At 42.8% G+C, this 288,358-nt stretch overlaps 1 protein-coding gene and 1 long non-coding RNA gene across 3 annotated transcripts; one reads left to right on the forward strand and one right to left on the reverse strand.

Moving 5' to 3' along the window:
* Nucleotides 1-2,936: 2,936 nt before the first annotated feature.
* On the forward strand, nt 2,937-191,442 carry gfra2b (GDNF family receptor alpha 2b). The gene is made up of 10 exons (XM_033647315.2): nt 2,937-3,667; nt 19,029-19,328; nt 80,028-80,105; nt 109,507-109,706; nt 112,288-112,475; nt 151,830-151,939; nt 153,606-153,746; nt 166,039-166,223; nt 175,872-175,919; nt 191,299-191,442. The coding sequence occupies exons 1-10, from the start codon at nt 3,598-3,600 to the stop codon at nt 191,440-191,442; spliced, it is 1,464 nt and encodes a 487-aa protein (XP_033503206.1). The 5' UTR covers nt 2,937-3,597.
* Nucleotides 188,572-204,918, reverse strand: LOC144458720 (uncharacterized). 2 transcript variants are annotated; one of them, XR_013488103.1, is made up of 5 exons: nt 202,550-204,918; nt 202,259-202,442; nt 199,651-199,768; nt 193,300-193,435; nt 188,572-189,391 (listed from the first exon to the last, which is right to left on the reverse strand). It is a non-coding gene; the product is annotated as an uncharacterized LOC144458720 (long non-coding RNA). The 2 variants fall into 2 exon arrangements; XR_013488102.1 differs by having other exon boundaries at nt 188,573-189,391; nt 190,022-193,435.
* Nucleotides 204,919-288,358: the final 83,440 nt, after the last annotated feature.

Consider the following 288,358-nt stretch of genomic DNA (forward strand, 5'->3'; position numbering starts at 1 on the left):
TAATGAAGGAATTAACTCAATGCAGTGATGTGGAATATGCTTATTTAAAAAACAAAAGTTGCTTATTTCATATGAATTTTGCTTAATTTAGTTGCAATGGAATTAACTCAATTTTGTGATAAAGGATTTGGGTAATTTTGCTTTATTCATATGAATTTTGCCTATTTTATGAATTTTTTGCACAACTCTATCAAGATGGAATTTATTCAGTTTTGTGATCAAAGCTTTTGCTCATTTCACACAAATTATGCACATTTCATTTGAATTTTGCTTAACTTTGTAGACTTTTGCCTTTCTTCCACAAGATTTTGCTTGATTCATAATTTTTGCTTGATTTTTTTGTGATGAATAAATTTACTTCGAATTTTGTTTATTTCCTACAAATTTGTTTAAACTGCTTGTCAAAGACTGTGCTCCATTTAGTGATGAAGGATTTTGGTAAATGTGCTTTACTGCGTGGGACGAGCTGTGTTCTGGCACAGGGCAAGTTAAATATGTTATAAATCATTTTCATTTCATTTCACCTCAGAAACAGAATTAGTGTGTTGATAAGTTAAGTGATAAGTTAATTTAAGGGTTCTTTGGTACGACATGATTTGTCCCAGTGCTCAAGAACAGGCGAGCTACATTCTGATGTCTTCCTTTTCTTTGTTTTTTTTTATTGGCGGCTGGAAAACTACTGGACTTAAACAACAATCTTCATTTACTAAATAAAATAAAATACTACTAACCTTTTCCCAGCAACTCTGCTATAAACTCTCCTGTTTCCAGGTCTTTGAGAGCCTGAGAGAAACCTTCTCCAGAAACTCCCACAACACACAGAAATCTCTGCTGCATCTATAATTACGTCGGTTTCCTCAGACGTCCTTTCTGCTCCGGCTGCACACGTAATCACCACAAAGGCCAATAACTTCCCCATATCCTTACACGAGCCTCCTGACTGACCTGTCCTCCTTAACTTCCTGTCTTACCTGCGTCCTCGTGTCTTTTCTTAGATCGAGCTCTGAGTATTTCTGTCTCCCGTACTCTCTTTGGACACTTGGCCTCACCTGCTGCATGGTGACCTTTGCAGAGAAAACACTCTGGTTCTTTCTCTCGGCCTCATTCACATCTATTCCTCCCACATTAACCACACGGGCCAAAATATACTCATACTACAGTATGTACACGCGATGCATTGGCCACAGGAACGCTCCATCCTGCTGTGAGCACTCCAAATCAAAGTGAAGCATAATACTTAACTTTTCATTAAGTACTTTGTCAGACCTCTTCAGTCAAAGCTGTCACCTATACACTCCTTAAGTATCCTCTCTGTGTGACACTCCATCAGCTGCACCTTTTACCTCGCTATGTTTCCATCCCGCCCCCGAGAGCTGACACCGCCAAGACTTTTTTCCATCTGACTCTTTGACGTGCACTCGAGCACAGTCAAGACGGATAATTTCACAGCGCCCAGTTTAGAAGGACAGAGGCTCTCACCTGTAGAGCTGTAAACAACATGACGTCCAGTAACGTCAGCTAGCTCGCTGGTTTGCTGTGAGCTAGCTGTAGATGCACAAGATAATCCTGATAAATCACCATCAAACCACTGATTACTCCTCAAGCTCTTTACATTCACACTCAGTGGGCCAGAAGATATATAATATACAATATGAAGCAATCACAGCAAACAGCAGTGAAAAGAGTGAAAAGTGCTGGTCTGAGTATTTACTGGGATTTTCAGCACAACCATCTCTAGGGTTTACAGAGGATGGTCCCAAAAAGAGCAAATATCCAGTGAGCCAAAATGCCTTGTTGATGCCAGAGGTCAGAGGAGAATGGCCAGACTGGTTCAACATGATAGAAAGGCAACAGGAAGTCAAATAAGCACTGGTTCCAACCAAGGTGTGCAGAAGAGCATCTCTGAAGCAACAACACCTTGTCCAACCTTGAAGCAGATGGGCTACAGCAGCAGAAGACCACACCAGGTGCCACTCCTGTCAGCTAACAACAGGAAACTGAGGCTACAATTCACCAAAACTGGACAATAGAAGATTGGAAAAACCACATTCAGATGGAAGCATGGATCCATCCTGCCTTGTATCAACGCTTCAGGCTGCTGCTGGTGGTGTAATGGTGTGGGGGAGATTTTCTTAGTACCAACTGAGCATGGTTTAAACACCACAGCCTACCTGAGTATTGTTGCTGAGCGTGTCCATCCCTTTATGACCACAGTGTACCCATCTTCTGATGGCTACTTCCAGCAGGATAACGCACCATGTCACAAAGCTCACATCATCTCAAACATGACAATGAGTTCACTGTACTCCAATGGCCTCCACAGTCACCAGATCTCAGTCCAATAGAGCACCTTTGGGATGTGCTGGAACGGCAGATTCTCATCATGGATCAACTGTGTGATGTCATCATGTCAATATGGACCAACATCTCTGAGGAATGTTTCCAGCACCTTGTTGAGTCTGTGACACCAAGAATTAAAAAGGGGGTCCAACCTGGTACCAGCAAGGTGTACCTAATAAAGTGGCTGCTGTGTGTGTTAAATAACCCTCAAAAATGCAAAAAAAATAAATGAAATAAAATACATTTATGTGTGTGTGTGTGTGTGTGTGTGTGTGTGTGTGTACATGTATATGATGATAGTTTGATATTTGCACCTGTGGCTGTAATAACAGTTTTAATATCGTGGGAGCGCGCGCGCATTTAGGTATTTGGGGTCGTTGCTTTGATGCCTTCGCTGCATCACCCCGGGTCATCCTGCGGAGTCAGTGCGCGTGCGTGGTGCTGGTGAGAGACAGAGTTTGTGTGAAAACGGGACCTCCTCCGGGGCTGACACGCGCCTTCAGTGTGTATCTGTGTGTGTGTGTGTGTGTGTGTGTGTGTGTGTGTGTTGGGGGAGGAGGGAGGGGGCTGTTTCTAGGTTTTCCTCAGTGGTCGCACGCACTGAGTTTGCTGAAGGAGACACGAGCGGACGCACGAGGCAGCTGGAGTGGATTAAGAGCGAGGGAGACGCGCGTGCCATTACGCATCAGGCTGCTCCGGTGTGGAGAGCATCGGTTCAACCAGCGCGCGGGCTGATTGTTATTTCTGTTCTCACTCGTGTTAATGTAGAGGAGGAGCAGGGGGAGCAGAGGAGGAGCGGGAGCGGCGCTACGGGCACCGTCACACACACCGAGCACCGGGGAAAGTTGGAGTAACGCGGGCGGACGGTGCGGGAAGGAGCGCGTGGATGTTTAACGTCTAACACCGAGGAAAGTGTTGGTTGTTTCTCCGCGCGTGGACCGACTCCTCCGGATGAACCGTGGATACTCACACACGCGCTGCTGCACCGGAATATGCGGTCCTTAACGGACTCTGCCAACACTTGTCCCTGTGTGCGGGTTTGAGTCCACCGAGCGGAGTCCGGGCTCCCTCCCGGTCCACACCGTCTCCAGGGCCATCTGCTCACTCCACCATGTCGGCGGCAGTTTCACCGGTTTCCAGCGCAGAGCGGGAGCGACAGTGAGACACACCGGGAGGCAGAGAGAGATACACGGCGTGAACCGGACCGGACCGGACCGGACCGGGCGGCGCGGGAGACCGAGCCTTTGATCCGCCTTCATGACTTGTGGATTTACAGCTGCACGCGACATGATCCTGATTACTGTCATCACTTTGGTGTTTGTGTTGGGTGAGTACCGGAGTGTCTGTGCACCCGCACACCCGCACACCGGCGCGCGCGCGCATACACACTCACAGGTGAGGGCAAAGGGTCCATCCGTGTGGAGCTCTCTCTCTTTCTCACACACACACACACACACACACACACATGGTGAAGGTGCACGACTCAGATTCAGACACAGTCAGATGCTGGATTTGCACCTCGGAGTTCCTCTCACTACAAAAAAAACCCCCTAAACCCTCGAGTAATCCCGTTACATTCCGGCTGCACCTGCTGAGTATCTACATATACTGTGTTTACATATATAAATACATATGTGTATCTGCCTGTGGGTGCAGAGGCTGCACAGCAGAGGTGGAAGAAGTGAAATGACTTCAGTATCAGTCAAACCTCCTGAAAGTGTCTGAAGACAAACACACATCATCATCTAGTGACACTAATATTGATATTTATATTATTATTATTTACATAACTCAACCAGGCCATGAGGGTTATGTTGTCTCTGAGTCTCATCCTGACTCTAACCTCATGCCTGAACCTCACCCACCAACCAAGCAGCAAAGATGAGCCAATCAGAGGCAGAGGAGGGCGGAGCGAGCCTTCGCCATCCCAGGAAAATTGAAAATTCATGCACAGGATGTGAATTTACGAATCCTGGGACAGTGAAGGACTGTCCCGCCTTACTCTGCCTCTGATTGGCTCACCCTGCACCCTCACCCTGACCAGTCCCACTGCTTTTGCCTCAACAATGAACCAAACCAACGGCGGCCGCAGGTACGAGCTGACGAGTTTCTCCTCCAGCTCCTGTCAGGACTCATAAAAGCACATTTTGAAGTCGATCCTGTTCGACCGCTCCCCGGGAAGCTCGTGCTCCTCGGAGCACTGCGTTTGAACCCCAACCTAACCAACCAAGCCAGCGCGTGGAATATCTGTGGAAAATGTTCGTACAGGACAGTTAGAGTGAAGACATGAACTCATCACTGCTCTCTAGTGGACAAAATGAGGAAACATTTCAAATCCAACCCAGTCTCACTCCGAAGTCATCGAAATCAGGTGATGGGCAGTGACTGGTGGCGTCAGACACCAACGTAAAAAGCCGTCTGATGTGCTGTCAGCGTCAGAGGGAACCACGGCAGCACAAGAATGAAAGTTAAGGTGGTGAAAGTCCGATTAGGGTGGGTGGAGGGGTCAGAATGTTTATTATCCTGTAGCAGCAGTACTGACATGTTTACTGTCTAATTTATTCAACAGTACATCAGTTTCACTGCAGCAGATCTTCCTCTAACAGCTCTTTTGGTGGCATCTCTCTGATTCTTGGGCATCTGCACAACACCTGCCCTTTTTCAGTGTTTAGGGGGCGTTACCTGTAATCATTGAGCACACCTGGGTAACAGCAACCTCGTCTCATTTTGAAGTCGTTGAATACTGCTGCTTGGTCAGTGACTTCTGGCATCAACGAAAAAGCTGTCCTTTCATGTCGGTATGATGCACAGCTGGTGGCTGTTATAGTTTAATGGCGCCTGGCAGCGTCAGGGGGAAACATGGCAGGACAAAAACGTAAGTTACTATAGGGTGGAAGTCCAAGTAGGGTGGGTAGGAGGGGCGGTGGACGGGTCCAACAACCACCAACTTTCACCCAGGAGGCCAGTGTTCACTTCCTCTGTGTGTGTGTGTGTGTGTGTGTGTGTGTGTGTTGGCTAAACGTAACCACATGTGTGTGTCAGCTAAACGTAACCACGTGTGTGTGTGTGTGTGTGTGTGTGTGTTGGCTAAACGTAACCACGTGTGTGTAACGGCTAAACGTAACCACGTGTGTGTAACGGCTAAACGTAACCACGTGTGTGTGTGTGTGTGTGTGTGTGTGTGTTGGCTAAACGTAACCACATGTGTGTGTTGGCTAAACATAACCACGTGTGTGTGTGTGTGTGTGTGTGTGTGTTGGCTAAACGTAACCACGTGTGTGTAACGGCTAAACGTAACCACGTGTGTGTAACGGCTAAACGTAACCACGTGTGTGTGTGTGTGTGTGTGTGTGTGTTGGCTAAACGTAACCACGTGTGTGTGTTGGCTAAACATAACCACGTGTGTGTGTGTGTGTGTGTGTGTATTGGCTAAACGTAACCACGTGTGTGTGTGTTGGCTAAACGTAACCACGTGTGTGTGTCGGCTAAACGTAACCGCGTGTGTGTGTGTGTGTGTGTGTGTGTGTGTGTGTGTGTGTGTTGGCTAAACGTAACCACGTGTGTGTGTTGGCTAAACGTAACCACGTGTGTGTGTCGGCTAAACGTAACCACGTGTTTGTGTCGGCTAAACGTAACCACGTGTGTGTGTGTCGGCTAAACGTAACCATGTGTGTGTGTTGGCTAAATGTAACCACGTGTGTGTGTCTGCTAAACGTAACCACGTGTGTGTGTTGGCTAAACGTAACCACCTGTGTGTCGGCTAAATGTAACCACGTGTGTGTGTGTTGGCTAAACGTAACCACGTGTGTGTGTTGGCTAAATGTAACCATGTGTGTGTGTTGGCTAAACGTAACCACGTGTGTGTGTGTCGGCTAAACATAACCACGTGTGTGTGTGTGTGTCGGCTAAACGTAACCACGTGTGTGTGTTGGCTAAACGCAACCATGTGTGTGTTGGCTAAATGTAACCACCTGTGTGTCGGCTAAATGTAACCACATGTGTTTGTTGGCTAAACGTAACCACGTGTGTGTGTTGGCTAAATGTAACCATGTGTGTGTGTCGGCTAAACGTAACCACGTGTGTGTGTTGGCTAAATGTAACCACGTGTGTGTGTTGGCTAAACGTAACCACATGTGTGTGTTGGCTAAATATAACCATGTGTGTGTGTTGGCTAAATGTAACCACGTGTGTGTGTTGGCTAAATGTAACCATGTGTGTGTGTCGTCTAAACATAACCATGTGTGTGTGTTGGCTAAATGTAACCACGTGTGTGTGTTGGCTAAATGTAACCGTGTGTGTGTCGTCTAAACATAACCACGTGTGTGTGTTGGCTAAACATAACCACGTGTGTGTGTTGGCTAAATGTAACCACGTGTGTGTGTTGGCTAAACGTAACCACATGTGTGTGTTGGCTAAATGTAACCATGTGTGTGTTGGCTAAACATAACCATGTGTGTGTGTTGGCTAAATGTAACCACGTGTGTGTGTTGGCTAAATGTAACCATGTGTGTGTGTTGGCTAAATGTAACCACGTGTGTTTGTTGGCTAAATGTAACCGTGTGTGTGTTGGCTAAACATAACCACGTGTGTGTGTTGGCTAAACGTAACCACGTGTGTGTGTTGGCTAAACGTAACCACGTGTGTGTGTTGGCAAAACGTAACCACGTGTGTGTGTTGGCTAAACATAACCATGTGTGTGTGTTGGCTAAATGTAACCATGTGTGTGTGTTGGCTAAACGTAACCACGTGTGTGTGTCAGCTAAACATAACCACGTGTGTGTGTCGGCTAAACGTAACCACGTGTGTGTGTTGGCTAAACGTAACCACGTGTGTGTGTTGGCTAAACGTAACCACGTGTGTGTGTTGGCTAAACGTAACCACGTGTGTGTGTCTTGGCTAAACGTAACCACGTGTGTGTGTTGGCTAAACGTAACCACGTGTGTGTGTGTTGGCTAAACGTAACCGTGTGTGTGTGTGTTGGCTAAACGTAACCATGTGTGTGTGTGTGTTGGCTAAACGTACCCAAAGAAAGAAATCGGTCAGTGTTAAAGGGGAAAAATATGATTGATAAAAACAACCAGTACACTCACAGTATAACAGTGAAAGAGAGAAGAGATGTGTGTTGCATCTGCAACCTGGAGAAATATCACTAGACAGAAGGAAATAAATGCAACAAATACAAAGAGCTGGAACAATGACAGAGTGCAGGAGATGGAAACATTAGAAGAGAGTTACAACATAATAAACGTCATGGTCATGATCAAAAGCATTTAAGATTTTGGCATTTAAGCTTAAAAAGCAAAAGAAACAAGCCATACTTTCCAAACTTGAAAATTAAAAATTGTAGACTACTTTTTTAAATATGAGACAGGTAACAATAAAACTGGAAGTAAACAATATTTGAAAAGATTATTGATGAACTGAGATGTTAAATATATTAGTGGTCAGTGCTGAGTAGAAACTGTGCTTTCATGGTACAATAACCATCTTAGGAAATATCACGGTATTAAACAATTATTATTATTATCATCAGTCAGACTGAGCCTTAAAGGAGTGGAAACAGAAAGATCGTTTTTGGTTCAACAAATGTTTTATTACTATAATTGAAACTAAAATAAAGCTGAGATTCAACACGTAGTTGTATTTTTATTTTCTTCAAAATCCTAGATAAGCAAATGTACATGGTGTGATAACCGTCAAATTTAATATACCTGAAAACCGGTGGTTATGTTGCTGCTTTGCAACTGCTGACATTAAAATGTAGAGAATGTAGATTCAAGATTTAAGATTCACGAGGTTTTATCGTCAGCTCCACAGTCATGTAAACATTTCACTCTGATTTTTTTCAGTTCCAATGGTGCAAATATGGAACGATCAGAACAGCAGCGTGCTGGTAGATGAATATATGAGGTGTGGCATGACAGCGTTTGTATTCTTTGAACACAGCAGGTGTATTTGTGAGGTGGCCGGTTGAATCACTCTCTGTACAGGCCCCATCATCACATCGACACTGCCTGCACTGTCTGTATTCATTGATATATTCATATCCTGATAACAACTCATCTGGCCGATAACTGATATCAATATATCCACTTTTTCCCACCTAATTTTATTGATCGTCACGTCTCTTCTGTAGTGAATTAGCATCAGATGATACATACATGCTCTCATGGTGACCAGCAGATGGAGACATGAGATATAACACTTAATGGTGTGTGTAATATTTATTAAAGGGATAGTGCACCCAAAAATGTAAATTCAGCCATTATCTACTCACCCATATGGCGAGGGAGGCTCAGGTGAAGTTTTAGAGTCCTCACATCACTTGCAGAGATCCAAGGGGAGAGGAGGTAGCAACACAACTCCACCTAATGGAGGCTGACGGCGCCCCAGATTCAAACGTCCAAAAACACATCATTGAAACCACAAAATATCTCCATACTGCTCGTCCGTAGTGATCCAAGTGTCCTGAAGCCCCGACATAAAAAGTTGTTTGGAAAAACCTCATTTGAACTCTGTTTTTAGCCTCATTGTAGCCTGTAGCTCTGACTGCCTCTCTGGGCACCGCGCTCACGTGTGCATGTGAGACCAGCGAAAGCACGTGAACACACATGAAGGCGGTGCCCATGTCTCACAGTCTCGCTCAAGTGCGGGTGCACAAAGAGGCAGTTAGCACTACGGACGAGCAGTATGGAGATATTTTGTGGTTTCAGTTATGTGTTTTTGGACGTTTGAATCTGGGGCGCCGTCAGCCTCCATTAGGTGGAGTTGTGTTGCTACCTCCTCTCCCCTTGGATCTCTGCAAGTGATGTGAGGACTCTAAAACTTCACCTGAGCCTCCCTCGGCATATGGGTGAGTAGATCATGGCTGAATTTTCATTTTTGGGTGCACTATCCCTTTAAGCATGTTGTCTGATTCTGATGACGTGCTGAAATTATTGTGCATCCCTAACAAATTATTATTAGGCCTATTCTTATATTTTTTAGAAATATGATCCAGATTTATGAAACAAGCCTCGGACGTCCAGACCCAACAATTGCTCCACCCACAGTCGCCTGTTTTCATACTGATACGACACTTTTTATTATTCAAAGCAGCTGATGTACTCTAGTGTGGAGTAAAGCAGTGTGTCGTTTTACCTGTGAGTGACAGTATGATGTCACAGCAGTATGACACGCTGCTGGATGGCGTCTGGTTGAAACGCTGTAATGTTAGCAGCAAGACAGTCTTCATAGGGCAGGTGGTGTGGGTCCAACACACCCTGGACTTTCACCCAGAGCCTGCTGTTCACTTCCTGTTTGAATGCAGAGCCACGCTGTGATGAAATGATCAAACTTTATATTTCCGCAAAATATAAAAATTTTTTACCTAGTTATGTAGCAGACATGTTACTTACATGTTACGTGTTTCAACAGCGCTGTGGTTAACATGTTGTTATGTTTAGGCACAGAAACCACTGGTGAGGAAAAGATCATGTTTCGGATTTAAATATTTGCTTTTGGTGGCACGATCGTCGTTGGAAATGCGTCCGATGTTTCGCTAGCTGACGACAGTCTCGCCTAAACACGTCTACACACGCACAGTCATGTGCGCACATTTATACTGTGCAGCAACCTTCAGTGAAAATATGTTCCTGCGTGCACATGGGCGAGAGAAGCATTTACGTCACCACGACCACACGACCCATACGGACACAAGATTGAGAAGATAGAGAAGTGATGATGTCATTCTCCACGCAGGCAGTTCTGTGTCAGCTGGTGAAACTATGTTGACTTCTGCCTGCAGGCTGATGTTAGTGGCGTGGAGGCAGTTTGTGTCTGAGGTTGCTAAGCAACCATAACCCGCACCGTATCACAGCCTGTTTACCTGAAACCCTGAGTGCAGAGCTGATCTTCTTCCAGGTGTTTTGTTAGTGTGTATTGGGCCAAATGTGTCGTCTGGGGGACAGATGTGACGCTCTGACAGTCTGCAGTAACATGATCAACTTCTTCTCCATATTTATCACACATGTATGGTGCGTTCCAGGCAGGCTTTTGAACTCAGTCACGACTTCAAGTCACGAGTTACGACTTTGTAGCGTTCCAGGAAAGTTACAGCAAACTGCCAGTTACTTCCTGTTTAACGTTGAACATGGCGAACCGTTTGTTTGTGCTTCCCCATTATTGCTATCGCCAAAGGTGCCTGCTCCTTGCTCATTTGAGTGAAACGGAGGAGGATAGGGTCACAGATGCTATTATAGGCTATTTTTTACGTTATCTGTGTGTTTGGAAACGTATTTTGTATTGATTATTCGTGCACTGGAAACCAGCTGTTAGAGCGGCTGCCAATAGTGCGTTAACATTAGGGTTATTTTATGTCTATTTCTCACCATGTATCACCTGCATCAACACCGCATCCATAGGGCTGCCATTGTTGTTTAGAGGAGTAAGGTCATTAGTTTAGAGGGCTGTGTGACGTCAGAAACCGTAACTGGGAGTACATCGATCTGGTACGAGTACGAGTTGTGGAACGCAGCATGAGCTTTACTGAAGAAGGAAAGATATCTGTGGGCTGTGATTGGTTGGTCCTCGTCACGTGACATGACATGTGTGCTGCCCTGAAAAATAGGTGCTCCAGAATGTGTGTGTGCCGCGTTTGAGTGCGCCTGTCTACACTGGAAATATTTAATTTGAGGGCATGGCATGTGTCCATGTGTCCATGTGTCCATGTGTACATGTGTTCGGGCCCTTACGCTCCATATAAACAGCTTTCACAGCCCTGAAATGCAGCCACGTGCACTCGATGTGTTCACGACAACAGAACGTTGTTTGCACAGTTTTACTCTTGAAAGGTTTGATGAAGACGAGAGAAAGTGAGACTGATGAATCCTGTTGATGCTCTTCACCATGAAGGTGCAGTATCTGTACCCTCCATACGTTAGTATCAGTCGCCCACCTGTGCTTCCTGTACTTTATTTTCTTGTCCTTTATCAGCTGACACTGGCAGATCTCAGATCAGCTGATCTCGGCTGTCAGGCTGAAGTGCTGCTGGTCGAGGTGAAGCTCAGCCTGCGGCTCTGCGTTTGGTTTTATTTTAAAGCCTGAGTCTGTGAGGTGGAGTCACAGTGCGCAGTGTGCTGTTACACAATACGTCAGTAAACACAGTACTTGAGTAGATGTACTCAGTTATATTCCTGCACAGTGTTAGTTGTTTGTGGGTGGATGCTCACAGTCAGCATCCTCGGTCCTGACACCAGCCGTCCTCTGAGGGAGCGCTTGCTTTGTTCCTCAGTGTGTCCAGCAGGATGAGCCTCATACAGGAAGTCAGCAGTTTGTTCTTCTTCTGTCAGCGCTCACTGATTCTGGGATTCACCAGTGTTTTCTTTTCTGTTGCTCCTCTCACAGGTGGTCGAGAGCTCGCCGATAAACATATCCATACACTTCTCACAGTCACTAATTGTTTGTCCAATTTTAGGAGAAGAATAATTTATGAACATTAAAGAATGCATGAACATCGTAACATTAAATTTAGATCATTATGTTTTAATCATAATGATTCTGTTATTAAACGTCAGGGCAAAAGAAAAATCAATATTCTTGGTCTGTTTTCAAATTAAGATTTTAGCACACAAACAATATAAAGATATAAAAGTGCAGCTGAAACAATTAGAAAATTAATTACATGTCAGCTTTTCAGGTCATATGAAAAAAAGAGCAAAACTGTTTCAGATATATTAGTTTAATAAATGTTGACTTCCAATGTGATGATGTTTAAACATACAGGTGTCAGCCCACATACATGAACACATATGCAGCATGTGTGTGTCCACTGTGAACCAAAGCAGCGGCCTCGCCTTCCTCCAAACATAAATGAACTCAGTGCATCGTATGGATCAACACTAACAACACAACCATCCATTTTGTGACAGTTATGTAGATTTGTGGTCCTGCTCTGGTGGTTACAGCGTTGCCATGGAAATGACGGAGTAATATTTCCAGTGATGAGCCAGGTGTGCTGTTCTGCTGATCTGAGCACATTCTAAATTTCTTGTCGACCAATCAGATCGCTTGGTGGGAACTATTTGTTGTGTAATACGACTTATCTGCGGAGCACTGACACACTGACCGACACGTGTCACCGCTCAGAAATATTCTCAGCAGTGAACCGATGAATGATTCACTGCTGACATTTGTGATTCAGTCTGAGTGTGGAGCACAAACCCTCCTGCAGACACACAGAGGACGTGAGCTCAGCTGTGGTCCTGTCTCACCTCGTCACACAGCTGTCAACACACAGCTGCAGACAGGTAAACATTCATATCAGACCAGCCAAAGCATTCTTATCTTGTCCCTGTGACTCTCAGTTAATTGGACTCCACCTGCGAGCTATTGTCGCTGCAGTAATGGAAGCTGTTGAACCGCCTGGCGAAAGCCGCCCTCGCTTGCAGAGACCACAGCTGATTCAGGAGCGTCTGACACGACATTTGTTTCTGTCCCTCGTCACCCTCATCAGTCTTCTGTCTGAACTCATAAATACCAAAACTTAAAGGGGTAGTTTGGATTTTTTAAAGCAGGTCTGTGTGAGGTATGATCCATAATCCATAATCAGTGTCATTTGGCATGCCTTCAGTTTGAGGAAGCAGGCAGGCGTCCAACAGGGAAGCTAAGCAATGTGCTGCTGTGGAGGGGTCGGCAACAAAACTTTTTTTAGCCACCCATAAAAAAATCAATATCGTATTAAGTGTACGCTATACTGGGAGTATTTTCACCTCTTTACCTTTCTGTCAGCCTGACAGCCTGTTCCAACAGGGAAACCATTAACGGCTTCAGTTTCACATCTGTGCTCTCGTCCATGCCAGACTCCACTGACAAAAACAGTAATTTTAGCTCACTGAACACAGGAGCTGCTGGTCGACTGCTGCCTCCATCAGCTAGTTAGTTTGTGTTATATTGTGACTTTGGTGAATCCAAACTAACCTAAAGTCACACAGTAACACAAACTGACTCACTGATGGAGGCAGCAGTCGACCAGCAGCTCCTGTGATCAGCAACGTTAAATTACTGGTTTTCTCAATGGAGTCTGGTGTTGAAGAGAGCGACGTAATGCCTTTATTTTACAGATGTAAATGACTGTGTGTAATATAGCGTACACTTGATGAACTGATACTGATTGTTTTAGGTGGGACTTTAATGCCTCCGCACTCTGGCACAAACATCTACTTTGAGTCAAGGATGAACCATTAAGGTGGTCAAAGGTCATAGGTCAGAGTCGCTGTGACTTTGTCCCCGCCCCCTCCCTCTCATGAATATGGTCTCTCAAGAACCCCTTAAGGGAATTTCCTCACATTAGGCACACAGCATCCACTTTGAGTCAAGATTGAACTGAATAGAATTTGGTGGTCAAAGGTTAAAGGTCACTGTGACCTTGTGACTGTCTCATTTTCAATAACAAGAACAATTTGAGGGAAATTCTTCCAATTTGGCACAAACATCCACTTTGGGTGAAGGATAACTTCATTAGAATTTAGTAGTTAAAGGTTAAAGGTCACTGTGACCTGTCTGTTTAATGTTTCGTGAAGGCAATATTTCAAGAACACCTTCATAGAGTAATTCAGATTTGGCACAAACGTCCATTTGGACTTAACGATGAACAGATCAGAATTTTGTGGTCAAAGGTCACTGTGACCTTACATCCATCCCATTCTTGTGAAGGCAATATCTCAAGAAGGCCGTGAGGGAATTTACTCAAGTTTGACACAAACATCCACTTTATCTCAAGAATGAATTGATAAGGATTTGGTGGCTGCAGGTCAAAGGTCACTGTGACCTCACAAAACATGTTTTTGTCCATAACTGAAGAATTCATTCACTAATTCTGACCAAACTTGACACAAATGTCTAACAGGATAAAATAATGAAGGTCAAAAGGTCAAAGGTCAGCTTGACTGTGACATCATCATGTTTTAACGTCATATCTCAGGAACAGAAGAGGAGACATTTGGTCAGATACTGAATTGGTGACTCTAATCTTGAAACTGTGCTGATTGTATAGATCTTCTGTGTGTGAAGCATCCATGTTTTCACTGACATGGATGGAGACTGTCAGAGACACTGGACTTCACGTCCTTTCCTTTGGTGAAGGATGCTCCAGTGTGCCCTCGGCTGAAGGAGCTAATAAAGGAAGCACTGACGCACCTTTCCTTCATATGAAGAGAGCTCAAACAGCTGTCATCATGACAGACATTCAGATACTTCGGGGTCATTTCACTCAGTGAGGAACCTTCCTGGGCACAAAGCCACCCCTGCACCTATGTTTGGTTGAACCCATGATGTCAGAGATGATGTCAGCAAAAGTATAAAAGCAGGAAGTGTTTGGTTGCCGCCCCCTTAGGAGAGCATGCAGAGTGTGGTGAGTAGGAAACAAAGAGAGCCACAGGTCACATCAGAAACAAACTGAACTTAAAGTTCTGAGAGAAAAATACAAACTGAACAGAAGTGTCTGCAGAGTAAAGACGGAGCCTCGGCTGAACAAATCAGAAGTTTGTTTATTTGTGTGTGAGGTGGAGATGTTCAGCTGAAGCTCTGTCAGACTGGATCCAGTCTGCAGCTGTGGTCAGTTGTTAATGACAGCGTCAGTGACCTCCTGTGTGTCTGTAGCTGCTTGTCAGGTGCGTGGACTCACTTTGCTGCTTTAATACGTGCACACATTAGCTTAATTGTTCACCTCGTCCCTGATGGACGGTCTGACGAAGCGTGTGATTAGCATCTTTTGGATTAATCCTGGACAGCAGGCGTTTCTAATGCTCTGAAAGTATTATATTTCTTATTAAATGTCACTGAAAACAGTTTATTTATTTTAAACATTAAATCTGCACAGTAACGTTACGTCTAAACTTGTTAAGTTTTTAATTTAAGGTGGAATAACTTTTTAAAGGTGAGACCTAAAATACACTTAAGTCTTTATACCTCAAGGTGTCATGTTTTTAGGTTGTTCGTCTGTCAGTCCAGTTCTCTTAAATGTGATATCTCAAGAATGCCTCGAGGGAATTTCTTTAAATTGGGCACAAACGTTCACGGATTACAATTTGATGGTCAGAGGTCACTGTGACCTTCTGTCTGTCTTATTCTCATGAACAAGGTATCTCATGAACGATAGAAGGGAATTTCTTCTAATTTGGCACAAACATCCACTAGGACTCACAATGAGCTGATTAGATTTTGGTCAGGGGTCAAAGGTCAAGGTCACGGTGACCTTGTCTGTCTCGGTGGACTGGTGGGCGGAGTCATACAACCACAGGGTGGACTGGTGGGCAGGGTCATACAACCATGGGGTGGGGACGACCAGTAGCTCACCTGGTAGAGCAGTGTCCCATGTACCAAGATGTACCAAGATTGTGTAAAACTATTGTGATTAAAATCATCTTGAAATAGTGTTTGGACGACACAGGCTCTCCCCTCCCTGGAGCCTCCCGACCCGCCATGTTGATGAAGATGTTCTTTGGATGGTCAAAAGATAAAAAAGGACTTTCAAATGATGACAGCTGTGTATCAGATTTCTGAATTTGTGACCAGTAGGTGTTTATTTAGATCATTTACATCTAAAGGTCAAGTGTCTGAAACACAGTGAGTCTTTGTTACATGACGACATGTTTAAAATGGATCCCTGAGGGTTTTGTTTTCTGGACACAGATCAGCTCGTGCCTTTAAACACTGTCTCACAGACTCTACAACACAGATAGTGAGTGCAGATTCAGCTCGGTCCGAGTGGACAGATTTATGGCAGAGACGGCAGGTTGAAACAACCCGGAAGTTTCCTGACTGATGGCTCTGCGCAGGTTGTGTTCAGACGGTGCTGCAGCCTCACTGTTGTCAGCAGAGCTCTGATACGTGTCCATTAAACTGGGTTTGGCTGAAGGCAGTGCGGTGGTGACGGTCTCTGCTGTAGAGTTTATCTGAAGCCAAATAAAAGAAGGAGCTGCTGGCGGGAAACTCCCAGAGTTCAGCAGCCTGCGTGGGGTGACGGAGCCCAACGTAAACTGGGAGTACTGGGTTTTATCATAGGCAAGGCAATTTTATTTATATAGCACCATTCATACACAAGGCAATTCAATGTGCTTTACAAGAGAAATACATTAAAAACAATAGATCATTGAAAACAAAAGCTAAAAGCAAGACAATAAATAGTTAAAAACAGTGCAGAAAATGCATTTAAAAAGCAAACATAAAGCAACAGCAGACAAATATAAAAACAATAGCTACAGATTATCCTAACAATAAGTTACATATCTAGTTCACTGGTAAGCTGCAGTAAATACTAATGTTTTAAGCCCTGATTTAAATGAGTTGACAGTTTCAGCCGACCTCAGATATTCTGGAAGTTTGTTCCACAGGCGGGGAGCATAGAAACTAAAGGCTGCTTCACCTTGTTTGGTTTTGATCCTGGGAACACTGAGTAAACCTGTTCCAGATGATCTGAGGGGTCTGGATGCTTCATAACGTACAAGTATATCAGAGATGTATTTAGGCCCGAGACCATTTAGTGCTTTATAGACAAGTAACAAGATTTTAAAGTCTATTCTTTGACACACAGGAAGCCAGTGCAGTGATTTAAGCACTGGTGTGATGTGCTCCACTCTCTTGGTGTTGGTGAGGACTCTGGCAGCAGCGTTCTGGACGAGCTGCAGTTGTCTGATTGATTTTTTACTCAGGCCTGTGAAGACACCGTTACAATAGTCCAGCCTGCTGAAAATGAAAGCATGAACAAGTTTTTCTGTATCTTGTTTAGACAGAAATTCTTTTATTCTTGCTATGTTTTTAAGGTGGTAGTAGGCTGATTTAGTCATTGTCTTAATGTGACTATTGAAATTTAGGTCTGAGTCCAGAACTACACCAAGATTTCTGGCTTGATTTGTAGGTTTTAGTGTCATGGCGTCAAGGTGAGCACTGACTATTGATCTTTGTTCTTTGGGACCCAAAACAACTATCTCAGTTTTGTCTGTGTTTAGTTGTAGAAAATTCTGGCACATCCATGTATTGATTTCGTCAATGCACTTATTTAGCAGATGTAGGGGACTGTAGTCATCTGGTGACACTGTTATGTAAAGTTGTGTGTCATCTGCATAAGTATGGTAGGAGATGTTATGATATTCCATAATCTGAGCAAGAGGGAGCATATAGATGTTGAACAGAAGAGGCCCAAGAATGGACCCTTGAGGAACTCCACATGTAATCTTTGTTCGCACAGATTCATAATTGCCAGGTGACACAAAGAAATCCCTGTCTTGTAAATAAGATTTAAACCAATTTAGCACAGTGCCAGAAAGTCCCACAAACTTTTCTAGTCTGTCGAGCAGTATGTTATGGTCAACTGTGTCGAATGCAGCACTGAGGTCCAGTAATATCAGAACCGAAATCTTTGATGCATCACTGCTCAGATGAATGTCCTTTAAAACTTTTACAAGTGCAGTCTCAGTGCTGTGATGTGCTCGAAATCCAGACTGAAAGGCATCAAAGGAACTGTTTTGCTCCAAGAAGGTGTTAACATAAATATTACATCAGCTTCAGTTAGCAAAACAAAGGATTGTATGTCAAGAGTTTGTAACAAAGCTGGATGCTGCGCAGGTTATTATTTCTCCAACTGTGAAGCACAACATAAAGGGTTACATGATTAAAATTAATACAGTTATTATTATCATTAGTAAAATTAGTAAAAATGTCTAAAAAAAGATAATAAATTGTCCAAGAAAATGTTGATAAATGTTTTTAAAAAAATCTGATTAAAATGTCCAGAAAATATCAATGAAATGTCTGAAAAAGACTTTTTAAAAATGTCCGAAAAATATTATAAAAATGTCTGAAAAATATTTTTAAAATGTCCAAACAAATGTTATTGAAATGTCTGAAAATATTAAGAAAATGTCCCAAAAAGAAGTTTAAATAACTTTCTGAAAAATATTGTGAGGAGTTTTTTTTTTTTTTTTTTTACACAAACTTCCGTTAACAAAATGGTTTCAAGCATCACTATAGAAATAAAACATTTGTTAACCCAGCAATAACTCTTCTGTTTTCACTGCTTTGAGGCTCATTCTGACTGATGATAATATTAACTGTAACACTGTGAAACCGCAGTAATCATATTGTGAAAATCTCGTTGCAACCCTGGACACACCTGTGGAGTGATGATGCTGTTTAATCAGCCACACCTGTCGGATGGATGGATCATTCTGAGAAGGAGAAGAGCTCACTGACATGGATTTGAAGAACCAAAATTCGAGAGACGTATTTATCTTTAAGGTTCATAAACACTCACAGATCTTTAACTTAAACCTGAGAGAAACTGGAGTCTTAACGTCACATGTAGCTGAGAGCTGAGTCAGAATTAAAACAGGAGATTGAATTTAAAAACCAGTGTCTGTTGAATCCACAGAGATTTTTACACCAATTAAATCTCCCTGTTTATAACTGAACTCCAGCAGAATAATAACAGCCGTTTTCTTTTCTGCAACGATGATTAAAATAAACGGATAAACATCTCCTGTGTTGTGATGCTCTGATGATCTGATGCTTTATGTATCAGCTGATTTGATGTTTTGCATATTGAGCCGAAGGAATCCTAAAATCCCGTCGGAGCAGAACTTGGCCGCAGACACACATCAAACCTTATTAACGATATAATCTCTGATTCCTGCTCTGCTCTGTCTCCCCTCCAGATGTGTGTGTGTGTGACTCGGAGCTGGGCTCCCCCGGGTGGAGGGAACCTCTGGACTGCGTCCGAGCCTCTGAACTGTGCAACCAGAACAGCCAGTGCAGCTCACGTTACCGGATCATGCGCCAGTGCCTGTCCGGCGGGGACAAAGAGCGCAGCACCATGCTGGCCTCCAAGGAGTGCCAGGGGGCGCTGGAGGTGCTGCAGGACTCGCCGCTGTATGACTGCCGCTGCAAGAGAGGCATGAAGAAGGAGCTGCAGTGCCTGCAGAACTACTGGAGCATCCACATGGGTCTGACTGAGGGTAAGCCTCCGACACGGAGCCGTGTGGAGAGTTAATTAAGCCTCCTGCTGCCTGTTGATTTCCCCTCAGTGTTGAGAGCTGCCAGATGAGACGCAACAACTTCTGGTGTTATTGTGAGAACTTCACACATGCAGGAGGTCAAAGACGCTCGGCATCGATTGTTGTGTGGGTTTGTGTTTGAATGTTGCCTCAAGTGCCAACAGGGACGAACAAGTGGAGAAAACAACCAGCGTGTTGTTGGCTTTACTTTCATTTAAAGAGGATCTGCACCCGTTTCACTCCTCAGTGTTTCCAGGTGCTCAACACAGTTAGGTTGGTTTCCGGTTTTTCGGTCTGGTGTACGAGTTTAAACCGGTTTTTGTTTTATGCAAATTAAAAAGAAGCCTACATCATCAACCTGTGCTGACAGCGTCACAACTCTGAATCCAACTCATACTAAATTAGTAATAAGTAATATGACTATGAGACTAGTATAGCATTATGTTTATAAACAAACTAAGGGAGCCACGAGTGTCTGACAGGCTGTGACCGAGTCCGTCAACATGAAGGAGATCATATTCCAGTAGAGAAGGGCAGAGCTGCTCACGCTGTTTTTGTTTACTAAACTTCATGTGTTTTTTGGGGTGACGAGAGGAGACATGGGTACGACATCAAGTTTGATGTATGCAGACTGTACAATGACATCGCCCACTGACTCACAAGCTACGACATACAATGTATGTCGGGGAGCCCTTCAGTGTGGAGTTTGCATGTTCTCCCTGTGTCAGTGTGGGTTTCCTCCAGGTGCTCTGACATGTTCTCCCCATGTACGACCGCAGGATGGGGGAGTTGTTTTGTTTTTAAGTCGACGTGGGAGGAAGTAACAATGCCTAAAATGTGTTATGTGTGTGTTCCACTGTGGGAAATTTAAAAAGTAGCTGTTAGCAGTTAGTGGCTAACTCAAAAAAGGCAAACAGCGTCCGAAAATGTCCATAGATGATAAAAACAACGAGGTCCAGGAGCTCCTTACCCTCCGAGCAGAGGACAAGATCAACCGCCATATAACAGGGACGCTATATGATTGTTATTGACATGTGATGTCATTGTTGTTGTTTACAAAGAGCTGCTGACACGTGTCACGCCATCACGCCTCTTTTACTTCTGTGATGTCATCATGCTGTGTAAAATCACACACTGGAGCATCATGATGCCGCCGCCGTTTGGTTCTGTGTAAAGACGAGACTTTGTAGCGGCTCTGTGGCGCCACCTCTGAGTGAAAAGGGCTATTACGTTTAGCTCAGGAGCGTCTGCTGAGTCAAGTGTGACATCTGGGGCCTGTATCATGAAGCAAGATCAACCTTTCCTGGGTTACCCAGACCTATCCTGGGTTGACTAACCCTAACAATGGCAATCAGGATAATCAGTATCATGACGCTGGATATCAACTCGGTAACTCAACCCAGAGTTGCTTTATCAATAGCCGTGAACGCGCACGCAGCGGACCAATCACAATCATGAGAGAAGCACAGCGTCACTGAGCATCCTCACAGAGCGCCGTATGTGAGGGGAAAAAAGTATTTCTCGTGAGGATCAGAGATTAATTCTACTAAAATATGAGAAGGAGAAAAGCAACATTAGAGAAAAGGCCAACACCGTGGCAGCTGCAGGAGGAGGAAACATGCGTGGCAACACATAACGGGATGAATAATGTTTAGTTTCAGTTCAGATTAGTTTATTTGCACATAATGTTGAAAACAGACAGTATAACATTTACAAGATTAAAAAAGAAAAGTGCCGGAGAGGTTAGAAGCACATGATAAAGAAGAAAAAAAAAACGGGTGAGGAAAGAAGAAATAGAGGAGGAGAGAGGGAAAAATCAAGACAAAGGTAGGTTAAATGACTCATCACTGGTTCAAGTAGCTACAGTACCTGTACCTGTACATCTGACACTGATCACACCCTTGAATCCCATGAAATCAATGCTGCGCAGATGAATTGCGTGTATTACAATTATCGTCTAACATCATTGCGTCTGATAAATTGGTCTTCTTTGTCATAACGTTATATATGCTACAATAAAGCTTAAAGCTGACGCCACAATTAAATCATACCAACACCAAATTGATAGTCTGAATAAAATCATCCTGATATTGAGCTGTGTTAGAAATTAACAGCTGTGCAAAAATATACCTAGTGTCCCTCTTTAAAAAACAAAAAGGAAAATCCCTCAAACACCATGAAGTGTAGACATGATAGGCTACTTTCCACATTTCCAGCAGCAAAGCTGTCAATTAGGCCCATTATCTTTAACAGGGATCATTTCCTCCAACAAAACAAAATGTTGGCACTAATTAATGGTGCTATTAAGTGTCTGCAAATGATCAGTTTCTTTCTTATGAAGGGGTGGGATGAAAGTTCCACTTCTTTCCACTCCTTTTTGAACAATCTTTTCATTGTCTGTTGTTGTTGCTTTCTTTTCTTTTTTAATGTTCAAAATAAACTTTCAAATCAAAATCAATCAAATGAATTAAACTTCCCGTCATGACTGGGCTGCATTTCTGTCAGCCATCAACAGCTGATTGGCCAGTGGGTGGTGCTTTTTATAGGATCAGATTCAACCCTGAACTTACCCTGCTCCGGAGCAGGATAGCCGTTCAGAGTAAGTTACCATGGTGATCTACCCCGATAAGAACTGAACCGGCTTCGTGAGACCGAAAACCCAGGGTTAACCCTGAAGTTACCTCGCTAAGACATTAATCCTGCTTCGTGATACAGGCCCCTGGTAAAATTCAGTGCACTGTGGCTTTGAAGACTACAAATCTGTGAGCACCATGTTGTGGCAGAGAAGAAGAATGTTTCAGTGTTTGTGGTTCTGCTGCATCGATCCTGATCCTTTGTTTTTAAACCGGTCCAACAGTGTTCTAAGAGTGCAGTGATAAATCTCTTCTAACAATGACTCGTGTTGTTGTTGTTGTTGTTGTCGTTGTCATTGTAATGTGCTGTGGGAATTTTAATAGAACAAACAGGCACATCAGATGAAACATTCTTTGACTGCAGAGCTGCTGTGTTTGGAGTCACCTGGCCAACGTCTTTGGTTGGTTCAGGTCCCACTGCTGGCCCTGCACTGTGTTCTGTGTGTGTCAGCACCACACACACACACACACACACACACACACACACTTACGGCCGGTTGGCTGGCCTAGTTTGGGTCTCAGCAGTGGCAGAGCTCATTAAGAGCCTCTCTCTTTGTTCTCCATTCCACTAAGGATGCCTCTGTGGTGCCAGCAATGCTTGCAAAGCCCCTGCATTTCACACACACACACACACACACACACACACACACACACACACACACATGCGTGGTGGCGACACACAGAACATACATTTAAGCTGGACCAAGTGTGCGACTACACAAAGACATTGTGTCAGACGTCTGTAACACTCAGCGTGATCAGCAGCACGACTTCACGTTGTGTTCAAGGACAGACAGCGTGGTGCGTTTGAGTGTCTGTGGTGCGTTTGAGTGTCCGTACAGAGCGGTCACACACAGCTGACTGTTGAAGGTGTCTTGGAGGATATAAAACATTTAAAGTATCCCCTCTGACTGTTTTTGGCTCAGTACCCCTGAACACAACACGACCTCCTGATGTGAGCTCACGCTGTTATAACGTTAGTTTTCTGCTGTCATATTAATTACACACAGGACAGGAAGCTTCTGGTACTTAATGACTTTTTAATACCAATGTAATTAATGTTACTCCGTAATATTTGACGCAGTGTTGTATTTTTTTATTTTTTATTTCTCCTTCCTTTGTGTCACCCTGAACAATTAAAATATCACAGTATTGAAATCACACAGTGTCAAGACAATAAAATGCAATATGAAATAAATGACTTCGCCCATTAAACAATAATGGAAACAACAAAATGGCCACAAACAAACAACACTAGATGAATAAATAAAAACAAGAATGTTCAAAGACACAATGAAACCTATGTCAGATTTACCAGTTTTTGTTTTAGTCACTTTTTGTTTAGTCTAAGTTGATCAGGGAGAATATTCCAGATGTTAGCTTAACTGGTACCAGGTGACCAAAAACCAGTAAGTGTGGAATGTTTTTCCAGACGACAGTATGCATGAATCAACAGTATTGTTTATCACATGCATCGCTGCATTTCCAGTGAATATAGTGGAATGAAAAGCATTTGTTTCTTTAGAGACATCACTGTGCTTCCTGCTGAGTGGGTGGGCATCACAAGTGACAATTTCACTTAGACATTGCTGCATTTCCTGCAGCAGTAGTAGGCATCCAAAGCAGTTGTTTTTTATGGAGCTATTGCTGCATTTCCAGCGGGGGCAGTGGCGCCAAAATTGGTTGATTTTTACTACGACACTGTTGCGTTTCCAGCTGGGATGGAGCTATAAAAAGTAGTTGTTTTTTAACTAAGATGTTGCTGCTTTTCCAGCGGGGATAGTGGGCATCAAAAGCAGTTGTTTTCTATGGAGACATTGTTGTTTTTCCAGTGGAGAGAGTGGCACAAAAGTAGTTGTTTTTTACCAAGATATCCCTGCATTTCCAGTCGAGATTGTCAGCATCAAAAGCAGTTGGGTCTTTTTTGAACCGAGACATCACTGCATTTACAGTGAGGAAATTGGGAATCAAAAGTGGTTGTTTTATACCCAGACATCACTGCATTTCCAGCTGGGATAGTGGTACTAATAGTGGTTGTTTGTCACCAAGACATTGCTGCATTCCCTGCTGGAATAGTAGGCATCAAAAGTAGTTGTTTTTTACAGAGACATCATTGCTTTTCCAGCAGGGATAGTGGCCTGAAAAATGATAGTTTTTACTGAGACATTGCGAGGATAGAAGCATCAACAGAGGTATTTTTTTTTACCAGGACATCGCTGCATTTCTAGCAGGACATGTGGCAATGCGATTGTTTTTTACTGAGACAATGCTTCATAACCGGGTGAGTTAAAGGCACTAAAAGCGGTTGTTTTCTTGAGAGACATCGTTGCTTTTCCAGCAGGGATAGTGGTGCAAAAAGCAGTTGTATTTTACCTTGACATCACTGCATGTCCAGGGGACATTGCTTGCATCAAAAGAAGTTGTTTTTTCTTACAAAGACATTGCTGTATTTCCAGCAGGGATAGTGGTGCCAAAAACAGTTGTTTTTTTTAACCAGACTGCACTTCACTGCACTTCCTGCTGGGAAAGTAGGCATCAAAAGTGACATGGCTGCATTTTCAATGGGGCTAGTGGGCATCAAAAGTGGTTGTGTTTTAGTAAGATATCACTGTATTTCCAGTGGGGACAGTTGCACGAAAAGCAGCTGTGATTCACTGAGCCATTGCTGCATTTCCAGCTAGGATACTGGGCATCAAAAGGGATTGTTTTTTTTTACAAATGCATTCCTGCATTTCCTTCGGGGATAGAGCGACAACAAGGGTTGTTGTTTTTTTGCCGAAGTCATTGCTGCTTTGTGCCCCTGAAAGCAGGTATTTTAAGCTAAAACATGATCTTTTGCTAACCATAACCAAGTGGTTTTTGTGCCTAAACCAAACCACATGAAATGTGACATTTCAGCATGTCTGCTGCATAAAAACATGTTTTGCAGAAATGTGTTTATTCTTCTGACTGAGTTGCAATTGTAAAGAAAGAAAGATGCAGCAGTAATCTGTCTGCTCTGTTCTCTGCACTCTGGAGTTCTTTTTAAAGATGTTTGTCAGCGGCACTTGACCAGATGACTGTGCAGTACTTAAGGTATGACAACAGGTGGCCTAACAGCATCAATCTTTACAGAAGGTGGAACATATGCAGAATATATCCCTGAAATAGCAATGCCCTTTCTCATCTTGGAGACAGTGTAATTAATCAGGTCAGACTGAGACAGTGAAGAAGAACCTTCAGACTCTCAGACACAGTACATACGCATCATAAAGCCGTCTGACTGGATACACTGTGAGCAGGAGGATAATTTAGAGACCAGTGAAATCTACATGATGCTTCAGATGGATAGATGTGGACAATACCAGCAGCAGGCTGAATTAATGAACAGCAAGAAAAAATAAAATATATTTCAAACACTTTTTCTGAGCACTTCAGTTGGCAGGATTTCAAGGGCACAGGTAAATGGGTTTAAGTTGGATACGGCCTTCAGTCATGAGTCTGAACACATCAAACAAATGATTCAAACACAGCAGCAATCTGTGTGCAGATATGCGCTCTCTAACACCGGCAGCTTGATTACAAAGAAGCTTAGAAATATCTGTATTTCTTGGAGGAGGGTTCATCTGCTGCATGGTTAATTGCATTGCAGATTAGTTTATATACGTCTGATATAAACTGTGCTCTTGCAGTTTTAATTTCTAGCTGTATTTTTTCTTTCATGTGACAATGAGTTTTTCCTGCACTGCTTTTCTTCTGTCTCTCATTCATGCATGAATATTTAACAAGGCAGAAGAGGATTTGTTGGCTTTTCAGCTTAAAACTTATAATAGAATTGGGAGAGGAAGAACAGGTGAGACCGAAATAATTCACAAGTTTCTCTGCGTCCAAGGTTAGGGATCTGTTCGAGCAGAGGAGACAAGACAAACAGCATGGATTTAGAAGAGGGATTAAAAATTCAAGAAGGACAAAGTTTGGCCAGCATTAGAAAGAAGATTAACTATAACTACTGTTAAGTATAGACACTTTTACACAGTAATAACGGAACAGTTTACTTAAAACTAACGTCACAAAGTGCTTCACACAAAACAAAGATAAAGAAAGAAAATGAGTGAGACTGAAACCAGTGAAAATCTGATGTGTGCAGACGTCACGTTAAGCAGATAAGACAAAGTAGTTTTAAGAGGTAATTTGAAATAAGATAATTTGGTGAGCCTGACCTCCTCATGAGTTGGTTCTTGTCTGAGGAGGGATAGGAGGGATAGTCGCAAGAAAAGCTGTTGTTTTTTATTGAGATATCACTGTATTTCTAGCGGGAATACTTTCATGAAAAGCAGTTGCATTTTACCGGGACATTGCTGCATTGTCAGCAGGCATAGTTGCAAAAAAAGTTATTGTGTGTTAATGAGGCATCGCTGTATTTCCAGCGTGAATAGTTGCACGAAAAGCAGTTGTGTTTTACTGAGACATCACTGTATTTCCAGCGTGAATAGTTGCACGAAAAGCAGTTGTGTTTTAATGAGACATCACTACATTTCCAGCCTTAATAGTTTAAAGAAAAGCTGTTGTGTTTTATTGAGATATCACTGTATTTCTAGCGGGGATAGTTGCACAAAAAGCTGTTGTGTTTTACTGAGACATCACTGTATTTCCAGCGTAAATAGTTGAAATAAAAGCTGTTGTGTTTTATTGAGATATCACTGTATTTCTAGCGGGGATACTTTCATGAAAAGCAGTTGCGTTTTACCAGGACATTGCTGCATTTCCAGCGTGAATAGTTGCACAAAAAGCAGTTGTGTTTTACTGAGACATCGCTGCATTTCCAGTGGAGATAGTTGCACAAAAAGCAGTTGTGTTTTACTGAGACATCACTGTATTTCCAGCGTGAATAGTTGCACGAAAAGCAGTTGTGTTTTAATGAGACATCACTACATTTCCAGCCTTAATAGTTTAAAGAAAAGCTGTTGTGTTTTATTGAGATATCACTGTATTTCTAGCGGGGATAGTTGCACAAAAAGCTGTTGTGTTTTACTGAGACATCACTGTATTTCCAGCGTAAATACTTGAAATAAAAGCTGTTGTGTTTTATTGAGATATCACTGTATTTCTAGCGGGGATACTTTCATGAAAAGCAGTTGCGTTTTACCGGGACATCGCTGTATTTCCAGCGTGAATAGTTGCACAAAAAGCTGTTGTGTTTTACTGAGACATCGCTGCATTTCCAGCGGGGATAGTTGCACAAAAAGCTGTTGTGTTTTACTGAGACATCACTGTATTTCCAGCGTGAATAGTTGCACAAAAAGCTGTTGTGTTTTACTGAGACATCGCTGTATTTCCAGCGTGAATAGTTGCACAAAAAGCTGTTGTGTTTTACTGAGGCATCGCTGCATTTCCAGCGGGGATAGTTGCAAGAAAAGATGTTGTGTTTTACTGAGACATCACTGTATTTCCAGCGTGAATAGTTGCACAAAAAGCTGTTGTGTTTTACTGAGACATCGCTGCATTTCCAGTGGAGATAGTTGCACAAAAAGCAGTTGTGTTTTACTGAGACATCACTGTATTTCCAGCGGGAATAGTTGCACGAAAAGCAGTTGTGTTTTAATGAGACATCACTACATTTCCAGCCTTAATAGTTTAAAGAAAAGCTGTTGTGTTTTATTGAGATATCACTGTATTTCTAGCGGGGATAGTTGCACAAAAAGCTGTTGTGTTTTACTGAGACATCACTGTATTTCCAGCGTAAATACTTGAAATAAAAGCTGTTGTGTTTTATTGAGATATCACTGTATTTCTAGCGGGGATACTTTCATGAAAAGCAGTTGCGTTTTACCGGGACATCGCTGTATTTCCAGCGTGAATAGTTGCACAAAAAGCTGTTGTGTTTTACTGAGACATCGCTGCATTTCCAGCGGGGATAGTTGCACAAAAAGCTGTTGTGTTTTACTGAGACATCACTGTATTTCCAGCGTGAATAGTTGCACAAAAAGCTGTTGTGTTTTACTGAGACATCGCTGTATTTCCAGCGTGAATAGTTGCACAAAAAGCTGTTGTGTTTTACTGAGGCATCGCTGCATTTCCAGCGGGGATAGTTGCAAGAAAAGATGTTGTGTTTTACTGAGACATCACTGTATTTCCAGCGTGAATAGTTGCACAAAAAGCTGTTGTGTTTTACTGAGACATCGCTGCATTTCCAGTGGAGATAGTTGCACAAAAAGCAGTTGTGTTTTACTGAGACATCACTGTATTTCCAGCGTGAATAGTTGCACGAAAAGCAGTTGTGTTTTAATGAGACATCACTACATTTCCAGCCTTAATAGTTTAAAGAAAAGCTGTTGTGTTTTATTGAGATATCACTGTATTTCTAGCGGGGATAGTTGCACAAAAAGCTGTTGTGTTTTACTGAGACATCACTGTATTTCCAGCGTAAATACTTGAAATAAAAGCTGTTGTGTTTTATTGAGATATCACTGTATTTCTAGCGGGGATACTTTCATGAAAAGCAGTTGCGTTTTACCGGGACATCGCTGTATTTCCAGCGTGAATAGTTGCACAAAAAGCTGTTGTGTTTTACTGAGACATCGCTGCATTTCCAGCGGGGATAGTTGCACAAAAAGCTGTTGTGTTTTACTGAGACATCACTGTATTTCCAGCGTGAATAGTTGCACAAAAAGCTGTTGTGTTTTACTGAGACATCGCTGTATTTCCAGCGTGAATAGTTGCACAAAAAGCTGTTGTGTTTTACTGAGGCATCGCTGCATTTCCAGCGGGGATAGTTGCAAGAAAAGATGTTGTGTTTTACTGAGACATCACTGTATTTCCAGCGTGAATAGTTGCACAAAAAGCTGTTGTGTTTTACTGAGGCATCGCTGCATTTCCAGCGTGAATAGTTGCAAGAAAAGATGTTGTGTTTTACTGAGACATCACTGTATTTCCAGCGGGAATAGTTGCACAAAAAGCTGTTGTGTTTTACTGAGACATCACTGTATTTCCAGCGGGAATAGTTGCACAAAAAGCTGTTGTGTTTTACTGAGACATCACTGTATTTCCAGCGGGAATAGTTGCACAAAAAGCTGTTGTGTTTTACTGAGACATCACTGTATTTCCAGCGGGAATAGTTGCACAAAAAGCTGTTGTGTTTTACTGAGGCATCGCTGCATTTCCAGCGTGAATAGTTGCAAGAAAAGCTGTTGTGTTTTATTGAGACATCACTGTTTTTCTAGTGGGAATACTTTCATGAAAAGCAGTTGCGTTTTACCGAGACATTGCTGCATTTCCAGCAGGGATTGTTGCAAGAAAAGTGGTTGTGTGTTTTAATGAGACATTGCTGCATTTCCAGCGTGAATAGTTGCAAGAAAAGCAGCTGTGTTTTACCAAAATATTGCTGCACTGCCAGCGGAGATAGTGGCAAGCAGTAATTAAGTTTAAGTTTAAGTTTAAGTTTATTTACTTTATTAATCCCCCTGAGGAGAAATTCAATGTTATTTATATTGTAAATGTAAAAAAGATGTAAATGTAAAGTAAATGTAGAAAGTGTAATTGTTATTCATATCAACAGGTTAGATCCCAAGAACTTTGAAATGTAATCTGGAGCCACAGAAGTGATCAATAAATCCTACAAGAAATAGGAAGTCGTGAAGTTGATGCTTAAAGTGGAAAAGAGCAAAGCAGACATTTCACGATCCAAGTCTTTGGCAAAACTTATCTTCACATTTTCAGCGTGTAGGTTGTTAGCTTGTTGTTTTCCCTTAGCAAAGTGGATTTTGACAACGGTAACAAGGAGATAGCGGCAGGAGGGGAACATTTTTTTGTACTTTGATGTTTGTTAAACCCTGACCTCTAATGACCTTCTAATTCACAAAAAAAAAAAATTATATTCTGTTATTTCATTTTGAACGGACAGAGCCCAGGGTTTTTGAGAAGGCACTTGTGTCATGTGTAAGCCTCAGAGACCACACAGATGAAGTAATGAAACACAGAAATAATTAAAAACTTTGTGCTGGAGAAGGAAACAATTCACGGCTCATTATGACTCATTAGCCTGAAATGTGTCTTCAAATGAAAGTCGCAGAAATACAGTGCAATAAATAAGGACACTAAAAACACTGAACAGTGACAATTCATTAAAAGACTTTGTCACACTCATTATTCTGAAGTAATTAACTGAGATGACATTAAGATTTAAGAGATTTGAAAATATTGGTATAAACTTCAGAGTTTAAACAGAGGAATCCTGCAGCTGTGTGTCTCTGCAGATTTACACTGACACTGACGATGTTTTGGTCCGAGGAGGACAGTTCGGTATAAAAGGAGCTCACCTCGGTTGGTTTCAGTCACGTTGTGTGTGATGTCACATCCCACGTCAACAAATCGGCAGACTTCTGGTTAATTAAAGGAGTCATGATTGACAGCAGCATCCAGGTCTCACACTGAGGAGCCTTCACTGAATCTGTGATTAGCCAGCAGATCCTCAGAGAGCAGCGGAGAAGGTGTTGAAGGGGAGGGTGGAGATGACTAATGAGCTGAGGGACAGGAAATTGGTTGTGGGTGGAGAGAGCAGAGCCCGGAGACACAGAACTGGAGTCGTATTTGCAACCTTTCTTCTTTCTTTATCTTCATTCTTTGAAGGCCGTCACTCTCAGCCTGACACACAGCAGAGGAAACACTCGTGCTTACAGTCGACTGCGCTGGAACAGCTGGTTTATTGAGAGGAATGAGTGTGCACACACACACACACACACACACACACACACACACACGGGTCATGGAAACAGTTGTTTAAAAAGGTGATGAAAGGAAACAAATAAGCAGCGAATTAAAACTTGGTCTGTGTGGTCAGAGGAAACCAGTCTAGTTATTAAAGTAGAGGAACCATAAAGGCATATAAAACAACCACAGAGAGACATAAAATGACGACAGGAGATGCAGAACAGCTACAGAGAGGCACAAAGCGACTGCAGAGAAATGCAAATAGATTGAAAAGAGAAGCAACACAACCAGAGCGAGACAGAAAACAACTTGAAGGAGACACAAAACAAGCACAATGGATGCAAGATGAGCACAGAAGGGATCCAAAATCACCAGAAAGAGACACAAAATTACTTTAAAGAGACGTAAAACAACTACAAAGACACGCAAGAGGGCTTACAAGACACTGAGGCAGTTGAAGGAGACACTGAGATGCCTACAACTACAAAGAGGCTCAAAGCGACCATAGAAAAACTGAAAAAAAAAAAAACCCACAAAGAAAAGCAAAATTACTACAAAGACACCCAAAACATAACAGAGATGTGCAGTGGCTGCAAAAAGATGCAAAACAACCAGATAATCACAGATAAGAGGCTCAAAGTGACCACAAAGAGACAGAATAGCCACAATGAGATGCAAAACAACCAGCAAGAGACATAAAATCACTTTAAAGAGATTTAAAACAGCTACAAAGAGATGCAAAACTACAAAGACATGGAAAGCGCCCCAAAAGAGCTACGAACAACTAAACGGAGATGCAAAACTACCAGATAGAGACAACAAGCGACAACAAAGAAACAAAGTAATGACAGAGATGTAAAATGGCCACCAAGAGATGCATAACAAGCAGGAGGAAACAAAAACCACTCAAAGACGTGCAGAGTGCAAACAAAAAGATGCAAAATGCCAAAAGACACAAAACAAATAAAAACAGGATAAAATGAAGACAAAGAGGCGCGAAATGAGTTAGAAAGCAACTACAAGGAGACACAAACCAACAACTAAGACATGTAAACGCCTTAAAGGGATAGTGCACCCAAAAATGAAACTTCAGCCATTATCTACTCACCCATATGCCGAGGGAGGCTCAGGTGAAGTTTTAGAGTCCTCACAACACTTGCAGAGATCCAAGGGGAGAGGAGGTAGCAACACAACTCCACCTAATGGAGGCTGACGGCGCCCCAGATTCAAACGTCCAAAAACACATCATTGAAACCACAAAATATCTCCATACTGCTCGTCCGTAGTGATCCAAGTGTCCTGAAGCCCCGACATAAAAAGTTGTTTGGAAAAACCTCATTTGAACTCTGTTTTTAGCCTCATTGTAGCCTGTAGCTCTGACTGCCTCTCTGGGCACCGCACTCACGTGTGTGTGCTTGCGCGAGACCAGCGAAAGCACGTGAACACACATGAACACGGTGCCCATGTCTCACAGTCTCGTGCAAGCGCACACACGTGAGCGCGGTGAATTTTCATTTTTGGGTGCACTATCCCTTTAATAGAGACACAAAGAGACAAAAACACAAAATGCCAACAGACACAAAACAACTAGTTAGAGGACAAAATGAAGGCAAAGAGTCACAAAACTACAAAAAGACACAGAGTGACAACAAAGAGATGCATAATGCCTCAATGAAGTGCACAATGACTACAAAAAGATGCAAATGCTATGAGACACAAAATAACTGAAAAGAGATTGAAATGACAACAAAGAGACGCAACATGACTGAAAGGAAAACAACTACAACACAAAGAGATGAACGACTACAGAGAGATGCACAACAATTTAAAAGAAACAACATGAGAACAAAGACAGGCAACATGCTACAAAGAGACACAAAACAAAGACATAGAGATGCAAAATGTCCACAGAGACGCATCATGTCCCAGTGAAGTGCACAGTAACTATCAAGAGATGCAACACAACCAGGAGGAGACACAAAATGACTACAAAGAGGCGCAGAACAACTGTGAAGAGACACAACTCAGCCACAGACGTTTGGAGTCAGAGTTCGAAGCTGTTCAATGATGTTTTTCACATGAGATTATTCAGAGTTGTTTATTCATCACACTGAATGAACCCGACAGTGTTAGTGACACACGTGGTGGGTGAAGGTGTCGAGGAGGGTCGGCCATTGTTGAGAGCGACCTCATCGCTGTTCATGAGACAGATTTTCATTTTGCTCCTAATTCAGGATTCATCACCTCCTGTGTGCCAAAGAGATTTTCCACCCCGCTGCAGTTCATCCTCAGCAGCAGACTTTCATTTGGGTAAACAGGGTGGATCTATGACATCTCAATTAGGAGGCGTGAGGCGCTCGGCTCTCTTCTCTGCTGCCCTACTTTATACTTCAGTCTGTTTTTAAATCTGAGTCTTGTCTCATCCAGCTTTGTGCCCTGAATGCTCCACAGCTCATCATCCGTCCTGCTCTCTGTCCTGTTTGCAGTCTCCATCACGGTGACTCCAGACACGATTCAGCAGCCTGCAGGTGAGTGTCGGAGCAATAACCTCGACCACGGAGAGAAAACACACAACAGGAAAGCAATATTCCACACAGCTCATTGACGGCGTGTTATTTATCATTTCGGCACTAACGGCAAATACAGATTGCCCAGAGCTGCGAGCCGAGTCTCAGGAGCAGCAACGAAAACAGGAAGCAGCAGAGCAACTGCAAATATATTCCATCTACTGTACGTGTCATATATAACACAGAAAGAGAACAAAGCTCACAGGCAGCAGACAGAGGAGCTATCACAGCAGACGTATAAAACATTAACTACCCTTCATTATCAGCAAATACAGATTATTATAACGTCATATAACAGCTGTTTATACTTGTCAACAGATCAATAACTGAAATGCAAAACAACTACAAGACATGCAGAGCGACTACAAAGAGACACAACAACCAGAGACAGACACAGAGCGACTACAAAGAGTCACAAAATGACTACAAAGAGACACAGAACAACAACAGAGAGGCAGAATGGTCAGTAAGAGATGCAGACGGACGACAACATGATGTAAAACGACCAGATAAAGACACAGAATGATTCAGGATAACTACAAGAAGATACAAAGTGACTACAAAGACACGTAAAATGACAGGAAAAAGAGATGCAGCATGACCACAGGTAGAGTTGGGTGGTATCCAAATTTTGTAACCGTTAAACCTTCCCCACATTTTCCCGGGGTATACGGTGTTACCGTGACTAATTATAAATCACTTTGAAGGCCAGGGCACGTAGTGGATTGACAACTTTGGCCGCGGTGCTGAACGCCCGCTCTGATGGAGAGCTCGTGGCACAAACGCACAGGTACTTTTGGGCAGCCCTCAACATCAGAGGAAACCGCCTGGCTCCATCACATTTCCACCAGAGAAGGAGGTCTCTGTCTCCCTGAATAACAGGCTGGCGACAACAGGCCGTTATCTCTGCTCCTGCTCGCTCCTGTATGGTGCCGACCGGACCTGCCACCGCATCGGCTCTTCTTTGAAGGAGGCGGCCCACGGTCATCTGTTTTTCATTTGTTGGGGTTGCGCTTCTCCCTCCTCCACTCTGATGCCCACTGGACCTGCTGCTGCTGCTGCTGCTGCTTGCAGAAATTGTGTTTTTGTTTGGGACCAGCTCGCTTGATGTGTGGCTTGACATCTTTTCTTCTCTTTCTCACGTCTGAGTTGTCACGTGACAACGTCACATCCAAAAACTTTATCAAATGTCCCGACAGTTAAGGACAGTTAGAAGAGAAACATTATAGCCTACTATTGGTTTTAAATTGTAATTAGTAATACATTGAAAACTCAACCACACATACACAGGTGCTGGACAAACACTCATTATAGGCCTCTATAGGCCTATATGCACGGCAGATTGTTCTAATGACGGTAATGAAACTGATACCGTTGCTATTTTTAGATACCGTGGGATACCTTATTACTGTATTATCTCCACAGACACACAAAATGCCCCAAAGAGATGCAAAATGACAACAAGGAGACAAAAAACAACAAAGAAATGTGCAAAATGACTTTAAAGAAAAGTTAATGACTGAAAAGAGATGTTGATTGATGACAAAGAGACGCAAAACAACTACAAAGAGATGCAAAACAACCACAAACAGACCCAAAACAACTACAAAGAGACGCCAAACAACCACAAACAGACACAAAACAACTACAAAGAGACACAAAACCACAAAGAGATGCAAAACAACCACAAAGAGATGCAAAACAACCACAAAGAGACACAAAACAACCACAAAGAGACGCCAAATAACCACAAACAGACACAAAACAACTACAAAGAGACACAAAACCACAAAGAGATGCAAAACAACCACAAAGAGACACAAAACAACTACAAAGAGACACCAAACTACCACAAACAGACACAAAACAACTACAAAGAGACACAAAACAACCACAAAGAGATGCAAAACAACCACAAACAGACACAAAACAACTACAAAGAGACGCCAAACAACTACAAAGAGATGCAAAACAACTACAAAGAGAAACAAAACAACTACAAAGAGGCGTGAAACAACTACAAAGAGACGCAAAACAACCACAAAGAGACACAAAACAACCACTAAGAGATGCAAAACAACCACAAACAGACACAAAACAACTACAAAGAGACGCCAAATAACCACAAACAGACACAAAACAACTACAAAGAGACACAAAACCACAAAGAGATGCAAAACAACCACAAAGAGACACAAAACAACCACAAAGAGACACCAAACTACCACAAACAGACACAAAACAACTACAAAGAGACACAAAACAACCACAAAGAGATGCAAAACAACCACAAACAGACACAAAACAACTACAAAGAGACGCCAAACAACCACAAACAGACACAAAACAACTACAAAGAGACACAAAACCACAAAGAGATGCAAAACAACCACAAAGAGATGCAAAACAACCACAAAGAGACACAAAACAACCACAAAGAGACGCCAAATAACCACAAACAGACACAAAACAACTACAAAGAGACACAAAACCACAAAGAGATGCAAAACAACCACAAAGAGACACAAAACAACCACAAAGAGACACCAAACTACCACAAACAGACACAAAACAACTACAAAGAGACACAAAACAACCACAAAGAGATGCAAAACAACCACAAACAGACACAAAACAACTACAAAGAGACGCCAAACAACCACAAACAGACACAAAACAACTACAAAGAGACACAAAACCACAAAGAGATGCAAAACAACCACAAAGAGATGCAAAACAACCACAAAGAGACACAAAACAACCACAAAGAGACGCCAAATAACCACAAACAGACACAAAACAACTACAAAGAGACACAAAACCACAAAGAGATGCAAAACAACCACAAAGAGACACAAAACAACCACAAAGAGACACCAAACTACCACAAACAGACACAAAACAACTACAAAGAGACACAAAACAACCACAAAGAGATGCAAAACAACCACAAACAGACACAAAACAACTACAAAGAGACGCCAAACAACTACAAAGAGATGCAAAACAACTACAAAGAGAAACAAAACAACTACAAAGAGGCGTGAAACAACTACAAAGAGACGCAAAACAACCACAAAGAGACACAAAACAACCACTAAGAGATGCAAAACAACCACAAACAGACACAAAACAACTACAAAGAGACACAAAACAACCACAAAGAGACGCAAAACAACCACAAAGAGACACAAAACAACCACAAAGAGAAGCGAAACAACCACAGAGACACAAAACAACCACAAAGAGACACAAAACAACTACAAAGAGACGCGAAACAACCACAAAGAGATGCAAAACAACCACAAAGAGACACAAAACAACCACAAAGAGAAGCAAAACAACCACAGAGACACAAAACAACCACAAAGAGACACAAAACAACTACAAAGAGAAGCGAAACAACCACAGAGACACAAAACAACCACAGAGACACAAAACAACCACAAAGAGACACAAAACAACCACAAAGAGAAGCGAAACAACCACAGAGACACAAAACAACCACAGAGACACAAAACAACCACAAATAGACACAAAACAACTACAAAGAGACACAAAACAACTACAAAGAGACAAAAGTTAATGACTAAAATGAGACGTAGATCCACTACAAAGAGACGCTAAGCATCCTTTCCTGCCGAAATAATGCCACAAATAGCGGTTGTTTTTTTACCGAAACATTGGTGCGTTTTTTCTGAGACATCGGTGCGTTTCCTGCCGAAATAATGCCACAAAAGCCGGTTGTTTTTTTTTCCGAGATATTGGTGCGTTTTTTCCGAGACATTGGTGGATTGTGGGAAGTCCTCTCCCAGACCTGGACTCGGTGTACGCTGGCCGCCTCCAGAGGAAGGCCAGCAGCATCGCCACAGATCCCACCCACCTGGGTCACGGACTGTTCTCTCCCCTGCCCTCAGGACGGAGGTACAGGGCCCTCAAAGCAAGGACAAATAGACTGAGGAACAGCTTTCCCCAGGGCTGTGGGGTGGCCTTTTCCCCAAACTGAGGAACTGATCTTTGCACTTTGAACTGCACCGTTGCACTTTACCTCACCTTGCTGCTGTTTTTATACTGCTGCTATATCTCTCACGCACTTTATTGTTTTTATACCTTACTGACGTCTTTTTATATTTATATTTATATACTGTCTGTCCTTTTTATTGTGTTGTTATCTTAGGGTACTACACGTAATTTCGTTGTGCAATGTACAATGACAATAAAGTCTTCTATTCTATTCTATTCTATTCTATTCTGCCGTTCTCTTTAACCAAGGTATCGGTGCGTTTCCTGCTGTGATAGTGCCATGAAAAACGTTTTCTTTCTACCAAGACATCAGTGTGTTTCCCGTCAGCATAGTGCCACAAAAAGTGCACGTTTCTTACAAAGACATCGGAGCATTTCCTGCCGGGTTAGTGCTACAAAAAGCAGTTGTTTTCTCCCAAGACATTTCTGCCGGAATAGAACCATGAAAATCTGGCAATGCCAACATTTGTTGTGGCAACTGCAACTCAGCCAACCTGCTTCATGAATGTGTAAATATTCTCTCTTCCTGTGCACTGATTCCACGAGTACATGCAGTAATTAATACTAATTAATGATGTCATAAGATACTGTGTTGCTGATACTGAAGCTTCATATGAGTCAGAGTTGTAACTTTCATGTCGACTGCATTTGAAACCTTTAATTGATCTCTAATGTACTAACTCTGAATGCTCAGTGGGCGGGTGGAGAGAATAATGTGCTGCTAATGTTTTTAGACAACAGATTAATCAGCTGAGCTGTTTGCAGTCTGTCGGCTGTGTGGTGGGAACCAGACGCTGTGTGTCTGAACGGAGGGACGGAGGAGGAGGAGGAGGAGGAGGAGGAGGAGGAGTGCAGCAGATAACAGAGTGATATCCAGGGAATGAGATGAACGTATGATGGCACAGCTGACGGAGGAAGAGGCAATTTGAGGGCGAGGAACAGAAAAAGGAGGGAATGGAGTAGAGCGGGGTGATTCCAGAGAGATGAGATCAGACGCAGGATCAAACCTCCATTTATCTGTTTTCTGACACACTTCCTGTTTATTACAGGACGCAGGGCGGCGTCTGTGGCGGAGGTTAAACCGCTGACCTCCTGTTTAATGCGCCCATTTGGAGACTGTTTGCCGTCGAGTCGCAGGTGTAAACTTCTGATTGTAAAGTTTTTACGGCGGCAGCGCTCAGCACATCAGAGGAGATTTATGGAGATCTGATTTTTGATTGTCCCACAATGATCCATCACTTCGCCACTGATGTGTGACGTCTGCCGGGTGTATGGCGTGATGTTTGTTGTTTGCCGCTCCATTAAACCACGCTCGACAATGGCGATCATTACCCTGTTAAGTGGTGGAGTGTGTGTGTGTGTGTGTGTGTGTGTGTGTGTGTGTGTGTGTGTGTGTGTGTGCGCGTGTGTGTGTGACTCAGAGACATGATAGAAATAAAGAACAGAATCAACCCAGACAGATCCACGGAACACAGAGGAGGTCACACTTTATAAATCATTAATGTTTCGTCAGAATATTTATTGATGTCCGTGCTCTGCAGGAAACAGAGCTGATGTAACTTCACAGGTGACGAGTGTTTGACCTCTCAGGCTGAAGGACGCGGCACTCACATTATACTTATCTGTGTTCACACGCTGCTGAATTTAACTTTAAAATGATATCAACTAAAGTTTTCTACCTCTGTGCCAGTGAAAACTGGAGGCATTATGTTTTCTGGGTGTTGGTCCGTCTGTCTCATTATTGTGAACAAAATATCCCAAGAACACCTTGAAGGATTTCTTAAAGTATGGCACAAACGTCCACTTGGACTTAACTATAAATGTATTAGATTTTGAATGTCAAAGGTCAAAGTCACTGTCACTTTGTGTCTGTCTCATTTTTGTGAGTGTGATACCTCAAGGGGATTTCCTCAAATTTGGCACAAACAGTCACTTGGACTCATCAATGAACTGATTCAGTTTTGGTGGTCAGTGGTCATGGTCAGTGTAACCTTGTGTCCATGTCATTCTTGTGAAATCTAAAGAACACCTTGAGGAAATGTCTTCAAATTTAGCGCAAACATCCACTTGAATCAAAAATGAACTGATTTGATTTTGGTGTTTAAGGTCAAGGTCACTGTGACGTTGTGTCTGCCTCATTCTTGTGAATGTGATACCTCAAGAGCACCTTGAGGGGATTTCCTCAAATTTGGCACAAACGTCCACATGGACTGAGTGATGTAATGATTAAAATTTGGTGGTCAATGGTCAAGGTCAGTGTGACCTTACATTTGTGTCATTCTCATGATCACAATATCTCAAGAACACTTCAAAAGATTTTCTTCAAATTTTGCACAAACGTCCACTTGGATTCAACCTTAAACTTGCAAGATTTCAATTGTCTAAAGGTCAAAGGTCATTGTGACCCTGTGTTTGTGTCATTCATATGAACGTGATATCTCAAGAGCACCTGAAACGATACCCCTTAAATTTTGCACAAATGCAGTTAACTACAAACTAATTAGATTTTGGAGGTCAAAGTCACTGTGACCTTGCGTCTGTGTCATTCTTGTCAAATCTCAAGAACACCTTGAGGAACTTTCTTCAAGTATGGCACAAATGTTCACTCAGACTCAACAATGAACTGATTGGATTTTGATGGTCAAAGGTCAAGGTCACTGTGACCTTGTCTGTCTCATTCTTGTGAATGCAGTATCTTAAGAATGCCTTAAAGGATGTTCTCCAGATTTGGCACAAACGTGTACTCGAACTCAAGGATGGACTGACTACATTTTGGTGGTCACAAAACATGTTTTGCTCATAAATAAAGAACTCATTCACTAATTCTGACCAAACTTGACACAAATGTCTAACAGGATAAAATAATGAAGGTCAAAAGGTCAAAGGTCAGCTTGACTGTGACATCATCATGTTTTAACGTCATATCTCAGGAACAGAAGGGGAGACATTTGGTCAGATACTGAATTGGTGACTCTAATCTTGAAACTGTGCTGATTGTATAGATCTTCTGTGTGTGTTGCGTCATGGCTCCTGTTCCTCTGGTGTTCCACCACCTGCTCGTTGGGTCTCCTGATGTCGATTTTCAGGTGATAATCGTTGCGCCATGTATCGAGGCATCCGGTCAGTCCTCTGTAGGAAGGTCTTTAAGTGAAGACAGCATGTTTCTCACTGGAATCATGCAGCTCAACACAGTGATAATGAATTCCTTCAGTCTTTACTCCACATATGAATCTGGACACACATGGATGTAAACTGGAACCTGACTGTTCGGCGGAGGCGTTCACCACGAGGTACTAATTTCGTTTCCTTGTTGCTTTAATGAGAACAAACGGCTGATTGCAGTTCTACAGTAGCTGCTGTTATCACAGAGGAGACAGACTACGGATGTTTTAAGACCATCAGACACTGAGTGGATGTTTCCTCTCTGTTAACTGACGTAGTTCCACTGTGGGAGGAGGAAAGATTATGTACAGTATGTGTCTTAAAGAGACAGATGTATTTACACATTTTGAACGTACAGTTTTGATCCATCTGAATATTTCCCAGATGCATTTACACTTTCACAGATCAGATATCTGATGCACCAACACATGAAGTGACTCGCTGTGACTCTCCCAAACTTCTAGAACCAAATATTTTGCACAGACAGATTAATTGTAGGGAACCACTGTGTGATGTGACCTTAAGACTTTAGATATTGGTCCCTAGATTATGTTCACCCAGTTTCATGCAGATCGCTCAAACTTCCTAGGAAGAGATACATTTGAAGTGTTTTTCAAAAAATTCAAAATGGCGGAAAATCTATATAAGCGGAAGTTATGGGTTCTTGAGGCAAATGTGTTCCTCATGAGGAGAGGCATCTCTGTGCAAAGTTTCATGTCTCTACAACATACGGGGCATGAGATATGCCCATTCAAAGTTTGACATTTCAATGGGTTGCTATAGCGCCCCCCTTTGGCCAATTGATGTAATATTGCTTCATTGGCATCCTCCCATGACCCTCTACCACTGTGCCAAATTTCACATGGATTGACCAAGTCAGTGAGGAGAAAAACATGGAACACACACACAGAGTTTTCATCATTATATAGTAAGATAATGATAATAATAATAATAATAATAATAATAATGAAAATAATATTCTCTTTGAGGTGCATCATCTCTCTCTGTCGTCATCATGTCCGTGTGTCATGGAGATCTTGTCTCGTCCCACCAAACTCGTTTGTTTCTTGAAATATGGTGTCGTGTTTCTGGCCACGGCTGTTGCTGGCACGGAGGCATAAAAATACCTACTTCGTTTTATGATGATGGACGTGCTCCAGTCAGCAGAATAAATGCTGGCATTGTACGTTTCTGCAAACCACAGGTACGTTACATGTATACGGCTGTGTTGAAACAACACTGAGGTTAATGTGTGGTTAGGTTGAGGCACAAGAACCACTCGGTTATGTTTGGGAAAAGTTGAATTAGTTTAGAATATCTGGTTTTGGGGGCATAACCCTGTTTGGAAAAGCTATGTTGTACTGACGTAGTGCTTTTATTTTGAAAGAGACTGTATGCAAACTATACATTTCCTGTGAAAACAGAAGTGTATTTTGAAAACAGACAATGCATGTAACAGGCTGAAGTTGACACGGCGTCCCAGAACGTCAACAACCAACACACCCAGGGTACCTTGGACGTCATATGTGGACGTGGAAAGTCCATGACCAAACGTGGACATGTGACGAGGTCACAGTGAGGATGATGATGTATAAACGTCTCATTCTAAGGTGACGAAAACACAGCGATTCCTATTTTCAGCTGATTATGCACTAAAGAAAACAGACTGAATATTTCGGCCAATATGCTCCCTGAATCCTCCAGACTGGACCGTTAAAGAGAGTAAAGTCACTCCCGTCCTGTTTGACACTTCAGGTCTCCGTCACACATTGAAGTGAATCTATAGTTACAGTTTTTAAGGGATTCAAATCAAAGAAAAAAGTGTGACAGTCTCCCCTGTTCTCCCCCACTGGACTGAGTCTGTGTCTTTAGACTTTATTCAGAAAATACCATCAGTGTATTTGAAATACAGTAACGTTCAGGAACACACAGGGCTGTGAATCAGACGTGGTAGTTTGGTGGCGAACTGGTCGGTTTGGTTTCCTGGTGACTAGCCGTGCTGTGTTTTTTAAACACTGCACTGTTGTCACTCAGTTATGTGGGAGGAAAACGAGGAGACATTTAAGATAAATGGCTTCTTTCATGAGTCACCATTCTTTAGAGATGTTGAGGGCGAAAACCTTCTCCTGCATGAACAGTCGCTTCTGTAGAAAATATCTGCAGGAAATGACAGAAATAGAAAGAGACAAGTCAGACGGAGAGAAAAAGTCGATTTCCAAGAACAGAATATGGGCACTCAAGACGGACTGATGACATGAAACAATGCAGTCACCCCTCGGCTAACATGCTCACGTAGAGCTCTTTAAAGTTTCAGCACTTCAGACGGGAGGTGAAATGGAGAACTCCTGGAGAGAGATTCAGGTGAACGACGGCCAGAAGAAGATAATTAATTTCTTCGTAAATCGATTTGATACACTCATGAAAAGCTTTGAAAAAAAAAAAAACACTTTTCATTGATTTTTAATCCCTCTGAGATCCAGATTTATGAACAGCTGGGACAAAAACAGTCCAATTGAAACAGTTTGCCACATCAAAGCATGACAGATGATCAGACTCAGAAAATAAAGCCTTTGTGTGGCTGTAAGGCAACACAAACTGTATAATTATTGTTTTATCTGAATGAGGAGTCTGGCTGGGGCTGCAGGGAGGATGGAGAGCTCAGGCTTTGAGTAATCTGCGCAGGGATTGGTCTAAGCTGTCCCTGGAGGGAGTCGTGTACAAGAGGGCAGGCTGCAGGCTGCAGCATTAGTCACGGGCAGCTCTCTGCACGGCGAGCTGATTTCTTCACCTCTGCTCTGAGCTCCTGGTGGGACCAAAGCAACGCCGAGACAACCCAGCCGGTGAAATGGCTCTGATGCCCGCTGTGACTGCTGCCGCCATGGATACTTAAAAGTGCAGTGCTCACCGCACAGAGAGAGCAGAGGGCTGACGGGTGACTCCGCCTCTGGAGGGTCAGAGGAAGTGAAGGACTGAGAGCGTTCCAGCAGCAGAAGACGAGTTCTCAGATTGTGACAGTTTGGTGGTTTGAGTTGAGGGTGTGACACTATCTTGGATGGAAAGAGCACAGAGTCTCTGTTTGTGCCTCTGTTTGTTTTTGACACATCGCTGCTTTACCTGTCAGGATTGTGGCACCAAAATCAGGTATTTTAGGCCAAACCATGATCTTTTCCTGACCATAGACAAGTGACATTTGTGCCTAAAATAACCCACACATTAACCACAGTGTTGTCAAAACATAAAGTTTCAGCATATACGACATCATAACCTGCACCTGCATTTAGTGGCTAAAAAGCTGCTGGAAAACCAGCGACAGGTCACTGAATTACCTCGGCACCGGTGACAGCCACGGCCAGAGGCATTATGTTTTTGGGTAGTCCGTCTATCCCACTCTTATGAATGCAATATCTCAGGAACGCTTTGAGGGAATTTCTTCAGATTTGGCACAAACATCATTTGGACTTAAGAATTAACTGATAAGATTTTGGTGGTCAAAGGTCACTGTGACCTTGTGTCAGTTTAATTTTCATGCACGTGAAATCTCAAGAATGCCTTTAGGATATTTTCTTAAATTTGGCACAAACATCAACTTGGACTCTGCAATGAACTGAATAGATTTTGGTGGTCAAACATCAAGGTCAGTGTGAACTCTCAAAACATATTTTTGGCCAAAATTGACGTTGATGACCTTGACCTTTTTCTGATTTGGCACAAACATCCAGGTCATCCAAGGTCAGTGTGACCTGATGTCTATCTCTTTTTGTGAAAGCAGTATCTTAAGAAGGCCTTGGTAGAAATTGTACAAATTTGGCACAAACGTCCAACTTGGACTGAAAAATGATCTGATTAGATTTTGGTCGTCAAAGGTCAGTGTGACCTCACAAAACATGCTTTTGGCCATAACTCAAGAATTCATATATTAATTATAACAAAACTTATAGGTCAAAAGGTCAAAGGTCAGCTTGACAATGACATCATCATGTTTTAACGTCATATCTCAGGAACAGAAGGGGAGACATTTGGTCAGATACTGAACTGGTGACATAAAGATTCAACGTATCCACGACATCAGAACCTGTAAATATAACGTATCTGTGTTTGTAGAAATGTACAATACGAACATTTTTCTGGTGACTGGGTCATTTGTCAATTCTTTTTGTCCCCCTAAACACAAATATGTGAATATAGTTTTTGTAATGTGATCATCATTTACATATTGTTTAATTGATTGTGTGTGTTGCTGCATACATGCTGTGTGGATACCACAGAGGAACCCCCCCAGTTAAGAGTCGGTGCTCTGGATGTCCTGCACTCACAACCCTGATATAAGTTTTAATCTATTCCAGCGCAGAGCTGCATTGTAATCCTGAATATCATTACTTTTGGGAGGACGAGGAGTAAGAAGATGAATACACTTTATTCTTATCGTCTGCTTGGAATGAAATTCAGAATGTAAAAAAATGCACCTCCTTTATCTCATACGATGATTTCCAGCTGTGCATCTTCAAAATGATGTTTTATTCAACAGTCAGGGTCAACGCACAGCTCACATCATCACTTCCTCTGTCTTTGTGTTTGGTCCTTCCTGTTAATCCCCACCTGGACAGATAATAAAAACTGTGTCTTAAAAAAACATCTGAGAACAACAAGTCTGCAGAAGTTGTTTTCTGTCAACGTGATGGGAAATGTTTCAATCTGTCGATTAGCTGATCTGCATAGAATATTAATCCGATAATAATCTGACAGTCATCACTTCATTATTTTCATTTATTTTAGACACTGGTGTGAAGTTTTGACATAATTGTAGATGATAATATAATATAATATATATATATAATACTATCATCATTATTATGCGTATGAATTCTTGAGTTATGGCCAAAATATGTTTTGTGAGGTCACAGTGACCTTTGACCACCAAATTCTAATCAGTTCATCACTGAGTCCAGGTTAGTCTCGCCACCAGACAGTCAGAGATCTCCACCTTCTGATAGTCTGGGGACACTCCTTTCTAAAGTGTGTTTAACACACCGGAGAAAACGGCCGGCAACAAAGCAACGCCTCTTGCATTTTTGAAAAGGACACGCCTTCTTGGAAATGTGCGCTCCCCCTTTTCTCGTCCGCAAGGAAACAAACACACAGAGAGCTTGAAAATGGATGCCGAGAGATTAAACTCCGTTTTATCAAATGTGTGCTCATCCGTGAAGAAAATATTTTTTCTAGCGGATGTCTTAGTTACAACATTATTGAGCTAACTGGAGTAGTTTCATGTCGTATCCGACAACGGGAGGCTTTTAACAGATGACGTCCAGATGTTAGCTTTGCTGCTGCTGTTAGCTGTCCCTGTCAGCTGCAGCCACTGATGCTTTCTAGACATCGTGATTTCCCAAAACTGAATAAATACCACACATAGCAACACAAAACTGCTTTGCTAGCTCAATCATGTTGTAACTAAGATATCCGCTGGAAAAAATATTTTTTTCATGGACTGTTTAATGAGTTATTACCTATTATAGACACCGCTAACAGCTAACAGGGCTAACGGCTAACGGTTAGCCCAGCTAAACGTGCACACAGAAATAGTAATGTTTGTTCAATCATTGTGTTTATAGACTTTACAAACATCGGATTAGTCCAAACGGTGATACAGTGATGTGAAAAATGTGATATATAGGCTATATATATATATATCTATATATATATAGCTAAAAGCTCTGCTGGTTTTCTACCCGGACTATAGAGGGAATCGCCTTGTTGTTTACAAGGCGATTGCCTCTATAGTCCGGCCGGACGGATGAGTCATGGCCTTGTAAAAGATTATGTTTGTTTCTTTTAGTTGGCGAGAATGTGTCGCCGCAAACGTGACAAACATCCACTAACTTTGACGGCGTTTTCTGCGAGCACGGCTGAGCCATTTTGTACCGCTACACGTGTTTCTAGTCAGACCATGTTTACGAGCACAAGAGTTCAGCGAGCCACCGAAGGACCGCCCTGCAGATTTACTATTGGTTCTGCAACGTAGGGAGTTTTTTAAACTCTGAAATTGTATCCGCCCATCTAAACACAAAATCAGGGAGAAAGTCATCAGTCTTTAGTTAAGCAAAGTGTCCAAAGACTGACTTGTGAGTCTAAGTCCAGGTGGACATTTGTGCCAAATTTGGGGAAATTCTCTCAAGGTGTTTGTGAGATATCACATTCACAAGAAAGAGACAGACTTTGTCATAGTAACCTTGACCTTTGATCTCTGACCACCAAAATCCAATCAGTTCATCCTTGAGCCAAAGTGGACATTTGTGCCAAACTTGAAGAATTCCACTGAACTTCAAACATGACACAGAGTTTCTCTGATTAACAGGTCGATCACATTAACATAATCCGCACAGTGTTTACTTGAGCTCTGACTTTCCCACGTTACCGTCTTAATGACTCATAATTACATTTTGATGTAAACTAGTTCTGAGGTCCGAAACTCAACAAAAATGAGCATCGTCTGAGTCGTTACAGAACGGGCTGAAGATTTCCCAGAGGACACGTTCAGCAGTTCAGGTCCATTAGACAGCTGTCTGTGTGCAAATGTCTAAATACATAATCAGAATCACCACCTCTCGGTTGTACGCCTCCGCCAACCAGTCAAGTTGCAGCAACAGTTTACATGTTTGTCTCTTCAGACTCATGTGGAGCCACGACAGGAGACAAAGATTCAAATATGGACGTTACTGCAAAGAAGCTACAAAACCCAGCAGCACAGACGATCTATACAATCAGCACAGTGTCAAGATTAGAGTCACCAATTCAGTATCTGACCAAATGTCTCCCCTTCTGTTCCTGAGATATGACGTTAAAACATGATGATGTCACAGTCAAGATGACCTTTGACCTTTGACCTTCATTATTTTATCCTGTTAGACATTTGTGTCAAGTTTGGTCAGAATTAGTGAATGAATTCTTCAGTTATGGACAAAGACATGTTTTGTGAGGTCACAGTGACCTTGAACTTTGAACACCAAAATCTATCTAGTTCATCATTGAGTCCAAGTGGATGTTTGTGCCAAATTTAAGGAAATACCCTTAAGGCATTCTTGAGATTTCACGTGTATTAAAATGAAATGTACATATGGTCACAGTGACATTTGACCTTTGACTACCAAAACCTTATCAGTTTATTCTTATGTCAAAGTGATGTTTGTGCCAAATGTGAAGGAATTTCCTTTTTCCTGAGATATTGCATTTATAAACACAATGCCTCCGGCCGCAGCTATCTCCAGTGCAGAGATTATTCAGTGACCTGTCACTGGTTTTTAGCCACTAAATGCAGTTTCAGGTTTTGATGTCATGATTATGTTGAAGTTGTTTTAAAAGCACTGTGGTTAATGTGTGGTTAAGTTTAGGCACAAAAATCACATCCATGGTCAGGAAAAGATCATGGTTTGGCTCAAAATACCTGATTTTGGTGAGAAAAATTTTGGCTTTTTATCGCGATATCACTGTAGAGCTAGACCAAGCGGTTGTTTTTTCTGGAGACATCCCTGTGTTTCCTGAGGGGAAAGTGCCCCCAAAACATCTGTCTCTATGTGTCAGTCCTGTGATAGTCTGGTGACCTGTCCAGGGTGAACCCTGCCTCTCTCTCTCTCCACCCCCCACGACCCCCAACAGGAGAAGCAGTTACGGAGAATGAATGATAATAATAATACTAATAATGAGGTTTAAATGTAACAAAATGTCATTTGCAGAAACGAACAATGCAGATATTTTCCTCTGTGACAGACAGAAGCGGCGTGTCTCCTCTGTCTTATTCAGTGCTGCTGTGAAAAAACATTTGTTGTTGTAACAAACCTGATTTTTATTTTTAGGCAGATTCCAGAATTTTCTGTGTTTTACAGTTGTTTCCACTTTAATGATCAAATCAGTGATTCTCTTCATGTTTTTCACACTCAGGATTTAAAAGTGACGTGTGCTGCTCGTGCTCACAGCTGCACCTCGGCCGTAACAATAACCACTTTTGTAGTGTTACTTAACATCCACTTTAAAGTCACTTGAAACCAACAGAATGGGAACATGACAGGTGGAGTGGATGGAGCGCCACTCGAGCCGATCTGACGGGGATGTGGGGGCAGAGAAGCTTTCACACGGAGCTCGACACCTGCAGCTGCCCGCAGCTCCTCGCAGGTGAAGGTACTTGAGCTGAGTTCAAGGTGCTCTTGTGGCGTTCACAGACCTGGTGCAGCACCATCAGCTCTGCTCACTGACATCGTGTCCACCCCTGCAGACACCTGCTGCCTGATTGCCTCCAGCTGCCGTTAGTTAACAGACACATGTGGTGCGCCAGCACACGTCACGCAGAGAATCATCCAGAGACGTTTGGTGCTGAGGAGGCAGCTTCCAGTCACCGCCGTCATGTGCTGAGGCAGATAATCGCTCACATGTTGACAGAGGAACATGCACACGGCTCAGACGTACTGGAACATGTTTCCAGCGGGGGGTACTGACAAAAACAAAATGCATGACTTCAGTAAAACAGGGATTTAAAGCTGTATAGAAAGCTGCACAGTATGGGGTCCATGCAACACTGTAAATGACATCATGACATGTCAGCTGAACAATGTGACAGTAACAACAGAGATGTGACATGTGCTGTAATCACCAGGATTAAAGCTCAGTACACATCCAAACATTTCCTGGGAGTTCCTCGTTTCCACGTCCTGCAGGGTCGTGCTGTCCATACATGTGTGTGTCTCTTTGTGTCTTCACAGACGCGTGGACTTATTATTGTCCAGATCGATCATGTTTCATACGGTACTGAGAGAAAACAAAGTCATGGGCACGTTTGAAGCCACTGAGCTGATGAGACAGCGGAGGTTAATGAGATTAAAGCTCAGCGATTAATCAAATTTTATTTTCAATTAGGATTTTGGCTTCGAACGATAATGAAAACAAGATAATCAAGATAAAAAGATTATTGTGCCACATTTGCAAAGAAGCGTTCATTTTGTCTGGTGTGATACATCCAGTGCCTTTTTACCTCAGCAGCTGGAAATACTCTCATTACTTTGATTTTGTCACAAGGAAAGGTGACATGAACACTTCTGCTAGAGGAAGTAGTACTGAAACTCTTTCCTCTGCGAAAAACATGTCGTCAACCGTCCAGTCTGAAACACCTCGGCTGCTATGTCCGACAGCACAGCAATATGAAGCTCCAGGAAATACACTGCACCTGTTGGAGCAGAATATGATTTAATTATCTTTCTTTGTATGATGTGTGTGTTGTATTGGATATCAGGTCTCACGGGGTGATTAGCTGTCATCCCTACATATGCTGTAGTAGGAACCTTTCTTTGTCTGGTCAGGTGTGCCACCCAGAAGTGTGTGGATGTTTTTGAGTATTGTTGGAAACATATTCGAGTTTAATGGACACTGACAAGTTTGTGATGGACAATAAATAGACGGAGTGCTCAGCTGGCAAGTTTGACTCAGACTTTAATTCATCAGACACGCTAACAATCAGCATGTCAGTTAAGTCATCTCGGATGCAGCATCTCAGTGGCTTACAGCATTGGCTTAGCCTCTACACCCCAACAAAGGTGAGCCTCCTCGGCTGCAGAGGTCGGCTGTAGCTCTGCGCTGGCTAAACAACCCAAACTAGGTTTTACTGGTGGACAGCTGCAGACACAGAGAAGTGATGAAGCTGGTGGTTGGATATGTGGTGGATGAAATGTTGCTCCACCAGTTGTTACCTGTCTGTCAGACAGAACTTTGAGAAAATCACAGTTTGACTGAAGATGTAGCTACAGCTCACATCACCCTGACACACACGTGTATTCTGGGGAGACACGCAATTACCAGATTTATGGTGTGTAACAGCAAAGTAATATAACGACTAGTGGAATGAATTACTGTTGGCAGGGAGTAATACGTTAAGTATTATTATTACTTTTGAAAAGAGTAATGAGTAATATATTACATTTTTAGAGTACGTAGCCCAACGCTGGACCTCCTCCCCTCCTCCCCTCCTCCCCTCCTCCACCTCTCTCCGCTCTGAGCTGCTGAAGGTGCAGAATTTATAAAGTGCGGTTCAGGCTCACAGTGACCAGTCAGTGTTTAAGTAATTGCTCGGACTAGATTGCCAAATCCTTTAGCTAATAGATCGGGGCACTTAGTATTGACCGAGGCTACTTAGCATGCATGCTAATATTTCAGGCTGTAAGTATTCTGTCCAGTAAGTGGCCCGAGCCAGCGCCTAATCACAGAGGTGCTTAGAGTTCAGCCTGCTAAATTACACATTTAACATTGACATTGGTATTAAGCATGCAGTCAAATAAATGGCTAATTTACGAGCCTGACTAATGACTGATGTGTTTAGCATGCGGGCTAATGAGCGGGGTATTTAGCATGCGGGCTAATGAGTGAGCTGGAGGCTGATTAGTATTGCTCCGCAGAGAGACGCCACTGTTTGCTGTTTACTCATCTCATTCTCAGCTGCCTGACAGATGCACACACAGAAACAGTGTGGCGAGCGTCAGCAGAGCATGCATATGAATGTGGACAGCATGTGTTTTTAAATGTATGAGTGTGAATATGCAGGAGACAGTTCCAGAGACGCTGAATTCAGAATCAGATCTCCTGCCGTCACGGCCCATTTATTCCCCTCAAATTGGAAGTTTTTCACGCTGGAAAGACTTCCTCCTCTCTGCCTCCTCCGGGGATAAGTGGCTCTCTGTAATCACACGTAGAAAAGGACAAGTTTCCATTTCGTAAACTCTCACTTATTTCTTCTCTGTCACACGAGAGGAAGTGAGTTTACTGTAAACTCGGGGAAGAGTTCAGATCATCTCAAACCAACAAATCCTCCAAACTAAAAATATTTATCACTTTACAAAACGTCCTCACTCTGCCAAACTGTAGAGATGTCGCTTCATTCCACATCCTCACTTTGTTTGGGCCTGAGGGTGAAGTAGGGTCAGGGATATCTGCTCCCTCCACCAAGGAATCTGTTGTTTAAATTCCTTTTTCTCTTCCTCTTATGGGGTCGTGGTTTACAAGATGAGCTCGTCGAGGCAGCTTCCTCCTCGTCCATGGATTCAAAGAAGCGTCCTCAGTCTCTCCTGGCTGATAATCAGGACTCTGTTTTGTCGTCGTTGTCGTCGTTCAGAGCAGCATCAGAGTCTGGAGGTTATTTTTCCCCCAATCCCAATCCCAGTCATTTAATGCTGAGTATCTGCTGGTGGTGCAGTGGTTAGCATCGTCACCTCACAGCAAGACAGTTCCTGGTTTGAACTTTGAGGTGGGGTAGTCCTTCTGCGTGGTGTTTGTATGTTCTCCCAGTGTCAGCATGGGTTTCCTCCGGGTGCTCCGGTTTCCTCCAAAATTCCAAAATGTTGACCTTTGAAAATGTTGACCGTCATTATTTTATCCTGTTAGACATTTGTGTTTGTTTTGTCATAATTAGTGTATGAATTCTTCAGTTATGGACAAAAACATGTTTTGTGAGGTCACATTGATCTTTGACCTCCAAATTCTAATCAGTTCATTGTTGAGTCAAGTCAAGTGGACATTTGTGCCAAATATGAAAAAAATCCTCAAGCTGTTCATGAGATATGGCTTTCACCAGAATGAGTCAGACAAGGTCACAGTGACTTGACCTTTGACCACCAAAATCTAATCAGTTCCTCCTTGAATTCTAGCAGATGTTTGTGTGAAATATGTAGAAATTCCCTCATGGTATCCTTGTGCTGATTGTATAGATCTTCTGTGTGTGAAGCATCCATGTTTTCACTGACATGGATGGAGACTGTCAGAGACACTGGACTGGTGGGCGGAGTCATACAACCACAGGGTGGACTGGTGGGCGGAGTCATAAAACCACAGGGTGGACTGGTGGGCGGAGTCATACAACCACAGGGTGGCAATTCTATTTTTCCTTTGTGCCTAACTGGCACTAACACTCGTCTGCAAGTCTCTCAGAGTTCCATAAAAAATATTGTTTGGTGGACTGTTAAATGTAACAGCCAACATTTAATGAGACTAATATAGCTCTGTAGTTATTTCATTACATCTCCATGCCCCGTGTTTAATACCACACACACACACACACACATAAAGCCGTATTGTTAAGCTGCTGTAGTGATATTGATTATGTGGAAGCAGACAAACTTAAGTGCTCATTTTGTTTACTGCTGACTACACAACCCTCAGGAAACTGCTGTGTGTGTGTGTTCGATTCAAACGGCTCCTTATGAGTCATGCCGAGTTTAGAGAACGGCCTAATGTGGTGCAGGCAGGTGTGTGTTTCAGTAGATGATTATTACATCGGAGCTTTCTTGCAAATAAAGTTAAGTTTACTTTCAGCGTCTCTTTCGCTGAAACACACTGTGTGTTTCCCGGAGCTCCAACAAACGTGTTTAATGCCCGTCCTTCCAGCTCAGTCGCCAGAAGAAAATGTTTCCAGTTTCCAGCAGCTGTTTAGGCACCAAACATTGCTGTTTTTTAGCAACGTGTCACTGTTTCTCAAGTGGCGATAGTGCCAAAAAATGTGGTTGTTTTTGAATGAGACATTGTTGTCTCTCTGGGCAGGATTGTAACCCAAGATATTCTAAGCACATGAACTTTTTCCAACCTTAACCAAGTGTTTTTTATGCCTAAACCCAACCACACATTGAGCACAGCGTTGTTTTAATGTAGTCATATTAATATACCGTATCTGTGGTTTGCAGAAATGTACAATGTCAACATTTATTCTGCAGATTGGATCACGTCCATCATCATAAAACGAAGTAGGTTTTTCTTTATGCCTCCGTGCCAACAGCAACTGTGGCTGGAAACACAACACAATATTTCAAAATCTCCTCAAGGGAATTTCTTCAAATTTGGCACAAATGTCCACTTAGACTCAGTGATGAACTCATTAGAATTTGGTTGTCAAAGGTCATAGGTCACTGTAATGTCACATAACATTTTTTTTGTTCTTTCTGAAATTAGTTTCCTCTGTAGGCTGGCTGGGCTTAGCCTTAGAGATACAGTGAGACAACACTCTCACTGTGACCTCGTCACATGTCCACGTTTGGTCATGGACTTTCCACGTCCACATATGACGTCCAAGGTACCCTGGGCGTGTTGGTTGTTGACGTTCTGGGACACCGTGTCAACTTCAGCCTGTTACATGCATTGTCTGTTTTCAAAATACACTTCTGTTTTCACAGGAAATGTACAGTTTGCATACAGTCTCTTTCAAAATAAAAGCAATACGTCGGTACAACACCACCAACTGATGTTGTTTTCCTTCAACAACAAACGCACGTGGTTATGTTTAGGAAAAAAGAACAGGGTTTGGCTTTACAATCTTACAGGAAGTAGCCACTGGGCTTTGGAGTGAAAGTCAGTGATTGTTTGACCCATCCACCACCTGTCGCGCCCCTCCTACTCGGACTTCTTCCCCATTAACTTACTGTTGTCCTGACGCCGCCAGGCACTATTACACAATAATGGCCACCGGCCACGTATCATGCCGACGTGAAAGGACGACTCTTTTTGTCAGTGTGTGACGCCAGCTGTGACTGACCTAGTGCGTATATTTGACGACTTCAGAGTGAGACCAGGTTGGTTTATATCGTAGGGAGCAGGTCCATGGCCATGTTGCACCGCCTTGTTTCTACAGTAACCCAGAACTTTTTTTTTCCCTCAACAATAAACTCACGTGTTTGGGTTGAGGAACAAAGAACAGGGTTTGGCTTTGCAGTCTTACAGGAAGTGAACACCGGCCTCCAGGGTGAAGTCAGTGGTTGCCGACACATCCATCCCCCTTTATTGGCCCGATGCAGCACAGTGCATTCTGGTAGTTGTAGATTTTCTACCTCTTCAGCAAAAGCAAGTGTCACAGTCCTTTGTCTCTGTTTTTTCTGGTCGTGTGGCGCCAATTTCAAATGTATTTTTCGTCTTCCTACTGCAGAGACAACCCATCTCTCCAGCAGTGGAATACAAACGTTTAGATGCTACAAAGTCATCGCAACATTAAATCAGCAGTTCCATTTCACCATAAGGTTTCCAGTTTCCTGTTTGACTCGAATTCTTTATTTGTCTCCACAAAGACAAAGTGGAGGATGAACTTCATGAAGAGATTTCTGCAGATGAGATGCACCTTTATGTAATTAGCCCTCTTGGGTACACAACATTAGCACATATGGCATGTATTTTATGGAAAATAGGGCTACACATACACACACACACACACACACACACACACACACACACACACACACACTAATTACAGTGATTAGGGCTGAAATTATTCTCAGTTTCTTCTTTGGAAGTGCTCAGCTGAGTATGTGTGTACTCATTAAGGATAAAGAAAACAAATCCCCCCCCCCCAACCCCTTATCTCACACACACACACACACACACACACACACACACTTGACAGGCATAATGACGGGTTTAGCCTCTGCGGTTTCACAAGAATCGAATACGCTGCTCTCTCCAAACTTTTCATCTGGAGCAGCAGACTCACGTAACGTTACATCAAACGGCCTGAACGCTCAATTATCATCAACAATGAGCTCATGTTGAGACGAGAGAGGCCGGCGAGGAGCTGAGGACAGGAGAGGGATAGGCAGGAAGCAGAGGAGGATAAGCCTGGATCCAATCAGGACTTCTGTGACCAATATCATGATTTAAATGTAAAACTTTATGAAGTCATTGCCCCCATTTATTCCCAACGGCCCCCACTGCAGTCTGTCTGTACCTGAGCTCCCAGTGACACCAGTACAGCCCTGCTGCTGGAGTACCTGAGCAGGTAGAGGACAGAGTACCTGAGCAGGTAGAGGACAGTGTACCTGAGCAGGTAGAGGACAGTGTACCTGAGCAGGTAGAGGACAGAGTACCTGAGCAGGTAGAGGACAGTGTACCTGAGCAGGTAGAGGACAGAGTACCTGAGCAGGTAGAGGACAGAGTACCTGAGCAGGTAGAGGACAGTGTACCTGAGCAGGTAGAGGACAGAGTACCTGAGCAGGTAGAGGACAGTGTACCTGAGCAGGTAGAGGACAGTGTACCTGAGCAGGTAGAGGACAGAGTACCTGAGCAGGTAGAGGACAGAGTACCTGAGCAGGTAGAGGACAGAGTACCTGAGCAGGTAGAGGACAGTGTACCTGAGCAGGTAGAGGACAGAGTACCTGAGCAGGTAGAGGACAGTGTACCTGAGCAGGTAGAGGACAGAGTACCTGAGCAGGTAGAGGACAGTGTACCTGAGCAGGTAGAGGACAGAGTACCTGAGCAGGTAGAGGACAGTGTACCTGAGCAGGTAGAGGACAGAGTACCTGAGCAGGTAGAGGACAGAGTACCTGAGCAGGTAGAGTACAGAGTACCTGAGCAGGTAGAGTACAGTGTACCTGAGCAGGTAGAGGACAGTGTACCTGAGCAGGTAGAGGACAGAGTACCTGAGCAGGTAGAGGACAGAGTACCTGAGTAGGTAGAGGACAGAGTACCTGAGCAGGTAGAGTACAGTGTACCTGTGCAGGGAGAGGACAGAGTACCTGAGCAGGTAGAGTACAGAGTACCTGAGCAGGTAGAGGACAGAGTACCTGAGCAGGTAGAGGACAGAGTACCTGAGCAGGTAGAGGACAGAGTACCTGAGCAGGTAGAGGACAGAGTACCTGAGCAGGTAGAGGACAGTGTACCTGAGCAGGTAGAGGACACAGTACCTGAGCAGGTAGAGGACAGAGTACCTGAGCAGGTAGAGGACAGAGTACCTGAGCAGGTAGAGTACACAGTACCTGAGCAGGTAGAGGACAGAGTACCTGAGCAGGTAGAGTACAGAGTACCTGAGCAGGTAGAGGACAGTGTACCTGAGCAGGTAGAGGACAGAGTACCTGAGCAGGTAGAGGACAGAGTACCTGAGCAGGTAGAGGACAGAGTACCTGAGCAGGTAGAGGACAGAGTACCTGAGCAGGTAGAGTACAGAGTACCTGAGCAGGTAGAGGACAGAGTACCTGAGCAGGTAGAGGACACAGTACCTGAGCAGGTAGAGGACAGTGTACCTGAGCAGGTAGAGGACAGAGTACCTGAGCAGGTAGAGGACAGTGTACCTGAGCAGGTAGAGTACACAGTACCTGAGCAGGTAGAGTACACAGTACCTGAGCAGGTAGAGGACACAGTACCTGAGCAGGTAGAGGACAGAGTACCTGAGCAGGTAGAGGACAGAGTACCTGAGCAGGTAGAGGACAGAGTACCTGAGCAGGTAGAGGACACAGTACCTGAGCAGGTAGAGGACAGTGTACCTGAGCAGGTAGAGTACAGAGTACCTGAGCAGGTAGAGGACACAGTACCTGAGCAGGTAGAGGACAGAGTACCTGAGCAGGTAGAGGACAGAGTACCTGAGCAGGTAGAGGACAGTGTACCTGAGCAGGTAGAGGACAGTGTACCTGAGCAGGTAGAGGACACAGTACCTGAGCAGGTAGAGGACAGAGTACCTGAGCAGGTAGAGGACAGAGTACCTGAGCAGGTAGAGGACAGTGTACCTGAGCAGGTAGAGGACAGAGTACCTGAGCAGCATTTTAACGTTTGGTGTTTGTTATTAAAAAACATTAAATATAAGAATATTGATTACAGCTGCTTTCATGAAACAACAATCCAAAGGCAGAGAAAAGAAGAGAGAGAATGAGGAGGTGGTGAATTGATGTTGCAGCACTCGGTCACGACACGATAGAAAACAGAAGATGAGTTAAAGACAGCGGTTGTTTGAGAGGGTGGACGTGTCCTCTCTCCTCTGTCAGTAATAATTAAAGAGGGGGAGTGAAAGCTGAGAGGAGCACCAGGGAGGAGTGCAACTAAGCACTTTGAGATTCCTCAAATTCAGCTTTTTACACACACCTTGACACATATACACACACTTTCTACATGCAAGCAGGCAAAATGCACGTGTGCAGATTTAAATGTAGAGGAGACGCAGTGCAGCACAGCTCCCTCCAACCAGCTGCTCACAGCCTCATCGTGCCGCCGCCTTGTCCTTTCACCACGTCACAGAATAGGTGTTAGGAGCCGTAATGGCCTCGCAATTAAATGGGTGTGTTTCGTAAAGCAGCTTTTTCTTCAGAATCATGTAATGCAATCAACATAATTCAAAACACACTTGAGCATTTCATTACACTCAAAGTGATTGAAAACATCTGCTGTCTGCACCGACAACGCCGTCTCCTCCAAAACACATCCACATCGCCCTGATTTGTTTTGCCTAATATGTTTTGGAGGAAATGTGTTTGCTGCCTCGATTATGTTTATTTGTAATGTTTATTCAGTCCAGGACGTCTGATAGCCCCGCTGCGCTAAAGTCAGGATGGACTGTGGAAAATTAAAGTCTGGATACCAGGCCAGAGTCTGACGGGTCCCAGGTCGGCCTGTCATCAAGTTATGGTATGATATACGGACATCACGATCATTTTTGCTGACCTCCATACTGCCCTACACGTCACCAACAGTTTAGCCGTCATGTTACAATAAACAGCGGGGATTTCCCAACGATTATAAGACTTGGACGCAGTTATTCTCCCCAATAAAACATGTCAAAGCTGACACAGTGTAGCTCGCTGGTAGCCTGCAGCTGTATTTTGGTGTGGAAGACTCACAGTCCTGATAGTCGTTAGCTTGCTAACTCCTGTCAAGGAGTCATAAAGCACATTGTTTGTATTTTTACCCTCCAACAACTTCATCCTTACCTCTGTTAATCCAGCAGCAAACTGCCCGGCTCCAGGGCGTCCTTCCCTGGGAGCTGACTGCAGCACACCGGCTGGATTATGAAGGTAACTGCATTGTTCCAGGAGCTTCACTTAGCTTGCCTTTTAAGCAGGATTTATACTTGTGTATCAGACCCTACGCCGTAGCCTACACTGTTGTGAGCATTTATACTTGTGCGGTGGTGTGTCTGTGTCACTCTGCAGTTACACCTCCAAAACACTAGTCGGCGGTGGAGGTTTCTGTGAAGTGCTGTAAAGTTTAGTTGATTCAAAACACACATTAAACACACATTAAACACACGTTAAACACACATTAAACATGGCTTAATAGAGACAGTGTCAAACACAAATCAGCTTCACTATAACTCGCAGCATTCACAAACACTTGTCTTTATCTGGACACATTTTCCCCACAAATACAACATGCTAACGTTATTAGCACAAGCCTATGGCATTTTACATTGTATTAATTAGCCTAGTGGCTAGCAGAGATTTCCTCTGCTCATATGAAGCCAGGGACAACAGCAACATTTAACAAAGGTAACGTAACAAAGTTAGGCTGCATTACAGCTCACAAGGTTCACTGACAAAACACTGAGGGAAATGGTTTCAGCTGACAGAAACAGACAGGAGGTCTGCGTCACCCCAACATGAAGTTACATCTCTGGGGCGGTGCACGTCAGGCTATGGCGTAGGGTATGGCAAAGGCTCTATACTGACACAGAGCCTATGCCGCAGGTACGGTGTCAATTCGACACAGAAGTATAAATCCTGCATCAGTTGGAAGAGGCATCACTTGGTTTTGTTTTGGTTGGCTGAATTTTATGTCATTCTGTGTTGCTTTAACAGCATAGACAGTGCAATGTGCGCTCCCTCTTCTGGCTGCAAAAAACCCAGATGGCCACAGCCAAAATACCAAACTCCAGGCTTCAAAACAGGAGTCCACAAGCCAATGTGTGATGTTACCGAGGCTATGTCCACTATTTTTATTCTACGTATAAAAAATAATGTTACTAACTTTAGATATCTCTGGAAGGCTGCATGTGAGACTGTGTTTCTGCGGAGAAGCTAACGTTAGCCGTCATGCTGTTCCAGTACTCTGGTGTGATCCGTGTTTCAAAAGTTTTGTAATCCATCCTTGAAGAGTGGCGTCTAACGATAAATGTGACCCTGAATGTCTGCTGTTATTGTTTATCCATTTTACATGTTGAGAACAGTTACTGTTTTTGTTAGTTGTTTATCAGCTGACTATGCTTTGAGTCTGTTGACCAATCAGAGGTTGTGTTTCTGAGTCGTTGACCAATCAGAGGTTGTGTTCCTGAGTGTGTGGCTGCTCTGACCTCAAACGCACTTATGATGGGTCCAGACTTCACACATGACGATAGCGTAATAAATTTTGTCTCGTCTTCATCTCTTTTAGAAAGGAAAACTTTTTTTTTAGTCTTTATTGTGTATTTAAATGTTATTTTAATAATCAACAAGTTAAGTTACGAAAATATGAGTTCTCCCAGTCACTTAGGATGGGCCCGTTGTACAAGTGGGCGGGTCCAGGCCCATCAGGGCCTCCCACAACACAGCACCTGTAGTTCTGGAGACATTTTGTTAAGATTACAGACAGATCCTGGTTTTGTTTATATAATAATAATAATAATAATAATAATAATAATAATGTCAGGAAGTTAGTACAGCCTGGACTTTTTTAATATTTAACACAGACCAGAGTCTCATCTGAAGATAAACTGAGAGCTGTGAGTCTAAACATCAAAATGTTCAACTTGTTTCAGTCACCAGCTGCAGATACTGAAGGAAGAATGAATGAGTTCTTTCTTTCTTTTTCCCATTAAAGTTCTCAGAGGATTTTTTTCTTTATCTGAGCGGAGTGTGCCAACATTTCCTGTTGGCAGTGACAAGTCGATATTAACATTTTTAACATGCTGATTAAAGACTAAAGTTGTGTTAGCTGTGTATGAATCTTACTTTCAGTAGACAGTGATGCATATCTCAAGGTACTGAGTACTTCAGTGGCTACTCCTGCACACTTTAAGTATATTATCATGCTAATACTTGTAATAGAGTATTTCTACACTGTTTGTGAGTACTTGTTCTGTCACTGCCGAGCTGTTCGGGGTGTGTGCCAGAGATTCAGCTTCAGGTTCATGTGCGTGTGTTGTGAACAATGAGGAGAGACTGTGTGAGGACACCAGAGACATGTAATCTGTCTTCAGACACTCACACAGAGAGGACGGGTCACTGTGAGGACGTTCACACACATCATTTATGCAAAGTCATGTCAGCTGAGAATGTGTGCAAACGAATGTAACCAAGTACATTTACTCCATTTCCATGTTACGCCTGCCAAGCTGCAGACCAGTGTTCCGACCAACGAACAAGAATGTCTTTTGTTTTTTAGTGAGTTATCGCTGTTTCTCCATCTTTTTAGGCACCAAACACGATGTTTTTTAGCAACCAGTCACTGTGTTTCCAGAGAGGATAGCGCCACCAGAAGTGGCTGCTTTTCACCAAGACATTGCAGCATAGTTGCATAGTGTCAGAGGGATTAAAGATGAATCCATCAAGATCATTATCATATCTCAAAAACTAAATAATGAACAGAGTTTTAATAACTTACAGAGTGTTAAGAAATATTTTCTTTATGTTTCTATATTTGAAAATCTTTCGGATCGATATGTTCTGTGGTTTTATTTTGTAAAATCTGATGAAAAAACTTGACGATATGATCATAAGTGCTGTATCGTAGGCAACTGGACTTGTTAGCGTTTCTTGAAGATGTTTCGCCTCTCATCCAAGAAGCTTCTTCAGTTCTGAATGACTGGTATGAAGTTGCAGGCTATAAACACTGTGTGGGTGGGAACCCTTGCAGAGTCATAGGGGTCACGTGAGCTCTTAGGCCCCGTTTATATGACAATGATTTCAACTGAAAACAGTAAACTTTAGTTGCGTTTTGGCTGATCGTTTACACGACAGCGGCATTTTGGGTGCCTGAAAACACAACATTTTGAAAACGGGTTCCAGAGTGCAACTTTTTAGAAACAGCAGCGTCTCCGTTGTCATGGGAACGTGCAATATGCAGTTCCTCTGAAAACGAGACTTTTTGCACATGTGCATTATGGTTCCAGTCACTAGGCATGTGCGAGAAAGTCGACCGTCACAACAACAATGGCGAGCTCTGTTTGTGCTGCTCACCCTGTTGATTTGAAGTGAAGTGTAGATCTGTTACTGCAGCAACTCCACCTCGTCGTCCATCCAGACAAAGTTATCTGTGCGTGCTTTCACCATTGTGTCTTCTTTGTTTTGGTTTGTAATCACCGCGTTGTCGAGGAAGGCGCTTCAGCGCAGGTGCATGGCGTCATGCCGTGGTGTTGCTTTGCAAATTTACACTGCCACCCATTGGCCTGGCGTGCATACTACAGCGTTTCCAGTAGATTTTGCGGCTCCGTGTGAACGGAGATCGTTTCAAAAATGTCGTCATATAAACACAGAAGTTTTTTAAAACGCAAAGGACAAACTTTTCCGTTTTTAGAGAACCGTTGTCGTCTAAACAGGGCCTCAGTTTCAGAGTCGTTAAGGTCACAGTGTGAGTCATTAGGATCAGGTGGGACCAGGGCTGCCACGATTAGTTGACTAATCGATGACTAATCGACTATTCAAATAATCGGTGACTATTTTAGTAGTCGACGAATCGGTTTGAGTCATTTTTCATAGAAAAGTACTATAAAAGTACCCAAAATACTCTTATTGCAGCTTCTTACGTTCAGATATTGGCGGCTTTACACACTCTCCCATGACAGTGAACTAAAACCCTTCGGCGTGAGTATGAAACAAGACATTAGATGGCATCATTTTGGGGTTTGGGCGAGACAGACCGACATTTTCAACATTTTAACACATTTTTTGATTAAATGATTAGTCGACTAATCGAAGAAATAATCGACAGATTAGAAGACAGTGAAAGTAATCGTTAGTGGCAGCCCTAGGTGGGACCAGGGGTGAATGGGTGTGAAGTCGTCTGGGGACGGATCCCAAGACTGCACTGTAGGTGGATGAAAAGTGGTGTCTTGAGCCGCCTCCTCTGTTTAACGACGGTCGTTCCAGCTTGACATAGATGGCTTCTTTTACTCCTCTTCCAAACCATCTTTCCTCCCTGGCCAAGATGTGCACATTACTGTCCTCAAAGGAGTGTCCCTTCTCCTGTAGATGTAAGTGGACAGCGGAGTCTTGACCTGAGGAGCTGGCTCTCCTGTGCTGTGGCACAACACACTGCAACTTCGTACCAGTCAGCTAGATGTGGAGAAGCTTCTTGGATGAGAGGCAAAATGTCTTCAAGAAATGCAAGCACGTCTAGTTGCCTACGATACAGCACTTATGATAACCATGACCTGGACGACTGAGAATCTTCACCGGCATGTTGACTATATGATGACTATAAACAACATTTTGTATTTTTTTTGATGGAATTTTCAATACTTTTATCAGTTATTATGGTTTATTGACTTCCTTAGTCTCGTAGCTCAGGTTGTACAGATTTCAGGGAGATTCAATGGGTTAATAAGGTTTTGAATGCAGTACTTCTACTTGAGTATTTTCACAGTGTGGTATCAGTACTTTTACTGCAGTACAGGATCTGAATACTTGTTCCAGCGCTGTGTGTCGCAGCTTTATCAGAGGGGTGTAATGTGACTAGGAGCTCATTCTTCACACTTATTGGCTCCATCTGGGGCCGAGAGTGAAAACACTTACACAAGTCAATAACTGCAATAAGAAATGCCTTCAGCAGAAAATACACAATAAGTGGTATTCATAACGTTCCTCACATTTTCATTAGACCTGAGCAGCGTGTGTGTGTGTGTGTGTGTGTGTGTGTGTGTGTGTGTGTGTGGGAGCGTCAGTCAGCAGAGCAGAGTGTGTGTCCATGCCTGCAGGTGGAATCACTGTTACAGCTTCATACATAAACATCTGCCCTGTTTATCATCACTGCTGCCTCACCTCCACCCACCACCACTGCCTCCACCCTCAGGCTGGATTACCTGCACACACACCCACACACACACACACACACACACACACCCACACACACACACCTCTCCACACACACCTCTCCACACTCTCATGGTTTCAAGGTGGCTCATAATTCAAGAACATGTCTGTGATAATTAACCTTCAGGTGAAACAGTCAGCGTGTTATCATTAACCGTATGGCTGAGCAGAACATTTAAATGAATACATGCTCCACCATGATGTCGCTGCTCCCTGACGGTGGCACATTTCTGTCCTGCAAAGTCACTGCGATACTCTTTAAGCTTTTTACATTTATGTATGAGTTTTACTTATTATGCATCTTTATAGCCTCCCTTCACCCAAACTGCAAAAACTGAGCCTAGCGTCAGTTCAGGCAGGACGTGATGTCAGCTCAGCTCACACCCCAGCTACATCAGCTGATCTGAAGCACTGATGAAGGGAGTCAGCTGATAGATCACATAATTCCTTTCTATGCAACCAACTGGTAAATCTCATTCAGGGCGCCCTATTTAAACTGCTCTGACCTGCCTACTGTTGCTGCTTCCTCTGCAAGCTGCTTTGCAACCTGCCTCCACCCCAGCTCCTCCTGTTCATGCTGTGTATGACTTATTGTTCTGTTCCCAGGGGTCTTTGCTGCTGCTCTCCCTGCTTTAGGCTTTACATGTAGGCACATGGAAGGGCATGCGCCTACATATGTTCTCTTTGCCTCAGGCTTTTCCCATATGTGTGTGGAAGGGTGGAGAGGTATGCTGTCTTCACCTTAGGCTTCTCACATAGGTGCATGGAAGGGTGGAGAGGTGTGCTCTCTGTGCCTTAGGCTTTACATGTAGGCACATGGAAGGGCAGGGAGGCCCCAGAACAGAGCCATGCCACCAAATGTAATACTGTAAATGGAAATAAAGTTTTTATTACTAAAGTGCTCCTGACTGAAACAACGTTTTCTGCCTCCACACCAACCAAAGGCCCCGCCCCCACACTGGAACCACACTGTGCAGTACTGCACCAGCTCCGCCACCCACAAATATGACTAATTAGCTCGGCAACCCGACCCGACCATAGACTGTAAAAATAACTGACATAGCTATCGTTGGTTTGTGGACTCCTGTTTTGAAGCCTCGAGTTTAGGCTGTTGGCTGTCGCCATCTTGTTTTTTTGGAGCCAGAAGTGACCATATTTGGATGAGAGGGTGAATCTGACTAATGTTGTGTTCACACCAGGCATGCATAAAAGAATTTGCGCAAGTGAATCACATGTAAAGTCAATGTAATTATGCAATTAGATGTGAATTCCTGCCAGGTGACGCGATGGACACGATGTGAAATATGCAAAATAAGCGAGTAGCACGATTTTGCATCGTACACTTATTTGTGAGAGTTAAAAAAATCTTAACTTCAGTGACTGATTAGCACTGCGATAGTCAATCAGCATTGAGATCCTCCACGTAAGTAAGATGCCGAGGACGCACCAACGGAAGTTTGTTCATTGATTCAGTGATTTGATGCTCAAATGACAACACAAAATATTCTAGTGTTTATACTAGCGTGAGTAATACGACGGGAAAATTTGCACAGCATTTGATGTGAACACAACATTAGAAGCAGAGGACCTGTGTTACCAATTTCGTGACTTTTTCACTAGATTTAGCAACTGAAGGCGATTTGACGAGGACATTTCAGACCTCACATGTAGCTGCAGAGTGACGGCTTCTCTGTTTCATGCTGCCGTCTGGTGCAGGTAGCTGCAGACACGGAGCCAGGGTGAGTGTGAGTAAGACAGAGTCAGCTCAACTTTTGCCTGGTCCAACACATCCTCACCCCGACCTCTTCACATATCAATGGACATGTCATGGACTTTCCACGTCCACATATGACGTCCAAGGTACCCTGGGTGTGTTGGTTGTTGACGTTCTGGGACGCCGTGTCAACTTCAGCCTGTTACATGCATTGTCTGTTTTCAAAATACACTTCTGTTTTCACAGGAACTTTAATGTTTACATTCTCTCACAAACTTAACGCACTACGTCGGTATAAGACCGCAAATTTATTGTTTTTTTCCTTCAACAACACACACATGGTTGTGTTTATGAAAAAGAACAGGGTTTGGCTTTGCAGTCTTACAGGATGGGAACACCTCTCTCTCAGGTGAAAGTTGGTGGTTGTTGGACCCATCCTCTACCCCTCCCACCCGCCCCAGTTGGACTTTTGCTGCCTTAACTTTTGTCCTTGTCCCGTCGCGTTACCCCCTGATGCAGCTGGGCGCCATTGAACTATAACGGCAACTGGGCTCATATCATGCCGATATTAAAAGACGGCTTTTTTTCGTTGGTTTCTGACGCTGCCCACGCACTGGATTTTTACGACTTGGAGTGAGACTGACATCATTCTGAGTTGGGTTCAGCCCCGCTGCTTTCTGCGTCATCACTGAACCTTAATCATGAATGGCAGAATTGTCCAAACGTGACAGATGTAACTCTCAGGAACCTGAGCTGAGTCTCCTCATGTTTACAACGCAAAAAGCAGCTCCTCCAAATGTCGCTGCTGCTGCTGCCAGTAATTGCAGACACCGAGCAGCACTTTTGCCAATACCTCCGCCTTTTTTTTTTTTTTCGGTTTTCCTTTCATCTCCCCTCAGCACCAATCTATGGACATTACCCCGACTGCCAAAAATAGACACTCCAGCGTTTATTTAGAGAGAACTCCTTCAGACAAGTCTTTTATTTTCCCTCCTCTTCAACACGTGTGTCCTCTGCAGCACATGAAGACATCATAAAACACGGCAGCTGTGACAAAGGAGTGCTCGTCTGTTTCCTCTGGTGCATGTGTGTGTTTGTTGCCGCCTTGTTTGTCTCTCATGAAGTATTATTTCAGTGTGTAAGAAGCTCTGCGGGACGCGATGATCTCCACTCTGTAACTGTAGGCAGGAGCCGTGCCAGCGCAGCAGTGGGAGGCCGCATCGCTGCTAAATGCCAGACAAATGCTCACGGGTGGCAGATGATTGCAGAGAAATTTAGGGCAGCGTTGTAACAGGACTGTAGTAAATCAGCAGCGGAGTTGGCTGGCATGCTAATGTGTGGTGCAAAGATTAAAGACAAAACACCAAATGAACAGAAGTTGTTAGTTTGAAGATCCTGGCACGGCACAGAGTGTTCCCGCAGATGCCAATGGAAATGTCATGCTGCCTCTGAGTGCACTGTGAATAAGCTACTCTCTGCTGAGTGTTTACCTGAAGGATGAAGGGAAATGTTGGCTGTTGGGTGCAATCTGCCGTAATCCTCAGTCCATTTCCTGTTAAAGGTAAAAAGAAAACAAGCTCTTTGATCAACTGCTGTTGAGGCGATGCTAAGCTCATGCGTCAACGCCACGTTTAGTATTTGTGGAGTCACTTTGCAGAGTCGTGTTCAGACTGCTACTCTGTGCTACAGCTGAGCTGAATAAAATTAGGAAAGTAGGTGGTTCATGTTTTATCAGAATCAACAGCAACACTGTGACTGCACTGATGCAACATTTATAAGCATCATTAACAAACACCAGACATTAGCACACACTTCGGATGTCCTTGTGTCTGACTACAGCTACATTATAAACCTGTTATAAACATTTGTTTCTGCCTATGAAAGCTAAATGAGGGGCTAATGCTGACTGGTTGGCTGGCTGACTCTACAGTTTGTGTATCCTGCAGTAATGAGTGTGTAGCTGCTGCCATGTTGAGGCAGAGGGTGCTGTGTGTAGCTCTGGTTGAGGGTGAGAGGCTGTCAGCAGATAAACAGAGATCTGTGTGGGTACATGAGACCCTAAAAAAGAGGCTGGATCATGGGGAGTACCACCAGTTGGTCCAGGAGCTTCTCCTCCATCATGGACGTTTACAGGCAGATTTTAGGACGACTCAGGGGCAGTTTGACAACCTGCTGTTCTGGGTTGTGTTCAAATTAAAGAATTAATCTGAAGAAACTTTGTCTGATTTGGATTTTTTTTTAAATGACATCCCAAAAATGTCAAAATTACAAACTACTTGCAACACGGACATCAGTTTTAACAAGAAGCTTATTTATTTTAATTTAAAAAAAGTGGAGAGCATGACTGGATCTTCACTTGTAATAAACACACTACATTAAGAGCAGGATCAACAGATGCTGTAATAAACCGACTCAAGAGTGTAAGTGAGTGTGAAGTGACCTCTCATGTGATGCATGTTCCTGTATCGTACACATGTTGCATCTCTAGCGTCACATTCTGCATGTGTTTGCAGTATTTCTATATTTACACCTAAGATAAATCTCCATGCTGTCTCCCACACAAAATACACTTGTGTATGACACATGCATCATCTGACAGGCAGCGGGGGGATGTAATGATGTGTGCGCCTTTGTTTCCGTCTTTAAACGTGTGTTTGGCGCTCAGCATGTCACCAGCATCTGTTTTCATTACTGTTGTTGCTGTTGTCACACGTGTAAGAAGAAGAATGCATTAAATCAGGCTGTTCACTGATGTTTGTATTCCTTTATGTTTAATTATCCCAAGTCCTTTTATTACAGCTCAGTCACAAGGAGAAAATGTTGGTGTTTCTGTTTCTGCAAACCACAGATATGTTATATTCACATGAACGTGTCATACGTATGTCATCAGGAGGGGGAGGGGAGGGTGGATGGTGTTACACCCAGGAGAGATGCCTGCCACCTGCAGACCAACAAAGAAGAAAACTGGCTGTTTTTAGCAAATCATTGCTGTTTCCTGTGGCGTTCAGGGACCCAAACATGGCTGTTTTTATGGACCTGTCACTGTTTAGCCTGCAGCTTTTCATTCCCCAAACATGGGTGTTTTTTTAGGGACCTGTCACTTTGTTTCCAGCGGCATTTAAGCCCCCAAACATGGGTGTTTTTATGGACCACTTTTTGTGTTTCTCATGGCTTTTTAGCCCCCAAACATGCCTGTTCTTTAGGGACCATCACTGTGTTTCCAGCAGCTTGTCAGCCATCAGTGATGGGTGTTTTTTAGGGACCTGTCACTGTTTAGCCTGCAGCTTTTCAGCCCCCAAACCTGGCTGTTTTGTGTTTCTAGCAACTTGTCAGCTCTCAAATGTGGGTGTTTTAAAGAGACTCCTCGCTGTTTTTCCAGCGGCGATTTAGCCTCCAAAAATTGTTATTTTGACTGACCTGTCACTGTTCTTCCAGCAACATTTTAGACCCCAAACCATTCATGGTATTTAGGGACCCATTACTGTGTTTCTAGCAGCTTTTTAGCCACTAAACGCGGATGTTTTTAGGGACTCTTAGCTGTGTTGCAAGTGGCTTGTCAGCCTTCAGTCATGGGTGTTTTTTAGAGACCTGTCCCTGAGTTTCCAGCAGATTGTCAGCCCCCCAAACATGGGTGTTTTTATGGACAGCTGTTGAGCTGCCAAATCTGGGTATTTTTTTAGGGATCCATTGCTGTGTTTCCAGCAGCTTCCCAGCCAGCAAACATGCATGGTTTTTAGGTACCCATCACTGTTTCCTGTGGCTTTTAAGCCCCCAAACAAGGGCATTTTTAGGGACCCTTCGCTGTGTTTCTAGCAGCTTGTCAGCTCTCAGATGTGGGTGTTTTAAAAAGACTCCTCACTGTTTCCCAGCGGTGTTTTAGCCCCAAACATGAGGATTTTTAGGGACCAGTCACTGTGTTATCTGCAGCTTTTCAGCCCCAAATGTGGGTGTTTTAAAGGGACTCCTCGCTGTTTTTCCAGTGTTGTTTTAGCCTCCAAAACATTCATGGTATTTAGGGACCCATTACTGTGTTTCTAGCAGCTTTTTAGCCACTAAACGTGGATGTTTTTGGGGACTCTTTGCTGTGTTTTAAGCGGCTTGTCAGCCTTCAGTCATGGGTGTTTTTTAGAGACCTGCCACTATGTTTCCTGTGGCTTTTAAGCCCCCAAACACGGGTGTTTTTAGGGACCTGTGGCTGTGTTTCCAGTGGCTTTTCAGCAGTCTGAGGAAGAGCATCACGCTCGAAACGTCACGCAAAATAAAAATTGCATACGGAAGCTCTTGTTCTTTTTTTCATCCAGTGGTTTTTCAGCCACTAAATGTGGGTGTTTTTAGAGACCTGTCACTGTTTCATGCGGTGGTTAAGCCCCAAACATAGTTGTTTTTTACGGACTCATCGCTGTTTTTCCTGTAAAAACCTAACCACATGTTAATCACGACACTGTCGAAACATAAAATTTCAGATGTATAATGCCAACGTGTTTTCTGATAATTGGATTGTTTATAGATACTGAATATTGTATTATGTATCTGGGCTGAATGTGTGTTTGGATGTGTGTGTGTGTGTGTGTGTTGTAATGAGCTTAAATTCAACATCTTAAGACACATTAATGAAACAGATGAATCTGACTTGAGTTTCATCCAGAGGCAGACAGTTCCCTTCTGCTGTGTGTGTGTGTGTGTGTGTGTGTGTGAGTGTGTGTGTGTGAGGATAACCACAACAGTCTGTTGCCTTTGACATATTGCGTGATGATGTCCAGCCTGTCCGCCTGCAGCTGCTGTGATATGAGCTTATTGGCTCCTCTGGAACGTGACCGGCTGAACTCAGCTCTGTGATTAAATTATAAAACTTTCCTTGACGTTTAAAAGGTGAAGTCTCTCATACACTGATACAAACTTTGATGACATACAAGGGCGAATTCACAAAGAATGGGTGACCTCATCATGAATGAGAATCACTTGAACTCTTACTGAAGGTGTTACCATAATGATGTTACAGCACAAACACGCCGACAGAGTTCTGCAGCTGAGAGCGATTTACCCTTCTTTGGCTCTGATTATCCAGATGTTAAAAAGTAAATGTTGCCTTGGTGCCAGGAACGCAGCAGGCAGGACGATGGCAGAGAGAAAAGAAAAGATGCAGGTCCTGACCGACGAGGTGCGGAGGGGTTCCTCCAAACTTTAGGCAAGAAATTTAATTTACAAATTCAAAAATTTGACTTTTAGCACTTTGGTTCTGAGAGACAGTTGTTCATGTTAACGGATATTTCCAGACTGTCTCAGACTGCAGGAAGAACATGTAAGATTTCTTTAAAATGGGCGTAGCTCCCCTGTAATGCCCCGCTGCTCACACACGGCTCCACTGAGAACTTTTCATGAGCACCGAACTTTAGATTTTGACCTTTACAAATAATGTGAGCTCAAACATGCACTTTTATTTTTGTTTTACGCTCTAATGATTAGGGGGAGTATCATCACATTCTCACAGCGAACTTGTCACATGTCCACATTTGGTCATGGACTTTCCACGTCCACGGACTTGAGCACTGCTTTTGACACCATTGATCACTCCATCCTCATCAGCCAACTGAATACATGTGTTGGTATCTCAGGGAAAGCCCCACAATGGTTCATGTCATATTTGTCAAATAGATGTTTTTCTGTCTCCATAGGTAACTATGTGTCTTCGTCCACTCCGCTGTTGTATGGGGTGCCCCAGGGCTCAATCCTTGGTCCCATTCTTTTCTCATTGTATATGCCTCCCTTGGGCCAGATAATCAGTCGTTTTGGTTGTATATCCTGTCATTGCTATGCGGATGACACTCAGCTATATTTTTCAGTAAAGCCAGATGATCTTAGCAACCTAAACACTCTCCACAACTGTTTAGCTGCGATAAAGGACTGGATGTCTGTCAACTGTCTTCTGCTAAATTCTGACAAAACTGAGATTCTCATTCTCATTATTGGCCCACTTGCCCCCTGGGTGCCAAGGTATATATATACCTTGGCACCCAGACTTTGGAACAACTTCCCCACTTCCATTAGATCAGCTGAGTCTGTTGACTGGTTCAAAAAACACCTAAAACCTCACTTTTTTAGAATGGCTTACTCATAACATTGGATAAATTCAAGTTTATACTCTGGATGATGACTGCATGCTCGCTGTGCTCGTATAGGTGTGTTGTCTGTATGTGTTCTTGAATGTGTCTTTTATGGTCTTGGGCTCCTCTTTTCATTGTGTCCCAATGTCAGCGTAAAGCACTTTGTAACCTGCGTTACATATGACGTCCAAGGTACCCTGGGTGTGTTGGTTGTTGACGTTCTGGGACGCCGTGTCAACTTCAGCCTGTTACATGCATTGTCTGTTTTCAAAATACACTTCTGTTTTCACAGGAAATGTACAGTTTGCATACAGTCTCTTTAAAAATAAAAGCACTATGTCGGTACAACACCACCAACTGATGTTTTTTTCCTTCAACAACACACACACACGTCGTTGGGTTTAGGACAAAAGAACAGTGTTTGGCTTTACAATCTTACAAGTTGGTGGTTGTTGGACCCGTCCACCACGCCTCCCACCTTCCCTACTCAGATTTTCGCCTCCTTAACTTTCGTTGTTGTCCCGCTACATTTCCCCCTGATGCTGTTGAGCTCTGTTTAACAATAACAGCAACAAGCCGCGTATCATGCTGACGTGAAAAGGACAGCCTTTTTAACTGGTGTCTGGCGCTGGAAGTCACTGCCCAAGCACTGGTATTTGACGACTTTGGAGTGAGACTGGGTTGGTCGAGGAGCTAAGGATTCAGAGGGAGCTCGGAGTAGAGCTGCTGCTCTTTCGTATCAAAAGGGGTCAGTTGAGGTGGTTCAACATCTGATCAGGATCCTCCTGGGCGCCTCCCGTTAGAGGTTTTCTGGGCACATGGAATTGGTAGGAGGCCCTGGGGCAGACCCAGAACACACTGGAGGGACTATATATCTCATCTGGTCTGGGAAGTGTTGCTGGGTAGCGGGACGTTTGGAGTACTTTGCTCACCCTGCTGCCCCCACACCCCTGGTAAGCGAATGAAAATATACAGATGGTTGAATTTTAGTGTATGGCCGGTTGGTGTTTAATGTTGACCGGCTGCATATCATGCTGACATGAAAGGACATTGGTGTCTGACGCTGGAAGTCACTGACCGAGCGGTGGTTTTCAATGATTTCGGATACCTGGTGCCAGGCTAGCTTTTTACATCCCTTTCCAGACCTTGTGCTAAATTAACCTAATCTGTTGCTTAGTCTAAATCTGTTGCTAATCTAAGCTGACAGTCAGACGCGCTGGTCATGTTTCTATTCAACTGTCAGCCGAATTCTAAGTGAGCTTTTGAAATGATGCAGAAAAGAAACGTCAGACTCCTTTTCATCAGCTGGGCGGAAGTTAATAAACTCGTACGCGTCACTTTAAATGTGACTGTGATCCTCCAGCAAACTGAGGGGAAGAAGTAGAGCAAGCGGAAACAAATCAAGGCGACTCTGCCATTTAACAATCTACAGGAGAAAAAATGAACAGAAATTTGTTTTTAAATAAGCAAGTTTAAATTGTTCTTTCATCTCAGCTAACATTGGCCAAACAGCTTTCCTGATGTGAAGCTCAACAGTCAGAATTTAAAATAAAAGTGATGTACTGAGATAGTCTTTTGTCCTCGACCTGAAATCAAAAAAGAAGTCTGTGTGGAGGTGAAAGAAGCTTCTGGATCACTCTGTGCTTGTTTGTTGTGAACGTAGCTTCAGTGGGAGGAGAGTGAAGTTGATGATAAGCTCCCCGCTGTCTCCTTCTGTTGCTCCATTGTCCTGAAGTGACATTTAGCCATTTCTGTTTTTCTTCTTACTGCAGCTCAGCAGCAAGCAGTCAACACAATGATATGAATATCTGATGGTGTGTGGAACAACATGAGGATCGCAAGGAATATATGTTTAACTGGCAGAATCGAAGGGTCTGTGATCTTATTTATTTATTTATTTATTTATGCTCTTTCATAATTCAGATATTGGATTTTTTTTCAGCCCAGTCACAAGAAGAAAGTGTTACGTTTCTGCAAACCACAAATACTTTACATTTGCTTGTTTCATACATATCAACGTTTCTAAAGGGACGTCCTGTATTTGTTGACTGTCATCAGGAGGTGGAGGGGATGGTGGATGGTGCCAACAACACCAACAAACAAACAAACAAACAAACATACAAACATACAAAGAAATGGCTGTGATTTCAGTGTCACTGTGTGTCACAAGTGTGTTTCCAGCAGCTTTTATGGCTTGAAAATTGGTTGCTTTTATTACCAACACATTGGTGCATTTCCTGCCAGGATGCTGCCACAAAAAGTGGTTGCTCTTTATTGAGATAATCCCCCAATCCCAAATGGATCCCTTACAGACTCGTTGACTCAAGCCCTACTCAAGTCAGTAGGCTGTTAACCTGACAGAGAACTGGGACACCACTTCCCCTCACGTGAATGTGCAAAACCAAGGGGAAGGGCCAAGCCAAGGGCTAAAGGGAAGAAATGAAATTGGTCCTACGTCTGTAAGGGCTTAGGCCTTGAGTCAACGAGTCTGTAAGAGATCCATTTGGGGATTGGGGGATTGTGGCTTTTCTTGCCGGTAAATGCCATGAAAACTGATTGTTTTTAACCAAGACATCGGCGGGTTTCCTGCCAGGATGCTGCCACAAAAAGTGGTTGTGTTTTACCAAGATATTGGTGCATTTCCTGCCGAGATAGTGCCACAAGACAGTGGTTGCTCTTTATTGAGATAATCCCCCAATCCCAAATGGATCCCTTACAGACTCGTTGACTCAAGCCCTAAGCCCTTACAGACCTAGGACCAATTCCATTTCTTCCCCTTAGCCCTTGGCTTGGCCCTTCCCCTTGGTTTTTTGTGCATTCACCTGAGGGGAAGTGGTGTCCCAATTCTCCGTCAGGTTAACCTGACGGATTGAGTCAACAAATCTGTAAGAGATCCATTTGGGATAGGGGGATTGTGGCTTTTCTTGCTGGTAAAATGCCATGAAAACTGGCTGTTTTTAATCAAGACATCGGTGCGTTTCCTGCCAGGATAGTCCCCCCAGAACAAGCCGAAACCATAATGAAGTAGTTTTGGTGCCTAAATGGAACCAAATGTGACGACAGGACTGTTGAAACATTTAGCTTTAATGTATCTGCCACTTAACAACATGCAAATGTAACGTCTCTGTGGTTTGCAGCAATGTAAATAGCCAACACTTCTCCCAGTGATTGGGTTAAGTATTTTCTGTTTTCTGTTCTGTTTTCACTAAATTCTTCCTTTATTCACTCTTTCATCTTTAAAGACCTGTTTGTGTCTCTTCACTGTATTTCCTCTGCATCGTGTCTGAATATCTGTTTTATGACCTGTACGAAGCTCTTTGAATCAGAGTGTTGTTCAAAGGTGATGTCCTCATTAACGCCTCTGAAACATCACCTGATTCTGACTGCAGCTCACACTCACATAAATTTCATTTGACTGATTTCACTGTTTCACCCTCTGACAGAAAAAAACATTGAGCAATGTCTCCATGGCAACATATTTATTCAGAGAAACATGATGTGAGCACAGTTCAGTCAGAGTTTAGCGACATAATACAACTTGTATTAAGTGATGTGTGATGTCCCCACAATCGGCCAAATTGAGCTCATTTAATTCCTGTGACTGTCTCTCTGGGTGATTTACAGTCGCAGCACTCAGACGCTTCTGTTTGTCGTCCTTGATGCATTACAGAGGAAAGTACACGACGCTTCCCGGCAGTCAAACACAAAACTTTTAGTGGGTGAAGAAGTGAAGACACGAGGAGCGATGACAGCCGCGGTGTGGACGATGTTTAAAAGACAAATTACTTTCTGAATGATCGCACTGGGAATCTTTTGAAAGTCTCCAGATGATGAAATCTGTCAGACGGTGACACCTTTCTTTATTTTTTCACAGCGAGCTACAGCTGTCACAACATGTTGTCACAACATGTTGTCACATCAAATGACTCCTCTGATCCAGTAATGGCACAAAATAGGTAGAAAAACACAGACATGATAAGTCTCTGTTTCTGCTGGTAAAACAATAAATTCATGTTCTGTCTGTGCATCGAAGCTTCAAGGAGAAATATTTACCGTTAATCGAAGCTTCAGAGGGGGGCAAATAAGAGACGAGGACATCAGTCATTCATGAAATAATGGACGGAGCCACCGTGACATCACCCATTGGTCCATGGACTCCTGTTTTAAACCTTGACTTTGGCATTTTGGCCGTCACCGTCTCTGATCATAGAGCCAGAAGTGACCATATTTGGACGAGAGGGTGGAGCTAACGCTAACGTTAGCACTGTGCATTCAGAGCTATGGTTAACTGTGCTAATGCTAGTTTTTGCTAGCAAAAAAAAATGGCTTATATCAATCACAAGAAAGAAATTTTGCAGGTTCCAAAACATTTTAATTGAATGCCACAAGTGAAAAACAAAAAACCCACTTGCTGCGCATTTTTGTTGTTGCCAGGCAACCAGCCCATCACCTCCTCACCCTAACCGTCCTGTGTGATCAGTCTACAGTTTGTGTATCCTGCAGTAATCAGTGTGTAGTTGCTGCCATGTTGAGGCAGAGGGTGCTGTCTGTAGCTCTGGTTGAGGGTGAGAGGCTGTCAGCAGATAAACAGAGATCTGTGTGGGTACATGAGACCCTAAAAAAGAGGCTGGATCATGGGGAGTACCACCAGTTGGTCCAGGAGCTTCTCCTCCATCATGGACGTTTACAGGCAGATTTTAGGACGACTCAGGGGCAGTTTGACAACCTGCTGTCTATCATCAAGTCGTATAGCTCTGGGTATCCAGCAACCACTACCACCAGTTTCTCCTCCATTGGTTACCAGCTGTAAACTTGTTGTCGTGACCACCACAGAAGCCCCGCCTCTCAAATCATCCCATTGGACAATGGGGAAAAGTGGAGATAACGTGGGGCGCTCAAGTTTTTTTAACTCAAGGAGTTCAGAGTGCTGTATTTCTCTGTAATGTAGCACAGTGTTAACAATGTTACTGATACTATTCTTTCTCACACCTTCAACTCAAACCACCAAAATATATCATTTCATCATTACATTCATATCAGAAACATGCAGGAGACTAGTCCACTGATGGACCCTGATGAGGACTGTTGGTCCACTGATGGACCCTGATGAGGACTGTTGGTCCACTGATGGACCCTGATGAGGACTGTTGGTCCACTGATGGACCCTGATGAGGACTGTCGGTCCACTGATGGACCCTGATGAGGACTGTTGGTCCCCTAGGAACAGTCTTAACACAATTAAACAATATGAGCAGATAAAATGATGATGCAGGTTCGGTATGAATATATTCATTTAAAGATTGTCCAGCATCAGTGATGTTGGTTCTCAATAAACCTTTTTTTTGCCATTACACTTAACCCTGTAAGACCCAGATATAGAAAAAAGTGAGCAAATTTTTTTTTTGACCTCAGATATTGTTTTAGGAGGCCTCTGATTTAGAAATCAAAGAGTTTTCAAATTTTTTACATTTTAGTAAGTTTTTAGGGAAATGTTGTAAATTTGCAACGTTGGGCATAGTTGGGAGCAGAACTTCTGTTTGTACTCACTTTGTCTGAACAGATATACAGAACATTTAAGTATTCATTTGCAGGGTTGATTGCTTACTTAGCCCCATAACAGTATATATCATGAGTAATAATCACACAACAATCATAGTTTTATGAATAAACATTTCTAAATAAAAATATTGGAAAAAAATATATTTACAAAACTTTTTCCTCCGTCACTTTCAATGTGGTTTACTACATTCAAACAATACTGTCTGGCTGGCCTATTATGCTCTCTGCTTATCATACTAAAAGGAACACATGCATCCCCCCAGAGCACTTACAGGTTCACATTCAAGACCATTCGCACCTGTCCCTGAACAATGCAACAGGCATTGGATCGTTAAATTCATGGAATAAAGAGATACTGTTGGTCCACTGATCCCAATTAAGGTGATAAAAACCTTTGGATGATGGCAAATACATTCAGTTTCTTATTTTCATTTTCAAGACCATATCACATTACATACAATAACAGAAGGATGGCACACGGGGTGGCCAAAGTACAACCAACGTTACTCAAACAGAGGAAGAACGTTCTTTAGACAAAACACCCAGTTAACAGATGACTTTAGATGGACGGTTCAAATAATACTTTGGCTAATACCTTTCTCTGGAAGTCATTAAGCTTCATTCTGACATTCAAACTGAATATGAAACTCATGTTCCACACCATCATCATCATCGTCATCACCATCACAGAGGTTACAGATCCTCTGGTTTCTGTCCAGCCCGTCACATCTTCACTGACTTCAGGACTTCTGGTGTTATTTACTCTAAAGTTACAAACAGCCTTTTTTGTTTTCATTCCACAGATCCTTCTCCAGTTTAAACTCTTGTTTAAATATATATTATATACCACATGATGTCACACTGCTGAGCTCACTTTGCCACTTTTGTATTAGCCTCTGTTCATCAGTTAGTTTGAACCAGCTGATGTTGTTACACTTTGCTGTAGTGATGGGCAAAGCAGTTCTTTAGATGTTACTGAATCACTAAAGGAACACGTGCATCCCCCCCAGAGCACTTACAGGTTCACATTCAAGACCATTCGCACCTGTCCCTGAACAATGCAACAGGCACCCCCCAACAAATCCAGAACATTCAGAACATGTTTTTCTATCTCCTAATGCTACAAACTGCTGCTTGGGCAACACTGAGAAAAATAGCTCAGGATCATTTAGAAGTTAGAAAACAAACTACAAAGATACAGGGAGTTTCAAATACTGCTATAGATGTTGGAGTTTCAAATAAAACTAAGTAAAGCTAAACTAAGTAAAAATTTAACAGAAAAGCACATTTAGAGCTTCGTTACAATGAATCATCTAATACTTGAAATTTCTACTACATTTTTTTTCAATTTGTGACCATGTGAGAAGTGCAGTGACCTTATGTAATGTGTAAGGGAGCACAGGCTATTTTGACTACCACACTGACCCAACGTTGTAGAATTACAACATAGACATAACAAGCTATAAATCAAATTTGATGAATGTTTTCCAAAATAACTAAATATGTACATGTTCTAGACATTGTAATGAACACAAAAAAAAATATTTAAGGAATTCTACTTACTTTAATCCTGACAAATCCAGTCATGCAAAAAAAGGAGATGAGCTCAACGGGAAGTTTGCAGGTAGAGTGAGTTCATGGCCAGATGACCAGACCTATAAACACTTCTTCTATCCAATAGCATTGTGAGGACCCATTAACTATGTAAATGTGGTCTTGAGAAAAAAAAACATTTGAAGGCCTTTTTTTTAGAATTGTTAAAAGTGACGTTGTAAATTTGCAACAGTGGGTTTTACAGGGTTAAATAAATAACCTGCTGGGGACTCTGTAATCATGGACATACAGTATCTGTATTACTGGGAGGTGTGAATAGATTTTTATTTTATTTCATTTTTTATTTTTAAAATATTTATTTTTCCATATATATTCCTCAATTACTTTTTTCCTGTTTTTCCATGTCTCTACGTCGGTTCCATTCTCGTGAACTCAACATTTCAAGAACGTGTGAGGGAATTTTTTCAAATTTGGCACAAACGTGCACTCAGTGGTCATAGGTCAAAGGTTAAGGTCACTGTGACCTCGTCTGTCTCACATTGTCAATGTGATATATCAAGTATACCTTTAGAGAATTTGTTCAAGTTTGGCACAAACGTCCACTTAGATTTAACAATCAACTGATTAGATTTTGGTGGTCAAAGGTCAAAGGTCACTGTGACCTTTCATACATCCTATTTTGTGAACGTGATATCTCAAGAACAACTTGAGGGAATTTCTTCAAATTTGGCACAAACATCCACTTTGAGTCATGGATGAATTTATTAAAAATTGGTGGTCCTAGATCAAAGGTCACCGTGACCTTGTGTCCGTCTCATTTTGTGAATGCAATATCTCAAGAAGGACTTGAGTATAGGTTTTTAAATTTTGCACAAATGTCCACTGGGACTCATCGATAAACTGATCAGATGTTGGTGGTCAAAGGCTAAAGGTCAAGGTCACTGTGACCTTGTAACTTGAGGCAATTTCCTCAAATTTGGCAGAAACGTCCACTTGGACTGAACTGATTAGAATTTTGTGGTCAAAGGTCAAGGTCACTGTGACCTTGTCTGTTCATTCTTGTGCATGTGATATCTCAAGAACACTTTGAGTATAGGTTTTCAAATTTAGCAGAAACACCCACTTGGATTTAACGATCAACGGATTAGATTTCCGTAGTTAAAAGTCACTGTGACCTTGCATCCATCTCATTCTTGTGAGTGTGATAGTTCAAAAACTACATGGGAGAATTTCTTCAACTTTGGCACGAACGTCCACGACTCAACAATAAAATTTGGGGTTCAAAGGTCAGTCTGACCTCACAAAATATGTTTTTGTCCATAACTGAATAATTCATTCACTAATTCTGACCAAACTTGACACAAATGTCTAACAGGATAAAATAATGAAGGTCAAAAGGTCAAAGGTCAGCTTGACTGTGACATCATCATGTTTTAACGTCATATCTCAGGAACAGAAGGGGAGACATTTGGTCAGATACTGAATTGGTGACTCTAATCTTGAAACTGTGCTGATTGTATAGATCTTCTGTGTGTGAAGCATCCATGTTTTCACTGACATGGATGGAGACTGTCAGAGACACTGGACTGGTAAAACTATGATGTGGTAATTCATCTGTATATGAAATATCAGATTCAGCCTCCCTCCCCCGCTGTAATAAATTTCCTACAGTCCCTGATGTATTTTTGGAGCTGAAATAAAATCGAAGATTGCTGCTGTGAGCGTTTTTACACGACAGCACGGACAATTTGACTTTGAAGGTAGTTTCCAGGTAGAGCCAGATGGTCAGGTGTGTACCTGGCAACGCAGACGAGGCTGCTGCGTGTGTGTGTGTGTCTGTGTGTATGTGTCTGTGTTCTCCAGCTGAACACTTTTCTGTTTTCTCTTGTTTTTTAGGGGAAGAGTTTTACGAGACATCTCCCTACGAGCCGATTCATTTCTCAGAGGAATTCCGACATGCCTCCATCATCTCAGGTACCGCTGCGGTGTGTGTGTGTGTGTGTGTGTGTGTGTTTTGGAGCAGATTGAGCCGCCTGACACACACTTATCAAGGTTGCAGCAGCAGTGAGTGATAGTCTCTGGGATGTTGGGGGGGATTACCAAGAAGAATACAAATCTCGGTGGCTCTCCCGCTGATTAAGATGAACTGAACGGCTCTCCCCATCTGTGAGTGTGTGAATGAATGCGTGTCTTTGTAATTACGACTGTGTGTGTGTGTGTGTGTGTGTGTGTGTGTGTGAGAGAGAGAGAGACTTCAACTGAAGCGTCCCTTTCATGAAAACCTGTTTTCCTTCCAAAATTCCCATGCACTGCAGCACATTTCTCATTATTCTCAGGGCAGAGAGAAAACCAGTGTGTTCATTTTTCATTATGTTTTTATCGTCCATATTGTCACATACACGTCGGTATCAGACAATGTGTCAGACATTAAAGGTTCCAGATCACCAGAACAATATATTGGCATTGCACGTTTCTGCAAACCATGAATACATAACATATGTATCGTATCAACGTTTCTAAAGTGATGTAGCATACAAGTATAACCACTGCTCAAGACCAACAAACAACAAAACTAGTTTGTGTTTAAGTCATTGCTGGATTTTTAGCAGCTGTTTAGGCCCCAAATGTGAGTGTTTCATAGTGTCACGTCACTGTTTTAGTTACAGAGACATCGCTGCTTTTCCTGCTGGGATTGTGGCTCAATGGAGTCGGCTTCCAAGCTGCAGACCTCAGTTCCAGGCCAACAAACAACAAAACTGGTGGTGATTTAGTGAGTCATCACTGTGTTTCCAGCGGGGATTGTGCCACCAAAACTGGGTATTTTAAGCCAAACATGAACATTACTGTACCAAGTGTTTTTTGTGCCTAAGGCTGACCTCACAATAACCATCACAAAATATCAACCAAACCAGTTGTTGTTGGTTACCCTTTTGCAGCATTTCCACCACCAAACCTGGGTGTATGTCTTCGACTTGTCCCTGCTTTTCCAGCAGCTTTTGTGTCACCAAACATGAGTGTTTTATCCCTAAACATGCTGTGTGTTCTCACACTACCACATTATTTAGTATGGCAGGAAAATATTTAGTATGTCCCAGTATATATTTTGTCAAATGCAGTATGCCAAAAATACCAGGATGTTCTGCTGTATACAAGACAGCATGGGTTTCTGGCTATTCCGACCCACAGTGCTCCGCCCATTTGGATGCAACAATGAACTAACTGGATTTTGTTGAGCGTAGGCCAAAGGTCAAGGTCTCTGCGACCTCCTCTGTCTCATTCTTTCGAAAGTGTTATCTTATGAGGCTTATCTTAGGTATCTTAGGAATGCCTTGAGTGAAATTTTTGTTTTACAATTTGGCACAAATGTCCACATGGACTCAACAATGAACTGAGGACATTTTGGTGGGTAAAGGCCAAGGTCAATGTCACTTGCCGCCTCTTTCTCGTAAAAGCAATATCTCAACAAGCCTTGAGGGAATTTCTTCAAATTTGGCACAAACATCCACGTGGACTCAACATTGAACTGATTAGAATTTGGTGGTCAAAGGTCAAGGTGACTGTGACTTTGTCTGTCTATTCTTGTGAATGCAACATTGGACCATTCTGGTCAACGTGATATCTCAAGAACTATGTCAGGGAATTTCTTCAAATTTGGCACAAACGTCCACTTGGACTCAACAATGAAGAATTTGGGGTTCAAAGGTCACTGTAACCTCACAAAATAGAATTTTGGCCATAACTCAAAAATTCATATGCTGATTCTGACCAAACTTGACACAAATGTATAAGACCAAAGACATTTGGTCAGATACTGAATTGGTGACTCTAATCTTTAAACTGTGCTGATTGTATAGATCTTCTGTGTGTGAAGCATCCATGTTTTCACTGACATGGATGGAGACGGTAACCTACAGCCGTCGGGCATTGACTCCGGTTTCTGACTGCTGTTTCTTTCACGTCTACAAACAATTAACTTCTTTGGGAGCTGCCTTTGTCACAAACACTCACACCCAGCTCCATATTCACAAATACTCTGTCACGCCTAGCCTTTCCCTCCAATCAATTTGCAACACTCTTGTCTGAAACATACTTTAATGTTCCAGTGCTCTTTCTTCTGCCACTGCTATTTAACACACTTCTGTATTATCCTCTTATCTCCCCCTCCCCCTCCCCTCTCGTTTCCTCTTTATCTGCTTGGAGCATTCACACACTCCCTCACTGTGAATCTTCACATCATGCTTTCAGATTCCAGTCGACAGGTGATTTGAGAGCGGCGGACACACTGCAAACAGATATAACAAACACAGAACACACACCCTCCGCTGCTGCACATGTATGAGCAGCGGTGTGGGGACTGATGTGGTGTTTTCTGGCGCTGTTATAGGTCGGATATTGGAAATAATTGAGATGTTACACGGCACCTGCACGGCTGCGCTCTCTGAGAGGGAAAGATACGGGGAGAGAAAGTGCTTTTGAAGTTGCATTGGCTGCAGCTCTCCTGCTTTGACCATGTTTGTACTTGTGTTGTGTTAATCTGAGAGAGCAGAACCCAATTTACAGAGCTGCGAGTCTATTTCACAGCTGTTTGACCACACACACACACACACCCAGAGAAAGTGTAAATGACGATGTATCGCTCGGGGCTTCTGACATTTAAACACTCCTCAGAAACGTGTGTGAGGCGGACACAGACGCAGAGTGAGTGAGTGAGTGTGTGTGTGTGTGTGTGTGTGTTGTGCAGCAGCTCTAATGTAGTATGACCAATCAGTGGACTGCTGATGGCGTGATGGAGAGCCAGGACGAGATGGAAACATGTTTAGGCACATGGAGTCAGAGGTTCTTCAACCAAAGAAAGAAAACGACACTGAGTGCAGGAATGCATCGCTGCCTTTTTAAATATATATTCACATATATATTTATAAATACATCTGTTACTTCTATTTTCTACATGTCTGTTCTTTACCTCAATTTGTTGCCTTGTTTTAGCCGTCTCCCCTCTGTCCCTGAGTTATGACTGCTAATTCTAATTCTTAATTTTCCTGCATTGTGTATCTTTATATCAATCAAATATGTCATACATTATTAGGATATTAAAATAAATGATTGAAAGAATATAAATGCTGTATTCTCAACAGACTGAACCAAACCAATCGGCACATCGTTACGTTTCTACAAACCATGGATATGTTACATTTGCACGTTGATATGTTTTGGTTTTGTTTGTTTCAACAACGCTGTGGTCAACATGTGGTTTGGTTTGGGAACACAGTGACAGGTTGCTACAAAACACCCATGTTTGAAGTCTAAAACATAGCTGCAAGCACAGTGACAGGTTGGCACAAAGCACACATTTGTTGCCCTAAAAAGCTGCTGTAAACACAGGTTGCTTCAAAACACCCAAATCTGATGCCTAAAAAGCTGCAGGGAATGAGATGATAGGTTGCTATTAAACACCCATGTTTGGTGCTTAAAAAGCTGCAGGAAACACAGTGACAGGTTGCTACAAAACGTCCCAAAAAGCAGTTAGGAACCGAGTGACAGGTTGCTATAAAACACCCACATTTAGTGCTTAAAATGCTGCAGAAAATTTAGTGACAGGTAGCTACAAAACACCCATGTTTGATGTCTAAAATGTCTAAGGAAATCTCGTGACAGGTTGCTACAAAGCACCCATGTTTTTTGTCTAAAAAGCCACAGGTAACACAGTGACAGGTTGCTACAAAACACCCATGTTTTTTGTCTAAAAAGCCACAGGTAACACAGTGACAGGTTGCTACAAAACATCCAAAAAAGCATATAGAAACCGAGTGACAGGTTGCTATAAAACACCCACATTTGGTGCTTAAAATGCTGCAGGAAGTTTAGTGACAGGTTGCTACAAAGCACCCATGTTTTTTGTCTAAAAAGCCACAGGTAACACAGTGACAGGTTGCTACAAAGCACCCATGTTTTTTTTTTTAAAAAAGCCACAGGTAACACAGTGACAGGTTGCTACAAAACGTCCAAAAAAGCAGTTAGAAACCGAGTGACAGGTTGCTATAAAACACCCAAATCTGATGCCTAAAAAGCTGCAGGGAATGAGGTGATAGGTTGCTACTAAACACCCATGTTTGGTGCTTAAAAAACTGCAGGAAACACAGTGACAGGTTGCTACAAAACGTCCCAAAAAGCAGTTAGGAACCGAGTGACAGGTTGCTATAAAACACCCACATTTAGTGCTTAAAATGCTGCAGAAAATTTAGTGACAGGTAGCTATAAAACACCCATGTTTGATGCCTAAAATGCTTCAGGAAATCTCGTGACAGGTTGCTACAAAGCACCCATGTTTTTTGTCTAAAAAGCCACAGGTAACACAGTGACAGGTCGCTACAAAACGTCCAAAAAAGCATATAGAAACTGAGTGACAGGTTGCTATGAAACACCCGCATTTGGTGCTTAAAATTCTGCAGGAAATTTAGTGACAGGTAGCTACAAAGCACCCATGTTTTTTGTCTAAAAAGCCACAGGTAACACAGTGACAGGTAGCTACAAAGCACCCATGTTTTTTTTTAAAAAGCCACAGGTAGCACAGTGACAGGTTGCTACAAAACGTCAAAAAAAGCAGTTAGAAACCGAGTGACAGATTGCTATAAAACACCCAAATCTGATGCCTAAAAAGCTGCAGGGAATGAGGTGATAGGTTGCTACTAAACACCCATGTTTGGTGCTTAAAAAGCTGCAGGAAACACAGTGACAGGTTGCTACAAAACGTCCAAAAAAGCATATAGAAACCGAGTGACAGGTTGCTATAAAACACCCACATTTGGTGCTTAAAATGCTGCAGGAAATTTAGTGACAGGTAGCTACAAAGCACCCATGTTTTTTTTTTTAAAAGCCACAGGTAACACAGTGACAGGTTGCTACAAAACGTCAAAAAAAGCAGTTAGAAACCGAGTGACAGGTTGCTATAAAACACCCACATTTGGTGCTTAAAATGCTGCAGGAAATTTAGTGACAGGTAGCTACAAAGCACCCATGTTTTTTGTCTAAAAAGCCACAGGTAACACAGTGACAGGTTGCTACAAAACACCCAACTGCTGCCTATAAAACCGTCATTACTGAATGAATATCAGAAACACTCTGTTTTATTTTACAGTTAATGGATTGTTCCTGTTCTTGGGTTGTACCTGAGCTTAATGAGGTCACCATCAGCTCAGATACACTCGGCATCAGATCAGTGCGTCCAAGGTGAACATTAATATTCAGTCAGAACTCAGCAGGAGCTAAACTCATTAGCATGTTGTTTGTGTCCTCGTGGTTCTCAGATGCTCTCTTAATCAGACACAATCACTTCACAGTTGATGACCAGGACTCATCACTCCTCTGCTCCAAATAAATAACTCATCTCCCTCATTTCTCATCTCAGTTTTCATCTTTTTAAATCTGCATCCATTAAAGAGCTCCATGTGTCTTCAGCCTCAGAGACGACACGTGGGTCGTCTTTCATTCGCTCGTCCACAACTGAAAACCTCGTCACGAGTTCACAGAGGCTTCAGCTTTTACAATCCTACTTTAACATGATCAGATGAGTTTCTGTTGGAGAGAAAGGGAGACAAGGAAAGGAGAAAAGAGGAGAGGATAGGGTGGAAGGAAACAGGATGAGGAAATAAAGAGACAAAACAAAGAGATGTGGAAAAAAAACCAACACATACAAAAAAACCCACAGATACATACAAGACATCATAAACACCACAGCACGAGATCCATGTTTACACTGTCACTATGAATCATGGGAAAGAAACGAGGAAACACAATGACACGACATCAGCGGTTTGAGTTTGTTTAAAAAACCAACAGCAGATACGAGAGGAGGAAATGGGGGGAGGAAACAAGGAAAATATGAATAAAGGAGGAGAGGGAAGGATAGAAAAGAGAGGAAGAGTAGAGGAGACAAGGAGGTGAAAGAGGAGGAAAGACAATAGAAAAGGAAAGACGAAGAGGAGACGAAATAGGAGAGGAAACATGGAAAAGAGGGGAGACAAGAGAGGACAAAGACATGAGAAAGGAGACAAGACGAGACAAAAGGAAAGAAGGAGAGGAAATGTGGAGGAGACAACAGAAGACAAGGTGAGAAAGGAGAAAAGGAAAGAAGGAAGGCAAGGAAACATGGAAAAGAGAGGAAGAGTAGAGGAGACAAGGAGGCGAGAGAGAGGAGACAAGACAAGAGAAAAGGAAAGAAGGAAAGCAAGGAAACATGGAAACGAGAGGAAGAGTAGAGGAGACAAGGATGCGAGAAAGGAGGAAAGATTAGCGGAAACAAGAAAAATAGAAAAGGACACAACGAAAGGACATAAGAGGGGAGGACAGGAGAGAAGGACACATTAGAGGAGATATAGTAGAGGAGATGAGAAAAAAGGAGAGAGAAGAAGGAAAGAAGAGAAGGAAGGTGAAGAGGAAATGTGAGACGAGAGGCTGCAGAAGCAGAAAGCAGAGCAGAGGAGATAATCTATCCACAGGGGACAGAACAGTAAGACGCTTCCTACTGACACAGCTGCATCAGTGTGTGTGTGTGTGTGTGTATCGTACTGTAGATTCAGAGAAAACAACATGAAGATCTGTGTGTGTGTGTGTGTGTGTGTGTGTGTGTGTGTGTGCGTCATTTTGTGTATTTCCTTATATTCCTACACTCTGCTGTCACAGTGAAATGAAACGTGTGTGAATGCTGCACTAAATAAAATAACGTACAGTCAGCTGACAGACCAGAGGACACTTCAACTGCTTACAGTCTGAACACCTGAAGTGTTTTCATCACTTCACCTTTAACTGAGACTTTACCTACTGTTACCACTGACACGTGTCCTGACAGTTCGGCCTACGCAGACTTCCTTACTCTTTTTACTTCAGCATCAAAAACTGCTGCTGTGTGGTGCACCTCATACCACTGCTGAATTTTGCCTCTGTGCAAAGCAGCAGGAAACGCAGTGACAGGTCGCTACAAAACACCTATGTTTGGTGCCTAAAATGCTGCAGGAAACACAGTGAGAGGTTGCTACAAAACACCCATGTTTGGTGCCTTAAAAGCAGCAGGAAACACAGTGACAGGTTGCTACAAAACACCTATGTTTGGTGCCTAAAGAGCTGCAGGAAACACAGTGACAGGTTGCTACAAAACACCTATGTTTGGTGCCTAAAGAGCTGCAGGAAACACAGTGACAGGTTGTTACAAAACACCTATGTTTGGTGCCTAAAATGCTGCAGGAAACACAGTGAGAGGTTGCTACAAAACACCCATGTTTGGTGCCTTAAAAGCAGCAGGAAACACAGCGACAGGTCGCTACAAAACACCTATGTTTGGTGCCTAAAGAGCTGCAGGAAACACAGGGACAGGTTGCTACAAAACATCCATGTTTGGTGCCTTAAAAGCAGCAGGAAACACAGTGACAGGTTGCTACAAAACACCCGTGTTTGCTGCCTAAAAAGCAGCAGGAAACAAAGTGACAGGTTGCTACAAAACACCCATGTTTGCTGCCTAAAATGCTGCAGGAAACGCAGTGACAGGTTGCTACAAAATACTCTTGTTTGCTGCCTAAAAAGCAGCAGGAAACGCAATGACAGGTTGCTACAAAACACCCATGTTTGGTGCCTAAAAAGCAGCAGGAAACGCAGTGACAGGTTGCTACAAAACACCTGTTTGGTGCCTAAAATGCTGCAGGAAACACAGTGACAGGTTGCTAAAAAACACCCATGTTTGGTGCCTAAAGAGCAGCAGGAAACGCAGTGACAGGTTGCTACAAAACACCTATGTTTGCTGCTTAAAGAGCTGCAGGAAACGTAGTGACAGGTCGCTACAAAACACCTATGTTTGGTGCCTAAAGAGCTGCAGGAAACACAGTGACAGGTTGCTAAAAAACACCCATGTTTGGTGCCTAAAGAGCAGCAGGAAACGCAGTGACAGGTTGCTACAAAACACCTATGTTTGCTGCTTAAAGAGCTGCAGGAAACGTAGTGACAGGTCGCTACAAAACACCCATGTTTGGTGCCTAAAGAGCTGCAGGAAACGCAGTGACAGGTCGCTGCAAAACACCCATGTTTGGTGCCTAAAAAGCAGCAGAAAATGCAGTGACAGGTCGCTGCAAAACACCTATGTTTGGTGCCTAAAGAGCAGCAGGAAACGCAGTGACAGGTTGCTACAAAACACCTATGTTTGCTGCTTAAAGAGCTGCAGGAAATGCAGTGACAGGTCGCTACAAAACACCTATGTTTGGTGCCTAAAGAGCAGCAGGAAATGCAGTGACAGGTCGCTACAAAACACCCATGTTTGGTGCCTAAAGAGCTGCAGGAAACGCAGTGACAGGTCGCTACAAAACACCCATGTTTGGTGCCTAAAGAGCTGCAGGAAACGCAGTGACAGGTCACTACAAAACACCCATGTTTGGTGCCTAAAGAGCTGCAGGAAACGCAGTGACAGGTCGCTACAAAACACCCATGTTTGGTGCCTAAAGAGCTGCAGGAAACACAGTGACAGGTCGCTACAAAACACCCATGTTTGGTGCCTAAAGAGCTGCAGGAAACGCAGTGACAGGTCGCTACAAAACACCCATGTTTGGTGCCTAAAGAGCTGCAGGAAACGCAGTGACAGGTCGCTACAAAACACCCATGTTTGGTGCCTAAAGAGCTGCAGGAAACACAGTGACAGGTCGCTACAAAACACCCATGTTTGGTGCCTAAAGAGCTGCAGGAAACACAGTGACAGGTCGCTACAAAACACCCATGTTTGGTGCCTAAAGAGCTGCAGGAAACGCAGTGACAGGTCGCTACAAAACACCTATGTTTGGTGCCTAAAGAGCAGCAGGAAACACAGTGACAGGTCGCTACAAAACACCTATGTTTGGTGCCTAAAGAGCTGCAGGAAACACAGTGACAGGTCACTACAAAACACCCATGTTTGGAGCCTAAAAAGCTGCAGGAAACACAGTGACAGGTCGCTACAAAACACCCATGTTTGGAGCCTAAAAAGCAGCAGGAAACACAGTGACAGGTCGCTACAAAACACCCATGTTTGGAGCCTGAAAAAGCAGCAGGAAACACAGTGACAGGTCACAACAAAACACCCATGTTTGGTGCCTAAAAAGCAGCAGGAAACAAAGTGACAGGTCGCTACAAAACACCCATGTTTGGTGCCTAAAAAGCAGCAGGAAACACAGTGACAGGTCGCTACAAAACACCTATGTTTGGAGCCTAAAGAGCTGCAGGAAACACAGTGACAGGTTGCTACAAAACACCTATGTTTGCTGCTTAAAGAGCTGCAGGAAACGTAGTGACAGGTCGCTACAAAACACCTATGTTTGGTGCCTAAAGAGCTGCAGGAAACGCAGTGACAGGTCGCTGCAAAACACCCATGTTTGGTGCCTAAAGAGCTGCAGGAAACGCAGTGACAGGTCGCTGCAAAACACCTATGTTTGGTGCCTAAAAAGCAGCAGAAAATGCAGTGACAGGTCGCTGCAAAACACCTATGTTTGGTGCCTAAAGAGCAGCAGGAAACGCAGTGACAGGTTGCTACAAAACACCTATGTTTGCTGCTTAAAGAGCTGCAGGAAATGCAGTGACAGGTCGCTACAAAACACCTGTTTGGTGCCTAAAATGCTGCAGGAAACACAGTGACAGGTAGCTAAAAAACACCCATGTTTGGTGCCTAAAGAGCAGCAGGAAACGCAGTGACAGGTTGCTACAAAACACCTATGTTTGCTGCTTAAAGAGCTGCAGGAAACGTAGTGACAGGTCGCTACAAAACACCTATGTTTGGTGCCTAAAGAGCTGCAGGAAACGCAGTGACAGGTCGCTGCAAAACACCCATGTTTGGTGCCTAAAAAGCAGCAGAAAACGCAGTGACAGGTCGCTGCAAAACACCTATGTTTGGTGCCTAAAGAGCTGCAGGAAACGCAGTGACAGGTCGCTACAAAACACCTATGTTTGGTGCCTAAAGAGCTGCAGGAAACGCAGTGACAGGTCGCTGCAAAACACCCATGTTTGGTGCCTAAAAAGCAGCAGAAAACGCAGTGACAGGTCGCTACAAAACACCCATGTTTGCTGCCTAAAGAGCTGCAGGAAACGCAGCGACAGGTCGCTACAAAACACCCATGTTTGGTGCCTAAAGAGCTGCAGGAAACGCAGCGACAGGTCGCTACAAAACACCCATGTTTGGTGCCTAAAGAGCTGCAGGAAACGCAGCGACAGGTCGCTAAAAAACACCCATGTTTGGTGCCTAAAGAGCTGCAGGAAACACAGCGACAGGTCGCTACAAAACACCCATGTTTGGTGCCTAAAGAGCTGCAGGAAACACAGTGACAGGTCGCTACAAAACACCCATGTTTGGAGCCTAAAAAGCAGCAGGAAACAGTGACACATCGCCACATAAAATCCATGTTTGGTGCCTAGAATGCCACAGGTCACACAGTGACAGGTTGCTACAAAACACCCATATTATATGGGCAGGAAACAGTCATCACTTTCATCAGTAATTTTTTCACCACATTAAGTCATTATTGTGCACCTGGAATGACACATTGCTTCATTTTATTACAACACTGATTCCAGTTCCTGTTCCAGTTACTGACACTTCAAACCCTTTCAGCTCTTCATCTTTACAGTGAAGAGAACTTCAGCTCTTTCAGCACTTCTGCTCTAGCTGCCATTCTTTCAGTGTGTCATAGTATTTTGACTGCCACTTCAATTCTTTCACTATTTCAAACATATTAACTGCTGATTATTTCTGTACTTTTCTCCAGACTTGTGGTCCCTCACACTTCTTCAGCTTCAGGGTTCATGAAAAGATCTCAAAGTACATTTTGCTGCAGCTTCCTGCTTCAAAGTCACAACCAAATTAAAACATTACTTTTAATCTTGTTAATTTTGTGTGAGAACACACTTGAGGCTCTTCGGGGATTACCAGCGATAAGTTAAAAACTGAAGTCAGTCCTAAATGTTTCTGGCAGCCGCTGAAGACAGGCTGAAGTGAGAGTAATGACTCGTCCTCTGTGACGAGTTTAGCAGCAGCTTGTGGGTCTCGCTGTTATGACGAGACACTTTGTCAGGCTGAGCCGAGGTGGGAAGACAAAGACGGTGATAGACATGAAGACAAACAGGTGACACGCAGAGTCTCTGAAAAAAGATTTAATGTCTCCAACTTTTCAAAGATGAACGACGTCACGTTTTTACGTTGACTCAGCTGCCGTTTGTGCACTTTGAGGTCAGATTTTAGATGACAGGACAAAGTTATAGAAAGTATATGAAAAGCAAGATTTAGTGAGAAAACTATTTGATTTGGATTTTAATGGACTAGATTAGGATTAGCTCTGGATTAGGATTTGGATAAGGATTAGCCTGTTGCTACTTGAATGCAGTTTCAGATTCATATAATTATGTTGTCTCTCTTGCTGCAGGAGAGTGTCCAGTGAAAACTCCGATATGGTTTACACACTCTGTAAAAGGAAAATGAATAAATGAAAATTTCTTGGCAACAAACTGAGATAAAATCTTGAGTTTTAATTAAAGCTTTTACTGCTTTTAATTTGTCAAAGTAACTTAAATCCATACGCTGTGTCCTCACTTTTGTAGTGTAATCATTTATTGTGTTGGGGTTTATTCACAAACAGTTCGTACGCACAAATCTGTGCTTAAACAGTGTGTACGAACGCTTGAGTAGAAATCTGGGATTCATTAATATTTTTTTACCTGAATGCACCTAGAGAGAATGATAGCAGCTTTCAAAACATGATACATATGACATGTATGTATTTGGGTGCATTTCTCTTCATAGAAAAACAAACGAAAAACATTTCTGAGAAGACTTGGAGACCGAGCGTTGATCCCTCCCTCCTCATCCCCCCATCCCTTCATCCCTTATTCCCTTCATCCTATCCCTCAGACCTTTAATCCATCATATGCAATAAACTTTTCTAAACCTTGATCTTTATTGGCCTGGTCTTTGCTGGTGAAATGGTTGTCACAGACCAACGTATCCCCATACAACGGTTCGTATAATATTCTACGTATCTGCACCATACGAATGACGTTACATCCTTAACAGTTACAGTTACATAATTAAAGTTACTGAGGTTAGGTTTGGGAAAAGAAACATGGTGAGGACGTACCTGAGACTGACTCAACGTTCACAATACTCCCGGCAAAAATCAATTTTTTTGACCCCTCGACCCCAGCCTGCCTCCTTACTCAGGACTGCTTCCTTGTTTACTGCCGTCAGCGCATTGGTCACGTGATCGCAGCCTTTCAAAATATGTATGTGGATTTGAGTGCATTTGTTTTTGTAGGAAAACATATGAACAATCAGTGAGACCAGCCTGAGCTCTGCAGGAACCCACAGACCTGCAGCCGTACGTTCTGTAAGGTTTTGTTTTCAAAGGCGAACCTCTCGTACGGTCTGTTCCAGGTGCTGTGACACAAACGTTATTACTGTTTGTTTCAAACTGAGCGAGCAGTCCTCCTGGACTTCCTGCTAACCGGAGAGAGCGTCTGGCACTCCTTCAGCGCCTTCGGTTCTTCTTCACGTCTTCCTCCGTTCTCTCAGTCACAGCCCGGCCTCTTTTCCCCTCCTACTCCCCTTCTCTTCCCCCGCTCGCTGACGCCCACTTCCTCCCTCCAGTTCTGCTGTTGACCTTGTTAGATCGTGTCTCAGTGGTGTATACTGTATATGTGTGTGTGTGTGTGTGTGTGTGTGTGATGGAGAAGGGACAGCCGAGCACACAGTGTTTTAATAAAACATTATGTGTGGTTGGATATGTGTGTGTGTGTGTGTGTGTGTGTGTGTGTGTGTTGTGTGCACACCCCAGGGCAGGGCTTTGTGTGTTGATCCTGTTGAAGCTGTGTGTGAGGAAGATAACAGGACGACCTGGGGCAACTCTCTAATTGGCCCGCTCTCCTGCCCCGGATACTTTGCTCTCTTTCTCTCTATATATATCTGTTCCCTTTCAAACGCTGCCCTCCTATCTTCCTCTTCTTCTTCTTCTCCTCTGTGCTGCGAGGTAGCCAGGCGATGCAGTAAAGATGGAGGTGATGATGCGGGGAGGCGCCTCGGGTTGAGAGGGTTAAACAGTCTGACACTAATGAAAATATCACACTGATGAAAAAAGGAAACGTGTCTGTTTGAAGACGGTTTTGTATCCAGCTTGTGTCAACACACAATTAGTGCGTCTCCTCGGCGCCGAGGTTTAAATCTGCTGCTCTGCTCCGCGCTGCTTATTTTTAATTCATGAGGCTGTTTTCTGTTGTTTGTTCACGGCTCAAGTCGTTCAAGTGAAATTAAAGAGTAACTTTTTTTGGAGTTGGTAAATGTCACATTCTGTACGGTCTCTTTATTACACTGTGTGTTGATCCTGGCGCCGATCTATGGAAGTTATAGAGAGCTGAGGTGAAACAGGAAGTTACAGGTTTTTGTTCCAGAGGGAGAAAATCCCACTGAAGCTGAAACACTCAGCCTTCCAACAGAGCCTGGACCCAACAGTTTGATGGGTGTCTACCTGCTGGAATGAAGCAGCTGTGTGTGATTCTTCAGCTGCAAACACACTGATGCAGCGTCAAGTGGCGCCCCTCACACACACCGGACATGTTGCACTGCAGCTCATCACCAGATGACCACGCAAAGTTATCACTACTTTTACTGAAAGATCTGTACATCCTCCACCTCTGCATGAGCTTCAGATCATGTGGACAGCGTCTAATTAGCGTTGATTTCTCACCTGTAGAGCTGATCTCCAGAGCTGTGACTCAACAGGAAGTATCTTTCTGGCCATTGTGTTTATAATGACGGGACTGTGGGTCGTTTAGCTCGAGATATTTCTCAACCTCAACAACAAGTCTCTCCTCATCCAGTCTTCATCACACACGAGACACAGCAACAGCTACAGAGTTCTCTTCATACATCCATGGTGAGGAGAGGAGTCGAGCTGCTACAGGAGCAGAGAAAAGGAGCTGCTACAGGAGCTGGTCTGTACAAGCAGAGAGCGAGTGAGGCAAAAGTGCATTTAATCCAGGGGGGGTGAGGCTGGAAATAGGACAGTGGCGTGAAGTGCCGCACGGCGGTGTGTCCAGAGTGCTGACGCCGCCGGTGTGGGGTTGTACATTGAAAGTAATAGGGGTGTAAAAACCGCTGTGTTCAAATGCACATTTAGACGTCAGAAATTGTTCTGTTAACAAGAACATTTCTGACGTCTTAAGACGTTTAGGACATTGAAGCTTCCATGTCATGTTGGTTGGTGTCAACATACCCGCCCCTTTTTGATGTAGCAACTGCGTTGGCCAATGTGGGTTCATGTTAGTGGGTATGTTTTGGCTACGCACCTATCACCTGTCTTCTACACACTTTATTTGGGACAGTCCATTTTGTGCGGGGGGATAAATTCAATCCTGAACTCCTGGTGACTGAAGACAGCGAATGTCCTCTGGAAGCTTTTAACGTCACTGTGGCCATAACGTACCACAGCCTGTGTGTTTTCATCCAGTACAGATTGTAACAAAAATTCTCCATAAACACAAACATGGTGTCTTACTAAGAAAAACTGAGCTTTGCTTCCACTTTAATCCCCCATGATACCTTGCGTGAATTATAGGTGCAGCTTATGGTGCTGAACCAGAGCCAGTGTTTTCCTATGGTAATGGTAGGCTAACAGTATGCTAACAGTATGCTAACTGTATGCTAATCCTCTTTTCTAGAGCGATTTGGAGATAAAACACGTGGAGCACTCCACCTGTTACACCTCAGACAACATGACATAATGATACCTCTGTCGTCTCTGACAGGCGTCTCAAAGCATTTGTTTTCCTTTTTAACTAAGCATGCTAGCGATTAGCTCACCTTGCTCACTTAGTGTAACAGAGCCTGAGCTAGCTTATAATAAACATCTACTCCTCAAAGATGATTTATGATAATAAATAGACAGTAACACACGAGGCAAACATTTAACATAACTCTGTTTTAATTCTAGCTCCATGTAAAGTGAATAAACCTGATGTTTACAAGCTAATGCGCCGCTCGTCTACCAAGGGAAAGATGAAGCTGGATTCAGCAGCAGACTTCAGTAATATAAGGAACATAAAGTCGTAGTAAAACAAATGACTTCAGGTATTCATTCATATGGTTTGAAAGAATCAAAGCAAATCACTAACACCAGCCAGCAGCTGCTTGCTCTGCTGCCGTTCAGCGGCTAACAAGCGGAGCTAGCTGCTAACAGCCACCGCTGCAACTAACTCCACAAATCCATTCATCAGCTCCACCATCCACAGTCAGACACACACGGCTGATTATTTACTGCTGAGTTACAGCTCACAACTCGCACCAACCCAAACATCCTGGTGCAGACTATTTACTGGAGTTTACCAGCCTGACGCTCATCAGACATCTGAAGATCATTACAAGCACAGCCGCTCTCGGCTTTCAACGTCCGATAGGCCACCACGAATATTTTCATCATGTCTCATCAATTTGTAGCTCATCATCGTCTTGTTTACGTCATGGACAAAAAGGTCTTTGACAGCAGTTTTTTAAACAGTTTTGTTGTTTGTTGGTGTTGAACAGCATTCTGAAGCTTGGCGTCACACCATCCACCATCCCCTCCACCATCCCCTCCACCATCCCCTCCACCTCCTGACAAAGTCAGCTCAGATACTATGTCACTTTAAAAACAGTGATATGAAAAGTGTTAAACTTACAAATGTAACGTATTCGTGGTTTACAGAAACGTACGATGCCAACATTTCCTTCTGGTGACCCGACCGCACAAACATGTTTTTAACTCGAAAATTCATTCCTGAATGTGACCAAAATTCACCCAAATGTCTGATAGAATAAAATGATGAAGTGATAACGGTCGAAGGTCGACTTTACTGTGACATCATGATATTTTCTGGCAGTTAATTTGTGCCGTATCTCAGGAACAGAAGGAGACGTTTGATCAGATACTGAGTCAGTGACACTGATCTTTAAACACACACCTGTGTGTGTGAAGCAGCCGTACCTGAAGCATTGTCTTCTGTCATGGCTAAAACTCTGTGGCCAACATAAACACATACGAGGACTCTGACTGTCTTTATGTTTCTCTGAATGAACTTACTCACTGTGCTGAATTTAATTCTGTCTCTGGATGTATTTATGCTAATGCAGCACTTCCTGTCAGATTTACATACACTTATCTGGCAGAGTGCAAACAGCCTTCAAGTTCCACACAAGCATGGTGAGGTCTCGTGCTGCAGCGATCTGAGCCTGATAAACTCTCATTAACCTGCACAGAGCCGCTGTGAAGTCTTTATTCTGCAGTCATTAAGACGTGCCTCAAACTGTAACACACAGCTGCACAGAGCATTAAGCCGAGTGTGCTTCCAGCAGTGGAAGCCTGCTTCATTTCACACAATCAATAAGCCTGGATGTGAGGAGGTGTGTGCTGCTCCTCCGAGACCAAACATGCTCATTTAACTGACTGCATCAAGGCAGCAAACACTCAAGTGGCTGGAGAGTTTATTTATGGGCTGGAAGCACATGTTTCCCATCCGCCCCTGAATGCATCGTCAAATGTTGTGCATAACAAGTGGCCAACGAGCCTCAGTGGTGCTGAGCTGCCTTCATTTAGCTTTCTGGACATATGCAGTTAAATCCTTGTGCATGTTCTCTCACTGTGCCGCCTGACTCCCAATCTCTGTTTGAACGTGCGCGCTGACAATCTGCTGTGTGCACTTTATCTTTGGCTTCTGTCAGGAATGAAGATGTAGATATTCCAGCAGAATATGACTGAATGTGAGCGACTCTAAACAGTACATCATATCTTTAAATGAAGCACAGCAGTCGTTCTGCTGCAGAGATCCTTCGCTGAGGGGGAAAAAAATCATGACAGAACCTCTCAAACCAACAGACGGAGTCACAACAGCACGGGTCATCATTTATCTATTTGAGGATTTTGTCCTGACTTCTGCAGCTTCTCTACACTCCAAAAGTGGTTGTTGTGTAGCAACCTGTGTGTGTGTTTCCTGCTGTTTTTTAGGGCACCAAAATGAGTGATAGCGCCACAAAAAGCAATTGTTTTTTACAGAGACATAACTTTGTTTCCAGCAACTTTTAAGGTACCATCTATGGTTGTTTTTTAGCAATACATTGCTTTGTTACCTGCAGATTTTTAGCCCTCAAACCTGTGTTGTTTTAACCAACTGTCACTTTTTACATCAAAGATGGCACCACAAGATGCGGCTCTTTTTTAGAGAGACATAGCTGTTTTTCCAGCAGCTTTTTAGGCACCAAACATGTTTTGTTTTTTTAAAGGATCCAATGCTGTGTTTCCTGCTGCTTTTTAGCCCCCAGATGTGGATGTTTTTCAACATAGTTTATGCCACACAGAGTTTTTTTCTGCAGCTTATTAGGCACAAACATGGCAGTTCATTTAGCTACCTGTCACGGTTTTTACAGCAGGATTGTGCCATAAAAAAGCAATTGTTTTTTACTGAGACACTGCTGTGTTTCCATCAGCTTTTAAGGTACCAAACATGCTTGTTTTTAGCCATCTGTCACTGATTTTACAGCAGAGGTAGCACCACAAGTGTTTATTAGCACTGAACGCTGTGCTTCCAGCGACTTTTCAGCCGAGACATTGCTCTCTTTCCAGCAGCTTTTTAGGCACCAGATATGGTTGTTTTAGAGATGCATCACAGTTTTTTCAGAGAGGATAATGCCACAGAAAGGGGTAGTTTTTACAGAGACTTTGCTGTGTTTCCAGTCGATATTTGGCTCCCAAACACGAGTGTTTACTGAAGCCCCGTTTCCACCGAGCAGTACGGTTCAGTTCAGTTCAGTTCACTTTCTGTCTCCACAGTGTAAAGTTGTGGATGGTCCCAACAGAAGCGTTCCTTAGCGTCCCCATGTTTGGTCCCCCCTCTGTTGGGGTACCTAGCACACAGATCTGGTACTAAAAGGTGGAGCTAGAAACCCTGCAGTCTGATTGGTCAGTAGAGGACGCTCACTCTGGTTTTATGTAACCTCTGTTCATACATCAGTAAACTACAACTATAAAATGAAAGAGAAAAAATAACTTCATTCACTGGGCCGACTGCCGGCAACTTTTAAGGTGGAACGTTAACTTGTAATGTTACTCAATGCATGAGTTGATGACGTGAATCCATCAGCACACCTTAAATTTCACTGTGACAACTTTGACCATCACTTTAGTTTTTATATGACACACACTGGTTGTTTATTAGCAATCCACGGCTATTTTTATCAGCGGCTTTTTAGGCACCAAACATGGGTGTATTTTAGTGGCCCATCCCTGTTTCCCCAGCGGGGATAGTGCCACAGGAAGCAGTTGTTTTCCATCAAGACATCCAGCAACTTTATAGGCACCAAATATGGTATTCTTTTAGCAATCTGTGGCTGTTTTTGCAGCGGGGATAGTGCCTCGAATTATGATATTTTTCTCACCACAACCACAGGGTTTTTGTGCCTAAATCTAACCACACATTTACCACAGCATTGCTATGATGTAAAGTTTCAGCGTAGCCACTACAATAACGTGAAAATGCATCTGTGGTTTGCAGAAACGTACAATGCCAGCATTTTTCTGGCATTTGCTTTATTATTACTGACATTTTGACTTCAAAGTAAAGTGGTTCTGATCATCTGGTTGAACTGTTGGTTCGTCTGATCATCTTGTTTTTGTGGTAGCAATGTTATGGCACAGTTTGTGCAATTAACTGGAATTATTCTTTAATTAATTAACAACCAACAGTGACTCCAACATACTCAATGACCTCAGGAACTCAAAAATATCAACAGTGCTTACGAAGACAAAATGCACCCAAATATTTGACTTGTGTTTCCTGTTTGTGACTGAAGACAGAGCAGCTCATATTTCCTCTCTGCAGATATGATTTATTTCTGCCTCTCCTGTGTCTCCCTCCCCTCTGTCAGTCCGTCCATCTGTTTGTCAGATGTTTTCTGCACTATTACATAAAGTGAAAAGTTTGGAGAGACAGTGGATGACTTCGACATCAGACACACGGCCCACACTTTCCTGCCACGGCACATCCAGACTCTGACTCTGCTCTCCACCAGAAAAACAAGAAAACACTTCAGACAAACCTCATCCATCATGAAACCCCAAAACACTCCAGATTATACAACCTGAGAACATGAAACTAGAGTTACATGTAGCCTGTCTTTGTCATTTAAGGACAGAAACCTGAGGAAATAGGTTACAAAAAAAGTTGAATTGCAGTGATGAAAAGTAACTCACACCCTTTACTCAAGTACTGTACCTAAGTACAATTTTAAGGTACTTGTACTTTAAGTATTTCTATTTACTGCAACTTTATACTTCAGCTCCATCCCAGAGGGAAATATTGTACTTTTTACTGCACTGCATTTAGCTACTTTTCATATTACGGTTTTACAAAAATGATCTTATAAACCAATAATAATTAAAGATTAAACTAGTTTTTGTCTATTTTTCATATTGTTTTAAATATTTCAAATCCCCAAAAGATCAAATCACTAAATATCAAAGACTAGAGAAGCCCAGAATATTCATAGAAATTCTCGAAACAACACCAGCTACTGACAACTACTTACATACTAATTTATCAGTATTGATAATAATGAAGAATATAAGAATATATTATTAGATTTTTTGATACATTAATTACATTTTGATTATAATAATTAATTAATGATTGAGTAGGATTTTAAATGAATGACATTTACTTGTAGTGAAGTACTTACACATCATGGCACTGGCACTTTTACATTAATAGATCTTATTACTTCCTCTCCCACTGTTGAACTGACCGTCATGATTAAAAATGATTTTCAACCCAAATGCCAGGAACAAAAAAAAGAATGTTGACATTGTACATTTCTGCAAACTACGGATATTTTATATTTGTATGTTATTATGTAGCAGAAAGGTTGAAAGATACATTTAAACATCACTGTAGTTAGGTTTAGGCACAAAAACAACTTTGATATAGTAAGGAAAAGGTTGTGTTTTGGCTAAAATTATCCGGCTTTTATGGCACAATCCCTGCCAGAAATGCAGCGACTGGTTGCTACAAAACACTCGTTTGGAGCCTGAAAAGCAGCTGGAAGCACAGTGACAAGTTATTAGAGAACACATGTTCGGTACATAAAAAGCTGCTGGAAACACAGTGAAAGGATGCTATAAAACACTCATGTTTGGAGCCTAAAAAGCTGTAAGAAACAAAGTGACCGGTTGCTACACAACACCCATGTTTGGAGCCAAAAAAGCCACTGGACACATAATGGCAGGTCACTACAAAACACCCATGTGTGTAGCCTAAAAAAAATGCTGGAAACACAGTGACAGGTTGCTACAAAACACTTGTTTGGAGCCTGAAAAGCTGCTGGAAACACAGTAACTGGTTGCTACACAACACCCATGTTTGGAGCCTGGGCTGAATTTGTCTTTGTTGAGCACCTCACAGTTACAGTAACTGCTCTGACTCAGAATGCGATGGCCATTTTTACATTCAGTCACCAGAGGAAGACGAGGTGTTCGGTTTCATTCAGCAGAAACTCCTCAATATAAAACCAGCCTTTCCTGGAAACACACTGCTACACTGTGTATCTATACAGCTGAGGGCTGTGTGTGTGTGTGTGTGTGTGTGTGTGTGTGTGGTAAACTGCCAGTAGATGTTTGACTTTGAAGAACAACATGTTCCATTGAAGCAGACTTTGTCAGTGATAATAAAATACTCACTACAGCACTTCCCATCATGTAAACTCTGTACACAGAGAGACTCAGTGTGTGTGTGTGTGTGTGTGTGTGTGTTGTTTGTGCGCTCAGTCAGTCAAGCGCCAAGGTTATCTGCAGGGGAAGCAACACAGTGTGAAGCTCTGACTGAACACACTGATACTGCAGACACACACACACACACACACACACACACACACACAGAACCGTTAATTGTGGCCATATTCATATTTAATTATATCTGACATCACAGACGGAGGTGATGACAGCTCACAGCGGTGGCCTCTCCGTCACCTCTCCCTCTCCCTCAGTTCAATGCAATGAGCTTTATTGTAATAATATATAGCGTATCACAGTTTGAACGGTAAAGAGGCGGCCAGACGGGGAGGGCGGGGATGAGGGGTGAGCTGAGGTGCGAGAAGTAGATCAGAATAAAAACTCTCCTTTTCTCTCTCATAGCTCGGTGAAATGTGAACACGCAGACATGAAACACATTTTGATATTCAGTGTGATCTATCATTATCTCTGATGTCCATCCAGAATAAACGTCCATAAATCCACTCAGACACCAGAGAGAGAGTTCTTCAGTGTCACAGTAAACCTGGGACAGCTGTGTGTCCATCAGTACAAACAAACAGGAGCTGCTGATTGGTCACTCAGCACTGTGAATGGTGATCATTTAACCAATATGCAAATCAATACAAGCTAAAATTATGGCAGTGATAGTAATACCTACACAGAGGATGCACGATACGATGTTGTCACAATGCTTCAGTCACTATGAACACTAAACACAACCTGTTCAATGTTCAAGCAAGAGTATTATCCAAAGTCAGCAACCAAGACGACATGTTTATCTGACATATAGCAGCACTTACTACTGTGAACAGGACTTCAGTGAGAGGAGAGGAGAGGAGAGGAGAAGAGAGGAGAGGAGAGGAGAGGAGAGGGGCAGACTCCGCCTGACCACCGTACCGGTTGAGTGAAATGGAGTGCAGCCAAATGTTTCTGTGGTAACTACTCTCTGATTGGTGCGCAGTCCATATTTGCGCTTTGATTGGGCAGCTCTAGTCTCACAGTCAGCTGACTACAGCAGGGTCCTTTTTTTTTTTTCCAAGTCCATTTTTTTTTTTTTTTTACATCCAGCCCATTGTGTGGCCCCATACTGGATGTCCACTGGATCCGTCGCATGCAGGATTCGGCTACGAGATAATAATGTCACGCGATAATTTTCGGAAACCCTGGAGGTATAAAGCAGGGCTGGACTGGGACAAAAAAATGGCCCTGGCATTTTTGGCCATGGCGGTCAGCTATGATTGGTGAAATGTCATACGCACACACTACGCTATGACCAAAATTAAAATAAATCTCAGTAGTACCCTACATGTGCTGGAAGAGAGTACCAAGGCTAGAAAATCAATGTGCTCTTTCACTTCTCATCACATCCTGGTGGCAGTAGATGGCCCCGGAGCACACAGTGCCTATGGTGAAAGCACTTGCCAAAGAAACTCTACAAGATTTATCATTTCAATGACTTTACTACCATAGACTGATGGAATCAACCTTGATCTGTTACTGTAAAACAAATATATGTCTATGGATGTATGTGGGGCTTAGGCCTATAGATATGAATATGTAAACGTACACTCATTTCCTCTGTTTGCCACATGTGCATATGAACTCTTTTAAGGTAAAAAAAAAAAAAAAAGTGCCACTGTGTCCATGTATGTTCATGACCACACACGCACAAGCAGATATTACGTCACAAGCTAAAATCTCACTCCGGCCCTCTGACCAAAGTTGGCAGCCCTGGATCAGCGGCACTTTCTAATGAAAACAATCACCAGTTAAAGCCTCGAAACACAACTGGACATCTTCCAGCTGGATTATGATCTAAAATCAACATCAGCAACCAAGATGACACGTTTCCCTGACGTTAGCATGCGGCTACATGTAGCAGCGTATATGATTTAAACACTTTAAACACAGAGACATGCCTGCAGCAGACGACCTTGTAAAGAAATTGTCTGGTTGGAGTATTCAGAGGTTTTTACTTTCACATGTTTACATCATTATTTCAATCAATCAATCAATCAAACTTTATTTGTATAGCACTTTTCATACATTAAAAATGCAGCACAAAGTGCTTCACAAACGTTTGAAACGTTGGTGTGGTTATCCAACATCGTGACATTAGAAAAATAGAAAAAAGCGTGATAGGTCCTCTTCAACAGAGTTCACCGTGCAGGAAACATGTCATTTCTTTGCCCTCCTCCCGAACACTTTTCTCCCTGATAAAAATATGTAATAACACTGGAGGAGGCTGCAGCTTCAACTCAGGGAAATGTCATCATGCTACACTTTGCTGGGTCAAGGTCACGCTTGTCTTTTCTATTAGACTCGTGTAATTGGATGTGTTGGATTGGATTTTAATGGTGTCCACACATGTGTGTTCACACTTGACACTGTGATGTGACTTTCACACGTGTGATCAGATCTGCAGCACAGACAGAGGATTGTTGTACCTCTCTGTGGATGTGGACTCTCCTGTAAAGATGGCAGACGTCCTCTCAGGTCTGCTGAGGAAGACTCTGTGCTCTGTCGTCCTGTTACTGGCGGCTCAAACTTTGCGGTGAAGTAGTTATTGGTAGGAATGTTTTGGAAGTGTGAAATGGAAATTTTAATATTTGCTGTCGCTTCAAGATCCTTTCAAACACTGACACGCTTCAGTTTGTCCATCCAAGTTCGTGCTAAACAGTGTTGTGGTTTCACTGTCAGATACATATTTAATCAACATTTAATCAAACATAATAAGCACCAGATCGGACTCAGTATTGGCAGAAGGGTCATTTTGAAGGAATTAAATCGGGGCAAGAGGAATTGATCTTGAATGAAAACGTCATGCTTTAGATGTGACGAGCAGATTGTAGGGAAACAAATTAAACAGTTTACAGATACATTAAATAAAAATGTTTGCTCTCTGCGTTGAAACCACTGGCAGTGTGTCTCTGACTAAATCTATCTGCTGAAGCAAATAAGTTGTAAATGCACATGAATTTTGTGTTTGCACATGGTGGAGCTGCCACGCACTTTGTTTTGTGAGAAAACTGTCAGACTGGCCGTGCACTCTCCCCACGCTCTGGGCTTAAAGAGATCTGATCACTGATGTCGTTGTCTGAGTAGAGACGTGAAATGGAGTCAGGCAGACGGAAAACACCGTCTGGACAGTGCCGCAAAACAAACAGTCGGGCGGAGTGGCAGGACAGTAAAATGAAACATGAATGACAATATGTTCATATGGTAATGCCTGATTGTTTCAGAGAATGGAACAAAATTTCCATTCATCAATTTTCATCCGCTAATCTGAGCAAAGCACCCCAGACGTCCCTCTCCCCACCATTCCAGCTCCTGGAGGACCCCGAGGTGTTCCCAGGCCAGATGAGATACAAAATCCCTCCAGTGTGTTCTGGGTCTGCCCCGGGGCCTCCTACCAGTGGGACGTGCCCAGAACACCTCCTGATCAGATGTTGAACCACCTCAACATGAAGGAGCAGCGGCTCTACTCCGAGCTCCCTCCAGATGTCTGACTCCTCCCCCTATCTCTAAGGCTGAGCCCAGACACCCTACAGAGGAAACTCATTTCAGACGCTTGTATCTGTGACCTCATTCTTTCAGTCACTACCCAGAGCTCATGACCATAGGTGAGGGTTGGGACGGAGATGGACCAGGAAATCAAAAGCTTTGCCTTCCGGCTCAGCTCCCTCTGAACCACAACGGTCTGGCGCAGCGCCCACATCACTGCAGATGCTGCGCCAAACAGCCAATCCACCTCAGGCTCCATTCTACCCTCACTCGTGAACAAGACCCCGAGATACTTGAACTCCCTCGGTGAGGCAGTAACTCTCTCCCAACCCAGAGGGAACAATCCACCATGACCCCAGGTTTGGAGGTACTGAGTCTCATCCGGACCGCTTCGTCACCGTGTGATGAAACCAACAGAAACACATCATCTGCAAATGAAAGAGATGAAATTCTGAGGTTCCCAAACCAGACCCCTTCCACCCCCGCCCACATTTAAGAGGACTGTCTGAACAGACCGAGGGTCTAGGGACCATGTCTGAAGGGTCACTGCTGGTTCCAAAGGTGCTGGACTGAAAGGGTTTGGTGGAGAGGGGGCTTCTGCTCAGGCCCTCACTTGAACTCTTCAGCAGACTTGTTGTGATGATTTAACAAATGAACTCTGTTACACACTTTCATCTGCCCCACGTTGCTTTATTACAGCACACTTGAGCTCTAGTTAAGAATTTACTGTCTCATAGTGACACCAGCCTGTAAACACTCCCATCACATGACCGCAGCCTCACTGACTCAGGATCAGCTGACTCACAGCACTACTGTCTTGGCTCATATCTGTTATATTTAACAGCTCCTGCTGAATGCTTTTACATAAATATAATGACTATGCTGCACAAGTAATGAGATGCTAATGAATTCCACATGTAATCTAATGCACTGCAGACCACAGTCCATTTGATAAAACACACACTGAGGCTCATGCTCCTGATTAATGATGACAGAATGACAATAGGGAAGGATATTAATGTGAACACATGATTCAGTTATCAACAGTTAATGTGCTCTGAACAGATCAAAAGGCGGTCTGACTTTGTGCAGTGTTTTTATGCCTCCATGCCGGCGACAGCCGCGGCCAGAGGTGTTATGTTTTCAGGTTGTAACATTCTCAAGAACGCAATATCTTAAGAACTTCCACTCAAGCATAAACTAATTAGATTTCAGCGGTGAAAGGTCAAGGTCACTGTGACATCATCTGTCTCGTTCTTATTAACATGATATCTCAAAAACACATTGATAGGATTTTTTTATATATTTTTTATTTATTTATTTTTTCATATTTGGCACAAATGTCTATTTGGACTCTTGGTCGTAGGTCAAAGGTCACTGCGACTTCATCTGTCTCGTTCTTGTTAACATGATATCTCAAAAACACATTGATAGGATTTTTTTATTTATTTATTTCAAATTTGGCACAAACGTACACTTGTTCTCAAGCATAAACTAATTCGATTTCGGCGGACAAAGGTCAAGGTCACTGTGACATCATCTGTCTCATTCTTGTTAACATGATGTCTCAAAAACACATTGATAGGATTTTTTATTTATTTTAATTTTTTTTAATTCAAATTTGGCACAAACGTCCACTTGGACTCAAGCATAAACTAATTCGATTTCAGCGGTGAAAGGTCAAGGTCACTGTGACATCATTTGTCTCATTCTTGTTAACATGATATCTCAAAAACACATTGATAGGATTTTTTATTTATTTTTTTCAAATTTGGCACAAATGTCCACTTGGACTCTTGGTCGTAGGTCAAAGGTCACTGCGACTCATCCGTCTTGTTCTGGTGAATAAAATATCTGAAGAACACCTTGAGGGAATGTTTTCAAATTTGGCACAAACGTCCACTTGAAGACGTGGGAGAAGCAGTTCAAGGTCAACTGCTTCCTGGCCCCCTTCCCCAGTTAGATCGGAATACCAAGATTACAAAAGTGGGAATTCTGGGAAGTGGGAAGTTTTTAGACGGGAGAAGGGTAGAAGCCGTGGATACAGTGTTCTCTGGTGATGTGTCAGGGAAAACAGAGTCCTGCTCTCCAACAGAAATCAGTTAGAGGGGACATAACCAACTGGATTGCCACTGAGCTGGTTCTGAGTGGCACCGATCATCAGAATATAACATTCTATGTTTAAAACTCAGTTAGTATTGACATGCTACACATCGTTAGCTCAGTTAGATTCTTCACAATTCAGTCACTTAGTTCATTTCATGGAAACCATGAGAACCAAATAATTAGTTCAGATTTATCAGCCTAGTAAACAAGAGGCTGCCAACCTTTGAAACGCTCATGAAGTCTGTTCCTTCAGTCTGTACGAATCCACCAATCAAAAGAATATTTTCAGTCCACTGCTAACTGTAGGCTAACTTCAGTGGTCAAACAAACCGCACTTCTTCCAATATAAACTATATTTTCTTGTCTTCTTGCACCGTGTTGTTGGGTCTGCTTGTTTCGCTGCCTTGCTGGCTACAAAATAAAAGTGTCTCGCACTTTACTGTGTACTTTCCTCCAATCATGAGTACAACATGTGCGCCCAGTTTGGAACGCCAACAGGCTCTGTCACATATCTTCCAATGGCAACCTTTCAAAGCTTTTTTTTTTCAAAATCAAAAGAATTTTATTCTGATCCCTTCTGTGCAGAGTTTGCATGTTCTCCCTGTGTCAGCGTGTCAGTGGTCTTTACTCAGCTGCAATCATTCCTAGTGGCCCATGACATGTATGAAAAGTTCCAGTCTGGCTTTAAACCACATCACAGCACTGAAACAGCACTTTTGAGGGTTTTTAACAATCTTTTGTCAACTGTTGATTCATGTAACTCTGCTGTTCTGGTGCTGCTTGACCTGTCAGCAGCCTTTGATACCGTAGATGATAGGATCCTCCTGTCTCGCTTGGAACAGTGGGTAGGTATCACAGGTACTGCCCTTCTGTGGTTTCAGTCCTACCTCACTGATCGGAGCTTCTCAATTCAACTCAGCTACGGCCCCTCTCACCTCCGGTGTCCCCCAAGGCTCCATTTTGGGCCCCATCCTCTTCTTGCTCTACATGCTGCCATTAGGGTTGATTTTTAAGAGACACAACATACCTTTTCACTGTTTTGCAGATGATGTACAGATCTATCTGCCCCTTAAATCCATTAGCAAGGATTCTGTACAGCCACTGCTAGAATGTTTAAAAGATGTCAAATCCTGGATGGACACTAACTTTTTAAATCTCAATGAGGATAAAACAGAGATCATTATGTTTGGATGTGACCCCTGATTTTCTGGGCCCCTTCACTCCTAACATCCGTTCCTCTGTTAAAAATCTCGGTGTGTCCTTTGACAGTGCTTTTAAATTCGATAAACAAATTAGATCAGTAATACAAACCAGCTTTTATCAACTCAGGCTTTTAGCTAAAGTAAAGGGCTATCTCTCCCCCCAAAATCTAGAGAGGGTAATCTATGCTTTTATAACCTCATGTCTGGACTACTGTAACTCGCTTTGTCGGTATTGACCAGTCACTGCTACACCGTCTACAGCTTGTCCAGAATGCAGCAGCCCGCCTCCTCACTGGAAAGCGTAAACGCGATCACATCACACCAATCTTGGCCTCGCTCCACTGGCTTCCAGTGCGTTTTAGAATTGATTTTAAGATTTTATTGATTGTTTTTCAAGCCCTAAATGGGCTGGCACCCCCTTATTTAACTGAACTCCTGCACTGTCATGCTCCCTCCAGAGCCTTGAGATCAGCCAGTCAGCTATTACTGGCTGCTCCTAGGACTAGGCTGAAGACCAGAGGTGACAGAGCCTTTGGGACGGCTGCCCCGAGGCTCTGGAATAGCCTGCCCCTGCACATTAGGTCTGCCCAGACCCTAGAGGTTTTTAAGTCTTTTCTTAAAACCCACCTCTTCTCTCAGGCTTTTAACTCAGGTTGAGCTGGACACCCAAACATTTTATCTTATTTTATAACCCTTGTATTTTATTTTATTTTATTGTATTGTATTTTATGTATCTTATGGTTGTTATTGTGGTGTACTATTGGGTGCCTCATCGTATTTGCTTGTTTATTTCTATTGACCTGTTCAGCACTTTGGTCAACCTTGGTTGTTTTAAATGTGCTTTATAAATAAAGTTTGAGTTGAGTTGAGTTTCCTGCAGGTGCTCCAGTTTCCTCCCACAGTCCAAAGACATGCAGGTTAATTGGTGACTCTAAGTACAACAACAATACTAATATCATATGAAGGCTTATAAGCAACTCTGACCAAAGATATGTTTCAGGGTCACCGTGACTAAAAGTTATAGGTCATGATTAATGATGATGACTGAATAATTAATTTCCCCAAAAACACGCAGAGGTGTCTGCAGTACCTCTGTATATAACCTGGGAGGCAAAACCCAGGCCAAAAAAGTCCCATATACCACTGTTAATATCAGATTTAAACTTTTCTCCATTTTTTAAATCAGTCTTCATTTTTCATCTCAGAAACAGGTCTTAAAGGTCACTTAGTATAATGTTGGGAGAGCGTGCAGCCTCCCCTCCTGACTCCCATACATATTGATTTTCAAATTCAGTTTCCAGATTCAATTAAATTTTACAAAACTTTATTTGTCCCTGCAAGGGCAGCTGTGTGCAGTCGCTTATCACCCACATCAGCAGATACCCTCTCAATAAACAGGGGAGGAGAAGACACACTGTTAATCACACAGCTAATGAAGGCTTGGAGCTATAAACAGTGTGTGGGATTGGTGAGAAATCGATTAAAATAAAATAAAAATATCTGACAACATCCACAGAAAGTGATGAAGCTGTATGCTGCAGAGGGATTGTAGCAGCAGTAACACAGCGTACCGGGTCACCTCACTGAGTCCACACACAGCAAATGTTCAATTATCCCTCAACAGATGGATTTTATTATTCAGCACAAAATGACTTTTACATCAGTTGTAGAAACAGCAGTGTTGAAGCAGCTCAGAGGATTCTGTGTATGACTCGAAATGTGTTTTTATTTTCTCTTTCTGTTCAGATTCGTCTCTATCCAAGATGAGCCCCTGCTCTGAGGCCGGGAAACCCTGTAACCCCTGTCTGGATGCGGCGAAGGCCTGTAACCTTAACGAAACGTGTAAACGCCTACGATCTGCCTATAACTCCATCTGCAGCAAGGCCACACCCCCTCAGCCCTCTCTGGCCAATCAGGAGCCGTGCAGCCGGAAAAGATGTCAGAAGGTGGGGGCAGAATTATTGTCTAATAATTCAATGTTTGGTTTAATGTTAAATTAGGAATGCACCTGTTTACTGACAGAACATCAGTATCACCTAATATTACTCTTGCAGAGTCGGAGAGCCGCCGTTTTAGATGTGAATGAGTACCAGACCGTTTTATGTTGTACGGACCGAGATTGCTAAATACATATTTTGGATCATTGTTGTTAAAACCAGATCAGTAGAGAATATAGCACCTTTCACCACCGCTCATTTTAGGAGGATCGCTCCAAGGAGACGTGTTCTTTGTTTAGATTATCGGACGATGGAGCATAGATACTTGTTTCTGGCTGCAGTGTTAGCTCGCTGAAAAGTTTTCTACTTCACTTTAATATGTTGATTAAAAACACCTCCGTCTGTTGATACTTTGAAATGGGCGGCACAGTGATGCAGTGGTTAGCATTGTTGCCTCACAGCAAGAGGGTTCCTGGTTTGAACCCAGGGTGGGGAGCCCTTGTGTGTGGAATTTGCATGTTCTCCTGTGTCAGCGTGGATTTGATGTGAAGATGCTAGCTAGCACTAGGATAGCTAGCTAGTAGAAATGTTGACTACTCCCACTACTGTGAAGTGATTGACTGATATAGGATTGTGAGCATCTGATTGGTCACATTAAAAAATGATTGACCGATACCAACCCCTCTCGATCTCGCACAGGTGTATGTCTACAGTGGCTCTATGGCTCTGCAGGTGGGTGATACTGTTGACTGCCATCAGCTGTCACTGCAAGTCGTGCTAAAAAAAGGAAGGCTTGAAACTTCCAGCATCTCGTAGTCCCAGGGAGCTAATCTGTGTTTCCTAGGATAGTGAAGCCATGACGCGACCTGACTGGCTGTTACTCGCTGCCTATGAAATAAATAAAACAACACTTCGAAGATGACACAGTGAAGCTTACCGGTACCCTGCAGCTGCACTTTTGGAGATAGTCTTTAGCTTGCTAATCCTTGGCAAATGTCCGTCATTTGTAGTTTTACCTTCCAACAACTTCATCCTCGACTCCGTAAATTCACCAGCAAACCACCCGGCTCCTGGGACGGATGGCCTGGTGGTTTGCTGGTGAATCACGGAGGCTTGAAATCTTGAAACAGTTATGATTGTAAAGATCTTCTGTTGTAAAACATCCATGTTTTTACAGACACGGATACAAACTGTCAAGTTCAGACCAAAGATTCTCGACGAGACAAAACCGTTGACAGAAAAGTGTCAGCGGTGTGAACTGGCCGTCCGAGCTCGACTCAAGCCGGCTGATGGTGTCACCTGACACTCAGCTGGTCAAATGGCCGACGGCTGGTTTTAAAGCACGTCACCTGTTTCAACAGCCAATCAGCTTGTAGTGAAGTCTGCTGGTCAAGTCAAAATGGCCACAGACGGCGTGTTGGCTTGCTGCAGCAGGTGTTCCGTCCCCACAGAGCCCTCTGTTTCTGTCCTCACGAGCCGTTGACTAGAGATGATACGCCGTCTCATGGTGGTCACTTCCTGTCGACGTTACAGATCAGAAGCACAGAGAGTTGTTGACTAGAGATGATACGCCGTCTCATGGTGGTCACTTCCTGTCGACGTTACAGATCAGAAGCACAGAGAGTCGTTGACTAGAGATGATACGCCGTCTCATGGCGGTCACTTCCTGTCGACGTTACAGATCAGAAGCACAGAGAGTTGTTGACTAGAGATGATACGCCGTCTCATGGTGGTCACTTCCTGTCGACGTTACAGATCAGAAGCACAGAGAGTCGTTGACTAGAGATGATACGCCGTCTCATCTAGTTGGTGTGAACTGGCAGCATTTTACAACGTTTTGGTCTGAACTGGGCTTTAGGGAAACTTGGCTGATTTGCGGAGGCATACAACCACAAAGCGGCTGTTCTAGTTGTACAATAAAATGAAGCTGTGTGGATATTTAGTGTCACTAAAGGCTGAGCTGTAAGAATGTGTTGGAGAGAACGTAAACAGACGTACACAGGGCTTCACATGTCATGTGGTACTTACTGAATTTCCCCATCAGGGTAAAATATACCTCTCCATAATGCGGCCATTCAGAATCTGAAGAATACAAAAATACAACCGTCAATCACTCCAGCTCCATTATACGTTAATCAGTGAAGTGTGCAGCAGGTGGTATCACCTTTTAGCTTTTACTTCACTGATGATGTTGAAGTGCACTCCTGCAAGTCACAAATATCGGAGTAGAAAAAAAAGCACCTACTCTACCAACTGATTTCTGACCTTTTCTCCAGTGGTGAGATCATGAGACAGAGCTGTGCACGGTGAAATAACATCCTGCACGTTGCTGGATCTGTTAAAACTAAAAGCTTATTTAAGACTAAAAGGTTATTAATATTTCATTTCCTGCTCCCTTTCCTCATTTCTACTGACTAAACGTTAAGCTGCTAACAGCTAAATGTAATTTCACTGTTATGTAACCGTCCTGTGGAATACAAGGCTGTTGAAGATCTGACCTCTGCTCCGCTCCTGGATAGAGAATATTTAACTATCTAGTAATATAAATGATACAAAGATGATGATTCACTCCTCACTCTGTGTCTCTCAGGCCCTGCGTCAGTTCTTCGAGCGGGTCTCATGGGAGCTGAGCTACCCTCTGCTGTTCTGCTCCTGCCCGGACCAGGCGTGTGCCGAGCGCCGCCGCCGCACCATCGTCCCCTCCTGCTCCCACCAGGAGAGGCACAAGCCCACCTGCCTGGAGCTCCGACGCATCTGCCGCTCCGACGCTCTCTGCAGGTGAGACAGCCTCCAGCAGCCAATCAGGTGTGAGCGTGACCTGCCGGTTTTCCATTCACATGCACGAAGGCTGGATGCAGCGTGTTTCGCTGATTATGATCAGGCGAGAGGAGGAACTAATCAGTGAAATCAGCTGCTGGAGGGTTTAATTGGAAAGAAATCGAGAACACTCTTGGGTCAAAATTGCGAGTTTGATTGATAACTACTGGCTTCAAAGGTTAGAGGAGCCTGAAGTGGGGGAAGTGAGTGAGTTACACCCCCGCCCTCCTCCCTCGGTGACTACGGTTGGGGTGCCCTTGAAAAGGCAGCAGTGCTGGTGAAAAGCACACGCCTGATTGGTTAGCTTTCTCTGGATGAATATATGTTGAATACAGTGATGAAGGCAGGAAGACAGTTTCTGAGTTAAAGAACAGAGAGGGGAAGTTCAAAAGAGGGTTACTGAGGGAGGAAAGGCTCAAAACTTAATTATAGGGATATGTCTCTGATTTTCAACCAGCTCTGCGTCAGAACAACGTGGGTAGTGTGTGTTAATGGGCTCAATCCCAAGTCACCCCCTTGGCCATTCCATTTTTAGTGCTGCTGCGTAGGATAGTGTATCCCGTGTCTTTTGGGGATTGACGGCTAGTGGTCATCCAGCCCTCTGGGTGGCCCTCCAAATGGAGTGGTAAGAGAAAATTCCTAGAATGCTTTGCAAACTGCAGCTGTTTAAAGTAAAAAAGCAACATGCAGAAAAAACCCATAAATGTAATTTATCCTTGCTAATAATAATAATGCAAACATTTTAAAGTTCCTCGGGCTATGTTAGATTAACGTAGACACAAAGGAATATGTATGTTTCAACACTTTATTTTTTTAAGCTAACTCTTTCAACTGTTTATCAGAACTATTAGCTAACAATTTCAACTATTATCCATTAGCTAACTAATGCTATTTCAACTGTTTAGCTGCTAACTAGCCTTATATCAACTGTTAATCAATTACCTTTAGCTAACCAATGCTACCTGCAACACTTTCTTCAAGCTATCTGTTTCAACCTTTTGTTCCATTAGCTAGCTAATGCTGTTTGAACTGTTTAAGCTAACCAATGCAGACAAGTTATTAGATGTTACTAGTTAACTGTTTCAACCGATAGCCATTACTTTTAGCTAACTAATTCTATTTCAACTAGCTACTTATCAGCTAACTAATCCAATATGAACTGTTTATGAATTACTTTTAGCTAGCGATATGTTTCAATCTTTTGCTCCATCACTTATAGCTAACTAATGCTATTTCAACAGTTTAGCAGTTATTTATAGCTAACTAATGTTGTTTTGACCGTTTAATAACTTTACCTTTAGCTAACTAATGCTATTTTGACAGTTTATCAGATCTTTTTAGCTAACTGTTTCAACCGTTAGCCTTTACTTTCAGCTAACTATTGCTATTGCAATATTTACTTACTTACTGTCACTATTACTTTTATCTAACTGTTTCAACCCTTAGGCCTCATTTACATCTCAAGTGATGTGTTCGCGTAGCGCTCGTAAACGGTTGCTGTGTGCTCACGTTTTCATTTTGGCAAGCATGTTAACAAGCTAGAGCATTCACAACGCATCTGTTCTATGCGCTGCTTGAGTCGTGCTGCTTTCGCCAGCAAGCTCGAAAATAGATGAGATGACGATTTTTTGCGCGAGCGAATGGTCACTGTAGTCAACAAAAAATTGACATCCACAGTGGCCAAGAGAGGTCACAACACACGCAAACTACACGCAAACACGAGTTTGCATGTGTTGTGACCTCTCTCAGCCACCACAGACATCTCCCCCTTGACCAAATGAGACCTGACAGCAACATGTTTCATGTTATGGAGATGGACGACTACAGATTGATCGAGGCGGTCAAAAAGCATGTTGACCTTCATGATGTCCGACATCCATTGTATAAAGACAGTCAAAGGAAGGAGAAGGCATGGGCAGCGGTCGCCACCGCAATTGGCTTTGATAACCATAAGTAGCTAATGCAGTTTTGCTGTGTATGTTTTGTGACAGCTAAGCACATGTGGCTAACACTGAGACAAATGGGCTTTTTGTACTAAGGCTAGTAATTAGCAGACAAAGACTACTTACCCATTTGTAGTGCTAAATAGTATTAATTCTCCAAGCGTTGGAATAATCACTGGCACGTGAACCTGTCCACCCTGGGCTTTGGGTCCAAACTCACTTCTTCTTCTTTGGGGTTTATTGGAGATTTGCAAACATGGTGCGCTACCGCCACCAACTGTTCAGGTGTGGTTTGTATTTTGACACGACAGCAGCAGCCGCTGCGTGACATGTCTGTTTGGTTTTGGTGTGAATACACGTGTGCTGCCGCTACGCTTGTGCATCACTTGCGGTGTAAATGAGGCCTCACATACTGAATTGCTGACTCTAATCTTGCAGCTGTGCTGATTGTAAAGATCTTCTGTGTATGAAGCATCCATGTTTTAGAATTTTTAACTGCTTTGCAGCAACATCCATATTCGAAGCATCATCAGCTGTCATGAGTCTGGACAGACATGGATGTAAACTGCAAACTGACGGGGCCACAGAGGCGTACAACTGCAAGGCGGTGACTCAAGTTTGATATGATACTAACGTGAACCTCTCTGTGCTTGGACCGCCGGCTGGACGAAACATCTGAAGACGAACTTCGAAGGAAATTCTACGTTACCATGAAAATTATTGTTGATTAATTCAACAAAATAACGAGCAGATAAATCAGTAATGAAACTACTGGTTAGTTGCCGGCCTGCAGTGGACAGACGTACTGACGCTGTGGAACAGGACTGAGCAGGAAGGAGCAGGCAGAGCGACGAGCAAGCAAAGAAATGAAACCTAACGGGTGTAGTGAAGCTGCTCTGCGTGCAGTGTCGTCTCATTCACTCAGTCTGCAGGTTACATCGGATCATTTCCATTCACTCTGTCAGTCGTAGGTGTGATGCTGTTCCTCTGCTGCACACTTGCAGTATTTTCAGTCTCATGGTCAAGGCTGAGGTCACAGCGCCACTCCGCTCTCATCTTTTTCTAAAGCTCTAACATCTTCAGCAATTAGAGAGCTAAATGTGAATAATGGTCCTTTTTTTTTCCTCCCAGCGTACGCTGATTCCTCTGACAGCATCTCCCACCTTGATAGAAAACAGTGTGTTTCTCTCTGTAGCAGCGCAGGAGATTGCTTCAATTGATATTTTTCAGAACTCTGACATATTCATCAACACATGAAGCTGATGTGCTGTGTGTGTGTGTGTGTGTGTATGTGTGTGTGTGTGTGTGTGTGTGTGGAGGGGGGGGTCAAACTGTGTTCAGTCCTGGTCGAGGTTAAAACCCTTCAGAGACATTTAATTACAGACAGAATAATCTTAAAGGGAATTGTGTTTTCATGCAGTGTGCATCTTATTTTCATGGTTTCTATCAGTGATAATGACCAGTGCAGAGCAGTCACTGTTTCAGTAACCACAACGGTGAATAATTACAATATGAACTTCAGCAATTACTGCAACATCCCACAGCTTCACCGTGAGAGCTGGATTTATGTAAAGCAGTAAAGTTTAAAAATCCTCCACACATTTATAATTTCACTCCTGTGACTTTTTGTGCCGCTCTCCTGACAGAAAACAATCACTTTATGTATTTATAATTTAAAAAACTGTTTTGAAAATACATTTTAAGTATAATTTTTGGGGATTTGTAATAACTTTCATTTCATTCATTTCCTGTAACTGCTTACCCTGTTGGGGGTTGTGGGGGATGGAGCCTATCCCAGCGGGGGGTTCACCCTGGACAGGTCACCAGACTCACAACACCTGGAGGAAACCCACGCTGACACAGGGAGAACATGTCAGAGCACCTGGAGGAAACCCACGCTGACACAGGGAGAAAATGTCAGAGCACCTGGAGGAAACCCACGCTGACACAGGGAGAACATGTCAGAGCACCTGGAGGAAACCCACGCTGACACAGGGAGAACATGTCAGAGCACCTGGAGGAAACCCACGCTGACACAGGGAGAACATGTTAGAGCACCTGGAGGAAACCCACACTGACACAGGGAGAACATGTCAGAGCACCTGGAGGAAACCCACACTGACACAGGGAGAACATGTCAGAGCACCTGGAGGAAACCCACGCTGACACAGGGAGAACATGTCGGAGCACCTGGAGGAAACCCACACTGACACAGGGAGAACATGTCAGAGCACCTGGAGGAAACCCACGCTGACACAGGGAGAACATGTCGGAGCACCTGTAGGAAACCCACGCTGACACAGGGAGAACATGTCAGAGCACCTGGAGGAAACCCACACTGACACAGGGAGAACATGTCAGAGCACCTGTAGGAAACCCACGCTGACACAGGGAGAACATGTCAGAGCACCTGGAGGAAACCCACACTGACACAGGGAGAACATGTCAGAGCACCTGGAGGAAACCCACACTGACACAGGTAGAACATGTCAGAGCACCTGTAGGAAACCCACGCTGACACAGGTAGAACATGTCAGAGCACCTGGAGGAAACCCACGCTGACACAGGGAGAACATGTCGGAGCACCTGGAGGAAACCCACGCTGACACAGGGAGAACATGTCGGAGCACCTGTAGGAAACCCACGCTGACACAGGGAGAACATGTGGGAGCACCTGGAGGAAACCCACGCTGACACAGGGAGAACATGTCAGAGCACCTGTAGGAAACCCACGCTGACACAGGGAGAACATGTCGGAGCACCTGGAGGAAACCCACGCTGACACAGGGAGAACATGTCGGAGCACCTGTAGGAAACCCACGCTGACACAGGGAGAACATGTCGGAGCACCTGTAGGAAACCCACGCTGACACAGGGAGAACATGTCAGAGCACCTGTAGGAAACCCACGCTGACACAGGGAGAACATGTCAGAGCACCTGGAGGAAACCCACGCTGACACAGGGAGAACATGTCAGAGCACCTGGAGGAAACCCACGCTGACACAGGGAGAACATGTCAGAGCACCTGGAGGAAACCCACGCTGACACAGGGAGAACATGTCAGAGCACCTGGAGGAAACCCACGCTGACACAGGGAGAACATGTAAACTCTGCACAGAAGGGCTCCTCCACCCTGGGTTCCAACCAGGAACCCTCTTGCTGTGAGGCCACAGTGCTAACCACTGCACCACCGTGCCGCCTAATAATGACTTTCAAGTGCGCTTAAATATAATAAAAAATCTTCCTGTTGAACTAAAGTTGGATTAAAGTATATTTTTTAAGGTAATAAGTTGTACTTCAGATGTTTAAATACATATTAATGCTGTCTCAATACAGAACAGCCAAGGACACTTAGAGTGCAACTTTATTGGCACTAATGATACACAATTAGCATCCTGAGTACATTGCTAGTATAAGTGCATTAAGGCTGCACAGATTAAGGAGATCAGGGCTCAGTGTGATTTTTTTCCTGAGCATTTATTATTTTGTTTATTTGTTGAGAAAATACAATGATGATATTTTGCAGAGCAGACTGATGTTTGTCTCGTTTCTCATTTAATTGGTTATTTTGAATAATATTTATAACTCTGTCTCAACTTTGTGCTTCGTTTGTGACGTTAGAGCCAGAGTGTTGTCATTTTAAATCTGATCTGGAGTCTGCCAGTGGGTTTCGTTGGGCTGAGTCTCTCCGAGATAAACTGGTAAACACTGACACATGTAAACAACAAACCCTGCCTGCTCCGTGAGCTGCGTCTGGCTCCAGACAACAAAGAGTGAGCGGAGAGTGAGTGAAGTGAAGCCTGGACGAGGCTGAGCTTCTGTAAGGTGATTCCCTCCCATCACTCCGGCTTTCTGAGGCTTAGCTGCCTGTTGCTTTGCCGCTGTGATGCTGCACGCTCACACACAGGACGTTTAAAACTCAGCATTTTCACGGTTTGCACCAAAAATACCACGATTCAAGGAGAGGATCATTTGAATCAGATTTTATGATCCTAAACATACAGATGTTGTTGTTTGTGGCTGTAAAACAATAAATGGAGTGTGACACGCACGGTTCAGGAAATGTGTCCAGAAATAGAAAATGAAAACGAGCTGCTCATTATGCACCAGAGCCGCTTAGAATAATCCACAACACAACAAATGCTTCATCGACAGTGTGTTTTGCATTTTTAAAATCTGATTCTCACCCAGATTTTTTTTTTTCTTTGGCAAAACAGATTTTTGAAATTTGATTTTTAACCTTTTTTATCCTTCAAAATACCAACAACAAAATGGAGCTGTGGCAACTCTTCATCCTGTCGTCTGCCTGCTCTCAGTGAGTCAGTTGTGATTTCTCCTCAGTGACTCATGTCTGTCCTTCAGATGAAGAAACAGGAAACAGCGAGCCTGTTTAATCAAACACTGTGTGGCTGAAGGTTCGTCTTCCCTTTGTTTTAAATTCAAATTTGCAGCTGTCAGAACTAAGTCCTTTACACACCGTAACAAGTAAACAACATGAAAATGCAAAATATTTCACATCCAAACTTTCCATACGGGCAGGGATGCAAATTCACAACAGGAAGCGGTCGAATCGCCAGAAGAAATTGTTGGCAGTGAACGTTTCTGTAAACCGTTTCTAAAGTGACACAGTGAATGAGCTGACTGTCATCAGGAGGTGGAGGGACGGTGGATGGTGTTTGTCTCCAGCTGCTTTTGTAGCAACCTGTCACTGCACTTCCTGCAGCTTTTTAGTTTAGTTTACTTGGAGACGCTTGAACTCCCTCGCTTGAGGCAGTAACTCTCTCCCAACCCTGCCCTGGGGCCTCCTGCCTGTTCGACATGCCTGGAACACCTCTAACCGGAGGCGCCGAGGGGGATCCTGATCAGACCTTTCGACACCAAGGAGCAGCGGCTGTACTCCGAGCTCCTCCCCCTATCTCTAAAGGTGCGGACACACCAAACCGACATCAAAGAACTAGTGGCGACGAAAGCCAACTGTAACTCACGTCGCCCTGTGTCAGTTGCATTTGAACACGCTACACGGACTACATCCGACGGCCAAGTAGCACGTACGTTCTGCGCCTGCGTGAGAGAGAGCGGAGTGAGAGAGTGGTACATCCTGTCAGCCGAGGGGTTTCCTATCTGTGCAGCCGAGCACCGCAGCACCTCCACGGACTATTACATCCAGACGGTCCCGGTGTTTCCTCCTCAGGCTCCACTTCACTCAGCTGCCCGATAAACCCGCTGCTTCTTCACACTTTAACCTGAATAACAAACCAGGGCTCGGTGCTCCGGTTGGATCCAAACGGAGAGCCGGGGCTAGCTCAGAGACTAGCGGAGGCTAACTGGCTGTGCTTCCCTCCGGTCATGTTGCGGCTAATGCTCCGCTAGCCGCTCCCAGCGTTATTCAGGTTAAAGTGTGAAGAAGCAGCGGGTCTGTGGGGCAGCTGAGTGAAGTGGAGCCTGAGGAGGAAGCACCGGTTAGCCCCGGTTTCACTACAGGCAGATTCACTCGCTACAGGGGCGAGGAAATAAAACCTGAACAGCCAATCAGAGTGATCTCTCTCACCGACAAGCTCCGCCGCCGATTCAACATGCTCAATTGGCCGAAAAGCCGCTAACGCCGAAGTGCCGACGGTGCGGGACACACCGCAAAAACTAGGCTGACAGACGCTCACCGACAGCCTGACTTTGGTCGACGGCCGACTGTGGGCTTGGTGTGTCAGGGCCTTAAGGCTGAGCCCAGACACCCTACGGAGGAAACTCATTTTCACTGGTTGTATCCACGATGTCATTCCTTTGGTCTGCCTTTATTCATGCGGAAAAATCCACCTTGTTCCAACTACCTGTCCCTCTTTTTTTGCTGTGTAATATTCACGGTCTTTGTGGAAGCACTCCGGACACAAGCAACAGTTGGAAATATATTCAGATGCAAGTTTTATGACAGAAAACAAACACCCGCAGTGTGTGAAAGCCTCAGGAGTGTGAAGTCATGCGAGCAGCTGTGTGAGGCTGAACGTCTAAACGCTAACATGCTCACAATGACACAGTGAGTCAAAGCCAGAATCCTCTGGACCTGTGTGAGTCTCAGAGATCTTAGCCTCCTGTCTCAGCACAAAGGAGGCAGAAAGCAGGATAAGACGGTCCTGAAGGAGCTGCCTTTAGATAATGAGCCTCACACACACACACACACACACACACACACACACACACACACACACATTCAGGCTTTGTGTTTGCTGCCGCTATGTTCATGTTGCTCTGAGTCTCTGTGAGCGAACATGTGTGTCTTTCAGGAGAGAGGAGATGAATCAATATGTGCACACAACCCTGCAGACCACCAAGCACGCAAAGACCCTAATGAGCTCCTTCCCACAAACCTTACAACTATTTATCCACCCTCAGTTAGTCAACAACACACTCAGCTCAGTGCTTCCCTCCGACATTATAGAGCATGTTTGATTTCCTGTAAAAAGGAATCCAAAGTAAGCTTTTGGTTTTAGCCTCCATTAACCTCAGATGGAGAGCAGAGAGCTGCATAATCAGAATCCTGCAGGTCCTCTGGGTCTCCGCAGCCTCTGGAGGGACGCAGGGGACGGGAGGGTGGTCGTTTCCCACTGTGGACGGGAGTAGGCAGGAAGAAGTGAGTGCTCGGGGAGCGCTCTGATTGACACACACAGTAATTAAATATGGTCTTTGCCACAAGTAATGCATGAGAGACCTACGGGGAGCGCTGAAAGCTTTTTGAACCGACGCTCTCATTAAAAAAAAAAAAAAAAAAAAAGGAAATCTATTAGCATTTCAGTTAAGAGCTCGATCACACCTCTCAGTGAGGAAATGTTAGTAGCTGGTTTGTGAAGGGAGGCGTCAGCTCGTGGGCCACATCCGGCCCTACAAGGGGCTGACGTCACGATGACATCATGTTATCAGCTGGAGGTGCAGCTGCCTCTCCCCCACAGGGCTGTAGGCTCCACAGGAGTGTTAAAATGTGTTTGTCTTGTTGTGTTATTGGGAGCCAGAATAGAAGGAGTCATGGCTCAAAACCAGCCGCCACTGCCCGTCAACAAAAACAAAGACAACTATGGTTAAATGTGATAAGACCAAAGGACTGGACGGAGGCCATCATCAAAAATGCTCACATGTGCAGCGCACACTTCATATCAGGTTAGGGACAAAGTATTTCCTGTTGTAGGGATGAATAAGGTTATGTGTATTAAGGGTTATCATGTCCACCTCATCAGAAACTGGGGAGGGATTAAGAGGAATATTGGATTTCTCTGCAACGCTAACTTTTTAGCACATTAGCTAACGTTAGCTTCCATAGCAAAACAAACAAGTGTGGTCCTCCTTTGTAAGATTGGCTTCCTGTGACATCATCCATCCACTGAGTGAGAGCGCACTCTGACACAAACTGGAGCGTTGATAAATTTGGAGCGCTGTCTGAATGTAGCGTTGGGTTATCCAGAGCAGCGCACTCTCAGAGTGTCCAGAGCGCACTCTGGACACTCTGTCTGTGGAGACGGAGCAGCAGAGCGCCGAGCGCAGTGAATGTGTGATTAACTTAAAGAGGCAACAGACAGCATCTTTTCCTAAATATATCATGATGAAAATAATGTGTGTTGCACAGGGTAGTGTCCACAGTAAAATCAGACTATCAGTGTTTACATAGGTTACTTAGTGGCTTTGCAATCTTTGCAATAAGCTTCTGCCACCGGGGACAAAATTTCGCAGAAAAAATCTGCTTTACGGCAGGAAACGCGTCATGTATTGCAGCCAATCAGGGACTGGAGCTGGTCCTTATGAGGAGTTGGGCATGAGATAGTTGAGTCACGAGCACAATGGCAGACGGACAAAGTTTGGAGACAAGTGAAAAACGGCCTAGCAAAAGAAAAGGAGCTCCTCTGTGTGAGGAGGCAAAGAAGAGCAAAAAGGAGAGTGATAAAAGAAGAGGAAAAACAAGAGTAAACCTCAGTCAGGCGTTCAAGAGATGGAGGGAGCTCCTTGACCAAAGAGGCTTCAAAACCCATGTCCAGCTAGCTTTCTTTCTAATGGATCAGTAAGTAACACGGCTAAATGTTAGCTACACCAGAGAGGACTGTACTGTACTGGCTGCTAGTTCATTCCTAGCTGGCCAGCATCGCAAATCGCCGCAACCAGGGAGCGGGTAGCGAGTGTTGGTCGGCTGACATCCTGGTTGCCATTCTACGGCAGCCCTCGGACAGTGATACCCCCCTCCCTTCCTTCTGTTCTCTTCTCACGGAGGCAGCTATCAACGGACATCGCCCAGCTAAGTTACGCCCAGCTAAGCGAACACTGGACTTTGTTTCCCATTCGGAAACCTGGCTGCATACTGGTGAGTCCACACCGTTTTCAGAACTTCTCCCTCCTGACTGTACATTTCTCAGCTCCCCTCGGACCACCGGCAAGGGTGGAGGACTAGCCTGTGTTTTCAAATCCAGCTTTCACTGTCAGCAGATACCATCTGTCACTTACTCCAGCTTTGAGCTGCAGCTTTTTAAACTGAATTCCTCTTCTCCCTTGCTGTGTGCGGTGGTATATCGTCCACCCAAATACAATAAGAATTTTATTCAGGATTTTGAAAACTTTCTGTCAGGAATTATGGTGGATTTTGATCACTTCTTAATTTCCGGTGACCTGAACGTTCATGTGTGCTGCGAAACCAGTTCTCTGGTCAAAGACTTCTTGTCACTGATCGACTCCTTTAATCTCACACAGTGGGTCTCTGGCCCGACGCATGATAAGGGGCATACACTTGACCTAGTGCTGTCTCATGGTTTGTCTATCTGTGTCAGTGAAATTTGTAATAGTGCTTGTATTTCTGATCACTTTCCTGTTATATTTTCTGCTACTGTCCCCTGCTCTGTTGTCGCTGCTCGTCCACCTGCACGCTGTTTTCGTGCTACAAATTCCAGCACTACGTTGCAATTTTCTACAGCTTTTAATGGTTATATGCATTCTACTGTGGAGGGGTATGGTGCCCTTAGTGCTGAAGAGCTTGTTGCTCTTTTTAACTCCACATGCACTAGCATTTTGGACGCCATCGCTCCCTTAAGCATCAAACGCCCTAAGGCAATTTCTGAACCATGGATAAATGACTCTATACGTGCTCTCAGACGCTCTTGTAGGCGTGCTGAGAGAAGGTGGAAGAAGGACAAATTGCATGTCTCCGTTGGGATTCTACGGGAGTGCTTATTGGAGTATCAGAAAGCAGTGAAAGCTGCTAAAACTGCTTACATCTCGCACCTTGTCTCAAACAACATTGATAAACCAAAGGTTCTGTTTAATGTTTTAGATTCTCTTGTTAACCCACGTGATACTGCTCCCATTGTTCCAACTCCTGCTCTCTGTAATGATTTCCTCAACTTTTTTGTCGAGAAAATCTCTGCTCTTCATTCTGTACCTTGTCTTGCTGAGCCTGATCCCTCTGACCCTCCCATGTGCCCAGCTGTTTTTGACCAGTTTGAGCCTATATCACTGTCCCAACCTGATCTCACAGAAATACGTGAAATGACCACGACCTCTTAACACCGCATTCCGTGGTGGCAGCACGTAATGGGTTGAAATTACGTGCTGCCACCAGGAAAACAATGCCAATGTAAAGTCAATTAGGATCCTCTCCCGTGGTGGACACACGGATTCCCTGATTCAATCACGTCACGTCAACCTCGTTTTCCTCAATGATATCTTTAACATTCCTGTACACACACAAAAACACGGAAGTGTCCTTGATATTAAAACGGCAAATACATTCCCCTGTTATAATTTCCCACCAATAATAATAATAATGATAATAACGTGATAGTTCGGCTGTTCTAGATATTTGTTATAGCCTATTCAAATATTCAATCACAAAAACGTCGTTTCTAGAGAACTTGCTAAAATATCTGAAATGAACCATCATTTTAAATATCTAATTTCTAAATGGGTGAAAATTAATTTTATCCATATTTTACCCATATCTGACAGCACCCTCAGTTGTTGACTACACTCACATGATAGCTGAGGTCAAGAGCTCTCTATAACAGTTGGTCCCATGTCTGTACCCCCTTTAGTTGCTGAGTTATAAGCCCTCAAACATGCACTGAGATCAAGGTTCAAAGGTCAATGGCTGAAAGCAGGAGCCATGTAGAATCTTCATACTGACATATGTCACTCTCCAGGTCGAGACCTTTCCAATGATGTATTTGGTTTAGCTCTACGACAAAGTTTAGATTTTTCATTTTTTGGACACAAGCCATGCCAGGTGTAGTTTCAGAGAGCACTTTGAAGGCCCCGTGTATAAAATGAGTTTTGTTTGTTTCTTTTTTACTGTAGATAGTTACTAAAATGAGTCATCCTCAGACAATACAATACTACTAAAAAGTAAAACCAATAATGACAATAATGAAATAAGCAAAAATAATATTAAAATCATATTGAAATGTTAAAATCTATTTACAGAGTGGAATGGTAGCCTAATAGATAACTTAGATAATATTTATTATTGTTTAGACACTTTATTATTGCTTAGATACTATTTAGCCTATTATTGTATTTACTTTTAGCAGGTTCTACTTTTGAGTAATTTCCGAGAAGTTATGATAAAAAAAAAAAAAAATTACAGACTATAGGAGACAACCTCTTCAGTGTCTCACGTCAATTAATTAACACTATTTGTCGGCTTTTTATAATGCCTTTTTTTTTTTTGCTGCTGTCTCCAATTGAGAGTGGTGATTTGCTAAATACATTCTACAATAATAATTAGATTAACATTTGGTCTATAATATTGTTGGCTATATTACACATTTTAATTAAAAAAAATGGAAGAATAAAAGAAATAAACACCGAAATAATTACTTTTTTTTATTGATACTCCTCTCTGACACACACACACACACACACACACACACACACACACACATTGAACACGCGATTGAATGAATGAATGAATGAATGAATGAACATTGGAAGTGGTTCAGCCACAGTCCCGCCGGCTGGCGTGGTCACATTGAGATAACATTTGTTTTTTATTACTAACAAAATGTTTTATATTGACCGTATGAATGGTTTCGTTTTCAAATAAATATTTGGAAACGAAAATATGCGTTGGTGTACTTTCACAGAGTTTTGCAATATGTATATAGCCTACCTGTATCAAAATATATAATTTTCAGCAGCGGTTTGTGTGACAGCTGCCACGGTCGGAGGTATAACCAGCGGGGCAGCCGCTGGTTCTGTGGCGCTGGCTTGGGGTCCACTCTCCCCTGGTGGAGTGGAGGGTTGGCCGGGTTGCCGCAGGGCAGACGGCTCCATGTGATGGTGTTTCCTCTCTGGTTCTTCCGTGCTCAGCCTTATTTTTATCTTCTTATTTATTTATTTATTTGTGGCGTTTGGATTCAGTTACGGCAGACGGATGGCAATCTGAAATGGAATGAAGCCCACAGACGGCAGACAGCAGCTACAAAACAGTAGTGGAACGCGCCCCATCCGCCCACAGCACAATGCTCTTAAAGCCCTACGCTATCAAAAGCTGGCAAAATACATTTATTTTATTTTATGGCCTTGACATTAACCTGTCATATTGTTGAGTTATCAAGGACACGTCCGCGTTTTTGTGTGTGTACAGGAATGTTAAAGATATCATTGAGGAAAACGAGGTTGACGTGACGTGATTGAATCAGGGAATCCGTGTGTCCACCACGGGAGAGGATCCTAATTGACTTTACATTGGCATTGTTTTCGTGGTACCGGCACGTAATTTCAACCCATTACATGCTGACACCACGGAATGCAGTGTTAAGAGGTCGTGGTCATTTCACGTATTTCTGTGAGATCAGGTTGCACTGTCCTCTCTGTCAGATATAGTTCGTGGGATGCGACCCACAAACTGCCTCTCAGACAGTATTCCCTCGCACCTTTTTAAAGAGGTTTTTGATTCAGTTGGATCTTTTATTCTTGTTCTGATTCATAACTGTTTTAGTTCAGGGTGTTTTCCTGCCCCTTTTAAACATGCTATAGTGCAGCCACTCATTAAAAAGCCCAGCCTGGACCCCTCTGTTCTCTCCAACTTCAGGCCCATCTCCAAATTACCCTTCCTGTCCAAAGTGTTAGAGAAAGTAATTGCTGTACAGTTGCAATTATTTTTAGTACAAAATGATATCTATGAGAAGTTTCAATCTGGTTTTAGGTCTGGTCACAGTACCGAAACTGCTCTTTTAAGAGTGTTTAATGATCTTGTCTTAACTGTGGACTCAGGATGTGCCGCTATCCTGGTGACCTTAGATTTGACAGCTGCCTTTGATACTGTTGATCATAGGACTCTCTTATCACGCCTAGATCACTGTGCAGGCATTAAAGGTGCTGCCCTCAAGTTGCTACAGTCGTACCTAACCGACAGGAGTTTCTCTGTCCATCTGGGTGAATTCTCCTCAAATGTGGCCCCTCTTACCTGTGGGGTCCCCCAAGGCTCCATTTTGGGCCCTTTATTGTTTTCTTTATATATGCTGCCCCTAGGTTCCATTCTCCATAAGCATAATGTTTCTTTTCATTGCTTTGCAGATGATGTCCAAGTGTACCTTCCTTTAAAATTAAAATGTAACGACTCTCTGCAGCCTCTGTCAGCTTGTCTTAATGACATAAAAACTTGGATGGGCCTAAATTTCCTGAATCTAAATGATAATAAGACTGAGGTTATTGTATTTGGATATCCGGAATGTGTAAATGACTCTGTTGGTGCTCTGGGCCCCTTGGCTTCCAAAAACTGTTCTTTTATTAAAAGCCTTGGTGTCACTTTTGATAGTGCTTTTAAGTTTGACAGGCAAATTGGTTCTGTGGTCAAAGGTGCTTTCTTTCAGCTTCGCCTGCTCGCCAAAGTAAAGCCCTATCTCTCACCCAAAGACTTGGAGAGAGTTATCCATCCATCCATTACGTCTAGGCTTGATTACTGCAACTCTCTGTATGTGGGCTTAGATAAACGTTCTTTGCGGCGTCTGCAGCTAGTGCAAAATGCTGCTGCTCGCCTTTTGACCAGCACGAAAAAACGTGACCACATCACACCGTTTCTGGCCTCTTTGCATTGGCTTCCTGTCCGCTGCAGGATTGACTTTAAGATTTTGATGTTTGTTTTTAAGATATTGAATGGTCTGGCTCCCCAGTACTTAGTTGAACTCATCCATGTTCACACACCAGCTAGAGCACTGAGGTCATCAAATGAGTTGCTTCTAGATGTCCCGATATCTAGGCTCAAAACTAAAGGCGACCGAGCCTTCGCGGTGGCTGCCCCAAAATTGTGGAACAGCTTACCACTGTATATTAGATCTGCCCAGACTCTTGAGATATTTAAGTCGTTGCTGAAGACCCATCTTTTCTCGTTAGCATTTGACGCATGTTGAGCCGAACATTGCCGATGTATGGACTGTTTTTATCGAATTTTGTGCCTATTGTGCACTTTATTTTGTTTTCTATTGTTACTCTTAATATTTATATGTACTGTGTGCTCTAATACTGTATTTTTCTATTTCTATAGTTGTATTTTAATACTTTAGTGCTTTCTAGATTGTACAGCACTTTGGCAAACCTCGGTTGTTTTAAATGCGCTATATAAATAAATTTGACCTTGACCTTCAATTTGAGCTCCAACCGGCCGCATGGTTTCCATACGGTAGCGTTTATTCTAGAATGGGGACTGTTTACATGTGCATATTGGTATAATTCCACTGTGTCTACTGTTGTTTGTACTGATACTGTACATATTGGTATCATTTGATGTGAGTTGTTTGTACTGGTACTGTGCATTCTGCTATAATTATTTGCATTACTATTTGTTTTTTCTTCAGATAAATCTGATAATTGTTGCTCGGTCTCTTTACTCATTTATTCAGTAGAGTGTCCACACACCTTCTCATTCTACATATACATAGAGGTATACTGGTGGCTTTACAGCCTACATTTTATTCATTATCTCTGATCCCCACGCTCAATTTGGTCGTTGCGACAGTGCGACGCAACACCACTGACACCAGGTGGTGCCGGTAACCGTTGGTTCATTCATGTAGAAATATAACGCTCCGTTTCTTCCACCAACAGGGCTCTCATTTTAGTGTAGAGCGTCAGACTGAATTTACCTCACAGTCTATAATATAACCTGTTTTATCAGCAGTGTTTAAAACCTTCACGTTGCAGTTCTCATTTTTTGCCTTTGCTAAACGTCACTTTTTCCAGGTTAAATTTCGAATGGTGGAGGTCACATTAACACTGTATGTGTCACGTGTTGCTCTGACCAAAGATCATTTGTGAGATAACCAAAACTTTGCTGTTTAAAGTGTTTCCATGGTTGAACAGATCAGCAGCGGTGACGTCTCTGTTCAGACCATCAGGAGATAAACTTCATTATCACACAGATATTTTAAGATGATGGACTTCACATCAGTGGATTAGTATTTGGATCAAGTGGTGTAAAAGTCTGCGGGCTGCAGCTCAGATACATGTTTCATCAATATTTCATATCTTGTGTTGTTGGGTGTATTCTCAGGTCAGAGCTGCAGGTTGTCAACATCGATTACGTTGATTCTCACAAGTGTTTCTGCCTTCAGAGCCAACAAAGAGTTCATTTCTCACCCAGTTATTTTTAACATTAGTGCTGGTTAAATCTTGAAAGCTGGATCTGATGAAAGATTCAAAGAGATTCAGACGTGTTGGGATACTGTTGGCCAACCTTGTTGCCAGCAACGTGCTGAGAAATGCAGCAATCTGCTGGTAATGGGTGAAGACGAAGACGTTAAACGATGCAGGTTTCAAAATGGATTTTTAAAAAATTCAGCTTTGCAAATGTTTTACGAGGAAAGAAAAGTGTTGAACATGTTTATTAGAGCTCAAGGATGCAGACATCTGCTGGTGTGAACGGAGCAGTTTGTTTACAGGAGAGATCCACGGGGAGCTTTAAGTGTAAGCTGCTGTAGGGAGTAACAAGGTCGAAGCGTCGGCTCCAAACATCCATATTAATGTGTGAGCGCTAACAAACCAGCACGCAGCTTCACTACAAGCTCTCCTTCAATGGCAGCGTTCACAAGTCGTTTCACCTCCTTAAAATCTGACAAGAGACAGAACAAATAAATAAACAACAAATTAACAAACAACAGCAGCTCGAGCTGATCAGAGGTCAGGCTGAACGGACGGAGCTGTGGAGGAAGGATAGAATTAAACTTTATTGATTTTGAAGGTTCATGTTGACGTTGAAAATTTAAAAGTTTATTTGTGAAGTATTTTGTAATAATATTCATCAAACAGCATCAGGTCCCTGCAGAGTCCCTGCAGAGTCCCTGAGAGGCAAGTGAGGAAAAAGTGTTTGTGGTGATGTATTTTCCTGCAGCCAGAATACACGGACACAACGTGTCACGTACGCAGAGCAGAATTTTTTACCTGCTGCAGAGACTCAGGTTTTATGTCAGAGTCCTGGACGGGTCCCACCCAAAAAATACATTTCAATCCAAAAGAAAGACATGACAGTTACGTGACTGTCTGACAGAGTTTATCCTCCTGAGACCTGAACTTTTGCTTAGTATGCATTTTTAATTTCTCCTAGCTATGTGGAATCAGTGGAACCTGATGAGTATAAAAACAAACATTGCCCATGATAATAAAGTCCCAGTGTCCTCAAACGAGATGACAATAAAGTCTCAGCGTCTTATCTTCTTACTGTTGCTGAAAGTGACAAGTTTCAACCATAAATTATGATCAGATTTTAGACCTGGTCCACTTTTGGACACCACAGCTGCAGACTGACTTGGCAGAGATGGCTGCCATCTTGTCTTTACATGGATTAGTGTATTGTGCTCTTACTGTCACTAGATGGCACAAAAGGTGTCCACAGATGAGGACAACAGGGGTCCGTTTCACAAAGCAGGTTTAGTGAAATCTGTTAACCCTGAAATGAGGGAAACTCTGGGTTTTCCGTTTCAGAAAGAGAGGTAACTGAAGCTCGGTGTCAGTTACTATGGCAACTGACTCTGTGAACCTAACCTGGTTGGGAGCAGGTTTTCTTCAATGAACCTCGAGTTTCTAGCTGTCTGCTCCCTCTTACGCCACACACACAGTGTGATTCATTCATTCATTCGTTTAGTGTCGCCTTTGATCATCTGTCCTCAAGGTAAAGTCAGATCCTAAAGTGTGTTCTAGTTCTAAATCTACTTTTTTCGACCATGGCATGTCCGTTCTTGGAGGACCCTGTGGACGAAGAGGCAGTGTTACTGAGGAGGGAGTTACGCATTCGTCAGGAGATTATTCACAGGCCCAGAATTGACGTATTATCATTTCCAGAACATTTTCTTTTTGAACAGTACTGTTTCACATCACAGTCCATCATTTATATCCATAACCTCATCCGTCGTGACATAACCAACGTCACCAACCGTGGACGTGCACTTTCATCTACCCAGATTCTTTGTGTTGCTCTTCGTTTTTTTGCAAACGGGAGTTTTCTGTATAATATCGGAGATGCAGAAAATATTAAACTCTTTTGTTGTGTTCCCTGGACATAAACCTGTGAGGGTCATCAAGGAGGAGCTCCACAGGATTGCAGGTGAATGATGTAGAAATCAGTTAAAATGTATGATTATAAATCATATTCAGTTAATGACATGGTGCTGCAACCTCAGACTGGGATTAGTCATTTTAATTTCTTTTAGGATTTCCCGGTGTGATAGGGTGCACTGATGGAACCCACATTCCCATCATTGCTCCTTCACAAAATGAAGGAGACCATGTGAATATGAAGTCCATTCACAGCATTAATGTGCAGGTAGATTGACTGTCTCAAAATGTCAGACTGCATCACACTGCACAAACTCAAAATCATACCAAGAACATGTGTCTTATTTCTAGTCAAAACAAATCACACCTGAAAGGAACTTGTTTTTAGACCATTTTCACTTGAAAAATAATGAGGTGGGATTAACACCATTCCACCTGTTTGCATCTGTAGCCTAACATTATTGTGATTGTATAAATGTATAAAATAAATTTAAACTTAAGCATTTACTCGAGCAGTAATTTTCTCCCACGCCGACTCCCGTTCCTTCGCTTCTGCAGCCGTGTTACTCCTCTTCCTGAAAACAGCTTCAAATTTGCTGTATGAGCGCATTAAAATATCCAACTCCAGAGGAGTAAAAAAATGCAGACCTTTTCTTGTCGCTTGTTGCCATGGTGAATCGTAGTATCGGGGCTCCATTGATGACGGCTTTTTAAAGTCGTGGTGCACGCACTTAACTCAGTGAACAAACTCTGTGTTGATTGAACTGATTGAAATCACCTGTTCTGAAACCCGTAACCCAGAGTTTCCCATCTCAGAGTTACTCAACTCAGAGTTCAGGGTTAGGCTCAGAGTTTGTTGAACCTCCTTTCTGAAACGGACCCCTGGTCTGAGTTACATACAAGAATAAGGTGCAGTAAACCCAGAATGTGAGGTCCTCATATGAAGACGCAGGGTCTCAGGAGGACATGTACCTGGTGTTTACAGTGTATGGAAACATAAGAACTCATTTAGAAGAAAACAGAAATGCTTTTAAGCTGAAAACACACCAGCGCTGCTGCAGCGCGTCATGTGACGACCACACATGTTCTCCCTCCATCTCTGTATGAGCTTAAAATCACTTGTGGCACATTCTCTAATTAAAGCTGATTTCTCACCTGTAGAGCTGATCTCCAGAGCTGTGACTCAACAGGAAGTATCTTTCTGGCCATTGTGTTTATAATGACGGGACTGTGGGTCGTTTAGCTCGAGATATTTCTCAACCTCAACAACGAGTCTTTCCTCATCCAGTCTTCATCACACACGAGACACAGCAACAGCTACAGAGTTCTCTTCATACATCCAGGGGGAGATGTATGAGGAGAGGAGTCGAGCTGCTACAGGAGCAGAGAAAAGGAGCTGCTACAGGAGCTGGTCTGTACAAGCAGAGAGTGAGTGAGGCAAAAGTGCATTTAATCCAGGGGGGGTGAGGCTGGAAATAGGACAGTGGTGTGAAGTGCCGCAGGGCGCGTCTGGGCTTGTACATTGAAAATGATAAGAGCGTATTTTTTGACACGTGGTATTCGCCGCCGGTGTGTTTGGGCCGTATGTCCTCTTCAGAAATGCTGAAATGGCTGATTTCACAGCAGCTTTTTAAAATGTTGTGAGCCAAGTTGTTTATTGGTGGTTTTCTTTTCTTTTCTTTTTTGGTTGTTGTTGTTGGTTTTGTGATGAAACAATGAAAATACAGGAGCAAATGAATAATGACATTTTGTAAAATCTGTATTCAGGGAAGAGACAGCTGTGCCAAACATGATGAAACATGAGACCTTTTTTTCAAAGTAAATTGTTCCTACAACATTAAACTCAGAAAGTCATGTGTCTAATTTTCAGTGCTGTAAATGTCAGAGCTTCAAATTAAGACAGTCTGCACATGTTGGGACGATGACTCGCGGTGCTTCAGTTACACATTCACAGCTCCTCTGAGAGCTGGTCATAGTGTTGCTGATTATTTTTTAAAACATGTTTCTGCTGCTCCGTCCTTTGATAATCAGAGACAGAGATGTTTCTCTGCTGATTGATGAACAGTAACAATCTCTGCTCTGAGCGCCGCTGGAAGGACAACTGTTGCTCATAAATGAGAGAGATTTAGTGTCACACAGCGACGGAGAGAATCAGATTTTTTAGTGGGCTGAGAACAAATTGAGAGATTGACACGTCCGTGGATACCAAAATAAAAAAGTGATACCATCAATAGTTGATTGTCCTGAAGACAAAGCAGGTGGAGTTAATGAGTCATTGATTCAGCTGTGATGATGACAGGTGTTTCATTTTCTGTTTCATAAATGTTGAACATTGAATTTGGGGCCTTAAGCTAGAAATGAGGATCTGCTTTTGTGTGAATCCAAAAACCTTTTAGAAGTTTGAATCATTATAACCTGTATATGTGCTGTACTGGAATGGAAAGCTTGACAGGTGGACTAACAGCAGCGAGGACAGTATTTAATCCTCTTACTGTCATCATCATAAAATTCCTGGAAAAGTTATCCAATTATAAAAACTGTTTTCCAGGCCTGGAAATGTTGGAATTAAGTTTTGATGAGACGCTCTGTCCAATAGCCCGTTTTCACCAAAATTAGCATGTGTACGCAGATTTTTCAAACCTGTAAACCTGCTAAAAATAGACTCCTTTCACATTTGCAGTAATTTTGACATCGTGCCATCTTTCACTGCAGTTTCAATGTTTGTATCTGTCGTCTGTGTCTCAGTTCAGTTCATACATATAATCTGTGGGTCCATGATTTAGGGCTAACTAACTTACTAGTTCACTCCTTCTTTTGTCAAGTGCAGCTGGTTGCTAGGTAACAGGAATGGCAATGGGTCGGTGTGAGAACAACTGCTGATGCAACTAGGAAATCCTCTGCAGAACAGACCGTCCCATTTCAGAGACCGTTTGGTTCGGCTGATGCAGTCTTCAAAGGATGTGGCCGATATCGACCATGAAGGCTGTGTCCTAAGGCTGCAGCCCCTGAATTGACCTATGGATAAGCCACGCCCCCCTACATGGCAGGTGTCACAGTACACGGTGATTTTTGGAGACATAACGATCAGATGTGATTGAGAAGTAACCAAAAGGGCCTAAACTACGCATTGGAGGGATATATTCATCATTTTATTGTTGAGAAGGTCGATGAAAAGCTTAAATTACAAGCCAAAATTTACAGGTCACAGTGTACGCTTGTGAACCGCATCTGGTTGCCGTCACCATCAAAGACAACAAGTTAAAGTGCCACTGAAGTTAAGGTTTTTGGCTCAGAATATGAGAAAAGGATAACGGCCTTTTTACCATCTTTACCAAGAGTGTCTCTCCGTTAGTTTGGTGCTACAGTATTTACACTGAATCATTCAGCATAACGTTTGCCAACCTTTGTTATCTCTGCCATTACAGATAAGTTAATGAAGCTAAGCTCCAGAAGTTAACGTTAGCTTAACTAGAGCCCTTTGGACAACAGCTAACAATGATGTACGATCACCAAAGTACAAAACTAGAACAAAATAGGCTAATGAACTCCCAGCAAACAAGGTGACATGATGAACAACGCAGCTAGGAGCTAACGTTAGGCTAACTTTAGCTAACGTTAGCTAGAGATGTTAAAGATAACTTTATATTTCTTTCCAGCAAAGTGACAATATGTTGCCTCAAACACAATGTTGACTTACCTTAGAACAGATGTAGACATCATTGTTAATCTTATTCACGTTGAGTTGATGTTGTGGTCTAACGTTACCACACAACTTTATCCAAAGGAGACACTTTTCTCGGTTGAGATGTGGTTTAAAGTGTAAAAAATACACCTGGTCGCCCAGCCTCTCAGGATACCTTGTGTCAGAGTTGCATGTACCCCATGCACACCGTTTGACCATTTTTAAACTTCAAATCTCAGAAAAAGCTCATAAAACCGAACAAACTGACTTTCTGTAATGCATTTCAATGGACGTCCAGGCAGAGAATGTCCCAGTGTATGGGAATGGCTATACGCACTGTGATTGGCTCATCACGTTTGAGGGCGGGACTTAGCCATAGGTCAATTGTGACACAGCTACAGACATGAAAAACTAAGTTTTTATTGATAAATCAACACTTCCTGCTTCCATTTCAAAATAAAAGTCTCCTGACAACGTTTCTGTGGACAGAGTCCCTTCATTTGTCACCATGAGGCTCTTTATTGTGAAATATTTGCAGGATCATGTTGGTGATCGTTCAGTGGAGCACCGACTTTCAGTTGTAGGAATACAGAAGTTACAGCAGCAGCAACACACGTGAGCATTTGGAGTGGCATTAGTGTTCGAGAGTTGACAGAGATATTTTAAAAAGTGGGGTTGTGTGGTCAGATTTTTTTTAAATGGAGGAGAAAATATCAGTTTATAAAAATATCTGATTACAGTCACAATGAACACATACAGTACAGGCCAAAAGTTTGGACACACCTTCTCATTCAATGCGTTTTCTTTATTTTCATGACTATTTACATTGTAGATTCTCACTGAAGGCATCAAAACTATGAATGAACACATGTGGAGTTATGTACTTAACAAAAAAAGGTGAAATAACTGAAAACATGTTTTATATTCTAGTTTCTTCAAAATAGCCACCCTTTGCTCTGATTACTGCTTTGCACACTCTTGGCATTCTCTCCATGAGCTTCAAGAGGTAGTCACCTGAAATGGTTTCCACTTCACAGGTGTGCCTTATCAGGGTTAATTAGTGGAATTTCTTGCTTTATCAATGGGGTTGGAACCATCAGTTGTGTTGTGCAGAAGTCAGGTTAATACACAGCCGACAGCCCTATTGGACAACTGTTAAAATTCATATTATGGCAAGAACCAATCAGCTAACTAAAGAAAAACCAGTGGCCATCATTACTTTAAGAAATGAAGGTCAGTCAGTCCGGAAAATTGCAAAAACTTTAAATGTGTCCCCAAGTGGAGTCGCAAAAACCATCAAGCGCTACAACGAAACTGGCACACATGAGGACCGACCCAGGAAAGGAAGACCAAGAGTCACCTCTGCTTCTGAGGATAAGTTCATCCGAGTCACCAGCCTCAGAAATGGCAAGTTAACAGCAGCTCAGATCAGAGACCAGATGAATGCCACACAGAGTTCTAGCAGCAGACCCATCTCTAGAACAACTGTTAAGAGGAGACTGCGCCAATCAGGCCTTCATGGTCAAATAGCTGCTAGGAAACCACTGCTAAGGAGAGGCAACAAGCAGAAGAGATTTGTTTGGGCCAAGAAACACAAGGAATGGACATTAGACCAGTGGAAATCTGTGCTTTGGTCTGATGAGTCCAAATTTGAGATCTTTGGTTCCAACCGCCGTGTCTTTGTGAGACGCAGAAAAGGTGAACGGATGGATTCCACATGCCTGGTTCCCACTGTGAAGCATGGAGGAGGAGGTGTGATGGTGTGGGGGTGTTTTGCTGGTGACACTGTTGGGGATTTATTCAAAATTGAAGGCACACTGAACCAGCATGGCTACCACAGCATCCTGCAGCGACATGCCATCCCATCCGGTTTGCGTTTAGTTGGACGATCATTTATTTTTCAACAGGACAATGACCCCAAACACACCTCCAGGCTGTGTAAGGGCTATTTGACCAAGAAGGAGAGTGATGGAGTGCTGCGGCAGATGACCTGGCCTCCACAGTCACCGGACCTGAACCCAATCCAGATGGTTTGGGGTGAGCTGGACCGCAGAGTGAAGGCAAAGGGGCCAACAAGTGCTAAACACCTCTGGGAACTCCTTCAAGACTGTTGGAAAACCATTTCAGGTGACTACCTCTTGAAGCTCATGGAGAGAATGCCAAGAGTGTGCAAAGCAGTAATCAGAGCAAAGGGTGGCTATTTTGAAGAAACTAGAATATAAAACATGTTTTCAGTTATTTCACCTTTTTTTGTTAAGTACATAACTCCACATGTGTTCATTCATAGTTTTGATGCCTTCAGTGAGAATCTACAATGTAAATAGTCATGAAAATAAAGAAAACGCATTGAATGAGAAGGTGTGTCCAAACTTTTGGCCTGTACTGTATACTTTGGCACTGCAGACAGTTTCAGTTTCCCATGCTCAGTTTTCAGACATCAGTCTGTCAAACAGCTCCAGGAAAAGTATATACATTATAATTTGTGTGAAGTGACCCTTTATGACCTGGAGCAGGGTCACACTGTGAGCACGCCGCTGAACTTGTGATGGAGCTGCTGGAGGTTTCCATCAGGACACATCTGGTGGATGTGAAGATTTCTGCGTATCAGGTTCCTTCTGACCTCCATCAAACCGAGAACACTCCCACTAATGACAGTGGTATGTATGCAAACACACCCGCCCGTGCACCGAGGCGTGGTGAGCTAAACTGCTTTTCCAACGCCGCCAGCAGCAGCTGAATGGTGTTTTAAGGCGAGGAAGCCAATCTAGCGCCTGCATCGCTCCATTACACGGTCAGTGAGGTGAGGTGGTGGCGTGATGGAAATAGCTGCCTCTTTTCTGGAGGTCACAGAGGACGGCGGCGACGCAACAGGCCCTCTCACTGTGATGACTGTGTGTGTGCGTGTGTGAGTTTACACAAACACACTCCCTGATTCATCTCATTTCCTCGCCGCTCGTCTGAATGTGTCCGCTCGGTTTACAGGAGCAATGAGGAGCGAGGGATGAGTCTTAGAGGGGAAATAAGGCGAGTTAACCCCGAGTAACCAGAGGGGAGTCTCTGCTGACGCTGATCCAGAGCGGCAACCAGAAACTCATAAGCTATGCAAATATGTAAATATGTAAATGAGCAGTCCCACTTAGGGACTGTTAATTAAAGAGAACATCAATACAAAACAAAGCAGCTAATCACCACACAGATGTGTACACACACACACACACACACACACAGATGAAGGCAGATGAGGAAACTAAACACGTGCAACGAGGTTAAAGATGTCTCAGCAAAAAGCATCACTAGTAACGACATCGCAGTGTCGCGTGTCATGTCTCGTGTAGTTTCCAGCACAGTGACATGATGAATCAAAGCACGGCTCGTTAGCTGCTGCTCATCTTCATACTCACAGCAAACACAAACGTCCTGTGTTACATTTACACTAAATAATGAGATCTAAACTGCGGAGACAAAATATCTCCACAGACACAACAGGAAGTCACATAACTCCTGATCCTTTGTTAGAACAGATTTATCCTCACGCTCCCGTCAGACTCACAAACCACAGTTTGGGGCAAAATCGATGCAGCAGAATCTGAGATATCGTCTGTTTTATTCCTCACATTGTTCGTCTACATTACCCACAATGCACCTCTCCCTCTGACAGTCTGGTGGCAGACTGTGGAGTGCTATGCTAGCAGCAGCTAAAGTTTATACACCCGTATGTACATCCATTCAGCACATTCTTGTGAACACGAAGTCTTTTAATACCCTGAGGGAAATTCTTCAAATTTGGCACAAACGTCCGCTTAGACTGAGCAATCACCTGATTAGGTTTTGTGGTCAAAAGTCACTGTGACCTTGCATCTGTCTCATTCTCCTGTTTGCGATACCTCAAGAAGGCCTTAATGGAATGTCCTCAAATTTGACACAATCATCCACTTGGACTCAGTGATGAACTGATTAGAGTTGTGTGGTCAAAGGTCAAAGTCACTGTGCCCTTGCTTCCATGTCATTATCATGAACATGATATCCTAAGAACACATTAATGGAATTTCGTCAAATTTGACACAATCATCCACTTGGACTCAGTGATGAACTGATTAGAGTTGTGTGGTCAAAGGTCAAAGTCACTGTGCCCTTGCTTCCATGTCATTATCATGAACATGATATCCTAAGAACACATTAATGGAATTTCGTCAAATTTGGCACAAACATCCACTTGGGCTCAATGATGAACTGATTGGAATTTAGTTGTCCAAGGTCAAAGGTCAAGGTTTCTGTGACCTCCCAAAACATGTTTTTGTCCATAACTGAAGAATTCATTCACTAATTCTGACCAAACTTGACACAAATGTCTAACAGGATAAAACAATGAAGGTCAAAGGTCAGCTTGACTGTGACATCATCATGTTTTAACGTCATATCTCAGGAACAGAAGGGGAGACATTTGGTCAGATACTGAATTGGTGACTCTAATCTTGAAACTGTGCTGATTGTATAGATCTTCTGTGTGTGAAGCATCCATGTTTTCACTGACATGGATGGAGACTGTCAGAGACAGAGTGGTTCGTGAAGGCGTGCGACCGTGAAGCAGTAATTTTAGTTTACTCTTCAAACTTGTAGGCTTTAACCAACGCTGACTTAAGTGACATCACTCGAGGACATTTATCAGACCTCACAGCTTCCTCTGGAGACACAGAAGGCTTTATACTACTTTTAAAACTCGACAACACCTGGAGACACACTGATGTGGAAAATCCCCGGAGTTCATCTTTAACTTTATGAACCTTCTCCACCACAGCAGGGGAGGCAGCTGTTTAATGAGCTGATGTATTTATAACTTCATTAGGTTGCCAAGGTGACCTGTGTCATTGTAGACATCCCATATTGTTTCGACTGTGAGAAAATGAGATCAAACCAGTGCTGTCAAATTAAAGCCTTCATTTTTGTGATTAATTTGAAATAATCAAAGTCTGAACAGACTGAACTGAGGAGTCAGATGGTTCCTTGGGCTTTTTGGATTTTTCGGGCAGGACTCAAATCACAGCCCGATGACACACTGGAGCTGTTCTTATCATAACCTCTCGCCAACTATATAAAACTACGTTACCACTGACGTTAGAGTGCGTAGATAGCATCAGTGTCCTTTCGTTCAGCCCCTGTGTGAACAGTGTTTGCTACGTCCCACAAGCTCAATCTCCAGCACAGGCCTGTGTGGCTTTGTGCTGCTGGGTTAGCCGCTAACCAGAGTCTGTCACTGTGCGGCGACTCTTTCTACGGCTTGGGGTTGTGTGTGCGTCGTGCCAGTGGGTTAGCTGCTGATTAGTGACGGTTGCTTTTCAGCAGCTCGATCTTCATTTCAGCTCCCTCAGTGAACATGCCCCCACTGTCTCAGAACAAATACTGCTCATTGTTCTACACTTTAAAACGTCCTCTCATAATATCTGCAACCTTTTTAATGATTTTGATTTGGCGAGGTGGTTCATGAGACACTTTCCTGTGGTGTGACAAACTCATTACACATATTCATAATAATGCTGCGCTTTCTTTACATCGTACGGGCCAATGTGAACATGAATTCATAATCAGTTTATATTTACAGACGCATCATATGAAGAGTCACAGCTAATTTTACAGAACATTAATAAATAACACTTTAAATGTCCTTAAATCTGCTCACGACTACATGACTGTGTGTTCTTAATTTATGTCCGTGGTAGTGTCATTGGGATGAGTTTAACTCAAATGTAGATTTAGTAACAGGCAAATAGACAACGTGTGTGTGTGTGTGTGTGTGTCTGTGTGTGTTGTTTATCCCTGTTAATGCCGACATGATAATTGAATAAGACTCGGGGATGTGTGAGTGTGTTACACCATGACTGACGAGTCAGGGTCAGAGAGAAAAGATGCATCCCTGACAGCATCCACACACACACACACACGCACACACACACGCGCACACACACACACACACACACACACACACATAAATGAATGGAGCCTATTATGAAGCATAATAAGTAATGTTGTATGGAGCGGTGTGTATGTGCTGACTGACAGTCCGTAATGAGGCCATTTGGACTCAGTCAGCCTCGCTGTAATTTGATTTTAATATTCCTCACCTTCTCGTGCACACACACACACACACACACACAGTCTTAATTGAGAGCATCACATGCTGCGCTGAGGACCATTTAACACACATGGAGATATCATGACAGCAAGCAGCTCGCTGTTTCCATGTTTATAGCAATGTGATGATGTCTGTGATTCCTCCCACGTCTTCAGACACTCAGCTCGTAATGCACACGCAGGTCATTGCTTTGTTCTCCGCTGCTCTTTCATCAAATGTCACCGTTAAATGACTCACAGTCACATTACCTGATCCACACTCAGTCAAATTTAGCTTTGTTTTCTCTGTCAGGAGCAAATGATTCGCTTCTCAAGTTGCGTGATGAGCCGTGCAGTTTAGTTCGCTTAATTTACCCAGAATTCCTAGACAATTAGTCCTGATTAAAGGGACAGTACGGCTTGTTTGAAGTGGGCTTGTGTGACGTACTCATACAGTAGATGGCGGCTGGTACGCCCAGAGTTTGGGAAAACAGACAGGATGGGGGGCAGCAGCAAAACATATAAGACACCTAAAACAATCAGTTAAGGAGGTCTCTTCCTCTCCTAAACTATTTAAACTTTAAAAACACTGAATAAAGATATTTCATGTTAAAAATCATTGTTTGGCACAGGGGCTGGAGCCGAGCTGCTGCTGGCGTTTGCTCAGCTTGTTTCTTTGTTAACTGAAGATTTAAAGAACTAAATCATACAGTTAAAAACAACCAAGATCTAAAGTGTTTTTTGGGGGAAATGTGGCTTAAAACTAGATAAAAAGTAAATTTAGGACAGAAGATTTTTACCAGCATTTCACCAGACCTCTGGGAACAGTTGACCTAAAAACAGTGGCTAAAGTTAGCTGATATTAACTACTGACGTTAGCCAAAGGAAAGATTGACCAAGTGTTAATACGCAGGGAGAAAGTGGCTCAAGTTAGCTAACAGTAGCGAGTAACTTGAGCCAAAGGATCAGTTTACCCAGTAGGTAGAAAGCAGTGGCTAAAGTTAGGAAGCGTTAGCTAGCAATGTTAGCCTGACAGTGTTTCGCCAGACCTCTGGGAACAGTTGACCTAGTACATACAAAATAGTAGCCAAAGTTAGCTAATGTTAGCTAGTAAGGTTCGCTTGACAGAGTTTCACCTAGTGCTTAGAAAATAGTGGCCAAAGTTAGATAGCGTTAGCTAGCAACTCTATCTAATAGAATGGTATATCCTAACATTAGGCGGAAACGTAACGTTAGCTAGTAGGCTAACCTTAGCCTGACAGGGTTTCATCCGACCTCTGGGAACGGTTGACCTAGTAGGTAGAAAATAGTTGATAAAGTTAGCTAATGCTCACTAGTTACCTTAGCCTGACAGCGAGTCGCCAGTCCTCAGGGAATGGTTGACCTAGTAGGTAGGACACAGTGGCTTAAGTTAGCTAAATTTAGCTAGTAGCGTCCGTGCACAGAGTTGAACAGTTATAGAGCCTGTGTTCACATCACATTTGTTTTCAGCACCAGCATCTTTTTCCAGGTGTTATGGAGTGAGCGTATGCTGCTGCATGCAGCCACCAAAAGATAAAGTGCTGCACCCAGCGTCTTTTCTTTCAGAGCACTCTGCCTTTTTTGTGCAGCCGCCCCGAGCACTTCAAGTTTAAAATCCCTGAACTTTTCAGAAAGGCATTGGTGACGTCATTGCTGCTTCTTTAGCTAAGCTACTGTCTACTGTCACAACAAAGACAGAATGTTCTGAGAGCAGATCAGCCGGTGGACGCTTGATGTTGTGATTTTATCACCGTTCGCTTTGTAAGCTTGAATTTGACGTGTAGTCCATAGACCGCGGAACCAGGGGGGCCAGGGGGGCCATGGCCCGGGTAACTTTTGTACTCTGACATAGAGGGCTGCATTGGGACCTGGCGGGACCCAGTGCAAATGGTAATAGTCATTTTGATCCACACTCTAGCAGTTGGTGGCGGTAATGGGCCAATTCGCTGTTTGCCAACCGCCATTAAACAGTAGAAGAAGAAGAAGAAGAAGATGTAGCCTAGCGACAGGATGTCAACACAGGAACTTGGTGCACATGCATGAGCGTTTCCACTCCATATTTATTCATAAATGGACGAATATGCTCTGAACCAGCTTTCATACCAATTTGCCGCTTGCTCCACCTGCCTGTCTGTCTGTCTGTCTGTCTGTCTGTCATGAGACAAACATAAACGAAGACGTGCAGTTTATTGTGTTTCACCAGCGACGAGCTGTCATTACGCGCGCCAATTACACATGGCTGCACACTCTTTATAACTCACTGTGTGAACCTATGTTGCATAATAAAGATTTGCCCCCTCATAATTTTTAACCGCCCCCTCAGTAACTTCATCCTGGTGCCGGGCTTACCTTAACCTCAATCACTGCGTGATTATATAAAGGTAGAAAAATAAATAAATACAGAGGAGGAGAATAGAATATGAAACAGCCTTTATTTCATTAAAAACTAAATGAAAACAATGAAATAGGAGCGCTATTCCTGACCAGTGTGTCAAAAGACACGCAGGCCAGGGAAACAAAACAAACAACCCCATGAATCTCTTTATTAAAAGCCTATAAAATGACGTGTTTTCTCCTGCGGGACGGGAGAAGACACTGACAAACTATTTTATATGAATAAAAGCCTAAGTTGTAGACTATCTGTATTTTTACGAGCCAAGTCACCACACACCTTCACTCACTCTCACCAACTGCTGCCAATAAAAAAAACTCCCACTGACTGCTGCATATTGATTTGATATTAGCGTGCCTATCAAGTGCATTGTTTATCAATACATCATGCGTGAGCGTCGTGAGCTAACGGCGGGCACCTGCGCTGGCTGCATCTGGGCAAATGAAGACACAGAAGTCGATATCTGATTTGTTTTTTCAAGTAAACAGAAAAAACAAAATGATCAAATTACTCCAGCTTCCACTGTGGCCTCATCTGTGCCTTTATGTGTAAATAGGTTCGGCCTGTTGTGTGTGAATGTTAGAGTGCGATCAGAGGGCTTAATCTGAGCAAGCATGTGTTCATGTTCATGCGTGCACTGTAGATGTGACTGTGTGGCGTCGGAATAAAAAAAGTGCTCCGCAACGTTATTTAATACATCAGTGATATTGTCTGTTTCAATGCATATGCCCCCCCACCCCCTCCGTGTGACTTGAAATTATGGCCCCTCCTTGTTCAGATGCGTTCCGCGGTCCATGGTGTAGTCAACCCCTTGTTAATGTCACATCACGTTAGCTACCTAATGTTAGTGTCAAGATATTGACGTCACAGCACGCCATTAAAAAACTTTTTTATGAAGCACTCCCCAGCGCCTTGCCACCACTTTTCTGCTGAAGAAAAATGCTACATGGACACAGTCCTTTACTCAAGCACGTTTACTCATCCGACCAAAAAGTCGTTTCAGTCGTCGACCCAACCTCACATGTAACAGTCATAGTCCACTGCACTCTGGTACTCTTTCATCAGCTTGCAGTCTAACGTTAGTAACTTCAGGAGGTCTGGAGGTCGAGGTCATTTCCACACTGAACATATCAGTAAAGTTGTGATGAAAATCTCTTTTCTTTGTTTTGTGTGAATCACAACATGAGTTTGTGATGATACCTGCTGCCTTCAGCTTCATGCAGCACTTTTGTGTCTTCACTTTTATCTTTATTTAATCATGCAGTACAGATATTTATCACTTCCTGCCCTCCTTCTGAATTTTGTGCGTCACACTAGTCTCATGGTTGCAAACATGTTATTTAAGTTCAGTATTTCCTGTGAAAATTCAGCTTGTTTTTAGTTTTTGTTTCTTTTTTTTTGTCATTGGGAGCCACTGCTCACCAGGTGTCTGTGATAGTTACCATGGAAACACTGGTCAGCAGGTGCCTATGACTGTTATCATGAAAACATGACTGTGAGTTAGCCCGAGGCTAGCCTGGCTAACTTTACACACTTTAAACCAGTCGGGCTTTATTTTTGTGAAACTGTCAAACTTGCGTTGGATCGGAGTTTTTTCAAACTGTGAGGCGTGTCCTCGGGGAGGCGTGGGGGAGTTAAAGTGGGGGTGAAGTGAAAGATACTGCGTGAGGTGAGAGGAACAGGTGGATGCAGGTTTTTATGAAGACAACAGGAAGTCAGTTGTTGTGGTTTGTCTGCTCAGCAGCGCATAGACAGTGACGGCACTTCAACCGAATCTCACACTTTTCTTCTCTTATAATAACTCAAATTTAAACACAGACATGAGACAACTTTTTTTAAATTCAGTGTGACTTAAACTTTTTGAGGCTATCCTTTCCATCATGAATAAATGTCCATAAATCTGCTAAGAACTCATAGGAGAGGCTGCAGAACCTGCCTACTAATCTTTATGTTTTAAGGTTTCTCCTGTATCACAGTAATCCAGTGACAGATGTGTGTGCATCCATGAGTATGCTGCAAACAGGAGCTGCTCACAGGTCATTCGACACACTTTTGATGGTGAAAGTCTGATTCAATGGAGGAGAATCCTGCAGGGGAAGTTGCTATTCCGGCATTAACAACTGTCTACACAGCAGAGCAACCCGAAAAGGGAAGACAGACTGATCAAACAGAGTCCCTTTCACTCCTACTTTGTTTGGTCCGGACTTTCAGACCTTTCAGTTTGATCCTCACCAAAATGTCAGGTGTAAAACCTCCCCTGGACCAACAGTCAAACCTTGGTCAGACAAGGGGAGGTGATTGTGGTGAGAATCAAACTGAAGGTTTGGTTTGTTTCTGATGTGAAAACATTGGTGGATTCACTCAGAGCAGACAGGTGTTGGCGATTGGAGGAATTAGCAATGAAGCTGTTGAGTGGTAGTGAATGTACACTGTATGTTTCAGCTCAACAAAATGAGCTGCAGTAGTGTATGAGGAGACGAGACAACATAGTGTTAAAATGTGTGTTGTCTTGTTGTGTTATTGGGAGCCAGAATAGAAGGAGTCATGGCTCAAAACCAGCCGCCACTGCCCGTCAACAAAAACAAAGACAACTATGGTTAAATGTGATAAGACCAAAGGACTGGACGGAGGCCATCATCAAAAATGCTCACATGTGCAGCGCACACTTCATATCAGGTTAGGGAAAAAGTATTTCCTGTTGTAGGGATGAATAAGGTTATGTGTATTAAGGGTTATCATGTCCACCTCATCAGAAACTGGGGAGGGATTAAGAGGAATATTGGATTTCTCTGCAACGCTAACTTTTTAGCACATTAGCTAACGTTAGCTTCCATAGCAAAACAAACTGGAGGAAACTGTTCAAGTGTCGTTTCTAAGATTGGCATAATAATCAACTACAAAGACAGCCATCCCACCTTCGGCTGCATTTGTAAATTCAGTCTGACGCTCTACACTAAAATGAGAGCCCTGTTGGTGGAAGAAACGCAGCGTTATATTTCTACATGAATTAACAAATGAGTATTTCTGAACGCACCACTCACATCATCTTCCTCCATCATCTAAAACAAGACAACAGAACTTGTTAGCTAGCACTAGCTAATGTCTGTGGAGAGTTGTTTTGCCTCCAGCTAAGCCCCGCCCACCAAAAAATGTCATACTGTTTACTAATAGTCACTAGGCTCTTCACGTACAGCGAAGAGCCTGGTTTTCATTCACTCTGAATTTTGTCTGGATTCTGGTTCCGGTCTAGAGAGCGGATCCGGAATTCACCAAATTCACCAAAGTAAAACTTTAAATTCTGGCGCACCATCAATTTGGGGTGATGAGGGGTGTAAGAAAATCGATTAACTTAATGGCTTGGGCCTTTCTTGTAAATTATATTCTTTAAATTAAAAAGTTTCAATGCATTTTTATTAGCTTGGTGCTTTTATTTTGACGGAAAGGAGCATCCATTGAATTCCGGATCCTGTCTCTCTCGCCCCAGTTCCGGTTCCTTACCAAAACAGCCACTAAACAGCCCCAGACTAGTTTACTAACAGTAAAAGGGTCTATAGAAAACATAATGACTAAAAGTTGACTAAAACGTCATGAATTTTCTTGGACAAAAATGTTTAAAAACATTGTCTCAGATTTCCATCATGACTAAACATAAATAAAAATCAATTATCACAGACGAGGCTGCAGAACCTGAGAATCTTCATGTTTTTAGGTTTTCTTCAGACCAGGCTGAAACGTGAGTGTGAAACTCTGAGCTGTGACCGGTTGGAAACGACTGTTGACATTTTTCAGTTCTAAAAGTTGTGACAGGTGTTGATAGAAGAGCTAATATCAGCACTAATGAGAAGATGAGGCACTAATTGATCTTTAAACAATGCACGCTAACGGTGTGAGAAGCAGTTAGCAGCAGTGACGGATGAAGGTCACAGAGAGAGACGATGATGACGATGGTCGGAGCACAGATCGCTGAGTGGCTCAATTTAGCGCCTCTGAAACCACTTGATCAAATCCTGCCCGGGCTTTATCATGTCCCCACAGGGCTCGTTAATGATTCAACTAAACTAATCATCAACCCCGAGGACAGAGGGGAAAAAAGTACTGTACTCTGTCTGACCTGAGATGTTTCCTCTGAATGAGACTCCAGCCCGTCATAATGAGAGGGCTTTGGGCCAGAACACATGAAAAAATAAACATATTTAAATAAGACATGACCTGAGGTTTTGGCAGCGAGCACAAAGCTCAGAGGTTGATTCAGTAAAGTTTAGAGCTCCAAGAGGAGGACGTTAATGCATGAGATGGCTGCAGGGGTCATTTAAAGGGTCATACCACTGTTTTGGTGTGTTTTAGTGACACTGTGGACCCTGCGTCTGTTTGCCAGTGTGAGTCAATGGGGAAGGTTCATTTGTACTTACTTATACAAAAATAGATATTTCAAACGTCATAAACGTCGCTTCCCTCATAGTTCTATTTCAACACCTTCTCATATAATAATCTAAGAGAATACATTACAAATGACATTTTAGGACATGAATTCAGTGCTCTGTAGTGGAATATGTTTTAAAACTAACCCTCCCAACTCTTCAGCATGGTACCGAATGCTTTGTTTTTCCCCTCAGCATAAAAGGATGTGACGTTCTGCTCCCATGAATCCCAGCTGTATCTAACAGAGCTCACCAGCACTCATCTGAGCGTTCGGCTGCTTCAACACTCGATGACAATAAAAGCGAACATGATGCTTTATGAAAGAGCATTTCTCGTGTGTGAAGTTTGGCTGTCGTATAATAAAGAGACAGAATGAAAGGAGGATAGATGATAGAAATCAGTGCTGAGCTGCAGGTGACGTACGGCCGATAGATGCAAACATGGCGGCACGCTGTCCTCGTGTTTCTTTGAAATTAACGGCTGCCAAACACGAAAACACAACTCAGCAACTGTCTGAGTCACGGCCTCACACTGCAATCTGTCCTGACAAGCCAAGGGTGGAGGTGTCACTGAGTGTGTGTGTGTGTGTGTGTGTGTGTGTGTGTGTGTGTGTGTACTTGTACATGATACATAGTGAGGACCAAAAAAAATGTATTTTAGCAACAGTGAGGACGTTTTTGAAAAGTGAGGACATTTTGGCTGGTCCTCACTTCTTCATTGAAGCTACGTAGCTCTAGTGAGACACGAAGAAGAAATAACAATGGCTTTTTCGCCTGAAATGCTGAAAAAATAAAATAAAAGAGGGAGACAGGTTTTTCCTGTTTCATCTTATTTTGTTATATTTCTCCCTCTCCCCTCTCTGGGAGTGTCTGACCTCCCGCCACCCGCTCCCGCCTCAAACACGGAGGCCTCCCTCTCCGCTCCGCTCCCAGGGCCGACCCTCGTGCCCTCCGACTGGGGTCCCTCTGTTTTTGTCTTTTATGCAAGAGATACATTATCAATATCTCCTCCACAGTCGCCATGTTGTTTTTGAGTTTGTTGTCATAAACTTTTGACTCTGGGCTGCCCCCTGGTGGATATATTGGTTAACATCCATGCCAATGTAAAGGATGCATGGAAGTATGTGGGCAGTGACGGTAACATCGTTTGAAACGGACGTATACATTTTCATACATAAAGGGAGCATAAATGGGCCTTTAGGTATTAAGTTCTGATGGTTGAAGTTAGGGACTGTTCTTTACCCTTCAGAGGAGGGGGGTGGCTGGGATGTGACCCTCCCTGAAGCTACTCATGTTTGTCCTTGACCCTCCTCCACCATCTGTCTACCACTTACCCTTTGATGTTTGGAAGTTAAAAGTTGAAGACAAAATCCTGGAGTTGAAAAAGTTTCTCTCTCTTGTTGTTCGTGCTGGTTCGTTCATGCAAACACCTTTTTTTTTTTTTTTTTGGTCCAAATTTTAAATGAGACGTAGAATAAAGTGATTTTGATAAAATATCATTAATTTAAGATCAGATTTGTTTATGGTGTTTTATTTTTCTTTCTGACAGGAGTGTTTCTTTAAAAAATAATTTTAAAAAAAGGCAAACAAAAAAAAAAGAAATAAAGACAGAAAAAAAATCTGCGGGCATTTTTTTATATATATAAAAAAATTGCCATAAATTTTCTCCAAAACTTATCACCAAAAATGGAAAATTGCCAGAATTTGGAAGGCATGTTTTTCTTTAGAAACCAGTGATACAATAAATACATAATAAGCCATTTAAATGTGTATGCCCCTCCCCCTGACTTCTCATAAATAACAAACAGTCCCTTAGAGTACGGGGACAGGTAATGCATTATGTTAGTCAGGGTCCTCACAAGGGTGTGTGTGTGTGTGTGTGTGTCTCACATACAGAGACGGACAGTGAGAGAGAGACTAGAGGAAAGTGTGTGTTTGTCAGTGTGGATTATGGCTGTGTCTTTTGTCTCGAGTTGGCATCGTCGGCAGGATTACTCAAGCAGGACAACACACACTCACAGTCACACACACACACACACACACACAGTCACAATCACACACACACACACACACACACACACACACACACACTCAGTCACACAGACTCTGACCTCTTTGTGAAAGTCAAAAGCACAGCACTCAGGCCTGTCAAACTGTATCATTCCTCGCAGTCGACAGACGAGCAAACAAACATTTTCACACTGACGCATGTGTGAGCGAGTCGTGTCAAGCACTCATGTGTTCACACAAACACACACTCACACACAGAGGAGGACTGTGTCTATCGTGTGCCATCATACAGCGCTGGGATCACACGTGTGTGCCACCCTGCTGATCCCACCATACGACATCTTTCACCTTCCTCCTCCTGTGTCCGTCCGTCCGTCCGTCTGTCTCTCCAACACGCTGCAACATCGCACTCAGAAAGACAAGAAGAAGAATCATGAGGCAGGACAGAGGCTCAGGAATTAAAGAGAATAGAGAGGGAGACAAAAGAAGAGAGGAGACAAGACAGGATGGAGAAACAGGAAACTAGGACAGGCAGTAGATTAAGCTCAGCAGCTGTACAGTTATTGCCTGTGACAGTTCCTGGTGCATTAACATATGCATGATGTGGTGGATACTGCAGGACATGCGTACTGGAAATGCAGAGATAATCTCCCAAACTACTGTGTGAATCAGCCATTTATTTCCACCGTCAGGAGAGTTTCTCTGCATCTGATCTGTTCTAGTTAATGTTTTTACTGCAGTGCTCAGATGGACGGGTGGAACAGGAGGAGAAAAGAAATGAAATAAATAATAATATTAGCAGATTGAGTTCATGAATAATTAACGTTTAACGAGGAGGTGACATCAGTGTGTCCTGCTGGATTTATAGACACTTACAGTGGCATAAACAAAGTTTGGGCACCCCAACACATTGAAGCTCTCAGACCATGGTTAGCTTGTTAGACCTCTGGCTTGTTCACAGTCATCATTAGGAAAGGACAGGTGATGCAAATTTCAAAGCTTTATATACCCACCAGCCACTTTATTAGGTACACCTTGCTGGTACCAGGTTGGACCCCCTTTTTAATTCTTGGTGTCACAGACTCAACAAGGTGCTGGAAACATTCCTCAGAGATGTTGGTCCATATTGACATGATGACATCACACAGCTGATCCATGATGAGAATCTCCCGTTCCAGCACATCCCAAAGGTGCTCTATTGGACTGAGATCTGGTGACTGTGGAGGCCATTGGAGTACAGTGAAGTCATTGTCATGTTTGAGATGATGTGAGCTTTGTGACATGGTGCGTTATCCTGCTGGAAGTAGCCATCAGAAGATGGGTACACTGTGGTCATAAAGGGATGGACACGCTCAGCAACAATACTCAGGTAGGCTGTGGTGTTTAAACCATGCTCAGTTGGTACTAAGAAAATCTCCCCCACACCATTACACCAGCAGCAGCAGCCTGAAGCGTTGATACAAGGCAGGATGGATCCATGCTTCCATCTGAATGTGGTTTTTCCAATCTTCTATTGTCCAGTTTTGGTGAATTGTAGCCTCAGTTTCCTGTTGTTAGCTGACAGGAGTGGCACCTGGTGTGGTCTTCTGCTGCTGTAGCCCATCTGCTTCAAGGTTGGACAAGGTGTTGTTGCTTCAGAGATGCTCTTCTGCACACCTTGGTTGGAACCAGTGCTTATTTGACTTCCTGTTGCCTTTCTATCATCTTGAACCAGTCTGGCCATTCTCCTCTGACCTCTGGCATCAACAAGGCATTTTGGCTCACTGGATATTTGCTCTTTTTGGGACCATCCTCTGTAAACCCTAGAGATGGTTGTGCTGAAAATCCCAGTGAATCAGGTTGAGAAAAAAAGGTCAATGTACTCAACAGGCGTAGATGGACAGGCAATTCAGCGAGGCTTCAGCAATGATGTGGGTTTGCAACCACTGGACTGTCGTAGTGAAGAGGGAGCTGAGCCAGAAGGCGATGCTTTTGATTTCCTGGTCCATCTGCATCCCAACCATCACCTATGGTCATGAGCTCTGGGTAGTGACCGAAAGAATGAGATCACAAGCGGCCAAAGTGAGTTACCTCCGCAGGGTGTCTGGGCTCAGCCGTAGAAATAGGGGGAGAAGCTTGGAGTAGAGCTGCTACTCCTTTACGCTGAAAAAGGTCCAGATGAGGAGGTTTGGGCATTTGTAAAATACCCTTTCCAACAACCTCCAAAGTGCATCCCGTTTGTCCGTTTGTGTCTGCAGGTCTCGGCTCGCTGATTTCCACATGAACTGCCAGATGACATCTCACACCGTCACCAGCTGCCCTCATGACAACTACCACGGCTGCCTCATGTCCTACGTCGGCCTCATTGGTAAGTTCATCTGTTCTTAAGCCTCCGCACCGGTGGGCGCGTGGCCGGAGGGTTGTTTGTCCTTCCCACAGCTCAAAAACGGTTTTAGGCGATTTCCTAAAATTTGGCACAAACGTCCTCTTGGACTCAAGAATGAACTGATTAGACTTTGGTGGTCAAAGATCACTGTGACCTCATCTGTCTCAGTGTTGTAAATGCAATATCTCATCAGCACCTTTAGATATTTATTTTTTTTCAAATATGGCACAAACGTTCACTTTTACCCAAAGATGAACAGTTTAGAATTTGTTGATCAAAGATGAAGGTCACCGTGATTATCTCATTCTTATGACTGTGATATTTCAAGTATGCCTTGAAGGAGTTTCCTCAAATTTGGCACAAACATCTTATTGGACTCAAGGATAAACTGATTATAATTTGGTGGTGTAAGGTCAAGGTCACTGTTACTTTGCATCTGTCTCATTCTTGTGAACACAATACCTCAAGAACACCTTAAGGATATTTCTTCAAATGTGGCACAAACTTCTACCGTCTAGGCAAGGATGAACTGATTTGCTTTTGGTGGTCAAAGGTCAAAGTCACTGTGACCTTGTCTGTCTCAATCTTATGAGCACAATACCTCATGAACATCCTGAAGGATTTTTTTTTTTTTAAATTTGGCACAAATGTCCACTGTGAGAGAAGGATTAACGTTTGTAATTTGTTAGTCAAAGGTCAAGGTCACTGTGATCTTTTCTGTTTTATTCTTGTGACCGTGATATCTCAAGAATACCATTCAGGAAGTTCTTCAAATTTGGCACAAATGTCTAGTTGGACTAAACAATAAAATTATTAGAATTTGGTGGCTAAAGGTCAAGGTCGCTGTGGCCTTCCCTCTGTCTTATTCTCATATCTGTGATATCTCAAGAACACCTTGAAGGAATTGCTTCAAATTTCACACAAACTTCTGCTTTGAGTCAAGAATGAACTAATTAGAATTTGATGGTCAAAGGTCTAAGTCACTGTGACCTTACCTCCATCTCATTGTTGAAACTGGGATATCTCAAGAACACCTTTAGGGAGGTCTTTTAAATTTGGCACAAATGTCTGCTGAACTGATTAGAATTTAGTAGTCAAAGGTGAAGCTCACTGTGACCTCAGAAAACACGTTAACTCAAGAAATCATGTGGTTATCATGACAAAATGCGACATGTTTAGTGGGATGCGCCTGTAAACTCTTATTTATTAACCTCCACAGTGGAGAGAAATTTGAATATATTAGAGCTGTAAACTCTAATTTTCCCTGTTTTATCAATACGATGGATATGTTAGAAAAAAGAGTTTTAAAAAAGACACTCTTGTGTTCCTGTGCTGATTGATAGTGCAGATAATTCTAACAACCTTCAATCAGTCTATATCAGGTACCGTCCGCTTTCCTCTGCCGTTATTTGAATACCATCTTTTATTAGACAGTTTACAGTAGGTGCTGTTATTCTGTCAGTGGTGTGTCTTTGTTACAGGAACACACTGCAGGTGACTCACTTCCTCTCTGGAAATCATCCACTGATTCCATTCTCAATTTGCAAAAATCCTCTTTAGCTTTCTTCCCGGCTAATCTGCATCCTAATTCTTATTCCTCCCCAACATGAACTCCCCCTCCCTCCCCCTTCCTGTCTTTCTATCTCAGGCTCTGATGTAACGCCGAACTACAGCGACAGCAGTCCATCCAACATCACCATGAGCCTGTGGTGTACTTGCAGGGGGACCGGCAATCAGGAGCGTGAGTGTGACGCTTTCCACCGGGACTTCACACACAACACCTGCCTCAGTGAGTCCTCACTTTGTGTTATGTTCTACACGTACAAAGGCCAAATTTAGACACAAAACCAAGCCGATTAAAAACAAGAATAAAATCCTCCACAGTCAAGAGCACTTCGGCGGTTTGACGGGAGAGTAACGGCTCAGGTCAGGGCTGAATTTATGACTGCCCCCCCCCCCCCCACACACACACACACACACACACACACACACACACACACACACACATACACACAGAGATTCAGATCTAACTGGACCTGCTGGTTCTTGTTAGCCAAAAATAACAAATACAAAAGCTCTTTCATACCATCTGTTGTCTCCAAACATAACTCTGTGAGGAGAGGAACACAGAACACCAAGTCTGAATATCTCAAGACTGCAAAACTTACTGTATTTATTTTTAATAATTTTTTAGAATATTTTTGACTCCTGTCCTCCTATTTTTTCCCCTATGTTGTATTTATATGCTATGTTTATGATATGCTTCGTGATTTTCTGTTTTATTGCTGCTGTGCATTCAGTCGCTCTTTGGGGACAAAAAACGTATCATTACTGTGAATTCTCAGATATGAGAGTTTCTAATTTCCCTGCTCCCCAGTTAAACTCAACACTTCCTCTGTGTTAACCTGTTTTTCTTCAGTGTAATGTCCATTTAGACATTTTGTTTATAAAGCGCAATACCACAAATCACAGTTTGTCACAGGGCTTTACAGCACACAACATCTCTCTGTCCTCTCACCCTGACAGCAGATAAACAAAAACTCCCCAAATAAACATCTATTCATCTATTGCACGTCTGTCCGTCCTGGAAGAGGGATCCCTCCTCAGTTGCTCTTCCTGAGGTTTCTACCGTTTTTTTCCCCGTTAAAGGGTTTTTTGGGGGATTTTTCCTGATCAGCTGTGAGGGTCATAAGGACAGAGGGATGTTGTATGCTGTAAAGCCCTGTGAGGCAAATTGTGATTTGTGATATTGGGCTTTATAAATAAAATTGAATTGATTGATTGATTGATTGATTGATAAACCTTTGACCTCAGGAAGAGCAACTGAGGAGGGAACCCTCTTCCAGGACGGACAGACGTGTAATAGATGTCGTACAGAACAGATCAACATGATAAATGTACAGTGATACATATGACAAAATGATACATAAAGAAACAGAGCCGGCTCTAACTGTAAGAGCCACTCCTACCTATAAGTATCAGTCCTAACTGTAAGAGCCAGTCCTAACTATAAGTATCAGTACTAACTATTAGAGTCAGTCTTAACTATAAGAGCCAGCCCTAACTATAAGTATCAGTCCTAAGTGTAAGAGCCAGTCCTAACTATAAGTATCATCCCTAACCATAAAAGCCAGTCCTAACTGTAAGAGCCAGTCCTAACTATAAGTATCATCCCTGACCATAAGAGCCAGCTGTACCTACAAGAGCCAGTCCTAACTGTAAGAGCCAGTCCTAACTATAAGTATCATCCCTAACCATAAAAGCCAGTCCTAACTGTAAGAGCCAGTCCTAACTATAAGTATCAGTCCTAACTGTGAAAGCCGGTCCTAACTATAAGTATCATCCCCAACCATAAGAGCCAGTCCTAACTGTAAGAGCCAGTCCTAACTATAAGTATCATCCCTAACCATAAGAGCCAGTCCTAACTGTAAGAGCCGGTTCTAACTATAAGTATCATCCCTAACCATAAGAGCCAGTCCTAACTGTAAGAGCCGGTTCTAACTATAAGTATCATCCCTAACCGTAAGAGCCAGTCCTAACTGTAAGAGCCAGTCCTAACTATAAATGTCATCCCTAACCGTAAGAGCCAGTCCTAACTATAAGAGCCAGTTCTAACTATAAGAGCCGGTTCTAACTATAAGTATCATCCCTAACCATAAGAGCCAGTCCTATCTATAAGAGCCGGTTCTAACTATAAGTATCATCCCTAACCATAAGAGCCAGTCCTAACTGTAAGAGCCAGTCCTAACTCTAAGAGCCAGTCCTAACTATAAGAGCCAGTTCTAACTATAAGTATCATCCCTAACCATAAGAGTCAGTCCTAACTGTAAGAGCCAGTCCTAACTATAAGTATCATCCCTAACCATAAGAGCCAGTCCTAACTGTAAGAGCCAGTCCTAACTATAAATGTCATCCCTAACCATAAGAGCCAGTCCTAACTGTAAGAGCCAGTCCTAACTATAAATGTCATCCCTAACCATAAGAGTCAGTCCTAACTGTAAGAGCCAGTCCTAACTATAAGAGCCAGTTCTAACTATAAGAGCCGGTTCTAACTATAAGTATCATCCCTAACCATAAGAGCCAGTCCTAACTGTAAGAGCCGGTTCTAACTATAAGTATCATCCCTAACCGTAAGAGCCAGTCCTAACTGTAAGAGCCGGTTCTAACTATAAGTATCATCCCTAACCGTAAGAGCCAGTCCTAACTGTAAGAGCCAGTCCTAACTATAAATGTCATCCCTAACCGTAAGAGCCAGTCCTAACTATAAGAGCCAGTTCTAACTATAAGAGCCGGTTCTAACTATAAGTATCATCCCTAACCATAAGAGCCAGTCCTAACTGTAAGAGCCAGTCCTAACTGTAAGTATCATCCCTAACCATAAGAGCCAGCCGTACCTATAAGAGCCAGTCCTAACTGTAAGAGCCAGTCCTAACTATAAGTATCATCCCTAACTATAAGAGCCAGCCGTACCTATAAGAGCCAGTCCTAACTATAAGTATCATCCCTAACTATAAGAGCCAGCTGTACCTATAAGAGCCAGTCCTAACTGTAAGAGCCAGTCCTAACTATAAGTATCATCCCTAACTATAAGAGCTAGCTGTACCTATAAGAGCCAGTCCTAACTGTAAGAGCCAGTCCTAACTATAAGTATCATCCCTAACTATAAGAGCCAACCGTACCTATAAGAGCCAGTCCTAACTGTAAGAGCCAGTCCTAACTATAAGTATCATCCCTAACTATAAGAGCCAGCTGTACCTATAAGAGCCAGTCCTAACTGTAAGAGCCAGTCCTAACTATAAGTATCATCCCTAACTATAAGAGCTAGCTGTACCTATAAGAGCCAGTCCTAACTGTAAGAGCCAGTCCTAACTATAAGTATCATCCCTAACTATAAGAGCCAGCCGTACCTATAAGAGCCAGTCCTAACTGTAAGAGCCAGTCCTAACTATAAGTATCATCCCTAACTATAAGAGCCAGCTGTACCTATAAGAGCCAGTCCTAACTGTAAGAGCCAGTCCTAACTATAAGTATCATCCCTAACTATAAGAGCTAGCTGTACCTATAAGAGCCAGTCCTAACTGTAAGAGCCAGTCCTAACTATAAGTATCATCCCTAACTATAAGAGCCAGCCGTACCTATAAGAGCCAGTCCTAACTGTAAGAGCCAGTCCTAACTATACATATCAGCCCTAACTATCAGAGTCAGCCCTAACTGTAAGAGCCAGTCCTAACTATAAGTATCATCCCTAACCATAAGAGCCAGCCGTAGCTATAAGAGCCAGTCCTAACTGTAAGAGCCAGTCCTAACTATAAGTATCATCCCTAACCATAAGAGCCCGCCGTACCTATAAGAGCCAGTCCTAACCATAAGAGCCAGCCCTTACTATGAGAGCTGGTCCTAACTATAAGTATCAGCTCTAACTGTAAGAGCCAGCCCTAATTAATGGAATAAATGAATGTACAGCAAGTGACTCACAAACCTGTCAAGTTTGTAAATAAATGCACTTTATTTTTAAGTACAGTGAATTTACAGCACAGAGCTTTTATTTAGTGCCGTTTCCTGCTGTCGAGTGAGTGACTAACAGACAGCTACTTGAGAGAGACATTAAACTAGTTCCATGACATGGCCGAATCTACGTATGATGCTAAATGTATTACCATGTGGGACCTCGAACTGATGCAAATGCATGGAACAATTTTTCTGCATCTTTTTGAGACAGGATATGACTGATTTTTGCAGTAGATGAAAGAGCACAGTCAGTGAAGCTTGTTTTATTAGTGTTAAACGACAAATCTTAACCATTCATCAGTAAAATAACAGAGTCATGTCAGGTGTCACAAAGTCTTCCAGCCTTTGATTCATAGGTGGTAGGTTTTTATATATTTATATAAAATATATATATATATATATTTATATATATATTTTATAGGTTTATTTCAATGTGAAAAAATACCAGATAGAGTTCAGTCTTGTTGATGGTAGCTGAACATCGATCAGCCATTTAAAGAGCTGATATAAATTTGTGGCATTCTTACGGGAGAGAGACTCAAAATAATTGCAAATTAATTGTCTGCAGTTTCAGCTCTAGTTGGAGGTTCTTGTGGAGCAGGTGTCAGAGTGTGGAGTGAATTAAACGGACAGGGAAGTCCTCACGATCACAGTAACAAAAGTGTGTGTGAAGTGTGTGAGGTGTAAGGCGCCGTATGTATAAGTGGGAAAAAAAGAAAGTGTGGGCGAGGCAGATAATTGAGGAGAAAGGTTAGGTGGAGGAGGAAGACTAGAGAAGTGTGAGATGACGTGTTGAAGATCCCAAGACGCCTTCTTTAAATAACACTAACCCAACTACAATATCACCTCTGCACCTTCTCCTCCTCTCCCCTGATGTGAACATATACATGCATGTCCACGTGCCAAATGTGAAGGGCGGCAAAGCGAAACCATGTCAGTATACTTTATAATCAGAGCTTTATTTTATCCTGCATTAAACATTGTTGGAAGGATTGAGGGTCTGAAGATTGAATCTGATCAGCTGTGGGCGGGCTCAGAGATGTTCTACACTGGGCCTTTTCTTTGGTTTTATACCAATGAACATTACGCTTGGGAACACAACTACATGGTTCAGGAAAAGATTGATGTTTGGTTAAAATAACTTTAGTTGTCATGATTACAATAAATCTCTGTTGTCCAGTTTTGTAGTCAAGACAATCTAAAACAAGACCGAGTCAAGACCAGACCACTGAGGAGGCTTTCACATCAGGGATCCAGGCCTGGGTCCATGAAGCTGCGACCTCAGAGTCCACTTTGTTGAATTAGTGCGAACACTGTGCACTGTAACCTGTGCACCATACAGCGTGACATGGGTGCCAGGCCATTGTTCCAACAGCCCAAAATTCCAAGGCCTTGTTTGTCAAAAAAATGTCCCATTGGACCCAAAGCCTATTTTTCTGATTGGCTATTATCCCAAAAACAAATACCAATATCTGCAAAGTTCCATTTCTTCCAACACACTCTCCCTGTAATAAGTTTAGTTTTTCCAGCAGTGTTTGAGGCACCAATCCCGGGTGTTTTTCATCAACCCATCCCTGCTTTTACTGTGACTTTTGTTCCACCAAACATGGGTGTTTAAACCCAAAACATCATTTGAGCCACCGATCCTGGGTGATTTTCCCAACCCTTTGCACGGTTTCCCAGTGGCGTTTCCTGCTGGGGTTTTTACAGATCCTTCGTGGCATTTCTCAGCTGCATCTTAGCTACTAATCCTGGGTATTTTTCACCAACCTGTCCCTGTTTTTCCAGCGACTTTTGTGCCACCAAATGTTGATGTTTCAACCCAAAACATGATAGATAGCTTCAGTTTCCCTGCATTACTTCAGTCACAGTCTCAGGTGGTTTATACTCACCCTTTGCTGCGTTTCCCAGTGGTATTTGAGCCACCAATCCCTGGTGTTTTACAGACCTTTTGCAGGGTTTCTCAGTTGCATTTCCCACCGGAGATTTTAAAGACCCTATGTGGCATTTCCGAGCAGCATTTGAGCAACAGGTCCTGGGTATTTTTCACCAACCCATCCCTGCTTTCCCAGCAACTTTTGTGCCACCAAACTTGGGTTTTATCAACCTAAATCATAACAGATCATTTCTGTTTCCCCGCTGCATTTGAGCCACTGATCCTGGATGTTTTTACTGACCTTTCTCAGGGTTTCCCAGTGGTGTTTACAGTTGGGGTTCATACAGACCCTTTGCAGCTTTTCAAAGCTGATTTGAGCCACCAATCCTTAGTGTTTTTCACCTAGCTATCCCTGCTTTTCCAGCAACTTTTGTGCCACCAAATGTAGGTTTTTTAACCAAAAACATGACAGTTAGTTTCTGTCACTTGAGCCATGGTCCAGAGTGGTTTTTACTGACCCCTGCTGCCTTTCCCAGTGGCATTTGTGCCACCGATCCTGGATGTTTTTACCAACCCTTAGCAACAATTCCCAGTGGTGTTTCCCGCTGGGTTTTTTACCGACCCCTCCCTGCTTTTCCGGCAACTTTTGTGCCACCAAACGTGGTTGTCTTAACTCCTAAACCTTATCTTTTCTGAACCATAACCATAAGTGTTTTTAGTGCCTAAATATAACCATACATTAACCACAGCCTCGCTGACAAATTTAACATATTCATCATAGGAAACGCTGAAGTGACGTACTGTAAACCGGCTGGTGGTTGGTATAGCAACGTTAATTCTGCTTTAATGAGTCAAAACTGCATTCCACCATTACACATTTGTTCAGTAAAGCCTGGACTTCACTGTTGTATGATCTGTTGTATGAAGATATGTTGTCACAAGCCAAAAACTCTATTTTCTGTCTTTAAGTCACACTGAAAGCAGAATCTCTTCAGCCTGACAGGAGTTTTAAAATTCTGTTTTAGTGTGGACGGGAGACCAAAACAGAGAAAGATATCTGTACCTGAAAAAACAAGTTCTCAAGAACAATCTTCACTTGTGTTAACATGTCAGTCGGCCCACAGAGGCCGAGATGCAGCCTTCACCTCATGTTGAGTGGACTGCTTTCATTAATCATTCATCAAACACGTCAGAGTGGATCATACTACAGACAGTAACCCACTGCTCTCTAATGACCTATTTCTGTTCAGTGTGTTGGAAATTGTTCATTCGGTGACCACGCTGCTGTTCCAGCACGGTGCTGTGGGTGAGATTTTAAAGATTAAATTTTCTGTTCTATTTCTTCAAATTAATAGTTTGGGTCCATCTGACACTGCATCCTGACATCTGTCCAACCTTGGTGTGACATCATCCTGGTTTCTCACTATGTTCATTTTTCATTTACAACAAAAAAGTGGTTCTGTTAAAACGTTGATGTCGCACCAACAAAATCCACACTAAGCAAAGTTCAACTTTGACAGGTTGACGTCAACCAACGTTGGGTTTTAGCGAATATCTGATGTTAACTTCCAATCACAATGCAACATTTATCCAACACTAGAGGTGAATGTCGAGCCGATCTTGGGTTTTGACGTCAACCTGATTTTTAATTTCTACCTAAAATTAAACATCTGGCCAGTGTTAGAAGGTTGATGTCTGTCCAACGTCGGGTTTTGCCATCGAATTGATATTGATTTCCAAATAAAATTTAACGTCTGTCTAATGTTGGAAGGTTCATGTCAACCCAACTTTGGATTTCGGCAAATATCCCCTTTTCAATTCCAACCACAATGCAACGTTTATCCAACACTGGAGACTCAGGTCGAGCCGATCTTGGGTTTTGATGTGACGGATTTTGATTTTCATTTCCACCCAGAATTTAACATCTGTCCAATATTGGACACTTGATGTCAACCCAACTTTGGGTTTTTGTCAAATATGTGATGTTCAATTCCAACCACAATGCAACATTTATCCACTGATGGAGGTTCTTGTTGAGCCAATGTTGGGTTTTGTTGTCAACTGATTTTCATTTACAACCAAAAAGAAACGTCTGTCCAATGTTAGAGTCAGACAGAGAGTAGACAGTGCGTACATGCTCTGTATCTGTAGGCCTGTATATTCTTTATTCTGATGTTTGTCAGCCTTCACAAAGTGTTTACTCCTCCTCTTGGTGTCCAAACATTGAACCATCATCTGTGTGTTTGTTGCATTTCTTCTAAAAGATTAGAAGATAAAAAGACTTTTGGCACGTGTCCGAGGTCAGTGGATCCCCTGAATATAACACTGTTTAAAAGACGACAAAGATTTCCAAAGAAATTTCAATTTTCAGGTCAAAATTGGATTTTCAGAGTGCATTATTCAGATGTGAACAGATAATGCTGTTACACGAGCTGTGAACTGCTTGTAGCCAAAGCAGCGTGCCTTTCAGGCCTCAAAGAGTTTTCATCAGATTTGCTGTGGAGTGCAGGACATGTACATATGTCACGTTGACCTCGCGATGTGATATTGAAGACTGACAGTTTGAGGGACTGAACAATAGATGGTAAAATGATGGGCTGAAGTTAGGGGCTGTACAACGGGCAGAGGAGCTTTTCTTATTTTTTATCATAAATGCCTCACACCAGTTTTACATTCTTCTGGCGTTCCTCTGATTATATACACGACCTCCTGGGGATGAATATTTTTCCCCAGAATGAAACATTCTCTGTCAAATCCTGGGAAACTGACTTGCTCTAAGATATAACTCCAGCTACAGTCAAAACTCACTGGTCGTATTTCAAGCATGACTAACTTCATAAAAGAGAAATATGCACAAATATCTGAGTATCCAACTAAACCACTGAGTGTATTATATGGTTGTATAAATAATTTTTAAGGCAAAAGAATCTTAATCAAAATGAGAATGAACAGAGCAACCTGATCTCACAGAAACACGTGAAATGACCACAAACTCTGTGTCAGATTGAAGAGGACTGCTCTCACACCTGCCCTGTTTGGTTCAGTTCAGTCAAACTCAGGTGTGTTTGCCCCCTCAGTGCGGTTCATTGTGCAGGTGTGAACACACCAAAACAACCGGACTGAGACCTTCTTGAAGAGGTGGTCTCAGTCCGGTTCCAAAGGAACTCTGGTGCGGTTGGTTTGTGGTGAGAAGGTGTTCCGACCTGGATGTGAAGCAACTGCAGTCACATGACACATTGTTTGGGTTAAACATGAGCATGTTACAGTCCTGGAGGATTATTAATGTGCACCTCCTCCTGTACTGCCTTAATATGCACATTCAGCACATCCAATGCATCAAAACATTGTTTTCTAGTTGGAGCCGCGCCTCGTTTTCAAACTGTATGCTTTGACTAAAATGAACAATGACAGCAATATAGTCCACGATGAGCAGCACTAAAATCAACCTGTGTAGTCGTTTCATTCTCGTGAATGTGGTATCATAAGAACACCTTGAGAGAATTTCTTCCACTTTGGCACAAACATCCACTTGATCTCAGCAATGAACTGATGAGAATTCGGTGGTCAAAGGTCACTGTGCATCTGACTCATTCTCCTTACTGTCTTTTCACAATATTTGGCACAAATGTCCACTTTGACTTAAGAATGAACGGATTAGATATTTATTTATTATTCGACTTTGGCACAATCGTCCACTTGGACTTCAACAGTGAACTGATTAGAATTCTGTGGTCAAAGGTCAGTGCGTATCCATTTCATTCTCCTTAACGTGTTTCTACAAATTTGGCACAAATGTCCACTTTGACAGAAGAATGAACGGATGAGATATTGGTGGTCATACAGTACAGGCCAAAAGTTTGGACACACCTTCTCATTCAATGCATTTTCTTTATTTTCATGAAAGTTTACATTGTAGATTCTCACTGAAGGCATCAAAACTATGAATGAACACATGTGGAGTTATGTACTTAACAAAAAAAGGTGAAATAACTGAAAACATGTTTTATATTCTAGTTTCTTCAAAATAGCCACCCTTTGCTCTGATTACTGCTTTGCACACTCTTGGCATTCTCTCCATGAGCTTCAAGAGGTAGTCACCTGAAATGGTTTCCACTTCACAGGTGTGCCTTATCAGGGTTAATTAGTGGAATTTCTTGCTTTATCAATGGGGTTGGGACCATCAGTTGTGTTGTGCAGAAGTCAGGTTAATACACAGCCGACAGCCCTATTGGACAACTGTTAAAATTCATATTATGGCAAGAACCAATCAGCTAACTAAAGAAAAACCAGTGGCCATCATTACTTTAAGAAATGAAGGTCAGTCAGTCCGGAAAATTGCAAAAACTTTAAATGTGTCCCCAAGTGGAGTCGCAAAAACCATCAAGCGCTACAACCAAACTGGCACACATGAGGACCGACCCAGGAAAGGAAGACCAAGAGTCACCTCTGCTTCTGAGGATAAGTTCATCCGAGTCACCAGCCTCAGAAATGGCAAGTTAACAGCAGCTCAGATCAGAGACCAGATGAATGCCACACAGAGTTCTAGCAGCAGACCCATCTCTAGAACAACTGTTAAGAGGAGACTGCGCCAATCAGGCCTTCATGGTCAAATAGCTGCTAGGAAACCACTGCTAAGGAGAGGCAACAAGCAGAAGAGATTTGTTTGGGCCAAGAAACACAAGGAATGGACATTAGACCAGTGGAAATCTGTGCTTTGGTCTGATGAGTCCAAATTTGAGATCTTTGGTTCCAACCGCCGTGTCTTTGTGAGACGCAGAAAAGGTGAACGGATGGATTCCACATGCCTGGTTCCCACTGTGAAGCATGGAGGAGGAGGTGTGATGGTGTGGGGGTGTTTTGCTGGTGACACTGTTGGGGATTTATTCAAAATTGAAGGCACACTGAACCAGCATGGCTACCACAGCATCCTGCAGCGACATGCCATCCCATCCGGTTTGCGTTTAGTTGGACGATCATTTATTTTTCAACAGGACAATGACCCCAAACACACCTCCAGGCTGTGTAAGGGCTATTTGACCAAGAAGGAGAGTGATGGAGTGCTGCGGCAGATGACCTGGCCTCCACAGTCACCGGACCTGAACCCAATCCAGATGGTTTGGGGTGAGCTGGACCGCAGAGTGAAGGCAAAGGGGCCAACAAGTGCTAAACACCTCTGGGAACTCCTTCAAGACTGTTGGAAAACCATTTCAGGTGACTACCTCTTGAAGCTCATGGAGAGAATGCCAAGAGTGTGCAAAGCAGTAATCAGAGCAAAGGGTGGCTATTTTGAAGAAACTAGAATATAAAACATGTTTTCAGTTATTTCACCTTTTTTTGTTAAGTACATAACTCCACATGTGTTCATTCATAGTTTTGATGCCTTCAGTGAGAATCTACAATGTAAATAGTCATGAAAATAAAGAAAACGCATTGAATGAGAAGGTGTGTCCAAACTTTTGGCCTGTACTGTAGGTCAATGTGACCTTCAATCGGTCCCATTCTTGTTCATGTGATATGTCAGTAACACCTTGAGGGAATTTGACACAAACGTCCACTTAGTTTCAACAATGAACTGATTAGAAATTGGTGGTCAAAAGTCAAAGGTCACTGTGACCTCCAATCCATCCCATTCTTGTTGATGTGATATGTCAATAACACCTTAAGAGAATTAAATAAAATTTGGCACAAACGTCTACTTGGACTGATGAATAAACTGATTGGAATTTGGCTCATGAAGGTCAGTGTGATCCCACTAAACATGTTTCTGGCCATAACTCCAGAATTCATTCACTAATTCTGACCAAACTTGACCCAAATGTCTAACAGGATAAAATGATGAAGGTCAAAAGGTCAAAGGTCAGCTTGACTGTGACATCATCATGTTTTAACGTCATATCTCAGGAACAGAAGGGGAGACATTTGGTCAGATACTGAATTGGTGACTCTAATCTTGAAACTGTGCAGACTGTTTAAAAGAATAAACTGGTTTTTTGTACCAGCCTGTAAACATGTTTATTTCTACATGTTAACATGGAGGTCTGCGGGGACTGACTCGCTCTTGTAGCCAGCCTCAAGTGGACGTTAGAGGAACTGCAGGTTTTGGCGTTAATTTTCAGGCTACTTGAGTGTTACATATATTTAGTTCCTATCAGTTTATGTTAGTTTTTCCCATTTTCCAATTATTATATTTCCTGGGAATGTGTTCATCTGGAATTAAACCTACAACCTCCAGTTTTGCAAGAGAAACTATGCAGAAAGGCCATATATAACACCAACATGTGTTTACACTTTTACCGTAGTTCCATCATTCAGTTTGACCATTTGGGCCGCGCTACATGGTTTTCAGACTCAGTTCTTCTTTTCTGGATTAATGGAGATAAATGATTAAAAAAGCTATTTTGTGACCAGCAAACACAATCAAAAAATTATGAATGGGAGTAGAACAAAGACAGAAAATGAGGCAGAAAATTAGATCATTTGCCAACTTTGTGCATGAATACAAATACAGATATTTCTGTGTAATAAACTGATTCAGATTACTCCCCCAGGAAAAATAAAGACAGGAAGTAAAATGAGTCTGTGTGCAAACAATAATTTAGCTGTCAGTGTGTAATTTGGATAATAGCAGTGTAAAGAGGCTCTAATATTGGTAACCGCTCTCCCTCTTTGTGTCTGCCCTCTGACTCTCCCGTCACAGAGAACGCCATCCAGTCGTTTGGTTACGGCTCAGAGGGAGGGACTCTTCTTGTCACCGAGCCGTCGTCCACCTTCTTACCCCCCGCCCAGCCGCCAGTCATCTCCAAACCCGCTCCCTCTCTGCACGGCAACGCAATCAAACCCATGGACAGTGCTTGTATGTTCTCCACCTGTGCCAACCTGCAGGTGAGTGCTCCTGTGTCGGCTGTGTTTGTGAGTTTTCAGCTCACATTCCCTGCAGATGGTTCAGACTGCAGAATCTGCACTTTAGTCAGGTCTTATGTTGAGTTTCAGCGATTATTCTTTGTGGTAAAATATTCAGATAAACCTCTCTGTCTGTCACACAGCCTCCTGTCCAGAACTTTAAACCCGTTTTTTCTAAACTTCACTGCCTGTGCCGTTACTGTTCTCTGTTTCCGAGGGACAGAACATCAGTACACCACGGCAGTTTTGTCTCGTATTTATGGGGAAGTGAGGATGAGTCCAACCGACTGTAGGAAGAGAAATAAATGCACGCAGTGGAACACATCCAGACCGGACTGGGGACGTCTGAGCAGAACAGATTTATGTGCTTTGCTCTTCTTCACCTTCACACACATTAGCGTCATCCTGCATCCTGCATCCTGCATCCAGGGAAAGTGGGAGCCCATCCATTATGTACAGGGAAGAGGTGTAAGGCTGGAGGTTAAAGGCTAATATAAATTGCTATCCATTATGTAAGAGATTTAAAGCATGAATTATAAAATACCTCGACATATAAAGTGAGTGAATGTTTCACTGCTTTTTTTCTAACTCACTGACACACTTTGTTGTGGAGATTAAGTTACTCCAGGAGATGATATGTGTAACACCCTCCAATGATAAAATATGAGATGAAGAATATATAAAAACTGTATGAAGGAGCACGACGACAACAGAGTTCATCCTGAGTTTATCTAGAGCTTACTGAGCACAGTTCACACACAGTATTCAACCCACTCAACCCAACATGAAATGTTGGCATTGTACGCTTCTCTCAGCCACTGATACATCTGTACGTTAGTATCAATCAATCAGTCAATCAATTTTATTTTTAAAGCCCAGTATCACAAATCACAAGCACTAAGGTCTGCAGTGTGAACACAGCCTCGTCGTCACCATGATGACGAAGGTCCCCTAACTTTAACAGCAAACTCATTTTAATTCAAACCAAGCTCTTTCTCTGAAGGTAACGCAGATGTTCTGAGCTGGTCTGTATCAGAGGCGTCAGATTATAAAACATACGGCTCGGACAGATCACTTTGTCATTTCATTTTGAGGACTCGTCATTGGTCATAGTTTTCGTTGATGAATTTATTGATGACTTTGACAGTGGAGTTGACACAGTGTGGTTTTCCATTTTTATTCCATCACTGTTCAGTCGGGTCAGCGCCAGCTTTGTGCAGAACTCAGAGTTCAGATGAGTTGGAGCCGCAGTTTCCCTCGACCCCTCCCACAGCTGATATCTTCTGTTTGCTCATTGCGATGCTCTCCTAAACTCAGCCGTGCCTCGGGGTCCTCTGTGTTTCCCTTTATGTGCAGCCTGCAGACATCTGTGTAGCACAGGGTGGTTTCTGCTGCCAGCGGCTCGCTAAAGATACAGCCAGGCTGTTTCCCATCCAGCTGACGTGACTGAGCTGCTGCAGGTGAAACTAAGACTGGACTGTATGCTTTAACTTCTGATGGTGTTCATGAGCCTGTTGTTTCTTAAACACCTGCATGAACCATGTGAACCACGTGTACTATGTCAGTTCAATCAGTCAATCAATTTTATTTATAAAGCCCAATATCACAAATCACAATTTGCCTCACAGGGCTTTACAGCATACGACATCCCTCTGTCCTTATGACCCTCACAGCTGATCAGGAAAAACTCCCCAAAAAAACCCTTTAACGGGGAAAAAACGGTAGAAACCTCAGGAAGAGCAACTGAGGAGGGATCCCTCTTCCAGGACGGACAGACGTGCAATAGATGTCGTACAGAACAGATCAGCATAATAAATTAACAGTAATCCGTATGACACAATGAGACAGAGAGAGAGAGAGAGAGAGAGAGAGAGAGAGAGAGATGTAGGACAGACGGTAATGACAGTAGCTTACAACAACATTATTGAAAGTAATAATATTATAGTTATAGTTCTGGCTACTGTGGTACAATATGTTGAAAGTATGTATTAATATCTGGCAGTATACATGTGTGACAATAATCATATGTGTATAATAACAGAGGAGCCTGATAGCTGAAGGCTCTGGCTCCTGATCTACTTTTGGAGACTTTAGGGACCACGAGTAACCCTGCGTTCTCAGAGCGCAGTGTTCTGGTGGGATAATATGGCACTATGAGCTCTCTAAGATATGACGGAGCTTGACCATTTAGAGCTTTATAAGTTAACAGTAGGATTTTAAATTCAATTCTGGATTTTACAGGGAGCCAGTGCAGAGAAGCTAAAACAGGAGAAATATGATCTCGTTTCTTAGTTCCTGTTAGTACACGTGCTGCTGCATTCTGAATTAGCTGGAGAGTTTTTAAGGACTTACTAGAGCTACCTGATAATAGAGAGTTACAGTAATCCAGCCTTGAGGTAACAAAAGCGTGGACCAATTTTTCTGCATCTTTTCGGGTCAGGATAGGCCTAATTTTCGCAATATTACGCAGATGAAAAAATGCAGTCCGTGAGGTTTGTTTTAAATGAGAATTAAAAGACAAATCTTGATCAAATATTACTCCGAGGTTTCTTACGGTAGTGCTAGAGGCCAGAGCAATGCCATCTAGAGAAACTATGTCATCAGATAAAGAGTCTCTGAGTTGTTTGGGGCCAAGAACAATAACTTCAGTTTTGTCTGAATTTAACATCAGGAAATTGGTGCTCATCCAATTTTTTATGTCTTTAAGGCAGTTATGGAGTTTAGTTAATTGATTACTTTCTTCTGGCTTCATCGATAAATGCAACTGTGTATCATCCGCATAACAATGGAAATTTATAGAGTTATTTCTAATGATGTTACCTAAAGGAAGCATATATAGAGTAAATAGGATTGGTCCGAGCACAGAACCTTGCGGAACTCCAAAACAAACTTTGGTACGTAAGGATGATTCATTATGAACGTCAACAAACTGAAAACGATCAGATAAATAAGATTTAAACCAGCTTAGTGCTGAACCTTTTAGGCCAGTTAAGTGATCCAGTCTCTGCAGTAGAATTTGATGGTCAATTGTGTCAAACGCCGCACTAAGATCTAATAAAACAAGTGCAGAGACAAGTCCTTTGTCTGACGCAATCAGAAGGTCATTTGTAATTTTAACTAGAGCTGTCTCAGTGCTATGATGCACTCTAAATCCTGACTGAAATTCCTCAAATAAATTATTATCATGGAGAAAATCACACAGCTGGTTCAAGGATCTTTGACATAAAGGGAAGATTAGATATTGGTCTATAGTTGGCTAACACCTCTGGATCCAGGGTGGGCTTTTTTAGGAGAGGTTTAATTACAGCTACCTTAAAAGACTGTGGTACATAGCCTGTTAATAAGGATATATTGATCATATCTAATATATGAGTGTTAACTAAAGGAAAGACCTCCTTAAGTAGCCTAGTTGGGATGGGGTCTAAGAGACACGTTGATGATTTAGATGAAGAAATCACTGCTGTCAATTCTTGAAGAGAAATTGGGGAGAAGCAATCTAAATATATATTAGGTCTTACAGCTGTGTTTGAGGTTAGATAGGTACTATCTGAGGACAGGAGGTCATGAATTTTGCCTCTAATAGTTAGAATTTTGTCATTAAAAAAGCTCATATAATAAATGTGTATAATGTGAACCATGTATTGTTGCCTGCCATTTCTCCCTCTACACGTTGTGATGTGTAGAGACGTTGCACAGGTTGAAATTGCAGAGGAGAGCCTGCAGTCACAGTGGTAGATCCAGATTCATGTTAAAGGGAAATTTTGGTTTATTTCAACCTGTCTCCTGTCGTCCTAAATTTGTTTCAAGTGACTAGTGACATAAAAATAATAGTTAGCATGTTAGCCGTTAGCCTAGATACAGCCGGGGCGCATAGTAGCGTCAGACCTGTTAAAACGTAAGTGAACGGGCAACCTTCAAGTGCAAAGTTAGTCCACTAAACAAGCTTTTTTTCCACAAAGACCGCCTCATATCGTTAGGATAAATGTCAGAGAACATATAGAAAACCACATGTAAACGTGTTGTCTTACCTTACCGCTGTGCTGCCATGTTTGTTTACCATCTAGCTAAGGCTGCAACCGGTCCCATTCCTTGCAACAGAGGCATTCCTCTTCTGTGGGCACTGGGGCACAGCATTCACAGGTACACCACCAATCTCCAGAGCTACGCAGCCTTGCAGCAGCCATTCCTCCTCTCTCGTCCGCTCAGAGAGGCAGCTGCACCTCCAGCTGATAACATGATGTCATCGTGATGTCAGCCCTAAAAGGGTCTATAGAACACAACTTTTGCGTGGGAAGTGACGTACACCTCTTACAGGCCTCGTTTTGTGTGTACACAATGTTTTATAAGAGAACCCCAGGGCTCTGTGTAACCCAGCTGATTATTGGGATGGAATCATAATGGCTGCGTTTCCCAGTTAAGAACAATCTTAAGACTTAAGAGCACAGTTAAGAACGTCTTAGCTAAAAAGGGTCGCTAAGATAAGAGTGTTTCCCAGATGCCTTCTTAATGCCCTTCTTAGGATCGCTCTTTAAGACGCTCTTAACAGGAGCTGTCCACTGCCGCGGTGTTGAAACTAAATCAATGGATGTCAGGCACATCGATCAGCCACCACTTCATCAGCCATAAGTCACACACAGCGCTGCTACCTAACGCACTAATTCCCTGCTGCGTGTGTGTGTGTGTTCTAATAATTCTAATGAAAAACTAAGACATAAATATTTGTTAATGAATTATTTTCATGATGAAAACAAGACTACGACTAAATGAGAAGTAGTCTTGGTAAGAGAATCATGAGGAGATGATTATGTTTAAACAAAAATATGGAAGATGGACGAGAGGACAAATGAACTTAAGGACCTCCATTGTGTCCTGACCACACTGTGTCCTACTTGCATTCATCAGCGCTGTGTCTCTGGTAACGATCATCTTAATGTGACCAGTTCACGGAAGGACAAAACTGACAGATTTATGGACTATATCAATCTACACTGAGAATCAGACAGGACGCCAGGTATAAGCTGGCAACCCCTTTATGTAGAGTAGCGGGTGGAGCGTCCCTTGATGAGGTTCCAGCTGAGCTCAGTTACACCTGTCAGTTGCCTGATATCTGAATGTCGCAGGTTTGGAGGGTGGATCTGTTTCTGTTGTGGCCTGATGCATTTTTGGGTGTGGTAAACGATCTGATTTGTGCATGCAGATGTGGGATATGTGCGGACAAATTATGATAAATGATCGTCATGATGATTCATTTTATTTGTGTGCCTGATGTGCACAGCACATACAGGAACATTCTTATCTTTCTTATTATTATTTTTCTTCAGATTCAGATTTCAGTGCGTAACTTGTGCCACAGCTCTGAGCGCACACAGGCTCTTCATAAAACATAGATTCAAGATTCAATATGCACAGTAAGGACACGCGTTTCCCTGCAGAATGAAATTCGTTCTTTTCTGTCACCAGTTAATGCTCAACAATATAAATCTGAAGTATGAAATAGATCAAAATATATACGCTGCGCACTGTTTTAACATCTCCTTGCTTAGTGTAACATTAATGTGCCTGACGCGGCTGGATCTGTGAACGTTTGGTCGCTAAGAAGACTGTTAAGAGTGGGTCAGCTCCATCTTACAACTCCTTCTTAGTGAAAGATCTTCTTAACTGGATCTGGGAAACGCGGCCAGTGTCAGTTGTGAATATAACTCTTTATAGGAAACCTGATATCACCATATTTTCCTGATGATATGATGTATATATCATACCCTCTATACACAGTAGCTGCTCCTGTACACTGTTTAACCTACAGCCTGAGTTCTCCACCCGTGAAGCGAGCCGCCGTCTGTCAGCACTTTAAAGGAACACGTGTAAATACCTGGGACGTCGGTGTGTTCATTTCCAATAAATCTGAATCCTCTGCGGTCCCTCAGCAGCAGAGCTGAAGTTACACCTGAAAAGCGACAGCAGACAGTGAAGCAGATAAAGACAGATAGGGTATAAAAAGAGTGAGAGTGATGTCGCCGAGCATGGCGTCCCTCGTGCACGCCGCTGTCAGTCTGTCTTTTGAATGGCAGCACATGAATATAGCTATCATTTCTCTGTGAGCTCTGCTGAGCAGACAGTTTACAGGGAACAGACCTGCAGAGGCGTTCAGTGTCAGCACGCCATGATATGATAATGATTCACCCGCACACATTAATGATCACTGTATCAGCCTCGTGCACATGGATGCATGTTTGTGCACGTGTGTTTGAGAGGAAATGATAATGATGGCTCCTCTCTCTGCTCGCCATTATTTACCGTCACTGAAAAGAGTTTTCTTCCTTCCAGTGGAGCGATAAGATCTGATTGGCTCTCCCACCCAGGTACCGGGAGGAGATATGCTAATGAAGCGCTGACAGAGAGGCCGATGGAAGACGGAGATAAATGATGCTGAGTGTGTGTGTGTGAGTGTGTGTGTGTTTGTTTACGCTGACGCTACTGCTCTGCATCTCAATGACGGTGAAGCCTCATTTAACAGTTTGTCGTCCTTCCCTGAGACAATCACAGGAAACTGTGACAGCAGACCACTTCCTGTGTGACGAGCTGCGAGGGCCGGGCGATATGACAAAAAATATCATCACGATAATTTTCCCTGTATTGATCCATATCGATATTTAACATCATTTATAATCTGATAGTGCTGCGAGTTTCAAAAGTATTTCCTGCCTGGGCGCTCGTACCTGCAGCTTCACACTTCATATCTTGAACCCATCTTTCTCCACGGGGCTCATGGGCGTCATGTGTTTGGTTAGAAAGTGACACTGCGTCTGATATCTCTGCTCCTGTTTGAACACTTCTCATGCGGGCTACTACTGATTGGTGTTTTGGTGCCGGCAATCTAGCCCCGCCCACAGCAGCAGACGTGCTCAGCCACTGAACACTTGTTGGTGGACTCACTGCAGACTGGGCAGATTTTCATGTTCTCAGTGGCGTCGCTGAGACGCCAGCTTTTCAGGTGATGGAACAGGTGTATTGTGTTTCCCGTCCTGGTTGGCACTGCACCGTCTTTGTGCGCCGTCACCTTTCAAGTGGCCAAACTACTTCCAAGTTACTGACAATCAGAGATCTCCGCCTTCTGATAGTCTGGGGACACTCCTTTCTAAAGTGTGTTTAACACACCGGAGAAAATGGCCGGCAACAAAGCAACGCCTCTTGCATTTTTGAAAAGGACACGCCCTCCCGGAAATGTGTGCTCCCCCTTTTCTCGTCCGCAAGGAAACAAACACACAGAGAGCTTGAAAATGGATGCCGAGAGATTTAACTCCGTTTTATCAAACGTGTGCTCAGTCCACAGGATTGTGGAAATGAAGGACTTACAGCGACTTTGTTTAAAACTTTTAACACAGTGGGACTATGTTTACGAGCACGAGAGTTCAGCGAGCCACCGAAGGACCGCCCTGCAGATTTACTATTGGTTCTGCAACGTAGGGAGTTTTTTAAACTCTGAAATTGTATCCGCCCATCTAAACACAAAATCAGGGAGAAAGTCATCAGTCTTTAGTTAAGCAAAGTGTCTAAAGACTGACTTGTGAGTCTAGACATTGTGTGACCTTTTTTATCCACAGTTTTGTCCTTTTTGAGGGAAACACGAGCTCTGAGACTGAGTGACAGCTGTCTGTTAACTTATGTTGCGTGACACGCTGGTTGGATCTGTCTCAGTCTGTCCAGTAATGATGACTATAGTTCATCGTCGTCATCGACATACATTTTATTGCGACCCCCATTTGGAGATCGTTTTATCGCCCAGCCTGAAGAGCTGCTGGTTTCCTGTTTCTGGATTCACATTTTCAATGACACCCTCAATGTTTAGATATGCAGGACTCTCCTTGATCACGTGTTCGTCACACAGGTTTATGTTTGAATCATTTCAGCTTCATGTTTGAGATCAGAGCTTCGCTGCCATATTTATGAAATCATTTAAAATGAACTGGGAGTCAGGGCTGATTTAAGACGCACTGTAATTAATTCTGTTTTTTCCACATTATCATCTTCAGCTTGCCGTTAGTGTTGTGTTCAGCCTGGACACAAATAAAACAATTTGCAGGTGAACCACAGGTAACGTCAAAGTAAAGACGCATGAATTCCCGCTGAGTGGCTTAATGAACATAATGTACGCAACACAAATGACGCGACATATACGGTGCAAATTAAGCAAGTTGCGCAATTTCAGGTCGAATGCTTGTTCATGAGAAGAGTTGAAAAATCTGAACTTCAGCGACCAATTCACGCTGTGACAGCCAATCAGCATTGAGATCCCACAGGGACATATGACGCCGAGGACGTACTGACGGAAGTTCATTCATCAATTCATCAATTTCACACACGTATGAAACGGGTTATTCGCACATCAGACGCAAATCAAGATAAAATATTCTAGTGTTCAAACTAGTGCGAGTAACGCAGCGCCAACATTTGCGTTGCATTTGGTGTGAACACAAAATTAGCACGATTTGAAGTTCACTGATCAGCTGTTTATCACTGATCAGCTGTTTATCACTGATCAGCTGTTTATCACTGATTGGCTGTTTATCACTGATCAGCTGTTTATCACTGATCAGCTGTTTATCACTGATTGGCTGTTTATCATTGATCAGCTGTTTATCACTGATCAGCTGTTTATTACTGATCAGCTGTTTATCACTGATCAGCTGTTTATTACTGACCAGCTGTTTATCAGTGATCAGCTGTTTATTACTGATCAGCTGTTTATCACTGATCAGCTGTTTATCACTGAAATGCTCCTCAGGAGTTGTAGTTGACTTTTCTCCTTCAGTTTTTCTGCCCACAGGATTCTTGTATCTTTTATTATTTTTTGTTTGTTTGTTTGTTTGTTTGTTTGTTTGTGGTTAATGTGTGGTTGGATTTAGACACAAAACCTCTTGGTTCAGGTCAGGCAAAGATCATGTTTTGACTTAGAATATCTGCATTTCATTGCACTATGCCGGCAGGAAACACAGTAATGTCTCAGTAAAAAAACACAACCTGCTTCTCTCGGTGAAAAAACAGCAACAGGTTGCAAAAACCACGGATGTGTGCTGTCTGAAAAGCACACTCCTCCTAGGTGTCACACCATCCACCATGCTCTCCACCTCCTGACAACAGAGTTGGCTCAGACACTACGTCACTTTAGAAACATTGCAGTGATATCTATGAAACATACAATGTGACGTATTTTTGATTTGCAGAAACGTACAATGTGACTGAGCGGGCTGCTGCCTTTGTTTGTTTTCATACAGCTTGAGCTAAAGTTGGATGGTTATATTCGAAGACTATTGTTTGACCTTTTATATATTAAAAAAAATCGATTCTTATCAGTGTGTGATGATACCATATTGCCACACAAAAATATTGTGATACTATGCCGTATCGATTTTTCGCTCCACCCTCAAAGTTTTACACTTATTATTTCTACTTCTCTCTATAATTCTTTAATGCTCCTGACTGAAACACATTCTGGGATTATAATGTGGAATCACAAATATATTCCTTTTCATGAAGCAGACCTAACAACCCTGGCTGTGAGTGGACAGATGATGGGGAATATAAAGTCATGGGCAGTGACTGTGTTTCTGATGCTAAGTGTTTGTTTTACAGGACGGAGGCCAGAAGTGTGTCCCCTCCGATGAGTTTGAGTGTGAGGAGGTGAGGAACTCTGATTACACACCTCAGTGGGCTCTGACATTATTAAAAACTGATGATAAAAGTCACAGGTTTTTTAAAATGGCATGCATTCATAACGTAACACACACACACACAGATATATTTGTACATCCTTCCATGTCTGTTTTGGGTGGCGTACAAATGCCACAAAAAACTCAGGAGATAGAAGGTTGTAAAAATAAAAATAAAAATAAAAAAGAATAGCATGTCCAAAAAATTGCCCAAACATTTTTATAATTTAACAATGTCATAAAAATGTCAAGGTTTACTATATGTATACATATGTATATAACGAACGTCCTGAAAAAAGTTATAGTTTAGTATTTCTTTAGATAATGCAATAAAAACATCATAATTAATATGTCATAAAAAGTGCCATAAAATGTCATAGATTTGTGTATTGTGTAAAATGCCATAAAAATGTCATAGTATAATATGTCAGGAAAAAAATCCATAAAAATGCCATAGATTTGAACGTTAAACAAGAATGCCATGAAATCATCATACTTTATTATGGCAAAAAATATACTACATGAAAAAAGGCTGTACAACTTTAATAGTATAGTGTGCCGACTTAAATGCAAGAAAAATGTCATAGTATACTATATTAAAAAATGTGCCATAAAAAAATTTCATTGAATAGTATGTCGAAAAAATGAAAAAATTATTTTAAAAAGTTGTAGTACAGTATGCCATCTGAAATCCTGAAAAAAATGTCACAGTATAACATGTTGAACAAAATCATGAAATATTGTCAAAGTATAGCATGTCCACCAAAATAATGAAAAAAAAAAGTCAAATGTCATCCAAAATCATGAAAAAAAGTCATAGTAAAGCATGTCGTCCGAAATCATGAAAAAAAAGTCATAGTATAGCATGTCGTCCAAAATCATGAAAAAAGTCACAGTATAGTATGTCGTCCAAAGTTATTAAAAAAATGTCACAGTATAGTATGTCGTCCGGAAGCATGAAAAAAAAGTCATAGTATAGCATGTCGTCCAAAGTTATTAAAAAAATGTCACAGTATAGTATGTCGTCCGGAAGCATGAAAAAAAAGTCATAGTATAGCATGTCGTCCAAAGTTATTAAAAAAATGTCACAGTATAGTGTGTCGTCCGAAAGCATGAAAAAACGTCAGAGTATACTATGTCATCAGACATGCTGAAAAAAAGTCACAGTATAACATGTCGTCCGAAACCATGAAAAACTGTCATAGTATAGTATGTCGTCGAAAACCATGAAAGAAAAGTCACAGTATACCATGTCGTCCGAAACCATGAAAAAAAAGTCATAGTATAGCATGTCGTCCGAAATCATGAAAAAAAAGTCATAGTATAGTATGTCGTCCAAAATCTTGAAAAAATGTCATAGTATAGCATGTCGTCCAAAATCATGAAAAAAAAGTCATAGTATAGTATGTCGTCCAAAATCTTGAAAAAATGTCATAGTATAGCATGTCGTCCGAAATCATGAAAAAAAAGTCATAGTATAGTATGTCGTCCAAAATCTTGAAAAAATGTCATAGTATAGCATGTCGTCCGAAATCATGAAAAAAAAGTCAGTTTACCATGTCGTCCGAAACCATGAAAAAGAATGTCATAGTATAGCATGTCGTCCGAAATCATGAAAAAAAAAGTCATAGTATAGTATGTCGTCCAAAATCTTGAAAAAATGTCATAGTATAGCATGTCGTCCGAAATCATGAAAAAAAAGTCAGTTTACCATGTCGTCCGAAACCATGAAAAAGAATGTCATAGTATAGCATGTCGTCCGAAATCATGAAAAAAAAAGTCATAGTATAGTATGTTGTCCAAAATCTTGAAAAAATGTCATAGTATAGTATGTCGTCCGAAACCATGAAAAAGAATGTCATAGTATAGCATGTCGTCCGAAATCATGAAAAAAGTCATAGCATAGTATGTCGTCCGAAATTATGAAAAAAAGTCATAGTATAGCACGTCGTCCGAAATCATGAAAAAAGTCATAGTATAGTATGTCGTCAAAAACCATTAAAAAAAAATCATAGTATAGCATGTTGTCCGAAATCATGAAAAAAAAGTCATAGTATAGTATGTCGTCCGAAATCATGAAAAAAAAGTCATAGTATAGTATGTCGTCGAAAACCATTAAAAAAAAATCAAGGTATAGCATGTTGTCCGAAATCATGAAAAAAAAGTCATAGTATAGTATGTCGTCGAAAACCATGAAAAAATGTCATACTATAGTATGTCGTCCGAAATCATGAAAAAAAAGTCATAGTATAACATGTCGTCGGAAACCATTAAAAAAAATCATAGTATAGCATGTTGTCCGAAATCATGAAAAAAAAGTCATAGTATAGTATGTCGTCGAAAACCATGAAAAACAAGTCATACTATAGTATGTCGTCCAAAATCATGAAAAAAGTCATAATATAGCATAACCTCAGAAACCATGAAAAAATGTCATATAGTATGTCGTCCAAAATCATGAAAAAAGTCATAGTATAGTAGGTCGTCCAAAATCATGAAAAAAGTCATAGTATAGCATGTCGTCAGAAATCATGAAAAAATGTCATAGTATAGCATGTCGTCCGAAACCATGAAAAAAGTCATAGTATAGCATGTCGTCCGAAATCATGAAAAAAAGTCATAGTATAGTATGTCGTCAGAAATCATGAAAAAAAGTCATAGTATAGTATGTCGTCAGAAATCATGAAAAAAGTCATAGTATAGTATGATGTCAGAAATCATGAAAAAAGTCATAGTATAGTATGTCGTCCACAATCATGAAAAAGTCATAGTATAGCATGTCGTCCAAAATCATGAAAAAAGTCATAGTACAGCATATCGTCCAAAATCATGAAAAAAGTCATAGTATAGCATGTTGTCAAAAATCATGAAAAAAAGTCATAGTATAACATGTCGTCAAAAATCATGAAAAAAAGTCATAGTATAACATGTCGTCATAAATCATGAAAAAATGTCATAGTATAGTATGTCGTCCAAAATCATGAAAAAAGTCATAGCATAGCATGTTGTCAAAAATCATGAAAAAAAGTCATAGTATAACATGTCGTCAAAAATCATGAAAAAAAGTCATAGTATAGCATGTCGTCAAAAATCATGAAAAAAGTCATAGTATAGCATGTCGTCCGAAACCATGAAGAAATGTCATAGTATAGCATGTCGTCCAAAATCATGAAAAAAGTCATAGTATAGTATGTCGTCAGAAACCATGAAAAAATGTCATAGTATAGTATGTCGTCCAAAATCATGAAAAAAGTCATAATATAGCATGTCGTCAGAAACCATGAAAAAATGTCACATAGTATGTCGTCCAAAATCATGAAAAATGTCATAGTATAGTATGTCGTCCAAAATCATGAAAAAAGTCATAATATAGCATGTCGTCAGAAACCATGAAAAAATGTCACATAGTATGTCGTCCAAAATCATGAAAAAAGTCGTAGTAAAGCATGTCGTCAGGAATCATGAAAAAATGTCATAGTATGGCATGTCGTCCAAAATCATGAAAAAAGTCATAGTATAGCATGTCGTCAGAAACCATGAAAAAATGTCATAGTATAGCATGTAGTCCAAAATCATGAAAGAAGTCATAGTTTAGTAGGTCGTCCAAAATCATGAAAAAAGTCATAGTATAGCATGTCGTCCGAAATCATGAAAAAAAAAGTCACAGTATAGTATGTCGTTGAAAACCATGAAAAAAAAATACATAGTATAGCATGTTGTCCAAAATCATGAAAAAAGTCATAGGATAGTATGTCGTCCGAAATCATGAAAAAAGTCATAGTATAGCATGTCGTCAGAAACCATGAAAAAACGTCATAGTATAGCATGTAGTCCAAAATCATGAAAGAAATCATAGTTTAGTAGGTCATCCAAAATCATGAAAAAAGTCATAGTATAGCATGTCTTCCAAAATCATGAAAAAAGTCATAGTATAGCATGTCGTCCGAAATCATGAAAAAATGTCATAGTATAGCATGTCGTCCGAAATCATGAAAAAAAAAGTCACAGTATAGTATGTCGTTGAAAACCATGAAAAAAAAAGTCATAGTATAGTATGTCGTCCAAAATCATGAAAAAAGTCATAGTATAGTATGTCGTCCAAAATCATGAAAAAAGTCATAGGATAGTATGTCGTCCGAAATCATGAAAAAAGTCATAGTATAGCATGTCGTCAGAAACCATGAAAAAACGTCATAGTATAGCATGTCGTCCAAAATCATGAAAGAAGTCATAGTTTAGTAGGTCGTCCAAAATCATGAAAAAAGTCATAGTATAGCATGTCTTCCAAAATCATGAAAAAAGTCATAGTAGAGTATGTCGTCCGTAATCATGAAAAAATGTCATAGTATAGCATGTCGTCCGAAATCATGAAAAAAAAAGTCACAGTATAGTATGTCGTTGAAAACCATGAAAAAAAAAGTCATAGTATAGCATGTTGTCCAAAATCATGAAAAAAGTCATAGGATAGTATGTCGTCCGAAATCATGAAAAAATGTCATAGTATAGCATGTCATCCTAAATCATGTAAAAAAGTCATAGTATAGCATGTCGTCCGAAATCATGAAAAAAAAAGTCACAGTATAGTATGTCGTTGAAAACCATGAAAAAAAAGTCATAGTATAGCATGTCGTCAAAAACCATTAAAAAAAAATCATAGTATAGCATGTTGTCCGAAATCATGAAAAAAAAGTCATAGTATAGTATGTCGTCCGAAATCATGAAAAAAAAGTCATAGTATAGTATGTCGTCGAAAACCATTAAAAAAAAATCAAGGTATAGCATGTTGTCCGAAATCATGAAAAAAAAGTCATAGTATAGTATGTCGTCGAAAACCATGAAAAAATGTCATACTATAGTATGTCGTCCGAAATCATGAAAAAAAAGTCATAGTATAACATGTCGTCGGAAACCATTAAAAAAAATCATAGTATAGCATGTTGTCCGAAATCATGAAAAAAAAGTCATAGTATAGTATGTCGTCGAAAACCATGAAAAACAAGTCATACTATAGTATGTCGTCCAAAATCATGAAAAAAGTCATAATATAGCATAACCTCAGAAACCATGAAAAAATGTCATATAGTATGTCGTCCAAAATCATGAAAAAAGTCATAGTATAGTAGGTCGTCCAAAATCATGAAAAAAGTCATAGTATAGCATGTCGTCAGAAATCATGAAAAAATGTCATAGTATAGCATGTCGTCCAAAATCATGAAAAAAGTCATAGTATAGCATGTCATCAGAAATCATGAAAAAATGTCATAGTATAGCATGTCGTCAGAAACCATGAAAAAATGTCATAGTATAGCATGTCGTCCAAAATCATGAAAAAAGTCATAGTATAGTAGGTCGTCCAAAATCATGAAAAAAGTCGTAGTAAAGCATGTCGTCAGGAATCATGAAAAAATGTCATAGTATAGCATGTCGTCCAAAATCATGAAAAAAGTCATAGTATAGCATGTCGTCCAAAATCATGAAAAAAGTCATAGTATAGCATGTCTTCCAAAATCATGAAAAACAAGTCATACTATAGTATGTCGTCCGAAATCATGAAAAAAAAGTCATAGTATAGCATGTCGTCAGAAACCATGAAAAAATATCATAGTATAGTATGTCGTCCAAAATCATGAAAAAAGTCATAATATAGCATAACCTCAGAAACCATGAAAAAATGTCATATAGTATGTCGTCCAAAATCATGAAAAAAGTCATAGTATAGTAGGTCGTCCAAAATCATGAAAAAAGTCATAGTATAGCATGTCGTCAGAAATCATGAAAAAATGTCATAGTATAGCATGTCGTCCAAAATCATGAAAAAAGTCATAGTATAGCATGTCATCATAAATCATGAAAAAATGTCATAGTATAGCATGTCGTCAGAAACCATGAAAAAATGTCATAGTATAGCATGTTGTCCAAAATCATGAAAAAAGTCATAGTATAGTAGGTCGTCCAAAATCATGAAAAAAGTCGTAGTAAAGCATGTCGTCAGGAATCATGAAAAAATGTCATAGTATAGCATGTCGTCCAAAATCATGAAAAAAGTCATAGTATAGCATGTCGTCCAAAATCATGAAAAAAGTCATAGTATAGCATGTCTTCCAAAATCATGAAAAAAGTCATAGTAGAGTATGTCGTCCGTAATCATGAAAATATGTCATAGTATAGCATGTCGTCCGAAATCATGAAAAAAAAAGTCACAGTATAGTATGTCGTTGAAAACCATGAAAAAAAAAGTCATAGTATAGCATGTTGTCCAAAATCATGAAAAAAGTCATAGGATAGTATGTCGTCCGAAATCATGAAAAAATGTCATAGTATAGCATGTCATCCTAAATCATGTAAAAAAGTCATAGTATAGCATGTCGTCCGAAATCATGAAAAAAAAAGTCACAGTATTGTATGTCGTCCGAAATCATGAAAAAAAAGTCATAGTATAACATGTCGTCGGAAACCATGAAAAAATATCATAGTATAGTATGTCGTCCGAAATCATGAAAAAAAAGTCATAGTATAGCATGTCGTCAGAAACCATGAAAAAATATCATAGTATAGTATGTCGTCCAAAATCATGAAAAAAGTCATAATATAGCATAACCTCAGAAACCATGAAAAAATGTCATATAGTATGTCGTCCAAAATCATGAAAAAAGTCATAGTATAGTAGGTCGTCCAAAATCATGAAAAAAGTCATAGTATAGCATGTCGTCAGAAATCATGAAAAAATGTCATAGTATAGCATGTCGTCCAAAATCATGAAAAAAGTCATAGTATAGCATGTCATCAGAAATCATGAAAAAATGTCATAGTATAGCATGTCGTCAGAAACCATGAAAAAATGTCATAGTATAGCATGTCGTCCAAAATCATGAAAAAAGTCATAGTATAGCATGTCGTCCAAAATCATGAAAAAAGTCATAGTACAGCATATCATCCAAAATCATGAAAAAAGTCATAGTATAGCATGTCATCAGAAATCATGAAAAAATGTCAAAGTATAGTATGTCATCAAAAATCATGAAAAAAGTCGTAGTATAGCATGTCGTCAGAAACCATGAAAAAAGTTATAGTATAGCATGTCATCAGAAATCATGAAAAAAGTCATAGTATAGTATGTCGTCCAAAATCATGAAAAAAGTCATAATATAGCATAACGTCAGAAACCATGAAAAAATGTCATATAGTATGTCGTCCAAAATCATGAAAAAAGTCATAGTATAGTAGGTCGTCCAAAATCATGAAAAAAGTCATAGTATAGCATGTCGTCAGAAATCATGAAAAAAGTCATAGTATACCATGTCGTACAAAATCATGAAAAAAGTCATAGTACAGCATATCGTCCAAAATCATGAAAAAAGTCATACTATAGCATGTCATCATAAATCATGAAAAAATGTCATAGTATAGTATGTCGTCCAAAATCATGAAAAAAGTCATAGTATAGCATGTCGTCAGAAACCATGAAAAAATGTCATAGTATAGCATGTCGTCCAAAATCATGAAAAAAGTCATAGTATAGCATGTCATCAGAAATCATGAAAAAATGTCATAGTATAGCATGTCGTCCAAAATCATGAAAAAAGTCATAGTACAGCATATTGTCCAAAATCATGAAAAAAGTCATAGTATAGTAGGTCGTCCAAAATCATGAAAAAAGTCATAGTATAGCATGTCGTCAGAAATCATGAAAAAATGTCATAGTATAGCATGTCCTCCAAAATCATGAAAAAAGTCATAGTATAGCATGTCATCAGAAATCATGAAAAAATGTCATAGTATAGCATGTCGTCAGAAACCATGAAAAAATGTCATAGTATAGTATGTCGTCCAAAATCATGAAAAAAGTCATAGTATAGCATGTCGTCAGAAACCATGAAAAAATGTCATAGTATAGCATGTATTCCAAAATCATGAAAAAAGTCATAGTATAGTAGGTCGTCCAAAATCATGAAAAAAGTCGTAGTAAAGCATGTCGTCAGGAATCATGAAAAAATGTCATAGTATACCATGTCGTCCAAAATCATGAAAAAAGTCATAGTATAGCATGTCGTCCAAAATCATGAAAAAAGTCATAGTAGAGTATGTTGTCCGTAATCATGAAAAAATGTCATAGTATAGCATTTCGTCCAAAATCATGAAAAAACGTTATAGTATAGTATGTCGTACAAAATCATGAAAAAAGTCATAGGATAGTATGTCGTCCGAAATCATGAAAAAATGTCATAGTATAGCATGTCGTCCGAAATCATGAAAAAAAAAGTCACAGTATAGTATGTCGTTGAAAACCATGAAAAAAAAAGTCATAGCATAGCATGTTGTCCAAAATCATGAAAAAAGTCATAGGATAGTATGTCATCCTAAATCATGTAAAAAAGTCATAGTATAGCATGTCGTCCGAAATCATGAAAAAAAAGTCATAGTATAGCATGTCGTCCGACATCATGAAAAAAAAGTCATAGTATAGTATGTCGTCGAAAACCATTAAAAAAAAATCATAGTATAGCATGTCGTCCGAAATCATGAAAAAAAAAAGTCACAGTATAGTATGTCGTCCAAAATCATGAAAAAAGTCATAGTATAGTATGTCGTCAGAAACCATGAAAAAAAGTCATAGTATAGTATGTCGTCCAAAATCATGAAAAAAAGTCATAGTATAGTATGTCGTCAGAAACCATGAAAAAAAGTCATAGTATAGTATGTCGTCCAAAATCATGAAAAAATTCGTAGTAAAACATGTCGTCAGGAATCATGAAAAAATGTCATAGTATAGCATGTCGTCCAAAATCATGAAAAAACGTTATAGTATAGTATGTCGTACAAAATCATGAAAAAAGTCATAGGATAGTATGTCGTCCGAAATCATGAAAAAATGTCATAGTATAGCATGTCGTCCGAAATCATGAAAAAAAAAGTCACAGTATAGTATGTCGTTGAAAACCATGAAAAAAAAAGTCATAGTATAGCATGTCGTCCGAAATCATGAAAAAAAAGTCACAATATAGTACGTCGTTGAAAACCATGAAAAAAAAGTCATAGTATAGCATGTCGTCCAACATCATGAAAAAAAAGTCATAGTATAGTATGTCGTCGAAAACCATTAAAAAAAAATCATAGTATAGCATGTTGTCCGAAATCATGAAAAAAAAATCATAGTATAGCATGTTGTCCGAAATCATGAAAAAAAAATCATAGTATAGTATGTCGTCGAAAACCATTTAAAAAAAAGTCATAGTATAGCATGTCGTCCGAAATCATGAAAAAAGTCATAGTAGAGTATGTTGTCCGTAATCATGAAAAAATGTCATAGTATAGCATTTCGTCCAAAGTAATTAGAAAAATGTCATAGTATAGCATGTTGTCCGAAATCATGAAAAAAAGTCATAGTATAGTATGTTGTCCGAAGTCATGAAAAAACGTCATAGTATAGTATGTCGTCCGAAACCATGCAAAAAGTCATAGTAGAGCATGTCGTCAGAAATCATGAAAAAAAAAGTCATAGTACAGCATGTCGTCCGAAATCATCAAAAAAGTCATACTATAGTATGTCATCCAAAATCATGAAAAAAGTCATAGAATAGCATGTTGTCAGAAATCATGAAAACAGTCATAGTATAGTGTGTCGTCCACAATCATAAAAAAGTCATAGTATAGCATATCGTCAGAAACCATGACAAAAAAGTCATAGTATAGCATGTTGTCCGAAACCATGAAAAAACGTCACAGTATAGTATGTCGTCAGAAACCATGAAAAAAAAGTCATAGTATAGCATGTCGTCCGAATCATAAAAAAAAGTCACAGTATAGTATGTCGTCAGAAACCATGAAAAAAAAGTCATAGTATAGCATGTTGTCAGAAACCATGAAAAAAAAGTCATAGTATAGTATGTCGTCCGAAATCATGAAAAAAAAGTCATAGTATAGTATGTCGTCGAAAACCATTAAAAAAAAATCATAGTATAGCATGTCGTCAGAAACCATGAAAAAAAGCCATAGTAAAGTATGTCGTCAGAAACCATGAAAAAAAAGTCATAGTATAGCATGTCGTCCGAATCATAAAAAAAAGTCACAGTATAGCATGTCGTCAGAAACCATGAAAAAAAAGTCAGCATAGTATGTCGTCAGAAACCATGAAAAAAAAGTCACAGTATAGCATGTCGTCCGAAATAACAAAAAAAAGTCACAGTATAGCATGTCGTCCGAAATCATGAAAAAAGTCATAGTATAGCATGTCGTCAGAAACCATGAAAAAAAGCCATAGTATAGCATGTTGTCCGAAATCATAAATAAAAGTCACAGTATAGCATGTCGTCAGAAACCATGAAAAAAAAGTCATAGTATAGCATGTCGTCCGAATCATAAAAAAAGTCACAGTATAGTATGTCGTCCGAAATCATAAATAAAAGTCATAGGATAGCATGTTGTCCGAAACCATGAAAAACCGTCACAGTATAGTATGTTATCCGAAATCATAAAAAAAAGTCATAGTATAGCATGTCGTCAGAAACCATGAAAAAAAAGTCATAGTATAGCATGTTGTCAGAAACCATGAAAAAATCATAGTATAGCATGTCGTCCGAAATCATGAAAAAAGTCATAGTATAGCATGTCGTCATAAACCATGACAAAAAAGTCATAGTATAGCATGTCGTCCGAAACCATGAAAAAACGTCACAGTGTAGCATGTTGTCAGAAACCATGAAAAAAATCATAGTATAGCATGTCGTCCGAAATCATAAAAACGTCACAGTATAGCATGTCGTCCGAAATAATAAAAAAAGTCATAGTATAGTATGTCGTCCAAAATCTTGAAAAAATGTCACAGTATAGCATGTCGTCCAAAATCATGAAAAACGTCATAGTATGGTACGTCCTCCAAAGTAATTAGAAAAAAGTCATAGTATAGCATGTTGTCTGAAACCATGAAAAAACGTCATAGTATAGTATGTCGTCCGAAACCATGCAAAAAGTCATAGTACATCATGTCGTCCGAAATCATGAAAAAAGTCATAGTATAGTATGTTGTCAGAAATCATGAAAAAAAGTCATAGTATAGTATGTTGTCAGAAATCATGAAAAAAAGTCATAGTATAGCATGTCGTCCAAAATCATGAAAAAAGTCATAGTATAGCATATCGTCAGAAATCATAAAAAAAGTCATAGTATAGTATATCGTCCAAAATCATGAAAAAAGTCATAGTATAGTATGTTGTCAGAAATCATGAAAAAAAGTCATAGTATAGCATGTCGTCAGAAATCATGAAAAAAGTCATAGTATAGTATATCGTCCAAAATCATGAAAAAACGTCATAGTATAGTATGTTGTCAGAAATCATGAAAAAAGTCATAGTATAGCATGTCGTCAGAAATCATGAAAAAAGTCATAGTATAGTATATCGTCCAAAATCATGAAAAAAGTCATAGTATAGCATGTCGTCAGAAACCATGAAAAAACGTCATAGTATAGCATGTCGTCCAAAATCATGAAAAAACGTCATAGTATAGTATGTTGTCCAAAATCATGAAAAAAGTCATAGTATAGCATGTCGTCAGAAATCATGAAAAAAGTCATAGTATAGTATATCGTCCAAAATCATGAAAAAAGTCATAGTATAGCATGTCGTCAGAAACCATGAAAAAACGTCATAGTATAGCATGTCGTCCAAAATCATGAAAAAAGTCATAGTATAGTATATCGTCCAAAATCATGAAAAAACGTCATAGTATAGTATGTTGTCAGAAATCATGAAAAAAGTCATAGTATAGCATGTCGTCAGAAATCATGAAAAAAGTCATAGTATAGTATATCGTCCAAAATCATGAAAAAAGTCATAGTATAGCATGTCGTCAGAAACCATGAAAAAACGTCATAGTATAGCATGTCGTCCAAAATCATGAAAAAACGTCATAGTATAGTATGTTGTCCAAAATCATGAAAAAAGTCATAGTATAGCATGTCGTCAGAAATCATGAAAAAAGTCATAGTATAGTATATCGTCCAAAATCATGAAAAAAGTCATAGTATAGCATGTCGTCAGAAACCATGAAAAAACGTCATAGTATAGCATGTCGTCCAAAATCATGAAAAAAGTCATAGTATAGTATATCGTCCAAAATCATGAAAAAACGTCATAGTATAGTATGTTGTCAGAAATCATGAAAAAAGTCATAGTATAGCATGTCGTCAGAAATCATGAAAAAAGTCATAGTATAGTATATCGTCCAAAATCATGAAAAAAGTCATAGTATAGCATGTCGTCCAAAATCATGAAAAAAGTCATAGTATAGCATGTCGTCCAAAATCATGAAAAAAGTCATAGTATAGCATGTCGTCAGAAACCATGAAAAAACGTCATAGTATAGCATCTCGTCCAAAATCATGAAAAAAAGTCATAGTATAGCATGTCGTCCGAAGTCATGAAAAACGTTATAGTATATCATAGTTAAAAAAAGAAAACAAAACAAAGAAAAAGTCAAACTTCAGTCACAGTATAGTTTCTCGTTGAGTCATTCTGATCTCTGTCAGGTTGTTTTTGGGGGGCTTAAAGTCATAAAGTGTTTCTCTTTATAAAGAAGAGGAAGCACACTGAGGTCCTGTTAGGTCAGAGTGACGACATGAGGCGCTGCTTAAAACAGGATGTTTGTCTTCATGTAGGTTTTATTTTTGTTCTTGTTCAGAGGCTGTAAATTTGACAGGAAACATTTCAATGTATACAAACAGCCACTTGAGAGACAGACAGAGAGAAAGACAGGCACAGACGGTAATACAGTTTCAACAGTTAAGACAAAAAAACTTTATTGACAGCAGTAAAGAACCTGGAGCTCTCCTCTCAGCATCAGGACACAAGACAGAACAACGCCATAAGTATAAATCAAATCTGTAACATGACATATAACAATGTAGAAGAAACTGATTCAGTTTGACTTGAAGCTAAATGTTTTATTTTCTGTTCAAACTAAACACCTGTAACAAAGAAAAGTTCTGCTGTGATTAAAACATGAAGCACCGTATTGTTGGTGGGTTTCTTTGAGCAAACTTTCTCTCAGCTCCATGACTCAGTTCACTTCCCAGCGGTCACCTCTGCAGCCAGCTGTACGTATCGTCTCCATGCCATATGTGCTGTGGGTGGACGGGTAGGAAGGCAAACATATTTGTGATGCTCATGTAAAATATTTGTACTCAGAGGGACACCAAGGTCATCAAACATCTAATTCTACACATGGAGGCTTTGAAACAGCTGCTACAGTACAAAGTATTTAAGTCCAGCACAGGAGACGGTGCAGCGAGGGAGCAGCTTCGGGTGACCACCAGACATGTGGTCATTAGATGATCTTTGAACCAGAAAAACTGGGCAGCAGCTGGTGGCTTCACTGGGACCCTGGATCCTGTCCTCAAGGGTACAGAGGGAGGACGGAGCCAGCAGTGTGTTGAAGCCAGTGTTCAGACTGTAGGCAGAGAGATCACAGAGGGACGAGTCACTGGAGGGAGAGTTAGTAAAAATATAGTAAAAAAAAAAAAAAAAAAGCTTTCATTAAAACAGCCATAGTATGTCATGAAAATGCCACAAAAACATCATAGTGTATTATGTTGTAAAAAAAAATCCAGGAAAAAGATGAAGTACAATACATTGTAAAATAAAAAAATGTCAGTATAGTATATCAGAAAAGGAAATTATTCTGATTTATGGTAAAAACTGCTACAAAAAGTCATAGTTTAATATGTCATAAAATTTGCAATTAAATACTAACAGTATAGTTTATCATAATGTCATAAATAATGCCACAAAAAAAGTCATCAAAATATTATAGCATGTCTTCATAAACTGCAACAAAAAGTTATCATATAGCATGTTGTAAAAAATGCCCCTAAAAAGTCGTAGTATAGTTTGTCATAAAAAGTGCAACAAAATAGTAGTGGAATAGTACATCATAAAAAGTCGTGAAAAAACGTCATAGTATAGCATGTCGTAAAAAGTCATGGTAAAGTAAGTCGTAAAAAATGACGCTTAAAAGTCATAGTATAGTATGTCGTGAAAAGTGCAACAAAACACAGCACTCTCCTGGATTCACTCCTACCTCACCAACCGACACCAGTTCATCAGTATAAACAACTGCACCTCCTCCACCGCTCCCCTCTCCCAAGGTGTCCCCCAGGGGTTGGTGCTTGGTCCCCTCCTCTTCATCCTCTACATGCTCCCCCTTGGCAAGATCATCCATTGTCACGGCCTCCAGTTCCACTGCTACGCCGACGACATCCAACTGTACATCTCCGCCAAAGCCATCACCAACACCTCTCACTGAAATAAAACCATGGATGCAAACAAACTATCTCCAACTGAACAGTGACAAATCGGACATAATCATCATTGATCCCACATCCTGCACCAGAGCCACCCACAACCTCTGCCTCACCTTCGATAACTGCACTCTGTCTCCCTCACCACACACCTGCAACCTAGGAATCATCTTCCACAGCCAGCTAAGGTTTGACCACCACATCAATCACATCACCAGGACTGCCTTCTTCCACCTCAGGAACATCGCCCGTCTCCGCCCCTCACTCACCTTCTCTGCTGCAGAAACCCTCATCCACGCATTTATCACATCCAGACTGGACTATTGCAGTAGCATCCTCTATGACTCATCATTCAAACTCCTCAATACACTTCAATACATCCAGAACTCTGCTGCCCACCTGCTCACCCACACCTGCTCCCAAGACCACATCACCCCCGTCCTCCAAGACCTACACTGGCTCCCACCACACATCGCATACAGTTCAAAATCCTCCTCCTCACACGCAAAGCACTCAACAACCAGGCCCCCTCCTACCTCACACACCTACTCCACCACCACACCCCGTCCCGCGACCTCCGCTCATCCGAAGGAAGTCTTCTCTCACTGCCTGCACGGACCAAGCACCGAACCTGGAGGGACAGGGCCTTCTCCATCGCTGCCCCCTCCCTCTGGAACTCACTCCCCAAACCCATCTGTATCTGCACACACCTCCCAACATTCAAGACCACGCTCAAAACTCACCTTTTTAAATCAGCTTTTAATGTATAAGTTTGTGTGTTTTATACTGTTTTATTGCTGTTTTTATTCTGACTTAAAAACTGTAAAGTTTCGGTGAGCATTTGTTAAAAGCGCTTACAAATAAAATGTATTATTATTATTAAATATATTAAACTGCTCCATAAATGTCGTAGCATCGCGTCAATATCAAATGCTGCTGCGTTACTTCACTCACACTTTTCTTTGCCACTCCTATGAATTCTGTTCCACTAATGCTTTCACCTCTTTCTGTCCCTCAAACCCTTCCTCTTCCTCCTCCTCCTCTTCCTCCTCCTCAGGCTCTGTTGGCTCAGGGGTCAATAGACTCTCAGGACTCTGCAGGACCGAAGAGCAGCAGCCGGCAATCAGCTCCACTCCTCCACCACGTCTCTCTGACTGTGTGTGTGTCCATCCTGCCAACGTTTCTACTCCTCGTCTCATAAACACGAACTCACGCTCACATACAAACACCCACCCACACACAGACACACACACACACACACTCACACACTCACACATACACACTCAGAAATGGCAAGACCCAGAGAAAGGCACGTGACTCGTCGCCCTCCGCTACGAGAAAATGTCAACCGACAGACGTCCAAACATCAACAACAGGCTTTCGAGGAGGGAGAGTGTTCTGGAGGACGTTCAGATTAGCCGTGTCTCTCCACACACAAACACACAGACGATGAGGAAGAGGAAGCTGGACGGTGTCTTCTTTGAGAGAGAAATAACAAAGGCAGAGACAGAGGGACTCGTGGGGATTTCGGATCACAGCGACTTCATTTCCAATGCTCCCTGTCTGGAGGGTTTGTGTGCTTTTTGTGCAGCCCGGCTCTGACTCACTCCCTCCAGCTTTTTTGGATCTGAGACAGCTGGACTGAAAACACAGGAACACACACACATGCACAAACACATACACACACACACACACACACACACACACACACACACACATTCGGACAACAAGTTTTAAAACCGGCAGCGAGCGAGAGAGACGATGGGCTTTCTAGGCTGGACAGATGGGGTAGATCCTTCCACGGTGTTTGTCAGCTCCATTTATCACTCCCCTGGACCTCTCTCGTGGCAAGAAATCTATACCACATACATTCAAAGCACAAACACACACACACACACACACACACACACACATGCACACTGTCGCCGTCCCCTTAGACCTCGTTAGCGGGCAAACAGGGTCCCCACACGGACACAAACACTCATGCTGTACACCAGTGTGCTTTTTGCGGGTCTTTATCTTAATTTTGTCGTCGACATTCTGTACAAACTTCATTTAATGTGGAATATGAAAAAAGTCCATCCAATGAAATCTCAATGGGAGAGTGTATATTTCACATTCTGTAAGTGTATAGTTGTGTGAGCGCAGTGTGTGTGTGTCTTTCTTTGTTTGTTGGGGAGTATGTGTGTGTGTGTGTGTGTGTGTATGGCAGCAAAGAAAGGCTGGAAGGGTTCAAATCTTATAAGCAGCTGAAAGACGACGTGTGAAACTGTATCTCTGCTGAACTCTTAGTGTTGACATTGAAATACCGCTGAACTGATGGCACTGGAATATTTTACCTTCGGAAACCATTAACGCCGTTTGAATCCCCATCTGTGAAATTTTCAAGTTCAAAAACTGAAGTTTGAAGAGAAACTCATACTCCGAGCTGCAGCTTGAGCAAATAGACCCTCTAGGGCCGTCGTCACGATGACATCATGTTATCACCTGCAGGTAAAACTGCCCCCCCATCCCACAAACACACAGCTGAAGGCTACATAGGAGTCTTAAAATGTCACCACAGTGTAATTATGCAACAGTTCAGTAATATGCTAACATCGTTCCTCAGAGACAGGGTCGTTCCTTCTGTTTTGTTGGTAAAAAGACCCAAAACCAAACACTGAAAACTGATCCCCAACAAACCTTACGGTGCGTTTAGTTCAGTTATATCTGATCATATGAACAAATGTAAAAGCTTTAACACTTGGATTTGTTTTTAATCAAAGAGCGACTAATAATTTGAAGAGGAAAGTTTGACTCTAAAAGTTTTGAGCTGAAACGCCGTTTGGTTTCATCAGTCATCACTAAATCGATTATTGTGTATCGAGCCTGATCAGAAACCTTTTTGTCTTTCATGCTTCAGTTCAGCTGTATTTATAATTCCACATTCAACAGTTCATCATGACGTCTTCAGTTGCTTATAACATTCAAATAATTTGGTCCTTTTGTTTTTTTTTTTGCTTTCATGAACGTGTTTGACCTCTGTGTGTGTGTATGGGTTCTTCGGTGTGTACGTTACCTCTGGACACTCTGTGGGATATTTTTTATGTTTCATAGACAATGCAGGACGTGGAACGTGAGTGAAGGCCTGTTGTGCTGTGAGACGGCCACGGGGTCGGTGTCCCGAGGGGTCGTCACGTCCTGTCCTCCGTCAGCTGGAAGTAAAAGAGAGATCAGTTTCTGTGACTATGGTGTGGCCTTACTTTACTGTTCTTTCTTACATACTTGAAAGAGAGACGATGAGTATTAGCGCCCCGCTAGCGGTCGAGACAAAGGTGAGATGTCCAACAATTGGTGCTGAGTCACATTGATATTAAATGAGGTGTCGGGGCGTCGGTGGCTTAGTGGTAGAGCGGGCACCCCACTGCATGTCATCCCCCCCTTCTCTCTCTCTCCCCCTTTCACACTTACCTGTCCTGTCTATTAAAGGCAAAATGCCCCAAAAAAATCTTTAAAAAAAAAAAATGAGGTGTCCGTATTCATGGTCTCCAGAGGACGAATCCTGAGGATTCTGTGGATCCCCTGAGCTTTTCACAGAACAACCATCAGGACCAATTTAGCTTTTGATCAACATTTAGTAAGAAACCTTAAAGGCAATACACTGTTGATGCATATGGTCCTCAGACTGATAAAAATGTTTCTATAGGGATGTCAAAGGATAACCCTTAATCGTGACACATATTGGTCTATGGGTTAATTTTGCTACTCTTCATTTATTGCACCAGCCGGGTCTGATGTTGTGAGAGCTAGCTGGTGGCGTCACTCATTCAGCATTTAATGCCAGTAACGCCATCCTGACCCAACAGCGTCACTGTGGAATGACAGTGGCCACCCTCCTGTTTCCCCCCAGGGTCGCCTTAGTGAGTAAGCAGCTAAATTTTGAGCCACAAACCCTCTTTAGCATTGTTAACACTGTTAGCACGACTAATGGTGCTACATAGTTAATGATGCTAAAGGGGTTCGTTGCATCTCAAAATTAAAATACTTAGTCACCAGGGTGACCTGGGGGAAAACTGAATGGTAGCCAACCTGTTTCTGCAACAACACCACCTTGCGCCGCTAGCTAGCTCCTACAAGACCTGTATGGCGTGCAGTGCAGAACAGCTAAGGATTTTGTTATCTAACCAGTGGAGACCGGAGGGTGAGCAATGGGAACTATGTTGCCACGTTAACATGGCTAGCTGTCTGTTAGCAAAGACAGCAGAAAATAAAAGTCAAAACATTTAAATCACCTAACATAGAAAAAATGTGACCACCTCAAAATGTCTAACACTTTGAAATGCAGGGCTAAAACTGACTGAGTCAGTGGAGCGCCAGACAAAAAGGAAAGGACTTTTGTTTTTAGTGTCAGTTTGCTTTTTCTCCCCTCAAATATCAGACGGTTAGTTACTGGTTAACAGGTGCTGGGCTTTCAAAAGCAAAATTAGACACAGATGACATCCCTGACAAATCTGTTTAGTACAGAAAGCTTTTTAAGAAGGTTGGTGGTCTACGTATTTTCATACAAATTAATTTTATCTTACAGCAAATTAAAATAATATGATTTTTCCAATTTCACTTGTCCTCAAGTAAAATACCAAGAAACCTTGTGATTAGAGAGATTAGATTAGAGATTTGTTTCCAACGAAAAATTATTTAGTAGATATAAAATAACTTCTTTTTTTGCCAGTTAATATTATTAAATTACATTCACAGATATTTAAATAAAGTTTGTTCAATTTAAACGACTTAGAAATCTAATTCCAACATCGCCTCAGAAATAAGTGATTTTTGTGGAAGAAACAAGCAAAAAGTAACAAAAAACAAAGATTCAGTGAGCAGTTATTAAAGTAATGAGAACAAAAGGGGCCCAACAATGGATCCCTGTGGAACACCACATGTAACTTAAAGCCATAAAGTGATAACAAGAAGCAAAACACTATGAACAACTGTTGGGAACCACTGCTTTGGCGCACCCTCAGGGCAAACTTCAGATTTTAAATCCTTCTACTGTTGAGGGTCTAAAGAAAAGCTAAATTATGAGTATATTCCTCTGTTGCAAACCTTCATTCTGCAGCATCTTACGGCCGCTAGCGGGGCTATACGCTCTGTGATTATGTGGAGAGAAAGAGAAACGAGAGGACGAGAGGAGGAAAAAGGTGAAAGTGAGGTTGTAAATTTGCTGATATATTTGTAAACTTTAACAGCGCTACAGCAGTGTAACTGAAATCTGTGTCTGGAGATCTAAATAAAAGTAACATCTGTAACAACAGCTGTTGGTTTTTCTGTTTGTGCACTTTCTGTGCCACCATCATGTGCGGCGAAAAATACTGAGCAACAGGAGAGTGGGCAACAACTCATTATATTCAAACATGCACACGGATTACAACCAAAGGAGCATCCCCTCCGTAAAGGAGCACAGTCCTACACTGACATGTTAACACATATTAAATATCCTGCATAGTTGATTAAAGTACCATATACAGTGTGTTCCTGCAGGTGGGCGTCAGTGCAAACAGTCATGTGGCATAGGAGAAGCGGGCCCAGCCACTGTGACGTCACCTATCGGTTTGTCATCTCCTGTTTTGAAGCCTTGAGTTCGCCATCTTGGATTGTTGGAGAAGTGACCATATTTGGACAAGAGGGTGAAGCTCTCACTAACACTAGCTGCCAGCCTGGTTAGCACAAGGGATGTGACCATTCATTCATTCATCCATCCATTCATTTTCTGTCAGGGGTCACATACAATTTAGAGTCATCAATTAACCGGCATGTCTTTGGACTGTGGGAGGAAGCTGGAGCACCTGGAGGAAACCCACGCTGACACAGGGAGAACATGTCAGAGCACCTGGAGGAAACCCACGCTGACACAGGGAGAACATGTCAGAGCACCTGGAGGAAACCCACACTGACACAGGGAGAACATGTCAGAGCACCTGGAGGAAACCCACGCTGACACAGGGAGAACATGTCAGAGCACCTGGAGGAAACCCACACTGACACAGGGAGAACATGTCAGAGCACCTGGAGGAAACCCACACTGACACAGGGAGAACATGTCAGAGCACCTGGAGGAAACCCACGCTGACACAGGGAGAACATGTCAGAGCACCTGGAGGAAACCCACACTGACACAGGGAGAACATGTCAGAGCACCTGGAGGAAACCCACACTGACACAGGGAGAACATGTCAGAGCACCTGGAGGAAACCCACGCTGACACAGGGAGAACATGTCAGAGCACCTGGAGGAAACCCACGCTGACACAGGGAGAACATGTCAGAGCACCTGGAGGAAACCCACGCTGACACAGGGAGAACATGTCAGAGCACCTGGAGGAAACCCACACTGACACAGGGAGAACATGTCAGAGCACCTGGAGGAAACCCACGCTGACACAGGGAGAACATGTCAGAGCACCTGGAGGAAACCCACACTGACACAGGGAGAACATGTCAGAGCACCTGGAGGAAACCCACACTGACACAGGGATGTGGTCAGTTAACCATTAATTGTTAAACTACAGAGAATATTTCTGACTGCATGTCGGTCTATACGCTGATTCTGCTACTCTTTAGTTTGCTGTGCTGTGCACCACCTAGATCTGCTGGAAGACAGACAGACGGCTTGCTGTGTCAATATGCAGAAACATGGTGCCTACTGCCCACCGGCGGCTTTGCATTGCGCACCGACTGGGTCAGGTGGGAGCTAGCTTGGCGCAACCTTAACAAGCATCATACAGCCTGTTTACCTGAAACCCTGAGTGCAGAGCTGATCTTCTTCCAGGAGCTGTTTATAAGTGTGTAGGCCTGCTGTCTGTGGGACAGATGTAAAGCTCTGGGTAGCCCTGCACTAACATGATCAACTTTTATCAGACTGAATATTTATAGAAGAAGGGAAAGATATCTGTCGGCTGTGACTGGTTGTTCCTTGTCACATGAAGGTGCGCGCTGCTGTGTTACAAAAGTCCAAAACTCAGTTTATCTCAGGGTGGGCAGGAATGCGTGTGTTCCATGACGCCGTCACTCTGGCGTTTGAGTGCACCTGCTGAGCATCTAAATTAAAAACAATGAATTTGAGGATGTAAAAAACGTGGCATGTGTGAGGCCCCAAAGACAACCCAAGTGTTACAATAAAACTTGACCATGAACTGAAAACACTGAAACAACAGCCTGTACTCTGAATCTGGGGTTCCGCCGGGGTTACGTTACCTAACCAACATTGTTGCCGTGATGGCAACTTGTCAACGGACAGCACCCACCTGACTATCTGAAGGCAAACTGTAAAACTATATGAATTCTATCTTCTCAAATTAATGATAAAATATTTTTTTACTAATTTGTCATATCGTCAGGAATATCATTAACAAAGCAAAAACACCTGAAATATCCTGATATCATTTTAGGACGGTATCTCGCACCCTGAGTCCTGATCATCTGACTGGATAAATGAGTCGTGGATTATTCTGAACGAGCTGTGTGAGAGTTTTATGTTGATATAGTTTTGTTAAACAAGGTGTTTACTTCAATTTATGAGGTAATTAACCACACCACGCGGTGATTACATGTATTCATAGATTGTCATTTTGTAGATGAAGTTTTCTCTTTAGTTGCTCTCAGACGCTGAAGTTTTCAGCTGATGTGTTTCGGTCGGACTGGAGGTCTTTCTGCCTCCTCAGCAACCTTTTCCCAAATTTAGTGCGACCACTCTGCAGCGTTGATCACCGGCACATAAAGCGTGACCTCCTCCTCTTAATGCTCAGAAAACCAGACAGAGGCTTTTAAAAAACTGACCTGTGACTCAACTTTATGTTCCATATGTTTCTGCACAACCGAGAACAGCGAGTACGTTACGAGTGATTCATACCTGTGGAGCATCTGATCCTGCTGACACATGGTAGTGCTGATTAAAACACGTCAGTGAAGGGTCTGACAACTGGCCGCCAAAAGAGTGATTAAATAAGAACTACTGACCCAACGTGTGTGTGTGAGTGTGTCTGCATTACAGCTTTTGTCTTTCACACACTGCCACTCTTTCACATCTCCTCTTCCTCCTCCTCCATCATCGCTCTGCCTAATCTGAGCTCTTACTCTCTCCATTTGATTCAGATGACAGTGATAGCAGGTTGTGTTCAACTCTACCCATCCGTCTCTATTCCCTCTGTTTCCACACTGAATCCATCTGTCACATCTGCTCCGGCCTCCTTTACGTCTCCATTTACAGGATCCATCTGCGCCTCTCCTCATCATCGTCCTCTCAGCGCTCACTTTGCTTCACAGCATCCTTCAACTCTCGTCTCTACCAGGGACTGAACGCAAGGATTTAGAATTTCATCTTCTACCTTCACTAGTTTTCAGTTTAGCGAACAACAACATGATATATGTGAACAAAAAATTAGAATATCATGAAAAAGTTCAATATTTCTTGTCAGTTATTTCAGAAAGTGAAAACTGTTCATATTCTGGACTCACATGGAGAAGACGAGCTCAGATCAGCTGATGAACTCAAAGCACCTGCGCAGGTTTCCTGAGCCTGTAATCAGTCACATCAGGAGGAAGACTTAACTGTTCCCCAGAAGCACTCGTTACTCTTTACAGAAGTAATTACATTACTTCACTTATTACTCCCTGCCAACAGTAATTTGTTACACTACTCATTACATTACTTTTATTACACCCCGTAAAACTGGTAACTGCATATCTCCCCAAAATTGAGACGTGAGCCTCTGTGTGAAGCTTTAATTGGCCCCGCCCCTTCACACGTCTGAGATCATTTTATGTTGCTTTACTTTGAAATGTTCCTCACGTGTCCCATAAAAGTCCTGCTGAGAGCCCGCTCTGTTTTTATGTCCCCAAACTGTGGAGCTCGCCACCTCTGGATATCAGAGTGTCTGACGCTCCCTCGGTATTTGTATACGTACATTAAAGACATAACTTTTTAATCTGGCTTTTAATGTTTCTCAACTTTTTGCTATCTTAAAGACAAATTACCTTCTAGAACAACCCTCGTTGCCATTAGCCACAAAGATTAGCCACTGAGACTAACCACAGATTACTAACAGATCAATTAGCTTGCTGCCACTGCCGCTATCTCACCGGAAGTTTTACCCATAATCCTTCGTACAGTAGCGCCCTCAGCAACAAGGTGGACATGGTCTTAAAGGTATTAATCACTTTAACTCCAAATAAATGATGCCTGAACAGAAGAGCAGACTTTATCTGAGATGACTGAAGCACAACCAACAAAAGGTGAATCAACAGTTTTTCCAGGACGCGTCAGCTGCTCAGTGAGGGTCAGAGCTGTGTGACAGCGAGGAACATTCAGTCGCCTCCAACCTTCTCGTTTTAAACGTCAATAAATGTGAACACAGAACAGAGCTGCTGTCATTTACCTGGATTTATGGTGACCTTTTTGCAGATGACGTCCAGACCATCAAATAATGATTTCTTCAGCTGTCTGTCTGTCTCTTCACCACATGTTGGCTGTGCAGCAGTTTTGTTGTTTGCCAACTGAAAAAAAGACAAAGAAGAAGAAGAAGAAGAGAGTTTTCATGTTCAGGTGTCTCACTGTGGACACACGTCTCTACTGTGGTGTCCCTCAGGGGTCGATTTAAGGGCCTTTATTATTCAACCTTTATCGGCTCAAGCTCTGACAAACCATACGTGATAGTAAGATTTATTATCCTAGTTATGATGACTGTACCCACATTTACTCGGCCCAGGGTTCACGCACATTTACATGGACAAAATTCAAAAGTTTTCCAAGACGTTTTAGAAAGACCCGTTACATGGGCCCGTAATAAAAAAAATCAACTAGCTGACACAAGTACATGGAGGGAGAGAGATGGAACAAGGAAATGAAGTAACGTACATGTTGGTAAACAAATGTCACGCATCAACACGTTAGAGCTTCATCATGTCGACACCTACGGAAAATAACTTTGCTGTTCTGTATTTGTAATTTACTCTTGTACCACTGGTTTGTATGAATTGTGCTTTCTAAATAAACCTGAACTAACATATGGAAACGCTGTTAGCGTGGACACAAATCATTTTCCCGTGACATCGGCGTTTTAAAATGAAGACGTCTCAATGCAGACGATGAGTGGTTGCAGACCACCTGCCGTGTTGAGTGACGGCTGATCCCATGTGACAGCTGACTGAAGAGAGGAGCTGGAGATCAGCTGCAGACCGACTCTCCACCGCTGCTCCTCTTTAGTTTTTTCGCCCCTCCTAAAACATTTTCCCTCCGTGTCCCTTCAGGGTCTCTGAGGATCTCTTATTTTCCTTCCTTCGCCCTCCCCTCCCACCTCGTCTCCTGCAGCGCAGACAGGTCGGTGGTAAGCAAGGTAAGAGCCTAACTGTGTTGGACATTAACTGTAATGATTAGTGTCAGCTGGGCTCACAGCGACAGTGTTACTGCTCCACCTTGTTTCCATCAGGACACAGTGGCCAGAGAGGGACCGGGGAGGAAGCCATAATCAGCCACCAGATGAGGTTAGGGGAGTGCGGGCGAGGCTGCAGGGAGGAAGTCTGGGCTGCGGTTAATGAGAGCTGACACAGCCGACAAACGGCCCACCTCCAAACTGAATAATGAAGTTTAAATTTGTGTGAAAAGAGAGCCAGCGTCGGTAAAGCTCTCTGCACTGACTCACGGAGCGACACTGTGAGGCCTGCAGCTCACAGCCTTCAGCTTTCACACATTTAACATGTTTATTTGTGGCTGTGTCCAATGTATTCTAAAAAACAAAAACTTGTTTCAAATGTCTCATCCTGCATTTGTTTTCTCACAGACTTCTGTCCCTGTAGGGTGACCAGACGTCCCGAAAAATTCGGGACAGTCCCGAAATCCAAGCAGTTGTCCCGAATCCTGAATCCTGCCCTTACTGTCCCGAGAATGACACCGGAGCAGAGTCTGGAGGAGTTACTGCCTGACGAAACATTACAAACTGATCATGGTGGTTGAGTCTTCCTGCAGCTCCCGCCGGCTGCACATTGGCTGCAGCAGTTCCTACATGAATTATGGGTGTTGTAGTTTTTAAACTGTGTACAGCAGTGGAGCACAAGCTGCAGCCGCGAGGAGTGATCTGCACATTGCAGTGCAGCCTCTTGTTCTAACTGTTCTACAAACTGATTCGGCTGTAACGAATGTTTTATTTGGTTAGCTTTTATCTTTTATCAAGTTTAAAGGACAAGTGCACTCACATTGATCATTTCCATAAAATAAAACGAGAAATTGGAAAAGAGGAAAAGAATTTGTTAAATGAGGGAGCTGATCACAGATGTGTTGTCTCTGTGTGTTTTCACATCTATTGTTGCTTTAATTTGCAGCTGTGGTTTTAATGAAGCTGACATGTCACGACAGTCAAGTCACACTAGAGGCCGACGCTGTTGTGTTACATGTCACGCCTCTTATGCTGGTGTCATCATGCTGTCTGACATCACACACTGCAGCGACATGATGCCGCCATCGTTTGGTTCTGTGTAAAGAAGGGACTTTGCAGCGTGTGAGAAGTGAAAAGGACCTGCTGAAGGCGGGTACACCATAATCTGCCTCGCTGTGCTGTACATAAGGAACAATCATGGAATGAAGGGACAGAGCGGTGCCGTCTTTACACTACCCCCGCCACTGACGAGAAATTCTATCAATCCGTGTTTTCATTGTTATAAGATAGGGGCCACTGTTACAGAGCTCATGAAACGGTGACCAGCTGTGTAGAGGGAAATGCGGCGGGACAAGGACGCAAGTTAACAACCACCAACTTTCATGCAGGAGGCCGAGGTTATGAGAACCAAACCTTGTTCTTTGTTCCTTAACGTAACGTAAAAAATCATCAGTTGGCGTTGTACTGACGTAGTGCTTTTATTTTGAAAGAGACTGTATGCAAACTGTACATTTCCTGTGAAAACAGAAGTGTATTTTGAAAACAGACAATGCATGTAACAGGCTGAAGTTGACACGGCGTCCCAGAACGTCAACAACCAACACACCCAGGGTACCTTGGACGTCATATGTGGACGTGGAAAGTCCATGACCAAACGTGGACATGTGACGAGGTCACAGTGAGGATGATGATGATGAAGACCTCTCCTCTCTCCTCGTTCCCATTTCAGATTGGGTGCAGGAAGGACTTGCTTTAGGATGGATGATTACCTGCCCAGCGGCTCGGTTGTCAGGTATCACCTGAGGATGAACACAGTGTCTTTAATCATCAGAGGCTGAGCAACAATAAGCACAATGTCAGCAGCAAGACAACATGTCATCAGCAGCATGTGTGTGTCACTACATACCTAAAGGTCTCTGCTCCTGTGAGAGAAATGTCAGCGTCTGATTGAGAGCTCATGGGAGGAGAGAGGGTGGCACATCTCCCACTCAGGACTCCTTCTACCCCTCCAGCTCTGATCCCAACACCTCGAACGCCACACAGACGCAGATTAGCACATGATCTCACATGCAAAGCTGTGGATGTTCAAAAGTCACGGCTGCCTTTTCAGCAGATCACAACCATCTCCTTGTTTTTATTCAATGATGATGTGAAATGATTCCAAGACATCAAAAAGAACACACGTGATTAAATGGTTTCAAAAGGTTCAGGATACTTTGGACATGAACCCTCACACAGTCTGTGCTGCTGGAGAAGTAGAGGTGGTCTCAGAAAACACACCTGAACACAAAACATCTCCCTAAACACACACACACACACACACACACACACACACACACAGGTCAGTTCAAGAACGACAGAGTGCAGAGACAGTTTTCAGTTCCTACATAGAAAAGTCACACGCCCAAGCAGATCGTTCATGGGATCATTAAGAGTCCATTTACAGCTTGTTTTTCCCATAAACCTGCTCATCACACAGTCTCAGACGCTCCCTTGTCTCCTTGAGGTCCAGCGTGAGCAAGGAGCACATGGAGCAGGATGCAGCCCGGGCCTCTGGAGCCTCCTTTCACCCTCTGAGCCTAATAAACATGAAGTTAAACACTCCTGATATAAAACACCATAAGGGTCACAGTCCAACAGTGTGTGAGATCAAATATGAAACCAACAGTCAAACATATCAAATATCACAAAGTGTCAGTGACAAAGAATTAAAGCCGGTAAGGACGCTCCCGCTGTGACATTCTGGCTGACTCAGCTGAGCTGACAGCTGGTGTTCTTATATTGTTGTTTATTTACTTTTTGTTTCCAGAGGAACACAAATCTACTCTGTAAAGATGAATTAAACTGTTTTAAAGTCATTCAGTCCTTCATCACGCGACCTCAGAATGAGCACAGAGTCAGTAACACACAGTTATGACACAACGTCTAATATAAACGTCTTCACTACATATGATCCATCAGCAGAGGTGGAAAAAGACCTGAAACATTCTACTCAAGTAAAAGTACCTTTACTCTGATGAAATTCTACTTAAGTACAAATAAAGCTACCCTTCTTACGATTAAACTTTTATTGCTTTTTACATGTCAATGATATGTCAATTTACAGCAATACAAAACCAAACTGAGAAAGAAAGAAAACAGAAAACCAACATAAAACATAAAAGAGAACATGCACATTCCTCTTGACAATATATACAGTACCAGGTTTCTTCATACAACACTGCACTTCACATTCATCTACTGAGCATTACAAGATAATACAAAAAATCCCAAATGATGACTTCTGTCCAAATAGAGCTGTTCAACTTATTGCAACACACTGTATATTGCAGCACATATCACAGTATACAAAGTCGTCATGGCATTGTCAGTTGTGTCTAATATTGTGCAGCCCTCATTCATTTTGACTCACCAACACAACTGTTAGACTGATGATACACAGAGCAACTTTTTGAGCAATGTTGTTGGGCGTTATTCTCAGAGATGCAAACAGGTGTATGGTCAAAAAACAGAGAGCGAAATCCTGAATATTAAAACACACTAACACTAATCTGGAAGAATAGTGTGTATTCCAAAACAGAACAAATCCACTGAGCAACAGTGTTTCCTCTATATGCAACTAGCAGCGGTGGTGCTGCTGAAATATGACCTCTGCTCTTAGCTCTTTAGAAACTACTGTTATGTTATTTGATCATTTCAGCTGCTGCGTCTGCTTGTGCTTCTGCTGCAGCGCTCCCACCCTCCTCCATCTCTCTCTCCAGTAACTCGCCGGCACCGGTCGCTTGTTCTGGGTCAATTCCACACGAGATTTATGAGATTCACCCTTTGGTTTCCATTTAGCCAAAACTACTCAGTAACGGATGTGATCTCAAATGTAGCCAAGTACAATACTTCAGTCAAAACTTACTTAAGTAAAAGTAAAATTACAGATTTGAAAAACTACTGAAAAAATTACACACAAAAAACTACTCAATGACAGTAACATGAGTAAATGTAATTAGTTACTTTCCACCTCTGTCCATCATAACATCTGGCTCAGTGCTCTGGAAACATCCACACATCAAACAGCTGGAATTTGAACACACACACACAAAAAGCATTTAACAAGATGACAGTGAACGCATCATGCGGAGGTTATAATTTACCTTCACCCAGGACTCCTTTTCACTATTAGCAGCTAATGCTAACTAGCTCTCCTCCTGCTGATGTCATCACAGATCTAACAGTGTAACATGATCAGAGGAAACAGACTTTAGTGTGTCCTTTTGTCCTCACACACATTTTCCTCAGGAGGACGGCACGTCGGCTTCTACTTGCTCCAACGATTTTGTCTCCTCCCTTATGACTGACAGTTCCTTCTTCATCTGATCAAACGCATTAATGACCTTCTGACACTGAACAGCTGATTGTCTGATGGAGTCTCTTAACTCCTGATCCTCTTCAGGAGTCGCAGTCACTCTGAAGACACTTAGGACGAGCTGTAACATGTTACCAATCACCTTCAGCACTGTTACAGTCACAACCAAAACTTCTCCAGTCCTTCTTCTCCGCTCAGACACTCGTCCAAGAATCCTCTGAAACTCCTTCATGTCTGACAGAGTGTCTGCAGCCTGACCTCCAGCTGACCTTTTCTCCAGCTCTTCACACGTCGTCTTTATTTCTTCCAGGTTGTTCTTCAGCGATTCAACAATCTCCATGAATTCTTTCCCCAGCTCTTCAACTTTACGTACACTTTCTTTCTCTTCTCTTGTTTTTGTTTCATTTGCCACAACAACAGCAGCAGCTAGTCCTCCTGCTGCCAATAAGCTCAGCCCCCCAGTTAATGGAGCTGCAAGGATCATGACTCCGAGTCCTACTCCTCCTACTCCTCCAACAAAAGCTCCTGCTGTTCTCTGTTCATCTGTCTTCTGCTGCATCTTTTTCACTTCTTCAACGATCTTGTGAAACTCTCCTACAATCTGTCTCATCTTTGGTTCACTGACGTCAAACGCTGAGATGAATGAAGCTGCTTGTCTCATAGGTTTTGTTGTTGATTCAGAAAAATCAAGAAACCGTACTAGACTCTCACTTCTTCTTAATGCTGCCATTGTCAGGAGCTTCCTGCAGAGCCTGTTGAGCGAGTGAAACAAAGTTCAGTCAGGTTAGATGCAGCTGCTGCAGTCTGACAGTGAGTGTCACATTCTGATATTCAGTCAGGATACAGAGAAAACTTTATTGAGCCTTTGGTGAAGCTGTGGGTTGATAAAGTCATTAAAATGAGCTGCAGCATTAAAGAGATGAACACATGAATGAACACACGAAGGGTTAGTCCTCAGAGTGTGACGCTGACACGTTTGTTCTTGTGTCACAGTGTGTGTACACCGTGGTGTCAGAGAGACATCAGGGAGTGTTAGAGAGCAGCTGAGTGGAGCAGACCTCAGTGTGATGAAGACCTGTGGTGATGATGATGATGATGATGATGATGATGAAGATTCTTACCTGTTGGTGAAGTGTCAGCAGTCACAGCAGCTCTGAGCTCAGTCTGTCCCGTTAACTTTCACTTTCTCTGAGACGATTCTCTGAAATCATGTGACCACAGCAGCCAATCAGCAGCAGAGACCAGAAGACTGTGTGACCGCTTCCTTCCTGTAGTGCTGCAAAGAGACATGAGACAGCCTTACTCTGAAGCGTCATGTAAAGCGACGTCCTTTTCTGATGACGGTAGCACAGCTGGATCTGCTGCATAACAGAGCCAGAGTTTGGCGTACATCCCCAAAGAACGGTCTGTAGCCCTGCCACTGTCACTGTGATGAGCATAATTATCATCATTATTATCACTATTATTAAATCCACTCGCCATCATTCAACAAGTCAGCTGCTGAGTGAATAAGACATATCAGACTTGTCAGTCTGCCTCAATCAATCAATTTTATTTATAAAGCCCAATATCACAAATCACAATTTGCCTCACAGGGCTTTACAGCATACGACATCCCTCTGTCCTTAAGACCCTCACAGCTGATCAGGAAAAACTCCCCAAAAAAACCTTTAACGGGGAAAAAACGGTAGAAACCTCAGGAAGAGCAACTGAGGAGGGATCCCTCTTCCAGGACGGACAGACGTGCAATAGATGTCGTACAGAACAGATCAGCATAATAAATTAACAGTAATCCATATGACACAATGAGACAGAAAGAGAGAGACAGAGAGAGAGAGAGAGAGAGAGAGACAGAGAGAGAGACAGACAGAGAGAGAGACAGACAGAGAGAGAGAGAGACAGAGAGAGAGAGAGACAGACAGACATAGAGAGAGAGACAGAGAGAGACAGAGAGAGAGATGCAGGACAGACGGCAATGACAGTAGCTTACAACAACATTAATGAAAGTAATAATATTAATATTAATAATTAATATTACCTACAAGCTGCACATTTAACAGCCACACATCACAGACAGTCCGCTGAACAACGCAACGGGTTGTGAATGAAATAAACTTAATTACAACATGACAGTCTTTCAGGAAATATCATCAACGTTACTCTTTGTAGTCACGTAGGCATGTGAATTACAGCGTGTCATTGCAAAGGATGCATGTAACGGGTACACTTGAGCTGTTTCTCCGCCATCTCGTTCAAATGAGCCAGATGTAGTGGGCGGGTATTTATACGTCATGGCCTCAAGCTGAAAAAGACTTCCTGTTAGGAAGCTCTCGTGTTACCTTACTCATCACACCTAACAGATCCCTCCTAACTCCTAACACTAACTCCTTACTGGCAGGAATAAGAGACATGAGACGGCCTTAAAGATGGTGGAGCTCGAACGACTTCCAGTTCAAGTCAGGAGTTAGGAGTATAAATTAAGAGACTTGGGACACACCCACAGTGTTGCATCATGCTGCTCTGCTCAGTCACTGTACCCTCCTGCAAATATTTCACAGTAAAAAGCCTCGTGGTAACATCATCATCCTCACTGTGACCTCGTCACATGTCCACGTTTGGTCATGGACTTTCCACGTCCACATATGACGTCCAAGGTACCCTGGGTGTGTTGGTTGTTGACGTTCTGGGACGCCGTGTCAACTTCAGCCTGTTACATGCATTGTCTGTTTTCAAAATACACTTCTGTTTTCACAGGAAATGTACAGTTTGATACAGTCTCTTTCAAAATAAAAGCACTATGTCGGTACAACACCGCCAACTGATGTTTTTTTTCCTTCAACACACACACGGTTACGTTTAGGAACAAAGAACAAGGTTTGGCTTTACAATCTTACAGGAAGTGAACACCGGCCTCCTGGGTGAAAGTTGCTCAAATATAAATCTGTACAAACAATGAAGGAGAAGATTTTAAAAATCATGTGCTGACAGTGATCAGTGTGACCCTCTGTAAGACTGAACATTCATCCAAACAGCAGTTAAACTTGAGCTGAACTCTGACGACTAAAAACCAAAACTGTGAAGAACTTAATCTGAACTGATGAAAACAATCAGTTTCCAGGGTGTTTAAGGAGCGGGGCCCCGGGGCCTCCAGGACCCCAAACACAAGTCAAGTTAGTTTTATTTAAACAGTTACCACATACAGACCATAATATTCAAACTACACCAGTGAGGATTAAGACTGCAGTCTGGTAATAAACCAGAGACACAGGAGTGTGTGTGAGCAGGAAGCGCCTGTATAAACACTATGCATGCATGTATGTGAAGTCTGTGACTAAATGAGCACCGCCTGTCACCATAACAACAAGTGTGTGTGTGAGTATGTGTGTGTGTGTTGTAATTACGGAGCAGCTGAGAGGGAGGCAGGGCAGAGGTGCTCTCAGAGGCAGACGGGATTAAAAAGGAGGAGAATATTTAAACGGCTTCCACCTCATTAATTCTCCGTCCGACGGTTCAGCGTGTCCATCTGTTCGCAGCGTCCTCTGTGTTCTGCACGCTGTGATGTGCCAATCACCGAGCCAATCAAACGCTGTCATGGGAATGTGCAGAAAACACACAGGCACACGTATGACGGTGTGTCACATGGGGAACCGTCGGGATGATGAAGGAAAGATTTATGTCACAATCCAGGAGAAATGTTGGCTTCATACGTGTCTGTCACCAACACGTCTCATACGTTTCATGTCAGCGCTTCTAAAGTGACGAAGTATCTGAGCTGACTCTGTCATCAGCTCTGTTTTGTTCGGGAGTCATCGCTGTGTCTCACGCAGCTTTCAGTCTGCCCAATGTGAGTCTTTCTCAGCGATAGTGACATGTGAAGCCTCTTTTTAACCCAAACATTCCTGCGTTTCCTGTCAAATCAGCTGTTTTAAGATTCATACAGTCCAGAAACCGACTACTTGTCATGGTCTGTAGGCTGGAACTTCCACAGCTTGTCCGCAGTGTTCCATGTTTTTACATCGTCTTTTTACATTTTTACGTCACTGCTGTAAATCAGCGACAGGTTGCTGCAGCCACGTTTGGAGGCTAAACAGCAGCTGGAAACAGCAATGACTCCATTAACAGCTGGTTTCACTGTGTGCTGGTCTTGAACAGTCGTCTGCATGTCTACAACATTAGGTTGAGGCCAGATTCTTATTTTCTAAAAAATTGTTCTACCATGAAATAATTATTCAGCAATAGAAAAGTATATTTTCAATTAGAAAACACAAAAAAGCTCCGAGCGGAGCACAAATAATGAGAGAAAGGAGCCTTTGGTGTGAAGTGACAAAGTCTCAGATCTTTGATTTTAACTCATGAGGAAAACTAAAGTGTTGGCTTAAAGGGGAACTAATGTTGTTTTCAACCTGGGCCCTATTTTCTGATCTCCTTTTGTCTAAATGAGTGATAGGATGTTCAATATGTGACATGTCTCCAGTATGAAGCTAGGGCTGACCTGCCTGCAGCCTGTGAGCGCGCGCTATATTAAATAATAGGGCACTCAGACAGCGTCAAACAACGTCAAAATACGTCCACTAAAAGTGCATTTTTTTCACACAGATAGACTCGGATTGTTAGTATAATTATCTGACAACATAACGGAAAGGAGAAATGAACGTGTGTGTTTACCTTTAGCTGGATTCAGACATGTTCCTCTGCCTGTTGCTGCTCCCTCTCTCTCCTCGTCCGCTCTTCAGTTTCAATGAGCTCTGCGTCCGTGTACGTCCGTGTACTCCGTGTTCAAATAAACACGGGCGCTCATCAAATTCAAATGGCTCATCCAGATCCAGTTGGTCAAAATCGGGTCAGAAAAGTCAGCCTATTTTAGAGAAAATCCACTTTTGAAATGCATTTACGATACGTTTTGGGCCGCGCTCAGCGCCATCTTTATTTTATGTCACTTCATACGTCAGCGGAGTGGTTGGTTGGTTTCACGACACTGTGTCTGTAGGCGGAAGAAGAAGAAGAAGCAGCAGTAGTTTAGGAAATTTACCAAGAGAAAATATGTCAGAGGACGAAGCCGATATTGATCTATCATCAAACCCAATGGCCTTTGCTTTTGAGCCAGTGATGAGGAGGAGGCTGCTGCTGCTGCTCCGGACGAGGATGGCAGCCACAGCGCTCGACAGTGCGAGCGTTTCACTCGCATTTGCGACTAAAAATAGGTGTGTGCAAACTGTAAAAAATATTTAGGGGCACATGTGTGCATAAAAAATTCAGCCGAAGCAGCCTATATTTTTGTCAATAAAAAAATATGATAATCAAACTGCAAATGTTGGAGGAACTCCAGCCGCCTTCCCCCTTCCCTCTTCCCCGATGTGACACGGTTATGGGCGGTTTTCCAAGCCACTGTCAGCACAATGAATATAAGTCCCACTGTCGGCAGCGTGGAAATAAGTCCTGCAGAGTTTCAGAGGACCTGGAGAGAGGGTCAGCAACACTGCATGGTGCATGTGTGGGCACTGCTCCGCAATGCCGACCACCGTGGAGTCTATCTGCTGCCGTGAAGCTGATTTGGATTGTAGGTTAGAGGAGCTATCCCGCACCTTCCAGATGCTCTGTTGTGAGAGGGACGTCTTGGAAGTGTCCATGCTATCCCTGTCAGTGCAGAGAGAGTGGAGCGGCCTGTAAACAGCAGGTGGGTTAAAGCTGACCTAAAAGCTGATCAGATAAAAGCAGTCTGTCTGATATTATGCATCGTTACTAACGTTATATCTCATCAGTTTATTCTACTTTACCAACGTTAGCGTGCAACTGTTAGCATGCAACTCTGTCATTTTGAAATCGCCAGCTTGACAACCGCTCTGCTGACGTCACGTCTGGCGACACAACAGACATGGCGCCACCCTTTGTTTTGACAGCTGAACTTAAATGACAGGATTTTGAGATTCCTTTTATTTTCAGTGTTTAAACTAAAATTATCTTTTTAGGGTGAGAGACCCTCTTTAAATTATGATAGCCATGTTTAGTGTTTCATGTCCTCTTTAAGGTCCACGTCAGCTCACAGCAGTAACAGGACAGCTGAGAGGTGAGCTTGACACAGAAGCAGTGAAGAAGCAAAGAGTGCACGTGTAGATGACGTCATGATAACAGGACGTTGTTTGATAGTTTTACTCTTAAAATACAAATACATACGATGCAGAAGAAAAACTGGTATTGATCCATCTGACGCTACGACCGATCTTCACAATGAAAACGTAGTATCGAGAGCGTCTTGACCTCCTGACCCCTGCTGTGGCTCACTGACAGGTTTATTTCACCTCTGAGGACGTCACATGTGCGTTCATGTCTAACGACGACACGTGGCTGCTGTTGACACTGTGAAATCGTAAGGGAGGAAGTGAGGAGGAGGCAGAGGGGATTAAAAGGTTGGAAATAGCAACAAGACAAGAAGGAGGTGGAAATTATACAAACGCACAAACACTCACTGGAGGGAGGGATGACCTGAGCGGGGAAATCAAACGGAGAGCCGTCACACACGCTGACGAACGATCACGAACACACTCTGCAGTCAGAGGTATTTACTGTGTGCAGCGATATTCAGCACACACACACTCACGGGCCGAGTGACAGGGCGATGGAGGCACTCTGAGGATGTCAGCAGCAATCACGACATCCACAGTGACAGATCCACACACACACACACACACACACACTCTCCTATTTCAGCTGACACACTCATCACACTGAAGGCGAAACACGGCTGCAGGAAGGTCGTCATTTATATATCTGAAACAGCTCCACTGAGGGTGTGTGTGTGTGTGTGTGTGTGTGTGTGTGGGAGCAGCATCTAAAAATAACCAGAATAAATGCAATCTATGAAATATAGAATATGATAAAGGAACGCAGCGTGTGCTGCTGAGCGCTGAGCCTGGAGGGGAGACAGGAAGTGTGTCTCCGTCTCTGCGAGGCCGCGGCCTGAGGAATTAGTCAGGTGTTAATGAGACAGCCCGGGATCCTCAGGAGGTGACCTGTGTTAACACGGAGCGCCGGGACCCGACCGGGGGGGCAGCGCTGGAACTGTCTAATAGCTGCAACACACAGAGAGCTGCAGGGGAGGTGACGGAGACTTAAAGGACAATTACAACTCATTTCAACCACGCAGCAACCTGCAACGCTGAAGGGCCAAAAACTGCAGTTCATCAAAGGATGAAAACATGTTTACAGCCTGGTACAGAAAACTGTTTTGGTCTCTGTGGCTTGTTTCAACATTCATGTCGACTGTGCAGGTCTGACTTTATATAGCACTCACCTGTTTACGCTGCGTTTCTTCCACCAACAGGGCTCTCATTTTAGTGTAGAGCGTCAGACTGAATTTACCAACGCACCATGTCAGGTCACTCACTCTCCGGGACCGCCAGTGTTACTGGAATAAGTAAACACTGACCAACGGGACCAGACTGGCCGACCCGTATGCTCTCACTCAGTGGATGGATGATGTCACAGGAAGCCAATCTTACAAAGGAGGACCACACTTGTTTGTGTTGCTATGGAAGCTAACGTTAGCTAATGTGCTAAAAAGTTAGCGTTGCAGAGAAATCCAATCTTCCTCTTAATCCCTCCCCAGTTTCTGATGAGGTGGACATGATAACCCTTAATACACATAACCTTATTCATCCCTACAACCAGACGTTGCGCTAGAGTTTTTCGTCGCCGGTCATAATCTATTTTTACCGGTCATTTTAACTTGTTTTTAAATGATAATAAAGATATTCAAAGACATTTAGTTTTCATTTGTTCGTTTTTAATAAATCCAACAAGCAAGTTATAAAGTGTGCATTAATAAGGACATGAACGAAAAGATGAACAGACATCCACACACCACAGCGCTTCAGTTTGGCGTCTGGTCTATTTTTCACGCGAGCCGCGAGCGCTTCTGTCAAACTGGATAGAGCGGATCGCACCAAACAGGAAGTCGGACACAGAAAAGACGAGAGAATCCGGCTAATTTTCAAAATAAAATAACAACAGCACGCACTGAGGAACGTGAGGAGAAAATATCGTGTTTATAATTTAAAATAACACAACAGTGCATAACCGAACACATTTTTCAATACCATAATCACTTCATTATAATTTTAATTTTGTGTCACCGAGCCTACAGGCATAACTACATGAATTAAATGGTCAGAACAATATGTCCTATTCATTCAGTGTTTATCCAACACGCTCAATACATGGACATGCAACTTAATACGTTATAAAAAACGATTAAAATATGGCCTTACCCATGTTTAAAATGACCTGTTGAAGTGAAAAAACGAGTACTGACGGGAACAGACGAGTGGAGTCGATGTTTAACCGGCACGGAGAGCGCAGGAGAAATGCACTGCCTGTGTGGACAGTCGAGCGACTTCTGCGGCACTAATGCGTCTGGTGTGTCCAGGCCGTTATATCAACAACGCTACATGAAGCAGATGAATGACTTTTTCTCTGCAGTGTGAAAACGGCAGCCACTTAAACTTAAACTTTCTGGTCATTGTTGTAAAAAGACGCTCAATGACCGAGAATATCCGGTTAACGCGACCCCTGGCTACAACAGGAAATACTTTTTCCCTAACCTGATATGAAGTGTGCGCTGCACACGTGAGCATTTTTGATGATCTCGGACTGTTTCTGCTGGCTACTGAAACATCTTGGTGCAGGCTATTTACTGGAGTTTACCAGCCTGCTGCTTCTGCTGCGTTTGAGGATAATTACAAGCAAGGCCATCCTCACCTTTCATCATCCAATACTCCAGCACTGATCACTTTCATCACGTCTCATCAACGAAAATAAAACAGATTTCGTCTTGGTTTTTACCATCCAGATCTATTTTTAGCTTGTTGACGATATTAGTTTCTTTAGAGTTGGCACATGGGGCCTTGTTTGTTTGTTTGTTCATTTTCGTCATGCCTTTTTCGTGGTTGAGAGTTACGCAGCCTGTGACCTGATGATGACACTCAATGAAAAGTCAGAGGATCACCAAAGTTATAAGAATTCATGCTGAAGGGGGAACACGAATGATCACAGAGCTGCTCACATGAGCGCTAACTGCAGGACGTAGTTTGGACTGGTGGAGAATCTGCGCTGCAGGAGCTCTTTCAGCTCTGATTGTGTGTGTGTGTGTGTGTGTGTGTGTGTGTGTGTGAGATGTTGCAGGTGTGATGTGTGTTCATGTTCTGGCTGATTATATATTTGGAGGAATAAATCCAGAACCACCTCCAGCAGCAGCTTCTTTAATCCATACATTCAGAGTGTTTTCTTGGAAGCTGCACGCTTTGGTTTCTGATAACTGAAGAATCAGCTGCGTGTGAATCAGTGTGTTCTGTATGTGTGTGTTTTTTTCTTCTTCTTCAGCCGCTCATCGATCAAAGCTGCGAATGTGTGTGTGGACCAAACAAATCCAATGCTTCCCTCTCCCCATCGATACAGACACACTCCACTGACTGCAGTCATTATTCGGGCGAACAGGAAAGTTTGGTGTCTTGCGGGGGCTGAGGCTGCACTTATTCCTCCGGGCGGAGTGGATGAACGTGTGAAACAGCAGCTTTCATTTTATCCTCTTTTGTTCTGCCTCATTTTCTCTGCTGTTTGGCTGCAGACTTCAAGGCCGGCGCCGTGCCTTACACGCGGCCTTTTGTTGCTCCAGGACAGGTAAACATCTCTGTGTTGTTGAAAGGTGGCGTTTTCTACAGAGAGAGAAAAATGCCGTCGCTCCCGCTGATAATTCCTTTTTGTTTCTGGAGGTGTAATCTGTCTGTGTGTACGTTCACACAGCGGTGTGTTGCTCTCTGAGTGGTGTTATCGGCCTGTGATAAGTCGCTGTGTTTAAAGGTGCCAATATCAGCCCAATCTGGAGTACTGGAAGGAAGAATAAGAGCATCCGTCACCTGCGTGATACATATCTGCAGGATAAGAGCGGAGCGAGGCGACGACAGGAAGGAAACACATCACAGGTGGGGAGGAGAAAAGGTGTTGCACACAAAATATCTGCAGCGGATAAAGAGACGGCTGATTGTGTCTGTCCAACATGTTCCTCATCTCAACTCGTCACATATCTCCACTTTCTCACGTCTACATATTACACGCTAGGTACCCTCCTGCGTCTGCTGTTGATGCTCCAGGATGCCGCAACCAACGCCGGGACAACAAAAACACGTGGTTAGGTTGAAGAGAGCATCAAGGTTTTGCTTTACATTTATACAGGAAGTGAACAGCGGGCTCCAAGGTGAAAGTCCGGGGTTTGTTGGACCCATCCACCTCTCCTCCCGCTCTGTAGGGACTTTCCTGCTCCTTATATCACACCGTTACCGGCAGCGTTTCAAACTGACGCCGTCCTGTGGTGTATCACACCACCACAACAGGTACCATCCAGCCAACCAGCAGCGCGTTGTAACACTGAAAGGTGGCTTTTGGCAAAACGAGAACGAGAACGGGCTGATCTATACCAACACGTTCCCATCAACTCGTCAAATATCTCCACTTTGTCACGTCTACATATTACGCACTAGGGGACGTTTGCGCCTAATTTGAAGAAATTCCCCAAAGGTACTCTTGAGACACTGCATTTACAAGAATGACATGGATGCAAGTTTAAGGTAACCTTGACCTTTGGCCTCTAAATTCTAATCAGCTCATTCAGCTTTGGCTGGCAGAGAGGCATAAAAAGTATCACTGTCATCAGATCAAACCGTTCGTTAGTGTCGTTAAACGTGACGTTTGAGTCACAGAAACATTTTGTTTAATCAGGTGTAAATCTGGACGGAGTCTTCTCGTCCTCCCGCAGACAGCTGACTGCTCGCTGCTGCAGTGACGTGGCCACATTAGATCCTGCATGAGACAAACAAACATGTCACCTCACATCCTGTTCTGCTACCTGCACAGTCACATCTGAAGGTTCCTGGTGGGAGCATCGGATGGAGGGAGGAGGAGGAGGAGGAGGAGCAGGAGGAGGAGGAGGAGGTGAGGAGACAGTAACAGAAAGACAAGACGGGAGGTTGTGACAGAGTGTGTTTACTGAGAGAACAACATTAGACTCCTGCTCCTGTTTCAGGAAATGAACACAGAGAACAATTCCTCTAAGCCACTTTATCTGATCCCCCTCCTCCTCCTCCTCCTCCTCCTCCTCCTCCCCTTCCTCCTCCTCCTCCTCTCTACACTCACACTGAAAATGGATTTCCACTAGTTTCCCAAAAATCCATTCCTCCTGCTTTAAATAGCTGACTCCAGGACGCCCGTGCAGTTTCAGACATCACAGATATTCCTCAAACCCACATTCTATGCGTGTTTGTGTGTGTGCGTGTGTGTGTGTGTTGTGAATGTGTGGTGATGATGTCAGATGATGATGTCACATCCGTGCGCGTCTGCTGGTAACGATGTGACACATAATTTGGGATCGACAGAATCGATTCATCAATGTGTTTAAATGTGTGCACTTACTCCTCCTGTTCCCGGCCTGATAAAACAACACGACTCTCAGGTGTGTAAAAGTGCAGAAAACACACACACACACAGCTGGGCGTTCACGTCAAGACAAATGACTAAATGCGGTGAAACAGCAGAAACATCTGTCGGCGGCTTTCGTTTCCTCCTCAGACTCTTCAGTCATCCGGAGACTCCGAGGTTCAGGTAAAGTATGGGAATAAAAAATGTGCGTGGATCAGGTGAACAGAGTCGCCTGAGCAACGAGCCAAAGCAGCAGTCACACAAAGACTGCAGTGGTATCCATTTCCACAGGTCGGACGGTGCGTTCATCCTGCAGTGAGCTGCATGATTCTGCACACAGTTAATCTTGAGGTGGAGGAGGAGGAGGAGGAGGAGGAATATAAAAACTGTGTGATAACTTTTTCCCCTCTGGCTGTTTGTTGTGTTCAGTTTCTTTCCCCCTCAGTGTCTCGTCACTCTGATCCAACATCAGTCTAATATCATGAAGTCAGTCTTCTGTCTGCAGCTGCTTCACTTGAGTATTTCCATTTTCCACTACGCTATAGACCCTTTACTGTTAGTAAACAGTGTGATGTGTGTTGGTGGGCGGGGCTTAGCTGGAGGCAAAACAGTTCTCCACAGACATTAGCTAGCGCTAGCTAACAAGTTGTGTTGTCTTGTTTTAGACGATGGAGGAAGATGATGTGAGTGGTGCGTTCAGAAACACTCATTGTGAGTGTGGGAGCGCACTCTGACACAAACTGGAGCGTTGATAAATTGGGAGCGCTGTCTGAATGTAGCGTTGGGTTATCCAGAGCACAAACTGTTGCTCCATCTCAGAGACACGTGTTGTACTTTTACTGCACGACGCTGCAGCCGTGGAGAAATCATGTGCACTATCAAACGACACCTGTGACATTATACGTATCTGATTTATTGTTAATATGAACTGTGAGCTGAGAGCCACAGACAGGAAGGACTGACAGATGGAGACAAACCTTGCTGGTTTGGGGATTTCTTGATGGCTAATCAAAGATCAGGTTAAGGCGTGGTTTCATACATAGCTACAGTATTTATAGTCTTCAGCAGTCGTCACTTTATAGACAGCTGACCTATTTTAAACTTTAAAATGTCTGGTGACATATTTCTCGCTACAAAAACAAGCCAGTGGATGTTCACAAGCTATTTTTAAAGTGGTTTCTTTTACACGGGTGAATTATTGATGAAAATATAAAGTTTCCAGGAAAAGGACGACAGAGAGAAGAAGAGAGAAACGGACAAAACAGCCCAGAGAAGGAGAGCTGAACAACAGGCTGCTGGCTGGAAACACTCATCTGCCAGACCTGTACGTAACTCTTTACACACGTTGATTGTTTTTATAGCTGATGGGTGAACAGGTTGTAACTTAAAAACTCCTCCAGGCCAATTTTCTATGTTACTCCAAAAGATGTGACATTATACGTGTTCCCAAATGTCTTGTCTCTCTTCAGCTCAGCTACAGCGCTAACAGTGAGCACAGTAGCTAACGTTAGCCAAGAAAACAGTCAACAAACAGCAGCAGAGTCCACACATGACGCTTCACAGCAGCTGTGAGGAGGAGACGGACCGTCTCTTTGCTCCCTGTAGCAACTCGAGTAAGACTGAGCGCCTGGGTTCTGATCCCGGACGACCCCTAGTCCCCGCCCTATCAGCAAACTTTCTGTTGCTGTTGTTACACAGGTTACACCACGCCCCCAGGAACAGCGCCACCTGTGAAGCCAATTTTACATAGTGGCCACAAGTGAAATTACACTGTAAGGGTCCATTGTGTGTGAGACCTTTCCCTGTTGACTTAGACTGTCACAGAGACGTCTGTAAAGTCGAGAAGTGCTAAACAGGAAGTTAGCCATTTGGCTGGCAGAAGTTAGCTGCTTGGCCACACTCTGCCATAATTGGCCGCCATGTGTCTCTAGTGTGCCTACTCTATGGGCCCTCAGACCAGACCCTCAAAATCTTTGGTTGCATGTTGGAGATTGCTAAATATAGATTTTAGATCGCTGTTGTAAAAATAACATTAGCCTTGTTTTGCAATTGCTTGTTTAAAGTGGGAGTAGAAAACTATTAATCTCCTCTCAGTCTTTTTCATTGTCGACACATTATTTTTACATGAATAATCCACTGTGCATAAAAACTTTTCGGCACAAGGACCAGGGCTGCAGCACTTGTCATTGTGAGCTCCGGGTCGGATCAGCGCACACGCAGGACGCTGCTGGAACAATAAAACCTGCCAGAGGATGTTTGTGTTCACTGGAGATGGTGCGACCCTCGCTTTGCTCACATTGTGTTGAAATGTGATCTGACTGCTGATGATGAGCACATGGGCTGTCCGCCAGCGTCCACCATTAACATAAATTATGTCACAGTGTGTCCCAGCCTCGCCTGATGTAAATCATACAGTGTGCTGTACGAGTCCAACGCTCGGGGACGGACTGGGACACAAAGCAGTCCAACACGTACGTACAGCACTCAGACACTGAACAGTCTCACGCAGGTTCTCATGACACACCAGCGAACAGTCACAAATATCAGAAACTCGAGCTCTAATAGTGAAACAATGAATGTCACTCTGTGGTTGCAGATTCTTCAGTGTCGTGTTCCCGAGAGGACGGAGCCCCCACTTTTTCTCTAGCACCACCATAAACGTTCACATTCGTGGTTGTTATTGTTATATTTGAACAACTAATGGATGAACTATAGAATGAAAGTGGTGACATGTACATGTAGCGCCACCATCAGGTCAAAAATCTCGTTTATCACCAAAAACTTTTCTAGCATTTAGCTCACAGCATCTACTGGTCGTTTGGCCACAGCAGCTGAATCGCCAGAGGAAAATGTTGGCATTGTACATTTTTGCAAACCATTAATATTTGTACATTTTATACACATCATATTAACCTTTTTTGTTTTGTTTTTTATCAACCTGTCACTGTTTTTCCAGCATTTTTTTAGGCACCAAACACGTATTTGCTTACCGGTGGCTTTTCAGGCACCTAACATGAGTGTTCTCTAATCAACCTATTGCTGTTTTTCCAGCGTATTTTCAGGCACCAAACGCGGGTGTTTATCAGATCAACCTGTCGGCTGCTGTCCGCTTTTTACACACCAACTTTTACTTTGGCTTTTAAGGCACCTAATGTGGGAGTTTATTGTGACTTGTCACTGTTTCTCCAGCGGCGTTTTACGCATCAAACTTGGGTGTTTTAAAGTGAGAAGAGAAAATGGTTAAAGACAACCTACTTTCATTTTAAATAAAATTATAAAAAATGAACTTCTCAGAAAAGTCTTTGGCAATAAAAGCTTTCTAAATATCTTCATTTAAATTATATTCTTTCCCAATGTGCAAATGGGCCCTTTTTACAATTTTTGAAATCCTTCAGGATAAACGTTTACCAGCCCAATCCTGGCAGGAGCCGGCGGGTCCACGGCGTTAGCTGTCCGGGGAGCCACACACAGAGGCCGCAGGTTGTGCAGATTCACCCCGAGCCAGCGGGGACGAGGAGAGCAGGGGCCGCGGGGCTGAAATGCCTCATCCGGGCCGAGGACAGGTACCAGCCAGGCGTCGACAGGGTCCAGCGAGTGCCAGGTAAGCGTCTTTACGACAATACGCGAGCTCATGGGAAATGTAGGCTTCATTCCGGCAAAACACTACTGCTTTTGTCCACAGGGTTGCCAAAATCAACTCAAAATGAAAGTTCCTCGTAGGGGCTTTAAGACACGAAATATGGATATTTTTATCAACCTGTCAGTGTTTTTCCAGCAGATTTTTAGGCACCTAATGTGGGTGTTTTTTCATGACTTGCATCAAACTTGGGTCTTTTTTTTATCAACCTATCACTGTTTTTTCAGCAACTCTAAACACAACACTAAACATGCATTTTTTAGCAACCTGTTTTTTCCAGCGGATTTTTAGGCACCAAACGTTGGTGTTCTTAGTGACCTGTCGCCATTTTATAAGCGGACTTTTAGCCAAGAAATGTGTGTTTTTTCAGAGACCCTTTGCTGCTGTATAAGCAACTTTTTAGCCCCCAAAGATGGGTGTTTTTTAGCAACACTTTGCAGTTTTAGGGATAGTGTCTTGAAAAGCGTTTTTTTTTTTTTTTTTGCTGGAAACACAACTCTGTGTTTCCAGCCACGATTGTGCCGTGTAAAGCTGCGATTTTAAAACATGATGTTTTCCTGCACCTGACTACACGTTACCAAAGCGCTGGTCAAACGTAAAGTTTCAGTGTATCTGCTACGTAACAAGGTCCAAACGTAACGCATCTGTGGTTTGCAGAAACGTACATTGCCAACATTTTTCCTGGCGATTTGATTGGCTGTAGATTGTTGGTTAATGATGGCTGAGATATCACTGCTGATGATGTGATGAATTAATGATGCAGCTGTATAGAGTTACACAATGACAGCTGCATTAGAAGCTGAACAATCTGTAAACAGGCTCTGTGGAGTTCTTCCTATTCACAGTTCCACCGAGCAGCCGAGCAGGCGCCAGTACTGATATGCAAACGGCTGATTAAGGATGTTCTTCCATACATTAACGGCTGACTGTGGGCTCCAGCTCCACAGTGACTCATAAAACACAGTCATGCACACACAGCTTTATAAACCTCCTGAAAAGAATGCATCTGCATATTTTTGTGTTTTTTTCTTATTATTATCGCAGCAACTTAAACACTCCCCCTCCTCGCGCTGCTCAGGCTGTGCTGAACATCAGTTTGTTTCTCGCCTCCTGTCGTGTTACTGAAGCTTCAGTATCTTTTATGCTAAGTAGAAAGCTAACCTTTTAAAAACAATGGAGACCCAATTTTTCTCTACACTTTTAATGTGTCTGACGTTTGCTTTTACCCGTAGACGACTCTGACATGCAGCCTCACAGGCACAACACAACCCCTTATAATTTAACATTTACATGGGGGGGTCTGCACCAAAACCTACCACTGGGTAGGGCTTTTATTGTAACCCCCCCCCCCCGTCCTCTCCTTCTTGCCAGCCACACTTCCTCCCATCTCTGCCCTCGAGGCAACATGCTGCATCACTGCTCTGTTTCTGGGCTATTTCAGGAACAGCGGCGTCATGTTACTGCGCTTTTATTTCCCAACAGCAGCCTTCAATAGGACACATGCTTTATTTGAGGCACACTGAGTATTTAATAGGACACCGGGCACAGCGGGCCGGTAATCTGGCCCTGCAGCGTCGTCATCCAGCTCTGATCATGCTGATATCTGCAACAGTCCTCTCCAGAGCGACTCAAAGGGCGGCTCCGCACAGACACCACGTCAACACTCTTTAACACAGTTTGGAGTTTAATTTCACACCGATTATCACAGAGTTGCGCTTTAAACAACACACACCACAACAAACACGCCCAGATTCAGTCACAATTCAGCAAGTGTAAACCACACACACACACACACACACACACGCAAGCATAAAGTTGCACAATTAAAGTAATTTACTGTCATGACTGAATGAGGTTTATTGTGCTGAATACATAGAAGATGTCGTTGCAGAGCCTCCATCAGCAGACACGTTCCTCAGACTATAATGAAACACCTCCATCTACAAACGTTTCCTACAGTGATGCAGTTTTATCAACCCGATCTCGTTCAGAAGTCACAACATACCACCACTTTGTCAGTGATTTCTGCACCAAAAGCCTCCTTTTGCGTTACCAGCCGGTGGCATCGGTTTGTGATGGAGCCAGACGGAACCTTTCACGGCGTTCTTACACGCCTCCAGTCGGCTGCACGGCACCTGTCGAGGCAGTACGTTAAGCCACTGGACGGTGTCAATGTAAACGCTGGAAGGAGGAGCTGGAAAGTTCTTCTAGGGCTGGTAGGAGGGGCGATGGAGGGTCTAACAAACCTGGACTGGTGTCAGAGTCGCACTGATCAGGTGTATGCAGGGGCGCACCACCGTATCACTGCACTAAAATCAGACACGTTAGGAAAGAAATTAGTCCCTGTTCTATCTACACTGCCATCTCGACTGTACCACGTCGGTTCCACTAACGTGTGCGACTGGATTTTAGAGAGAGATCCGTAAATATACAGATGATGCCTCTAATGTCCAACACAAGGAAGTGTCCATTTTTCGTCATCCTGTAGTTTGGAATATGCGCTTGGAATATTACTGGGCCAAAAACAGGACCTGTCACGTACGTCGCATGTTTTGTGTGAGGCAAACAAACCCCGGACTGTCATCTGGGTGCCTGGTTTCAGAGTCGTGCGGTGGGTCAGGCACCCGACATGGGTAAAATATGTATAAATATGAATTCACAACAAAAAGGCTAGACTCTTTTTCTCTAGATGTTCTGCAGCTGAGCTTGTCTGAGCCAAGACGTGACCGCCGAGGCTGAAAAATAAAACCAACAGTGAACTGCCACAAACTGCAGTTCCTCTAACGTCCACTAGAGGCTGGCTCCAACAGTGAGTCAGTCCCCACAGACCTCCATGTTCAAAGTAGAAATTGGTCTCTGAAGCTAATTTCAACATTCACGACGACTTTATAAAACTCAGCTGTTTACGTCCTCGGCCTCTCAGTCAGATCCAGCCCTCGCTCCTTCACAGTTCCAACCTCTCGCCCAAACATCATCACTTCTGCTTCCAAAAAAACCAACATGACGACGACTGAAATGCCAAACTCAAGGCTTCAAAACGGGAGTCCACAAACTAATGGGTGACGTCACGGTTTGTACGTCCGTTATTTCTGCAGTCTGTGGTCGGAGCAGCTCTGCTCACGCGGGCAGCGTGGCCCAGGGGGATTGAAATAATAAGTACCTGTAGCTGCGGGGGAGGGGCTCATTTTGTCAGTTTTTCGCCATCCAGTAGTTTGAAATATTTGCTTGGAACATTACAGGAACAAAAACAGGACCTGTATCACATGGCAACAAATAAATAAAGATGTTAGCCTGTCGTGTTCGTGACGTGCTCTGTGAAATATTTAATTAAAAGACGTATGAACGGCTGAACGAGTCATAATGACAGTGACTGTATATAATGTATAACCATATTTTATCAGAATAACATTACTCAGATTCACAGTGTGTTCAAACCAGATAAACAAGTTATTTTTAATCAGACAAACTCACCTGACAATCAACAGGAAACTGACCTGAAGGAAACATCCTGTTCGCTGTTAGCTAAGCCAGCACGGATTCTCAGGCACCTAATGTGGGTTTTTGTTTTATCAACCCATGGCTGTTTTTCCAGCGGATTTTAAGGCACCAAACATGGATTTTATTTAGCGACCCAATGACATTTTAAAAGCAGATTTTTAGGCTACAAATGGGTGTTTTTATGGACCCTTTGCTGTTTCAGGGTGAGTGCCATGAACATGCTGTGTTTCCAGCCAGGATGGTGTCATGTAAAGCGGGGATTTCAAAACATGACGTTTTCCTACACATGACCACATAGTTTTGTGCCTATACCTAACTACACATTATCCATAGTGCTGTTTAAACGTAAAGTTTCAGGGTATCTGCTATGTAATAAGATCCAAATGTAACATGTCCGTGGTTTGCAGAAACGTACATTGGCAGCATTTTTGTCCGGCGATTTGCACGAGCAAACTGTGATACGGTCGCTCCGAAATCCACGACACAAGTTCAATTTATTTAATGTAATCGAAGACTTCTGGATGCCTCGTCTCCGTACACATATGTAGGTTAACACCTGGCGTAAGGAAGGCAGCTAAGATAAATGAGATTCAGCACTTATTTGTTTCACTGCTGTCACAGGCTGCTCTTCCTGTTCCCTACCTAAAGGCCCCCGGACAGACGTGACAGAGACCTGCGCCGCTGATCGCTCTGTTCTCTCTGAAACTGTTTCAACTGGAGCAAAATACTTCACTCATATCTCCGAGTTTATGGACGTGTTTGATAAACATAGAGAAAGGAAGATGGAGCAAGACTGGAGGGAGATAACAGAGAGGAGCGGAGGTCCCGCTGAGGTCTGAGGACTGCTGAAGGTTTGAGACCTAAAATGAGACATTTGGAGACGCAGCAGGACACTGAGACACACAAAGCAGCAGCACACAGAGCCGGAACTAAAACCACAGAACTATACATTTTAACGAGAGCAGAAACTGAGGTCGAGGTTGGTGTGTGCGCGGCCGGTTGTACAGAGCGTGTGTGTGCGTCTTTGCTGCGATACAAATAGCAGCATCACAGAGACAACAGAGTCGGTATAAGTGAGGAGAATAAATGAGCAGCAGCAGGAGAACAGACAGTGGGTGAGGAGGGAGCCGAGGCAGACTGTAATCTGGACAAAATAAATTGCTGGTGTCTTTACCTGAATACTGAGACAGTGTGACACTCTGACACCGGTAAGTAGGTTGCTCTAAAACTAGTGGGCCCTGAAGGAAAACAGCTCCGCTCCCTGCTGTTCCCCGTCTGAGGGAGGAAATGAGGGAGGTCCAGGGAGACTGGCGAGGAGAGGCAGGACGTAATTGGCCGACTGGTAGTTTTTATTTTAGAACTGAGAAGCCCATGTGTGAACTGAGACGAAACACATGCGGATCACATAGAACTGTGCCTTCGGTAGAGATGGTTTCTTTGACAGACTCAGAGGTTTTACTTCCACCAATGGGAGCATGCTGTGTAAAAACAGGAGCACAGCGCCGCCATTAGAGGAAACTGTTCAGTGTTTCATCTGCTGACTATAAACATATAATCATCAACGAGGAGTCAGAGAGTCTCGAGGAGTCCTCAGAGAACAATTAAAGCAAAGCAGGGCTGAAGGAGGTTGGAGGTTACATGTTCCTCAGTGGGAAGATGTTTCCACAAACGTAAAGCTGTCTGCTGGATAAATGTAAAGGTTCACAACTCTCACAATCTGAATTTGTAATACAGGTCTTTGATGCTGATTCTGGTGTGTTTGGTTCTTGTACCTCACTGTTTTCATTATAAGCCTCGCTGGCAGCGTAGCTTTTTGTCCCGCTGCACCGTTTTGGTTCAAACTGAAACATCTCAACAACCATCCAGCAGGACGGTGTGTGTGCAGTGTGTGTGTTCATGGTGGGGATGGACAAACGATCAAAATTCATTATTCGATCATCAAAACGATCAGTTATCGATTAATTGATAAGCGAGTATTTCAAAAGAGAGAAAACAAAAGAGTGCAGTGCAGACTGTCGCCACAAGAGAGCGCAGCTGCCCCAGTTTTGAGCTTCAACCCCTCAGGCCAAAGAGGAAGAATGGCGCGCATGTGCCGTTCACCACGGGTGTTTACAACCGTGCCAGCCAGAGTTACAGGCTTCAGTTTTCAGCGAAACCTCCGTCTGTCAGAGGCCTCAAGGGAACCCGCTGGAGAGCGATGAGAGCCTCCGTCTGTCTATGATTTTTTGCCTGGCATAGGTCCGGCGGGGGTCTCGTAGGCACGGCGGCTCGCCGGGCCTGTAGCACTGTAGAGGAAACACTGACAGACTATCGAGCAGAATTATTTGTAATCGATCAAAATCCTTAACAATCATAGTTCATGGTAATGAAGGAACCCAGTGACACAGAGAGGCAAGAAACACAGTGACGTCTTCGTGAGAAAGTCAACTGCTTTGGTGACACCACCCTGGAGGGCAACGCTCTAATATCTCAGCACTATTTCAGCAAAAACAACAACACAGCGATGTCTCTGTAAAAACGTCTGTTTTTTGGCACTATTTCAGTGAAATTTAAAAAAGTAATATCTCTGGAAACACAAACACTTTTTTGGCACTATTCCAAAAAGAAAACCAAAAAAACCCCAACGTGAATTCTGCGCTAAACATCCGTTTTGTGTGACACTATCCTAGTGACAAAAACAATGATTTCTCCGCAAAAACAATTGTACATTTGACACTACTCGGACAAAAAACACAGCAAATTCTCCACAAAAACAATTCCAGCAAAAAAAACAAAAACAAAAAAAAAACAACCGCACACAGCGATGTCTCTGTAAAAACAATCGTGTTGTGGTGGCACGATTCCTGCAGGAAACTCAGCGATGTGTCCATAATGACTTGTTTTGTTATTGGTTGGTCTTAAACAGTTCTCTGCAGCTTGGCAGGGTTCATCTCCAGGTGACAAAGTCAGCTCAAACACTACGTCCCTTCAGAAATGTTGATATGATGCATATGAAATGCCACATTTTCCTCTGCCGACTGGGCTGATGGTTTGATTCTGGAGAGACTGCAGAGATTAAAGCTGTGAACAGTAATTTTACTTACTTTAACCTAACTTTACTTTCCTCAACATAACCTACGTAGCTCTACTTTCCTTAATGTAACCTACGTAATTTTACTTATTTTAACCTAATCTATGCAATTTTACTTTCCTAACCCTACATCTCCATAATTTTCTAAACATAACCAACGTAACTTCACCATCCTTAGCGTAACCTACATAAATTTACTTTCCTTAACACAACCTACTTAACTTTATTTTCCTAAACCTAACCTACATAATTTTACGTTAAGAACATAAAATGATGACCCCAACCTGCTTTTCTTCCTAAATCTACGTAACTTTAGTTTCCTCAACCTTAACTATGTCATTTTACTTTCCTTGACGTAACTTACATAACTTTATATTGAGTATGTAAAGTGTCGACGCCCAAACATTTTCTTTTCATAAACCTAAACTAAACACTGGTACTTTCCTAAACCCACCTATGTAACTTTACGTTAAGTTCATATCTTCATGTTAAGTATGTAAAATGACAACACCAAGTCATTATCGTTTCCCTAAACCTATCCTACATATTTTACTTTCCTTAAAGTAACCTACTAGACTTTACGTTCATAAACCTGAGCTACGTAACTTCACGTTAAGTACTAATTGTTATGTTAAGTACGTAGAGTGAGGACATTGAACTGTTTTTCTTTTCTAAACCTAACCTACGTAACTTTATGGTAAGTACATATCTTTATGTTGAGTATGTAAAGTGATGGCGCCCAACTATTTTTCTTTTCCTTAACATAACCTGCGTAACTTCACTTTCCTTAACGTAACCTACATAACTTTATATTCATAAACCTAAGCCACATAACTCTATGTTAAGTACGTAAAGTGGCGACGCCCGACAATTCTTCTATTCCTAAACCTAATCTACATATCTGAGGATACGTCGAGCATTTCGGCCTGTTCTTTCAAAGGTGAATAAATGAAACTTACTTTACTTAAGTAGAATTAAAAATAAACGACTCGTCCTCATAATGAAGTACTGTACATTTACATCGCATAGCATTTGTACTTGTATTTAAGGATCTGAGTTTTTCATCAGCCGCTGCAGGAGAAAATATTTCCTCTATTTCTGTGAACTGATTTCAGCCTGTAGTGACCTGAGTGTGTGTGTGTGTGTGTGTGTGTGTGTGTGTGTGTGTGTGTGTGTACACAGAGGGAGATAATGATGGCCGAACAGCTGAGGTTACTGAACGGTTTATGCTGACCATCTGCAGAGCGGCACCCTGGGAAATTAAGTAAGCAAACACTGTTAATTAGTGGAAGACGGTTATGAATAAAAATCATTTACTGGTGATAACTGAATGTCTGAGTATTATTACACTGCTGGACTGAGTACCCAGCTCCTGTACTTCAGTCAGAGTACACAAGTACCCGCAGTAAAAGTACACAAGTACCCGCAGTAAAAGTACACAAGTACCCGCAGAAAAATACACAAGTACCCGCAGTAAAAGTACACAAGTACCCGCAGTAAAAGTACACAAGTACATGCAGTAAAAGTACACAAGTATCCGCAGTAAAAGTACACAAGTATCAGCAGTAAAAGTACACAAGTATCAGCAGTAAAAGTACACAAGTATCCGCAGTAAAAGTACACAAGTATCTGCAGTAAAAGTACACAAGTATCAGCAGTAAAAGTACACAAGTATCTGCAGTAAAACTACAGAAGTATCCGCAGTAAGAGTACACAAGTATCCGCAGTAAAAGTACACAAGTATCAGCAGTAAGAGTACACAAGTATCTGCAGTAGAAGTACACAAGTATCTGCAGTAAAAGTACACAAGTATCCGCAGTAAAAGTACACAAGTATCCGCAGTAAGAGTACACAAGTATCTGCAGTAGAAGTACACAAATATCTGCAGTAAAAGTACACAAGTATCCGCAGTAAAAGTACACAAGTATCAGCAGTAAAAGTACACAAGTACATGCAGTAAAAGTACAGAAGTATCTGCAGTAAAAGTACACAAGTATCTGCAGTAAAAGTACACAAGTACCCGCAGTAAAAGTACACAAGTATCAGCAGTAAAAGTACACAAGTATCTGCAGTAAAAGTACACAAGTATCAGCAGTAAAAGCACACAAGTATCCGCAGTAAGAGTACACAAGTATCTGCAGTAAAAGTACACAAGTATCCGCAGTAAAAGTACACAAGTATCAGCAGTAAAAGTACACAAGTACATGCAGTAAAAGTACAGAAGTATCTGCAGTAAAAGTACACAAGTATCTGCAGTAAAAGTACACAAGTACCCGCAGTAAAAGTACACAAGTATCAGCAGTAAAAGTACACAAGTATCTGCAGTAAAAGTACACAAGTATCAGCAGTAAAAGCACACAAGTATCCGCAGTAAGAGTACACAAGTATCTGCAGTAAAAGTACAGAAGTATCTGCAGTAAAAGTACACAAGTATCAGCAGTAAAAGTACACAAGTACCCGCAGTAAAAGTACACAAGTACCCGCAGTAAAAGTACACAAGTAACCGCAGTAAAAGTACACAAGTATCTGCAGTAAAAGTACACAAGTATTATCAGCTTCATGTAGTCTAAATATCTTAATCAGACCAATAAGCAGTAACTGTACCTGCTGAGGTCAAATACCTAAATACCTGTATGTGAGTAAAAGTACTTTGATTACTTCCTGTGTAATCATCTCAATGGTAACTATTGACCAGGTTTTATTTTGAAAGGATGAGCCCATTAGCGGTGGTGGTGACGATCACTTCCTGTGACCTGAACAGCGTCTCCTTTATCAGGAGCTGAGAAGCAGCAGGAAATGTTCCCATAGAGTCGAATATTAAAATGCAAATGTTTGGGAGGTAAATGAGACGAGAGTGGAATGAGGTCGGGACTGACAGTCACACGCAGTTATAACCTCAGCGTGTGGACAGGTGCAGCCGCCTCACATGATTTTATTACTTTCTTTTAAAAGGTAGAAACATTCGATTTCAGGCCGATGATGACTTCACTATCCGTCCTGACCCAGTCACACACACACACACACACACACACACACACACACACACTGTCACAGTCTGTTCCTGCTTTTCCATTTCAAGGAAATATTCCAGCTCACTCTGCTGCCTCGACTCTCCCCCTGACACTTTTCTAATGTCGCAGTCACACTGAAAGAATCCTGACTCATTTCTTTTGGAGAATGAAATTCATGCACGTACAGTAATGATATATTTCACTGTGAGTTTGTCTCAGTGTGTCGACAATTAGGAAGAGATGAGGCAATAAAAGCCCACAAATCCCAGAAAGTATATTCATACAACACCAACGTGCAACAGGAAATATGTTTGAGAGACGTGATGACAGCTGATTTTTATTTTATTTTTTTACCACTTAGGAATTATTCTACTGAAGCGCACTGACGCTGTGCCAGAAAAAGCAACCAAAAAGTTTGATCAGTATCTGGTAATGACATGAAAATTTCCGTGTTATAACAAGATATTTTCCACGTTTATTTTTTTATTTTTCCACGGATATTTTGTTTTTGTAAAATAAAACAAACTTTAAAAAACTTTATTGTTATAACAAGATATTTATTTTGTTTTCATGTTATGACAAAACAAAAACAACTTTTCTTGTTATAACAATAAACTTATTTATCTTGTTATAACGTTCTGAGAGGGGCGCTCCTGTCGCTGCTAGTTCTCCGCCATCGGTTTGGTGCGTTGGGGCCTTTGGAGCTAGCTCCCCGCCGCTGGGAGAATATAGCTAGCTTTACTGCCTCCTGAGTGTGAGCGCCGAGCATGGGAAAAGTTAGTGGGAGTCTGTCTGCACACAAACACTGGCAGAGCTAACTGTTAGCATCTCACGGCTAGCGTGACCTATTATTTGATTCATTTCAGTGTGAGTTTGTTTGGACCTTAACAGCTCGGCGTTGGATGTTTGCTGCTGCTGCTGCTGTGTGAGCTCGTGCTAACCAGGCAGATGTTGAACTGGCTGTCCTTCAGCGCTGTGCCGAACCTGCGTAACAGAAACACGACATGTTATAAATCTAAAGTCTTAAATGTGTTGGAGCTAGTAGGGTGAGATGGGGGAAGATAACCCCTTAAGAACAAAGTGAATTTACTGTAAAATATAAAAGTATTTGGATATGATTTTAGCATGTGCAGGACGATGGTGGAAAAACCAATACACTGTTGGAAGAAATAAATTTGTTGTTATGGCACAAAAATGTAAATCTTGTAAAGAGGCACCTCGCCCCAATAACGGGTGCTAACTAGGAAATACGCAAATTAGGGGTCCTGATGCATCCAATCGTACGAATAAGCACTCCAATGTGTTTCTCGTGGACAAATAAAAACATAAAATAGACACTACGTTAGCATGTGTAGCTCATCTGGTTCAAACGTTGTAGTCAAAAACAGTGTTCAGGTGGCGGCCATGATGGATTTTGCAGCCATGGTCATCTGCGACGCTCTCTTGTCCAGATGTCTTCTACATATATTGAGTCACATATGTACCAGATTTGGTGCTTTTATCACAAAATGAACGATCAGTCAGTTTTGTTGCCGCACTGTCACAGGAAGTGCACAGATCAATCAATGAAACCCTCAGGATCACACACACACCAAACCTTTGGGAAAATGTTTCATGATTAACACTGACCTTTGACCTTTAACGACCAAATTCTAATTAGATTGTTGTAGACCCTCTCAGTGCCGACGTCACGATAACGTCATGATGACATCATTTTATTATCTGGAGGTAAAGCGTGTGTTATTGGGAGCCAGAATAGAAGGTTACGCTAACTTTTTAGCACATTAGCTAACGTTAGCTTCCATAGCAAAACAAACAAGTGTGGTCCTCCTTTGTAAGATTGGCTTCCTGTGACATCATCCATCCACTGAGTGAGAGCATACGGGTCGGCCAGTCTGGTCCCGTTGGTCAGTGTTTACTTATTCAAGTAACACTGGCGGTCCCGGAGAGTGAGTGACCTGACATGGTGCGTTGGTAAATTCAGTCTGACGCTCTACACTAAAATGAGAGCCCTGTTGGTGGAAGAAACGCAGCGTTATATTTCTACATGAATGAACCAACGGTTAAGTTAATCACACATTCACTGCGCTCGGCGCTCTGCTGCTCCGTCTCCACAGACAGAGTGTCCAGAGTGCGCTCTGCCACTCTGAGAGTGCGCTGCTCTGGATAACCCAACGCTACATTCAGACAGCGCTCCCAATTTATCAACGCTCCAGTTTGTGTCAGAGTGCGCTCCCACACTCACAATGAGTGTTTCTGAACGCACCACTCACATCATCTTCCTCCATCATCTAAAACAAGACTTGAACTTGTTACCCAGCAAGCAATAGTCATGATTTAAACGTATTGGTTATATTTAGCTCCGATTTAGTCTAGTTACACGTAACCCAAATCTAGCCGATTTAATTTTGAAATTCATTAAATGTAATTTTCACCATTGCAGATGGCGTGCGGTATGATATTCAATCACGTATAGAGAGTCAACAGTAATTAAAATATGTTCATCTCCATTTTCTGGACATGGTCTCTACATAGCCGTATAATTGATGACGTCTACACTTTGGCTATGGTTAGACGTCTACCAAATTTCACTGACGTCAGGTCTTCATGTAGACGGCTGTTAGATGTTTTTTAAACCAAAAAATGCTTGCTGGGTAGCTAGCGCTAGCCAACGTCTGTGGTGAACTGTTTTGCCTCCAGCTAAGCCCCGCCCACCAAAAAATGTCATACTGCTTAATAACACTAAAAAGGTCTATTGAGTGTAAGTGGACATTTGTGCCAATGTTGAAGAAAGTCCCTTGAGGTGCTCTGGAGTGATTGCATTCATGAGAATGAGATGGGGATAATGTAACAGTGACCACCAAAGTCTAATCAGTTCATCCGTGACTCAAAGTGGACATTTGTGCCAAAGTTGAAGAAAGTCCCTAAAGGTGTTCTTGAGATATCACCTTCACAAGAACGGGTCGGATGGACAACCTGAAAACATATAAAATAAAGCAATTTAATTCCAGATCTCACAGCAGGTCCGATCTGAGCTGAGTCCAGCTGTGGATAAACCTTCCTGACGTCTCCCCTCACACCAACATAAAGATGAACTCCATGACGAAACACGGCGGCCTGTAAACTCTTATCACGCTACGTTTTCAGGCTTTTCTCAAATGAACGGATTGAAAGAAGTTCTCTCCTCCTATCCTCCCTTCTTCCTGGATGACATCATGTATTAATACAGCTGCTGTTCAACACTGGATTTCAGAGTGTAAGCAGAGCGCTTCAAAGCTGTAACCCGGCCGGCGCTGCTGTGTCTGTTAGTGTGTAGATGTTTTATGTGCGTGAGTATTTTCTTGGGGAAAGATGTTTTGGCTCAGCAGAAAAAACGGCTGAGAGATGAATGTTGCTCCTGACCTGCAGTCTCTGAGGACTAATACCTAATACTACCAGTTAATACACACATTGTGTACACACAGGCTCTTTCTCCGCCTCACAGAGACAGCCACGGGCATTTCTACAACACACACACCTGAACTCATGTTTTTTATGCCCAGCAGAAAATAACACATGTACAAACACATGTTTAATTGCTGCTGTCAGATTGCCGTGATGTAATGTTGCACCGGGCGGGTCGTGGGCTGTTTGGTTTGAACAGCAGGAGCTTTTAATTTCAACCCTGTCTGCTGGAAATTACATTTATATTCTCAACCTTTGTTTTTAAAGGAACCAAACTGCTGTCTGGGTTCTGTTCAGTGTCACTGAGGGACATGAACTCTGCCCTCAGCTGAAAGTCGTGTTAGTTAGTTTGTTCGCCAGAATAAATGGATGTTTCTCAGACGTACGGATACGTTACCTTATCATGTGGCGGATACATTGAAGCCTAACGTTTTGGGTTTTTTTACGTTTCAACAAAAATCCACGTGGTTAACAAGAACCAGCTACACTCGGGTCTACAGGTTAATAAACCCGCACCACCAACTGTTATGATTTTTAATGAGTAAAACAATCGCCAGAAGTAAGAAGTTAGTGTTAGGCTAAAAACAAACTACACCACGATCACATGACGTACAGTTACCGTTAAAGCAGAAATCTGGGCTACATTTACGTATCGTATTGTGATCACGTTGTTGGTCAGCAGGAGTTTCTCCAGTCGTCATCGTGCTGTTGTTTGAATGGAGCCGAGTGTTTCCTGTGTGTCACAGCTGCAGATAATAAAACTATGAATTAGAATGAAGTGAATTATTCTCCAGTGACACACCTCAACAAACACATATTTAATCCTGTTTTCTTCCTCTTAATCATCATCATCATCATCATCATCAATGTCTTCATATAGCACCTTTCATACAGGAGCTGTAGCTAAAAGAAACAAGAGAATGAATAAAAACTCAAACAAGTCTAAAACGTGTACGATAAAACCTAACAATCAAATGAAACCAAAGAGGCGGCTGATAGAATAAAACAGGCTCACGAGAACAACAAAACATGTGAAAGATGGACAGAACACAAAGGAACGCCTATGAAGAATAAAAGCTGTAACAGATATGAATAAAACAAAGGAAGAGAGATGGTTTGCTGAAGGCGATGCTGAATAAATGAGTTCTAAATGTTGCTGTTAAATGTCCACAGAGCTCGTTAGAGTCATTTCCACTGGGGACTTTACAGTTTCATTTTGTTCAGTTTGTCACAAAATCAAAATACATCTTTCATGCAAAAAACAGGAACAAGAAACTGGCAACATGAACATTCTGTTTGGACCTGTCCATCAGGATAACTGCTGTGATGCTCAGAGGATCCTCTGTCTGTTAGCTTAACGACACGGGGAACGCCATAATGAATGAAAACATGGTGTTTGAGGCGCCCAGTAGCTCACCTGGTAGAGCAGGTGATCCGGGTACCAAAGGCTGTGTCCTTCCTGAAACGGCAAGGGTTCAATTCCAACTTGCGGCCCTCTGCTGCGTGTCATCCCCTCGCTGTCCTATCAAAGGAAGGCAAAACCCCAAAAAACATCATCTTAAAGAAGTAAAAAACTGAAGGTAGAGGTTTGGGGTACTAAATGTCAAACAGTTTTCAAACTCGGCACACTGAGAACTGAAACTGCCAAGAAAACTCATCAACAAATGTTGGTATTTTCCCGTTCTGTTCAACACATCAAGGACTTTCCACGTCCACATATGACGTCCAAGGTACCCTGGGTGTGTTGGTTGTTGACGTTCTGGGACGCCGTGTCAACTTCAGCCTGTTACATGCATTGTCTGTTTTCAAAATACACTTCTGTTTTCACAGGAAATGTACAGTTTGATACAGTCTCTTTCAAAATAAAAGCACTACGTCGGTACAACACCACCAACTGATGTTTGTTTCCTTCAACACACACACACGTAGTTACATTAAGCCAACACACACACGTGGATACGTTTAGCCAACACACACGCAGTGGTCACGTTTAGCCAACACACACACACTGGTCACGTTTAGCCAACACACACACATGTGATTACGTTTAAGCAACACACACACGTGATTACGTTTAAGCAACACACACGTGGTCACGTTTAGCCAACACACACACGTGATTACGTTTAGCCAACACACACGTGGTCACGTTTAGCCAACACACACACGTGATTACGTTTAGCCAACACACACACACGTGGTCACGTTTAGCCAACACACACACGTGATTACGTTTAGCCAACACACACACGTGGTCACGTTTAGCCAACACACACACGTGATTACGTTTAGCCAACACACACACACACACACACGTGATTACGTTTAAGCAACACACACATGGTTACACTAAGCCAACACACAATCTTACAGGAAGTGAACACCGGCCTCCTGGGTGAAAGTCTGTATTTGTTTGACCACCCCTCAGCCTCGCTCTACTCGGACTCTTGCCGCCTTACTTTTGTCCTTCTCCTGCTGCATTCCCCCTACACGCCGAGCACCATTAAACTATAACGGCAACCGGCCGCATGTCATGGTGACGTTAAAGGCCGGCTGTTTTTGTAAGTGTCTGACGCTGCAAGTCACTGCCCAAGCTCCGGATTTCAACGACTTTGGAGTGAGACTGGGTCGCTCTGTTCTGTGATCGTGTCCTCTATGACACCAAAAAAGTCATGTTTGTTGTTACAGTAAACTTTTGGTCAAAACTGTGCTCGACCCAAAGTAAATGATGTTGGTTCATGTTTTTCTTGTCTTAAATTTCATTGTGTGTGACATTAAATAGTCTTAAATCTGTCTGAAGCTGAAGGGACACTGGTACAAACGAGACAAATGCAACTGTTACGTCTCAGTGGAAAAAAGTATTCAACCTTCCAGTGCTCCTGAAAGCAGCGGCGCTCACTGTTGACTTTCTTTCTACCAGCAAAAACAAAAGCAAACCAAACAATTAAAACAATTAAAAACCACAGATTCTGTTTGGGCCTGATAATCTGTCGTATCATCAGGAACATCGTTCACACAAAAAACCCTGAAATATCGTGGTGTTATTTTAGGCCCACACCTGCTCTGTGGCTGTTTTGGCTCCATCAGCTCGCTGCTCTTTGAGGCGGACAGACACATGTGACAGTTTCCTGTGAGGACGACGTCTGCTTCCGCTGCCATGTCCCCACGCTGTGTCCACTCCGCCCCGTCCTGTGTCTCTGTGTGTGTCAGGACGGCTTGGCGCTGTGGTATTGTGTGGTTGGTAATGAAATGGTGACCTTTTGTTAGCGGAGCTGTAATTGGCCATATCAGCAGAGCTTTCCCACGCTCCACAAAACACAATTCACTGGATTTACTATCAGTGATGGCGAGCACACACACACACACACACACACACACAAACAGGACTGTAATATCAGCATGTATTGTGCTCAGAAACGCTCTCTGGGGCGACTCGAAGGTCCAGTGCTGCTTTAAAAACGTTTTTCTGTGTGTCTGCGGCGCTGCTTCATTTTGTGCTTTTATTTCTACAGTACGCTGTGGAGGGAAATCTTCAGCCCGCAGAGTCTTTGAGGTCCAACTACAGCCACAAATCTGAGGTGGAGACATTCGTGAAAGAACTCATGTCCACTGGTCATTTCAGGAGTCTTCTTGTACCCAAATAAAATCCTCCTGAGATTTAAAACACGTTTGTTTGTGTCTAAATCAGCTGTCGTTCTCTTTAGAACGTCAGGAAAAAGCTGCTCAAGAGGTTTCAGAGGACGTCATCAGCTGCTGCTGTTCATCTGATCTCTCATCAGTTCATCTGATCCCTCATCAGTTCATCTGATCTCTCATCAGTTCATCTGATCTCTCATCAGTTCATCTGATCCTTTATCAGTTCATCTGATCCTTCATCAGTTCATCTGATCTCTCATCAGTTCATCTGATCTCTCATCAGTTCATCTGATCCTTTATCAGTTCATCTGATCTCTCATCAGTTCATCTGATCCCTCATCAGTTCATCTGATCTTTCATCAGTTCATCTGATCCTTCATCAGTTCATCTGATCCTTCATCAGTTCATCTGATCTCTCATCAGTTCATCTGATCCCTCATCAGTTCATCTGATCTCTCATCAGTTCATCTGGTGCTGTAAACACATCAGCATCAGATTTTATAAATACAAATGTTCCACCAAAATAAATTCACTCTCTCATTATTCTCCACCGTTGAGAGCACCATTGTTGCATCCTGGACTTAGGCCCCGCCCAGGACAACTGTGATTGGTTCAAAGAAATACAAACAAGCCCCCCTGTCTTTCCCCCTGTAGGTAATCTGTTACAGTTTTTCTCGATTGGTTTGGCTCATTTCTTGAAACAGAAATTACATTCTCAAAACAACATGGACAACCCTCTAAACCACTGGGCACTTCTTCACAACAGATTTCAAATTCTCAGTCCTTTCAACAAATTGCAAATGTCTTAGCACACTTTGCAAATGATTGATTGATTACAGTTGCCTACAGTTAGCACAATTACCAATTGTATATATCTTGCTGATCTAAACTAACTGTTGATTGTCAGTCAAATGGTTTTACTCTCCAAAACATGTCAGCATTATTTCATTGTGTCAGCCATCACACGCACAAGAGTTCATTCAATTGTCAAAATTAGTCAGGAACATAATACCATGTATAACATCACATTACATGATGTGAATATCTTTTGCTGATTGATAAATTGACTCAGGTGAATCTAGAACTTGACTAATAAAGGGGGTGTGTAACACATCTCAGATGACCAATCAAATGGTATGTTTAGTTACCTGACAGGTGCTATCCATGAACATGATTTTTGCCAAACATACATATAAAGCTTGACCAGAATCAATACAATTTCTGAACATGTGGCTGTAGTTGGTCATTGTTTACCTGGCCAGGTAAACAATGACCAACTGCCTGCTCGAGGAAGAAGAAGAAGAGGAAGAGGAGGAGGAGTAAGGGTGCGTGGTGGTGGAGTAGGTGGAAGAGGGCGAGGGGCACGAAGACACCATGCCGTTCCAGATGAAATTCGGGCTACACTTGTTGACCATGTGATCAATCATGGCCTCACAATGGCAGAGGCAGGTCGTCGAGTTCAGCCGAATGTGCCCAGATCTACAGTGTCTTCTATCATCCAAACCTTCTGCAGGGAAAACAGGTAGGCCTATGTACTCACTCAACAATGGAATTACTGTATTGATAGTACAGTTTACAATAGTATTCCAATTACTGTACAGCAATGCATTACAGTAGAATTTCAGTACATTACGTAACAGTAAAACAACAGTACAATTGGTAACTCATTCTGTGAGAAATTCATAAGGCATACAGTAGGTCTACAGGACAGGACAGTGCATCACAATACAAATGGTAATATTGTCTATTTGTGAATTCTATGTCTAGGATTGGACGACAACCTCGTACTGGTGGCAGAAGAACACTACTCAGCCGAGAACAAGAACAGGAGATCTGCAATATAGTGATGGCAAATAATGCCATCACACTAAGAGAGATCTGTAATACAGGACAATCTAATATTCCAGAACATCAACACTATCAGCATATCAACAATAGACAGGGTATTGAAGAAGCATGAGATGAGCATGAAACAGCTCTACAGGGTACCATCTGAGAGAAACTCTGATAGAGTGAAAGAGCTGCGGTTCCAGTATGTAAATGTAAGTCAGTGGTGTGTTACTGGTTATCTATCATTATAACCTGTTTACAGTAAAGCACAGAGGCCACTATATTGAACTTTTGGTGGAGAACACAAAACATTCCTATGTAATTTGCTGTTATGGTATGATTCTACCGTATAACTGATTTGATATTTTGTTGTACTGTATTGTAGAGAATAATGGCATTGGAGGGGAATGAGACTCCTCACACCCTTGTTTTCGTGGATGAAGCCGGCTTCAACCTGGCCAAAGGAAGAAGACGTGGCCGGAATATTATTGGCCACCGGGCCACAGTGGATGTCCCAGGCCAGCGTGGGGGCAATATAACAATGTGTGCTGCCATTTCTGAAAATGGTGTGGCCACCCACATTCCCACACTTGGCCCATACAATACCCAAAAGCTCCTGTTCTTTTGGATCACCTTTATTCAGATCTCATCCCAGAAAATGAGAGAGGTTTGGTAGGGCCTCACTTGTCAAAGTTTGTAGTTGTGTGGGACAATGTCAGCTTCCACCGCAGCCCGCTCATCAGGGCCTGGTTCACTGCCCACCCAAGACTGCTAATGGTGCTCCTACCACCTTACTCCCCATTTCTCAATCCAGTTGAGGAATTTTTCTCTGCTTGGAGGTGGGGGGGTGTATGAGCATCGGGCTCAGAACCAGAGGTCCCTGCTTGAAGCAATGGATGCTTGCTGTGACAATGTCACAGCAAATCAGTGCAGGGGATGGTTGCGGCATGCACGGAGATTCTTCCCCCGTTGCATCGCAAGGGAGAATATCAGGTGTGATGTGGATGAAAATCTGTGGCCAGACAGACAGCAGAGAGAGGACGACCACGAGAGTGAGGATGAAGAGGACGACCATTGAGGTGGAGTTACTGGTGTGAACGATATTGCATATAATTTTCCTTTTTTTGTGTTGATGTGTTTACAGTACAGTATATTTTGCTGTATACATTTTCTTTTTACTGTGATGTTTGGCAGTTACTTTATGTTTGTGAATAAAAATACAGTAACAATTTCCATGACAGTGTACGTCCATCATTTTTTTCAGTTTGATACAGTTTGATTTCTGGTAGCTAGACAAAAGGCATCAATTACAGTAACCATTCATTGTCAGTGAATGGTCTGGACCAAGATTGAAATGTGACATAAGTGATATTTCCATGGTCCACTGCCATAGTGACAAAACATCTAAACATTTTGACCAACAGTGCTTACACATTGCCAAAGAGACTTTGCATTTTGGGGCCATTGACTATTTATATGAGAAAATGGCTTAGTTTTGACACGAGTTAACTGTTTTGGGAGAGATATGACCTTTCCAGGTGAGCCATGGTGTTGTGCTGAACCATCCAGGCTATTTTGGCAAATGCATGTAGAGCTTGGAGAATGTCAGTTCTGTTTCAAGAAATGAGCCAAAGCAACTGAGAAGGAAACTTGTGTTTGGGGGCCTTGACTATTTATATGAGAAAATGGCTTAGTTTTGACACATGAGTTAACTGTTAACTGGGAGAGATATGACCTTTTGCAGGTGAGCCATAGTGTTGTGCTGAACCACTGGACTATTTTGCCAAATGCACTTAAAGCTTTGAGAATGTAATTTCTGTTTCAAGAAATGAGCCAAACCAATCGAGAAAAACTGTATTCCAGACCTTTCTGTACCATCGACACAGCGCTGTGGAGATCTGAAGGTCTGGCTACACGAGACTAGAAAGGAGTGACATGTCAGAGGAAGAGGTGCATTGTGGGTAATGTAGGCACCAGATTTTGACAAGAAACAAGACTGTGTGGAAACAAATATGATATCTGTCATTCTAATATACACAGAGTCGCATGAGGAACTACAACGTATCCTCGTACAACGGTTCTTGTGATATCTAACAAATTAGCGCCCCTAGCGGTGGGACTAGGTTTAGGAAAAGAATCATGGTTGGACATCGTCACATTATGTACTTAACGTAAAATTATGTAGGTTTGGTTTGGGAGAGTAGAGTTATCTCGATTAAGTTTAGAAACTGAAGCTACGTAGGTTAATTTTAAGAACGTAACGTACATATAGAGTAATTCTAGGAAAGTTAAGTTACATAGCTTAGGTTTAAGAAACTTAAGTTATGTAGGTTAAGTTTAAGAAAGTACTTGCGTAGGTTCGGTTTAACAGAGTGTAAAGTTGTATGTTAGTTTGAGGAAAGTAAAGTTATGAAGGTTAGGTTTACGAAAGTATAAATGCGTAGTGTAAGGTTTAGGAAAGTTAAGTTAGGCAGGTTTGATTTAACAAAGAAAGTTATGTAAGTTAGGTTTAAGAACGTAAAGTTACAATTTAGAGAAAGTAAAGTTACGTAGGTCACCATAAAACTTCAGAAAAAACTTCAGAAACCAACAGGCCTGTATTTGAGACAGGCCTTTAATTCCTTTGACTTAACTCACGGTACTCGAGGAATGGACACATAATCTGAGGTAGCCAACAACCTGGTTTTATACACCCGAAGAACTTTTATTAAAGAAAACAAAAAGAAAAAAATAGTTGTGAACCAGACTAGGCCTTTATTTGCCTAAATGTGTGGCCACACCAGGCTAGTAAAAGAGACTCGGCATTAAATTGAAGTTTTATAGAAATTAACATAAAGTCACGGAGATCAGGTCTAGAAGATAAACATGGTGAGAGCGTACCTTGAAATGACTCAAAGTTCATATGGCTCCGAACATGTGACACCAGGGGAAAGTCCCGGGTCAAAGTCCAGTCTTTGTGACCTCCTTACAAGTGTTCGTGACTGCTTCTGTGTTTACTAGCGTCAGCGCATTGGTCACGTGATCGCAGCCTTTAAAAATACGTGGGATATGTACGAATTTGGGTGCAGTTGTGCTGAAAAATTTGTGAGCACGAGGCTGTGAAGTCGTGTTCAGTGTGATGACATTCTGTCGTCTCATTTAGCCACTTGTTAGCATACGTATTTTTTATGACACCTAAAAGTCTCTAAATTCACAGTGGGGTATTTACTGATGTATTTTATGTTGTAGAAAACAGTGTGAACGTCTCTTCAGCTTGTGTTAACCACAGAGCTTATTTCAGACATCGAGCCAAATACACACTGACTTCAAGACGAGGAAACAGGAAGTGCTAACATGCTAACATGCTAACTAATTTCCAGGTTTTAGGACTCACTCCTGGAGGACTCTTATGTTCTTATCTGGACATATCTGAACATATTCGGTAACTAAATTTTCCTCTGTCAACGTCTGCAGCGTGTCGTTAATCCCACCTCTGAAACGTTTCTGACGGCGCCAACGCACCTTCCTCCTGACGAGCGCGACCCTGCAGTGCTTCCTCTCTCTGCAGTGACGCAGCTTTAATGTGTGCTCTCCTCTCTGAACTTCAAAGGTACCCACGTTAAAAAAACAACAACAGCAGCAGCAGCAGCGGTGAAACGCTCAGCGCCGCCACCGCCGCCGCCGCCGCCCTCCTGCTACCTCCAGACAGATAAGTCCCATCACAGCCTCCTCTTTCATTTGAGACTGAGCCCAGCTGGGAGTAATCACATTACACACCTGCACGACTACTGAGTGGAAAAGGTTAAAGACAGGAAGGAAAGGTTAAGCTGTATTGATTCAGAACAAAGGAGGAGGAGGAGAGAGGGAAGGAGGAGGGAGGAGAGGAGGGAGGAGAGAGGAGGAGGAGGCAGAGGAAGAATAGGGGGCGGGAGGAGGAGGGAGAGGAAGAGGGAGAGAGGGGAGGAGGAGGAGGAGGAGGGAGGGAAGGAGGGAGGAGGAGGAGGGAGGAGGAGAGAGGAGGAGGAGGTAGAGGAAGAATTGGGGAGGGAGGAGAGGAGGGAGGAGGGGGAGGAAGAAGAGGAGGGAGGAGAGGAGGGAGGAGGAGGCAGAGGAAGAATAGGGGGCGGGAGGAGGAGGGAGAGGAAGAGGGAGAGAGGGGAGGAGGAGGGAGGGAAGGAGGGAGGAGGAGGAGGGAGGAGGAGAGAGGAGGAGGAGGTAGAGGAAGAATGGGGGAGGGAGGAGAGGAGGGAGGAGGGGGAGGAAGAAGAGGAGGGAGGAGAGGAGGGAGGAGGGGGAGGAAGAAGAGGAGGGAGGAGGAGGAGGCGGGAGGGGGAGAGAGGAGGAGGAGGAGGTAGAGGAAGAATAGGGGGAGGGAGGAGAGGAGGGAGGAGGAGGAGGGGGAGGAAGAAGAGGAGGGAGGAGGAGGTAGAGGAAGAAGAAGAAGAAGAAGAGGAGGAGGGAGGAGGAGGCAGAGGAAGAATAGGGGGAGGGAGGAGAGGAGGAGGAGGGGGAGGAAGAAGAGGAGGGAGGAGGAGGATGGAAGAGGAGAGAGAGGAAGAGGGAGAGAGGGGAGGAGGAGGGAAGTAGAGGAAGATGAAAAAGAAGAGGAAGAGGAGGAGGAGGGAGAGAAGGGAGGAGGAGGTAGAGGAGGAAGAAGAAGAAGAAGAAGAAGAAGAAGAAGAAGAGGAGGAGGGAGGAGGAGGAGGGAAGAGGAAGAGAAAAAAGAGGAGGAGTTAAAAGACAGTGTGAGGATGAAGATGAAGAGACGAGGAGGAGGAGGTAGAGGAAGAAGAGGAGGAGGAGGAGGGAGTGAAGGGAGGAGGAGGGAGGGAGGAGGAGGAGGAGGAGGAGGAGGAGGGAAGAGGAAGAAGAGGAGGAGGGAGGAGGAGGCAGAGGAGGGAGCAGGGAGGAAGAAGAGGAGGAGGGAGGAGGGAAGAGGAGGAGGGAGTAAGTAGAGGAGGAGGGAAGAAGAAGAAGAGGAGGAGGGAGTAAGTAGAGGAGGAGGGAAGAGGAGGGAGGAAGTAGAGGAGTTAAAAGACAGTTTGAGGATGAAGAAGCCGTTGAGGAAACACTGCTGGTGTTTCCTTTCCTCTATTGTTCCCTCATCTTTCCTCTGCTCTCCTTGTCTCCTCGCCTCCTGTGTTCTTTCTCCTGGTTCCTCTCCTCTTTTCCTTATGACTTCCTTTTCACCTATCCTTTCCTCTCCCCTTGTTTCCTTATTGCTCTTCTCCTACTCTCTCCTTGTTTCCTTTCCTCTCTTATCCTCTTGTTTCTTTTCTTCTTGTTAACTTCTCTCCTTGTGTCCTCTCTTATCTTGTTCCCTCTCCTTTTGCCTTCTTCTCCTCTCCCCTTGTTTCCTTTCCTCTCCTGTCTTCATTTATTCTCTCATTTCCTTTCCTCTTTTAAACTCTCGTTTCTTTTCTTCTTGTTTACTTCTTCCCTTGTTTCCTCCTGTCTTCTCTCCTCCAGTTTCCTCTCCTTTCTTAGCCTTTTGTTTCCTTTCACCTTGTTTACTTATGTCTCCTCCCCTCCTGTGTCCTATCTCCTTGTTTACTGATCTCTTTGCCTTCTCTCTTCTCCTTGTCTCCTCCTCTCTCCTTTTGTTTCTTCTCTTAGTTTGCTTCCTCTCCTCCCCTCTTTGTTCCTCTCCTCGCCTCCTTCTCACCTGATCTCTCCTCCTCTCCTCTAAGACTCCATAAAGACTTTTTGTATTTACACTGTAGTGCTCCTCCTCTCCTCTTTCCTGCACCTCCTCCTCTGTTATCTCATCCCTCGCTCTGAGCTCTGTCTCTTTAGTTCACGGAGGAATTCAGGCTTTAAAAGATCACTGACCCTGTACATCACACACACACACACACACACACACACCGTCCTTATTGAGATGCACAAACACACGGAGTAATGGAATTCAACCTGATGAAAACAGCCGCTGTTACCATGGAGAGACGGAGACGAGACGTTCTCCTTCCTCGCATGAAATGAGGGAAGAAGCAAATCCCGAGGGAGAGGAGAGGGGGAGCTGACAAATCTGCAGGCTGCAGATAAACACAGAGGTGAAGAAGAGTTGTAGAATAACAGAGTGGGAGAGGAAGTGTGAGCCGCTGGATTTACAGACTCTGATCAGACCTTGACCCGAAGCCTGAGCCGTTAAACCCCGAACACAGCAGCTCTTCTGGGGACTGGACCGACGCCTGAAACTCAACCCACAACACAAAACCTTAGAGCTGGACTCACAGACCTGAACCCGGATCTGTTACACAGACTCTGGAGTCTCAACACTGATACACACCCGACTGCAATCACCATGTGTCACCTACCCAGTCACAACCGCTGACGGAGGATGGGTTCAGATCTGTAAAGCACCACAGTCTGACACTGGGCTTTACATCTGGGGTTGAACTCTCAGTGTTGGAACTACAGTTCCCATAATGCTCTGGGGGTTGTAAACAGGAAGTGGAATTCCAGTCAGAGGTTAGCCTAAAGGCCCTGACACACCAAGCTGACAGTCGGCCGTCGACCAAAGTCGGGCCGTCAGTGAGTATCTGTCGGCCCACCGTTGGCACTGCGGCGTCGGCGGCTTTTCGGCCGCATCAGCGGCAGAGCTTCTCGGTGAGAGAGATCACTCTGATTGGCTGTTCAGGTTTTATTTCCTCGCCCCTGTAGCGAGTGAATCTGCCTGTAGTGAAACCGGGGCTAACCGGTGCTTCCTCCTCAGGCTCCACTTCACTCAGCTGCCCCACAGACCCGCTGCTTCTTCACACTTTAACCTGAATAACAAACCGGAGCAGAGTTCCTTTGGAACCGGACTGAGACCACCTCTTCAAGAAGGTCTCAGTCCGGTTGTTTTGGTGTGTTCACACCTGCACAAACGAACCACACTGAGGGGGCAAACACACCTGAGTTCGAGTGAACCAGACCAAACGGGGCAGGTGTGAAAGCAACCTAAAGTTTAAATCATGGATGTCTAAAGAGACCTGGATACAGCGTTGGAGGCGGGGCCCCGCTCACACTAATAAAAGTTGCTCAGTGGTGCATGAAGCCAAAAAACCTTGATTTCCGTGGTATGAAATTACCGCGATGTTCGCAGCCCAAGTCGTCACATATTGCTGCTTTATCAGTGGACTTGAACGTCTATATATTACACACTACGTATCTTCCTACGTCTGCTGTTGACGTTTGCGAACACTGCAACCAACACCATACGTCAGCAACAGCATGTGGTTAGGTTTAGAAAAAAACATCATGTTTTGGCTCTACCGTCATACAGGAAGTGAACCGCGGCCTCCCGGGGGAAAGTCCGAGGTTTGTTAAACACATCCATGAAGAAAACAAACATGGTTGGGCATCACATGATAAGTACCTCACGTAAGATTATGTAGGTTAGGTTTACAATAGGAAATTTATGTAGGTTAGGTTTTGGAAAACAAACATGGTTGGGCATCATGACGTTATGTGCTACACATAAAGTTAGGTACTTAAAGTGAAGTTACGTAGGTTAGGTTTTGGAAAACAAACAAGGTTGTCACATCACGTACTTGCCGCAAAGTTACGTACATAACGTAAAGTTATGTAAATTAAGTTTAGGCAAGTAAATTTACGTAGGTTCAGTTTAGAAAAGTAAAGTTACGTAAATTAGACTTAAAAAAACAAACATGGTTGGGCCTGGTCATGTAACGTACTTAGCGTAAAGGTACATACTTAATGTAAACTTACGTAAGCTAAGTTTAGGAAAACAAACATAGATGGTTATCACTGTGTTATGTACTACACGTAAAGTTAGGTACTAAAGTGAAGTTACATGGATTAGATTTGGGAATACAAACATGGTTGTGTGTTGTTACATTACGTACTCGATGTAAAGTTACGTAGGTTTGTTTTAGGCAAATTAAGTTAGTTTAGGAAAAGAAACCTAAACCAAACGAGTCTGGTTTAAGAAAATAAACTAAGTAATGAAACATCTTAAAATAACTCAAAGTTAGGTGGTTTTATACCGGACACACTGGTGGGAGGTTAAAACGTGCAAACCTTATAAAACTTTTCTGCTCAACGTTCTACTTTTGTCTTTTATTTGAATACAGCGTTGTTATTACCAACAGATATAACGGGCGACATCATAATAAAGACCCCCGTCGCATGAAGCGGGAATGTTCCTCAGTTATTATGAATGTGTTGCAGTGCAGCACTGTTGACCACACACAGCGGATGGTGTGTGTTGCTGGGGGATAAATAATCAGTCGTGACTGAGTGAATCAGCTCCTCTCAGCCTCCTTTAAAGCAGGGCACTCCCCACCGTGACGCACTGATTCATTTGTAACAGACAGGAGAGTAACTGGCTCTCCCCTCTCAGGAAATCCATGTCCAAAAACCTGGAACATGAATAAACACTCCAGCGTCACATGTGTGAATCCGGCACACTCAGATCATGGCTGGGTTTTAGTGACATTTGTAAGACAGTGAGTCGCTCAGTAAGCACATGTGCAGCAACACGTTACTTCTCTGGTTGCCTGTGGTTATTTATCAGAATACATTCAGGTAGATTTAACACAGTATGACAGCAGCTGTTGGCGCACTGCATTTATGTGATCACACAAACTCCACAGAGTCAATTTAACATGGCTGCATCAACACAACTACCACGAATGTTCCTACAGAGCTGAATACTGCCTGCATGCTAACGTGCTCACAATGACAACATGCTAACGTGCTGTAGGCTCCATAGGAGTGTTAAAATGTGTTTGTCTTGTTGTGTTATTGGGAGCCAGAATAGAAGGAGTCGTGGCTCAAAACCAGCCGCCACTGCCCGTCAACAAAAACAAAGACAACTATGGTTAAATGTGATAAGACCAAAGGACTGGACGGAGGCCATCATCAAAAATGCTCACATGTGCAGCGCACACTTCATATCAGGTTAGGGAAAAAGTATTTCCTGTTGTAGGGATGAATAAGGTTATGTGTATTAAGGGTTATCATGTCCACCTCATCAGAAACTGGGGAGGGATTAAGAGGAAGATTGGATTTCTCTGCAACGCTAACTTTTTAGCACATTAGCTAACGTTAGCTTCCATAGCAAAACAAACAAGTGTGGTCCTCCTTTGTAAGATTGGCTTCCTGTGACATCATCCATCCACTGAGTGAGAGCATACGGGTCGGCCAGTCTGGTCCCGTTGGTCAGTGTTTACTTATTCAAGTAGCACTGGCGGTCCCGGAGAGTGAGTGACCTGACATGGTGCGTTGGTAAATTCAGTCTGACGCTCTACACTAAGGGGCTGTACACATGCAGCACTTTTTGCCCCCTCAAATTTATTGTTTTCAATGTAGATACGCAGCAGTTGCACTCAAACACCAGAGTGATGGTTATGTACGTAACTTTGCGGCAAGTACGTGATGTGACAACCATGTTTGTTTTTTTAAGTCTAATTTACGTAACTTTACTTTTCTAAACTGAACCTATGTAAATTTACTTGCCTAAACTTAATTTACATAACTTTACGTTATGTACGTAATTTTGCGGCAAGTACGTCATGTGACAACCTTGTTTGTTTTCCTAAACCTAACCTACGTAACTTCACTTTAAGTACCTAACTTTATGTGTAGCACATAACGTCATGATGCCCAACCATGTTTGTTTTCCAAAACCTAACCTACGTAAATTTCCTATTGTAAACCTAACCTACATAATCTCACGTGAGGTACTTATCATGTGATGCCCAACCATGTTTGTTTTCTTCATGGATGTGTTTAACAAACCTCGGACTTTCCCCCGGGAGGCCGCGGTTCACTTCCTGTATGACGGTAGAGCCAAAACATGATGTTTTTTTCTAAACCTAACCACATGCTGTTGTTGATGTACGGTGTTGGTTGCAGTGTTCGCAAACGTCAACAGCAGACGTAGGAAGATACGTAGTGTGTAATAGATAGACGTTGAAGTCCACTGATAAAGCAGCAATATGTGACGGCGAGTATGCATTCCTGAGTGTCTTCAGGGTGCAATGGCTGTACTTTTGTAACACAGCAGCGCGCACAGCATCACAGCCGACAGATATCTTTCCCTTCTTCTGTAAATATTCAGTCTGATAAAAGTTATCATGTTAGTGCTACCCAGAGCTTTACATCTGTCCCACAGACAATAGGCCTACACACTTATAAACAGCTCCTGGATGAAGATCAGCTCTGCTCTCAGGGTTTCAGGTAAACAGGCTCTATGATGCTTGTTAAGGTTGCTTAGCAACCTCAGACACAACAGAAAAGGCACAAGAGTGCACGCCGACACTCAGAATGAGTGTTTCTGAACGCACCACTCACATCATCTTCCTCCATTGTCTAAAACAAGACAACAGAACTTGTTAGCTAGCACTAGCTAACGTCTGTGGAGAACTGTTTTGCCTCCAGCTAAGCCCCGCCCACCAGAAACATCACACTGTTTACTAGCATTAAACGGGTCTATACTTATGTTAGCACTAATTGGTAGGTGTTGTGACGTCCGTGTTTCATCTCAGAACCAAAAAAAGGGAAAAAGGATTTGCCACAAACTAGACTCACAAGTCAGTCTTTAGACGCTTTGCTTAACTAAAGACTGATGACTTTCTCCCTGATTTTGTGTTTAGATGGGCGGATACAATTTCAGAGTTTAAAAAAACTCCCTACGTTGCAGAACCAATAGTAAATCTGCAGGGTGGTCCTTCGGTAGCTCGCTGAACTCTTGTGCTCGTAAACATAGTCCGACTGCGTTAAAAGTTTTAAACAAAGTCGCTGTAAGTCCTTCATTTCCACAATCTTGTGGACTGAGCACACGTTTGATAAAACGAAGTTAAATTTCTTGGCATCCATTTTCAAGCTCTCTGTGTGTTTGTTTCCTTGCGGACGAGAAAAGGGGGAGCGCACATTTCCGGGAGGGCGTGTCCTTTTAAAAAATGCAAGAAGCGTTGCTTTGTTGCCGGCCATTTTCTCCGGTGTGTTAAACACACTTTAGAAAGGAGTGTCCCCAGACTATCAGAAGGCGGAGATCTCTGATTGTCTGGTGGCGAGACTAGCCACAAACCAAAAATGGACTGCTTTGGATTGTTTTGTTTTTTTTAATTCTGTAACAAAAAAGGAAAGAAGGCTCTATTTTTTCATTTTTGGTTTGAAACGAAAAATGAGAAAACTTCAATTTTAATTTGGTTTGTTTTTAAATTACAAATAAAGTACAAAGAATCCAATGATACCCTGACCCATCCTCTCTGCCCAGGCAGTGCTCGAACATCATTCAAAGTTTAGGGTTTGAAAGAGAGACTGAATCAGTAAGAGACATAAAAGCGAAGCAACCAACGTAACATTTCGACTCCCTGCTGCTTTCTACTGTTTACTAACCTGTTTTCCAGCCTGTATTAAAACTGATTGGCAGGAAGTTTTTCAGTTCAGAGCCTGTTTGCCACCACTAAAACTTCCACTCTGTTCTTTCCATCACAAAATGGCCGCAGCATTATTACACACAGTGAAAGGAAAGCAGCTGATTCCATTTGTCAGCCTCCGTCACTCCTCCTGATGGTGTTCTCCTCCTAACACCATCCTGTTTCCAGCTACAGGTGTTCCTCACAGTGCCACATCATGCACTGTGGGCCTGCACCGTACACATGTGCTCCACTAAGCTCAAATGAAATCCCACAACCTGTTCTTCATGTTCGGACTAGTTTGTGGTGGTGGGAAGCCAAGACTACACCTGAACCAGCGCTGCCAAGCGGTCCTGACACAGCGAGACACAAATCTCTCTGTGTGTGCTCGTATTCATGCACACAGCTGACGGACATGTGGGAGTGTGTGCATGGATGTGTGCAGAGCCAGCGCCGTGGTCAACAAAGAGAGGCTGAGCAGGATAATCATAATGCCATCGCCATGTGTTCCTGCTGCCTGAGCAGAGACACACTGTTCCTGGCTCAGTGTATGGACACATCCAGCTCTGCACACACACACTAACTCCTCAGTGCAGCAGCACCAACACTAATGTTCACACGTTCACAATCAGCTGTTATAAACTGATGTTCTTCTGCTTTACTTTATCAACTGTCTCATGACAGGGAGAAGGAGAATACTTTGTAAAACACTGATGTTGAATTTGTCTTCAGTGACCCTCCATCATGAACCACAGTGGATCATCTGGGCTGTAACGCTGCTGTCAGCCCTAGAGTGGTCTCCTCTGGTCTGAATCAGGGACTCATGTTGTTCCAAAGTTGTGTAATTGCCTAGAGTTGGTTCGTGTTCTCACGGCAGCATTTACAAGAGGACCAGATCAAATGCCTTGTGTGAGAAAGCTGCTCTTGATTGGTCAGAATTTGCCCAAACCAACTGCACTGAGGGGGCAAACCAACCTGAGTTTAACTGACCTGAACCAAACAGGGCGGGTGTGAACCAGCCTGAATGGTGAGTTAGAGTTTTTCTTTGAGCCCTCTGCAGTCTTCTCTGTGGTTAGATTGACGAAGTTTAAACTGTGCTCTGTCAGTCAATAGCAGGGTCCAAAATTACCACCTGCCAAGCGCCAAATTCAGGTAGATTTTTGCTTTGGCAAGTAAATCTCGGAATTCTATCCATCACACTGGCAGGTAAATATTTGTACCAAGATAGTTGTGTAGTAAACTAGAATTACTGCCCTGTGGTTGTATGACTCCGCCCACCAGTCCACCCTGTGGTTGTATGACTCCGCCCACCAGTCCAGTGTCTCTGACAGTCTCCATCCATGTCAGTGAAAACATGGATGCTTCACACACAGAAGATCTATACAATCAGCACAGTTTCAAGATCAGAGTCACCAATTCAGTATCTGACCAAATGTCTCCCCTTCTGTTCCTGAGATATGACGTTAAAACATGATGATGTCACAGTCAAGCTGACCTTTGACCTTTGACCTTCATTATTTTATCCTGTTAGACATTTGTGTCAAGTTTGGTCAGAATTAGTGAATGAATTCTGGAGTTATGGCCAAAAACATATTTTGCGAGGTCACAGTGACCTTTGACCTTTGGTAACTAAATCAGTTTAGTCGTCAGTCCAAGCGGATGTTTGTGCCAAATTTGTCGAAATTCCCTCAAGGTATCCTTGAGTTATCACCTTCACAAGATGGGACAGACGGGTGGACAACTTGAAAAAACACTTAGCAAAAACACAAATTGTGAGGTCACAGTGACCTCTGGCTTTCAGACACCAGTTTCTAATCAGTTCATTGTTGAGTCCACGTGGACGTTTGTGCCAAAATCACATTAATTCCCTTAAGGTGTTCTTGAGATATCGCATTCACAAGAATGTTATGAATTGGAGGTCACAGTGACCTTTGACCACCTATATCTAATCAGTTCAGCGTGGGTTTCCTCCAGGTGCTCCGACATGTTCTCCCTGTGTCAGCGACATGTTCTCCCCGTGTCAGCAACATGTTCTCCCTGTGTCAGCGACATGTTCTCCCTGTGTCAGCGACATGTTCTCCCTGTGTCAGCGTGGGTTTCCTCCAGGTGCTCTGACATGTTCTCCCTGTGTCAGCGTGGGTTTCCTCCAGGTGCTCTGACATGTTCTCTCCGTGTCAGCGTGGGTTTCCTCCAGGTGCTCTGACATGTTCTCCCCGTGTCAGCGTGGGTTTCCTCCAGGTGCTCTGACATGTTCTCCCTATTTCAGCGTGGGTTTCCTCCAGGTGCTCTGACATGTTCTCCCCGTGTCAGCGTGGGTTTCCTCCAGGTGCTCTGACATGTTCTCCCCGTGTCAGTGTGGGTTTCCTCCAGGTGCTCTGACATGTTCTCCCCGTGTCAGCGTGAGTTTCCTCCAGGTGCTCTGACATGTTCTCCCCGTGTCAGCGTGGGTTTCCTCCAGGTGCTCTGACATGTTCTCCCCGTGTCAGTGTGGGTTTCCTCCAGGTGCTCTGACATGTTCTCCCTGTGTCAGCGTGGGTTTCCTCCAGGTGCTCTGACATGTTCTCCCTGTGTCAGCGTGGGTTTCCTCCAGGTGCTCTGACATGTTCTCCCCGTGTCAGCGTGGGTTTCCTCCAGGTGCTCTGACATGTTCTCCCCGTGTCAGCGTGGGTTTCCTCCAGGTGCTCTGACATGTTCTCCCTGTGTCAGCGTGGGTTTCCTCCAGGTGCTCTGACATGTTCTCCCCGTGTCAGTGTGGGTTTCCTCCAGGTGCTCTGACATGTTCTCCCTGTGTCAGCGTGGGTTTCCTCCAGGTGCTCTGACATGTTCTCCCCGTGTCAGCGTGGGTTTCCTCCAGGTGCTCTGACATGTTCTCCCTGTGTCAGCATGGGTTTCCTCCAGGTGCTCTGACATGTTCTCCCTGTGTCAGCGTGGGTTTCCTCCAGGTGCTCTGACATGTTCTCCCTGTGTCAGCGTGGGTTTCCTCCAGGTGCTCTGACATGTTCTCCCTGTGTCAGTGTGGGTTTCCTCCAGGTGCTCCAGCTTCCTCCCACAGTCCAAAGACATGCAGGTTAATTGGTGACTCTAAATTGTCCGTAGGTGTGAATGTGAGTGTGAATGGTTGTCTGTCTCTATGTGTCAGTCCTGTGATAGTCTGGTGACCTGTTCAGAGTGAACCCTGCCTCTCACCCAGTGTCACCTGGGTTAGGCTCCACCCCCCTCGTGACCTTCAAGAGGATAAGCAGTCATGGAAAATGAACGAATGATATTGGTATTGGTTTTTGGCCAAATAAGTTGTCAAATATCAGCATATTGGATAACGGCAAAAAAAAATCCAATGTCATGCATCCCTAATTACGTCTACATGACGACTGTGGAGTTTAATGCTGCACCGCAGCTCCTGTCAGTCTCTACTTGGACTGTTTCCCTGCCGGTTCATTCACGCTGACGCTGCTTCTTCTCAGACACTTACGATGACACTGATTATACTGAAAGCTACAGAGGGAACATCATCTCTTTTTGTTCTGTTTTATGATATTCAAAAAAAAAAGGACTGAAGTCGGAGCAGTTAAAATAAACGGTGACCTGCGTGCTTGTCTGCCTCCAGCGTTTTCCTCTGAACCACAGAGCCATCACTGCCACCCTGAGTGAGATAAATACTGCGCACACAGAGCCAGACATGCTGCCAAATAAGACACTTCCACAAGGAAACGTCCTTTACCTCTGGCTGAACACACACACACACACACACACACAGCTTCCTCCACTGTCTTTTATACAACAACCATGACAGAAGAGAGGACAGCTAGCCCCGAGCTACAATCCTGTGAAAAAACATTCAATAAACAGCTGAATGTGTCCTCCATTATCCCGCTGCCAGGGGACCGCCGTTTTCACAGACACTATTTACATGCTGTAATTTGTCAGCAACATTAACACGATGCACGATAGCAATTCAATACGCTGTGAATACAACGAGATCAGCCCGTGAGAAAAGGACAGGAGGAAGGAGTGTGTGCTGCCACTGGAGGAGAGAAAACTGATTTACTGAGAGAATTAGGCAAGGCAGGACACACACACACACACACACACACACACACACACATGTACACACCATGTGCAAGAACGTGATAAGAAATGCAGGATCATTCATCTGTTTGCTGGAAGTCTCCCTCTCTCCTCCCTTTGACTTCCATCTTTTTTCCCTCTACCTTCCCGTACCTTCCTCTTCGCTCTCGCCTCCCTGGGCCTCCAGCCGACGCAGGAGGAGGCTGCTTTATTTCTATAACACCTTTCAAACACACAGATAATTCAAAGTGCTTCACATCAGGCACAGAAATACATTCAAAGACCATTTAACCTGACTGAGAGTCTGCAGGTTCGCCGGCAGCTCTGTGAAGCCGCCCTGCTTTCAGATAAATGCTAACATGCTGCTGCTCAGCAGGTGGAATGTTTTCCACCTTTGAAATGTTGGTTTAGGAAATATTAGCATGCTAACGGTTGATAATTATCAGGAAACACTGTAGACTGTATGAAATAATTGACGTAGGCACCTTGACATATCCCACTGGTTTGTAGTGCGGCAGGTTTTGAAGCTGGCCGAACATTGAGTTACCACTTCCAGGTCTGTCACGTGATGCCATTGGGCCAAAAATGACTTGCTTAAATACATTTTTTGAGCATCACATTCCCCGTGAATTGATTCATTTCAACAGCAGGATTTGATCCATTCAGTCCGATAACATTTCAAAAGTCTAACATTGTGTTCACAAGTGCGATGCGAATTTTCAAGTCATATTACTTGCACGAGTTAGAACACTAAAATATTGTGCGTTGACTCGCTTCACACGAATAAGCTGCATCATATGTTGTGAAATTGCTGAATCGATAAGTGAACTTCTGCTGATTCGTCCTCGGCGTCAAAGGTCCCCAGAGGATCTCAATGCTGATCGGCTTTCGCAGCGCAGTTCAATAGCTGAAGTTTGATTTTTCAACCCTAGCAATAAGCACATGATGCAAATATGTGCTACTCCCTTCATTTGTCCAACGTGCCGTCTGACGGGAATTTGCTTCTAATTGCACTTTTACATGTAATTCACTTGCACAGATTGTTTTCTTCGCATCTGGTTCCAGTGCCTGGGGAAAGGCTCACATGACCAACGCCCTGACGGTAGTAAACAAGGAAGCAGTCCTGAGTGCTTGTAAGGAGGCAGGTTGAGGTGGAGGATGGGTCTTTCTTTTTCTGAAACTAACCTCCGTAACTTAACGTTAATTACATACCACCCCAAGCACCCCATGAATGATGTAATGACATTCATGGGGCGCATATTCGTAGGATATCAAACAAACCTATAAGAATACCTTGAACTAGACAGTGCCAGACACCCCGGCCTCTTCAACCTCCGTGTATTTGAAACACAAGAACATGTTTTAAGAGTCTGGAAGAAGTTCATGAAGCTTAGTCGCCCTTTAAGAGTCTGATAGTCTTCATATATGAGGTTCAGAAAGTTTTTCAGAAGGTTTTATTTGGATGTTTCTTTACGTCTAGTAAGTTCTAGTGGTCAGTGACTACGTTCTACAGGTTCCTCAAGAGTTCTATTAGGGTGTTTTCACGTCTGCCCTGTTTGGTTTGGTTTGGTTCAGTTAACCTCAGGTGTGTTTGCCCCCTCAGTGCAGTTCGTTTGGGCGCACCAACAACCGGACTGAGACCTTCTTGAAGAGGTGGTCTCAGTCCGGTTCCAAAGGAACTCTGGTGCGGTTGGTTTGTGGTGAGAAGGTGTTCCGACCTGGATGTGAAGCAACTGCAGTCACATGACACATTGTTTGGGTTAAACATGAGCATGTTACAGTCCTGGAGGATTATTAATGTGCACCTCCTCCTGTACTGCCTTAATATGCACATTCAGCACATCCAATGCATCAAAACATTGTTTTCTAGTTGGAGCCGCGCCTCGTTTTCAAACTGTATGCTTTGACTAAAATGAACAATGACAGCAATATAGTCCACGATGAGCAGCGCTAAAATCAACTGCGTAGTTGTCCCTCCATTGTGACATTAGAAAGTGTCACATTTATCTTGCAAGTGTACTCTTCTTCAACGTTTGCTTTACTTCCTGGATTTTTCCCACATGGAAATTCTGACCAATCAAGAGCAGCTTTCTCACACAAGGCATTTGATCTGGTCCTCTTGTAAATGCTGCCGTGAGAACACGAACCAACTCTAGGCAATTATACAACTTTGGAACAACATGAGTCCCTGATTCAGACCAGAGGAGACCACTCTAGGACTAACAGCAGCCTGCATTTTAAAAGCGATCAGGCAGTTGAGACGAACTTCACGAGCTGTGTTCGTTCTTTAAATCAGGTAACCCTCATTATGTTTATAAGCAATCACTTTTGAAAATCGCTTAATCTAAAAATACCAAACAAATGCTATCGGATCATTATCTGATTACTTTTGATTTCTTTTTACTCGATTACACGCCACTCACCAACAGTTACTATACTAGATGTTTATCAGATAGTGCTGTCGCAAAATTTAAGGAAAAGATTACTCCGTCGTTAAATTCAATACCAAGTCCCACAGTAACAGATGTTTCCTGTACCGACTTTGATCATTTTGTTGATAGCGCCGTAGGCTCGCTGCGAACAACACTCGACTCTGTAGCTCCTCGTAAGTTAAAACAAATATCGCGAAAATTTGAAAGGAATTGACGATTAACCAAACTGGAAGAATCTCGTTTAATCTGGGCAGACAGTCTCAAAACTTATAAGAGGGGCCTCCGCAATGCCAGAGCAAACTGTTACTCAGCATTAATAGAAGAAAACAAGAACAACCCCAGGTTTCTTTTCAGCACTGTAGCCAGGCTGACTGAGAGTCAAAGCTCTATTGAGCCTTGTATTCCTTTAGCCCTTAGCAGTAATGATTTTATGAGCTTTTTTAATGACAAAATTCTAACTATTAGAGGCAAAATTCATGACCTCCTGTCCTCAGATAGTACCTATCTAACCTCAAACACAGCTGTAAGACCTAATATATATTTAGATTGCTTCTCCCCAATTTCTCTTCAAGAATTGACAGCAGTGATTTCTTCATCTAAATCATCAACGTGTCTCTTAGACCCCATCCCAACTAGGCTACTTAAGGAGGTCTTTCCTTTAGTTAACACTCATATATCAGATATGATCAATATATCCTTATTAACAGGCTATGTACCACAGTCTTTTAAGGTAGCTGTAATTAAACCTCTACTAAAAAAGCCCACCCTGGATCCAGAGGTGTTAGCCAACTATAGACCAATATCTAATCTTCCCTTTATGTCAAAGATCCTTGAGAAAGTAGTCGCAGACCAGCTGTGTGATTTTCTCCAGGATAATAATTTATTTGAGGAATTTCAGTCAGGATTTAGAGTGCATCATAGCACTGAGACAGCTCTAGTTAAAATTACAAATGACCTTCTGATTGCTTCAGACAAAGGACTTGTCTCTGTTCTTGTTTTATTAGATCTTAGTGCGGCGTTTGACACAATTGACCATCAAATTCTACTGCAGAGACTGGATCACTTAATTGGCCTAAAAGGTTCAGCACTAAGCTGGTTTAAATCTTATTTATCTGATCGTTTTCAGTTTGTTGACGTTCATAATGAATCATCCTTACGTACCAAAGTTTGTTTTGGAGTTCCGCAAGGTTCTGTGCTCGGACCAATCCTATTTACTCTATATATGCTTCCTTTAGGTAACATCATTAGAAATCACTCTATAAATTTCCATTGTTATGCGGATGATACTCAGTTGTATTTATCGATGAAGCCAGAAGAAAGTAATCAATTAACTAAACTCCATAACTGCCTTAAAGACATAAAAACTTGGATGAGCACCAATTTCCTGATGTTAAGTTCAGACAAAACTGAAGTTATTGTTCTTGGCCCCAAACAACTCAGAGACTCTTTATCTGATGACATAGTTTCTCTAGATGGCATTGCTCTGGCCTCTAGCACTACCGTAAGAAACCTCGGAGTAATATTTGATCAAGATTTGTCTTTTAATTCTCATTTAAAACAAACCTCACGGACTGCATTTTTTCATCTGCGTAATATTGTGAAAATTAGGCCTATCCTGACCCGAAAAGATGCAGAAAAATTGGTCCACGCTTTTGTTACCTCAAGGCTGGATTACTGTAACTCTCTATTATCAGGTAGCTCTAGTAAGTCCTTAAACACTCTCCAGCTAATTCAGAATGCAGCAGCACGTGTACTAACAGGAACTAAGAAACGAGATCATATTTCTCCTGTTTTAGCTTCTCTGCACTGGCTCCCTGTAAAATCCAGAATTGAATTTAAAATCCTACTGTTAACTTATAAAGCTCTAAATGGTCAAGCTCCGTCATATCTTAGAGAGCTCATAGTGCCATATTATCCCACCAGAACACTGCGCTCTGAGAATGCAGGGTTACTCGTGGTCCCTAAAGTCTCCAAAAGTAGATCAGGAGCCAGAGCCTTCAGCTATCAGGCTCCTCTCCTGTGGAATCATCTTCCTGTTACGGTCCGGGAGGCAGACACCGTCTCCACATTTAAGACTAGACTTAAGACTTTCCTCTTTGATAAAGCTTATAGTTAGGGCTGGCTCAGGCTTGCCCTGTACCAGCCCCTAGTTAGGCTGACTTAGGCCTAGTCTGCTGGAGGACCCCCCTATAATACACCGGGCACCTTCTCTCCTCCTCTCTCTCTCTCTCTCTCTCTCTCTCTCTCTCTCGTATTCTATTACTGCATCTTGCTAACTCGGCCATTCTGGATGTCACTAACTCGGCTTCTTCTCCGGAGCCTTTGTGCTCCACTGTCTCTCAGATTAACTCATATCACAGCGGTGCCTGGACAGCGTGACGTGTGTGGTTGTGCTGCTGCCGTGGTCCTGCCAGATGCCTCCTGCTGCTGCTGCCATCATTAGTCATTAGTCATACTTCTACTGTTATTATACACATATGACTATTGTCACACATGTATACTGCCAGATATTAATACATACTTTCAACATATTGTACCACAGTAGCCAGAACTATAACTATAATATTATTACTTTCAATAATGTTGTTGTAAGCTACTGTCATTACCTGCATCTCTCTCTCTGCATCTCTCTCTCTCTCTCTCTCTCTCTCTCTCTCTCTCTCTGTCTCATTGTGTCATATGGATTACTGTTAATTTATTATGCTGATCTGTTCTGTACGACATCTATTGCACGTCTGTCCGTCCTGGAAGAGGGATCCCTCCTCAGTTGCTCTTCCTGAGGTTTCTACCGTTTTTTTCCCCGTTAAAGGGTTTTTTAGGGAGTTTTTCCTGATCAGCTGTGAGGGTCTTAAGGACAGAGGGATGTCGTATGCTGTAAAGCCCTGTGAGGCAAATTGTGATTTGTGATATTGGGCTTTATAAATAAAATTGATTGAAATTGAAATTTTTCCAACAAAATGTTTTCGTTAATCTAGATTAATTTTATAACTTTGGGAGATCGTGCTTAAGTTTCAGTTCTGAGATTTGAAAACCTGAATAATAACACACACAAGTGTCTGTATAATTACTGAGATTTATTTCTTGAACTAGGAATCAAGGAAGACTGTACAGACCACTCTGCAATTAAAATGCATTTTGTCTTTTCCTTTAACCCCCATTTCAGATTAAAAGCCTCGCTCTGTGCCTGGTCCGTGTGGACTGTTGTGTCACTGGGTGCGCTTACATTTACATTATTCAGAATATTAAAGTGTTCTGCTCATGTGCTTTTAATGAGCAACCCAAATATAATGAGATAGATGCAAAAACAGAATCCATGACACTGCTGCGTGTTAGAGTCTCATATAAACTGCAGTTATGTTGTTTTGTGTGTTTCATGTTGATGTGAGGGATTGTGGGTTTATTCATGCGTCAGCTCATCATGATGATCGACATATTTAGGTGAATTTAAAGTGTTTGTATCAAATGTGACGTGAACGTTGTTGTGAAATAAACACGCAAGGATGAATTATTCAGTGATGTGTGTATGTTGCATGCGACATAAATTCATACACTGTGCATGTTGTATGATATACAGTGATAAATGACCACGCTGACGTCGACCTCCTGCAGCCTGTGCAGCACTGTGCGAGCAGCCGACTGTGTGAACAGACTCAATAAAGCAGAGAATGAGGAGGGATTACATTTTACCTAATAGTTCACAGATTATTCTCAGTTATAAATTGAATGTAGGGCAGACAAATAGAGCCTCTAGTATTCTAAATACATATTTATAAAGCTGACTGAGTGGTGGGATTTGCTCGACCACGTATACTTACTGCATGTGCTTCGACACAATGAGGGAGGGAGAGAGATAAAGCTCTGGCAGACGTGACCTTATTGCGGTGGCTAAGACTCCACAAATGAATTTCATCTCTTGTCACATTCAGAATTCGTCGTCTTTGTGCTGCAGGAGAATAAAAACAGTTTATGTCATTTTGGTTCATGATCTGAATTTACTGAGCACGTAAATGAGTTAAGATCCAGTCAGGAGTCTGACTGCAGGGACGCCAATGAACCCTAACACATGCATACACACGTGCACATTTACATACGTGCACACACAAGGAGGTTAATGCGAATGGATTTCTACATATGTCCAGTGGAGAGGAAACACGCTGGATTAAAGAGCAAATCCAGGAAAAATCAGTGTTGGAAGTAACATAATTACAAAGTACGACAGCGACTATGTAACTAATTACTTTTTAAAATCAGTAACACAGTTATGTTTACTAGCATCAGACACCTGACGCCAAGAGCCACTTTTTCAGTGGTGTGATACGCCTGGACGTAACCTTTTGCGGTGTTATTAAACGCTGTCAGTCAGCCAGCCTGCACCTGTCTCGGCCGTATGATACGCCACAGGACAGCATCAGTTTGAAACGCTGCTGGTAACAACGTAATATAAGGACCGGGAAAGTCCCTATATGGCAGTCGGGAGTTGAGCTGGGTAGGTCCAACAAAGCCTGGACTTTCAACCCGGGAGGCCGGTGTTCACTTCCTGTATGACTGTAGAGCCAAACCATGATTTTTTCTAAACCTAACCACGAGCTTTTGTTGACGTCCTGGCGTTAGTTGCGGCGTCACTGAATGTCAGCAGCAGATGCAAAAGGCTACCTACTGTAGTGTGCAATATGTAGACGTAAAATTCCACTGACAAAGCGTAAATATGTGATGATCCGGGATGAGAACGTGTTGAACAGACTTATGTTAACCTAACCACGATTTTGGTCGAAGTTGGTTTCTTTAACATTTGATCAGTGTTGATAATATCAGTTGCTTGCTTGAACAAACCTGGGTTGCGACGACGGCAGCTTGTACCCGGTGGAATTATCCCTCCTGGTTCCCTTACAGTCGAGATGTCAGCAAAGATAATAAAACAGCTGACCTATTCACCTGATACGGTGCCTACGTTTAGTAATCATAACATATCAGGTATGGAATTAATTTGCAAACTTTTCCATGAATGTCAGGCCGAGACCATTTCCAGAATAATTGCAACCCTACCAGCTGACATGAGAAGTGTCAGCATAAGACAGACAAAAAAAAACAGGTTTTCAACAATTGCTAATCACCGCAACCACGAGAGGTCCATGAGCCCAGTCATTCATGGGCACACAAAATATTAGGCTGACTGGACCAGTAGTTTGTGAGATCAGCTACAGACATATCGGGTATGGAATTAATCTGCAGATGCTGTGGTTCAAAATGAGACCCAATTTTCTATGGATGTCAAGTTTCTGAGCCACAACAAAGGACAACATGTGTCCTGCAACAGACGTTGGGGCTTCTTGTTTTTAGCGGAGACAATTTCCAGAATAACTGCACCCCTACTGGCCGGTTAAGAGAAGTGAGGAGTCAGCAATGAAAGTGTTCAACAACTGTGAATCATTGCAACCACAAGAGGTCCTTGAGCATATAGTCATGCACGTGCACACACATTACTAGTCTGATTGGACCAGTAGTTTGCGAGATTAGCTGCACACACAAACAAATGATTGAGCTGTACTCGGAATGGGCGGAGTTTATGGCAGAGGCGGGTGGGGTTAAAATCAAAAGTGGGTTGGGCCTAATGGAAAGTTGCTATTTTAAACCTGAAATTTTATTTGGATTAATCCAGAGTTTCAATATTTATTACCTATGAGAGAAGTATTCTCAGAACTGAGCTTCAGATCATTTTTTATCACAACAGCAAGATATTAAACACAGCTACCTTTTTCACCAGTACAGATAACGATGCATTTCACTTAGACGATACTCGTACTCATAAAAAGTACATTATCTGTTCCAGATACTCGTTTCATCCGAGTATCCGGCTCCACCCTAGGTAGCACTTTTTCATGTTTCTAAACTCGACCACTAAGTTCTGGATAATCGAACAGAAATATGACCTGTTCCTTTGAGCCCTGTCAGTCCTGAGAAAAGTTCCAGAGCAGTGAAGACACCTGTGTGGGAGCATGGTGGGGTCTTTAAGTAAAGGATCTGAATATTTATTCCAGCACTGGTAAGAACGTTGTGTGTCTGATTGCCAGAGCATCTCCTCAGGGTGGGACTGCCGACAAAGTAGGGTACATTACAGTGTGTAACAGTCATGCTCCAGTTTGCTCCAGATATGTATTTAACATGCTCTTTTATAGCCAGAAGTGAAGCTCTGTCCCCACTCAGAGTACCAAATGTTCACTCAGTATATAACCTCTTTATTTTCCTGACTCACCCGTCTCTCACCCTTCCATCACACTCACCAGTCCATTAAAAACAGTATCTCCATTTTATGTTACTGTCGAACAAATGTCAGGCGATACACTGATGAATTAGTTCCTTTAAATGCTTTGAGAGCAGCTTATTAATACCTGTGTCGATTACATCAGTGTTTGTATTAAAGGTTTATAATATTCTAATGCAATTTTCAAATTCTAACAAACATACTGACATAACAGACGTTTCTAATATATCTCTTATTTCTGCTTTCAGAGAAACATCTCAGACACTGTTGGATGAGTTGTGATGGAATGCGGTTCATTATTCATGTTCCGTAACTGCTTAACCTGTGGGGAAGCTGAGGGTGGAGCCTATCCAAGCTAACGTTGGGCGAGAGGCAGGGTTCACCCTGGACAGGTCACCAGACTATCACAGGACTGACACATAGAGACAGACAACCATTCACACTCACATTCACATGCATGTCTTTGGACTGTGAGAGGAAGCTGGAGCACCTGGAGGAAACCCACGCTGACATGGGGGGAACATGTCAGAGCACCTGGAGGAAACCCACGCTGACACGGGGAGAACATGTCAGAGCACCTGGAGGAAACCCACACTGACACGGGGAGAACATGTCAGAGCACCTGGAGGAAACCCACGCTGACACAGGGAGAACATGTCAGAGCACCTGGAGGAAACCCACACTGACACAGGGAGAACATGTCAGAGCACCTGGAGGAAACCCACACTGACACGGGGAGAACATGTCAGAACACCTGGAGGAAACCCACACTGACACGGGGAGAACATGTCAGAGCACCTGGAGGAAACCCACGCTGACACAGGGAGAACATGTCAGAGCACCTGGAGGAAACCCACACTGACACAGGGAGAACATGTCAGAGCACCTGGAGGAAACCCACACTGACACGGGGAGAACATGTCAGAACACCTGGAGGAAACCCACGCTGACACGGGGAGAACATGTCAGAGCACCTGGAGGAAACCCACGCTGACACGGGGAGAACATGTCAGAGCACCTGGAGGAAACCCACGCTGACACAGGGAGAACATGTCAGAGCACCTGGAGGAAACCCACGCTGACACAGGGAGAACATGTCAGAGCACCTGGAGGAAACCCACGCTGACACGGGGAGAACATGTCGGAGCACCTGGAGGAAACCCACGCTGACACGGGGAGAACATGTCAGAGCACCTGGAGGAAACCCACGCTGACACGGGGAGAACATGTCAGAGCACCTGGAGGAAACCCACACTGACACAGGGAGAACATGTGGGAGCACCTGGAGGAAACCCACGCTGACACAGGGAGAACATGTCAGAGCACCTGGAGGAAACCCACGCTGACACAGGGAGAACATGTCGGAGCACCTGGAGGAAACCCACACTGACACAGGGAGAACATGTCAGAGCACCTGGAGGAAACCCACGCTGACACAGGGAGAACATGTCGGAGCACCTGGAGGAAACCCACGCTGACACAGGGAGAACATGTCGGAGCACCTGGAGGAAACCCACGCTGACACAGGGAGAACATGTCAGAGCACCTGGAGGAAACCCACGCTGACACAGGGAGAACATGTCGGAGCACCTGGAGGAAACCCACGCTGACACAGGGAGAACATGTCGGAGCACCTGCTTTGCATTTTACTCTCGTCAGTGTATTTGTCACGTGACTGCAGCCTTCTCGATTACGTGGATTATCTATGAATTATGTTGCAGTATTTTTTACAGGTTAATGTGCAGTCAGCGGACGAGAACAGCCTGAGCACTAACGCCATCATCAACCTCAGTTGGACTGTTTGTTCAGTAATACTGTGTACTGTATGTTGGCATGCTGTCACGTTAAACTGAAGGACTGATTTTAATGATTAAAAACGTAAAAACTCTTAGTTTCTCGTATGATAACTGGACGTATGAGCTTAAAACAACGATAAACATTAGGACGAATCAACCAGCCGAAAACGTTCAGTAATAACTGCTTCTCTGTTTAAACACTGAGCCTGCAGAGCAAACACTGTGCAACAGATGTCTGGCTTAAGTGTTACTAACAGTGGTTTTGTTTCACGGAGGTGACGTCTCCGAACAAACATCTGCACGCTAATTAGAGAAATATTCTCTGACATGCAGTCGTGTTAAAATAAATCCAATTAATAAAACACAATGCAAAACACTGTGGAGAAGCAGAAATAAACTATCTGACAAAACTGAAAGAAACAAACAGTTTTTATTATTTTCAAGTCACCTGTGTGTGTGTGTGTGTGTGTGTGTGTGTGTGAATGCATAATATCCTAGATCAGTCATTAGTGGAAACTGGGGCTCGTTACTGGAACTGTCTCGTTACAAAGTACAGCCAACGTTGTTTTATTCATGTTTCATCTCACAATAGTTAATCACATCAACTAGCACTACTGCACAAACATCCCTGACCCACTTCCACACACACACAAACACACACACACACACACACACAAACACACACACACGCAGTGGGGGTTGTTTTGGTTTCAATTTTTGTTACTGTGTTTTGCCAATTATAACAACTCAATTACTGTCTATCGCCAAGTATAACAATCACGAGGAGCCACGACGCTAAATCGAACCCCGGTGGAATGAAATGCCTGCAGAGAAAACATTAGTGCATTAGCATGAGCACGAGTGCAATCAGAAACAAACAAGAGCACAGTTCACAGAGTGACGTGGGGAAGGGGAAGGTGGTAATTACTCCCTTGCCGAGGTTGTTTAGTCGGAGAGATTCGTCAGGAATGAAAGGAGTGGAGGTGGAGAAGCTGTAGGTGATGAAGAGAAGGAAGGAGGATGCACTCACAGCAGGAGGTGGGTGGAGAAAGATGAAGTGACTTTAAAGCCTTTGAATACATGGCTTCAGCAGCTATGAAAGTTATTTATATGAACAATGTGTGAAGCGATGAAGTGAACACCAAATGCGAAATGAGTCGCTTCTGATGACGAACCTACGGAGAATCATCCTGAGAGAAGGCATAGAGGACGAGGATAGACGAAGGACTAACGTTTATGCTAACCTTGATAAAGCGCTAACTTTTGGGCATGAAGTTACTCAGTTCGTGTCCGCACACAGTGAAGTGGAGCTACAGTCCCAGCTAGACAAGGACATCTAACTGGCCTACTGTCCTTGTCCCAGTATACAAGCACGGGAGGGGAATCCATTTATTGAGCCAAGTATGTGCGACTCCTCTACGATAGGTGGAGATATGCCCCCTTTCAGCTTGTTAGTATTGGACCTTTTTCCTGTTGACCTATTACGTCACAGACCAAACAATGGACAAACAAGTTAGCTACGGTTAGCTAGCAGCTAACTGCTACCATGGTGGACAACTTTACAGCTCTGTACATTTGGTCCGTCCAGAAAGTCACGGCTCTGGATGTAGATTTCTCCATGTTGTTAGCGGCTTCTTCTTCTCTTACACATTTAATGCTATTGGACTTCCGGGTCAAAGCCCGGGGCGGAAACTGTGGAGCATGCTCAGAGCGCCTCGGCCAGTTTGGGTCTGATTGACTGTATACATGCAGGAGTCACATGATCTGGGTGTGTTAGTCCCACTGTGACACATTCACTGCAGGACCATTTCACTCACACTGACATGTTTACAGGGATTTATATAAATCTGTTTCCTCTGTCGTCATGGAAACAGACAGACTAACAGTCTCTAACGTCACCTGTAAACTCATGATCTGCTTCTGGCAGTAAAACCACTGTAGGTAGTAAGCAAGAGGATATCTCCAGGTCATTAAAAAAGCCAACGCAAAAATACCAAAAACTGCAGTTCCTCTAATGTCCACTTGAGGCTGGCTCCAAGAGCGAGTCAGTCCACACAGACCTCCATGTTAACATGTAGAAATAAACATGTTTACAGCCTGGTATAAAAACACAGTTTTAGTCTCATTCATGACGACTGTACCAGGCTGAATTTATATAGAACTCACCTGTTTACATTTTACTTTATTGCTTATTTGCAGCTAACACGGTGGCCACCCTCCAGCCTCCCTCAGGTCACCGCAGTGATTTTTTCAGCACTCCAATGACACGGTGATGTGTCAGCCGATCATATGTTTTTGTTTCTACCTCTGATTCAGTGTTAAATAGCTACGTTAGCTGACACTATGCTAACTTTATCTGCACTGCGGTGCAGACTGGGTCGAATGGGGCGCCAAAATGTGACGGTAACGTTGATCAAAAACATTTTTTAACTAAATCCAAACTTTCAATGATGTAAAGTCGAGATGCTCGTATTAATGAGCACTTGAGCAGCATTTCAACTTCGATGATAACGTAGCTGGTCACACTGCTGTGCTGTTGCTTGTAGTGTGAACACAGCAGTGCTCACTGAGGCAACCTGGGGGTGACATTGAGAATCTTAGGATAGCTAAGGAATGACCCCCCTTACCTGGATTCTGATTGGCTTACCCTGACATTCTTACAGTGTGTTCACACCTGGCGCGAGTTTGACCGTTGGGATATTTGTTTTTACTCACGACATTCACACGAGTCATTTGCGCGAGTAATAGAGAGCGGGGCAGGGGTGGGCGGGACAGCAGCACGTCAGTGACGTCGGTGACAACGGTGACGACAGGAAAATCTCAACGATGATGGGCTGCCCCGACACAGCATCAAGCGAATATTTCGCTCGAGTTCAATATTTTGAACTTGCGCGAAGAGGTGAATGACGCAAATTCTGAGTGTTTGCTCCATTCGCGTCGCACCATTCCCGTCATTCGCGCCGCCAGCACAAATTCGCGTCTATTCGCGTCTTTACATTGATTTTGTATGTAATCTTATCACGCGAAAAATTCGCCTCGCGCCTGGTGTGAACACACTGTTATCCTTACTCTAAGCAATCCAACCAATGAAGGCACCAATTTCTAGCCAACAATAGGGTGAGTAGTGCGACTCATTCCTTCGCTATCCTCAGAATCGCAAATTGCAATCTGAGGGGGGACTGGAGGATGGGCAAAATGTTTCCATATCAAAGCGTTGGTCAGGATGGCGTTACTAGTGGATGTCACTGAATAAGCGGCACTGCTAGCTCCGACCAAACCTGGGTGGCTCACAGTGCAACTGAAGAGCAGTAAAATTAACCTACAGATCAACGTGTAACTGGTCAAAAATATTCTTGAGCAGTTAACAGTTAACCCAAAAATAAACCATAACTGCTCAAACATAAACAATATTTTCAAGTCAAAACCTAAAAAAATGTAAAACGTTTAAAGCTTCATCAGTCTGTAAAAACCAGTCTCCTCTGTCATCATTAACAGGGTCACTCCTGCAGAAATAAACAGACTCCATTCAGCGTTGCCATAAAAACTAAAGACTACCTGAGCAGAGCGAGGAGCGGGAGCACTCAGCGGACCCTAACAGCTTGCCAAATATTAATTTCCTGAACCTTCAAAGTTATCAGCTCACACATCTCTCCGAGGATCGCACTCCGCCACGAGCCACAGCAAAACCTGATGCTAATACTTTATTAACACACACACACAGGAGATAATACATTTACTCAGATTATTGATTCTCTGCTGTGTCTCTGCTCTTTTTCTGTTTCCGTCCCCTGCTCTTGTCCCCCAGCGTCTCCGTCTCCTCCAGCCATTACTGCAGTGTGACTAAAGGAGCCATAAAGTCCATTAACACTAACACGGACAGAAGGATGGAGCCTCAGGAGGACTCAATCTGGAGCTCATCAAAAGGTCCCTTATGCATGTATGCAACAGCACACACACACACACACACAGGCACCTACATGCAAACACATATGCCACCACACACCACCATGAACTATTCCTCATGGACTGTCATGGACATCTGCTGCAAATTGGCCTTTACTGCCTCTAGTGTACGTGTACTGTACATACATATACGTGTGTGTGTGTGTGTGTGTGTGTGTGCTCCTCTGGACGTCCTCTTTGTCCTTGAGCACTGATAATAATAATATTGTGTCCTCTCTGTGGTCAGTTTGTCCCAGAGGTAAAATATCCTGATGTGCATTTAGTATCCGACCAGAATGTGACTTCCATTGTTTCCATATTACTGATTATTATCTGGGCCGTAAGGTTAAAGTGAAAGTCTGGCATTACTCGACCTGGATCCTGGATCTCAGTGTTGGACACTGACGCACAGACACACCTTTTACAGCGGTATGTGAAAGCCGTTTTGTCAGTGGACGTCAGCGTCAAACTCCGATGCACAGAGGCATCCTTTGCAACGATATGAAACGCTGACAACCACCAGAGGTGTAAAGAGCATATAGACTAGAAACACAGAGATACAGCTAGCATGGCTCTGTCGAATAAAATCCACCGTTCTAGGAAAAACCACTGCTAATGAGTTGAGAAGAGCAGGGGATCGAGCACAGATCCTTGCAGTACACCAGTGGAAATAAAAGTGATACTTGGACTTGTGGTGGCCTAGAAATACTTAACCCTTAAGGTGAAGTTAAAAGCAAAACATGTTTACTAAAACCAAGCAACCCTGAATGTTCTCACTCTGGGGAGAAGTCTTTGAGCAGGGTGACCTGGGAAACATTTTGATGGGAAACATTGTGATGGTGAAACATTGTGATGGGAAACAAATGTCGTTGGCAGGAACAAGTTGTGGTAAAACGCCAAGTATTAAGATAAAATAAGTGCAAGTTCTGGGAAATGGCAGGAAATCACACACACACACACAGAAAGTTAGGTATGATGTTTATCTGAGGACAAGTTTAAGAATGTTCGGTGAACTGCTCTCGGGAGTTGTGTCACTGTTGCACTATTTAAAGTTGTATGTTGTGTCTTCAATAAATGTCCCGCAAGGCTGCAAGATCGACCCTGAGTCATACGAGTCTTTCCTCCACAGACTCTTCTTCTAGCCACGTCACTTTAAATGATCGCTATAACAGAGGTGCCTAGCTCCAATAAACCGGACGGAGGACTTGGTGTTCAGCCTCTTGTATGATTTCAGAGCGAGACTTCTCGTTAGAGGACACAAAACAAATTAAAACAAGTCTGTATTTTGTAACACTCATAAAAACAATCTGAGCCCGTCAGTGACAAAGACAAAAACTTTTAGTGGACGAACATTAAGGAGGCAGACCTGCTCTGAGTGGTTACACTGCCGCCAGTTTTGCCGCCGACGCTCTCTTTCAGTACTCGACCAGTTTAAACAACTGTCTCCCTCAGTCACTGAGACACCCAGACGGGGTTTACAGGGTCGTGGCATCTGATTCTGCAGCTTCATATAAGAAGATCCAGTTTTCTCATGTCTCACCTTCCTCTCACAAAATTCTAGCAAAGTGCTGTATTCTGTATTTTCCTGACAGCTGCTGCTTCAGTTTGAGACGCTGCTGAGTGAATTGTTGCCTGAAGCTCAGAGCGGCCCTGTGTTGGACATTTATTCAGTTTCACTACAGAGTAAGATTCATTTTCCTCTTTCAGGAACTTCTGTGAACTGATATCTGAACATGTGGATGTTTGTGTCAACAACACCTTTGTGGTTCGACCCGAGGTTTTATTAAGTACACAGTTTTTTAGGTTACAACAAATGATGAGAAGGATTTTCCAACTGTGAAACAGACGGAGACTTTACTCTGTTCTTCATGTCTCCCTATTGGCTTCACAGCCTCCTGTGGTCTTCACATTTACAAAGTCATGGTTCAGTCAACTGTCACACATCAGTTAAAATATTCAACACAATCACTAGGAAAGTGTTGGCAATTTATGTTTGGAGAACATTAGAGATGATGTATTCTACACTCCACATCTGGAGAGGTTCCCAACCAGAGTCACTGTTCTGAATCTGTTCAGAGGGCTGAAAAGGACTGTATGTGAAAACACCCATATGCCAGGGTCACACCACATGATATCAGCCCGATTATAGTCTGACGCAGCGACGCACGGGGCGGCATGGATCGTGAATTACAATCACGTGTCGTACACGATATCCATCGTTTCACCTTGTGTAGACGACAACCGACGCCACGTCTGGGATGCCTCACGACGTTCCAACAGAAAGTCTAATATGTTTGATTTTCTTTTTGTCTTCCGCGACTTCTCCCGTCACAGCCGTCACTTTGACCAATAGGAACACAGAGCGATCTGCTGCCGTGGAAACTGGTGGCGTTTTTTACGCTACTACAGTGACATTTCAGCTGGAACATGAACAGACACAGTGACTGAAATAATGATAATAAAAATAGGACAAGAATAACCCGATGACATCACTCACGTTGTGAAAGATGACCAGTGATAATTGGTGTGGACCATCGTGTAGTGTGTCATGTCTGTCGGCCAAGTCACGATTTTATGACTCCGCCATCACCTGATCTGACACAGTGACTGTGGGAACAGACAGTAATGTCGTGTAGTCTGAACGACGCATTAGACGCAGCGCTGACTTCTGAGAGACTGTGTGCACACAGCTGGGATTATTACAACGTGAATGTATTAAGAGTGTTGAAGATGATGGGTTAATGAAAATGTGACACACATCCTTAAGCTGTGAATCCTCCCAGTTTCTATCTTAAACATTCGAAGACTTGCTCCTTATGTTACCCTGACACTATCTGCTCAACGCCGACGACAACAGACACGTTCCAAGTGGTTCGTCCGCAGCCTCTCGCAGCCACAACATGGAGGTGACACCATGTTTCTTATCTCTCCAGAGAAAATGTCCTTTCCCAGGTGGACTCTCCCGAAGCTGTGAGACGGGAACAGCAGATGACCGTCATCAAATGCAGCAGCTCATCTCCTGGTGCTTCATCCCCAGACTTTATCACCTCATGACTAAAAGGAAACCGTTATTTGGGGTTATGGACAGCGGACATTTTGTGTGTTTCATCCTGACACTGTGTCTCATTAACAGTCGCGGTCACATCAGTCGGTGACCCTCGGCGGGAGCCACATCCCTCCTCCGTCATCACTCCTTTTCTCTCACTCTTCGCTCGGCGCTCTGTTTTCCTGACTTTAAATTCCTGCCAACCTGCAATCATCACCGTCAGGTACCGAATGTCATTCTACCCCACACTGCGCGCTGCACACATGCAACTACACACCAACTCACACAGACACAGGTGTCAGCTGGGAGAACTGGCAGCCATCACGTTGATAAGACTCCTCAGCGAGACACAATCCCTGTCGGCTGCCTCAGTCTCTCTGTCCTCCGAGTCCATCTCTGTCTCTGGAAACTTATTTGTTGTGTCACTGTGCTTTTGTCGCTGTTTTTAATGGAGAGGAAGAGCGATGTGTGGACGCCGCGGCGCTCTGTCACCTCTGACGGGAGGAAACTGACAGTGATTATTGTTGCTGTTTGTACAGTGAAACTCACTTTAGACAAACAAGATTTCTGCCACTGGAGATCAGCAGTTTATCTAGCGCCTGCTAACACGACGGGTTATATTATACAGGAAGTCGAGTGAGCTGCACACAAACAGCATGGAGCTGAGAGGAAGGTGGATTTCCTGTCTACATCTCAGGCTGGTGTTAAATTATATTTTGTATGAATAATTTGAATCTGCACAGTAACTAAAGCTGTCAGGTAAATGTGGGGCAGAGGTGCAAAGTAGCAAAAAATAAAAAGTGTACCAAAACTGTACTGAAGTACACCGCTCAAACAACTGAAGGGAACCCAGAATGGTCACAGTCTGAAGGGGGATTTATACCTGTGTGTCAGCTCGACGCCGTTGTGAGCATTCATACTTGTGCAGCGGTGTGTCTGTGTCACTCTGCAGTTACACCTCCAAAACACTAGTTGGCGGTGGGGTTTCTGTGAAGTGCTGTAAAGTTTAGTTGATTACATTTAGTTGATTACATTACACCAAGTCAGTTACAGTTCAGGGAGATCAATCCAGTGATTGTGAATCAGTTTCAGCTGCTTTGGGTCAAATCAAAGAGACAAACAGGAAATGGTTTTACATGTGGTGTCCACAGACAGTTGCTCTCTCCTTATCCTTCCTCACTGATTCTTCTCTAGTTTGGTCTTCTGCTAGTGTCCTTGGCACTACTGGTAGCATGAGGCCGTACCTGCAGCCCAATCAGGTTGATACCAGACACCAGGAGACCAGCCGTTACACGAGGAGAGCTGGACAGGGCCGTAGAAGGGCATCAACCCAGCAGCAGGACTGCTATCTGCTCCTTTGTGTGAGGAGGAACAGGAGGAGCACTGCCAGAGCCCTACAACATGACCTCCAGCAGGCTACTGGTGTGCATGTTTCTGACCACACTGTCAGAAACAGACTCCATGAGGGATGAGACAATGTGTCCCACAAAGTCGCCCCTCTGTGTGGATTCGACATCAAGGATGGTGGAGCCCATCCGTGAATAAAATCCGCCTGATTGTCAGCTGAGCTCAGGTGTCCAGAAGACAAACAGGAAGTGAGTTGAGTAAAGGAGGAGCTAAAGTCCAGAGGGAGTGAGAGCAAAACCAACTTGTTCCATAAGGTCAGATTATTTTTCTCTTCAGCAGAAACGTTCCCTGATGGTTTGTGTTATTGTTCACTGGCGCACAGTTAATATGGATTGTGTTGTTAATATGCTAACTGGCTAACTAGCATCAAGACGATCTTCCTGTTTCCCTTTTTAGAATGACTGTTACAGAAAACTGCCGTCTCCTGCTGTGGAGAGTTACTTCCTCTCACGTAGCCGCAGAATGGTCGTCGGCTGTAGTCTTTGCAGTGTATGTGCAACTTAAGGGCAAGACAAGTCAACGTCAGGCAACTCAGTAGAGGGCCTTCATCGCTGCGAGTTCTCTGAAGTTAGTTTGGAGCGTCTGGGCCGTAAGGTACCGAGTGAAGTAAGCCAGTACCAAGTGGTATCAGAGTCAAGTCAAATGACCTGACCTGCATTCGATCCTCTCTGTGCCGGGGGTCTGATCCCCGTCTGTCCCGACTCCCTGCTGGATCAGCAAACTGTTTCTGCCTTCTGTGGAGGCGGTGTGGTAAAGTAGAGCTTGGTGTGTTCAGTATACCCAGATGCCACCAAAATGTTCAGCGTGGTACAGTACACGCTGGCACATTCACCTTATGGACATCATGAAATCATGACCTGGGACCTGTTAGCTTTAGCCTCAGCCCATTGGCACTATGTCATTCCTGTTAGCTTTAGCCTCAGCTTGTAAGCATGATATTACAAGGTGCAAACTGTTAGCTTTTCTCCCAGTTCATTAGCACAATATCACAAGCTGTTAGCTTTAGCCTCAACCCATTAGCAGTATATCACGATGTGAGTAGCCTAATTTTGTTAGCACAAAATCATGACCTGGGACCTTTTAGCCTCAGCTTCAGCCCGTTAACATGAAAACACAACCTATTAACTTTAACTTTAGGCCATTAGCGCAATATCACAAGCTGTTAGCTTTAGCCTCAGCCTGTTAGCACTATATCATTCCTGTTAGCTTTAGCCTTAGTCTCTTAGCATGATAATAAGATCTGGGACCTGTTAGCTTAAGACTCATCCCCTTAGCACATTCACAGCCGGGTAACTGTTAGCCTTAGTCTCAGCCCGTTAGCATGATATCATGACCTATTAGCTTTAGCCTTAGTACATTAGCAAATATCCCGACCTAGTAGCCTTAGCCTAAATCTGTTAGCGTGATATTATAAGGTGCAAACGTTTAGTTTTTCTCTCACTTCATTAGCACAATAACACGAGCTGTTAGCTTTAGCCTCTGCCCAGTAGCAGAATATCACAATCTGAGTAGCCTGATTTTGTTAGCGTGAAATCATGACCTGTAACTTGTTAGTTTTAGCCTCAGTGTATTAGCATGATATCACAACCTGCAAGACATAGCCTTGATCTCAGTCTGTTAGCACAGCATCATGACCTGTTAGCTTTGGTGATAGCTTGTTAGCAGGATATCAGGATCTAAGTTGCCTCATTTCATTAGCATGAAATCATGACCTGGGACCTTTTAGCTTTAGCCTCAGTCCGTTAGCATGATACTGACCTGTTAGCTTTACCCTTAGCATGTTAGTCAATATTAAGTCAAACAATAATTAAGTTTGTGACGATACCCAGCCCATCACTGACAACGTACCGAGGGCCCTGCTCTGCAGCCACACCTGTATAAAACCAAAGCTTACACGTCGGCACACTGACTGCGGAGCATGACCTCAGATTCCTCTTTCAAACACAGGAGCCCAGTGTTAAACTGGGGGTATCAGAGCTTCTGTTTCCACTGAATGTTGATGAGTCCACAGACCGAACACGGACTGAATCCTCAACGACTTGCTCTGCTGCTGTGGAGATAATCTGGGGAAAATGCAACACAGCATCTTCGGAGCAGGAGAGTAAATATGGCTGATATGAAGCTTTATGCTGAAGCTAAAGAAGATATTCATGTCAAACGGCCTCTGCTGGAAACAAGTCATCTGTATTCAGCTGGACGGCTGTGTGGGGACGAGGGCCCGGAGTCGGACTGGAGACTGAACCGATGGTCTGAACACAAACATTCGGCTCCACAGGTGGTTGAGGCACCTGATTCTTATTCAGTCGTTTGAGTCATTGAGTCATTGGTTCATTATTGATAGTCAGATTAACAGCTATTAAAAGTTCCACAGTACAGTCTGAAAGATAAAGGTGCTGACTACAATCATATCGAGTTCTTTGGCTTGTCCCCAGAGGAGAACCTCTTTTGGTTCCTCATAGAACTTTTCACAAAGCAGAGTTAATTCTGACAGCTATTTTAGATTTAGTCTTGAGACAAAAATGTTTACTAGTTTTAGTCACATTTTTGTCATTTTTATACGTCATCGTTTTTGTCGATGACAATTCAAAACATTTTAGTTGACGAACATTAAAAATATTTTAGTCTACAAAAATAAAAAAAAACTTTTAGTTGTCATTTAGTCAATAAAAAATTCAAAACCTTTTAGTTGTCGAAAATTCAAAATGTTTTAGTCAACAAAAAAAAGTCAACAGAAACAGATGTCAACAGAAACAAAGTATGTTATTGGACAAAAAATTCAAACATTTTTGGCACAAAAAAATGTTTTAAATGTTTCAGACAATGAAAATTAAAAACATTGCAGCCAACGGAAACTCAAAGCATTTTAGTTGACGAAAACTAAAAACCTTTTCCTCAACAAAAATGTAAAACATTTTAGTCAAGGATAATTAAAAACATTTTGGTCGGCAAAAATTAAAAATGTTTTAGTCGATTAAAATCTGTGACATTTTGTGCAGACTATTAACTGGAGTTTCTCAGCCTGACACTTATGCTGCATTTGAATTTAATTACAAGCACAATGTCTGATCGTCCACCACAAACATTTTCATCACGTCTCAGAGAAAATAAAACATAATTCTCGTCATAGTTTTAATTAACACGTCTTGCCAGTACCCCCCCCATACACAAAGGTGCAAGGGCCCATTATCATTTTAATTATGATAATTATTATTATTATTATAAATGGTGATGCATGAATGTGTAAAATGGTATTTTACTGTTGAGGTGTGATTACTGAGAAGGATTCTGTATATTATTCTACACGCCTCGTGTTTTATGAGATCATCATATGTTTGGTGTTTAAAATGTTAATCTGTAAAGAGTAAAAATATTCCTCCCTGAAATGTAAAGCAGAAATATAAAGTACCATAAAATGAAAATACTCAAGCTAAGAAAAAAGTACCTCAGACCTCTACCTCAGTATAGTACCTGACAAAAAGCTGCAGGAATAAGTGAAGGAGAAGAAGAAACCTGCAGCATCACGGCTGCAGACGATCAGGTTCGTCACGTCAGGCCCTGAGTCGTATTTATTGGTATTTCTACTGAGCTTTTATTTTCAGATCCATCTCTATCCTGAGTAAAACCACGTTTAAATGATCATTAATCAGCAGCGTTTGGGTTTTACTCTGACAGCTGTTTTACAGAGCGCCCGCCTGTAATCTGTTTTTCATTGTATGACAATCGATCGTGTCTCTCTATCACTCCTCGCTGCTGTCATCTGTCCTGTGTTTCAACACTTCACCATCGTCTGAGTGTTTCTGAGAGCCGCTTTAACATGTACAGCTGATGTGATGTGACGGAGAGCTGTCTCCTCTAACAGCTTGATCGATGCCACCAGAACAAGTTGTAAATGTGTGTGTGACAACCTGCCGGGACCAACTCCAGATTCACTATTATCACAAACACCTTTATGCACTCAACAATAATAAATCTCACCTATTCTGCACCCGTGTGCTCGCTCATACAGAAACACCTGCATATATGGTCGACACATCCACGGCTGTCACCTGGCCCGATCATTCAGAGCTGAAGCCCCAAAGATTCTGTCCAACCTGTGGGGCTTTTTGGGACCCGTCAGGTCGGGTTAAGATTGAGGACTCTAGCCTGCGTGCAAACAGTAACGGACACTGTGTGAGAGGCAGGGTTCACCCTGGACAGGTCACCAGACTATCACAGGACTGACACATAGAGACAGACAACCATTCATACTCACATTCACACCTACGGACAATTTAGAGTCACCAATTAACCTGCATGTCTTTGGACTGTGGGAGGAAGCTGGAGCACCTGGAGGAAACCCACGCTGACACAGGGAGAACATGTCAGAGCACCTGGAGGAAACCCACGCTGACACGGGGAGAACATGTCAGAGCACCTGGAGGAAATCCACGCTGACACAGGGAGAACATGTCAGAGCACCTGGAGGAAACCCACGCTGACACAGGGAGAACATGTCAGAGCACCTGGAGGAAACCCACGCTGACACAGGGAGAACATGTCAGAGCACAGAAGGGCTCCCCCACCCTGGGTTCAAACCATGATCCCTCTTGCGACAATGCTAACCACTGCACCACCGTGCCGGGTCAGCATTTTATTTGTTGTTGTTTTATTGTGTCATTTTGTAATACATGTTGTATTTGTTGCATTTTAATGCATTATGTTTGGCTGCTGCCTCGGCCTGGTCTCTCAATCTCAGCGGTACATCTTGGTTAAAATAAGTGAAATAAAAAACATTCATACAGTTGTTATTATTATTAATGATGACATTCAGATACTTTTATATTGGTTAATTTCTTCATGACAAGCTGTCTGTAAACGTCCAAAACTGATGCAGGAGGGTACCTAGCACTTCATATCTGGCAGTATCTGACTATTACGAATGAGAACGTGTTGGTGAGACCCACTTGAGATTGATTCAGGGTTGTCCAGGTCACTCGGGCCTGCTTAAGTAACGTATAAATGAGGCTGTTGGTCTCTGCTTTATCTGTAGTGGCGTTTCTTTGGTGCTAACAGGTTTACACAGCTGACATCCCGCGGAGAAGAAGGCTGAAAAGACGACTGACAACGAGGGAGAGGAAGATTGAGGAGGTTTGATGAGCTACTGTCAGCAGGAGATTGTGTTTGGCTTAGATCACCGTGTGTGTGTGTGGGTGTGTTTGTGTGTGTGTGCACGTATGATTTTGTTCATTCCCTCTCTCCTCTATGAGCTCATGCCAAAATAAGCTCATTACCATCACAGGAGCCAAGGCTGGAATTCAGAAATTCATTAGCTCAACGATTTGCATAGTCTCGCTTTCCTCTGCAACTGTGTGTGTGTGTGTGTTCCCCTGTTATATATATGTGTGTGTGTGTGTGTGTGTGTGTGTGTTGGCACAGCTCGCTGCAGGCACTCAAACCCACTCCTACCTGCTACTCTGTCATGGTTTCTCTTCCCCTTGTGTGGTTGAATTAAAATGTTCCCCCTCGCTCTGCTGAAGGTTTGAGCTCCAGCGCGATTCATGTTCAAAGAAACTCCAGTCTGAGAAGCAGAGACTGACAATTACTGCAACAAAGGCATGACCGACAGGGAGAGAAGCTTTAATTGAGTTAAAATTGAGTTTCTGAATAGATCATTGTGTTAATTTTAGAATAAATACAGTTCTTTGCTAGCAGGGTGCACTCCAGCTCAGGAGAGGGGAGATATGAAATCTTTCTCATGGCCCTTTTTTTCTGCTCTTTCATTTCTCTTCCAGCGGCGTACTCATTTTCTGTCCCATGCTTATCTGTGATAATGCCATGATCTATGCTTCGCCTGAGGTACAATATCAAAGATTCAGCAAAGAGAAATCTGCAGCACTATGCGTCCTGGGTTACACAGAGCAGGAGTTTGTTTTCATCACTTTATCAATAAATGGCCCGGCTGTGAAAAGTCTGGCTGAAGATGAAGAGTTTGAATCAGCCACTGTTGAGTCAAACTTTTTAATTCATCTGGTCCACACAGAGGCCTGCGCAACGCAGCAAGCTCAACAAACCCAGGATTTCTTTAGGTTATCTGGTTTCACTGATTCAAACAGCAGCCACGTGGATAACTGGTACACCCCTCACTGAGGTGACGTCTCCAACCAAAAATTCAAAACTGTTCAGTTCAACATCAGGTCTGACAAAGAAAAACATCAAGTCCTCATTTTTAAGAAGCAAGAAACCAGAAAATGTTTTGCTCTTTGGATTAAACTAGAATCACTGCCTCACGGTTGTATGACTCCGCCCACCAGTCCACCCTGTGGTTGTATGACTCCGCCCACCAGTCCACCCTGTGGTTGTATGACTCCGCCCATCAGTCCACCCTGTGGTTGTATGACTCCGCCCATCAGTCCACCCTGTGGTTGTATGACTCCGCCCACCAGTCCAGTGTCTCTGACAGTCTCCATCCATGTCAGTGAAAACATGGATGCTTCACACACAGAAGATCTATACAATCAGCACAGTTTCAAGATTAGAGTCACCAGTTCAGTATCTGACCAAATGTCTCCTCTTCTGTTCCTGAGATATGACGTTAAAACATGATGATGTCACAGTCAAGCTGACCTTTGACCTTTTGACCTTCATTATTTTATCCTGTTAGACATTTGTGTCAAGTTTTGTCATATTAAGCGTATGAATTCTTGAGTTATGTTGTGTGAGGTCACACTGACTTTTGACCACCAAATTCTGACAGTTCATCTTTGATTAGAATGAACATTTGTGCCAAATTTGAGGTATTTCCCCCAAGGCCTTCTTGAGATATCATGTTCACCAGGATGAAAAGGTCAAGGTCACAGTGACCTTGACCTTTGACCAACAAATTCCAATCAGATCACTCTTGAGTCCAAGTGGACGTTTGTGCTGAATTTAAAGAAATTCTGTTGAGGCGTTCTTGAGATATTGTGTTCAGTATAAGACAGACAATGTCACAATGACCTTAACCTCCAAAATCTTAACAACTTGTTGGTGAATCCAAGTGGACGTTTGTGCTGAAGTTAAAGAAATTTGCTCAAGGTTGTCTTGAGATCATGAGACAGCTGCACCAAATTTTTCGGTTCTTTGAGACCGACTGGATGTTGTGCCACATTTGAAGAACATCTCTAGAGTTGTTTTCATATATCACATTCAAAAAAATTAGACAGATGAGTCACAGTGACCTTTACCTTTAGCCACAAAAAATCTTGTCAGTTAATCACTGAGTCCTAATGGATGTTTGTGCCCAATTTGGGGAAGTTCTGTTAAGGTGTTTCTAAGATATCATAGTCACAAAAATGAAGCAGATGAGGTCACAGTGACCTTAACCTTCGACCTGTGACGACCAAAATGTAATCAGTTCATTGTTGAGTCCATGTGGATGTTTGTGCCAAATATGTTAGTGCAAAGCTATTGCCAGCATGAAGGCATATAAAGTGAGAAAAAACGACGGTGGTCAGGTGGGAGACGGGTCAAACAGACATGGACTTTAAACCAGGAGAACCCTGTTTGTGTCCCGTGTGAAATCAAAGTCGACATAGTCACGTAACTTTCTGTAAGTTTACATCACTCACATTGTGTTTATAGTTATTTTAACCAAAACCACAATCTTTTCTGTACCCTAGCCTTGCATTTTCTTTCTCTAAATCTAACCATGCTGCCGTCATTCGTAAAAGACTTTGTATTCAGATTATTTTGGTGTTGCCAGCACGTAATTTTAACACATTTCTTGCCATCACGTAATGTGTTGTTAAGATGTTGAGTCCATTTCACATATTTCTGTGAGACGATTGGTTCGTTGCAAATATGATGGAGCACTTTTCCCTGAACGTGACCTTTGGTTCTAACTAATGAACAGGGAAAAAATCACAGACTGAAGAAGGATGAGTGTTTGATGAGGGGCGGAGGGATACGTCCTGGCAGTTGCATGAAGGTTTGTTGCAGAGAGCAATAAACATGCACACAATTAACTGTGGTGGGGTGTTTGTTGTCATGGAGGTTAAACCCCGACCTGACACCTGACATGGGGACAAACAGGAAAGCCTCCGCTAATGAGGAGAAAGGAGGGTTTATGCAAATAATTTATGTCTCCTTCTGAAAAAGACAGAGAAATATTTTTCAATTAGCAGGACCGCACAAAGCGACTTCCTGCCACTCACACCAACCTTTAAACACACACACGATGTACAACAGCCGTGCACGTGTCACACACACTTTATTTGTATTTGGCTGAAGATTAAACCATTCTGTCCACAGACACATGGACAGTGTCCTCTGAATGTCCCTGAATGTCTCAGGTGGAGTTCAGTTTGATTTATTAAACGTGACTGAATGTAATTCAGCTGTTACACGTCTCAGTCCCTACGACTACTGCTACTACTGCTATGGAAAGCCCTTTGAGCATTAATTAGAAATCCTTGATATCAAACGTAAGTGTCCTCATATAGTTCGGTCTTTGGCAGCACTAGTTCGCCATTTTGTTGTACTAGTTGGTCAAAACCTCGTACTAGTTACGCTTTTTCAGCAACTAGAGACACTTTTGGCCGACTAGTTCGGACAAAAGTGTCTCTAGTTGAGCCAATCGCCGCACTAGTAGCCCCAAAGTCCCAACTAGTTTGCTTTTTTGCGCACTAGTCGATGACCAGACCAACTAGTAAAGCTCAAAGTCTTACTAGTTAACTAGCACGCTGAAAAAATGCCAACATGTTAACTAGTCGAGTGCAAATTTACCTCACTAGTTAACTAGTAAAGCTCAAAATACTCACTAGTAACACTAGTTGCGCTAAATGCTAATCAGGAGGCGGGACAGGGGGCATGAATATTTTGTTGAATTAGTAAGAGGAAAATGACGACTAGTGCGCCAAAAATGCCAAGTAGTTTGACAAAAAGCCCAATATGTTAAACAAAAGCCTCACTATTTGCGCACGGTCGCTTATTAGTGCAGTATGAAGCTCAAAGGCAAAGGCAAATTTGCACTTGACTAGTTAACATGTCGTCATTTTTTTAGTTAACTAGAAAGACTTTGAGCTTTACTAGTTGGGTCCAGTCATCCACTAGTTCGCAAAAAAGTGAACTAGTTGGTGTTACTAGTGTGGCACTCAGCTCAACTAGTACAGTTTTTGTCCCCACTAGTCGGCCAAAAGTGCCTCTAGTTGCTGAAAAAGCGTAACTAGTACGAGGTTTTGTTCAACTAGTACAGCAAAATGGCGAACTAGTGCTGCCAAAGACCGAACTAGTTGAGGACACTTTCGTTTGATATCAAGGATATCTAATTAATGCTCAGAGGGCTTTCCATACATTATTACTACTACTACTACTGTTACTACTGCTACTCCTACTCCATAAAGTAACATCAGCCTTCAGTTAGTTCCACCCCCCCCCCCCCCCCCCTCCCCCACTGGAGGGCGGGCCCTGATGCAGCCACAATGTTTGTAATTGGATGAAAGTTTTCTGTTACACAGGAAACAGGAACACAGAACTGATATTGTTTCTCTTCTTGTTGGATTTTTAGATGACACTGATAAGAAAATATGAGACAAACGTTTATTGGCTGATATTAAAACTCTGATATTAGCTTCTTATTCACAGTGATGGATTATTAATAGTCAGTGACGTTTTTATCATGATTGATTATTATTGTTTACATCAGGGTGAAGGATCAGTATTTATTATTGATTAACAGTCTTCAGAGCTGCAGCTCATTATTGTAAAACTTCCCTGCTGTTCAAACATGTTTAACAAGTTCAGTTTGAAAACGGATCCTCAGCAGACTGAATCAGTGTCTGTTAATCCAGATACATTCACAAATGCTGGACAAGTACCAGTCTTCTCTCTCTCTCTCTCTCTTTTTATTGTTGTTTATTTTGTTTTGTTTTTTACTCCTCCTTTTGTTTCAAGGAAACGAAGAAATCTTTATTATATAAAGAAAAAACTGTAGGTCATTCAGTCTTTCATTACACTATCTACAGTCCCTGACAAAAGTCTTGTCGCTTATCCTAGTTGTAGGAACAACAAATAATAACCTGACTTGTAGTTGATCAATTGGAATCAGAAATAGCTTATATGAAAGGCAAAGGCCTTTAGATTATGCTTATTATACCAAAATAAAGTTGTGTATCATTCATTGAGTTTTATCATTTAATTAGGACAGAAAGGCCAGATCTTGCTTGGACAAAAGTCTTGTCGTGTCTTTAAACGATTCAACCAATCACAGATTAGAGCTCCACCTGTGACAAATACTGTAATTAACACTTTCCCAGGTGTGTATAAAAAGAACCCCAGCACACCAGACCTTCATGTGAAGTGCAACCTGACCGCTGACAACATGCCAAAGATTCAACCACAGACCAAAGTGCTGATCATCAAGAGCCTGAAGACCAAGTCTGCTGCTGAGGTGCCAGACATCTTCAGTGTATCCAAACGTCAAGTGGAGAGGATAAAAAAAAGATTTGAAGAAACTGGTGACGTTCATGACAAGCCCAGGTCAGGCAGACCCCGTAAGACAACTGTTAGAGAGGACCGTTTGTTGCTTCGGCAGTCCAGGGCCAGCCCTTTTTCAACTGCAGCAGAGCAACATCAGAACTGGTCACCAGAAACCCCTGTATCTGCCAGAACAGTTTGTCGAATTCTCTCACACAATGGTCTCCATGGCCGAATTACTGCTCACAAACCAGCATTAAACAGAAGACAACAAAAGAATCGTGCTGCATTTGCCAAGGCCCACAGCGTGCAGAAAGGATGGACAGTGGAAAAGTGGCAGAAGGTTGATTTTTCTGATGAATCATCCATTGAACTGCATCCCAATCGCCGCAAATACTGCAGAAGACCTGTTGGAACCCACATGGACCCAAGATTCACCCAGAAAACACTCAAGTTTGGTGGAGGAAAAATCATGGTTTGGGGTTACATCCAGTATGGGGGTGTGCGAGAGACCTGCAGAGTGGATGGCAACATCAACAGCCTGAAGTATCAAGAGGTTCTCGCTGCCCATTACATTCCAAGCCACAAGAGAGGGCAAATTCTTCAGCAGGACGGTGCTCCTTCTCATACTTCAGCCTCCACATCAAAGTTCCTGAAAGTGAAGAAGGTCAAGGTGCTCCAGGATTGGCCAGCCCAATCACCAGACATGAACATTATTGAGCATGTCTGGGGTAAGATGAAGGAGGAGGCTTGGAAGATGAAACCAAAGAATCTTGATGAACTCTGGGAGTCCTGCAAGACTGCTTTCTTTGCCATTCCAGATGACCTCATCAATAAGTTATTTGAGTCATTGCCGAGACGTATGGATGCAGTCCTCCAAGCTCATGGGAGTCATACACGATATTAATTCTTTTTCCCAAGGCACCATGACTTTATGTTCTGATGTTATTGGAGCATGTTTGTGTATTCAAAATAAAGTATCATTTCTACAGTACATTATTTTTGTATGCGACAAGACTTTTGTCCAAGTAAGATCTGACCTTTCTGTCCTAATTAAATGATAAAATTCAGTGAATGATGCACAACTTTATTTTGGTATAATAAGCATAATCTAGAGGCCTTTGCCTTTCATATAAGCCATTTCTGATTCCAATTGATCAACTACAAGTCAAGTTATTATTTGTTGTTCCTACAACTTGGATAAGCAACAAGACTTTTGTCAGGGACTGTATATATTATCTACAGATTTCTCCTTCAGACAGCTGGATTTATTCTAGTTACTCACCAGAAACTACATTTTAGAGATCACACTGAACACATCATGAGAACCTTATAATTAACCTTCGCCTAATACTTATTTTTACTGAATAGAGCTTAAATGCATCATAACATAATTTCATGTAACCTCCATGAGCAGTCACTTCCAGCAACAAACAGGACAAACATATTGTCACCTTTATCGCCCATGATGAGTTTGCACCCCTGGTAGCAGTAGCAGTAATAGTAGTAGTAGTAGTAGCAGTAGTTAGTCGTTGCAGTAATAGTAGCAGTAGTAGTAGCAGTAGTTAGTCGTTGCAGTAATAGTAGTAGTAGCAGTAGCAGTAGTTAGTCGTTGCAGTAATAGTAGCAGTAGCAGTAGCAGTAGTTAGTCGTTGCAGTAATAGTAGTAGTAGTAGTAGCAGTAGTTAGTCGTTGCAGTAATAGTAGTAGTAGTAGTAGCAGTAGTTAGTCGTTGCAGTAATAGTAGCAGTAGCAGTAGCAGTAGTTAGTCGTTGCAGTAATAGTAGTAGTAGTAGTAGCAGTAGTTAGTCGTTGCAGTAATAGTAGTAGTAGCAGTAGCAGTAGTTAGTCGTTGCAGTAATAGTAGTAGTAGCAGTAGCAGTAGTTAGTCGTTGCAGTAATAGTAGTAGTAGTAGTAGCAGTAATTAGTCGTTGCAGTAATAGTAGCAGTAGCAGTAGTTAGTCGTTGCAGTAATAGTAGTAGTAGTAGTAGCAGTAGCAGTAGTTAGTCGTTGCAGTAATAGTAGTAGTAGCAGTAGCAGTAGTTAGTCGTTGCAGTAATAGTAGTAGTAGTAGTAGCAGTAATTAGTCGTTGCAGTAATAGTAGCAGTAGCAGTAGTTAGTCGTTGCAGTAATAGTAGCAGTAGCAGTAGCAGTAGTTAGTCGTTGCAGTAATAGTAGTAGTAGTAGTAGCAGTAGTTAGTCGTTGCAGTAATAGTAGTAGTAGCAGTAGCAGTAGTTAGTCGTTGCAGTAATAGTAGTAGTAGCAGTAGCAGTAGTTAGTCGTTGCAGTAATAGTAGTAGTAGTAGTAGCAGTAATTAGTCGTTGCAGTAATAGTAGCAGTAGCAGTAGTTAGTCGTTGCAGTAATAGTAGTAGTAGTAGTAGCAGTAATTAGTCGTTGCAGTAATAGTAGTAGTAGCAGTAGCAGTAGTTAGTTGTTGCAGTAATAGTAGTAGTAGTAGCAGTAGCAGTAGTTAGTCGTTGCAGTAATAGTAGTAGCAGTAGCAGTAGTTAGTCGTTGCAGTAATAGTAGTAGTAGCAGTAGCAGTAGTTAGTCATTGCAGTAGTTAGTAGTAGTAGCAGTAGCAGTAATAGTAGTAGTAGTAGCAGTAGCAGTAATAGTAGCAGTAGCATTGACTGCTCCTTTTTAATTTGTAGCAATAGATTTAAATTCATCATAAGGGAACATATTTTGTGTAATGTCAGACAGGTTTTTCTTTATGATACATTTTAAAAACGTTTGTTCAAACTTCTCAAAGAAATTCAGTTTTTATGATTTCAGAACTGTGTTTCAGTCTAAATAAATGTACACTTTATGCTTCCTCAGTGTTTGGTTTGCCCAGGATATGAATCTATATGAATATAATAAAGTGGACAGTGGAGACAGTCCTGTCCAGTCCTCACTCACACACACTGAGCGCCACTGACTGGTATTAAAAATAAAAGCACAGCCCTTTGTGTTTTGCCTCTCAGTGTTGTGACAGAATGACACAATATTTTGGGGGAACAGTCATTGTGTGTGTCACTGCATTCTGTTCACTGAAAGCTAATGGATCTGTCAAAAAATGGCAAGGTTATAAAAACATCTTCTAAAGGTTCAACTGACTGTAAACTCCACGCCGCTGAATCATCCCGAGTCGCCTGAAGCTTGATGTGAACGTGTCTACGTGAGATTTCAAGGAGAACTCCACAGAGTTTCCATCTCAGCAGGCGTGTCATGTGTTTTTAATAGTATCATAAAGCCGTCAGTGTCTCCAGAGGGCGTCGCCGTGTGAAGTCTGACAAATATCCTCGAGTGATGTCACTTGAGTCAGCGGTGGCTGAAGACTACTAAGTTTGAAAAGTGAAAAACATCTGGAGGTGAGCAGTTAGAAAGAAGTGCTTCTCATCTCTGCTGCAGGATACATTAGCTGCTGCGAACACAAAACACCACCCAACCGTCAGAGAGAGAGGTGCATTGTGGGTAATGTAGGTGAAGATGGTGTGGAATAAAAAAAACGATTTCTCTGATTCTGCCACATCGATTTCTTCCTTCATTTAGTAGGGATGCGCCGATGGTGAAATTCTGGGCCAATAACGATGTTTGTTTTTTTGTTGTTGTTTTTGTTGTTATGTATAGCCCTGTTGTAGCAGGGGAACAAAAACATCTTCCCAGGACGCCGTCAGGACGAAAGGGCGCAGGAATCTCACTGTGCATGCGTCAGAGGATGCAGCCTGATGTTTCCTCTGATACTGTTACATTATGAACAACAAATCTGTGACATAAACAGGAAGAGAACTAGTTAATGTTAGCTGTTAGCAGCTAGTTCACATTAGCTGTTAGTTGTTAGCATCTACTTGACGTTAGCCGTTAGTAGCTAAGTGGTGTTAGCTGTTGGTGTTAAAAGCTAGTTTATGTTAGGTGTTAGTTGTTAGCAGCTAGTAGACATTCACTGTCAGATGTTCAGATGTTAAAAGCTAGCTAATGTTAGCTGTTAGCATCCTGTGGCTGAAACTAACAGCTCACGGAGATTACATTAACTAATGTAATCTCCGTGAGCTGTTAGTTTCAGCCACAGGATGCTAACAGCTAACATTAGCTGATAGCTGTTAGCATCCTGTGGCTGAAACTAACAGCTCACGGAGATTACATTAGTTACATTGTGCTGCCTTTAAGCTCTATTCAATAAACATTAGCATTGGGTAAAGGGAAATTACAACATTCTCATGATGTGTTCAATGTCATCTTGTAAAATGTAGTTTTTGATGAAAGGGTTAGGGTTGGTCTCCAGCGCTGTGTGTTAGCCTGCGCAAAATTAATGTGACACAACAGAAAAGCATTGATGACTTAAATTGGTAAATGTGATCTTATTTGGTGATAGGCTGATGGCAGTCAACAAGGCCAACATCAGCTGATACCAGTGTGCAGCCAATGAATCGATGCATCCCTGTTTTTTATTAAACCAACCATCCTGAGTCTGAAAATGTTATCTGAGTGTAACGCTCACTCTGCGGAGTAAAGACAAATTACTTTTGACATCATTATTATTATTATCAATATTATTATCTTTCCCATAGTGAGAAGCAGATCTGCTGCTGGAACGTTAACACAGGAAGGGATCCTCAACTTATTGATGAACAAATACAGAAGCCACCTGAAGGATTTGTTGGAGTCTCACAGAACTCCAAACTGCAGCCGTCCTCATGAATATCAAAAGAAACGAGCTGTCTTTGAAGATGTATTCTGTTCCCATTTCAACTAACGCGCAGGTTAAATTAAGGCTAACGGATCTCCTCAGCTGTGAGACTGTTGTTTGCTGACAGTCAGTTGTGTTTAGTTTCAGTTTGTCTCCAAACTTTCACAGATGTATAGATATGACTGCAGCATCACCACATGAGCTTTGTTAACACCTCCTGAATCAGGACCAGATGATAATAACCCACATAACACACACACACACACACACACACACACAAAGAGTCACCAAGGACATGAAATACTTCAGCACACGTGATAATGACTTCCTCATTGAGAGTGAACAATGGTGACCTCGCCAGGTGA

This window comes from Epinephelus lanceolatus, chromosome 19 (assembly GCF_041903045.1).
Source record: "Epinephelus lanceolatus isolate andai-2023 chromosome 19, ASM4190304v1, whole genome shotgun sequence".
NCBI lineage: Eukaryota > Metazoa > Chordata > Actinopteri > Perciformes > Serranidae > Epinephelus > Epinephelus lanceolatus.

Excerpts from the sequence above, each read along its gene's own strand:
- gfra2b (XM_033647315.2), top strand. The coding sequence starts at position 3,598 with ATGACTTGTGGATTTACAGCTGCACGCGACATGATCCTGATTACTGTC. Across the intron at positions 80,106-109,506 it reads ACATGCCTCCATCATCTCAG|ATTCGTCTCTATCCAAGATG; the intron begins GTACCGCTGCGG and ends CTTTCTGTTCAG. Across the intron at positions 109,707-112,287 it reads GCCGGAAAAGATGTCAGAAG|GCCCTGCGTCAGTTCTTCGA; the intron begins GTGGGGGCAGAA and ends TGTGTCTCTCAG.